The 271,720-nt window shown below is 42.3% G+C and overlaps 2 protein-coding genes, 1 pseudogene and 12 gene segments (V, D, J or C); 2 read left to right on the top strand and 13 right to left on the bottom strand.

Annotated features, from left to right (window-relative positions):
* Window positions 1–5,054: 5,054 nt before the first annotated feature.
* On the bottom strand, window positions 5,055–9,675 carry LOC132869398 (immunoglobulin heavy variable 4-39-like). The segment is given in 2 exon segments: window positions 5,055–5,380; window positions 9,630–9,675. Coding segments are annotated over 2 exon segments (372 nt in total).
* LOC132869138 (immunoglobulin heavy variable 1-24-like) lies at window positions 7,859–8,301 on the bottom strand. The segment is given in 2 exon segments: window positions 7,859–8,166; window positions 8,250–8,301. Coding segments are annotated over 2 exon segments (360 nt in total).
* A 13,637-nt stretch (window positions 9,676–23,312) lies between the features above and the next one.
* LOC132869140 (Ig heavy chain V region 914-like) lies at window positions 23,313–23,801 on the bottom strand. The segment is given in 2 exon segments: window positions 23,313–23,635; window positions 23,729–23,801. Coding segments are annotated over 2 exon segments (351 nt in total).
* Window positions 23,802–55,898: 32,097 nt separating this feature from the next.
* Window positions 55,899–56,342, bottom strand: LOC132869139 (Ig heavy chain V region 914-like). The segment is given in 2 exon segments: window positions 55,899–56,215; window positions 56,297–56,342. Coding segments are annotated over 2 exon segments (363 nt in total).
* Window positions 56,343–60,701: 4,359 nt separating this feature from the next.
* Window positions 60,702–61,168, bottom strand: LOC132869141 (Ig heavy chain V region 108A-like). The segment is given in 2 exon segments: window positions 60,702–61,009; window positions 61,103–61,168. Coding segments are annotated over 2 exon segments (351 nt in total).
* A 6,953-nt stretch (window positions 61,169–68,121) lies between these two features.
* Window positions 68,122–69,970, top strand: LOC132869142 (uncharacterized). The gene is made up of 2 exons (XM_060902491.1): window positions 68,122–69,676; window positions 69,929–69,970. The coding sequence occupies exon 1, from the start codon at window positions 68,199–68,201 to the stop codon at window positions 69,168–69,170; it is 972 nt and encodes a 323-aa protein (XP_060758474.1). The 5' UTR covers window positions 68,122–68,198; the 3' UTR covers window positions 69,171–69,676; window positions 69,929–69,970.
* A 1,471-nt stretch (window positions 69,971–71,441) lies between these two features.
* Window positions 71,442–75,009, bottom strand: LOC132869144 (immunoglobulin heavy variable 3-66-like). The segment is given in 2 exon segments: window positions 71,442–71,734; window positions 74,967–75,009. Coding segments are annotated over 2 exon segments (336 nt in total).
* Window positions 75,010–100,129: 25,120 nt separating this feature from the next.
* On the bottom strand, window positions 100,130–100,573 carry LOC132869145 (Ig heavy chain V region 914-like). The segment is given in 2 exon segments: window positions 100,130–100,446; window positions 100,528–100,573. Coding segments are annotated over 2 exon segments (363 nt in total).
* A 1,486-nt stretch (window positions 100,574–102,059) lies between these two features.
* LOC132869146 (Ig heavy chain V region 914-like) lies at window positions 102,060–102,497 on the bottom strand. The segment is given in 2 exon segments: window positions 102,060–102,367; window positions 102,461–102,497. Coding segments are annotated over 2 exon segments (345 nt in total).
* A 15,795-nt stretch (window positions 102,498–118,292) lies between these two features.
* On the bottom strand, window positions 118,293–118,734 carry LOC132869147 (Ig heavy chain V region 914-like). The segment is given in 2 exon segments: window positions 118,293–118,609; window positions 118,692–118,734. Coding segments are annotated over 2 exon segments (360 nt in total).
* Window positions 118,735–128,759: 10,025 nt separating this feature from the next.
* Window positions 128,760–129,330, bottom strand: LOC132869399 (Ig heavy chain V region PJ14-like). The segment is given in 2 exon segments: window positions 128,760–129,193; window positions 129,285–129,330. Coding segments are annotated over 2 exon segments (477 nt in total).
* A 14,410-nt stretch (window positions 129,331–143,740) lies between these two features.
* Window positions 143,741–144,198, bottom strand: LOC132869400 (immunoglobulin heavy variable 3-33-like). The segment is given in 2 exon segments: window positions 143,741–144,060; window positions 144,144–144,198. Coding segments are annotated over 2 exon segments (375 nt in total).
* A 9,431-nt stretch (window positions 144,199–153,629) lies between these two features.
* LOC132868329 (uncharacterized) lies at window positions 153,630–239,753 on the bottom strand. Its single transcript, XM_060901189.1, has 16 exons — window positions 239,696–239,753; window positions 239,299–239,602; window positions 180,450–180,520; window positions 178,273–178,578; window positions 168,349–168,654; window positions 167,964–168,257; window positions 167,379–167,684; window positions 166,969–167,253; window positions 166,537–166,863; window positions 159,081–159,386; window positions 158,688–158,981; window positions 158,102–158,407; window positions 157,687–157,971; window positions 155,244–155,570; window positions 154,160–154,447; window positions 153,630–153,861 (listed from the first exon to the last, which is right to left on the bottom strand). The coding sequence occupies exons 1-16, from the start codon at window positions 239,736–239,738 to the stop codon at window positions 153,698–153,700; spliced, it is 4,212 nt and encodes a 1,403-aa protein (XP_060757172.1). The 5' UTR covers window positions 239,739–239,753; the 3' UTR covers window positions 153,630–153,697.
* Window positions 207,379–209,844, top strand: LOC132868327 (piggyBac transposable element-derived protein 4-like; annotated as a pseudogene).
* On the bottom strand, window positions 217,041–217,522 carry LOC132868328 (immunoglobulin heavy variable 3-74-like). The segment is given in 2 exon segments: window positions 217,041–217,333; window positions 217,439–217,522. Coding segments are annotated over 2 exon segments (333 nt in total).
* Window positions 239,754–271,720: the final 31,967 nt, after the last annotated feature.

Genomic DNA, 271,720 nt, shown 5'->3' on the forward strand with positions numbered 1-271,720 from the left:
GGGGGCATTTTGAGTTATTGACAGATTCAGAAAGTACAGTTTCTAAGCTTTCCAATGATGCCTTCCATGTGGAGATCTGACAATATTTGAAGAATGTGTGGCTTTTTGAAAATGTATACTTCTTAAAACAGAAAAGGGAGAAAATCGCCCTCAAAGTTTTCCATCTCAGCTACTCTGGGTGTAGGGCGGGCACATAATGGTGCTCATTTGCATGATATTAAGGAAAGCCCTACCCCCTATGAGCTAGCACGATACTACTTTCATGTAAACAAAGATCACCACGTCAATTTTCCTTCCATGCAAAGTATGCCCAACACAATTATGAAGTACAAAAATAAGTCCTAAAGTATACTTTAATGTTTTGTGGTTGAAAAATTACTCACACCGTAAGAAAGAAAGATAGTAGAATGATGACACAACTAACACAACACTAGTTTCATGTAAAGCCTCGGTCACAACCGGCCGGACCGTGCTCCTACAGCCGGTCTACACACAAAAAATGCAAGAAACGCACGGAGGGCGCGCAAGAAACGCACGAGAGCGCTCGTGTGATGTGCTGAATTTCGAGCCGCAGACCGGCCACAGAGGTTCTTTGTCATGTCAAACAAACTCTACGGGCGCTTACGTTTTTTTCAGGTTGCAAGGCAAACTTACGGCCAATGCGCGTCTTTCTCCGTGAACAAAAAAAAAAAAACTGCAGCGATTTGGGAAATGCCAAAAATCACACGGCCAAAAAATCGTACGTCCGGTTGTGACCTAGGCTTAACCAAACCACAACACTCTCCGTTACATGCAAAAATAACCACACAGCCTTAGATTAATAAACTTACCCCATCAGAAAGAGAAACGGCGCCTTGCACACACCAATGCCTCCGATGGAATAATGTAGTCCTAGAACGGTCCGTGTATCATCCGATCATTCAAGTATTCCATTCAATCTGGAAAACGAGGTTGCAGGGTTTTTTTGCTAGAAATGATTATCTCCGATGTAAATACCGTGTGTCTGTTTGCTTCGCGGTGTGTCAGGTCCTCTGCGCTCTGTTTAGTAACTCATTCCATAGTGAAATCACATGCCTGTATGCAGTTAAGTAGCCACGAGCTCAGCTCGGATCATAAAGCTGATTCGCGGAAAAAAAAAAACAAAAGACTTAAATCATCATGTGAATGGCCCATATGGTAATTTACCCACACCCCCCAGCAGGCTACAGTCCTGACAAAAACGAGAGAATTTGCAACAAAAAATGTATGCTTTTCCAACAAAACAATCTATTATCTGAAATACTGATTGTATTCTTCAAGATCTCAACTTGCACATGATGGAAAAAAACAAAAATCACAAATTTCGAAAAAAAAAGCTTCTTTTGCGATTATCTCGGATTCGTTTCAGCCGACATGCGTCCCTGGATTCGGTGAGGGGTCACATATGCTATGGTCATATACTTGATGAGCGTGTGTGTGTGTGTGGGGGGCCTCGTGGTAAAACAAAAGGCTAGCCTGGTATGCTAGCTAAGGTGTGTTTGTGTGTTGGGGGAGGGTGACAACCTCGTGGTCCCTTGAGACAATACCATTAGCCCTGGATACTAATGAGACAAAAGAATTAGCCATAGCAGCTAATTCCACTAGCTTATAACATTATTAAATCCACTGAAATCTTGATGAGGTCAAAATGTGTAATAATGAAATTAAGGGTTAGAAAGGATAGCAAGAGCATGCAAAAGCCTATCTATTAACAATTGAGAGATCAAGACAAATAGAACAATAATTAATTCAACACCCTGAGGGTCTACAGTGTACACAATTAAACCGTTCCTGAGTTTAAATTCACACTATTTCATAAAGCTAATTCCTAAGACTAGTTTGCCCAAAATGCAAATCTTACTTCAGTATTTTGCTGATATGCAAGATTATAGAGACATTCCAAAACTTCTGAGTCCACCGGAGCATGTGGGGCTTTCCATGAAAGCAGAGGATTTCTTGGTCCGAACGCTTCGTAGTTCATGGAGAAGAAGTCTCTGATCAAACAATGTGCACAGCGCTTTAGTTAGAAGTAATCCGGTTGCTTCCAACTTTAAATTAAACTGCTTTGGGCTGCAGTCGTAACGTTTACTTATAATGAACAAATGAAAAACTGGTTGTAACTCATCTGAGTTAGATCGCGCGATTCTGGATTTTTACCGTGGCCAATGGTAACGCTGAATTCTTGAAAGACATCTTTATCTTGGGTTTCTGAGGAGCAGATCTCTTTGTGTCCATGTGATGAACTCACGCGGCACCAAAAGAGGAAGTATGGCGGATTTCCGGGTCACTTATAGGATCATGGAGGAAGTGACGTAGGTGATCCCGCCCAGGCGTGACGTAGGTCACCGCGGAAGTTAGTTGATGGGAGTTGTAGGTCTTAGACGAGACGTGACTGTCGGCGAGAGAGTAAGAATGAAGTGTGCCTTAGTTACTTATGGGCTCAGGGAGGAAGTGATGTAGGTGATCCCGCCCAGGCGTGACGTAGGTCATCGCGGAAGTTGGTTGGTGGGATCTGTAGTTTTAAAAGGGACTGTGTGTACCTACAAAGAAAATGAATTTTAACAGAAGAAGAAAAACTTAGAAGATGGGAAAGTGAAAAAGAAAGAAGGAAAAAAGTAAGCGAAGAAAGAAAACGAATTTTAACAGAAGAAGACAAGCTTAGAAGATGGGAAAGTGAAAGAGAAAGACGGAGAAATTTAAGCGAGGAAAAGAGACAAGCAGAGAGAGAAAGAAAATGAGACATCAAACGAAGATTTCAGCATACCGAGGAAGAGGACACAGATGAACCCAAAAGTGAAAGAACTTTGGAACATAAAAATAAGTTTAATGGAGTTTCAGGTAAGCAGTTTCTTGTCATCAAAATTTTCCATCATATTAAAGTTAACTCAAACCTTCTTCAGTTATTGCGCGCGTTGAAAATGTCGGGCGAAACTATAGTTCCCTCAAGAGGACCGAAAGGTCGATACCGTGAAAACTGCGTAAAAAGATTTCAAGCAGGTTAATAACCTGAAAAGTAGAATAAACATGAACTATTTTAATTTTATTTTCCGTAAACTTAGTTACTTCTAGCTTATTGCATTGACAGAAATCAGTTCAGACCTTTTCTTTAAAATTGATGTTGTTTTTTTGATGTTTTCATTGTCTTTTGTGAACCAGAATGATAGCAGCTATTGTACAAACTGGATCTGACAAGCTCCAGGGAAAAAGATGCAGTGGACTGGATACATGTGTAGCAGTGGAAGCACAGGGTGCACAAATTATTTTCAATGCTTGAGGATATTGGAATCATGTTCGTGGAAAAATTCGACTTCTCTTCAAAGTCATGACAAAATGCTCTCACACTTTCTCACACATGATACACAAACTCTGATTTGTTGAGTTGATTATTGTTCCCTATTGAGACGACAGAATAAAAATTTCTTGCTCGTGATGTGATTATAATAGCGGAGCTCCTAGCGGAGCACCATACCTCAGAAAAAATGGTAAACCCATCGAGTCGATTTTTTGTGGTTTGTCCGTGTCCGTGTACCACCAGTCATACACACCGCCTAGTGGTCAGTGTTAGTAATTACAAGTCATACACACCGCCTCGTGGCCAGTGCGAGCCAGTAAAGAAATAAAACAAAAGAGACTGGCTATGATATAAGAAAATTTAACCCAGAAACAGATGGGACCTCCGCTTTTAGGCAGTGCCTAAATCTATAAATGAGTGTGTATAATGTGCAGCAGTGTTAGAAATGTAGCACTGTGGTTTCAAATTTACACTACAAACTGAAAAAAAACCTCACATGAAACTCTGTTGTAATTTGTGGGTTAATTTATTTTTTTTTTTAGTGAGACTTGGATATTTAAGTTTTGTATCTTGTGGACATTCTGTTATACTGTACACTGTATGAGATATTTTTGTACAGGGATGTTGTTGATTTGTCTCACTGTGGTCTTCGAGCGCAGTAATACACAGCTGTGTCTTCAGTCTGCAGATTCTGTCCTCTCAGAGTCACCGTGCTGCTGGAGCCGTCTTTAGAAATACTGAACTTGCTTTTGAGAGAATCTTTATGATAAGTACTTCCACCTCCCCAAATGTAGTTTATCCATTCCAGAGTTTTTCCTGCAGGTTGTCGGATCCAAGCCGTGGCGTAGCTGTTATCAGTAACAGAGTAGCCGGATACTTTACAGCTGAGGGTTAAAGAGTCTCCTGGCTTTAACATCACTGAGGTGACCTGAGTGAGTTCTACTGCACAGTCCACATCTGAAAAAAAAGAGATGTCACAATTTCAGTCAGAAATGTCTGTACAATGTTATAACTGCAATAATTTGCTCTGAGCTCTGAGTTCATGATTGAAGTGAAACTCACAGGATGAAGCTGCCAGCAGCAGCAAAAATGGAAGGAACATCATTGAACTAAAAGCAGTGCTAAATTCTCCAGAGCCCACAGTGACCGAGGCTGATATTTTTCCATATGTAGTTGGAAGGGGGGACATTTTGCATCAGCATTTGCATATTGTGATGCTGGTCCATTCAAAACAGCCTGCTAGTTTCTGTCCTCGACAGGTTTTAATCATCAGAATGAAAAATGTTCTTTGGTGCTGAATTTGGTTTGTTTTTATGAAAGACTGAATGTAAGAATGATAATTATTTTCAGTGCTTGAGGATATTGGGATCATGATCATGGAAAAATTCTGCTTTTCTTCAAAGTCATGACAAAATGCTCTCACACTTTCTCACACATGATACACAAACTCTGATTTGTTGGGGTGATTATTGTTATTTAATGATATAACAGTAGAACAAGTTCTTATCAGTGATGTGATTATAATAGTGTGTATAAATGTGCAGCAGTGTTAGATATGTAGCACTGTGGTTTCAAATCTATGCCACAAACGAATAAAAAAAATTAACATGAAACCCTGGTGTAATTTGTGGGATTGTTTATTTTTTTAGTTCGATGTGGATTGATAAATTGTGGATCTTCTAGACATTCTGTTATACTGTACACTGTATGAGGTGGTTTTGGACAGGGATGTTGTTGATTTGTCTCACTGTGGTTGACGAGCACAGTAATACACAGCTGTGTCTTCACTCTGCATGTTCTGTCCCCGTAAGGTCACGGTGTTACTGGAACTGTCTTGAGAGACGATGAACTTGTCTTTCAGTGAATCTTTCTTATGACTACTCCCATCATAATAAATGGCGTTGATCCATTCCAAAGGTTTTCCTGCAGGGTGTCGAATCCAAGCTGTTCCAAAGTGGCTGCTGCTATCAGTGATCGAAGCTCCAGACACTCTACAGGTGAGGGTTAAAGTCTCTCCTGGTTTTATCACCACTGAGTCTGGCTGGATGAGCTCAGTAGCACAGAACACATCTGTGAAAAGAGAAAAAGAAAAGGTTGACATTTTGAACTGAAAGGATCAGATGAACTCATAAAGCTTCGATCCAAACACTCACAGGGGGCGAGAGCCAGCAGCAGCAGTGGAGCTGAAGCAAACATGTTTGTGTTGAAGGAGGACTAATGAGAACCGCTTCCTCTCGAGATTAGCATGGTGCTAATATTACAAGAGGAGACAGAGATTTGCATAAACATGACAGAGGAGCTGTGTTGAGTGCAGCTCTGCAGATGTTCATCATAGTCACATCACATGTCTTGATTTAACATCAGTTTAATGTGGGAAACAATTTCATTATTTATGATGTAAAATCTTATGAATCTACTCATAAATGTAAAATCTTTGTTTTATTTATAGATATAGATCAGCGGTGTATCATTAAACCCTTCATCAAATAGTGTTGGTTCTCAAGTAATGAGCACAATTATTTGTTGTCTTGTGGAGTCCTGAAAACAAATCATCATGGTGTTGATCAGTGAAGTATTTGCATCAAACGCATCACATGACCTTGAAGACTCAAGTTTAAAACTCAACACCTTCGTATCTCTCTGACTAACTGATTCAACCCTCACATTTCTAGAACAGCGGTTCTGACAGTAGTTCCAGCTGCAAGGTTTACAGAGAGGTGCTTGTTCTAATATGTTATCGTTTCTATATAATTTACACAAAGGCTTATATAATAGACACTCCACATAAATGGACTAAAAAAAAAAAAAGTGTGTCAGTGTTGACCTGCTTAAGTTTTGTGTGAGGAGTATGGAAAGAGAAATATGAATGCATGATTTGGAATGAACAGAAGGCAATGTGCACTGAACAGATATGAATATAAATTGGAGGTTTGTGAATGAGGAATCTTCCAGTAAATCTGGTTGAGACTAGAGATGTGTATTGGGACTGGGATTTCTCTTAGAGTACGTTCAGACTGCACCCTGAAACGACCCATATCTGATTTTTTTGCCTATATGCGACCTGTATTCGATTTGTTATTGACAATCTGAACGACACAGATCCAATTTTTTCACATGCGACCCAGACCGCTTGGATATGTGGTCCTAATTCCGATGCATATCCGATATTTTCACATGCGACTGCAGTCTGACCGGACAGGTCGCATTCATGCGACCTACACGTCATCAACAAGAGACAAACGTCACTATTCTGCGTTGGCTAATCCTGCCTCTTTGGTGGAAAACAACAACATTTGTACAGTTTTCAGAATTTAAATAGACTTTTATAGAATTGATCAAGCTAATGGTGGATTTGGTAGGGACCTGGATGTTTATCTGTTAGCCTGATTAAATAAAACAGTTTCTATAACTGATTTATAACTTAAACCATCCTGTATTACAAGATTATAAGATTGTTCTGGAAATTTCCAGTAATTTGACACCTTCGATCTCATTAGTCTGCTGCCCACATTAATCAGATTATTGTGTGAGTTCCGTCGCCGCCACAAAAACCATTGCCAGGTCTCGCCTCATCTCCATAGCAAACTGCACTGGTGTTTATGCACCTTGAGCCAGCGCTGAGAGAAGTTGCACAATTCAGCTGGCTATAAACAATCTAAATAAATATTTATAAAAATGTAGAAAAAGTTTATTAATATGACGAAATAAATATGTGCAAATTATTAAGCCTGAATTAAGAGTTTGGTAATACAGCGGCCATATCCCAAATGACTGCCTACTGAAGCTTGAGTGCACTATATAGAGTTTAAAAATCCATTACTTCCTAGTAACATGTAGTGCACTTATATAGAAATTAGAGAGACATTTAGGAGTCAACCCTCGTTACCAGGCTACACGTTTTCATTTCAGTTCAGAAACAAAAACACACACGAGACCTCACACTTTAACACTAACCAGATAATTAAACAAACAACAACAAAAAAAAGAAATCATTAAACATGAAGAGTGCGCTTTTTTTTGTTTACGTATTACGTAGATGTGCTTATTACGTGTCAATTTGCGCATGCGGGACACTTTTGGGTCGTTTTCCGTTCATATTGGAGATCGCATACAAGTCTCATATAATTGGTAATGTGAACGGCCTAACAAAAAAATCGGATTTCACAACAAATCGGATATGGGTCGTTTCAGGTTGCAGTCTGAACGTAGTGTTATTTTGCTGGGTGAAGAACCATCAGAGCCACAATTCACACACCATGCTGACATTGATGCCATTTCTACCTATGGGATTTTTTCCAGTGTTTCCAGGAACAAAGTGACCGGGTTCATACATAGATATATGGATCTATTTTGAAAAAAAAAATCTAGTTCAGGCCAATCCTGTGTTTGTGTTAAATCCAGAAACATGTTGATATTTGGAGCAGTAAACAGATACAGAGAATGTTTTCCTGTCCATCAGTTACAGCTGAAGCAGCTTCAGTTAGTTCAGATACAATGTGTGTCAGGTTTTTGTACAGCTGCTTCCTCAGCTCCAGTCATTGTGGCTTCTCAGGCACAGTAATAAACTGCAGTGTCCTCTGTCCTCAGACTCTTGGCCACTAAGTACTGTGTGCTTGCTGGGACATCTTCTGTCATGGTGAACTGGTTCTTCACAGGCTCTGCAGATGTTGCTTCATTATTGCCTGTATTCATCTCACCAATCCATTCCAGAGCTTTCCCTGGTTTCTGCCGTATCCAGTGTCCGTTTTTGATCGTCATTGAATATCCACTTATTTTACAAGAGATCTTCAGAGATTCTCCAGGTCTCTTTACCACAGCAGGATAATGGTCCAGTCTGATCTCAGCACTGCAAAAACCTGCCAGATAAAACAATCAGAAATAATCATGAACACATTCAATCATACACTCAGTGGGAAACATATAAAGAAGTCTCAGAGACCTTGTGTTAACATGAGGATAAAAATGCCCTGCTGAATGAAGCTCAGCCCCATAATCAAACTCTATGATGGCTTGAAGTTCTGGAATTCAGTTGGGTGATATGAGCTTTAGCTGAGCAATGAGCTGATTTTTATGCAGAGCAAATAAGAACAGGATGGATTTGCATCGACATCCTTTTAACCAATAGAGTCAGGTCTATAATATGAAGATGCACAGGCTGATTTTGCATGTGCCGAGGATGAGAGCGATGACACATTTTACAGTTTGTCAGTTCAGTTTAGTGGTTGTTTTTAATAATTGGTGAACATGTAAGTGACCTTCAGAGTTCTTGCAATTTAGTAATTTCCTTCACTTTAGAGATGGTTGTTAATAATTAATGAACATATGTTATAGAACGAATAAATGTTTTTAGTCACTGTCAATATTAGTGTTTATAATATCCATGTTGAAGCTGTCTGAATTGATGAGTGTGTTACGGTTATTTAGATGATGTCTCTGCTCCTAATTGAGAGGTAACACTTGTGTATTTTCTCATTTCAGCAAAAAAAGTAAGTTTCATGAGTTTAACCTCAGGAGAAGTGAGATACTGCCCTCTATAGGTGCAGAAACATTGAGATTTTATTCATGAAATATTCTGTGAAATGAAGAAATGAATAAAGTGTTCAATATGACTAATCTTGAAAGAATATGATTTTAATGCAGTTTTTTGAGCAAAACTATTTTTTGCATGTTTGAAATGGCACAAACTATTAAAACTTCATTCCAGTGAAATTTATTGAAAACACAGGGAGGAGATTCATCTGATGGAGAATGTGTGGCTTTTAATGGAACAGAAGCCGCCTTATCAAATACTATAATATTCAATCAAATATGAAAGGATCAGTGAAATAGGATTGATAAGTTTTGTATCTTGTGGACATTCTGTTATACTGTACACTGTATGAGGTGTTTTTGTACAGGGATGTTGATTTGTCTCACTGTAGTGCACGAGTGCAGGAATACACACCTGTGTCTTCAGTCTGCATGTTCTGCCCTGTTAATGTTACTGTGCTGCTGGATGTGTCTCTGGAAACCTGAAACCTGCTTTTCAGTTTCTCACTGTAGTAAGTGTTACCAGCAGAACCTATCTCTCCAATCCACTCCAGAGTTTTTCCTGCAAGTTGTCGGATCTAGCCTGTACAGTATAGCTGCTATCAGTTAATGAATATCCAGACACTTTACAGGTCAGAGTCAGTGACTGACCAGGGGTTAATACTGTGGATCCGGTCTGGATCAGCTCAACATAGTGAACACCTGGGAAAGAAAAGTTAATTTAATGTTGGAAAGAAAAAAGGTCTAAGAAATAAAAACTGCATGAAATGTCAAATGTAAAAACACTGACAGTGTACGGCTGCCAGCAGCAGCAGCAGGAGGGATGCAGAGATCATGGTGTGTGTTGAAGCAGAAGAAGTAAAAGCTCTTGGTCTTCACTGCTTAAATATATAACAGGGGAGTACATTTGCATTGAGACACTCCTTATCTTTGGGGAAATTTAATGGATTCTTTTGTATGAGAAAACCTCCCCATCTCTCAAACATCTCTCATCTGTGAGTTTAAGTATATCATAATTTCAAACATCTTGTCATATCTGTTTGTAGATCAATCTATCAGTCCTGTTTGTGTTTAAACAAATAAGAAGCTGAAGGTAGTTGTTAATGAGTGAGTTTATCGGGTGTTTTCAGGTGAATTTATTCAAAGAAGAGACAATTTTACTTGTATTTATTAATAGTTCTGTTTAATTTCGACCCTTACATATAAACAGCAGTATAAAATGCATCTTGTCATGTCCCTGAGAAACCTCACACACCACAGAAGGATGCCATTCCATTATACACAGCTGTCTCTTCACTTTCTGTCCTTATCGAGTTTTAATTTGTCGAACCTGTGCTGTGGATTTTCCTCCATACTGAGATCAGATGAAGTGATGAGACCATACGAGCAACCTCACTTTATTATCAATCTCTCAAGTGAAGAACAGACTCTTACACAGCCTCTTCAGAACAGTCTGTCTCACAGCTCTTTATCCTGTTTCTACTGAGAAGCTGAAGTGGAACCAGTTCACATGCATGTCTTACTTGTTAGTCAGCTTTTTTCCAAAGTGGACACCAGAATGTGGTCTTGCAATATTATCAGTCTCATGTTCTCATCAAGCTTACAGAGAAACTTCCAGGAGAATAAACACTCCTCAGATTAAAAGACAAATATGGAGCTGGAAGAATTCAGCATCTGATGAAAAACAGTAATTTTACATAAAATAATAAAATGTTTGCTATTACATGATCAAATTTAAACCTCGATTAAACAACGCTGCTCAGAAATCTTTGATAAAAATGGAACAGAGTTTTAGTCTCCCATGTCATGATGGAATAAATGTTGGAGTCCTGATGAAGTAACAGAGGAGAAACACACTGTATTTTTTTCCTAAATCCACTTCTTACACATTTATTCCAACTGTAAAATGAAGGAATTAATAACGGTTTTGGAAATTAAGTTTTTGGAAGGAAAAAACACAGCTGAATATGACTCTTGTCAAAATTATTCTTCTCTTCCTCCTCCATGCCCATTGCTTATCGATTTTATTTGAAAAATCTCCAGTATGATGGTTTTTCTAGGTCCTGAAATTTCATGACTTTCAATTTTACCACAAAACAAGCAAATAAATAAATCAACACACAAACAAATGAACAAAAATGAATGAATGAATGAATGAATGAATGAATGAATGAAAAATAAATAAATGCTTTCAGAAAGGCACAGCAGTCTTAAAGAAATGAGGCATTTCTGGCAAATGTAAAAACACACACACATTCACAAAATATAAGTGTTATTGACTATTTACTGACTAATTCACCAAACAGTGTGGATTCTGCAGCCTGGTTTAATGAGACACTGATATAATCGATCTGTAAGGTCTTAGCTTCATAACAATGTTGTAGTTAGAGTTTATGACTTTAATGCAAATCCCAGGAGAACATGTTCTCATATTTATTCCACTCTCTCAGTCCTTTGAAGCTCAGCATGTTGGGTAGATGTTGTGTGAATAGAGAAAACGCGTCCCTCACAGGCCTTAAAGCTGAAAGAAAAACATCATGTTCAAACATTAATGTGGCTGCAGGATAAATATACAGGAGACACTACAAGACCAAAGGTGCAGGAAACTTTCTAAATTTGACTGTTTGTCAAAAAAGGAAAATAATTTTCACTTCTACTGGTAAGAAATGGCTGTGTCATTTTTCTCTGGCTGTTCAATAACTTATTGATGTCAGAGAACAGACTTATGTGTAGCGCCCATCCCAGGTAGCTATTTATCTAATATGCTTTAAAGCGGTGTTATAGTGCTGGGCAGGACCCTGGGTTCCTTTAATTATTGGCTTTGCCGTAAACCTGTATTAATTACCAAATAAAATTCTCTTTTTACTTTTAAGTAAACTATTTATGATGGTTGGTGCCTCCACTTAGTAGAAATATAGGATAAATTCATTCTTTAATCTACGAAGAATTAGTTTTTATGTACTTGTTTTAACCCACTCTTTTAAAACCTTGTTTAAACCACAAAATATGAATTAACTCAAAAAAATATAAACATGGCGGCACGGTGGTGTAGTGGTTAGCACTGTCGCCTCACAGCAAGAAGGTCCGGGTTCGAGCCCCGTGGCCGGCAAAGGCCTTTCTGTGCGGAGTTTGCATGTTCTCCCCGTGGGTTTCCTCTAGGTGCTCCGGTTTCCCCCACAGTACAAAGACATGCAGGTTAGGATAACTGGTGACTCTAAATTGACCGTAGGTGTGAATGTGAGTGTGAATGGTTGTCTGTGTCTATGTGTCAGCCCTGTGATGACCTGGCGACTTGTCCAGGGTGTACCCCGCCTTTCGCCCGTAGTCAGCTGGGATAGGCTCCAGCTTGCCTGCAACCCTGTAGAACAGGATAAAGCGGCTACAGATAATGAGATGAGATGAGACAATATAAACATAACTACACACAACGGCTTTATATAAAAATAAAGGATTATTATTAAATGAAATTGGGTTTTAAATGGCTTTTCAATAAACATAAATAAAAATTCATTTGGTACAAAACAAATTTGATATTTAACACAAAATGACTTTTTGAATTGCTGTGCAGTAAAATAAAATTACTCAATGTATACCCTTAACTTTCTCAAATGATGCTGTATTTATACGCAAGATGAGAGTGCACTCCTCTATCTCTCTGTCACACACACACAGTCTGCAATAAATCAAAATGTCCCTTAAAAGACCTAAAACATTGCAGGCCTGAGTCGATGCTTGTGAGCGTTGAGGTCTGAAAATTTGTGACCCTTTCACTTGCAAAGCAAGCAAAAAAAAAAAAAATTATATATATATATATATATATTTTTTTTTCCCGGTTGAGAGTACGTCGTGGGCGTTTTGGCTGCCGCTTCTCACCGGAGCTTTTTTTGTTTTATTTTATTTCTTTTTCTATTTTTTTTTTTCTGTGTGTTTGTGTGGTTTGATGTTTGTTTGAGTGTTTTGTCCGCCAGTTGTGGTGTAGCTCCGGACACAGTTTTGGGCGTCGGTTCCCTCCAGGCCTTGGTTCGCTGTGGGTGATGCCTGCGCTCCCAGCTATGGACTGCAGTGAGCTCGTTGCTCATTTAACATCGTGGTTGTCCAGCGCTCTGCGCTTTAATGCTTGGCGTGATGTTCCAAGCGATGTTGCTCGGTGGTCTCGCGGCGGCTGTGCAGGCGGTTTGGGACACACCAGTGTTCTGCGTGGCGGAGCTTCTCTGCTCGCTTTGTGGATTCATGGTGCGGTGTTCGAGTGATGTTGCTGGCGGCGGTGCTGGAGATGTGGGACCTGTTTTCGTGCGCCTTTTGGTGGGACTGTGGCTGCTACACCACGGGAATTACACCTACTTGGTGGACTTTTTATTTTTTATTATTATATTTTTAATTTTTTTCTTTCTTTTTGTGTTAGTGTGTGTGTGTGTGTGTGTTTGAACCTCCTGTAAAGCGTCTTTGAGTACCATGAAAAGCGCTCTACAAAACAGATGTATTATTATTATTATTATTATTATTATTATATATGCACGTGCAACAGTTGAGTTACTCACAAACTCCTTAGTTACTGGGTTTGCTGAGTGATGAGCTGATGAAGAAAAGGGATCTGGTGCTGGAACACGAGGATACGAAGCGCTGACTTCTGGCGGCAACACACACATGTGAAGAAGAGAGGAATAGCTGCTGACCGGAATCTTCTGTACTTATCAAAAAGTCCAAGGAATGCCTCCTGGTCTTATCCTTAAGTGAACATAAACAAGTTTCCTAGTCTCTGTTCTCATTTCAAAGCTTCAATAAACTCAGTCTGAATGAATGAATGAATGAATGAATGAATGAATGAATGAATTTATTTTTATTTTGAATATGTATAAAAAATGTATGTAACTATTTGTACATACAAAAGAAAGAAAACGAGAAATTAAAAAAAAACAAAAACAAAGAGCTCTGGTAAGACATTACAAAACACCGCACATTGTTCGAAAAAGGAGTGGGAAGAAGTACAATACTTTATCAAATACTAAGTCCAAGTCCATGATGACTTTAGCTTAACTTACAACATCAACACATGATAACAGCGCAAAGCAATACACACTAATGCATCTATACAACATGTGCTAAGATTGCTAGCGGCTAATACGCTAATCACGAATAGCATTTACAATTTTCACACTGTAACGTACAGAAACAGCATAACATAAGCACACAGAAGTATTTACCTTCCACAAGCCTCCTAATGACTTTTACCCATCGGTAAACTCTGCATCCACCATGGTATTTGTCATAATTCTCCGACTCGGATATTCTCTCTGTATGTCCGCTTATCGTCTCTTGTCTCTCTACTTCTCTAAACTCACACACGCTACGGGGTCTCTGTGACATCCCGCCCCAACAATGATCTGATTAGGCCTCTAGTTTATCACATCCAATACATTAAAGAACTAGCAAGATAGACAGTTTGACATGGAGGTTAGGTAGAAACTGAGCATGTTTTTACCTGTGTACGACAAGCAAGCTATTTTAATTTCAATTAACTTTACTTAAGATATGACAAACATTTCATTATCAACTGTTTTTAGAATTATTTTACTTTGTAAATGTATTATAACTTTTTAAATAAACACCGTATATGAACTGAAAATGTTTTAATTGCTTTTAACAGCATTTAACAAATTATTTATTACTTTTAAAATTTATTTATTTTCTGTCTATACCTTTAGTAGGCTGGGCTACATACCGTATGGATGATTTACTCAACCTTCCTTTTCCCCCAGAATGTCTTTGGAGGAGAAACTAAAAGCCGATGGACTGACACATTTTCTGATCAAATACAAATTACACAAAAGGACAGACAACAGAACTGCACTTTGAGTGTTTTGTTGTAATAATTTACGCCAGATTATTCGGATGATGCCATGGATGAGACCTCATGATACAATGCATGACTCAATATTAACAGTTTAACTGGCAAGCATTTGATAGATATTAGCATGGGCGTAACCACCATAGGCACTGGGGGGGACATGTCCCCCCCAATATTGGGAAAGCACCAATCTGCCCCCCCCACAATATTTGGCGTATTAGATCAATATGAGACAAATAATATGCCATCCTGAACCATGGCTATATAATGAATCCTTCACTTGTTATGCCCGATTTACTTTCAATTTAGGAAGCACAGAGAAACAAACAAACAAAAAAACCTTTGCGACCACCCCCTATGATTGTGCACTTGGGTCAGCCCATGTGGTTCGTTGGTTTGAAAATCCACTCAGTCGGACTGTCAGGTAGGCTGCTGGTGGACACATTCAAATGGCGGTAGCCGCAAAGAAAAGATAGGACCCATGGGCGTAAAAATGCGTATGGACGGTATGGACGCGTCCATACCAATATTCAGCTGAGTTTAAAATGTCCATACCATTTTTGAATGGAGAAGCCGCGATGCGGGAAACGCTGAATAAAAACACCAAACGCGGTATCGCTTCCAGCTGATTTTCAGTTGTGAACAGACCTCTCAAAGACGGCTGACTATTGGTGGGAACAGCAGGTAAAAAAGCTTTATGAAGCTTTGATTGGCCCACCTCCCGTTGCCTTGACGTTGCTATGGTTTTTGATTGGCCCACCTCCCGTTGCCTTGACGTTGCTATGGTTTTTGATTGGCCCACCTCCCGTTGCCTTGACGTTGCTATGGTTTTTTGTTGTCATTGGCTGTAAGCAGTAGCAAGCGGTTAAATCAGCATCCAGCTCGCTGCTACAGCAAAACAGCACACAGGCAGTGATGTCGGGCAATAAAAGAAAACGTAAGGAGTACATAACATGACATTTTTGTCATATGATCCTGTAACAGCAAGGAGTTTCTGTTTGCAATCTCTCTCTCTATGTCTGTCTCTCTCTCACACACACACTAATAAATGCTTGTACACAGTAAAAAAATGGAGTGTCAATATTGCAGTGTAAACCTATTTTCCTCTGGATAGAGTAGTTATAACACTATGCAGAGTAAAATCGTCTAAATGGTAGTGTCAAAAGTGAGAGTTAATTCCCACTTGCACACAACGACAAAATCTACTCTGCAGGGTGATGATCATTGTTAATTTTGACACAAAATAGAGTAAAATTAACTCTAAAAATCTTACACTGGCTATTGAGTAAATTTACACTGATTTTGAGTGGGACCAAATGTTATCTGACAGAGAGTTAAATTCAACTCTTAAAGAGTAAAATTGACACTATGATTTTTACTGTGTAGGTAATGCTAAATGTTTACTTATATTTACTGTAACAGCAAGGAGTTTCTGTTTGCAATCTCTCTCTCTCTCTCTCTCTCTCTCTCTCTCTCTCTCTCACACACACACACACACACACACACTAATAAATGCTTGTAGGTAATGCTAAATGTTTACTTATATTTACTTTTTTCTTGCTCATTGTTTGCATGTATATGCATATGTATATATGCATGTGTATATGCGTATGTATGTAACCTCTGCAATAAAATGTGAAAATGTAAAAATGTGAAACAATTGTCACTTAACCCTTTCAACTTGATGAATAAACATTTTTGCAAAATGCACTACAACTACCAAAACTCTTCACACTACTACCACCCATACCTACATTACTTCCAGATTCTGAAATTGCAGTAACTCAAAAGGAAGCACATGATGTTTCAAATGTGTGAAAATAGTAAAAGTTGTGTGAAAATGAAGCAGCAGCACATAATTTTAATTGATTGTGGTGTTGTATTTTGGGTAGGTCATCCACTACAGCGAAATTCACAGCAACTTCAATGTCCACTTTCTCTGTGTGATAATGTATTGCCCGTATACATACAGATGTTAGCCTAAGTCTAAGACTGAGTGTACCTGGTGCTAAAAATCAAAATAACACAAAGGAATGGACAACCAATCATTTGTACAGTGTAGGCCACATTTCGTGTGACAACCATGGCACACTGGGGCGCTTGGCCAAATTATGTCCCCACCAATATCAACACCATTTTTACGCCCTTGGAAGGACCAACAGGCTGACATTTGCCTTTTTTTCCAGACGAGTCACAGACATGATGAGTCTGTCACAGAGAGTCACAGCCATGATGGAGGAAGGGAACAGACAGAGACCTGCTCTGAAGATGAACTGGTAAAGAGCATTGTATTACGAGTCCTTAAAACAACTTTATTTTTAACCTCATCATAGGCTGCATGTCATCAGTAGGCTAGTAATAAGAGCATACTGTCCTTTAATTAAATGTAAATAAATTAAATAAAATTATCATTTTAGTCAGTCATTATAGAGGGATTTCACTGACGTCACCCGAAACTGGAAGTAAACAGACCCTGCGCCATATTGGAAGACCAACAAACTCGTGATTAGGGGGAAATAACGGCAGCGGTATGTGAACCCACGAGAATAAAGTGGAGTGGCAAACGACTTAAACAAACAAATCTGAGCTGTTTTATTTATGATTTATTGGCCCAACAGTAGACTTGAAAGAAACCTGTGTGAGACTTGGCAAAAAACTCTGGATATAATGGATAAGTCTGTGCATGATCTGCGGACACTTTGAGGTAAGCAAACGCAAGAAATTCAGATTTAAAACATGCTAAACTGGCCCCAAGTTGATAACTGTATGAGGAGCAAGCCTCCCAGACTTCTACAATTTAATAATAATAATAATAATTTAGGATGGTTTGGGGCTTGCTCTCCCTCCTATTATATAAATAAAGCATAGTTGTTGTGTAGGCATATATCATAAATACATATGTATAATTTGGATAAATTAACCTAAATTATGGATACCTTAATAGTAGCAAAAAGTATTAATTTTTCAACTGAAAAGATATATTATTAAAAGATAAATATCAACAAGATTACCTTGGCCATAACTATGTGTAGGTTATTCTTAACAACAGCTGTAATATCATGAACCAAGCCACTAACAACATAATTGTAAGCCTGTAGCCCTTTGTAGGCTTTCAAGTCATCAGCAGTGTAGGCACTGGGTGTAAACAACAAATAGTTTACAATGTCTGGGTAGCAAACAGATGGCAGAATTGGTGTCAGGTCCTCATGTTTCCATTCTCCCTTGCCCTGAGTCTTATCATATGGGTCAAACCCATCAATCACAGCCAGTTTCTCCACATACCGTGCCCTTTCTGCAGCTGGTAATGTACTCACATAACCCGAATTATCAGCCATCGTGTCACTTCACTCTCGCTCGTAGTTTGTTTTGTATGTATATACTTGAGGTCTTCCAATATGGCGCCCTAACAAAATCTCGCGGTACGGTGACGTCATGCGGTAGCCCTCTATTCTTGAACGCCTCCATATTTTTGGGCCATTTATTTAGATAAAGTCAATATATTTTCTACACAGTTCTATGTTGTTTTGACCTAGTAACCAGGGTAATGCTCCTTTCTATTGCTTTGGTAGCCATTTTTCTGTAGCAATTTGGCATTTCTGGATTTGTTTGAAATGTGTGCGTGCGTTTGTGTGTGTGTGTGACTAGCTCTGGTGTGACAGATTTTCATGCAATGTTTTACATGTTTTTTGTATGTTGTATTGTGTTACATGTTTTGCAGTTGCACATTCTGTTTTGTGTTTTGCCTGATACGCAATAAAAAAAAAAAACAAGATATAAATGTTAACATGTTCATTGGTAATTGTATTCATCAAAACAATGTTCTAGATAAGCACATCTTTATCAATAGGCCCGTATAAAAATTGCGCTAAATGCACTTAAAAATATTTTGGGAAGGGCTCAAATTTGGACCCTCCCAATATTTATACCATGGTTACGCCCTTGGATATTAGATTTGAGCCTGTCGACTATTAATCGACTGTTTGCGTGATTAAAAATGACACAAACTATTAAAACTTCATTCTACTGAAAGAAAGTAAAAGTGTGACTGAGATGTTTATTAGTTGCATTGAGAGGATGTCTCTCACGCGTCTCAAAGTTTTTGTAAGGGGAATCCACTATTCTGTGTCACTGTGTGTATCTCGCACAGTAATACACAGCTGTGTCTTCAGTCTGCAGATTCTGTCCTCGAATTGTTATTGTGTTAGTAGCAGTGTCTCTGGAGATGCTGAACCTATTTTTCAGTTTCTCACTGTAAGCTGTACCACCACTAGGATAGATGAATCCAATCCACTCCATACTTTTTCCTGCAGGTTGTCGGATCCAAGCTGTATCATAGCTTGTAACTGAATATGAAACCTTGCAGTGGATGGAGAGACTCTGGCCTGGCTGGACTGTCATGGAAGCAGGCTGAGTCAGTTCCTCACCATGCACATCTGTGGAGGAAAACACATGGTGAGATCTCACACAATATACGCTGCACATTTATTGTTATTGTAGTAAATGAATGAATTTGATAAAGCACTCACAGGAAGCAGCTGTCAGCAGGAGCAGTAGAGATGGCGAGAACATGATGTGTGTTGTTTGTACTGGGGTTTTCTCTGTTCTCCAAAATTTAACAGAGACCATCACACCACATAAATAGAGCAATATCCAGCCCTGACGCTTGTATTTGCTTATCTGCTGCTGATAGGAGGAGAAGGATTTCAAATTTATTTAAATCATGAGGAGGAAATTCATCTTATGAAGAATGTGTGGCTTTTCAATGTAACAAATCTTTTCCATGACAGAAAGCTCTTCACCAAATTCCATTATTTATAAATCAATAAAAGAGGGAATTATACATATAGAGAAACTCATAACAAGGATTAGATACAAAATTTAGGGTGATAATTTTTATCTGTGCTTGAGGACACAAATTCCTGTCCTGCCCACTTCTGCATTTATTTTTCTTTGCAATATTTTCTCACAAACTCTGTTGGCTCTTTTCCCCACAATATAATCACATTAGTCCTTTAAAACACAGTGATGTGAACAAGGATGAAGCAGAAAACGTGTCACGCAGCATCACATGAGCTCCCAATACACTGCCATATTCATGTTTCTGGTCTTTTGTGGCTCCAACAAGCTTCATATCTGACCACATGCTCCTGTGACTTCATGAGAGCAGATTCCCCTCCTGGTGCACACCTCAAGATTGTACTTTTCTCACAACTATTTTTTTTCTTTTTTTTTCAAAATGAAACATATTTTCAGCCACATTGTTGGACATCAGCCCTCTCTCATTCCATTTAATCTCTGAGTCATTTGAACCTCAACATGTTGGGCAGATGTTGTCGAAGTAGAGAAAGAGCACCTCTCAGAGGACTTGAAGCAAAATGAAAAGCAGAATGTTCATGATGCTGTTTATAATAAATGACTCTGCGCTTCAGTTTCCTGCTGAGGGAATATTTACAGCTCATGAGGATGTGCTTGTGTCAGTTTTTGTACAGCTCTGGAGTCTGTTGTGTCAGTCTGAGTCTCATGCACAGCAATAAACAGCCGTGTCTTCAGCTTTCAGACTCTTCACTTGGAGGTACAGCATGTTTTTATTGTTGTCTTTAGTGATGGAGAACTGGCCCTGCAGAGACTGAGCGAATATTGTGTCACTATAAATGCGCCCGATCCACTCCAGTCCTCGTCCTGGTTTCTGACGGATCCAGTGCATGTAGTTGCTGCCCAATGAGAATCCAGAGACAGTACAGGACAGAGTGACTGAGTCTCCAGGTCTCTTCACCACTGATGCAGAGGAGGTCAGGGACTGTCCATAAGAATATGGAAGAGAAGAATATAACTCGGTAATGTTATTATGTTTATCAGGACAGAATGGCTCTTTTTCCTTCCAATAATCTCATGAAAAATCTGAAACTTACATGAAATGAGTCCAAATAAAATACACTGTCCAAAAAATCATCCTTCTCTGAGTTCTGCTTCAGCCAGATTTAAAGTGTATGGGAGTGTTATCTGTCACACAGCTCAATGGAAACTAGAAAAGCCAAGAACATGCTGTTTATACCCGACTCTGTTTGAATAGGGAGTGTCCATGAGCACTATGGATGGATTAAACCCACAACCACAGGCCGCTCAGTGTAGAGATGAGTGGATGATTAGAAGGTTCTACGTGGAACCCGACAACAGGATGTTTCACTCTTCGAAATAGTTCCGAGTCAAACCATTTTGAGAATGAAAAAGGATATGATTTTATCCAGTGTAACATCATACAGATTCACATTTCATATGAGAAGTTTAAACAGAGGTTGATTTGTATAGAATTAGACAATCGATCAACTTCCTGATTTCAATCCTTACGAATTTACCATGAAATCAGGTTCTCCAGAACAAGGAGCCTTATCTACTGATCAACACAACACAGGTTGCTGATATGCTGTATGTAAGTCTGTTTAATCTGAGGGTCATGATTCACAGCAGTGTGTGAGAAGAAAAATGGCCTGAATGTGCAGAGAGCAACAGGTTGAGATGGTTCAGTTTGCACAGACTGCCCTCTAGAAGCACAAAAGTCCTGCTTTCAAAATATCCAGAACTGGAAGGAGAGATTTTAAAGAAAAAGGTTCAAATGTTCTTGCTGTCAATAAAAAGTTCTCCCATGGAGCAGTGATACAAATGAAGGAAGTCTGAATTCCAGATTGGAGCATTTGTATCAGCACGGTTTAAAAGAGAGAAAGAGCTCAGATACAGCATCAGTGGGAAATTAAGTCATTTATCACCGTGTCTTTATGATGGAGTTTGTTCTTCACTCTCTGTGATGAAGCTTCTCTAATGTCATTTAAAGAGCAAAATAAAGACACTTCCTGAAAGATTAGTGAAATGGATTAAATGCATTGAAACCACTGTGCTGCGGAATTCTTGAATCTGATTAAGGTGTTAATTCATTTTTTTGTGTTTTTTTTTTGAGGTCGACTTGCTGGACACGTTTTGTATCTTGTGGACATTCTGTTCTACTGTACACTGTATGAGGTGTTTTTGTACAGAGATGTTGTTGATTTGTCTCACTGTGGATGATGAGTGCAGTAATACAGAGCTGTGTCTTCAGTCTGCATGTTCTGCCCTGTTAATGTTACTGTGCTGCTGGACGTGTCTCTGGAAACCTGAAACCTGCTTTTCAGTTTCTCACTGGAGCCAGTGCTCCCATCATAACCTACCCATCCGATCCACTCCAGAGTTTTTCCTGCAGGTTATCGGATCTAGTGTGTAGTGTAGCTGCCATCAGTTAATGAATATCCAGACACTTTACAGGTCAGAGTCAGTGACTGACCAGGGGTTAATACTGTGGATCCGGTCTGGATCAGCTCAACACAGTCAACACCTGGGAAAGAAAAGATATTTTAATGTTGGAAAAGCAAAAAGCTGCCAGTAAAAATAAAACTGTATTAAATATCAAATGTAAAAACACGTCCAGTGTACGGCTGCCAGTAGCAGCAGCAGGAGAGATGTAGAAATCATGGTGTGTGATGAAGCAGAAGAAGTAAAAGCTCTTCACTGCTTAAATATAACAGGGAAGGACATTTGCATGGAGACACTCCTTATCTTCAGGGAAATTTGATGGTTTCTTCGATATGAGAAAACCTCCCATCTCTCAAACATCTCTAATCTGTGAGTTTAAAAAAATAATAATTTGGATCAAATATTTGAACAATTAAAAAGATGAAAACAGTTGTTCAGGAGTGAGCTTATGGACTATTACCTGTTTTCAAGTGAATTTATTTGAAGCAATCATATGAGAATATCACCACATTCGGGAATGAATAAAACACAACAGTTATAGAGTGTGCAGTTATAGAAAAATAATCAATGTTGCATTGGGGTGAATTGAAAAAAAAAAAAACCTCAAAGAAATCCATGAGACGATTCACTTTTTATTTAGAAATTTCAAATGACTGCATTCCATTTTCTCTCAGCATTCATTCATTTCTTGATGTGAGAAATTATTCTGACACATTGTCCTACCAAAGTACAAATCACACAAAAGGACAAACATCAGAGCCATAAATTTAGTGTTTGTTTGTGAAACTTTGTCATGGTTGGTATTTGGAGGAAACATGGCATGAACCCAGTAGAGGATTATACACTTGAAACACTGAGATAATTAGAAATGATAATTGCAACTGTCTGTCTTTAAGTGTGTGTATTTGTTTTCCACACATCATTCTTATTCTGCCATCAGTGAGACCTCGTGATATAATTCATTACTCAGCCTTAATATATTCAATGTCAAGCAACTGATAGATGTTGCCTTTTTTCTGTTCAAGTGGAGGACAAACCTAATATGAACACAAATAATTAAATGTCATTCAATAAGTTGAACTTTTTTTAACAAGTTAAAAATTTATTGAAAAGTGTTCATGCGATATTCATGACGTAGAAAGACTGAATGATGAAATCTTCAACACTAATTAATATAAATATTGCTGCTCGGAAATGTTTCACTGAAGTGGACGAGGTTTTTGGTGTCAGAAATGTTTTGGGTAAATGAATTGAATCATAAGAAGATAAAAAGTAAAAGTGTGACTGAGAGGGTTAATTAGTTGCATTGAGAGGATGTCTCTAACACGGCTCAAAGTTTTTGTAAGGGGAATCCACTATTCTGTGTCACTGTGTGTATCTCGCGCAGTAATACACAGCTGTGTCTTCAGTCTGCAGATTCTGTCCTCGAATTGTTATTGTGTTAGTAGCAGTGTCTCTGGAGATGCTGAACTTATTTTTCAGTTTCTCACTGTAAGCTGTACCACCACTACTACTGATGTATCCAATCCATTCCAGACTTTTTCCTGCAGGTTGTCGGATCCAAGCTGTATAATAGCTTGTAACCGAGTATGAAACCTTGCAGTTGATGGAGAGACTCTGGCCTGGCTGGACTGTCATGGAAGCAGGCTGAGTCAGTTCCTCACCCTGCACATCTGTGGAGGAAAACACATGGTGATATCTCACACAATATACGCTGCACATTTATTATTAGTATAGTAAATGAATGAATTCGATAAAGCACTCACAGGAAGCAGCTGCCAGCAGGAGCAGTAGAGATGGAGAGAACATGGTGTGTGTTGTTTGTACTGGGGTCTTCTCTGTTCTCCAAAGTTTAACAGAGACCATCACACCACATAAATAGAGTGATATCCAGCCCTGACGCTTGTATTTGCTTCTCTGCTGATGATGGGAGGAGAACAGATTTCAAATTTATTTAAATCATGAGGCGGAGATTCATCTTATGGTGAATGTGTGGCTTTTTAATAGAACAAATCTTTTCCATGGCAGAAAGCTCTTTACCAATTTCCATTATTTATAAATAAATAATAGAGGGAATTATACATACAACAAGGATGAGATACTAAATTTAGGGAGATGATTATTATCTGTGTTTAAAGGCATAAATTCCACTCCTGCTCACTTCTGCATTTATTTTTGTTTTATAATATTTTCTCACATAACCAGGCGACTTGTCCAGGGTGTACCCCGCCTTTCGCCCGTAGTCAGCTGGGATAGGCTTCAGCTTGCCTGCGACCCTGTAGAACGGGATAAAGCGGCTAGAGATAATGAGATGAGATGAGATATTTTCTCACAAACTCTGTTGGTTCTTTTCGCCACAACATAAACACATTAGTTTTTTAAACCATAGTGACGTGAACAAGGATGAAGCAGAAAACGTGTCACGCAGCATCACATGAGCTCCCAATACACTGCCATGTTCATGTTTCTGGTCTTTTGTGGCTCCCACAAGCTTCATATCTGACCACATGCTCCTCTGACTTTATTAGAGCTGATTCCCCTCCTGATGCACACCTCAAGATTGTACTTTTCTCACAACTATTTTTTTTTTCATAAGTAACTAATTCCAGCCACATTGTTGGACATCAGTTCTCTCTCAGTCCTTTTAATCTCTCAGTCATTTTAACATCAACATGTTGGGCAGATGTTGTTGAAGTAGAGAAACAGCGCCTCTCAGAGGACTTGAAGCAAAATGAAAAGCAGGATGTTCATGCATTTCTCATGTTGCTGCAGATCTCTCGATCCCCATTTTCAGAAAAGTTGGGATATTTTCCAAAATGCAAGAAAAACAAAAACCTACCATTTGTTACATTGTGACATACTCACATGAGTGAGTTTTTATTTAATTGACAAAAGTACAAAGAAAAAATTTTTGATCGTTTTCTTGACCAACTTCCTGACATTTTCTGAATATGAACAAAGTTAGAATTTGATGCCTGCAACACACTCAAACTAGTTGGGACAGAAGCAAAATAAGACTAAAATGTTAATACGATATTCAAGTACCACTATTTTGGAAGATTCCACAATAAGCAGGTTAATTGAAGAGATGTGACACGGACAGAGCTGCAGGAGGACCAAGTTCAGACCCAACGCTCTGTGAAGCCTATCAGCAAACAAACTGGAATCCTTCTGAATTTTGTCTGTTTTCTTGCAACTTGTTTTTTTTTTTTACCAGTTTCTGTGTCCTGTTTCACAGCAGAGTTTTCTTCCCTCATGTCCTTTATTCAATAAAAATACCAAAATTGTTTTCAAACCTTGTGCTTTACATTTCATTCCAGTTGTGTTCTGTGCCGTCAGACACACTGACTGAGTTGTTGATTAAAGTCTCTGATACCACAGTGCTGTTGAATTCTCAGTTCTGATTGGTCAGAATGTGTTGATTAATTTTCTATAACAGCAGCTCTGTCAGTCGTCCTGGCTGCAAGGTTGATATCTTAATGGCGCTCCCTACCAACGGATATAAAATGTGTGTGATTGACATGGTCAGGTTTTCTCTGATGAGATGTTTATTTAGCCTTCAGGGAAGGAGTCTCCAGTGTCAGCACGTTGTAACAGTCAGACGTAAAAGTGTAACTCAGCTTTTCAGAAAGTCTTCAGAATGGAAGGGTTTGTAGTTTCTCAGTGACAGAACAAGCTGCAATTCATGAGAGAGAAACAAGGGATAGGCTGGTGAGGGACCAACTGCTGATACTGCTCTAACGGATGTGATAAAAGGAAATAACTTGTTTTGTGGACGTTTCATCAGATTACTTGTCACTGTCACGAATAAAAAAAGTACATAATGTTGTCTGGAATTCATAAAAAAAGCAATTATTCCCAAAATGCTGTGATATCAGAGGAATAAATCACTGATCATTGTGGATCCAATGCAGTGGCGGCTGGTAGTCTTTCAAACAGGGGAGGCTGGTTGGTTACGATATTTCCAGATTTAAAAAAAAAAAAACATCAATTTTGCCCATACTCTTGCCTCTGATCTGGCTGATTGTTGGCAGGGTCACAAACTGTGAAATAACAGGTTCTTTTGGCCCATTAGCCTACTGTCCAATATACATGATGGTGGTGTTGGGGGGGGGTATATTTTAACATTTTATATTTTAAAATTGTGGCATGTTGTTTAAAAATTGATCATTATTGAAAGCAGCTCTTTGTCAGGAACCTCAGCAGTAGAGCTGGGTGCCACACATTTCATTCAATGACACTTTCCCTATATTTTACTTATTTTGACTGAGAAATGTTTTATTGACAATTTTGTTAACCCTTCACTTTTAATCCAGGTCTGTAGTGTGAAATGTTCTCGGCTGTGTTTTTGTTTAAAAATGTTTTCCAAATTGTAGCTGTGTTTAATTCATATCCAGAAAAATATATATTCCAATATAATATACTCAGCATAAACATTTTAAATAGATTCTATATTTTTGGTCCATCCATGACATATTACTAAAGTAGCCTATTTACTGTTGTTGATGTGGGTCACTTGCTGTTAGCCAATTCACTTTCTCATACCAGGAGAGCTAAAAGGAACGAGTATTATTCCCTACCTTTTTCACCAAGTCAATTTGAGGCGTTGGTCTACCCTCCTCTTTAATTTTTTCCTCGAAAGGAAGACTGGCAAATGGCTTCGCCAAAATTAAATCAGCAATGCTTGGCATCCGTGCGCAGCTTTCTTGCTAGCTGACTAGCCCCCTCAAGTTCAAGTTCAGTCACTCAAATAAACGAAATTTCTGGAACTAAGATAGCAAACTTGACAACACTATATTTACACTTTATTTACAATGAAAATATATACAAACTAAAAAAGCTGGTAGAAACCGTATGTAATGAATGAAATCAAAATGTAAGCTGATCTCTTACAATACACCACAGCACTTGCGAATCCGCATGGGACTGAACTGAAATTCACCGCTGCCTGTCTATAGTTGAAACGAGCTGTCAATCAAAGAAAATATCCAGCCGCTTTCACCAATCACCAGTCTCCTCGCGGAAACTGCCATGTCCCTCCCATGTGAGGCTCGGAGTCCGTAGGCGGGCGTTTTCGCAGTATTTGTCCAATAATCGTCTTGCATTTTGAGATTGAAAAGCGCATAGCTCCCAAATGCCGTTGAAGTCCACTGAGGCTGGGAGTCCATAGGCGGGCATTTTCACAGTATTTGTCCAATAATCGTCTTGCATTTTGAGATTGAAAAGCGCAGAGCTCCCAAATGCCATTGAAGCCCACTGAGGCTGCGCTGCATCGCGCTGTCATGAGGGGGAGAAACTCACGCACACATTAAAGTTATAAGGGCATTTTTAGAGGAGGCTGAGCCTCCCTTGTTGTCTTAGAGCAATCGCCCGTGATCCAATGACAGAGTGATAAAATCCTGCTTTACTGATAAATAAACAGCAAGCAGGGTTTGTAGATACAGTCGGGAAGTCTCAGGAAGGGTTCGGTGTGTTTTGTGCACTTTGGAAATCTTTTCAGCTGTGTTTAATATCTTTGTGTTCATTTCTTTCTTTTTTTTCATACCATGCCTGAAATCTATCTAGTCCCTTCTTTCCTACACTTTCTTTCTGGCTTTTTAAAATTTTGTTTCTTTTTTAATTCTTTAGTTCGAGCTTCCTTTTCTTTTCCAGTTTGCTCAGGTAAAGCCCTGACATACTGTCCCGGTTTCCCCTCTACAAAGGTGAGATGAAAGGCTGCATCCAAAGTCGGCCTGACGTAACCTTCCTGGCAGGTGCAGGCAGTTCAGGTTAATCAGACTGAAGAATTCTGGGTAACTGAGTTCTCCTGCTTGGCTGCTCTCACTGTGCACCGCTGCCCCCTCTGCTGGCTGCTGGCGGTGTAGCGCGACCTCTTCCAGTTCCAGAAACATCATCAACTTCAGAGAGAGAAGAGTAACTCAGCAACACTTCATAACTCCACCCTGTTGATGATTATTTTCAGCATGTTTACAAGTGTTTTATTCTTTCCTCAGACAGAATATTTAAGATTTGGGAGAAGAAAAAAATCATGTTCCTTATGTCTTCTGAAGTAACCAGGACAGAAAAAAGACAAGCTTCCATACTCTGAAGGGGTTGATGTCCAGCTCTTAAACCTCATGTGTCCCTGTGCTTCTCTCACACCATAATACACTGCAGTGTCTTCTGTCCTCACGCTGTTCATGTGCAGATACACCTGCATCTGACTGTTGTCTCTGGAGATGATGAAATGGCCATTAACTGCACTGGAGTCTCATCTCATCTCATTATCTCTAGCCGCTTTATCCTTCTACAGGGTCGCAGGCAAGCTGGAGCCTATCCCAGCTGACTACGGGCGAAAGGCGGGGTACACCCTGGACAAGTCACCAGGTCATCACAGGGCTGACACATAGACACAGACAACCATTCACACTCACATTCACACCTACGGTCAATTTAGACCCCGTCCACACGTAGCCGGGTATCTGCTAAATCGAAGATATTTTTCTACGTTTTGGCCTGTCATCCACATGAAAACACATCAAAAACGAATATTTAAAAAAACTCCGGGCAAAGTGAAGATTTTTGAAAACTCCGTGTATGCCTTTTCGTGTAGACAGAGATAACCGGAGGTTTGCGTTTTAGAACGTCACAATCTGCGCCAAAAAAAATGACCACAACTCTGCCCTGACGTCAAACGTGTGACCTTTGTTTACTGCAGAAGCCAGATTAAGCATGGACTTAAGCTAGCCGCACACCACGGCGATCCACGTGGTACCGAACCGACCCATTTCAGAGCCGACTCCCGACAGGGCACGCACATATCCCCCGACTGTTGACGAGTGCAGTCGCGATTGAAGCGACATGTGACAACTTAATAGCTTTGTGATTAGCTATTGGATATAGTTACTGTTAAATCCAACACTTGAAGATGCTACAGGCTGAATTACAAATGACACAACATGGAATATGTAGCGCACTATCTAGGCTGCATGAGCTATTATTCCCAACCTTAAATAGTGCACTTATATAGGGGAGTTAAAGCGATTTGGAATTCAGCCACACAACTTGAGCAGAGTGGCTTTCCAGCCCACTGTGTCTATGGATAAAGCTTCAGTCTATGGAATTACAGTATATACCTGCATTAGGTGCTACCAACACGTATTTCTCGTGCTAGAAATTGTGTTTAATGATGTCACGTGTTATATGCGAAAGATATGATTGGCTATTGCTAGCGACTCTCGCCGATCAGTCTGGCTCCCGATTAGTTTTTCGAATCGGCTGTGAGATGAGTCGGTACCATCGAAAACTAGTCTTTACGCCTGACTCGCGACTTCAGTTGGCTCGGTACGCTGAAAATCGGCGTAGTGTGCGGCTAGCTAAAGAGTAATGGATCGGAGTAGTGCCTTGAAAGCGTGAATAATTGTGCAGGTGCTATTTACATGTTTAATTTAGAAGCCCAACTACTGCTCCAAGAGCACAGGCGATGTGATTAGGGGGTAGGATTTGGGGAAATAGCCATCTACAGGTTTGGATTGCTTATGAATGTGATTGAAAACGCAGATGTTCGGTTATGTGTGGAAGGGATTTTTTTCGAAGACGAGGTGGTGTGGATAAAACATTTTTATAAACGGAGGGGGGAAAAATGTTCTGTTTTAAAAATCCCCGGCTACGTGTGTACATGGCATTAGAGTCACCAGTTAACCTAACCTGCATGTCTTTGGACTGTGGGGGAAACCAGAGCACCCAGAGGAAACCCACGTGGACAACATGCAAACTCCACACAGAAAGGCCCTCGCCAGCCCCGGGGCTCAAACCCAGGACCTTCTTGCTGTGAGGCGACAGCGCTAACCACTACACCACCGTGCCGCCACTGCACTGGAGTAATATTTGTTACTTCTACCCTGTTCGATAGTTGCAACCCATTCCAACCCTATTCCATTTCTAGGCACCTGTCTGATCCAAGCCATGTAACAGCTCCTAAAGTCAGTTTCTGAGACTGATCAGGTTTGATGATCACTGAATCAGACTCGATTGGTGTCTGAAAAACCAACTCAAGTTCAGTGACATTTAATTGTAGTTTATCTTGTATGTACTGTATATTCTTTGTATTATGTATTAGATGTACTGACTCCCAGTCACCTTAACTTTCTGATTCTCAGACTTGTAATTGCAACATGGAGTGTTGAAGGTTAAAAAAAAAGTATATTTTTACTCATGATCCTCAGCATTTGTCTTCTTGTCACATTAACCAAGACAGTAAATGTTATGATATCCTGCAGCCCCTTCATCCTGTCGACCAACAGAAAAACTGTCATTTAACACTTCCTTACATTATGCAAACTCAGTCCCCACCTTTCCTTCAATAAAGCTGGACCATCAAAAAGCAGATCCGACCAGTACAGCCTCATCTGCAGCCATGTGGCTACTTTATTCCCTGGTGCTGCTCGTCACTGTGTCCTGGAAGTTCACACATCTGTTGTAGTATCCATTGTTGTACTCTGTGTATTTGTTGTTGAGATATTTTCGAGAAATTAAATTACTGTTTATTTATTTATTTATTTATTTATTTATTGCAATTGCATTTGGTGTAATTGATTTTGCTCAATCAGGTCATGTGATTGTCCAGCCTGGACAGGCCTTGACCATTGGATGTAAAGTGTCTGGATATAGCTTGAATGAGAGCAGCTATTGTACAAACTGGATCCGACATGCTCCAGGGGAACAGATGCAGTGGACTGGATTCATTTGTAGCAGTGGAAGCACAGGGTGCACAAATTATTATCAATGCTTGAGGATATTGGAATAATGATCATGGAAAAATTCAACTTCTCTTCAAAGTCATGACAAAATGCTCTCACACTTTCTCACACATGATACACAAACTCTGATTTGTTGAGGTGATTATCGTTCCCTAATGAGACTACAGTATAACAAGTCCTTGTTCGTGATGTAATTATAATCATGTATATAATGTGCAGCAGTGTTAGAGATGTAGCACTGTAGTTTCAAATCTACACGACAAACTAAAAAAAAAAAAACCCACATGAAACTCTGTTGTAATTTGTGGGTTTATTTATTTTTTTAGTGAGAATTGGATATTTAAGTTTTGTATCTTGTGGTCATTCTGTTATACTGTACACTGTATGAGGTGTTTTTGTATAGGGATGTTGTTGATTTGTCTCACTGTGGTGTTCGAGCGCAGTAATACACAGCTGTGTCTTCAGTCTGCATCTTCTGCCCTGTTAATGTTACTGTGCTGCTGGACGTGTCTCTGGAAACCTGAAACCTGCTTTTCAATTTCTCACTGTATAAAGTACTACCGTTGCTACATACACGTCCAATCCATTCCAGAGTTTTTCCTGCAGGTTTGTGGTGTTTGTGCTAAATGGAAAAAAGGGCACAAAGCAAAAAGAATGCAGCTGCACTTCTGAAACTAACTACCTTTTTCAAATCGCCTGAGTCTGCTACATCCTCAACCTCCGCTGTTGAGGAATGTGTTCGTGTGGAGGAGGTAGACTTTCAAGTAGGACTTTCTTTCTCATATGATTATGATGAACAATGGAAATTTGGAGATTAAGGACTTTTCAGTAATGTACTGGCTGCAACCTTTAAAAACTCATACCTCTCTCTTTCTCTACCCCCCCTCTCTCTCTCTCTTTCTCTCACACACACAAACTCTCTCTCTCTCTCACACACACACACACACACACACACACACACACTCACCCACCCACCTACACCCCATTATGGAATAGAAGATAGATAGAATGCCTTTATTGTCACTATACACATGTACAATGAGATTAAAGCATCTCCAATAACAGTGCAAACAGCGTGGAGAGAGAGAGAGAGAGAGAGAGAAGGGAAGGGGAAAAAGAAAAAAAATAATTAAATAAATAAAAATAAAAAATGGTGGCACGGTGGTGTAGTGGTTAGCACTGTCACCTCACAGCAAGAAGGTCCAGGTTCAAGCCCCGTGGCCGGCGAGGGCCTTTCTGTGCGGAGTTTGCATGTTCTCCTCCTGTCCGCGTGGGTTTCCTCCGGGTGCTCCGGTTTCCCCCACAGTCCAAAGACATGCAGGTTAGGTTAACTGGTGACTCTAAATTGACCGTAGGTGTGAATGGTTGTCTGTGTCTATGTATCAGCCCTGTGATGACCTGGCGACTTGTCCAGGGTGTACCCCGCCTTTCGCCCGTAGTCAGCTGGGATAGGCTCCAGCTTACCTGCGACCCTGTAGAACAGGATAAAGCAGCTAGAGATAATGAGATGAATGAAAAATAAAAAATAAATAAAATAAAGGGCGGGGGGGGTAAGGTGCACAGTCTGAGGTGTATGTGCTGTGTTACATATTATGGAGTGAGGTATTGCACATATAAAGTATTGCACAGAGACAGTCACATTATAAATTATTGCATGAGAGAGTCACATTATAAGATAAAATATTACACATTATGAAGTATTGCAAGGTAAGGTAAGGTGCACAGTCCTGAGGTGCGTGTGTTGTGTGTAAGGTGCACAGTCCTGAGGTGCGTGTGTTGTGTGTAAGGTGCACGGTCCTGAGGTGCGTGTGTTGTGTGTAAGGTGCACGGTCCTGAGGTGTGTGTGTTGTGTGTAAGGTGCACGGTCCTGAGGTGCGTGTGTTGTGTGTAAGGTGCACGGTCCTGAGGTGCGTGTGTTGTGTGTAAGGTGCACGGTCCTGAGGTGCGTGTGTTGTGTGTAAGGTGCACGGTCCTGAGGTGCATGTGTTGTGTGTAAGGTGCACGGTCCTGAGGTGCGTGTGTTGTGTGTAAGGTGCACGGTCCTGAGGTGCGTGTGTTGTGTGTAAGGTGCACGGTCCTGAGGTGCGTGTGTTGTGTGTAAGGTGCACGGTCCTGAGGTGCGTGTGTTGTGTGTCAGGTGCACGGTCCTGAGGTGCGTGTGTTGTGTGTCAGGTGCACGGTCCTGAGGTGCGTGTGTTGTGTGTAAGGTGCACGGTCCTGAGGTGCGTGTGTTGTGTGTAAGGTGCACGGTCCTGAGGTGCGTGTGTTGTGTGTAAGGTGCACGGTCCTGAGGTGCGTGTGTTGTGTGTAAGGTGCACGGTCCTGAGGTGCGTGTGTTGTGTGTAAGGTGCACGGTCCTGAGGTGCGTGTGTTGTGTGTAAGGTGCACGGTCCTGAGGTGCGTGTGTTGTGTGTAAGGTGCACGGTCCTGAGGTGCGTGTGTTGTGTGTAAGGTGCACGGTCCTGAGGTGCGTGTGCTGTGTGTAAGGTGCACGGTCCTGAGGTGCGTGTGCTGTGTGTAAGGTGCACAGTCCTGAGGTGCGTGTGCTGTGTGTAAGGTGCACAGTCCTGAGGTGCGTGTGCTGTGTGTAAGGTGCACAGTCCTGAGGTGCGTGTGCTGTGTGTAAGGTGCACAGTCCTGAGGTGCGTGTGCTGTGTGTAAGGTGCACAGTCCTGAGGTGTATGTGTTGCGTTTCACATTATGGAGTGAGGTATTGCACAGAGAGACTCACCTTATAAAGTACTGCACATTATAAATTAGTAAATAGTAAAATAGTAAAGTAAATAAACTATAATGTCGGAGCATATCCGAGTTCAGGGCGGTTATGGCTTTTGGAAAGAAGCTGTTTTTTAATCGATTTGTCTTTGTCCTGATGCACCTGTAGTGCCTCCCTGAGGGCAACAGGTCGAACAGATCAAAGCCAGAACAATGGAATTTTGAAGATTAAGGACATTTCAATAATGTACTGGCTGCATCCTTTCCAAACTCACAATCCCTCTGTATCTGTCTCTCAACCACTGTATTGCCTGTCACTAAATGGCTCTCTCTCTCCCTCCCTCACTCACTCTCTCTCACACACACAAACTCTCTCTCTCTCTCTCTCTCTCTCTCTCATACATGTATCTTGGCATCAGTCTTATCCCATTGAAATGTAGAGGTTTCAATAGAGTAATATCCATTTTTGTTGTAGTTCTGATAACAGTAAGATCATTTTGTATCTCTGGTAATGTGTATCTTGTAATATGTATCCATTTGTGTTCTACTTCTGATAAGAATAAGATCATTTTATATCTTGTAATATGTATCTGTGGAGTAAAAATAATAATTGGATTTCAGATATCCTTGTTTTATTAAAATATGGAGATTGACTCTTAAAATTGTCTCTCTCTCTGTCTACTGTCTCTTCTTCTGTTGCTTGCCTTGTCGCTCTCTTTCTTTCTGGTTTGATCCGAGCAATAAACACTGTCAGAATTTTGGCAAATGCTGGAGTAATCTCAAACCTGTTTCACTGTGGAGCTTATTTGGGGCACATTGTTAGTGGCAGTTTGCTATCTTTTTTTTCTGAATTTACAACAAGGAGATATGGCATGTGCCAAGTAGGGATGACCATTATTCTGTATGTGCGTTTCAAGACTGACTTTTGAGGGCCCCATGTCTGTATTTCGCCTAGGGCCCCAAAATGGCTAGAACCGCCCCTGGCTGAGCCTGATGCACACACAGGCTATGGGCAAGGATTTAGTACCCGTTTGTCAAATTGACTGAAATGTGGTGCCTGTGTGAATGCAACGATCGTTAATGTCGGTCGGATAAGCACCTGATTATGCAATCACCATTTATGGATAGCTAGCTAACTCTGGCTTGTGTAACAGAAAGTCAGATTAGTTCATTTCCATAATAAATTCAGATATGATAAATAGCATTTCTATCTTGGATTCACGAGTCCGGCACCGTTGCAAGGTCATACTGTTTTCACGCATTTGTGAATTCAGTGGACGTTTCCGTATCCATGTAAGGTCATAGCCTGGCTTCTGTAGAAGTCAGTGCTCCCTCTGCAGGGATATTGAGGACTGTTCTAAACACACATCTGAATCTCTGCAAGTTTTTATCTTAGAGACATATAACTGACACCATGAGAAACCTTGAAGCTTACATTGCAAATATGTTTTCAAATATTGTCAAGTCAAGTCAACTTTATTGTCAAATATGCTATACATGCTCAACAAACAGCACAGATGAAATATCAGTCCTCTCTGACCCACGGTGCAAACAGGCAATGCAATAAATAAAAATAGAATAATTGAAAAAAATATATAAAAACAGTATAAACACTCTAGATAGGAACTAGACATAGACTAAACACTCAAACAATATAGCCTGTATTAAAAAAGATGGGTCTTTGTAAATAACGGATTTCTTATGATTAGGCTACTAATGGTAAGACTGCATCAGAAATGTGTAATTCATACAGTGCTCAGTGTAAATGAGTACACCCCCTTTGAAAAGTAACATTTTAAACAATATCTCAATGAGCACAAACAATTTCCAAAATGTTGACAAGACAAAGTTTAATATAGCATCTGTTTAACTTATAACGGGAAAACGTAAGGTTAGTAATATAACTTAGATTGCACATTTTTCAGTTTTACTCAAATTAGGGTGGTGCAAAAATGAGTACACCCCACAACAAAAACTATCACATCTAGTACTTTGTATGGCCTCCATGATTTTTAATGACAGCATCAAGTCTTCTAGGCATGGAATGAACAAGTTAGCAACATTTTGCAACATCAATCTTTTTCCATTCTTCAAAAATGACCTCTTTTAGTGACTGGATGCTGGATGGAGAGTGATGCTCAACTTGTCTCTTCAGAATTCCCCATAGGTGTTCGATTGGGTTCAGATCAGGAGTCATACTTGGCCACTGAATCACTTTCACCCTGTTCTTCTTCAGAAATCCAACAGTGGCCTTAGATGTGTGTTTAGTCATGTTGGAAAAGTGCATGACAACCAAGCGCATGGAGTAATGGTAGCATCTTCTCTTTCAGTATAGAGTAATACATCTGTGAATTCATGATGCCATCAATGAAATGCAGCTCCCTGACACCAGCAGTACTCATGCAGCCCCACATAAGGACACTGCCACCACCATGTTTCACTGTAGGCACTATGCATTTTTCTTTGTATTCCTCACCTTTTTGACACCATACAGTTTTGAAGCCATCAATTCCAAAAACATTTATCGTGGTCTCATCACTCCAGAGTATAGAGTCCCAGTAGTCTTCATCTTTGTCAGCATGGGCCCTGGCAAACTCTAAGCGGGCTTTTTTGTGCCTGGGCTTTTAGAGGCTTCTTTCGTGGATAGCATCCATGCATGCCATTCCTCTGCAGTGTATGCCATATCGTGTCACAAGAAATAGTCACCCCAGTTTGGCTTTCTACTTCTTTAGATAACTGCAGTGAACTTGCATGCTGATTTCTTCAACCCTTCTCATCAGAAGACGCTCCTGTCGAGGTGTTAACTTCCGTGGACGACCTGGACGTCTCTGTGAGATGGTTGCAGTTCCATCATTCTTCAATTTTTGTCCCACTTTTGCTACAGTATTCTGACTGATAAGTAAAGCTTCGCTGATCTTCTTGTAGCTTTCACCTTTGTGGTGTAAAGAAATTATTTTCTTTGGGGAATTCTGAAGAGACAAGTTGAGCATCACTCTCCATCCAGCATCTAGTCACTTAAAGAGGTCATTTTTGAAGAATGGAAAAAGATTGATGTTGCAAAATGTCGCCAACTTGTTCATTCCATGCCTAGAAGACTTGATGCTGTCATTAAAAATCAGGGAGGCCATACAAAGTACTAGATGTGATAGTTTTTGTTGTGGGGTGTACTCATTTTTGCACCACCCTAATTTGAGTAAAACTGAAAAATGTGTAATCTAAGTTATATTATTAATCTTACTTTTTTCCATTATAAGTTAAACAGATGTTGTATTAAACTTTGTCTTGTCATCATTTTGGAAATTGTTTGTGTTAACTGAGATATTGATTAAAATGTTACTTTTCAAATGGGGTGTACTCATTTCCACTGAGCACTGTATGTCTGCAAGGAAACTAAGGCTGGTTGTTTGACATGGGCTAGGGGACAAGAACAGAGACAAGACAGAGTAGCGGAGGAAGAGAGAGAGGATACAGAGGAGACTAAGATGAACATGGAGATACCAACTGGTAGAGAGAAGGAGAGCCATGATGACATCAGGTGAACTGTAAAATGTGCATTTATATATATCAGTGTTTTCCCCAGAAAAAAATTAAAGCCCTAAATTGTGGTGTGATAAAACACAGACAATTGAGCGCCAACGGCGCGAAGCAAAACTAGGGGGGTCCGGGGGCATGCCCCCCCAGAAAATGTTTTGAAAATAGATGCTCTCACGTGCATTTTCAGGGTCTCTGAGAGGTTTTAGATACATGATGAAAGGATAGATTTTAACAGTGCTTCAATGATTTCTGGCCTAAATAGTATTAATGTATACACATTTGAAATTTCACCTTAAAGTTCAACATGCAAGTTAAACTGTTTAGTTATAGATTACTGAGGTATACGATAGATTTGAAAATCTACGGGGATCCCTTGCACTTAATTATCTATGATCAAGTAGTGTTGTAACAAAAATGTGCATGAAAATATGAACAGTGGTTTGCTCCATCTTATGCAATCCAATGAAGAGAATCGATCATCATGACCTCCTGTTGATCACAAAGGGATCTGAACCTCAGACCTGCCACCTTAAAATAAGTTGCTATATTACAATAACTATAATGTTTTAGAATGTTTCTGATGCAATTACCGTGATATATGTATAACTAAGATGCACTGAAAAGAAAAGTAAGGCAACTGCATATTATAAAGTTTAAATTTTGGCACTTTATTAAATGGATTAGATTAAGATTAAAACATATTTAAAGGAAAAGAAGACTTAATTCATACATTTAAGTTTGCAGAAAGATTATGTACTTATAAACACATTCATGAAGAGATTGTGATAAGTGTCAAATGTAACATAATTTCGAATAATAAGGATAAGCATATTTGGCAGTGTGATATCACTGTGACCCTTTAACAAAAGAATAATCCAAAGCCTTCTTTTGTTAAATGGATCCCAGTGACATCACACTGCCAAAAATGCTTATGATGATTATTTGAAATTATGCTATGTTTGACACATTTGGACAACTTCACTTCGTGAGAGTGTTTATAAGTACATAATCTTTCTGCAAACCCAAACTAATGAATTAAGTTTTCTGCTCCTTTAAAGCAGATTAATTCTCCTTGGCTTTTGCTTGGCCCAATGTTGGGCAGCCCTCTCATAGTCCATCTCGCTGTCATCCATGCTGATGTGGATCAAATTGTCCAGTGAGTCTTCTCCTAGCTTATTAAAATCAGTCGGCTTTGTCCGTCTTGTGGGGGACAACATCTGCAGCCAATGAGATCGCTTATAATGAATCGGAAACTTCTGGGATGTTTGACGTTTGCTTTCGATATTTTTATTGGACGGTTTGAACACGTGATCTTGACACAGCCAAGAGATTACAGTTTGTTTACATCATACCACGCGGACATATTACTTTGACAGAATCAACACAAATATTGGAAAAAAGACGGCTTGTTTAACACAAATATCAATCAGTATGTAAATGGATCTGTTATTTGCTCTCCTATGTATCTAGTTACTTGTCGGTAGGAAATTTTAACGTATCGGTATAAATCTAAGCGTATCGGATTTTAACTAAAGCGACGAAGCGTATCGGCAGGCAGAGCAAGCGTATCGGGCCTGATACGCTAAAACGCTTTGGGAAAACCCATCCAATCCAGTCTGCAGCGTTTCTACAAAAAAAAAAAGGCTCTGGTGACTTAGTCTGTAGCATGTAGCAAAGTAACAAAACAAATAGCAAGTTGCTCTGTATCTGTTTTAGCCGGAGGCAATCCGTAGTTTGGACTCAAAGTAAGAGTCTCTACTCAAAACGTGTGTCGGCTAAATAGGAACACAAAATCAAATTAGGCTACTCCTCTCTGGCATTCACTTAGCTTTAAACAGCCGCTGGAGTCATGGAGCAGTCTCTATTGGCAGGGAACTGTCAGGAAACTCACGGCAGGACGAATCCAGGAATGACTAGCCAACTCGCAAAAGCTAGTCAGGCTCTCCCTCACTTGGCACTGTAACCTACAAAATGGCGTGTCTTTATACGCCACTATTAGAAGGGTCGATAGACACTAAACACTTCTTGTTACGAACTTAAACTTCACTGCAGGGTGCATGAACATTGTTCACCCATCTAAATTCCCTCACTCTTTACGGAATCCAGAAGAAAATGCACATCCATCTCATCGTTCCCTGCACACTTCTCTCTCTTTCTACTTCCTGTTCTCCTCTGACCCAACTCTTCTTCTGTGGTTGTCTTATCAATAGAGATCTTGCAGTCATGTGACCGGAAAGTACACAACCGCCATCTTGTCGGTCAAAAACACCGCTGAATACTGCTGCACTCGTGTACAGAATGGATCAATTTCAACCGACGGACTACACGGCTCATTTTTCTAATGAACAGATAACTAGATATATGTCTAAAATAAACGATCTACAGATTTGTGACCCTTATGGCTTACCGGACGGAGTTTTCATGACCGGATTTTGAACTGCCAGCGGAATACCCAGACGTGTATAATTACCTCATTAACTTTCCCTCGCTGTTCAGTGGTGAAGCACTGCGTGCTTATAAATCTCTGGACAGTTATCTCTACAGAAATTCAGGATTTGTCAGTGACTCAGATGTGGCATCTTGTAAACAAGAATACTCATTGGATGGGTAAGTCACTTAAGTATTGAGTATAGCACTGACCAGCTGATTATAGAATAGAATAAGGTAATTCCAAATCGTCCATCTTGTTTACCTGGCGTTGGAGAGGTAGAGGCTTGGCAGTGGAGATTTGAGTGGCTGTTTTCTGAGCTTAGTCAACAGGCCGGCTCTGCAGCCTCGCTTTTGCTTCCGCTCCCAGCACCGCCTCCTTCGCTTTGCTTCCGATAACAATCCACGGAGACCCCGCTGGTCTCGCTATCTCGTCCGGAATGTTTTTTTTTTTCTCGTCCGGAATGTTGTGCATGCGATGGAAATCGCTACAAACTGTCATTTTCTGCTGGAAACCAATGTCCAGTAAGTCCATACGGTTGTAGTGGATATTGAAGTCCGGTACAGACGAACAACACGCAAAAATACACACAAAAAACATAAAAAACGTGCACAGGTAGGGAGAGCTTGTAGCCGCAGCCGTTGTAGTAGAATTGTATATAGTAGGGTTTTCCAGAAGAAAAGGTAGAAGTAAAAGCAGAAGTACAACCAGAAGTAGAAGTAGAAGGCGGAATATGGCGTTTGACTGACACGATGGCGTCTGTCACAATCTGGATCGGCTGTGACGTCACATGCAAGTGCTCCATTGGCGATTGATGAAAAATAATTTAAAAAAATAATAATCATCATGGGGCGGCACGGTGGTGTAGTGGTTAGCGCTGTCGCCTCACAGCAAGAAGGTCCTGGGTTCGAGCCCTGGGGCCGGCGAGGGCCTTTCTGTGTGGAGTTTGCATGTTCTCCCCGTGTCCGCGTGGGTTTCCTCCGGGTGCTCCGGGTTCCCCCACAGTCCAAAGACATGCAGGTTAGGTTAACTGGTGACTCTAAATTGACCGTAGGTGTGAATGTGAGTGTGAATGGTTGTCTGTGTCTATGTGTCAGCCCTGTGATGACCTGGCGATTTGTCCAGGGTGTACCCCGCCTTTCGCCCGTAGTCAGCTGGGATAGGCTCCAGCTTGCCTGCGACCCTGTAGAAGGATAAAGCGGCTAGAGATAATGAGATGAGAATGAGATAATCATCATCATTTGACATCCGTCACGTTGTCTTTGTGGTCTCCTGAACACAAATCATCATCAACATGACTGAAACAGCTTGGTTTGTGAGATTATTGTACAACCCCGATTCCAAAAAAGTTGGGACAAAGTACAAATTGTAAATAAAAACGGAATGCAATAATTTACAAATCTCAAAAACTGATATTGTATTCACAATAGAACATAGACAACATATCAAATGTCAAAAGTGAGACATTTTGAAATTTTATGCCAAATATTGGCTCATTTGAAATTTCATGACAGCAACACATCTCAAAAAAGTTGGGACAGGGGCAATAAGAGGCTGGAAAAGTTAAAGCTACAAAAAAGGAACAGCTGGAAGACCAAATTGCAACTCATTAGGTCAATTGGCAATAGGTCATTAACATGACTGGGTATAAAAAGAGCATCTTGGAGTGGCAGCGGCTCTCAGAAGTAAAGATGGGAAGAGGATCACCAATCCCCCTAATTCTGCGCCGACAAATAGTGGAGCAATATCAGAAAGGAGTTCGACAGTGTAAAATTGCAAAGAGTTTGAACATATCATCATCTACAGTGCATAATATCATCAAAAGATTCAGAGAATCTGGAAGAATCTCTGTGCGTAAGGGTCAAGGCCAGAAAACCATACTGGGTGCCCGTAATCTTTGGGCCCTTAGACGGCACTGCATCACATACAGGCATGCTTCTGTATTGGAAATCACAAAATGGGCTCAGGAATATTTCCAGAGAACATTATCTGTGAACACAATTCACCGTGCCATCCGCCGTTGCCAGCTAAAACTCTATAGTTCAAAGAAGAAGCCATATCTAAACACGATCCAGAAGCGCAGACGTCTTCTCTGGGCCAAGGCTCATTTAAAATGGACTGTGGCAAAGTGGAAAACTGTTCTGTGGTCAGACAAATCAAAATTTGAAGTTCTTTATGGAAATCAGGGACACTGTGTCATTCGGACTAAAGAGGAGAAGGATGACCCAAGTTGTTATTAGCGCTCAGTTCAGAAGCCTGCATCTCTGATGGTATGGGGTTGCATTAGTGTGTGTGGCATGGGCAGCTTACATATCTGGAAAGACACCATCAATGCTGAAAGGTATATCCAGGTTCTAGAGCAACATATGCTCCCATCCAGACGACGTCTCTTTCAGGGAAGACCTTGCATTTTCCAACATGACAATGCCAAACCACATACTGCATCAATGACAGCATCATGGCTGCGTAGAAGAAGGGTCCGGGTACTGAACTGGCCAGCCTGCAGTCCAGATCTTTCACCCATAGAAAACATTTGGTGCATCATAAAATGGAAGATATGACAAAAAAGACCTAAGACAGTTGAGCAACTAGAATCCTACATTAGACAAGAATGGGTTAACATTCCTATCCCTAAACTTGAGCAACTTGTCTCCTCAGTCCCCAGACGTTTACAGACTGTTGTAAATGTAACCCTGTTGGAATTTATTACTAAGAAGTTAAAAGCTGATATGAATAAATAAGTTCATAGTGAAATAAATAGCTCAAAAAGTTAAAAGGTTAATGGTAATAAATAGTATTAAGGTTAAGAAAGAGTTAAAACCCATTGGCCAGGACGGGGTTAAATGGGAAGTGTTATGTTAAGTGAAATGGATGTTGGGTAACATACATTATCTTTCTGGGGGTTATAGATTTGCAATGTATTCTTTTATTTCATTTTATTTTATTTATTTACTTTTGAAAGGTGAATGTTAATGTGTTAAAACTGTAAAAACTGTGTACATGTAAAAAGAATTAAGTTTGTAAAAAATGTACTTACCTGTTACGTTAGCCAATCAGAGTGGGGGTTGGAGGTCGAGGGGAAGCAGGAAGTGTGAGAGGAAAAAGAGCATGCAAAAAAAAACGGAGATGACTAAGAGTTAGGCTGTGACGCATGTGAACTGCAAAGTTGGCAAAACGCTAATTTGATGTATGTATATGGTAAATGTTTAATGACAAACAGACAGTGAGTCGTTTATGGACATTCTGCCTATGCATAGTAGTGTTACACGCGAGTTTAGTGGAAGACTTTGACCAAAAGTTTCCCGCGAGGATACCGTGAGTGATAGTCAACCAGACTTCGCTTGCTGGAGTTAAGTGAACTGTGCAAGTGAGTAGCCTGCCCAGCTATACTACTTCAGTGACAGATCATCATACTCCGATCCTCGGAGGCATATCTTCGGCTGTGACAACGTCGGTGCTCCTTCAGCACCGCCAGCACTGCGAGGCTACCGAGAGCCGACGCCGACAACAGCTGAAGCAGTGAGTTTTATTTCATGCGCCACGGCATGAAGCGGCCATGTTGTTTTAGGTCTCTCCGCTCCCAATCCACACTAGTCTACAGGCCTGCATCTTTTGACTTTCACCGTGCTTTGGTTGGGTACCCATTTCATTTTTGTTTCATTTGATAGTATTTCAGTTTATGATATAAACTGCCGGCATTAGAATAAGGTGTAGCCTATGAGGTTTTGATTGAAGATTTGAGTTGTGAATATTTGAGTTTGGATTACAATTGAAACTGAGTTGAATTATTTGGACTCTGGAACTAAAAGAGAATATTTTATGTTTGTATGTTATGTATATATATTTTTTTCTACTTTTAAGTAAACCGTTGAACTTAATGTTTTGTGCATGTGTGCATATTTCATGTAGGGAATTCATACAGAGGTAACATTGAACCCTGAGTTTAGAGGTTAAAGGGTAAAAAAGTGTCATGTCATATTGTTTAAAGGGTAAACAGGTCATTTGAGACGTATTTCATGTCGAGGTATTTACAAAGTAAGACAATACATTAAGAAAGAGACAGGATTTCATAGTTAATTCATCAGTTTGATATCTTTATGTTAAATGTGTAAAACCGTAGCCTAGTGTCATGATTAGCATCATTAAGTAGTTTAAATAGCAACATTCAAAGACATTTCTGATTACATAAATTAGAGCATTAGTTAACTACATAGAGAGAGAGAGATCTCTCGCCATACATGGATTCAGGGAGCGCACTCCAACAAATAGCCAGGTCAGCTAGGGGGGCGCTACATAAAATGGGGGCTCGTCCGGGATCGTAAATACTGTTAATTAATGTGACTAATTACTTTAGGAAATTAAATAATTAAGGATATTTTTAGTTTATTATTAGCATTTGGTAGCTAACTGCTTAGCATAAATAGGATTAGCATTCCTGTTGAAAAGACTCAAAGTTAATGTAATTATGGAGACTTAAAGTAGCCATTCAGAGTTAGCAACGGAGCTAAGGGGATGGTGCCGTGGCGAGGCTGTACCTGAGGATCATGCAGTCCTGCTACTCATTCCAAATGAAGTCGACATCAGCCTCATCGAAGAGACGATGCAAACAGTGAAGAGTTTAGGACGTGTGCGAGTCCGAGGGCGAACTTTCAGTACACGGCACAACAGCTACCTTGTCCTGTGTGAGTGTAGAGAAACAGCAGAAAGAGATAATGTTCCTCCTGAGATCGTTCCTATTGAAGGTGGAGAAGCATGGACTGTAGTCATAGCAAATGGAGTTCCACAAGGTGATGCTCCACCGCCAGCTCCAGGTGCCAATGCACAGGATTTTAGTCAAAAGTTAGCTGGGCTGCTGCAGGCTGAAGGTAAGACCATAGAAGACCTCCGCAAAATGTTTCCTGTTAAAGATCCTAACTCAACGGAGTCAATCCTGCAAGCGGTGGGGGATTTTCTTCAAAAAACTTCAAAGCTTTCAAGTGACAACAGTTATTGCCGTCTACGATTTTTCTCTGGGACATTGCCCACCCCATCCGGAGAAGAGCAGTTTGACCACTGGCTGGGACAAGCAAAGCTCATGGTGGAAGAGTGTGATTGCTCTCCCAAAGAGAAAAGGCGAAGACTCATGGAGAGCCTCAGAGGTCCGCCGTTGGAGATTATCAAAGCAGCTCGAGGGAGTGATCCTGATGTGTCACCTGAACACTGTTTAGAGGCACTTGAACATGCCTTTGGGAGTGCAGAGTCAGGAGATGACTTGTATTTTGCATTTCGCTTACTACAGCAACAGACAGGTGAAAAGCTTTCAGACTTTCTCAGGCGGCTAGACCAGTCATTGAACAAGGTGGTCCAGAGAGGTGGTCTCCCTCCTGCTTATGTAGACCGAGCAAGACTAGATCAGTTGCTGCGTGGTGCTGTCTCCTCTGATTTGATGGTAGTCAATCTGCGTCTGAGAGAGAGGAAACTGATCCCGCCATCTTTTCTCCAACTGTTAAAAGAAATAAGAGAAGAAGAGGAATATGAAGCCTCACGAAAGAAAATCAGTCCCTTTGTGCAGAGTGCCTATCTAAGGCAAGATAGTGATGAACTTCAGAGCTTGAAATCAGAAATAAAAGAGCTCAAGTCTTTAGTCACTGCTGCAGTGTCTAAGCCAGCTTCAGCTATGCTGGGTAGCACTGAGAAAACTCCCCTTAAACCTGTATCAAATGAACATTGCGCTGACAGTGAACTGACAGCATTGAAGCAAGAGGTGAAACGCCTGCAACAGAAAGTTACTCAGAAAGCGCCTGAGCCTCAAGCTGCTATTTCAGCTGTAAATACGCCAAACCCAGTTGCCAGCTCTCCACAGAGATCAGCCAAACGATCTGATGAGTATTTTTGTTATCGCTGCGGGGAGAATGGGCATTTTGCAGGGAAGTGTGAGAACCCAGAGAACCAAGCCAAAGTTATCAAGAGACTTATCCAAGCTTTGAAACTATCAAAAAACAACCAGCCATCGGCTGATGCCACCGCTAGTGGAGTGAACAGTGTAGTGAAGAAAAGCACTGCTGATGTGCCAGAAAACGCCTGCATCCCTGATGGTCTAGTTGGTCCGCCCAGTTTAGTGCCATTGAAGATTAATGGGCACTCCTGCACTGCTCTGTTAGACAGTGGCTCGCAGGTGACAATTATATTTGCACCATGGTACCAGAAGCATCTGTCTGATGTCCCTATTCAGCCCGTGTCTGGTCTGTCCCTCTGGGGATTAAGTGAAACGGGTGTTAGCTATCCCTATTGTGGGTATGTGGTGGTTGACATTGAATATCCAGCTGAGGTGTTAGGAATCAGTCAGACGGTGACTGTCCTTGCTCTCATATGTCCTAGCCCCAGAGCTGAAGATCCGACATCTGTCATTGTGGGCACCAACGCTAGCCATGTTAGACGCCTGGTGAAACAGTGTCAAGACAATGGTGTGGATGTTGCACGTGTTGAGCGAACACTAGGTCTCCGTGTTAGTGTTAATGAAGACGAATCCACTCTCCATAGTGGTGCTATCCCTGTGCATGAAGATGAGGTTGGTTGCGTTAGATGGCTGGGTCCAGGCCCTCTGAACATCCCACCGGAAGGCGACACACAGGTAGTGTGCAAAGTTGAGTTACTGAAGCCAGTTGAACAAGAGATACTGATGATCGATGCATCACCCAAATCTGCATTGCCCGCTGGTGTGTTCCTCCATCCCATGGTTGTGCCCAGTGGCGCATTGGATGTCAACATCTTCAGAGTGTTAGTCAAGAATGAATACACGAGAGAAACATCCATACCTGTTGGAACAGTGATTGGCTGCATGTATCACATTGACTCAGTCGCGACTATTCCCCCTAAAGAGACTGCTTGCACTGAGTTTGATGCAAGCTTAATAAACTTTGGAGACACCCCAATCTCTGAATCGTGGAAGAACAGACTAAGACAGAAACTAGCACAGAAGTCACATGTATTCTCAATGCATGAGTGGGACGTGGGGTTAGCCAAAGGCGTAGAGCACAGAATCCGTCTCTCTGATCCCCGGCCTTTTCGTGAGCGGTCACGCCGACTAGCTCCTGCAGATATTGAAGATGTGAGGAAGCATTTACAAGAACTGCTACAGGCAGGAATCATTACTGAGTCTCGAAGCCCCTATGCGTCACCAATTGTAGTCGTACGAAAGAAAAATGGCTCTATTAGGATGTGCATAGATTACCGACTGCTGAACAGCCGCACAATCCCTGACCAGTATACGACGCCTTGCATTGAAGATGCACTGAACGCTCTGTCAGGAAGTCAGTGGTTTTCTGTTCTGGACTTGCGCTCTGGGTACTACCAGATAGCCATGTCCGAAGACGACAAAGAGAAAACGGCCTTTATTTGCCCACTGGGGTTCTTTCAATTCGAAAGAATGCCGCAAGGAATCGCAGGCGCTCCAGCGACCTTTCAAAGGTTAATGGAGAAAGCTGTTGGAGATATGAACCTTTTACAAGTACTAGTATACCTGGACGATCTGATCGTGTTCGGGAGGACGCTTGAAGAACACGAGGAGAGACTGCTCAAGATCCTAGATCGCCTTGGGGAGGTTGGGCTGAAGCTCTCTGTGGACAAGTGCCAGATCTGTCTGCCAAGGGTGAAGTACCTGGGGCATATAGTGTCTGCAGAGGGTGTCACCCCAGATCCAGACAAAATCGAGGCTGTTGCAACATGGCCAAGGCCGACGAACCTGAAGACGCTGCAATCCTTTCTTGGATTTTGTGGCTATTATCGCCGTTTTATTCAAAACTATTCAGCAATTGTTAGGCCATTGACTGAGCTCACCAAGGGCTATGCTCCTACTCAGAAAAGTAAGAAACCGTCTTCAGCCATGAACAAAGTTTATCTAAAAGAGTCTGAGCCCTTCGGGGATAGATGGGATGAATCTTGCACGGAGGCATTTCATAGCATAATACTCTGTCTGACACATGCACCTGTACTGGCATTTGCCAATCCTCAAAAGCCCTACATCCTGCATGTTGACGCAAACCTAAAGGGTCTTGGTGCTGTCCTAAATCAAGAGCACCCTGAGGGCCTGAGACCAGTTGCTTTTGCAAGTCGAAAGCTAAGCTCATCCGAAAGAAACTACCCCATACACCAGCTTGAATTCTTGTCACTCAAGTGGGCTGTAGTTGATAAGTTTCATGAGTACTTGTATGGGGCCAGATTCACCGTACACACGGATAACAACCCGCTAACATACGTACTGTCTACAGCCAAGCTCAATGCGGTAGGGCATTGCTGGCTTGCTGCTTTATCGACGTATGAATTTGATGTTCAGTATCGCCCCGGGCGTCAGAACGTGGATGCCGATCTGTTGTCAAGGAAGGTGCCAGATGTGGATGATGAAGAGGGCTGGGTGACTATACCTCCACCTGGGGTCAAAACGATCTGCCAGCAAGTCTGTGTTTCAGAGTTCCCTAACAGCTCACTAGCATATGTCGCTCAGCTTGGAGCATCTCCCCACTGTATTCCAGACATTTATGCCTTTCCATCGCACATGGAATTGAAGTCATTGGAGCTCATGTCCAAACAGAACATAAAGAAAGCTCAAGAAGATGATGAGGCCATTGGACCAGCCATCCAAGCCTTGAAGTATGGACGTTGGCCCGAGGATGGGAACATAAATCAAGAGCTGCTGAGACTGAAAAGAGAAGCTGGGAAGCTAGCCATGAAAGAGGGGCTGTTGTACCGGTTTAGTAAGAGGTCATCTAGAGAAGTGGTCAGTCAGCTTGTCTTGCCAAGAGAGTTCCGGGAGATGGTCATGCACGCCCTGCATGATGACCTAGGGCACCTCGGACAAGAGAGAACCCTTGACCTGCTCAGAAGTCGTTTCTTTTGGCCTGGGATGTCAGCGCATGTGGAAGCATACATCAAGAACTGTGGAGAGTGTGTTTCCCATAAGACACCTGTGCAGAGAGCTGCTCCATTGCACCAAATCATAAGTCAAGGGCCCATGGACCTAGTGTGCATGGACTTTCTTTCTATGGAGCCTGACTCTAAAGGTATAAGCAACGTGTTAGTAGTCACTGATCATTTCACCAGATATGCCCAGGCTTTCCCAACAAAAAGCCAGAAAGCTCCTGTTGTGGCCAAAGTCCTGATGGAAAAATACTTTGTTCATTATGGATTACCTTCCAGAATCCATTCAGATCAAGGAAGAGATTTTGAGAGCCATTTAATCCGAGAGCTACTTACCTTGATGGGGATACGCAAGTCACGGACGACACCGTATCATCCGCAAGGAGACCCGCAGCCAGAGAGATTCAACCGAACTTTGATCTCCATGCTCGGTACACTAGGAAGTGAGAAAAAGCGAAGTTGGAGTCAACACGTACCTTACTTAGTACATGCGTACAATAGTACGAAGTGTGATGCTACAGGATATTCGCCTTACTACCTAATGTTCGGCCGAGAGGCAAGACTTCCTGTAGACTTGTGTTTTGGAACGTCCCCTGATGGTATCGAGGACGTGTGCCACACCAGATTTGTCACTAAGCTTAAAGAAGATCTAAAGCAAGCCTACAAGCTAGCTTCTGAAGCTGCAGACAAGAGACACCAAAGGAACAAGAGGTTGTATGATCACAGAGTTACATTTCGGTCCTTGGAAAGTGGCGACAGGGTTCTGCTCAGGAACTTAGGACTGCGAGGAAAGCACAAGCTGGAGAGCAGGTGGAATCAGGAGCCCTACGTTATAGTGGAAAAGATGCCCAACCTACCTGTGTTTAAAATCAGAAGGGAGGATGGAAGACCAGGAACCAAGACCATCCATAGGGACCATCTTCTTCCTATTGGCCAGCTGGTGAGGATGCCCACCACCAAACAGGTCCAAGACCCTCCTGCCAAGCCAAGAACCAGAGCAGACCCTCGGCCAAGGGACTTAAGTCCGGAGGCTCAAGAGCTAGAAGAGTTTTCCGATTCGTCCTCTGACTGGGGCTACTATGTTCCTCCGCGTGACTCAACGTCCTGGAGAGAGCTAGCGCAGAGAGTGACTAATGCCTCCAGGCCAGTAGTTGAAGTAGAAGAAGACTTACCTTTCACTTCTGAAGTGGAAGACCGTAACTCCTTACCTGATCATGACCCTGGAAGAGAATCAGATCATGAACCTGAAGCCGAACCTGATGACGGAAAAGAACTAGAATCCAAACCTGAGGAAAGCAACTCTGAACCTGGCCATGGGGATGAGAGGGAGGAAGAGCGTAGTGGAGATGAGGCTCCAAAAGAGACCTCGGAAGCTGAAACTGCCCATGAAGATGTGGACGAGGTCCAGAAAGCTGATAAGATCAGACCTAAGCTAAGACCTCAGAGAACAGTGAAGCCTACTATTAGACTCACATATGATGAGCCTGGTAGGTCCAAGGACCAGCCTGTGACCATTGTGCACAGGGGGTTAGTCATTAAAATTGGAAAGCATTGGACTCATAAGACTCCTTAGTTAAGTTTACTAGTGTCTGGTGAGGACACGCAGACAATTAAAAGGGGGAGGGTGTAACCCTGTTGGAATTTATTACTAAGAAGTTAAAAGCTGATATGAATAAATAAGTTCATAGTGAAATAAATAGCTCAAAAAGTTAAAAGGTTAATGGTAATAAATAGTATTAAGTTTAAGAAAGAGTTAAAACCCATTGGCCAGGACGGGGTTAAATGGGAAGTGTTATGTTAAGTGAAATGGATGTTGGGTAACATACATTATCTTTCTGGGGGTTATAGATTTGCAATGTATTCTTTTATTTCATTTTATTTTATTTATTTACTTTTGAAAGGTGAATGTTAATGTGTTAAAACTGTAAAAACTGTGTACATGTAAAAAGAATTAAGTTTGTAAAAAATGTACTTACCTGTTACGTTAGCCAATCAGAGTGGGGGTTGGAGGTCGAGGGGAAGCAGGAAGTGTGAGAGGAAAAAGAGCATGCAAAAAAAAAAAAACGGAGATGACTAAGAGTTAGGCTGTGACGCATGTGAACTGCAAAGTTGGCAAAACGCTAATTTGATGTATGTATATGGTAAATGTTTAATGACAAACGGACAGTGAGTCGTTTATGGACATTCTGCCTATGCATAGTAGTGTTACACGCGAGTTTAGTGGAAGACTTTGACCAAAAGTTTCCCGCGAGGATACCGTGAGTGATAGTCAACCAGACTTCGCTTGTTGGAGTTAAGTGAACTGTGCAAGTGAGTAGCCTGCCCAGCTATACTACTTCAGTGACAGATCATCATACTCCGATCCTCGGAGGCATATCTTCGGCTGTGACAACGTCGGTGCTCCTTCAGCACCGCCAGCACTGCGAGGCTACCGAGAGCCGACGCCGACAACAGCTGAAGCAGTGAGTTTTATTTCATGCGCCACGGCATGAAGCGGCCATGTTGTTTTAGGTCTCTCCGCTCCCAATCCACACTAGTCTACAGGCCTGCATCTTTTGACTTTCACTGTGCTTTGGTTGGGTACCCATTTCATTTTTGTTTCATTTGATAGTATTTCAGTTTATGATATAAACTGCCGGCATTAGAATAAGGTGTAGCCTATGAGGTTTTGATTGAAGATTTGAGTTGTGAATATTTGAGTTTGGATTACAATTGAAACTGAGTTGAATTATTTGGACTCTGGAACTAAAAGAGAATATTTTATGTTTGTATGTTATGTATATATATTTTTTTTCTACTTTTAAGTAAACCGTTGAACTTAATGTTTTGTGCATGTGTGCATATTTCATGTAGGGAATTCATACAGAGGTAACATTGAACCCTGAGTTTAGAGGTTAAAGGGTAAAAAAGTGTCATGTCATATTGTTTAAAGGGTAAACAGGTCATTTGAGACGTATTTCATGTCGAGGTATTTACAAAGTAAGACAATACATTAAGAAAGAGACAGGATTTCATAGTTAATTCATCAGTTTGATATCTTTATGTTAAATGTGTAAAACCGTAGCCTAGTGTCATGATTAGCATCATTAAGTAGTTTAAATAGCAACATTCAAAGACATTTCTGATTACATAAATTAGAGCATTAGTTAACTACATAGAGAGAGAGAGATCTCTCACCATACATGGATTCGGGGAGTGCACTCCAACAAATAGCCAGGTCAGCTAGGGGGGCGCTACATAAAGAGAAAAGGGGATGTCTTACAGTGGTAAACATGGCCTTGTCCCAACTTTTTTGAGATGTGGTGTTGTCATGAAATTTAAAATCACCTAATTTTTCTCTTTAAATTATACATTTTCTCAGTTTAAACATTTGATATGTCATCTATGTTCTATTCTGAATAAAATATGGAATTTTGAAACTTCCACATCATTGCATTCTGTTTTTATTTACCATTTGTACTTTGTCCCAACTTTTTTGGAATCGGGGTTGTAGCTCCGTGGATTGAGTGAAGTGAACAGATGTGATTGAGCAGTTATATATAGGGTTGCCACCATTCAGAAATGAAAATAAGGGACGCCTACCACGGCTCCTTGGGGCCATGACCACCACGGGCATGACTCCCATGGGGTGGGGTGCCCGCAGCAGTGGTATGTTTTATTTTGTAGGTGTTTTTAGTAAAGGGGTGATCAAGAAAGCAGTTACTCATACTTAAAGCTTGAAATGCTTTATTGCCAATGCTGTAAAAATGTATAATGTACAAGTGGGCAACAATTAACTTTTAAAATATAATCTAAATATATTGAGTACTTAATATCACTGTAAATGTAAGTGCATAACTGTTCTTGGTGTAGGGACTCTCTTTGTGAACCTTGAGAGGAAACTTTGAGAGGAAAAAAGAGAACAAAAAACAACAAAAACACAGCAAACATGTATGTCTGCTTATTCAAGAATGCAGAAAACAAGAAAGTGCAAAACATTACTCCTTCCCTCAACAGTCCTGAGTTCATCAGGAACTGTTGTGTTTCTCTTGTCTGTGGAGTAGACTAGATTTAAACAGTCAACAGATTTCCCTCACTTCTTTTTCCAAGTGTACTTCTTGTTACTCCTTGCTGCACTGAGTAACTCTTTGGCCGAATCCCATTTCACCCCTTGGACCAACCCCTTGGCCCTTCCCCTCCATTTTGCGCGTTCACGTGAAGGGGTAGGGGTATCCCAAACCCAGTTAACGCGGAGGGGTAGGGGAAGGGGTAGGGCTTCTGTACCCCTCCAAACGGAGATTTTCCTGGAGCTGACTCCGAACGAAGGGGTTTGAGTGATTTCCCACAATGCCATGCGGATTTCAGCGAGATTTCATGCGGATTTCAGAAAGATGGCGGTTCCCGCAGCGAAAGATTGTCCGAAATGTATTTTCTCCATTATTTACGTGTTTTAAGTTGTTATCCAGAGGAAACACGCCGCTTGATTCGCTTTCGAGCAGAGGATGAGCAGCGATTTCTGAAATCCAAGCTGCTGCTAAAAAGCTTTGGGAGTGAGTATTGTTTTCGGTTGCTTGACTGCGTACGTTTTGTTCTGTTATTCTCGCTTTTATTGTTTACATGAGTGTTCTGACACCTCATTCTGTCGGATGTGGTGCACGAAGCGCCAAAGATATCCCATTCAGTGGTGTTAGTTAACAAATCACACCCTGCCAGCAGAGATTTCTGGTTCTGCCTCTGGCTCTGACTGTAGCGGCTGGTCGCAGCCAATGACGCATTTGGTTGCGTTTTGCTAACGTAAACGCTGACGGAGGTACGCGATGACGTATGCGATCGTTGAAGGGCTATCCCAATACGTAGGGGTTGAATTTCAAGCCCTATCCCTTGTAGCTCAGTTTCAAGGGGAAGGGCCAAGGGGAAGGGGGAGGGGAAGGGGGAGGGGTAGAAATTAGAATTGGGATTGGGCCTTTGTCTTTCAAAGCGCTGTTGTAAAACTGGGGCTTTTTGAGCAGCGCCGGTGTGTGTTGTCTGTCTCTAGGCAACCATGACAGCGCCACACGCAGTGATGCAGGCAGCCAGGCACAGAGCGTGACACAGAGTGGAGGGGTTTGTGTCCTGGGTAGATCCCGCAACGGAGTATTTCCTGTTTTATTTTGTTCATTATTGTTAGATTTAGTGTTGATATGTGTGAGACAGAGGCGGCACGGTGGTGTAGTGGTTAGCGCTGTCGCCTCACAGCAAGAAGGTCTGGGTTCGAGCCCCGTGGCCGGCAAGGGCCTTTCTGTGTGGAGTTTGCATGTTCTCCCCGTGTCCGCGTGGGTTTCCTCCCGGTGCTCCGGTTTCCCCCACAGTCCAAAGACATGCAGGTTAGGTTAACTGGTGACTCTAAATTGACCGTAGGTGTGAATGGGAGTGTGAATGGTTGTCTGTGTCTATGTGTCAGCCCTGTGATGACCTGGTGACTTGTCCAGGGTGTACCCTGCCTTTCGCCCGTAGTCAGCTGGGATAGGCTCCAGCTTGCCTGCGACCCTGTAGAAGGATAAAGCGGCTAGAGATAATGAGATGAGATGTGTGAGACAGACATGTGTATTGGACATTTATGAAAATATGGAACAAATCGCATCCCGTATCGGTTCAATACGGGACACAAGATTTAATTGCCAAATAAAGGACGATTCCGTATTTTACGGGATGGGTGGCAACCCTAGACCACAGTAAGGGGGAGATTATATTCATCATTGATAAAAAGACTTGTCCAATAAAAAGCTGTGTGAAAAATCTGTGTCTGGTTTTGGTACAGCTGCTTCCTCAGCTCCAGTCACTGTGGCTTGTGAAGGAAATTACTAAATAAGTAATAAACCGCAGTGTCCTCTGTCCTCAGACTCTTGGCCTCTAAGTACTGTGTGCTTGCTGGGACGTCTTCTGTCATGGTGAACTGGTTCTTCACAGGCTCTACATATGTTGCTTGATTTCTCCCTGTATTCATCCCCTCAATCCATTCCAGAGCTTTCCCTGGTTTCTGTCATATCCAGTGTATGTAGTAGCTCGTCATTAAATATCCACTTATTTTACAAGAGATCTTCACATTTTCTCCAGGTCTCTTTACCACAGCAGGAGAATGGTCCTGTCTGATCTTAGCACTGCAAAAACCTGCCAGATGAAACAATCAGAAATAATCATGAATGCATTCAATCATACACTCAGTGGGAAACATAGAAAGAAGTCTCAGAGACCTTGTGTTAACACGAGGATAAAAATGCACTGCTGAATGACGCTCAGCCCCATAATCAAATTCTGTGATGGCTGGAAGTTCTGGAATTCAGTTGGGTGATATGAGCTTTAGCTGAGCAACGAGCAGATTTTTATGCAGAGCAAATAAGAACAGGATGGATTTGCATCAACATCCTTTTAACCAATAGAGTCAGGTCTATAATATGAAGATCCACGGGCTGATTTTGCATGTGCCGAGGATGAGAGCGAGGACACATTTTACAGTTTGTCAGTTCAGTTTATATGGGATGCCAAGTGTCACCGGGCCCATTTCGTGGACGAAATGCATTTCGTCCATCACAGAATGCATTTCATCATCACAAAATGCATTTCGTCCGACGAAATGCATTTCGTCCATCACAGAATGCATTTCGTCATCACAAAATGCATTTCGTCGGAGGAAATGCATTTCGTCCACGAAATGGGCCCGGTGACACTTGGCACCCCATAAGTTTAGTGGTTGTTTTTAATAATTGGTGAACATGCAAGTAACCTTCAAAGTTCTGTAAATTTAGTAATTTCCTTCACTTTAGAGATGGTTGTTAGTTATTAACAAACATATTTTATCGAATGAATCAACATTCTGAGTGACTGTCGATATCAGTGTTTATAATATACATGTTGAAGGTGTAATTGCTGTTATTGAGATGATGTCTGTGCTCCTAATTCTGAGAGATAATACTTGTGTATTTTCTCATTTCAAAAAAACAAACAAACAAAAAAAACCTCGCAATTTCATGAGTTTAATCTCAGGAGAAGTGAGATACTGCCCTCTCTAAATAGGTGCAGAAACATTGACATTTATTTTCATTGTTCATGAAATATTCTGTAAAATGAAGAAATTAATAAAAAGGTTCAATATGACTAATCTTGAAAGAATATAATTTTAATGCGGTTCTTTGATCAAAATTATTTTTTGCATGTTTGAAATGGCACAAGCGATTAAAACTTCATTCCAGTGAAATTTATTGAAAACATGGGGAGGAGCTTCATCTGATGGAGAATGTGTGGCTTTTAATGGAACAGAAGCCTCTTTATCAAATACGATAATATTCAATCAAATATGAAAGGATCCGTGAAATAGGATTGATAAGGTTTGTATCTTCCCTTACAGAAAAAACACATGAATTTCCCATGTATTTCACATGTGATCACGTTACCACATGTTACCATGTAGAGCACATGAGGAAAACATGTTACCACATGTGTAAAACATTCCCACATGTGATTCACATAAAATTGGGCCAAAACCACATGTTTCCCATGTGCAGATAACATGTTTCACATGTGAAGTTCATGTGGTTTTTCTGTAAGGGTTGTGGACATTCTGCTATACTGTACACTGTATGAGGTGTTTTTGTACAGGGATGTTGTTGATTTGTCTCACTGTGGTGTTCGAGCGCAGTAATACACAGCTGTGTCTTCAGTCTGCATCTTCTGCCCTGTTAATGTGACTGTGCTGCTGGACGTGTCTCTGGAAACCTGAAACCTGCTTTTCAATTTCTCACTGTATAAAGTACTACCGCTGCTACATACACGTCCAATCCATTCCAGAGTTTTTCCTGCAGGTTGTCGTATCCAGTGTGTACAGTAGCTGCTATCAGTTAATGAATATCCAGACACTTTACAGGTCAGAGTCAGTGACTGACCAGGGGTTAATACTGTGGATCCGGTCTGGATCAGCTCAACACAGTGAACACCTGGGAAAGAAAAGTTATTTTAATATTGGAAAAAGAAAAAGCAATAAAAATGTATTAAATGTCAAATGTAAAAACACTTACAGTGTACGGCTGCCAGCAGCAGCAGCAGGAGGGATGTAGAGATCATGGTGTGTGTTGAAGCAGAAGAAGTAAAAGCTCTTGGTCTTCACTGTTTAAATATATAACAGGGAAGGACATTTGCATCGAGACACTCCTAATCTTCAGGGAAATTTGATGGATTCTTCTGTATGAGAAAACCTCCCCATCTCTCAAACATCTCACCTGTTTTCAGGTGAACTTATATGAAGCAATCACATGAGAATATCACCACAATAGGGAATGAATAAAACACAACAGTTAAAGAGTGTGCAGTTATAGAAAAATAATCAATGATGGGGGGTTTTGAAAAATAAACAACTGAAAGAAATCCACGATAAGATTCACTTTTTATTGAGAGATGTACAAATGACTGCATTCCATTTTCTCTCAGCCATGGGCGTAACCACCATAGGCACTGGGGGGGGGGGGGGACATGTCCCCCCCCCCCCAATATTGGGAAAGCACCAATCTGTTCCCCCCAATATTTGGCGTATTAAATCAATATGAGACAAATAATATGCCATCCTGAACCATGGCTATATAATGAATCCTTCACTTGTTATGCCCGATTTACTTTCAATTTAGGAAGCACAGAGAAACAAACAAACAAAAAAACCTTTGCGACCACCCCCTATGATTGTGCACTTGGGTCAGCCCATGTGGTTCATTGGTTTGAAAATCCACTCAGTCGGACTGTCAGGTAGGCTGCTGGTGGACACATTCAAATGGCGGTAGCCGCAAAGAAAAGATAGGACCCATGGGCGTAAAAATGCGTATGGACGCGTCCATACCAATATTCAGCTGAGTTTAAAATGTCCATACCATTTTTGAATGGAGAAGCCGCGATGCGGGAAACGCTGAATAAAAACACCAAACGCGGTATCGCTTCCAGCTGATTTTCAGTTGTGAACAGACCTCTCAAAGACGGCTGACTATTGGTGGGAACAGCAGGTAAAAAAGCTTTATGAAGCTTTGATTGGCCCACCTCCCGTTGCCTTGACGTTGCTATGGTTTTTGATTGGCCCACCTCCCGTTGCCTTGACGTTGCTATGGTTTTTGATTGGCCCACCTCCCGTTGCCTTGACGTTGCTATGTTTTTTTGTTGTCATTGGCTGTAAGCAGTAGCAAGCGGTAAAATCAGCATCCAGCTCGCTGCTACAGCAAAACAGCACACAGGCAGTGATGTCGGGCAATAAAAGAAAACGTAAGGAGGACATAACATGACATTTTTGTCATATGATCCTGTAACAGCAAGGAGTTTCTGTTTGCAATCTCTCTCTCTATGTCTGTCTCTCTCTCACACACACACTAATAAATGCTTGTACACAGTAAAAAAATGGAGTGTCAATATTGCAGTGTAAACCTATTTTCCTCTGGATAGAGTAGTTATAACACTATGCAGAGTAAAATCGTCTAAATGGTAGTGTCAAAAGTGAGAGTTAATTCCCACTTGCACACAACGACAACATCTACTCTGCAGGGTGATGATCATTGTTAATTTTGACACAAAATAGAGTAAAATTAACTCTAAAAATCTTACACTGGCTATAGAGTAAATTTTACACTGATTTTGAGTGGGACCAAATGTTATCTGACAGAGAGTTAAATTCAACTCTTAAAGAGTAAAATTGACACTATGATTTTTACTGTGTAGGTAATGCTAAATGTTTACTTATATTTACTGTAACAGCAAGGAGTTTCTGTTTGCAATCTCTCTCTCTCTCTCTCTCTCTCTCTCACACACACACACACTAATAAATGCTTGTAGGTAATGCTAAATGTTTACTTATATTTACTTTTTTCTTGCTCATTGTTTGCATGTATATGCATATGTATATATGCATGTGTATATGCGTATGTATGTAACCTCTGCAATAAAATGTGAAAATGTAAAAATGTGAAACAATTGTCACTTAACCCTTTCAACTTTGATGAATAAACATTTTTGCAAAATGCACTACAACTACCAAAACTCTTCACACTTCTACCACCCATACCTACATTACTTCCAGATTCTGAAATTGCAGTAACTCAAAAGGAAGCACATGATGTTTCAAATGTATGAAAATAGTAAACGTTGTGTGAAAATGAAGCAGCAGCACATAATTTTAATTGATTGTGTTGTTGTATTTTGGGTAGGTCATCCACTACAGCGAAATTCACAGCAACTTCAATGTCCACTTTCTCTGTGTGATAATGTATTGCCCATATACATACAGATGTTAGCCTAAGTCTAAGACTGAGTGTACCTGGTGCTAAAAATCAAAATAACACAAAGGAATGGACAACCAATCATTTGTACAGTGTAGGCCACATTTCGTGCGACAACCATGGCACACTGGGGCGCTTGGCCAAATTATGTCCCCACCAATATCAACACCGTTTTTACGCCCTTGGAAGGACCAACAGGCTGACATTCGCCTTTTTTTCCAGACGAGTCACAGACATGATGAGTCTGTCACAGAGAGTCACAGCCATGATGGAGGAAGGGAACAGACAGAGACCTGCTCTGAAGATGAACTGGTAAAGAGCATTGTATTACGAGTCCTTAAAACAACTTTATTTTTAACCTCATCATAGGCTGCATGTCATCAGTAGGCTAGTAATAAGAGCATACTGTCCTTTAATTAAATGTAAATAAATTAAATAAAATTATCATTTTAGTCAGTCATTATAGAGGGATTTCACTGACGTCACCCGAAACTGGAAGTAAACAGACCCTGCGCCATATTGGAAGACCAACAAACTCGTGATTAGGGGGAAATAACGGCAGCGGTATGTGAACCCACGAGAATAAAGTGGAGTGGCAAACGACTTAAACAAACAAATCTGAGCTGTTTTATTTATGATTTATTGGCCCAACAGTAGACTTGAAAGAAACCTGTGTGAGACTTGGCAAAAAACTCTGGATATAATGGGTAAGTCTGTGCATGATCTGCCGACACTTTGAGGTAAGCAAATGCAAGAAATTCAGATTTAAAACATGCTAAACTGGCCCCAAGTTGATAACTGTATGAGGAGCAAGCCTCCCAGACTTCTACAATTTAATAATAATAATAATAATAATAATAATAATAATTTAGGATGGTTTGGGGCTTGCTCTCCCTCCTATTATATAAATAAAGCATAGTTGTTGTGTAGGCATATATCATAAATACATATGTATAATTTGGATAAATTAACCTAAATTATGGATACCTTAATAGTAGCAAAAAGTATTAATTTTTCAACTGAAAAGATATATTATTAAAAGATAAATATCAACAAGATTACCTTGGCCATAACTATGTGTAGGTTATTCTTAACAACAGCTGTAATATCATGAACCAAGCCACTAACAACATAATTGTAAGCCTGTAGCCCTTTGTAGGCTTTCAAGTCATCAGCAGTGTAGGCACTGGGTGTAAACAACAAATAGTTTACAATGTCTGGGTAGCAAACAGATGGCAGAATTGGTGTCAGGTCCTCCTTATGTTTCCATTCTCCCTTGCCCTGAGTCTTATCATATGGGTCAAACCCATCAATCACAGCCAGTTTCTCCACATACCGTGCCCTTTCTGCAGCTGGTAATGTACTCACATAACCCGAATTATCAGCCATCGTGTCACTTCACTCTCGCTCATAGTTTGTTTTGTATGTATATACTTGAGGTCTTCCAATATGGCGCCCTAACAAAATCTCGCGGTACGGTGACGTCATGCGGTAGCCCTCTATTCTTGAACGCCTCCATATTTTTGGGCCATTTATTTAGATAAAATCAATATATTTTCTACAAAGTTCTATGTTGTTTTGACCTATTAACCAGGGTAATGCTCTTTTCTATTGCTTTGGTAGCCATTTTTCTGTAGCAATTTGGCATTTCTGCATTTGTTTGAAATGTGCGTGTGCGTTTGTGTGTGTGTGTGACTAGCTCTGGTGTGACAGATTTTCATGCAATGTTTTACATGTTTTTTGTATGTTGTATTGCGTTACATGTTTTGCAGTTGCACATTCTGTTTTGTATTTTGCCTGATACACAATAAAAAAAAACAAGATATAAATGTTAACATGTTCATTGGTAATTGTATTCATCAAAACAATGTTCTAGATAAGCACATCTTTATCAATAGGCCCATATAAAAATTGCGCTAAATGCACTTAAAAATATTTTGGGAAGGGCTCAAATTTGGACCCTCCCAATATTTATACCATGGTTACGCCCTTGGATATTAGATTTGAGCCTGTCGACTATTAATCGACTGTTTGCGTGATTAAAAATGACAGAAACTATTAAAACTTCATTCTACTGAAAGAAAGTAAAAGTGTGACTGAGATGTTTATTAGTTGCATTGAGAGGAGGTCTCTCACGCGTCTCAAAGTTTTTGTAAGGGGAATCCACTATTCTGTGTCACTGTGTGTATCTCGCACAGTAATACACAGCTGTGTCTTCAGTCTGCAGATTCTGTCCTCGAATTGTTATTGTGTTAGTAGCAGTGTCTCTGGAGATGCTGAACCTATTTTTCAGTTTCTCACTGTAATCTCTACCACCACTAGGATAGATGAATCCAATCCACTCCATACTTTTTCCTGCAGGTTGTCGGATCCAAGCTGTACTATAGCTCGTAACTGAATATGAAAACTTGCAGGGGATGGAGAGACTCTGGCCTGGCTGGACTGTCATGGAAGCAGGCTGAGTCAGTTCCTCACCATGCACATCTGTGGAGGAAAACACATGGTGATATTTCACACAATATACGCTGCACATTTATTGTTATTGTAGTAAATGAATTAATTTGATAAAGCACTCACAGGAAGCAGCTGTCAGCAGGAGCAGTAGAGATGGCGAGAACATGATGTGTGTTGTTTGTACTGGGGTTTTCTCTGTTCTCCAAAGTTTAACAGAGATCATCACACCACATAAATAGAGCAATATCCAGCCCTGACGCTTGTATTTGCTTATCTGCTGCTGATGGGAGGAGAAAGATTTCAAATTTATTTAAATCATGAGGAGGAAATTCATCTTATGAAGAATGTGTGGCTTTTCAATGTAACAAATCTTTTCCATGACAGAAAGCTCTTCACCAAATTCCATTATTTATAAATCAATAATAGAGGGAATTATACATATGTAGCCCGGTCTTAAAAGATTTCAGTTAAGACAGAGACAAAGAAATGTGTAAATAAATAAGCTTTAATGTTTAAAAAGTCACTCTAAAAAAAAAAAAGTTCAGTAAAGCAGTTAAATAATTAAAATCCTTATAGGCAGATTGATTCATCTTTGTTATATTGTTTGATGTAATTCAGGTTATTGGAGAAAGTTTGTTCGATATGCACATAGAAAGCGTGTTAGGTACAACCTAGCCTTGCAGGGAATAAGGTTGACAATCTTGGGTTTATTCAATCACACTGGTTGTTTATTCGTTAATTGGCCAGTAAGAGGTGCATAGAGGCGGGATATAGAGGAAACCCCGTACTGTGAATAACAGGGCTCAGTCAGAGGTTAATAGACAAGCTGTGGAAGACAGTGGAAACGTGGTGGCAGTGTGTGGTGTTTATACGTGGATGGATGCAGAGTCTCATCAAGCTGTGTCAGACATCATATCTCTTGCCGAAGGTAAAACTAACCTTTGTGTATATTGTGTAATGTTTCATTTTGATCCATGTTGTTAATAGAGATAATGCTAATTGCCGTTAGCGCATTAGCACGCTAGCCTATTAACATGTTATTCACTTGGTAGCAAATACTGTTTCCTGTTGTGGTTAATGTGTGTTAGCATGATGACTTGTGTAAAGCCCGGCATGATATGAGTTAATAGTTTGTGTTAGGTCTAAGTGACTTAAAGAAATGCTGTTGTACATCTATCAGACTGTGGACCAGGAAGTCATCCTTGGACTCTTTTGGATGGGTAGATGTGCTTCGCGCCAAGTTTGCCGTAGTGAACTGGGTTGCCCGTACCCCCGGTATCATCGTTATCCCCTCGCTCATCTTCTAGCCAGTTACAGCCCTCTTTTGCCCTTTATCCTCTCCAAGACTTGTGAGTAACTATTGATCAGTGCACTGCTATTTTTCTTTTGCTTGCGTACAAGTGAAGCGGCCATTTTGTTTTAGGTCTCCACGCTCCCAAGCAACGACTCAGGCCTGCAACGAGTTGTATTTTTTATTTTTTTCTCAAAAGAGAGACATTATTTTATTTTGTTGCAGAGTGTGCGTGCGTGCGTGAGTGTGTGTGGGCCTGTTAGGTAAAACTAAAGGTGAAAAAAGTGGTAAATTAACAAGAATACTGATGTCTGAGAAATTCTAAAGGTAAATTCATTCAGGGCTATTCATTTCTGTACTACCTTTAATTGTTATTAATATTATTTACTTTTTGTGTTAACTAAATTCACAATTTGGATTTAAGGAGTGTGTGTCATGTGTATATTTGAAGGGGTGGTTGAGTAAAAAGGGTAATAAGTTAACCTAATTCTTAGTGGGATTCAAAATAGGTGGAAACTTATTGTAATTTTGCAGCTAAATGGAGGCACCGCCAAATAATTAATTATTTCATTATCAAGTTAACCATTTAAAAAACTGGTAAGTTCATTTCATTTCCTTTCATTTGTTCCTTTTACGTTAAACCACAGATATATGTACCCAGGACCCCGCCCATAGTACTACAACACTAGATGTATCCAATTAGCTACATGGGACGGGTGTTACACAAATTGGAGGCACCGCTGGGATAGTGTAGTTAAAAGCTCTTCATATTACAATAAGTAGTACATTCCCAGTACTGTAGAAGTTTCTCATTAATAGACATTAAGCATCTCAGATAACTTAAGACTCACTGAAACATGGCAAATAGTGGTCCTGCGCAGCTAGAGTTGATTAACTGGTGCAGAGGTGAGGGGATAGATGTAGCACATGCTCTTATGGTACAGGGTGTCCCAGAAGATGCGCCCACACATATTATTGAAGAGACAATGGAAACTATTAAAGCATTGGGCAAAGTTAGAGTAAGAGGGAAGATGTTTGACGCTAAACAGCAAACTCTCACAGTGGTATGTGAATGCCGTGAGAAAGTTGACCCCTCAAAAGTCCCACCAGAAATATTCCCGATAATGGAAGGCGATACCTGGAGAACAGTGCTAGCTCAGTCAGATGCCCGTTCAGACAGTTTCACAGAGAAATTGGTCAAATTTCTCCAGGATGAAGGAAAAACAATGGATGATGTCCAGAGGTTGTGTGCTCCCAGCCCATCATGGAACAACAGTCCTGAGTCCATCATTCGAGCAGTTGGTGATGTATTACACAGAACCCCAAAACCAACAGAGAGTAACACATACCGTCGACTACGGACCTTCTCTGGAGTTAGTCCTACTCCGCAAGGTGAAGAGAGTCTAGACAGCTGGCTTGAACAGGCTAAGTTCATGATAGAAGAGTGTGAATGCTCAGATAAAGAGAAAAGGAGAAGAATACTTGAGAGTCTCAAAGGTCCAGCTTTAGAGATTATTCAAGCTGTTCGCATGCTAAATTCTGAAACCAGTCATATGGAGTACATTCAGGCCATAGAGAGTATTTTTGGAACCTCAGAGTCAGGGGAAGATCTCTACCTTTCTTTCAGATCCCTTCATCAGAAGCCTGGTGAACGCTTGTCAGAGTTCCTGCACAGATTAGAACGATCGCTCAGTAAAGTAGTGCAGCGAGGTGGTCTTCAAATGGATGCAATGGATAAAGCTAGACTTGAACAGCTAATTAAAGGTGCCACTGAGTCTGACCTCATGTTACTACAGCTGAACTTAAGAGACCGGCGAGACAAACCCCCAAGCTTCTTGAACTTATTAAAGGAGATACGTGAAGAAGAACAACTTGAAGCAGCTAGGCAGAGTCTCAAAAAGCCTACTCACCGCCAGACTGTGCATACTGTACAGGTAGAGAAAGAAGCTGAGTCAGATGTGTGTGCCGATCTTAAAGCTGAGGTTCAAGAATTGAAAGCAAAATTGAGTGAGCAACTTAAGAAGCCATCTCAGTCAACCGGTGATGATCGCCTTAGAAAAAAAGGGTCCAAGGAACAACCTAAAGCAAAAAATGAGACCGACAGTGAAATACAGTCACTCAGAAAATACGTAAAAGCCTTACAACAACAGATAAGTGTAATGTCAGTGAAGCCCAAGTTCAACTCAAGAGACACGACTGAGTACCCAAGGTACAGCTCTGGGTCAAACCACAAGCTTGCTCAGTTCAAGGTACAGCCCATTAAAGAGTCTGCTGAATACTTCTGCTATAGATGCGGTGAAGATGCCCATATTGCAACAAAATGCACTAACCCTGAAAATGCCCAGAAAGTTATCCGAAGGCTCATTCGCCAGGTCCGAACCACTGCCGATGGAGGTAAAGAGAGTACAAGAGACAAAGATAAGTATAATGCCACAGTCAACACAGTAGACATCCCTGATGCAAACAATGGCTTACCGGAAGGTCTGGTCGGTGAACCCACAATCGAAACCATCAAAGTCAATGACTTACCTTGCGATGCTCTCTTGGATTCTGGTTCTACTGTGACCATAATTTTTGAAGATTGGCACAAAAAACATTTGTCTAATGTTGCCATACACCCAGTGTCTGAACTAGCCGTTTGGGGATTAGCAGATTCAGATTATCCTTACCGGGGTTATGTCGTGGTCGAGATGGAATTTCCTGAGGATCTGGCAGGAGTCAAGGGACCTGTTGTTGTGCTCGCTCTCATCTGTCCTGCACCACCCCATTACAACCAAACTCCTGTCATTGTAGGTACAAATGCATTCCTGTTCCGCAGATTGTTTGCACTCTCCAGAGAGCATGGCAGTGAGCGCAAAGTGCACTCTATGAGAATACAGGCAGTGTATGAGCAGATTGAGACACAGACCCTGCCCCCTCCATCGAAGAGTGTGGATGAAGTGCTGGGTCAAGTGAAATGGCAAGGCCCTGGTCTGCTCTCCATAGCCCCAGGTGAGAGGCGTTATGCCACCTGCAAAGTAGAGCAACAGACTCCCTTGTCAAAAGACATTGTTCTGGTTGAGGCACCTGCCATACATCAGCTGCCCTCAGGTGTATTTGTGCAAGCCGGTGTTCTCCCCTCAGTTGATATTGACGCAAACAGTTTCTCAGTGCTTCTACACAACGAGTCTCAAAAGCCCACTTCCATTCAAGCTGGAACAGTCCTTGCAGAGATGTACGCAGTAGATACTGTCGTTCTGCCCCAGCAAACTAGCTCACCAGCTAACACCCTAGATCCAGAGCTCTTTGATTTTGGAGACTCGCCCGTCCCAGAAGAGTGGAAGAAACGGCTTAGCCAAGAGCTATCCAAGAGGCGCAATGTTTTCTCTCTTGAGGAGTGGGATGTTGGTCTGGCAAAAGGTGTGGAGCACCAAATTCGCCTCAATAACCCCACCCCCTTCAGGGAAAGATCACGTCGCTTGGCCCCAGCTGACATTGATGATGTACGGCGACATCTACAGCAGCTGCTAGCAGCTGGAATACTGAAGGAGTCCCGAAGCCCTTATGCCTCGCCCATAGTGGTGGTGCGTAAAAAGAACGGAACCATCAGAATCTGTATTGATTACCGCACCCTCAACAATCGCACAATACCCGATCAATACACCATGCCTCGCATCGATGATGCTTTAGACTGTCTCTCTGGTAGCAAGTGGTTCTCCGTGTTGGACCTTCGGAGCGGCTACTATCAGATACCCATGTCTGAAGAAGATAAGGAGAAGACTGCATTCATCTGCCCTCTTGGTTTTTACCAATTTGAGCGAATGCCACAGGGCATTACTGGGGCACCTGCAACTTTTCAGCGACTCATGGAGAAGGCTGTGGGTGATATGCATCTTCTCCAGGTCCTCGTTTATCTTGACGACATTATTGTCTTTGGAAAGACTCTTGAGGAACATGAGCAGCGACTCTTGAAAGTTCTTGACCGACTCGAAGAGGCTGGCCTCAAAGTCTCCATTGACAAATGCCAATTTTGTCAGCCCAGAGTTAAGTATGTAGGTCACATAGTCTCCGAGTCAGGCATTGCTACCGACCCAGACAAGGTTGCAGTCGTGAAAGGCTGGAAAGAGCCCACTGATCTCAAGTCTCTGAAGTCATTTCTTGGTTTTTGTGGGTATTATCGCAGATTCATTTCGAACTATTCCAGTATTGTTCGTCCCTTAACTGAACTCACCAAAGGCTACCCCCCAGCTCAGAAAAGATTGAAAGCTGAAGCCAGAGACCCAAACAAGAAATACTTCAAAGCTTCTGAACCGTTTGGAGAACGGTGGGATCAGGCTTGTCAAAAGGCCTTCAGGGAGATCATTGACCACCTGATACACGCACCAGTACTAGCCTTCGCTGACCCTGCTAAGCCCTATATTCTACATGTCGATGCCAGCATGAATGGCTTAGGCGCGGTGTTGAACCAGACATATCCAGAGGGTCTCAGGCCAGTAGCCTTTGCCAGTCGAAAACTTAGCCACTCGGAACAACATTACCCTGTCCATCAACTGGAGTTTTTAGCATTAAAGTGGGCCATTGTGGACAAATTTCATGACTACCTGTATGGTGCTAAGTTCACGGTGAGGACTGATAATAATCCTTTTAACTTATGTCCTCACGTCGGCCCGACTAAACGCCACAGGACACCGTTGGCTAGCGGCCTTAGCCACTTATGACTTTAATATCCAGTATCGTCCTGGTCGCCACAACATTGATGCTGACCTGCTATCCAGAAAGTACACCCAAGAGGATAGAGATGACTGGACAGATATCCCCCAATCAGGCATTAAAGCCATCTGCAAACAGGTTGGTGTGATAGGAACACCTGATGTCTCTGGCAGGCTTGTAGATCAGCTTGGAGTCCCCCCGGCAGCAGTTCCTGAAGTGTATGCTTGTCCGGTGAGCCTAGGTACATGTTCTATTGATCAGCTGACCCCAAAAGAGCTCAAAGTCTCCCAAGATTTAGACCCAGTCATTGGACCCATCAAACAAGCCCTTGAATCTGGCACGGTACCAGTCCGGTCTAATACTGACCCACCTGATGTTGTCCTGCTCAGCCGAGAAAGCTCAAAGCTTGAGATAAAAGATGGAATACTCTACAGAGTTAAAAAGACACACATAGGCACAGAGACCAAACAATTGATCCTACCTGAGAGGTATAGAACTGTAGTATTGCGAGCACTTCATGATGAGTGTGGACACTTGGGTGTGGAAAGAACCTCTGAACTGCTCAAAGACCGATTCTATTGGCCCCGCATGACTGCAGATGTAGAGCATTACATCAAGACTTGTGGAAGGTGTGTCACGAGAAAGACGCTTCCTCAGCATGCAGCACCATTGAATCAGATCACTAGTAATGGCCCGTTAGATTTGGTCTGCATTGACTTCTTGCAGATAGAGCCAGACAGCAAGGGGATCACAAACGTGCTAATAGTGACTGATCATTTCACAAGATATGCACAAGCATTCCCCACAAAGGATCAAAAAGCAGTCACAGTTGCCAAGGTATTGTGGGAGAAATATTTTGTGCACTATGGTCTCCCAGCAAGGATACACTCAGACCAAGGCAGAGACTTCGAGAGTCGTCTGATCAAAGAGTTTCTCACTATGCTGGGAATCAAAAAGTCTCGCACATCCCCGTACCATCCTCAGGGCGACGCCCAACCTGAACGTTTCAACAGGACATTACTGGCAATGCTTGGGACTCTGGAAAATGTAAAGAAGCAGGGTTGGAGTCAGCACATTAGTCAATTAGTACATGCGTACAATTGCACCAAGAATGATGCTACAGGATACTCTCCCTATTTCCTGCTGTTCGGCAGAGAGGCAAGGTTGCCTGTTGACCTCTGTTTTGGTACTGCCCTGGATGGAACGAGCGAGTTATCTCATATTCAATATGTCAAAAAGATGAGACAAGAGTTGCAGCAAGCCTATCAACTTGCCACCGAGACAGCCACTAAAAACCATCTGAGGAACAAATCACGTTATGATCAACGTGTGAGAGATCAGCCATTGGCGGAAGGTGACAGGGTCTTAGTGAGAAATGTTGGCCTTACAGGGAAACACAAGTTGCAAGACCGCTGGAAGTCTACACCTTATGTGGTGATCAAAAAATTGCCTAACTTACCCGTCTATAGAGTCAGACCAGAATATGGCAATGGAGGTGTTAAGACACTTCACAGAGATCATCTCTTGCCAATCGGTTACTTGGTCAGGATGCCAAATCCCTCACTGAACACTGAATCTATCAGGAAACCACCAGTGACTAGGATGCAGGATGCACATAGACGCCAGAAGCCGCACTTACCACTTGATCAATGGTCTCATGTTTCTTCCTGTTCGGAATCGGAGTTCGAGGATGTACATGAATGTCAATTCCTGGATGTGGATGAAGTCAGGAGAGTCATTTCAACTCCTCGCCACCAGTCTGGAAATCACTCACCATCTGAGTATGAAAATTCTGAGCTGTCTGAGAGTGAGCCAGAATTGGAACAACATGAGGAGTCAACAAAGGATGTTGCCTCTCATCAGTCAGAAAATGAGGAAGTGCATCCCAGTGATACTGCGGAAGACACTGATGTAGAGCCAAGAGCTCACGCAAGACATAACTATACAATGAATGACATGCCAAGGATCAGAAAGTCACAGCGGGAAAAGAAGCCTGCTATCCGCTTAACTTATGATAAACCCGGACATTCTACTGAGGAACCTGTGACCATTGTGCATCATGGAATGGTTATTCAGTTGACCCTTAGTTCTCAAGACAGAGAGGTTAAAACCCCAGTCAAAAACTACAAATGTTCTCAAATGTCGCGTAATAAATCAAGAACAACACCCGCCCAGCCTAGGTGTAAAAGATGGTCAGATGAGGACATCTAGACATTTAGAAGGGGGAGGGTGTAGCCCGGTCTTAAAAGATTTCAGTTAAGACAGAGACAAAGAAATGTGTAAATAAATAAGCTTTAATGTTTAAAAAGTCACTCTAAAAAAAAAAAAGTTCAGTAAAGCAGTTAAATAATTAAAATCCTTATAGGCAGATTGATTCATCTTTGTTATATTGTTTGATGTAATTCAGGTTATTGGAGAAAGTTTGTTCGATATGCACATAGAAAGCGTGTTAGGTACAACCTAGCCTTGCAGGGAATAAGGTTGACAATCTTGGGTTTATTCAATCACACTGGTTGTTTATTCGTTAATTGGCCAGTAAGAGGTGCATAGAGGCGGGATATAGAGGAAACCCCGTACTGTGAATAACAGGGCTCAGTCAGAGGTTAATAGACAAGCTGTGGAAGACAGTGGAAACGTGGTGGCAGTGTGTGGTGTTTATACGTGGATGGATGCAGAGTCTCATCAAGCTGTGTCAGACATCATATCTCTTGCCGAAGGTAAAACTAACCTTTGTGTATATTGTGTAATGTTTCATTTTGATCCATGTTGTTAATAGAGATAATGCTAATTGCCGTTAGCGCATTAGCACGCTAGCCTATTAACACGTTATTCACTTGGTAGCAAATACTGTTTCCTGTTGTGGTTAATGTGTGTTAGCATGATGACTTGTGTAAAGCCCGGCATGATATGAGTTAATAGTTTGTGTTAGGTCTAAGTGACTTAAAGAAATGCTGTTGTACATCTATCAGACTGTGGACCAGGAAGTCATCCTTGGACTCTTTTGGATGGGTAGATGTGCTTTGCGCCAAGTTTGCCGTAGTGAACTGGGTTGCCCGTACCCCCGGTATCATCGTTATCCCCTCGCTCATCTTCTAGCCAGTTACAGCCCTCTTTTGCCCTTTATCCTCTCCAAGACTTGTGAGTAACTATTGATCAGTGCACTGCTATTTTTCTTTTGCTTGCGTACAAGTGAAGCGGCCATTTTGTTTTAGGTCTCCACGCTCCCAAGCAACGACTCAGGCCTGCAACGAGTTGTATTTTTTATTTTTTTCTCAAAAGAGAGACATTATTTTATTTTGTTGCAGAGTGTGCGTGCGTGCGTGAGTGTGTGTGGGCCTGTTAGGTAAAACTAAAGGTGAAAAAAGTGGTAAATTAACAAGAATACTGATGTCTGAGAAATTCTAAAGGTAAATTCATTCAGGGCTATTCATTTCTGTACTACCTTTAATTGTTATTGATATTATTTACTTTTTGTGTTAACTAAATTCACAATTTGGATTTAAGGAGTGTGTGTCATGTGTATATTTGAAGGGGTGGTTGAGTAAAAAGGGTAATAAGTTAACCTAATTCTTAGTGGGATTCAAAATAGGTGGAAACTTATTGTAATTTTGCAGCTAAATGGAGGCACCGCCAAATAATTAATTATTTCATTATCAAGTTAACCATTTAAAAAACTGGTAAGTTCATTTCATTTCCTTTCATTTGTTCCTTTTACGTTAAACCACAGATATATGTACCCAGGACCCCGCCCATAGTACTACAACACTAGATGTATCCAATTAGCTACATGGGACGGGTGTTACACATATAGAGAAACTCATAACAAGGATTAGATACAAAATTTAGGGTGATAATTTTTATCTGTGCTTGAGGACACAAGTTCCTGTCCTGCCCACTTCTGCATTTATTTTTCTTTGCAATATTTTCTCACAAACTCTGTTGGTTCTTTTCCCCACAATATAATCACATTAGTCCTTTAAAACACAGTGATGTGAACAAGGATGAAGCAGAAAACGTGTCACGCAGCATCACATGAGCTCCCAATACACTGCCATATTCATGTTTCTGGTCTTTTGTGGCTCCAACAAGCTTCATATCTGACCACATGCTCCTGTGACTTCATGAGAGCAGATTCCCCTCCTGGTGCACACCTCAAGATTGTACTTTTCTCACAACTATTTTTTTTCTTTTTTTTCCAAAATGAAACATATTTTCAGCCACATTGTTGGACATCAGCCCTCTCTCATTCCATTTAATCTCTGAGTCATTTGAACCTCAACATGTTGGGCAGATGTTGTCGAAGTAGAGAAAGAGCGCCTCTCAGAGGACTTGAAGCAAAATGAAAAGCAGAATGTTCATGATGCTGTTTATAATAAATGACTCTGCGCTTCAGTTTCCTGCTGAGGGAATATTTACAGCTCATGAGGATGTGCTTGTGTCAGTTTTTGTACAGCTCTGGAGTCTGTTGTGTCAGTGTGAGTCTCATGCACAGCAATAAACAGCCGTGTCTTCAGCTTTCAGACTCTTCACTTGGAGGTACAGCATGTTTTTATTGTTGTCTTTAGTGATGGAGAACTGGCCCTGCAGAGACTGAGCGAATATTGTGTCACTATAAATGCGCCCGATCCACTCCAGTCCTCGTCCTGGTTTCTGACGGATCCAGTGCATGTAGTTGCTGCCCAATGAGAATCCAGAGACAGTACAGGACAGAGTGACTGAGTCTCCAGGTCTCTTCACCACTGATGCAGAGGAGGTCAGGGACTGTCCATAAGAATCTGGAAGAGAAGAATATAACTCGGTAATGTTATTATGTTTATCAGGACAGAATGGCTCTTTTTCCTTCCAATAATCTCATGAAAAATCTGAAACTTACATGAAATGAGTCCAAATAAAATACACTGTCCAAAAATCATCCTTCTCTGAGTTCTGCTTCAGCCAGATTTAGAGTGTATGGGAGTGTTATCTGTCACACAGCTCACTGGAAACTAGAAGAGCCAAGAACATGCTGTTTATACCTGACTCTATTTGAATAGGGAGTGTCCATGAGCACTATGGATGGATTAAACCCACAACCACAGGGAGCTCAGTGTAGAGATGAGTGCATGATTAGAAGGTTCTACGTGGAACCCGACAACAGGATGTTTCACTCTTCGAAATAGTTCCGAGTCAAACCATTTTGAGAATGAAAAAGGATATGATCTTATCCAGTGTAACGTCATACAGATTCACATTTCATATGAGAAGTTTAAACAGAGGTTGATTTGTATAGAATTAGACAATCGATCAACTTCCTGATTTCAATCCTTCTGAATTTACCATGAAATCAGGTTCTCCAGAACAAGGAGCCTTATCTACTGATCAACACAACACAGGTTGCTGATATGCTGTATGTAAGTCTGTTTAATCTGAGGGTCATGATTCACAGCAGTGTGTGAGAAGAAAAATGGCCTGAATGTGCAGAGAGCAACAGGTTGAGATGGTTCAGTTTGCACAGACTGCCCTCTAGAAGCACAAAAGTCCTGCTTTCAAAATATCCAAAACTGGAAGGAGAGATTTTAAAGAAAAAGGTTCAAATGTTCTTGCTGTCAATAAAAAGGTCTCCCATGGAGCAGTGATACAAATGAAGGAAGTCTGAATTCCAGATTGGAGCATTTGTATCAGCACGGTTTAAAAGAGAGAAAGAGCTCAGATACAGCATCAGTGGGAAATTAAGTCATTTATCACCGTGTCTTTATGATGGAGTTTGTTCTTCACTCTCTGTGATGAAGCTTCTCTAATGTCATTTAAAGAGCAAAATAAAGACACTTCCTGAAAGATTAGTGAAATGGATTAAATGCATTGAAACCACTGTGCTGCGGAATTCTTGAATCTGATTAAGGTGTTAATTCATTTTTTTGTGTTTTTTTTTTGAGGTCGACTTGCTGGACACGTTTTGTATCTTGTGGACATTCTGTTCTACTGTACACTGTATGAGGTGTTTTTGTACAGGGATGTTGTTGATTTGTCTCACTGTGGATGATGAGTGCAGTAATACAGAGCTGTGTCTTCAGTCTGCATGTTCTGCCCTGTTAATGTTACTGTGCTGCTGGACGTGTCTCTGGAAACCTGAAACCTGTTTTTCACTTTCTCACTGGAGCCAGTGCTCCCATCATAACCTACCCATCCGATCCACTCCAGAGTTTTTCCTGCAGGTTGTCGGATATAGTGTGTAGCGTAGCTGCTATCAGTTAATGAATATCCAGACACTTTACAGGTCAGAGTCAGTGACTGACCAGGGGTTAATACTGTGGATCCGGTCTGGATCAGCTCAACACAGTGAACACCTGGGAAAGAAAAGATATTTTAATGTTGGAAAAGCAAAAAGCTGCCAGTAAAAATAAAACTGTATTAAATATCAAATGTAAAAACACTTCCACTGTACGGCTGCCAGTAGCAGCAGCAGGAGGGATGTAGAAATCATGGTGTGTGATGAAGCAGAAGAAGTAAAAGCTCTTCACTGCTTAAATATAACAGGGAAGGACATTTGCATGGAGACACTCCTTATCTTCAGGGAAATTTGATGGTTTCTTCGATATGAGAAAACCTCACATCTTTCAAACATCTCTAATCTGTGAGTTTAAAAAAATAATAATTTGGATCAAATATTTGAACAATTAAAAAGATGAAAACAGTTGTTCAGGGGTGAGCTTATGGACTATTACCTGTTTTCAAGTGAATTTATTTGAAGCAATCATATGAGAATATCACCACATTCGGGAATGAATAAAACACAACAGTTATAGAGTGTGCAGTTATAGAAAAATAATCAATGTTGCATTGGGGTGAATTGAAAAAAACCCCTCAAAGAAATCCATGAGAAGATTCACTTTTTATTTAGAAATTTCAAATGACTGCATTCCATTTTCTCTCAGCATTCATTCATTTCTTGATGTGAGAAATTATTCTGACACATTGTCCTACCAAAGTACAAATCACACAAAAGGACAAACATCAGAACCATAAATTTAGTGTTTGTTTGTGAAACTTTGTCATGGTTGGTATTTAGAGGAAACATGGCATGAACCCAGTAGAGGATTATACACTTGAAACACTGAGATAATTAGAAATGATAATTGCAGCTGTCTGTCTGTCTTTAAGTGTGTGTATTTGTTTTCCACACATCATTCTTATTCTGCCATCAGTGAGACCTCATGATATAATTCATTACTCAGCCTTAATATATTCAATGTCAAGCAACTGATAGATGTTGCCTTTTTTCTGTTCAAGTGGAGGACAAACCTAATATGAACACAAATAATTAAATGTCATTCAATAAGTTGAACTTTTTTTAACAAGTTAAAAATTTATTGAAAAGTGTTCATGCGATATTCATGACGTAGAAAGACTGAATGATGAAATCTTCAACACTAATTAATATAAATATTGCTGCTCGGAAATGTTTCACTGAAGTGGACGAGGTTTTTGGTGTCAGAAATGTTTTGGGTAAATGAATTGAATCATAAGAAGATAAAAAGTAAAAGTATGACTGAGAGGGTTAATTAGTTGCATTGAGAGGATGTCTCTAACACGGCTCAAAGTTTTTGTAAGGGGAATCCACTATTCTGTGACACTGTGTGTATCTCGCGCAGTAATACACAGCTGTGTCTTCAGTCTGCAGATTCTGTCCTCGAATTGTTATTGTGTTAGTAGCAGTGTCTCTGGAGATGCTGAACTTATTTTTCAGTTTCTCACTGTAAGCTGTACCACCACCACTACTGATGTATCCAATCCATTCCAGACTTTTTCCTGCAGGTTGTCGGATCCAAGCTGTATGATAGCTTGTAACCGAGTATGAAACCTTGCAGTTGATGGAGAGACTCTGGCCTGGCTGGACTGTCATGGAAGTAGGCTGAGTCAGTTCCTCACCCTGCACATCTGTGGAGGAAAACACATGGTGATATCTCACACAATCTATGCTGCACATTTATTATTAGTGTAGTAAATGAATGAATTCGATAAAGCACTCACAGGAAGCAGCTGCCAGCAGGAGCAGTAGAGATGGAGAGAACATGGTGTGTGTTGTTTGTACTGGGGTCTTCTCTGTTCTCCAAAGTTTAACAGAGACCATCACACCACATAAATAGAGCGATATCCAGCCCTGACGCTTGTATTTGCTTCTCTGCTGATGATGGGAGGAGAACGGATTTCAAATTTATTTAAATCATGAGGCGGAGATTCATCTTATGGAGAATGTGGGGCTTTTTAATAGAACAAATCTTTTCCATGGCAGAAAGCTCTTTACCAATTTCCATTATTTATAAATAAATAATAGAGGGAATTATACATACAACAAGGATGAGATACTAAATTTAGGGAGATGATTATTATCTGTGTTTGAAGGCATAAATTCCACTCCTGCTCACTTCTGCATTTATTTTTGTTTTATAATATTTTCTCACATAACCAGGCGACTTGTCCAGGGTGTACCCCGCCTTTCGCCCGTAGTCAGCTGGGATAGGCCTTAGCTTGCCTGTGACCCTGTAGAACGGGATAAAGCGGCTAGAGATAATGAGATGAGATGAGATATTTTCTCACAAACTCTGTTGGTTCTTTTCGCCACAACATAAACACATTAGTTTTTTAAACCATAGTGATGTGAACAAGGATGAAGCAGAAAACGTGTCACGCAGCATCACATGAGCTCCCAATACACTGCCATGTTCATGTTTCTGGTCTTTTGTGGCTCCCACAAGCTTCATATCTGACCACATGCTCCTGTGACTTTATTTGAGCTGATTCCCCTCCTGATGCACACCTCAAGATTGTCATTTTCTTACAAATATTTTTTTTTTCAAAAGTAACTAATTCCAGCCACATTGTTGGACATCAGTTCTCTCTCAGTCCTTTTAATCTCTCAGTCATTTTAACATCAACATGTTGGGCAGATGTTGTCGAAGTAGAGAAACAGCGCCTCTCAGAGGACTTGAAGCAAAATCATAAGCAGGATGTTCATGCATTTCTCATGTTGCTGCAGATCTCTCGATCCCCATTTTCAGAAAAGTTGGGATATTTTCCAAAATGCAAGAAAAACAAAAACCTACCATTTGTTACATTGTGACATAGTCACATAAGTGAGTTTTTATTTAATTGACAAAAGTACAAAGAAAAAATTTTTGATCGTTTTCTTGACCAACTTCCTGACATTTTCTGAATATGAACAAAGTTAGAATTTGATGCCTGCAACACACTCAAACTAGTTGGGACAGAAGCAAAATAAGACTAAAATGTTAATATGATATTCAAGTACCACTGTTTTGGAAGATTCCACAATAAGCAGGTTAATTGAAGAGATGTGACACGGACAGAGCTGCAGGAGGACCAAGTTCAGACCCAACGCTCTGTGAAGCCTATCAGCAAACAAACTGGAATCCTTCTGAATTTTGTCTGTTTTCTTGCAACTTGTTTTTTTTTACCAGTTTCTGTGTCCTGTTTCACAGCAGAGTTTTCTTTCCTCATGTCCTTTATTCAATAAAAATACCAAAATTGTTTTCAAACCTTGTGCTTTACATTTCATTCCAGTTGTGTTCTGTGCCGTCAGACACACTGACTGAGTTGTTGATTAAAGTCTCTGATACCACAGTGCTGTTGAATTCTCAGTTCTGATTGGTCAGAATGTGTTGATTAATTTTCTATAACAGCAGCTCTGGCAGTCGTCCTGGCTGCAAGGTTGATATCTGTATGGCGCTCCCTACCAACGGATATAAAATGTGTGTGATTGACATGGTCAGGTTTTCTCTGATGAGATGTTTATTTAGCCTTCAGGGAAGGAGTCTCCAGTGTCAGCATGTTGTAACAGTCAGAGGTAAAAGTGTAACTCAGCTTTTCAGAAAGTCTTCAGAATGGAAGGGTTTGTAGTTTCTCAGTGACAGAACAAGCTGCAACTTCATGAGAGAGAAACAAGGGAGAGGCTGGTGAGGGACCAACTGCTGATACTGCTCTAACGGATGTGATAAAAGGAAATAACTTGTTCTGTGGACGTTTCATCAGATTACTTGTCACTGTCACGAATAAAAAAAGTACATAATGTTGTCTGGAATTCATAAAAAAAGCAATTATTCCCAAAATGCTGTGATATCAGAGGAATAAAACACTGATCATTGTGGATCCAATGACAGAGTGATAAAGTCCTGCTTTACTGATAAATTAACAGCAAGCAGGGTTTATAGATACTGTCGGGAAGTCTCAGGAAGGGTTCGGTGTGTTTTGTGCACTTTGGAAATCTTTTCAGCTGTGTTTAATATCTTTGTGTTCATTTATTTCTTTTTTTTTCATACCATGCCTGAAATCTATCTAGTCCCTTCTTTCCTACACTTTCTTTCTGGCTTTTTTAAATTTTGTTTCTTTTTTAATTCTTTAGTTCGAGCTTCCTTTTCTTTTCCAGTTTACTCAGGTAAAGCCCTGACATACTGTCCCGGTTTCCCCTCTACAAAGGTGAGATGAAAAGCTGCATCCAAAGTCGGCCTGACGTAACCTTCCTGGCAGGTGCAGGCAGTTCAGGTTAATCAGACTGAAGAATTCTGGGTAACTGAGTTCTCCTGCTTGGCTGCTCTCACTGTGCACCGCTGCCCCCTCTGCTGGCTGCCGGCGGTGTAGCGCGACCTCTTCCAGTTCCAGAAACAACATCAACTTCAGAGAGAGAAGAGTAACTCAGCAACACTTCATAACTCCACCCTGTTGATGATTATTTTCAGCATGTTCACAAGTCTTCTATTCTTTCCTCAGACAGAGTATTTAAGATTTGGGAGAAGAAAAAAATCATGTTCCTTATGTCTTCTGAAGTAACCAGGACAGAAAAAAGACAAGCTTCCATACTCTGAAGGGGTTGATGTCCAGCTCTTAAACCTCATGTGTCCCTGTGCTTCTCTCGTGCCATAATACACTGCAGTGTCTTCTGTCCTCACGCTGTTCATGTGCAGATACACCTGCATCTGACTGTTGTCTCTGGAGATGATGAAATGGCCATTAACTGCACTGGAGTAATATTTGTTACTTCTACCCTGTTCGATAGTTGCAACCCATTCCAACCCTATTCCATTTCTAGGCACCTGTCTTATCCAAGCCATGTAACAGCTCCTAAAGTCAGTTTCTGAGACTGATCAGGTCTGATGATCACTGAATCAGACTCGATTGGTGTCTGAAAAACCAACTCAAGTTCAGTGACATTTAATTGTAGTTTATCTTGTATGTACTGTATATTCTTTGTATTATGTATTAGATGTACTGACTCCCAGTCACCATAACTTTCTGATTCTCAGACTTGTAATTGCAACATGGAGTGTTGAAGGTTAAAAAAAGTATATTTTTACTCATGATCCTCAGCATTTGTCTTCTTGTCACATTAACCATGACAGTAAATGTTATGATATCCTGCAGCCCCTTCATCCTGTCGACCAACAGAAAAACTGTCATTTTACACTTCCTTACATTATGCAAACTCAGTCCCCACCTTTCCTTCAATAAAGCTGGACCGTCAAAGAGCAGATCCGACCAGTACAGCCTCATCTGCAGCCATGTGGCTCCTTTATTCCCTGGTGCTGCTCGTCACTGTGTCCTGGAAGTTCACACATCTGTTGTAGTATCCATTGTTGTACTCTGTGTATTTGTTGTTGAGATATTTTCGAGAAATTAAATTACTGTTTGTTTATTTATTTATTTATTTATTTATTTATTGCAATTGCATTTGGTGTAATTGATTTTGCTCAATCAGGTCATGTGATTGTCCAGCCTGGACAGGCCTTGACCATTGGATGTAAAGTGTCTGGATATAGCTTGAATGATAGCAGCTATTGTACAAACTGGATCCGACAAGCTCCAGGGGAACAGATGCAGTGGACTGGATCCATTTGTAGCAGTGGAAGCACAGGGTGCACAAATTATTATCAATGCTTGATGATATTGGAATATTGATCATGGAAAAATTCAACTTCTCTTCAAAGTCATGACAAAATGCTCTCACACTTTCTCACACATGATACACAAACTCTGATTTGTTGAGGTGATTATCGTTCCCTAATGAGACTACAGTATAACAAGTCCTTGTTCGTGATGTAATTATAATCATGTATATAATGTGCAGCAGTGTTAGAGATGTAGCACTGTAGTTTCAAATCTACACGACAAACTAAAAAAAAAAAAACACATGAAACTCTGTTGTAATTTGTGGGTTTATTTTTTTTTTAGTGAGACTTGGATATTTAAGTTTTGTATCTTGTGGTCATTCTGTTATACTGTACACTGTATGAGGTGTTTTTGTACAGGGATGTTGTTGATTTGTCTCACTGTGGATAACGAGCGCAGTAATACACAGCTGTGTCTTCAGTCTGCAAATTCTGTCCTCTCAGAGTCACCGTGCTGCTGGAGCCATCTTTAGAAATACTGAATTTGCTTTTGAGAGAATCTTTATGATAACTACTTCCACCTCCCCAAATGTCGTTTATCCATTCCAGGGTTTTCCCTGCAGGTTGTCGGATCCAAGCCGTGGCGTAGCTGTTATCAGTAACAGAGTAGCCAGATACTTTACAGCTGAGGGTTAAAGAGTCTCCTGGCTTTAACATCACTGAGGTGACCTGAGTGAGTTCGACTGCACAGTCCACATCTGAAAAAAAGAGACGTCACAATTTCAGTCAGAAATGTCTGTACAGTATGTTATCACTGCAATTATTTGCTGTGAGTTCATGATTGAAGTGAAACTCACAGGATGAAGCTGCCAGCAGCAGCAAAAATGGAAGGAACATCGTTGAACTAAAAGCAGTGCTAAATTATCCAGAGCCCACAGTGACTGAGGCTGATATTTCTCCATATGTAGTTGGAAGGGGGGAAATTTTGCATCAACATTTCAATATTGTGATGCTGGTCCATTCAAAACAGCCTGCTGGTTTCTGTCCTCGACAGGTTTTAATCATCAGAATGAAAAATGTTCTTTGGTGCTGAATTTGGTTTGTTTTTATGAAAGACTGAATGTAAGAATGATAATTATTTTCAGTGCTTGAGGATATTGGGATCATGATCATGGAAAAATTCTACTTTTCTTCAAAGTCATCACAAAATGCTCTCACACTTTCTCACACATGATACACAAACTCTGATTTGTTGGGGTGATTATTGTTCTTTAATGATATAACAGTAGAACAAGTTCTTGTCAGTGATGTGATTATAATAGTGTGTATAAATGTGCAGCAGTGTGAGAGATGTAGCACTATTGTAACCAGGGGGGACTTACCATTAGGCAAACCAAGGCGGTTGCCTAGGGCCCCCAAAATTTGGGGGCCCCTAACGGTCAGCCCCGTCACGGTAAACACCAAACAATATATATGTAATCTTAATCTGTCTCTGATATTAAGTAGTCAACGATATAAATGGAAAAACACACCAAAATAGCATCAGAATATCGAATTCATGTGTATATAGTATTTGTCCCAGCACACACACACACCCTGGTTGTTTTACATTGGACTAGTCCATGATCTGACGACATAGACAGGCGCGCGACGGAAATTCAAACCAACTCAGAGGGGACTGTAAATAAGATGAAGCGCAGTTATGACAGTGTTTGCGCTAAACGGAAAAAAGGGCACAAAGCAAAAAGAATGCAGCTGCACTTCTGAAACTAACTACCTTTTTCAAATCACCTGAGTCTGCTACAGCCTCAACCTCCGCTGTTGAGGAATGTGTTCGTGTGGAGGAGGTAGACTTTCAAGTAGGACTTTCTTTCTCATATGATTATGATGAACAATGGAAATTTGGAGATTAAGGACTTTTCAGTAATGTACTGGCTGCAACCTTTAAAAACTCATACCTCTCTCTTTCTCTACCCCCTCTCTTTCTCTCTCTTTCTCTCACACACACACAAACTCTCTCTTTCTCTGTCTCTCTCTCACACACACACACACACACACACACTCACCCACCCAACTACACCCCATTATGGAATAGAAGATAGATAGAATGCCTTTATTGTCACTATACACATGTACAATGAGATTAAAGCATCTCCAATAACAGTGCAAACAGCGTGTAGAGAGAGAGAGAGAGAGAAGGGAAGGGGAAAAAAGAAAAAAAATAATTAAATAAATAAAAATTTAAAATGGTGGCACGGTGGTGTAGTGGTTAGCACTGTCGCCTCACAGCAAGAAGGTCCGTGTTCAAGCCCCGTGGCCGGCGAGGGCCTTTCTGTGCGGAGTTTGCATGTTCTCCCTGTGTCCGCGTGGGTTTCCTCCGGGTGCTCCGGTTTCCCCCACAGTCCAAAGACATGCAGGTTAGGTTAACTGGTGACTCTAAATTGACCGTAGGTGTGAATGGTTGTCTGTGTCTATGTGTCAGCCCTGTGATGACCTGGCGACTTGTCCAGGGTGTACCCCGCCTTTCGCCCGTAGTCAGCTGGGATAGGCTTCAGCTTGCCTGCGACCCTGTAGAACAGGATAAAGCGGCTAGAGATAATGAGATGAATGAAAAATAAAAAATAAATAAAATAAAGGGGGGGGTAAGGTGCACAGTCTGAGGTGTATGTGCTGTGTTACATATTATGGAGTGAGGTATTGCACATATAAAGTATTGCACAGAGACAGTCACATTATAAATTATTGCACGAGAGAGTCACATTATAAGATAAAATATTACACATTATGAAGTATTGCAAGGTAAGGTAAGGTGCACAGTCCTGAGGTGCATGTGTTGTGTGTAAGGTGCACAGTCCTGAGGTGCGTGTGTTGTGTGTAAGGTGCACAGTCCTGAGGTGCGTGTGTTGTGTGTAAGGTGCACAGTCCTGAGGTGCGTGTGTTGTGTGTAAGGTGCACAGTCCTGAGGTGCGTGTGTTGTGTGTAAGGTGCACAGTCCTGAGGTGCGTGTGTTGTGTGTAAGGCAGAGATGGGAGTAAGTCCCATACATGCAAGTCTCAAGTAAGTCACAAGTCTTAGCCCTCAAGTCTCAAGTAAGTCCAAGTCATCTCTATAGGAGGATCAAGTAAGTCAAGTCCAAGCAGAGCTTAAGTCAAGCAAGTCAAGTCGAGTCACGAGTCAAGTCATTAGTTTTTCAAATGTCTGTATTCACCAAACCAAAACCATCTTTTTTATGCACACTAACGAGTTAATGAATCAGCTGAAAATGAATGAATCTAAAACAGATTTTTATTACTTACACCACATGAAATAATCTCATTACTGTATGTGAAATTAAACAATGTATGATAATACATTAATAATAATATGAAAATCTGTTATCCTGAGTCAGAAGACAACAGTTGTTTTTCCCTCTGTGTGTGTGTGTGTGTGTGTGTGTGTGTGTGTGTGTGTGTGTGTGTGTGTGTGTGTGTGAATGAGTGAAGCACTGTAGCTAAATGTGCACACACTGAAATACTGGATTGCTCATTTTGTGGTCGGGTATCTGTGGCAATTATCACATACTGTATATAAAAAGAAACATAGGAACAGTTGAAGAACAATGTGCTTAATTCAACAAGTGTGTGTGTGTATGGGTGTGTGTGTGTGAGAGAGTGTGTGTGTGTGTGAGATAGAGAGAGAGAGAGAGAGAGAGAGAGAGCAATGTGAAAAACAATGTGAGCCTACAGTAACAAAGCATCAGAATATCTTGAGTTGTGAGCCATTACCAGTGGCCATTACACTTGCAAAAAACCAAACTAGTTAAAACCCTTGCACTGAGTTGCGACCGATGGGGTCTCATGATCACACCACCATGGCTAAACACACGTTCAACCGGGGCACTGGATGCAGGGATATGCAACAGTCTTACCACAACCTTGAAGAGAGAAGGAAGGGTGTGCCTGTTCAGTGCCCAGAAGTGGAGACAGTCCTGTCCACTACAAATGTCCAGGAAGTGTGTGAGCTGCATATGAGGTGTTGACGCAGAGTCCTTCTTTTGTCTCTTGTTCTGGTAGGATGCAAAGAGGCTTGACTGCGGCTCTGTCGCCTGGGCCTCTTCTTCCTCTTCTATGCGTGGGTTCGTTGGAGTGACTTTCACTGCTTCTTCCAGAATCAAGTCTTGAGCAAAAGCAAAAACAATATCACTCAATCACCAAGTAATATGATAATGTATATACCACAATATTTTTTATATATGGATTAACTTGATATGTATTTACAATAAAGCTGTAACATACCTTTGATCATCTTTGACACCTCCTCCTTAGTGTTGTCAGGGACCAAAACATCATGTATGACCCACATGCTGCCAAACGAAGGATCCAGCATGGCTGCCTTCAGATACAGTGGGTCAGAGAAGGGCAGTGGCTGGCAATCAGATGATGAGTTTTCTGCCATCTTCACATTTACGAAAATCCCCTTGAACCTCCTTTGAAGAGATGTCTGTAAGGTTTTGATGAAGGCCCCCAAGTAGCACATAGTGCCTTTTAAGTTTTCCAGATGGTGGTTGAGGGAGAGGACACAGGGGACCACTGCACTTATGGTTACCACTTTTTCACCTTGAGTGAGGTCAGTGGCTTCGACAAAAGGCTCAAGCACATGCACCAACTCTTGGATTTGACTCCATTCTCTTGATGTGAATGCTATCTCTTTGTGGCCAGACTCTTGTAGAATGGCGGTGAGCTTTGTGGCGTCACATTTCAGTACCGCTTTCAACTGCGTAAGTGTTGAGTTCCAACGCGTGACAACAGAGGAAGGGATGCCAGATTGCCCAAACTCTCTCTCAAAAATGTCCTTGAAGGAAGTGCTGCTGTGGAGTAAATTGCTCAGCTTGCAGGCCTTTGCAAGAGCTGCATTAGCTATTTTTGTGTCTTTTAAGCCATCCCCGACAACTAACTGCAACGTGTGGGCAAAACACTGCTGTCTTGTCTGAGATTTATCTTGGAGAAAACCATCCACCCTCTCTTGGTCTTCGACTGGCAAGTCAGTCCACAAGTTGTTGTCCTCAACTCCTTCATCTTCGTCATCCTCTTCATCTCCATGTTGTGGAAAACAAGTGCTGAATGCTTTTCTCATATTTGCAGCATTATCGCATATGATGTGCAATAGCTTCCTTTTGATTTGGTACTCGTCACAAATTTGCTCAAATTCCTCACATATTCTTTCCCCTGTATGGGAACCGCTGAACCTATTACAAGCCAGCAAAGCAGATTTCAGGACTAGTCCACCTTCTCCAATATCCAACCAGTGAGCAGTAACTCCTAGGAAGCCCCGCATTTTCCGATCTGACCATATGTCAACTGTGACTGACAGATTTTCAGCATTTGCAAGACTGTTCTTTAGTTTTGTCTGCTTTTCCAGCACTACATCATCCAGTTTTGAAGTAAGAGTTCTTCGGCTTACAGGGTTGTACCTTGTGTCAACAATAGACATGAAGCGCCGGAAACTTGGGTGTTCTATGATGGACATTGGTAAGTTGCAATCAATAACCAGGTCTGAAAGTATTGAACGTGTGATGGCGTTCTGCTGGGGATGGCTAGAAGTGTAGTGTTGCTTGTTACTTGTGATGAACTGGGAGATTGGTGGCTGACTTGAGTCTGTCGTTGGAGCTGCTTTTGAGCGAAGGTACTCTTCATATCTAAACATTTTGTCAGGATGGAACATAGGAATGTAACACATTGCAGTTCCAATTTACTTAACATCATTAGTTACTGAAGTACCATACAGTCGTTACTCGTTACATTTGAGCAGTGTGTGAAATCCTCTGGGTTTGCTGATAAAACGAAATCATTTGTCTGAACAAGAAGTGCGCAACTGCGTGCTGGGCTGTTTTTTTTTTTTTCACCCTGAAAGAGCTCGCAGGTTTCCAGCTGGAGAAATGTAAGCGCGCGTGTGCACGCCAGTGCTCCCTGTACAAAGGACTACATTCATGACTAGCCAGTTTTGGTGTTTAAGCTCAGGGATGCAAATCAAAGTCCAACCGTCTCTGTGCAAATGCATCGTTCAAATTTTGTTTGCAGTTGTTTTTCTTCCCCTCTTGTCCTTACGTTATGTTAAATTTAATCTCGTGCCTCAACTAGCTCTTTCTTTGACCATACGTGTTTACATTAATGAGCTTAATCACCAAACTGCCAAATTTTAATATTAGCTAAAAAACACAAAGTAGTAGACTAAATAGTTGCAAACAGCGCTAACGTTAGTGCTAACTAAGTTAGCTGTAACACCAGAACATTGTTTTCAGACGCTGCTAGCACTAACCGTTAGTCATAACGTTAGCACTGCTTGCAGCTATTTCGCATTCTACGGTACGTTTTGTTTTTTTAGCTAATATTAAAATATTAACGTATCAAGCCACTATAGCCTAGTAGTCTCTGTTGTAGAAGTCTCAGATATTAGCAGCCAAGCAGCAAAAGTCACATCGTTACTCACCTTTCTCTATGAGCTGTCCTGAAATGTCTGATGAAATTTGATGTAGTGCTTGCAGTATCAGAAACTTTAGCATCGCAGATGTTGCATGTCGCTCCTCTTTTATTTTGTGTTGTCCAATAGTCTTTGAATCCATAATGTATAATTTTCGGGATGGTGTTGGTCGAAGAGCTCGCCATCTCTCCATCTGATCGCTCATGCCTGCACGTTGCGTTGGGAGGAAGTGGGGTTGCCAGGTTTGCTGATATGCAGCAGGCCAGGAACACCCGCGCACAATTAAGCAATATCGATCTAATAATTTATTTGTTTTGTTTTTTTTAACAAGGCATGTTTTAACCAGACAGGTTTTTGTAATGTGACTTGTCAAGTCACATGACAAAAGTCAAGTCAAGTCGCAGGTCAGGAAAAGCAAGTCAAAGTCAAGTCAAGTCTTTTCTTAATATTGATCAAGTAAGTCACAAGTCACAAATCTGGCGACTCGAGTCGGACTCGAGTCAAGTCATGGACTCGAGTCCCCCCATCTCTGGTGTAAGGTGCACAGTCCTGAGGTGCGTGTGTTGTGTGTAAGGTGCACAGTCCTGAGGTGCGTGTGCTGTGTGTAAGGTGCACAGTCCTGAGGTGCGTGTGTTGTGTGTAAGGTGCACAGTCCTGAGGTGCGTGTGTTGTGTGTAAGGTGCACAGTCCTGAGGTGCGTGTGTTGTGTGTAAGGTGCACAGTCCTGAGGTGCGTGTGCTGTAAGTGTAGCGCCCCCTAGCGTGTCTAGCCATCTCTGGAGTGCGCTCACCGAATTATTTTGAATGCGAGAGATCTCTCTCTCAGGTTTTAATTAATGTTCGAAAGTAACACTGACTGCACTAAACCTTTAAATACTTACAGAATAATAATACTATTATACTTTATCCTACTAACTAAAAATACTGTTTCAATCGGGTGACCACTACTTTTGATTCTTACTATGCACTTGGGTTAGTATCTTTAACCATCACCACATTTACCATCAATGAGAATGAAAAGCAATAAACAACATTTCAGTTTAACTATTTACTGAAAAAATATCTTATTTACATAGTTACAAAACAATATGAAAGGTTTATAAATGAAATTAAATAAGTTCTCATTTCTGTTATTGAGAATATAAAACTTAAACCCAAAACTGTGGCCTATAGCCCATCAATGACCAGTATTTCCCATAAACTTAAAATATTTCAATGACCAATGTTTTAAATGAACTTAAAATATGTGAATGACCAGTATTTCCAATAAACTTAAATTATTTGAATGACCAATGTTTCAAATGAACTTAAAATATGTGAATGACCAGTATTTCAGATGACCCCTTGTCTTTTCTAATGACAAGTAACATTTATACTACACCTCATATCCTAAAGCCGGCATATAGCTAAATACTTATAACCTTAACACAAAGTAAAAGAAGTAAAGGGTACCCAATGACTTGTGAGTCAATCGTTGCAGGCCTGTGTTGCTCGAGATTTGTAGCAGCCAAACAAAATGGCTGCTTCGCGCTGCAAGCGCCAGAAGAAGAAAAAAAAAAACTCACGCGTAGGCGGTCTCCTCAGTTTCACACGCTGGGTTAGCGAGATGAAGTGGGGATGTCCTCGTGAAAATCCACTGAAGTGTCGGGTCGATTCGGGAACGGTGCTTTAAGAGTGGTCGTGTTGACCTCTCAGTAGCAAACCTCGGAAACTCTCCACCAAGGCACAATGCTGCGTCGATCAGACGAGCAGGCGGCAGTGTCCAGCGTCCATCTCCCACAAGTTCGACAGTTCACATATGCAGCACTATTGATTAACGTTGTAACACAGTAATAAGATTCACTGTCCGTGCATCTACTTACAAGGTCACTAAACATACACTTTTACACCATTACAGGCTAATTTTCTCGGCACAACTCCAACATGGGTTCTCTTCCTTTCTCCCCTTCTTCTCCCGTCTTCCGGAACCTCGCCTCGAGATTCTACTTCCTCCCTCACCTTGTTTTTTCACCTCTCATGTCATTGGACCATTACAAGGAAAATGAATTATACCGAAAACAATATGAATTTTAACAGAAATTATTCTAAAAGATTTTTAACACTTAGTAAACACTTTTTTTTTTTTTCATGAAATTAACACAAACAAAAACAATGAATTCAGATTGTACCCAAAATCCCATAGGGTTACATAAGGTGCACAGTCCTGAGGTGTATGTGTTGCGTTTCACATTATGGAGTGAGGTATTGCACAGAGGGACTCACCTTATAAAGTACTGCACATTATAAATTAGTAAATAGTAAAATAGTAAAGTAAATAAACTATAATGTCAGAGCATATCCGAGTTCAGGGCAGTTATGGCTTTTGGAAAGAAGCTGTTTTTTAATCGATTTGTCTTTGTCCTGATGCACCTGTAGTGCCTCCCTGAGGGCAACAGGTCGAACAGATCAAAGCCAGAACAATGGAATTTTGAAGATTAAGGACATTTCAATAATGTACTGGCTGCATCCTTTCCAAACTCACAATCCCTCTGTATCTGTCTCTCAACCACTGTATTGCCTGTCACTAAATGGCTCTCTCTCTCCCTCACTCACTCACTCTCTCTCACACACACAAACTCTCTCTCTCTCTCTCTCTCTCTCTCTCTCTCTCTCTCTCATACATTTATCTTGGCATCAGTCTTATCCCATTGAAATGTAGAGGTTTCGATAGAGTAATATCCATTTGTGTTGTAGTTCTGATAGCAGTAAGATCATTTTGTATCTCTGGTAATGTGTATCTGGTAATATGTATCCATTTGTGTTCTACTTCTGATAAGAATAAGATCATTTTATAACTGGTAATATGTATCTGTGGAGTAAAAATAATAATTGGATTTCAGATATCCTTGTGGCGGCACGGTGGTGTAGTGGTTAGCGCTGTCACCTCACAGCAAGAAGGTCCTGGGTTCGAGCCCCGGGGCCGGCGAGGGCCTTTCTGTGTGGAGTTTGCATGTTCTCCCCGTGTTCGCGTGGGTTTCCTCCGGGTGCTCCGGTTTCCCCCACAGTCCAAAGACATGCAGGTTAGGTTAACTGGTGACTCTAAATTGACCGTAGGTGTGAGTGTGAATGGTTGTCTGTGTCTATGTGTTAGCCCTGTGATGACCTGGCGACTTGTCCAGGGTGTACCCCGCCTTTCGCCCGTAGTCAGCTGGGATAGGCTCCAGCTTGCCTGCGACCCTGTAGAAGGATAAAGCGGCTAGAGATAATGAGATGAGATATCCTTGTTTTATTAAAATATGGAGATTGACTCTTAAAATTGTCTCTCTCTCTCTCTCTCTGTCTACTGTCTCTTCTTCTGTTGCTTGCCTTGTCGCTCTCTCTCTTTCTGGTTTGATCCGAGCAATAAACACTGTCAGAATTTTGACAAATGCTGGAGTAATCTCAAACCTGTTTCACTGTGGAGCTTATTTGGGGCACATTGTTAGTGGCAGTTTGCTGTCTTTTTTTCTGAATTTACAACAAGGAGATATGGCATGTGCCAAGTAGGGATGACCATTATTCTGTATGTGTGTTTCAAGACTGACTTTTGAGGGCCCCATGTCTGTATTTCGCCTAGGGCCCCAAAATGGCTAGAACCGCCCCTGGCTGAGCCTGATGCACACACAGGCTATGGGCAAGGATTTAGTACCCATTTGTCAAATTGACTGAAATGTGGTGCCTGTGTGAATGCAACGATCGTTGATGTAGGTCGGATAAGCACCTGATTATGCAATCACCATTCATGGATAGCTAGCTAACTCTGGCTTGTGTAACAGAAAGTCAGACTAGTTCATTTCCATAATAAATTCAGATATGATAAATAGCATTTCTATCTTGGATTCACGAGTCCGGCACCGTTGCAAGGTCATACTGTTTTCATGCATTTGTGAATTCAGTGGACGTTTCTGTATCCATGTAAGGTCATAGCCTGGCTTCTGTAGAAGTCAGTGCTCCCTCTGCAGGGATATTGAGGACTGTTCTAAACACACATCTGAATCTCTGCAAGTTTTTAGCTTAGAGACATATAACTGACACCATGAGAAACCTTGAAGCTTACATTGCAAATATGTTTTCAAATATTGTCAAGTCAAGTCAACTTTATTGTCAAATATGCTATACATGCTCGACATACAGCACAGATGAAATATCAGTCCTCTCTGACCCACGGTGCAAACAGGCAATGCAATAAATAAAAATAGAATAATTGAAAAAAATATATAAAAACAGTATAAACACTCTAGATAGGAACTAGACATAGACTAAACACTCAAACAATATAGCCTGTATTAAAAAAGATGGCTCTTTGTAAATAACATTTCTTATGATTAGGCTAGGTGGCACGGTGGTGTAGTGGTTAGCGCTGTCGCCTCACAGCAAGAAGGTCCTGGGTTTGAGCCCCGGGGCCGGCGAGGGCCTTTCTGTGCAGAGTTTGCATGTTCTCCCCGTCTCCGCGTGGGTTTCCTCCGGGTGCTCCAGTTTCCCCCACAGTCCAAAGACATGCAGGTTAGGTTAACTGGTGACTCTAAATTGACCGTAGGTGTGAGTGTGAATGGTTGTCTGTGTCTATGTGTCAGCCCTGTGATGACCTGGCGACTTGTCCAGGGTGTACCCCGCCTTTTGCCCATAGTCAGCTGGGATAGGCTCCAGCTTGCCTGCGACCCTGTAGAAGGATAAAGCGGCTAGAGATAATGAGATGAGATGATTAGGCTACTAATGGTAAGACTGCATCAGAAATGTGTAATTCATATGTCTGCAAGGAAACTAAGGCTGGTTGTTTGACATGGGCTAGGGGACAAGAACAGAGACAAGACAGAGTAGTGGAGGAAGAGAGAGAGAATACAGAGGAGACTAAGATGAACATGGAGATACCAACTGGTAGAGAGGAGGAGAGCCATGATGACATCAGGTGAACTGTAAAATGTGCATATATCAGTGTTTTCCCCAGAAAAAAAATTAAAGCCCTAAATTGTGGCATGATAAAACACAGACAATTGAGCGCCAACGGCGCGAAGCGAAACTAGGGGGGTCCGGGGGCATGCCCCCCCAGAAAATGTTTTGAAAATAGATGCTCTCAGGTGCATTTTCAGGGTCTCTGAGAGGTTTTAGATACATGATGAAAGGATAGATTTTAACAGTGCTTCAATGATTTCTGGCCTAAATAGTATTAATGTATACACATTTGAAATCTCATCTCATCTCATCTCATTATCTCTAGCCGCTTTATCCTTCTACAGGGTCGCAGGCAAGCTGGAGCCTATCCCAGCTGACTACGGGCGAAAGGCGGGGTACACCCTGGACAAGTCGCCAGGTCATCACAGGGCTCACATTTGAAATTTCACCTTAAAGTTCAACATGCAAGTTAAACTGTTTAGTTATAGATTACTGAGGTATACGATAGATTTGAAAATCTACGGGGATCCCTTGCACTTAATTATCTATGATCAAGTAGTGTTGTAACAAAAATGTGCATGAAAATATGAACAGTGGTTTGCTCCATCTTATGCAATCCAATGAAGAGAATCGATCATCATGACCTCCTGTTGATCACAAAGGGATCTGAACCTCAGACCTGCCACCTTAAAATAAGTTGCTATATTACAATAACTATAATGTTTTAGAATGTTTCTGATGCAATTACCGTAATATATGTATAACTAAGATGCACTGAAAAGAAAAGTAAGGCAACTGCATATTATAAAGTTTAAATTTTGGCACTTTATTAAATGGATTAGATTAAGATTAAAACATATTTAAAGGAAAAGAAAACTTAATTCATACATTTAAGTTTGCAGAAAGATTATGTACTTATAAACACATTCATGAAGAGATTGTGATAAGTGTCAAATGTAACATCTCATCTCATCTCATTATCTCTAGCCGCTTTATCCTTCTACAGGGTCGCAGGCAAGCTGGAGCCTATCCCAGCTGACTACGGGCGAAAGGCGGGGTACACCCTGGACAAGTCGCCAGGTCATCACAGGGCTGACACATAGACACAGACAACCATTCACACTCACATTCACACCTATGGTCAATTTTAGAGTCACCAGTTAACCTAACCTGCATGTCTTTGGACTGTGGGGGAAACCGGAGCACCCGGAGGAAACCCACGCGGACAACATGCAAACTCCGCACAGAAAGGCCCTCGCCAGCCCCGGGGCTCGAACCCAGGACCTTCTTGCTGTGAGGCGACAGCGCTAACCACTACACCACCGTGCCGCCCTTCAAATGTAACATAATTTTGAATAATAAAGATAAGCATATTTGGCAGTGTGATGTCACTGTGAGCTTTTAACAAAAGAATAATCCGGAGCCTTCTTTTGTTAAATGGATCCCAGTGACATCACACTGCCAAAAATGCTTATGATGATTATTTGAAATTATGCTATATTTGACACATTTGGACAACTTCACTTTGTGAGAGTGTTTATAAGTACATAATCTTTCTGCAAACCCAAACTAATGAATTAAGTTTTCTGCTCCTTTAAAGCAGATTAATTCTCCTTGGCTTTTGCTTGGCCCAATGTTGGGCAGCCCTCTCATAGTCCATCTCGCTGTCATCCATGCTGATGTGGATCAAATTGTCCAGCGAGTCTTCTCCTAGCTTATTAAAATCAGTCGGCTTTGTCCTTCTCGTGGGGGACAACATCGGCAGCCAATGAGATCGCTTATAATGAATCGGAAACTTCTGGGATGTTTGACGTTTTCTTTCGATATTTTTATTGGACGGTTTGAACATGTGATCTTGACACAGCCAAGAGATTACAGTTTGTTTACATCATACTACGCGGACATATTACTGTGACAGAATCAACACAAACATTGGAAAAAAGATGGCTTGTTTAACACAAATATCAATCAGTATGTAAATGGATGTTATTTGCTCTCCTATGTATCTAGTTACTTGGCGGTAGGAAATTTTAACATATCGGTATAAATCTAAGCGTATTGGATTTTAACTAAAGCGACGAAGCATATAGGCAGGCAGAGCAAGCGTATCGGGCCCGATACGCTAAAACGGTTTGGGGAAACCCATGCAATCCAGTCTGCAGCGTTTCTACAAAAAAAAAAAAAAGGCTCTGGTGACTTAGTCTGTAGCACGTAGCAAAGTAACAAAACAAATAGCAAGTTGCTCTGTATCTGTTTTAGCCGGAGGTAATCCGTAGTTTGGACTCAAAGTAAGAGTCTCTACACAAAACGTGTGTCGGCTAAATAGCAACACAAAATCAAATTAGGCTACTCCTCTCTGGCATTCACTTAACTTTAAACAACCGCTGGAGTCATGGAGCAGTCTCTATAGAGATCTTGCAGTCACGTGACCGGAAAGTACACAACCGCCATCTTGTCGGTCAAAAACACCGCTGAATACTGCTGCACTCGTGTACAGAATGGATCAATTTCAACCGACGGACTACATGGCTCATTTTTCTAATGAACAGATAACTAGATATATGTCTAAAATAAACGATCTACAGATTTGTGACCCTTATGGCTTACTGGACGGAGTTTTCACGACCGGATTTTGAACTGTCAGCGGAATACCCAGACGTGTATAATTACCTCATTAACTTTCCCTCGCTGTTCAGTGGTGAAGCACTGTGTGCCTATAAATCTCTGGACAGTTATCTCTACAGAAATTCAGGATTTGTCAGCGACTCAGATGTGGCATCTTGTAAACAAGAATCCTCATTGGATAGGTAAGTCACTTAAGTATTGAGTATAGCACTGACCAGCCGATTATAGAATAGAATAAGGTAATTCCAAATCGTCCGTGTTGTTTACATGGATCTGGCGTTGGAGAGGTAGAGGCTTGGCAGTGGAGATTTGAGTGGCTATTTTCTGAGCTTAGTCAACAGGCCGGCTCTGCAGCCTCGCTTTTGCTTCCACTCCCGGCACCGCCTCCTTCGCTTTGCTTCCGATAACAATCCATGGAGACCCCGCTGGTCTCGCTATCTCGTCCGGAATGTTTTTTTTTTTTCTCATCCAGAACGTTGTGCATGCGATGGAAATCACTACAAACCGTCATTTTCTGCTGGAAACCAATGTCCAGTAAGTCCATACGGTTGTAGTGGATATTGAAGTCCGGTACAGACGAACAACACGCACACAAAAAACATAAAAACCATGCACAGGTAGGGAGAGCTTGTAGCCGCAGCCGTTGTAGTAGAATTGTATATAGTAGGGTTTTCCAGAAGAAAAGGTAGAAGTAAAAGCAGAAGTAGACCCAGAAGTAGAAGGCGGAATATGGCGTTTGACCGACAAGATGGCGTCTGTCACAATCTGGATCGGCTGTGACGTCACATGCAAGTGCTCCATTGGCAGGGAACTGTCAGGAAACTCACAAATCTACACTGTGCAATTTAATTTCAAAATTTGGCATACTGCAATTGAGTTCACAATTTAGTATACTGCTCAGTGTTCTCAGGGGACATGGAATGGATGCAAGTACCTCATTCTCTGATATGTAATGGAATGTGTTCAGCCTTGATGTTAATAAAAAAAACACATTTGCTTTTACAATTTGCTTTTATTCATGTACGCCCCCCCCCCCACCCCGCTCAATGACCTCCCACCGCCTGTCTGCGCCAAGCCCCCCCGTTCCTTATTTTCAGATCTGAAAGTTGGCAACCCTAATAGCAACACAAAATCAAATTAGGCTACTCCTCTCTGGCATTCACATAGCTTTAAACAGCCGCTGGAGTTGTGGAGCAGTCTCTATTGGCAGGGAACTGTCAGGATACTCACGGCAGGAGGAATCCAGGAACGACTAGCCAACTCGCAAAAGCTAGTCAGGCTCTCCCTCACTCGGCACTGTAACCTACAAAACGGCGCGTCTTTATACGCCACTATTAGAAGGGTCGATTGACACTAAACACTTCTTGTTACTAACTTAAACTTCACTGCAGGGTGCATGAACGTTGTTCACCCATCTAAATTCCCTCACTCTTTACGGAACCCAGAAGAAAATGCACATCCATCTCATCGTTCCCCGCACACTTCTTTCTCTTTCTACTTCCTGTTCACCTCTGACCCAACTCTTCTTCTGTGGTTGTCTTATCAATTGGCGATTGATGAAAAATAATTTAAAAAAATAATAATAATCATTTGACATCCATCACGTTGCCTTTGTGGTCTCCTGAACACAAATCATCATCAACATGACTAAAACAGCTTGGTTTGTGAGATTATTGTAGCTCCGTGGATTGAGTGAAGTGAACAGATGTGATTGAGCAGTTATATATAGGGTTGCCACCATTCAGAAATGAAAATAAGGGATGCCTACCACGGCTCCTTGGGGCCATGACCACCACGGGCACGACTCCCATGGGGTGGGGTGCCCACAGCAGTGGTATGTTTTATTTTGTAGGTGTTTTTAGTAAAGGGGTGATCAAGAAAGCAGTTACTCATACTTAAAGCTTGAAATGCTTTATTGCCAATGCTGTAAAAATGTATAATGTACAAGTAGGCAACAATTAACTTTTAAAATATAATCTAAATATATTGAGAACTTAATATCACTGTAAATGTAAGTGCATAACTGTTCTTGGTGTAGGGACTCTCTTTGTGAACCTTGGGGGCATTTTTACTTAGAGAGGAAAAAAGAGAACAACAAACAACAAAAACACAACAAACATGTATGTCTGCTTATTCAAGAATGCAGAAAACAAGAAAGTGCAAAACATTACTCCTTCCCTCAACAGTCCTGAGTTCATCAGGAACTGTTGTGTTTCTCTTGTCTGTGGAGTAGACCAGATTTAAACAGTCAACAGATTTCCCTCACTTCTTTTGCCAAGTGTACTTCTTGTTACTCCTTGCTGCACTGAGTAACTCTTTGTCTTTCAAAGCGCTGTTGTAAAACTCGGGCTTTTTGAGCAGCGCCGGTGTGTGTTGTCTGTCTCTAGGCAACCGTGACAGCGCCACACGCAGAGACGCAGGCAGCCAGGCAGGGGCGTAGCACCAAATTTGGAGCCCCAGGAACCACCAGTTCCGTGGACCCCCCCTCCCGCTGCAATTGCATTGATTCCTCAGAAAATATTGCACATGCACAGTTTGTTTCATTTTCTTTATTCATAATATATAAAATTAACAACACCAGAGGCAGTACAACATTGAAGTGGGGACTCCTCAAAAAAGAACAAATGGCAGTCTGATTTCCACAATCATGAAAAGCTTTTTTTACAGCACAATTAAAGATAAGAAATAATGATTAAACTGACTGATCTTTTTTCTTTGAGAACATGGAAAAACAGAAAACAGGCTTTCACAAGTTGTAGGAAAAATTGTAATTTATATTCCAGTAAATGCCCACTGACGGGTCTTCTTGGTGGCAAAATCACAGATGAGGTGCTTAAAGTCCAGTTGTCTTGCTAATTCACTTTCAGTGGAGAGAAGGGCAAGGCTGTTTAATCTCTCCTGGCTCATTGTTGACCTTAAATAATTTGAATAAATGTAATCATTTAGATTACATTTCATTTTATATCTTAGTGTCAGCCACGTTTCTATGGCACCCCTGAGGAGGGCGCGTGGCATCGCACACCGGTGGAGAAGGTTTATAGTGTGCTTTTCCTTACATCTAGGCTAATGCCGCTTTTCCACTACAAACGCGGCTGAGCCGTGCCGTGCTGAGTCGAGCTGAGTCGAGCTGAGTGGGGCTGTTGAAGTTGCATTTCGACTACAACCGCGCTGAACCGTGCTGGCTGGAAGTGGGTGGACACATTGGGTGGAGTTAGCGAAAGTGGGTGGACGTCACGTAATGTCGTTAAGCAGCGCAAACAGTGACATCAGTGACAGTGGCGGAACAAGTCAGAGCCGGGCCGGGGGCGGGGCAAATGACCGGGCATTTTATTAAAGCTTATCATAACATCATTTTAGGCTACAAAATGTCCGCAACTGCGGTGTTTACCAATTTCAACACTACCGGGTGCAACTATGTTATTTAGTACATCAAGTCCTTCAAACGAACATGTAACTCAGAAACAAAAAACATTAGGATACTGTAAATGGCTCATAATAAAACATCAATAGCCTATACTGCGCACATTATTTGAAGGGCATACGAATGAGCGCTCAGAGGTTGCAACGGTGACAGGAAGAGTCAGAAATAAAAGGAGGGCGGTGCAAACCTCACTGAATGCACTGTGTTTACCAATTTCAACACTCTGGGGTGCAACTATGTTACTTTGTACATTAAGTCCTTCAAACGAACATGTAACTCAAACAAAAAAACATTAGGCGACATACTGTACATGGCTCATAATAAAACATCAATAGCCTACTGCGCGCATTATTTGAAGGGCATACGGCGAGCCTTGCGCTCCGCGAACTCGTCCACGATGCTCTGTATGTCACTGATTCAGTGATCTTTTAAGTGGTAGTCTCACGACCCGGATAGTAAACAATAAACATGGAGGACATGGAGTCGTTAGGGTTGCTGGTCTTGGTGCTGTGGCTTGTTGTCACCGACAACGCCAACAGATACTGGCAAGAGCGTATAGATGAGGCGAGGCGCATAAGGCTTCAGAAATTCTCGTAATTCATAATTCTTCTTCTTCTGGGTTTGCGGTGTTTACAGATCCCAGCGCGCTCGCGGGGCGTGTGTGGGCATGTGAGGACACTCCTCCTCACCAATCAGTGCACAGGGGAGTGTCTGCTCACGCCCCCAACCTCACTTGGCACGGTTTGGCTCGCTTCAGCCCCACTCCAAAACGGTGCGAGTTTTAGGGGCTAAGCAGGGCTGAAACGAGCTGAGTCGTGCTGGTTTTTGGTAGTCGAAACGCGAGCCGTGTCGGGCTGAAGTGAGCTGAAGCGAGCTGAAGTGAGCTGAAAAAGGGTAGTGGAAAAGGGCCATAAGATAGGCTCACCTTCTCTCAAGTTGTTGACACCTGTTGCGACTGGGGCATCATCACGTTCTGGGACATTTTCTGAAACTGAGTGGGATTCATTTTATAAATTAGCTTTCCTAATATTTGGACAACATTTTGAACCAACATCGACCCTATGTTAGGCTTTTGGGACACACACTGTATCTATAATAGTAATTATGAAAATAAATTTAAGACAAGAATAGGGCTTCTATCACAATTATGTGGTAGCCTACAAAATGACAGATTATTTCATTTCGAATTATTTGATTTAGGCTACTATCACGGTGGTATGCAACTGAATGGGATAACCAGTTAGCTATTCATTTTCACATTTGGGCTCACCTTTCTTGGGAAAGAAATCAGTAAGCAGTTGCTTTCCTTCATCTTGTTTCCTCTGCCTTTCTTTTCTTTTCTGAAAGCCTGATTTATTCTTTGATGACATGATCCTTGTTGGCTAAGAACTGTCTGCTGCGTTTCATGCCGAAGCATGAAAAAATCCGTTGCGCATACAATCAAAAGTCCGCGAGAGGGCGGACTAAACCAATGTGCATTGATAATGGGGGTGTCTGATATAGGTTACTATTTGCAGGCTGGGACATACATTTCAACCAATGTATTCCCAGAGATCATTGAATTTGCATGAAATACCAACAAATATTGACATTATTGAGAAAAAAAACAAAAGGGGAAAAAATAGACTCCTTTTGGGGACCTCCCAGCCAGGGGCCCTCCCTGTCAGGACCCTGTGAATCAGTCCTACTTTACCCCCCTCTACGACGCCCCTGCAGCCAGGCACAGACGCACAGAGCGTGACACAGAGTGGAGGGGTTTGTGTCCTGGGTAGATCCCGCAACGGAGTATTTCCTGTTTTATTTTGTTCATTATTGTTAGATTTAGTGTTGATATGTGTGAGACAGACATGTGTATTGGACATTTATGAAAATACGGAACAAATCGCATCCCGTATCGGATCAATACGGGACACAAGATTTAATTGCCAAATAAAGGACGATTCCGTATTTTACGGGACGGGTGGCAACCCTAGACCACAGTAAGGGGGAGATTATATTCATCATTGATAAAAGACTTGTCCAATAAAAATCTGTGTGAAAAATCTGTGTCTGTTTTTTGTACAGCTGCTTCCTCAGCTCCAGTCACTGTGGCTTGTCGGGCGCAGTAATAAACCACAGTGTCCTCTGTCCTCAGACTCTTGGCCTCTAAGTACTGTGTGCTTGCTGGGACGTCTTCTGTCATGAACTGGTTCTTCACAGGCTCTGCATATGTTGCTTGATTTCTCCCTGTATTCATCCCCTCAATCCATTCCAGAGCTCTCCCTGGTTTCTGTCATATCCAGTGTATGTAGTAGCTCGTCATTAAATATCCACTTATTTTACAAGAGATCTTCACATTTTCTCCAGGTCTCTTTACCACAGCAGGAGACTGGTCCTGTCTGATCTCAGCACTGCAAAAACCTGCCAGATAAAACAATCAAAAATAATCATGAATGCATTCAATCATACACTCAGTGGGAAACATGTAAAGAAGTCTCAGAGACCTTGTGTTAACATGAGGATAAAAATGCACTGCTGAATGACGCTCAGCCCCATAATCAAACTCTGTGATGGCTGGAAGTTCTGGAATTCAGTTGGGTGAAATGAGCTTTAGCTGAGCAACGAGCAGATTTTTATGCAGAGCAAATAAGAACAGGATGGATTTGCATCAACATCCTTTTAACCAATAGAGTCAGGTCTATAATATGAAGATCCACGGGCTGATTTTGCATGTGCCGAGGATGAGAGCGAGGACACATTTTACAGTTTGTCAGTTCAGTGCCAAGTGTCACCAGGCCCATTTCGTGGACGAAATGCATTTCGTCATCACAAAATGCATTTCGCCAGAGGAAATGCATTGCGTGATGGACGAAATGCATTTCGTCTGACGAAATGCATTTTGTGATGACGAAATGCATTCTGTGATGGACGAAATGCATTTCGTCCACGAAATGGGCCCGGTGACACTTGGCACCCCATAAGTATAGTGGTTGTTTTTAATAATTGGTGAACATGCAAGTAACCTTCAAAGTTCTGTAAATTTAGTAATTTCCTTCACTTTAGAGATGGTTGTTAATTATTAACAAACATATTTTATCGAATGAATCAACATTTTTAGTGACTGTCGATATCAGTGTTTATAATATACATGTTGAAGGTGTAATTGCTGTTATTGAGATGATGTCTGTGCTCCTAATTCTGAGAGATAATACTTGTGTATTTTCTCATTTCAAAAAAACAAACAAACAAAAAAAAACCTCGCAATTTCATGAGTTTAATCTCAGGAGAAGTGAGATCCTGCCCTCTCTAAGTAGGTGCAGAAACATTGACATTTATTTTCATTGTTCATGAAATATTCTGTAAAATGAAGAAATTAATAAAAAGGTTCAATATGACTAATCTTGAAAGAATATAATTTTAATGCGGTTCTTTGATCAAAATTATTTTTTGCATGTTTGAAATGGCACAAGCGATTAAAACTTCATTCCAGTGAAATTTATTGAAAACATGGGGAGGAGCTTCATCTGATGGAGAATGTGTGGCTTTTAATGGAACAGAAGCCTCTTTATCAAATACGATAATATTCAATCAAATATGAAAGGATCCGTGAAATAGGATTGATAAGGTTTGTATCTTCCCTTACAGAAAAAAAAACACATGAATTTCCCATGTGATCACGTTACCACGTGTTACCATGTAGAGCACATGAGGAAAACATGTTACCACATGTGTAAAACATTCCCACATGTGATTCACATAAAATTGGGCCAAAACCACATGTTTCCCATGTGCAGATAACATGTTTCACATGTGAAGTTCATGTGGTTTTTCTGTAAGGGTTGTGGACATTCTGCTATACTGTACACTGTATGAGGTGTTTTTGTACAGGGATGTTGTTGATTTGTCTCACTGTGGTTCACGAGCGCAGTAATACACAGCTGTGTCTTCAGTCTGCATCTTCTGCCCTGTTAATGTTACTGTGCTGCTGGACGTGTCTCTGGAAACCTGAAACCTGCTTTTCAATTTCTCACTGTATAAAGTACTACCGCTGCTACATACACGTCCAATCCATTCCAGAGTTTTTCCTGCAGGTTGTCGTATCCAGTGTGTACAGTAGCTGCTATCAGTTAATGAATATCCAGACACTTTACAGGTCAGAGTCAGTGACTGACCAGGGGTTAATACTGTGGATCCGGTCTGGATCAGCTCAACACAGTGAACACCTGGGAAAGAAAAGTTATTTTAATATTGTAAAAATAAAAAGCAATAAAAATGTATTAAATGTCAAATGTAAAAACACTTACAGTGTACGGCTGCCAGCAGCAGCAGCAGGAGGGATGTAGAGATCATGGTGTGTGTTGAAGCAGAAGAAGTAAAAGCTCTTGGTCTTCACTGCTTAAATATATAACAGGGAAGGACATTTGCATCGAGACACTCCTAATCTTCAGGGAAATTTGATGGATTCTTCTGTATGAGAAAACCTCCCCATCTCTCAAGCATCTCTAATCTGTGAGTTTAAATCTATAATAATTTGGACCAAATATTTGAACAATTAAAAAGATGAAAACAGTTGTTCAGGGGTGAGCTTATGGACTATTACCTGTTTTCAGGTGAACTTATATGAAGCAATCACATGAGAATATCACCACAATAGGGAATGAATAAAACACAACAGTTAAAGAGTGTGCAGTTATGGAAAAATAATCAATGATGGGGGGAATTGAAAAAAAACAACTGAAAGAAATCCACGATAAGATTCACTTTTTATTGAGAGATGTACAAATGACTGCATTCCATTTTCTCTCAGCATTCATTCATTTCTTGATGTGAGAAATTATTCTGACACATTGTATTCCCAAAGTACAAATCACACAAAAGGACAAACATCAGAGCCATAAATTTAGTGTTTGTTTGTGAAACTTTGTCTATCATGTTTGGTATTTGGAGGAAACATGGCATGAACCCAGTCGAGGATTATAGGCTTGAAACACTGAGAAAATTAGAAATGATAATTACAGCTGTCTGTCTGTCTTTCAGTGTGTGTATTTGTTTTCCACACATCATTCTTATTCTGCCATCAGTGAGACCTCGTGATATAATTCATTACTCAGCTTTAATATATTCATTGTCAAGCAATTGATAGATATGAGATGTTGCCTTGTTTCTGTTCAAGTGGATGACAAACCTAATATTAACACTAAAAAGTAAATGTCGTTCGATCAGCTGAACTTTTTTTAACAAGTTAAAAGTTTACTGAAAAGCGTCCATGTGATATTCACTGTGTGGAAGGACTGAATGAGGAAATCTTCAACACTAGTTAATATAAATATTGCTGCTCGGAAATGTTTCACTGAAGTGGGCGAGGTTTTGGTTGTCAGAAATGTTTTGGATAAATTAACTGAATCAGCAGCCCCATAGTTTCAGACACATCATGGTGTTGGAATTATTTCTGCTGATTTCTGATCAGCCTTCAAAAGATTTTGCAGAGTCATGGCCATTTGCATGACACCAAACACGTCCCATCCATACCAGGGGTTTCTTCGCTGCTTTGAAAAGTCAATCCAGATCCTCTGCAGGAGAAATTCAGAGTTTCTCCAGGTTTCTTCTGCATCTTCACTTGGAATGACTCAGTACTTTGACATTTCACACCTACTGAAGGAAGTAAAATATTCAATTCATCCAGTTTTAATCCAGATCAAGACACATAAAAGAGTGAATCACAGGTTTCAGGGGAGGATAAAAAGTAAAAGTGTGACTGAGATGGTTTATTAGTTGCACTGAGAGGATCTCTCAAACGCGTCTCAAAGTTTTTGGAAGGGGAATCCACTATTCTGTGTCACTGTGTGTCTCTCACGCAGTAATACACAGCTGTGTCTTCAGTCTGCAGATTCTGTCCTCGAATTGTTATTGTGTTAGTAGCAGTGTCTCTGGAGATGCTGAACTTATTTTTCAGTTTCTCACTGTAAGCTGTACCACCACTACTACTGATGTATCCAATCCACTCCAGAGATTTTCCTGCAGGTTGTCGGATCCAAGCTGTACCATAGCTCATAACTGAGTATGAAACCTTGCAGTGGATGGAGAGACTCTGGCCTGGCTGGACTGTCATGGAAGCAGGCTGAGTCAGTTCCTCACCATGCACATCTGTGGAGGAAAACACATGGTGATATTTCACACAATATACGCTGCACATTTATTGTTATTGTCATAAATGAATGAATTTGATAAAGCACTCACAGGAAGCAGCTGCCAGCAGGAGAGATGGAGAGAACATGGTGTGTGTTGTTTGTACTGGGGTCTTCTCTGTTCTCCAAAGTTTAACAGAGACCATCACACCACATAAATAGAGCGATATCCAGCCCTGACTCTTGTATTTGCTTATCTGCTGATGATAGGAGGAGAACGGATTTCAAATTTTTTAAATCATGAGGAGGAGATTCATCTTATGGAGAATGTGTGGCGTTTTAATGTAACTCATCTTTTCAAATACAGAAAGCTCTTTCCCAACTTCCATTATTTATAAATCAATAATACAGGGAATTATACATATAGAGAAACTCACAACAAGGATTAGATACTAAATTAGGGTGATGATTATGATATGTGTTTGAGGACATAATCTCCTGTCCTACCCACTTCTGCCCTTTTTTTTTTCAATATTTTCTCACAAACTCTGTTGGTTCTTTTCCCCACAATATTAACACATTAGTTCTTGAAACCACAGTGATGTGAACAAGGATGCAGCAGAAAACATGTCACGCAGCATCACATGAGCTCCCAATCCACTGCCATGTTGAACCACAGGCTGCTCAGTGGAGAGATGAGTGGATGATGAGAAGGTTCTATGTGGAACCCGACAATAGAATGTTTCACTGTTGGAAAGAGTTCCAAGTAGGACCATATAGAAGCTGAGAACCCTGAATTATCCACAGAACAATTAAACCATTCTAATGCCTCTGAATGAAAAAAGGATATGATTTTATACAGTGTAACATCATACAGATTCACATTTCATTGGAAAAGTTTAAACAGGGGTTTATTTGTATAAAATTAGACAATCGATCAACTTCCTTATTTCAATCTTTCTGAATTTACCATGAAATCAGGTTCTCCAGAACAAAGAGCCTTATCTACTGATCCACACAACACAGGTTGCTGATATGCTGTATGTAATTCTGTTTAATCTGAGCGTCATGATTCATAGCATAACGTGAGAAGAAAAATGGCCTGAACGTGCAGAGAGCAACAGGTTGAGATCGTTGAGTTTGCACAGACTGCCCTCTAGAGGCACAAAAGTCTCATCTCATCTCATTATCTCAAGCCACTTTATCCTGTTCTCCAGGGCCGCAGGCAAGCTGGAGCCGATCCCAGCTGACTACGGGCGAAAGGCGGGGTACACCCTGGACAAGTCGCCAGGTCATCACAGGGCTGAGACATAGACACAGACAACCATTCACACTCACATTCACACCTACGCTCAATTTAGAGTCACCAGTTAACCTAACCTGCATGTCTTTGGACTGTGGGGGAAACCGGAGCACACCCACGCAGACATGGGGAGAACACGCAAACTCCACACAGAAAGGCCCTCGCCGGCCACAGGGCTCGAACTCGTACCTTCTTGCTGTGAGGCGACAGCGCTAACCACTACACCACTGTGCCGCCCGGCAGAAATATACGAGAGCCACTCAAGGCCTTTTCCTTGTGCCTGTCTAATCCAGGAAATGTCCGCACTGCCATCACTAATCCCAGAGTAGGTACAGATGAGTTGATGAGATCCTCCAGGTTTAATGACCACCGGCTCAGACTCGGTTAGTGTCTGACATCCACAACCTGTCAAATACATTTCATCATTTCATAGTTTTACATCATTACACAGTTTATCTGAGTGATATATGCACAAATAAGCTGTTACTCATGGGTTATGGTCAATAATATCAAAATAAAACAGTAACTGATAAGTGGTTGCATGGCTGTTCCTGAAAAAAAACAAACATCTGAACTCAGTGGAAATAATGCAGCTGGAGTCTATGCTTATAAAGGGAAAGTCTCATTTGCATGCCCAACCTACAGAGGAGTTATAGACAATACGAAACATGATCACTTGAAGAAACAGGCGTTGTATTTGGGAGGAAAAATGTCAGTCATTTGAGATGAGTGATCCAAAAGGATGACATTTTTCACGCTCAGGTGCCAGTGGCGGAACAACTGCACACAAGGCCCAATAAGGGCCCCCCCATGCCGAAATTGCAAACAAACAAATTAGGCTTGCGGCATATCGGCCTACTCCGGCTATATCTAACAAAAAGCAGTTTTTAAGAACGTAGCCTTTGGCCCTAGCCATGGCGAAATTGCAAACAAACAGAAGGCGTGCAGCATATAATCAGGCTATATGAGAACAGAACTTGCTCAAAGTTTTTTTAATTATTCTTATTATTTTAGGGGCGGCACGGTGGTGTAGTGGTTAGCGCTGTTGCCTCACAGCAAGAAGGTCCTGGGTTCGAGCCCCGGGGCCGGCGAGGGCCTTTCTGTGTGGAGTTTGCATGTTCTCCCCGTGTCCGCGTGGGTTTCCTCCGGGTGCTCCAGTTTCCCCTACAGTCCAAAGACATGCAGGTTAGGTTAACTGGTGACTCTAAATTGACCGTAGGTGTGAATGTGAGTGTGAATGGTTGTCTGTGTCTATGTGTCAGCCCTGTGATGACCTGGCGACTTGTCCAGGGTGTACCCTGCCTTTCGCCCGTAGTCAGCTGGGATAGGCTCCAGCTTGCCTGCGACCCTGTAGAAGGATAAAGCGGCTAGAGATAATGAGATGAGATGAGATGAGTGCTCTGCTGTCGCAACTGAGATGGGGAGAGTGAGAAAACGCAAGAAGGCCATGCACACCTCACGAAATATAGAAGTTACTGCTGGATGGTCTACTACATGCAACCTGGCCAGGCTAAGCACAGATGTGTGTCTCGCTATCTGCTCCTTGAAACAAGCCCTACATGACACTAGTTGACCAGGGAAGCTGGAGTCAATATCCTGTGTGATCACTCTAGTGATCACACAGTCAATGGGCCACTTCATATAGCTCCTCGTCCTTGGCATGCTGGAGCGTATTTGGATGAATAGCCTCAAACAAATGAGCAGTCCGATTTAAACTGACAAACCTTTGTGACAGCTGCTGAATGATTACATCAAGGCACGCGTAGAACACATTCACCCAAAAATAATGTTCTGCATCGCAAAGCCGACTGTCTTCGCTCAGGTGATCAAAGTGGCGCTTCACTTTTTTCAACCTGGTGGCTACAAATTGCGTTTGACTGCCCCAATGCCAGAGTGGAAGCCTTTGCCTCATCAAACTGCTCCCTGTACTCCTGTAGAGTTTGTACAGCATTCTGCAATAATGCAGACGCTTTGAGGAGATCAATGGTCTTCTCCTGCAGTAACTTTGAGATGGCATTAGTGCACTCCAAAATCTTTGTCTGAAGGCTGATTAAAAATATGAACTGAAATTTAGTAATGGCCTTTTTACTGTAAGTGCATCTGCCTCATCTCGTTCATTTGTTTTCTCGCTTGTAAGTGAGAGCTTTAATGACGTCTCCATATCTGTACTTTAACGCAACAAGCGCATCGTAGCGGGAGGACCAGCGGGTTGGGCAGAGGCGTTTCAAGGTTATGTCCCTGCCCTCTGGGCTCAATAAGTCGCCAAGTAATGTCCATCTCTTAACACTGTTGGCAAAAAAGTTGTACAGTTGTTCGATGGATTGCAGTTTTTTTGCAAATTCCTCAAACAAAAAACAATTAAATACAAAAGGAACAGCTTAGTTTACCTTGAAAAAATTACAATTTATTAGATTTTAAGTTTGTTCAGGGATTTCACAAGGGTTTTTTTTATTTTATTTTTTTTAACCATGATAAGAATGTGTCGCAAAAATGAGAGATATATAGGTCAACTAGTCTGCAATCATGTGAAACCTTGTAGGTTTCAAGGAATTTCCAATGAAATCACGTAAGGCACATTTATTGGGAGGGCCTGAATGTCAAAGGGTGGGGCCCTGTATGTCTAGGGGGAGGGCCCAAGGCCCAGGGGCAATGGCCCCGCCTGCCCCCCTTTAGCTCTGCCCCTGTCAGGCGCTTCATTAACACTGTGGGCCACGATTGTCTCGCGAAGAGTGAATGTGGAATCAGCTGAAAGCACGAAACGTTTCAGTTAAACTGCGGACCCAGAAACAGAAAGCAGTGAACCCAGTGAGACTATTGCTGTGCTTTTACTGATTCTGGAGTGAATTTTAACCAAATTGTGAAAAAAAGTTTGACATGAAAATCAGGTTGGAGTTCCAGCAAGGTCTTTCAAAGTCAAAAATCTGGAGTCAAATTGACTTATTCTTCATAATTTGTGTGTTTTTTTTTTTTTTCAAATATATAATATGCTCTAATCTTGAGTTGGATTTTCTCAAGGCAAAAGGTGTGTATGTAGCATCATGTCAAAGCAGTTTATCATGAAACGCCTCATTCCAACAGTGTTGGTGATCAACTCAGGGGAACAATAAATTCTTGTTGTGGCAAGCTAGGGCGTAATTTTGGGTAGGGACGCTAGGGATGTGTCCCTACCAATATTCAGCCGCTACTGTGTAATCACGATCAATAAAACTGATGTCCTAACCTGAGCAATGATTATATGGCACACAAAGGGTTAAATGTATGACACTGCTAATAATCCCCCCTCTAACGTAGATATCATTCTCTGATTAGCTACCTGTTTCTTGCTAACTTACATGGTTGGCTATCCCAGCTGTCACTCCATCTGCTGTAAAAGCAGCACACTTCCCACAGCAGCCGTGACTACCTGCCCATCAACCCCCCATATCTCACACGTACACACCTGACCTACCCCACGCACCCCCCACTCTCCGTCAGCCTACAAATTGAGCTGGACTTCGATGTCCATGCATGCTTGCCCTACGACTCGCATGCTGACTTGAGTATCATGGATGATGGCCCCCCTCCCAAGAAACGAGACATTCGTTCATTCTTCTTCAAAGTCAAGAATGTAAGTGCAGGGTTTCCGTCGAGCTTTAAAAACTCAACAAAATCCTTTTGATGTATGGAAACCCTTCATAAAAGTATTGCTGTGGCTCCTTAGGCAGGTTTAGCAACGTGACAGGATGCATCAGAGCTAGGCTACTGCATAGCTGCAGAGAAAAGGAATGCTGGAGCAATGTAACTTGGTGTTAGATAATATCCTCGATGAATGAATGTTAAATTTATAGACCTAATGGTTTTACAGAATGTAAGTAGATGTAGGCTACTGCATGGCCATGCAGATGTGCGACTTGCATTTCAGAATCAACAGTGTGACAGCCGCTGAGTCTGCTGCTGAGTCTGCTGCGTTCACCGTTTTACAGAGAGCTCTTTCTACTACTACTAGGCTAGGCTAGATATAACAAATCCATGGTCCTTTACTGCCACCTACAGACGAATATTGGTAACTGCCTTGGATCACTTTTGTGTCCCCACCAATGTCAAAATCAAAGTTACTCCCTTGGTGGCAAGTGGAATCAACACCTGCCTAGTAGGGGTGAAATTACTGCTTCTCTGGGCGACTGGAACCTAAAGGATCTGTGTCCTCAACCCCCAAGCCTCAAGTCTATTTTACCTCCACTAGGGGAAATGCACAGCTTAGGCCCTAGAATGTGTTGGCTATGTGTCACGGTAAGTATCCAAAGGGCAGAACAGAGGCACAAGTGTGAGTGGTAACTAACCCTGTGCTTTCACAAAGCTGTATTATACTATTGGGAGAGGATGAGATGTCCCTCCCTCAGAGATGTTCCAAAATCCCAGCATAAAGAACTAGACAACAGAAAGCAATTCTTGAGAACTAGCGAATTTACACTAATTTATTATACTAAAGTGGTCAAGTAAAACTACATGGGATGACATAAAACATTTTTGAAAAGAAATAAAAAGTAATCTTTGAATTCACTCTTCCCTTAGGTTTAACACTCTCGTTAACCAACCTGTAACTACTGAGCACTCAGATAATGCTATCTTAATATAGTAAATAAAATTCAGTTAACTCTCACAATACACTCGTTCAGTTCAATGTTGCAACACTGCTCAATGAATCTCAACAATTACACACATTGGTGATGAAATGAGCATCATTCATCCGTCAAATTACTTTTAAAGAGTCTCTACAGCCTTAAACTTAAATGAACAGTTATCCTACTGCAAACAAAGGCAAAGGTTACCCATAGAAATGGCTGGTCAGATCCAACTTTTGCTTTTCTGCAGCCCAAAAGCAATAACTCAGTCAAAAAAAAAAAAAAAAACTGCTCAGTCCAAAATGAAGAAATCCTCAGCTCGAAACAAAAAATATTTTTGGCAATCCAGTCTGCAGCGTGTGGGCGGCACGGTGGTGTAGTGGTTAGCGCTGTCGCCTCACAGCAAGAAGGTCCGGGTTCGAGCCCCGTGGCCGGCGAGGGCCTTTCTGTGTGGAGTTTGCATGTTCTCCCCGTGTCCGCGTGGGTTTCCTCCGGGTGCTCCGGTTTCCCCCACAGTCCAAAGACATGCAGGTTAGGTTAACTGGTGACTCTAAATTGACCGTAGGTGTGAATGTAAGTGTGAATGGTTGTCTGTGTCTATGTGTCAGCCCTGTGATGACCTGGCGACTTGTCCAGGGTGTACCCTGGCTTTCACCCGTAGTCAGCTGGGATAGGCTCCAGCTTGCCTGCGACCCTGTAGAACAGGATAAAGCAGCTAGAGATAATGAGAATGAGTCTGCAGCGTTTCTACAAAAAAAAAAAATGCTCTGGTGACTTAGCACGTAGCAAAGTAACAAAACAAATAGCAAGTTGCTCTGTATCTGTTTTAGCCGGAGGTAATCTGTAGCTTGGACTCAAAGTAAGAGTCTCTACACAAAACGTGTGTCGGCTAAATAGCAACTAGGGTTGCCAACTGTTCCGTAAAATACGGATTTGTTACGTATTTGGAAGATAAAATCCGTATTCCGTATTAAGTACTCACGGAACGCACTTTGTTCCGTATTTCTGGCATAGACGGGGCTATCTTTGTTTCTGCCAGTGGAGTCATTACAAATACCATGACATTAAAATTACACATTTATCTGGTCAAATAAAGCCCTCCTCTGTGTCGGCCAGCCAGGCCTTCATATCTGTCTACTGTCTACACCACAGCCGCTTTACAGAAATTAAAATAAATTAATTCCATTAAAATTTCTCTGGTCACACCATCAAACTAAAAATGCGCTATTTTAATTGGCCGTCATTTACCTTGAGTCCTCTGTATCATAGCAACGGAGAGGCTATGAAGAAGATTCGCAAGCATGGCAGCAAACGAAGAAACACAAGATGTGCAGGCGAAGAAACGAAGATTGCAGAAATATAGAAAAGAATGGGAAAGGGAATTTTCGTGGGTGGAGTATGTAAGGGGAAACGATTATAAGGCTAATTGCACTGTCTGCCGTCGTGTGTTCACCATTGGACACGGTGGAGTTTGTGACCTAAAGCAGCATGCATCCGGAGTAACTCACAAGAGGAACGAGAGGGCGCAGAGAACGCAGGCAGATCGAGCCCTCTCAAAGTTTATTGTCCATCAGACATCTCCAGAAGCAGATTTGGTACGTATAATAATTGTTCCTTCCAATGATAGAAAGTAGTCGCCTATACATCGACATGGAAAACTTCTTTTGAAAGTGAAAGTGTATGGGAGTGCCCTGTCAGTGCAGTAGCCCAGACCAAGACTGGATGGATGCGCAGGGATGTCAAACATTAGGCCCAGGGGCTCACTGCTCACATAATTTCAGGCGGCCCTATTTGAAAGAAGTGAAGTTGTGACTATGTGAGCTACTTGAAATGCTTTGTAAACAGCTTCTAAAAAGTAGAGGTTTGAGAATAGGATTTTATTTGTTCATTTGATTTTTTTCCCATTAGCCCTATTAAATCACACAGGCACACACTAACATCCAAATAACTCAATTAGTCACAGATAATTCAGAGTCTAACAATAAAGTACACATATTCAATTTATTTATAAATATATTTTTTGTTTCTGCAGGTGACTGCTGCTGAGGTAGCACACGTCTATCATACAGTGAAGCACAGTGTAAGTTACAACAGCGCTGACTGTGCACTTAAGCTCTCTCACCGAACACTGAACGATTCCAACATTGTCAAGAAGATGTCTTGTGGGAGGACAAAAGCTGAGGCGCTGGTCACTGATGTCCTTGCTCCAAAGGCAGTAGAGGAGGTGATCAAGAAACTAAAAATGCCTCAGAATCCTCTGCCATTCTCTATACAAACTGATGCCTCTAATAAAGGCAATTGCAAGATGTTTCCCTTGGCTGTGCAATTTTTCAGGGCAGACACTGGGATCACCCACAAATTGATTGACTTTGTTGAAAGTGCAGACGAATCTGCTGAAGGAATACTGTCCACAATTCAACGTTCACTTGAAAATCTGGGTCTTTCATTAGACAATGTCTCTGCATTTAGTGCAGACAATACAAATGTCAATTATGGCATCCACAATTCTGTATATTCCAAACTGAAACAGTGCAATGCTAACATTCTACGAGGCAACTGCCATGCCCACATTGTGCACAACACAGTAAAGCATGCCTTGGATAAGCTCTCCATTGACATAGAAAACATTGTCCTTAAAGTGTATAGCTTTTTTTCCCAATCGGCAAAGAGGAGAGATTCACTGAAGGACTTTTGTGAATTCTGTGATGTTGAGTTTCATGATATCTTGCGACATGTGGTGACTAGATGGCTGTCACTCAACCCTGCAGTCACCCATCTTCTCCAGAACTGGGTTCCTCTCAAGTCCTATCTCGTCAGTATTGGTGGAGATTGTCCAAGACACCTCAGAACATTGCTGAGATTAGCAGAAGATGCTGATGAAGTTGCAGAGGATGACCCTGACATCGTGGAGGTGTATCTCCTCTTCTGCAACAACATCCTCTCTGTCTTTGAGGAGGTGGTTAAAAAGCTGGAGACTAACGATACCACATCAGTTGAGCTCTATGCCATCATGTTGTCTTTTCTGAGACAGCTGGCTAAGAGAAGAGATGATGAATTCTATGGCTACCTAACAAGCCAAAAGCTGCAGCAGCTCCTACCATCCAATGCAGATGTGGCCAGAGAGGAGTTCACAGCCTTCCTCAACACAGCCATATCTTACATAGACAAGTGGTTTGATTTTTCACAGGATAACTGGCTCTTTCACATTCAACCCCTCTCTCTGTCATCTGGCAGGATCTCCTATGATGACATGGTTAAGGTCTCTGAATGGCTTCACCTGATTGGCAGGCTCAACATGGATGCACTCTATGATGAGTGTGTTAATGCCAACTCTGTTCTTGAGCATCTCACGAAGCATGAGGACTGGGTGTCCAAGGGAACAGCTGAGAGATGGATGGCAGTTCTCCAGCATGCTGAAATTCCAAACATTCTGGCAGTTGTGTCCTTTGTCCTAAGCATCCCATCTTCAACTGGCTATGTGGAGAGGGTCTTCTCCTCAATGAAGAATAAATGGTCAGACGTGCGTAACAGATGTTCAGTTGAACTAATGAAGAGTGAGCTGATGATCACTCTGAATTATGAATTGTCTTGCACTGATTTTTACACTGCAGTGGTGAAGGATAAACAACTACTTGCTACAGCAAGAGATCAAAAAAGTACAAGTGGAAAAAATAGGCTTTATGGAAGTACATACAGTGGGGCAAAAAAGTATTTAGTCAGCCACCAATTGTGCAAGTTATCCCACTAAAAAAGATGAGAGAGGCCTGTAATTTTCATCATAGGTACACTTCAACTATGAGAGACAGAATGGGGGGAAAGAATCCAGGAAATCACATTGTAGGATTTTTAAATTGGTAAATTGGTAAATTCCTCGGTAAAATAAGTATTTGGTCACCTACAAACAAGCAAGATTTCTGGCTCTCACAGACCTGTAACTTCTTCTTTAAGAGGCTCCTCTGTCCTCCACTCATTACCTGTATTAATGGCACCTGTTTGAACTTGTTATCAGTATAAAAGACACTGTCCACAACCTCAAACAGTCACACTCCAAACTCCACTATGGCCAAGACCAAAGAGCTGTCAAAGGACACCAGAAACAAAATTGTAGACCTGCACCAGGCTGGGAAGACTGAATCTGCAATAGGTAAGCAGCTTGGTGTGAAGAAATCAACTGTGGGAGCAATTATTAGAAAATGGAAGACATACAAGACCACTGATAATCTCCCTCGATCTGGGGCTCCACGCAAGATCTCACCCCGTGGGGTCAAAATGATCACAAGAACGGTGAGCAAAAATCCCAGAACCACACAGGGGGACTTAGTGAATGACCTGCAGAGAGCTGGGACCGAAGTAACAAAGGCTACCATCAGTAACACACTACACCGCCAGGGACTCAAATCCTGCAGTGCCAGACGTGTCCCCCTGCTTAAGCCAGTACATGTCCAGGCCTGTCTGAAGTTTGCTAGAGAGCATTTGGATGATCCAGAAGAGGACTGGGAGAATGTCATATGGTCAGATGAAACCAAAATAGAACTTTTTGGTAAAAAAACTGAACTTGTCATGTTTGGAGGGGAAAGAATGCTGAGTTGCATCCAAAGAACACCATACCTACTGTGAAGCATGGGGCTGGAAACATCATGCTTTGGGGATGTTTTTCTGCAAAGGGACCAGGACGACTGATCCGTGTAAGGGAAAGAATGAATGGGGCCATGTATCGTGAGATTTTGAGTGAAAACCTCCTTCCATCAGCAAGGGCATTGAAGATGAAACGTGGCTGTCATGCTGAAAGACCCAATGATCCCAAACACACCGCCCGGGCAACAAAGGATTGTCTTCGTAAGAAGCATTTCAAGGTCCTGGAGTGGCCTAGCCAGTCTCCAGATCTCAACCCCATAGAAAATCTTTGGAGGGAGTTGAAAGTCCGTGTTGCCCAGCGACAGCCCCAAAACATCACTGCTCTAGAGGAGATCTGCATCGAGGAATGGGCCAAAATACCAGCAACAGTGTGTGAAAACTTTGTGAAGACTTACAGAAAACATTTGACCTCTGTCATTGCCAACAAAGGGTATATAACAAAGTATTGAGATGAACTTTTGTTATTGACCAAATACTTATTTTCCACCATAATTTGCAAATAAATTCTTTAAAAATCAGACAATGTGATTTTCTGGATTTATTTTTCTTATTTTGTCTCTATACCTATGTGTGTACCTATGTGTACCCATGATGAAAATTACAGGCCTCTCTCATCTTTTTAAGTGGGAGAACTTGCACAATTGGTGGCTGACTAAATACTTTTTTGCCCCACTGTATGCAGTGGTAATCAAATGGCAAATAGCCTACCAATTGTGCAGTAATTAATTGTCCAAAAAAACAATGGAATGTGTCCAACCTTGATGTTAAAAAAGTCAAGCTCAAATGCATTTTTTTGCTTTTATTTCATGTCATATGGCCAACACAAAACTGCACTGTTCATTTAGTTTACCTTTGCAGAATGCATTATCTGTCAGTTGTGTTGTCAGTTTGCTCTTTAAGGGGACATGGAATGGGTGCTAGTATTGTACCTAATTCTCTGATATGTAATGCAATGTGTTCAGCCTTGATGTTAAAAAATATATAAGCTCAAAAGCAACTTTCTGATTTTATTTCATTTCATATGGCCAACACAGATCTACACTTTGCAATTTAATTCCACAATTTGGTATACTGCCATTTAGTTCACAATGCAGTATACTGCTCAGTATGAAGTGTTGTCAGTTTGCTGTTTAAGGGGACATGGAATGGGTCCAAGTATTGTACCTTATTCTCTGATAGGTAATGGAATGTGTTCATCCTTTATGTTAAAAAAAATATAAGCTCAAAACTTTTTGATTTTATTTCATTTCATATGGCCAAGACAAATCTACACTGTGCAATTTAATTTCAAAATTTGGCATACTGCAATTGAGTTCACAATTTAGTATACTGCTCAGTGTTCTCAGGGGACATGGAATGGATGCAAGTACCTCATTCTCTGATATGTAATGGAATGTGTTCAGCCTTAATGTTAATAAAAAAAACACATTTGCTATTACTATTTGCTTTTATTCATGTACGCCCCCCCACCCCGCTCAATGACCTCCCACCGCCTGTCTGCGCCAAGCCCCCCTGTTCCTTATTGTCAGATCTGAAAGTTGGCAACCCTAATAGCAACACAAAATCAAATTAGGCTACTCCTCTCTGGCATTCACATAGCTTTAAACAGCCGCTGGAGTCGTGGAGCAGTCTCTATTGGCAGGGAACTGTCAGGATACTTACGGCAGGACGAATCCAGGAACGACTAGCCAACTCGCAAAAGCTAGTCAGGCTCTCCCTCACTCGGCACTGTAACCTACAAAACGGCGCATCTTTATACGCCACTATTAGAAGGGTCGATAGACACGAAACACTTCTTGTTACGAACTTAAACTTCACTGCAGGGTGCATGAACGTTGTTCACCCATCTAAATTCCCTCACTCTTTACAGAATCCAGAAGAAAATGCACATCCATCTCATCGTTCCCCGCACACTTCTCTCTCTTTCTACTTCCTGTTCACCTCTGACCCAAATCTTCTTCTGTGGTTGTCTTATCAGTTGGCGATTGATGAAAAATAATTTTAAAAAAATAATAATAATTATCATCATTTGACATCTGTCACGTTGTCTTTGTGGTCTCCTGAACACAAATCATCATGGAACATGACTGAAACAGCTTGGTTTGTGAGATTATTGTAGCTCTGTGGATTGAGTAAAGTGAACAGATGTGATTGAGCAGCAGTGGCGGCTGGTATAGTCTTTCAAACAGGGGAGGCTGGTCGGTTACGATATTTCCAGATTTTAAAAGAAAAAACACATCAATTTTGCCCATACTCTTGCCTCTGATCTGGCTGATTGTTGGCAGGGTCACAAACTGTGAAATAACAGGTTCTTTTGGCCCATTAGCCTACTGTCCAATATACATGATGGTGTTTTTTTTTTTTTTGGGGGGGGGGGTTATATTTTAACATTTTATATTTTAAAATTGTGGCATGTTGTTTAAAAATTGACCTCGGCTGTGTTTTTGTTTAAAAATGTTTTCCAAATTGTAGCGGTGTTTAATTCATATCCAGAAAAACATATATTCCAATATAATATACTCAGCATAAACATTTTAAATAGATTCTATATTTTTGGTCCATCCATGACATATTACTAAAGTAGCCTATTTACTGTTGTTGATGTGGGTCACTTGCTGTTAGCCAATTCACTTTCTCGTACCAGGAGAGCTGAAAGGAACGAGTATTATTCCCTACCTTTTTCACCAAGTCAATTTGAGGCATTGGTCTACCCTGCTCTTTAATTTTAATTTTTTCCTCGAAAGGAAGACTGGCAAATGGCTTCGCCAAAATTAAATCAGCAATGGTGGCATCCGTGCGCAGCTTTCTTGCTAGCTGACTAGCCCCCTCAAGTTCAGTCACTCAAATAAACGAAATTTCTGGAACTAAGATAGCAAACTTGACAACACTATATTTACACTTTATTTACAATGAAAATATATACAAACTAAAAAAGCTGGTAGAAACCGTATGTAATGAATGAAATTGAAATGTAAGCCGATCTCTTACAATACACCACAGCACTTGCGAATCTGCATGGGACTGAACTGATGTTGCCAGATACTGCTGACGTTATCCAGCCCAAAATATGTTCAAAACCCGCCAAAATGCACTTAAAACTGCCCAATTGGCCGGGAAACCGCCCAATCTGGCAACACTGTACCACTGCCTGTCTATAGTTGAAACGAGCTGTCAATCAAAGAAAATATCCGGCCACTTTCACCAATCACCAGTCTCCTCGCGGAAACTGCCATGTCCCTCCCATGTGAAGCTGGGAGTCCGTGGGCGGGCATTTTCGCAGTGTTTGTCCAATAACCGTCTTGCATTTTGAGATTGAAAAGCGCATAGCTCCCAAATGCCGTTGAAGTCCACTGAGGCTGGGAGTCCGTGAGACTCCGTGGGCGGGCGTTTTCACAGTATTTGTCCAATAATTGTCTTGCATTTTGAGATTGACAAGCACATAGCTCCCAATCCACTGAGGCTGGGCTGCATCACACTGTCACGAGGGGGAAAAGCTCACGCACACATTAGGCGAACTGGGGAAAGTTATAACGGAATGATTTCGCACTGTCGTTGGGTTGAGCACATATATTTCTATGATTCTGGATCTGAAATAGCAATGTTATAAGGTCGGCTATAACATAAGCCTAGCACAATTCATCCTACACGATGTTCATCATTTTTAGAGGAGGCTGAGCCTCCCTCGTTGTCTTAGAGCAATCGCCCGTGTTGAGCAGTTATATAACCACAGTAAGGGGGAGATTATATTCATCATTGACAAAAAGACTTGTCCAATAAAAATCTGTGTGAAAAATCTGTGTCTGGTTTTTGTACAGCTGCTTCCTCAGCTCCAGTCACTGTGGCTTGTCGGGCACAGTAATAAACCGCAGTGTCCTCTGTCCTCAGACTCTTGGCCTCTAAGTACTGTGTGCTTGCTGGGACGTCTTCTGTCATGGTGAACTGGTTCTTCACAGACTCTGCATATGTTGCTTGATTTCTCCCTGTATTCATCCCCTCAATCCATTCCAGAGCTCTCCCTGGTTTCTGTCATATCCAGTGTATGTAGTAGCTCGTCATTAAATATCCACTTATTTTACAAGAGTTCTTCACAGTTTCTCCAGGTCTCTTTACCACAGCAGGAGAATGGTCCTGTCTGATCTCAGCACTGCAAAAACCTGCCAGATAAAACAATCAGAAATAATCATGAACGCATTCAATCATACACTCAGTGGGAAACATAGAAAGAAGTCTCAGAGACCTTGTGTTAACACGAGGATAAAAATGCACTGCTGAATGACGCTCTGCCCCATAATCAAACTCCGTGATGGCTGGAAGTTCTGGAATTCAGTTGGGTGATATGAGCTTTAGCTGAGCAACGAGCAGATTTTTATGCAGAGCAAATAAGAACAGGATGGATTTGCATCAACATCCTTTTAACCACTAGAATCAGGTCTATAATATGAAGATCCACGGGCTGATTTTGCATGTGTCAAGGATGAGAGCGATGACACATTTTACAGTTTGTCAGTTCAGTTTAGTGGTTGTTTTTAATAATTGGTGAACATGCAAGTGACCTTCAAAGTTCTGTAAATTTAGTAATTTCCTCCACTTTAGAGATGGTTGTTAATTATTAACAAACATATTTTATCGAATGAATCACCATTTTTAGTGACTGTCAATATCAGTGTTTATAATATACATGTTGAAGGTGTAATTGTTGTTATTGAGATGATGTCTATGCTCCTAATTCTGAGAGATAATACTTGTGTATTTTCTCATTTAAAAAAAAAAAAAAACCCTGCAATTTCATGAGTTTAATCTCAGGAGAAGTGAGATACTGCCCTCTCTAGGTAGGTGCAGAAACATTGACTCATTTATTTTCATTGTTCATTAAATATTCTGTAAAATGAAGAAATTAATAAAAAGGTTCAATATGACTAATCTTGAAAGAATATCATTTTAATGCAGTTCTTTGATCAAAATTATTTTTTGCATGTTTGAAATGGCACAAGCGATTAAAACTTCATTCCAGTGAAATTTATTGAAAACATGGGGAGGAGCTTCATCTGATGGAGAATGTGTGGCTTTTAATGGAACAGAAGCCTCTTTATCAAATACGATAATATTCAATCTAATATGAAAGGATCAGTGAAATAGGATTGATAAGTTTTCTATCTTCCCTTACAGAAAAAACACATGTATTTCACATGTGATCACGTTACCACATGTGTTACCATGTAGAGCACATGTGGAAAACATTCCCACATGTGATTCACATGAAATTGGGCCAAAACCACATGTTTCCCATGTGCAGATAACATGTTTCACATGTGAAGCTCATGTGGTTTTTCTGTAAGGGTTGTGGACATTCTGCTATACTGTACACTGTATGAGGTGTTTTTGTACAGGGATGTTGTTGATTTGTCTCACTGTGGATAACGAGCGCAGTAATACACAGCTGTGTCTTCAGTCTGCATCTTCTGCCCTGTTAATGTTACTGTGCTGCTGGACGTGTCTCTGGAAACCTGAAACCTGCTTTTCAATTTCTCACTGTATAAAGTACTACCGCTGCCACATACACGTCCAATCCACTCCAGAGTTTTTCCTGCAGGTTGTCGTATCCAGTTTGTACAGTAGCTGCTATCAGTTAATGAATATCCAGACACTTTACAGGTCAGAGTCAGTGACTGACCAGGGGTTAATACTGTGGATCCGGTCTGGATCAGCTCAATACAGTGAAGACCTGGGAAAGAAAAGTTATTTTAATATTGGAAAAAGAAAAAGCAATAAAAAATGTTTTAAATGTCAGATGTAAAAACACTTACAGTGTACAGCTGCCAGCAGCAGCAGGAGGGATGTAGAGATCATGGTGTGTGTTGAAGCAGAAGAAGTAAAAGCTCTTGGTCTTCACTGCTTAAATATATAACAGGGAAGGACATTTGCATTGAGACACTCCTTATCTTAGACATAGAGCTGAATAAAGAGATACCAGTACATACAATATTCACAGTCTCATGGTTACAGAGGAATTTCTTGAAGAATATACACCCCTCAGACAAAAGAGACACATGGAGCTCGATGTGTATGATTCAGTGTCTGATGATGAAAAACAGTAGTTTCATGTTAAAAAAGAAAATGTTTGCTTTTACACTATCAGAGTTAAAGGTTTGCTGCCCCAACTGTTCCAATCTGTAAAATGTAAAATATGATTTTAATGACATACAGTGGAGTTCTCTTGTGTTTACACAGAACAGGGTCAATTTCTATACAGGCCTCATGTCAGTGTTTAATATCATCGCTTCAAATCAGTGCTGCAGATCGATATGGTGACTTTGGAAGACATGTGCTGATATTTATTGCACCGTTTCAGTCTGTTGAACCCTGAACATGTTGGGTGGTTGTTGTGTAAATTGAGACAGAGTGCCCCTCACAGGCCATAAAGCATCATGAAATAATAATATTTTTAATTTCTGTTGAGGATAAATAAATCCAGGACAAGGAGAAAGATTGAGTAGATTTGACTGATTATGGAAAATATAAAAATAAGTTGCACTTCTGGCCAAATGTTGGTCCAAATGGACTTTTTTTTAATCCATCTATTTTTTATGCTTTCAACTTGTCTATATTCATTGGATATTTCAGTATATACTGTATGTATTACTGTCTATTCTGGATATCCAGAAAGGGTTTATGGCAAGTTTTAAATCAGAATGAACCTCACAAATATGTGGAGTGGTCTGGCCAAGATTTGAGATGGGAACAACAGTCAGTGAGTGTAATTTCCTCACACAGTGAATGACACACATTTATCACATTGTTGGATCGTTACATGCCACAGTGAAATGGACATGAGTTAAAACAATTCAGTTTCTAATCAGATTCTGGAGATCAAAATGTCTGCGATGTTCCTACACCACAGTCAGAATGAAATCTTGAACTGCGAGAACTTCACTTGTAGTTGAGGTCCATGCAAAAGAGAAACAGTTCTGGAAAAGAAAGTCTGCAGTTATCAGAGATATCTATGTGAGACAATGTCCTAATCTGACCACGGGAAGTGTTTTCCCAGTCCAACAAACATTTATTCGAATATCACAAACTGCTTTAACTTAAATTTAGTTGAATGTCTTTGAGTTCAGTTGCATGTTATTTAGCTATCACTTGTGCAGGACTGGGACTGTATGTGCCCGAATATACAATATTTCAGAGGTTTTATAAATTTATTTATTTTTTCTGTTCAATCAAGAGACCACATAAAGGTCGAAAAGATGATTTCTAAATGTTCACTCAGGAAAGGACATCTGTATCCAAACGTTTTTGGAGGGGAAATCCAATGTTCTGTGTCACTGCGAGTCTGAAGCAATTTAAAAAAAAAGCCTCCTTGATAAACCTCACTGACAGTAACTTGTCATATAATATTGAAAATGCATTGGTGAATAAAAGACTTGAGGACGTGCTGCACCTGGAAGTCAACTTTGAACAGTAACTCCTCTTCATGTCAGTTTACATCACATCAAAACAATGTAGATTATTTTCTGAAAACAGCACACCACTGTAATGTGTCTTAATGTGTGGCAGGACACAAACACATCAATTCACTGTTGCTTTATTTGAGCAAAACTGAAATCGTACTCAGTCCAGTCGGGGTTCTCCAACACGTCTGAGAAACAGAAAGGTTTCAGAGTGAAACAGTGTACTGGGAGAGTATTGTTTTTGCTGATGCATTCTTTGTAAGTCCTGAGTGTTTTTGTACAGGGATGTTGTTGATTTGTCTCACTGTGTTTGACGAGCGCAGTAATACACAGCTGTGTCTTCAGTCTGCATGTTCTGCCGTGTTAATGTTACTGTGCTGCTGGATGTGTCTCTGGAAGCCTGAAACCAGCTTTTCAATTTCTCACTGTAGTAAGTGGTACCACTAGCACATATCTTTCCGATCCAGTCCAGAGTTTTTCCTGTAGGTTGTCGGATGCAGTTTGTACAATAGCTGTTATCAGTTACTGAATATCCAGACACTTTACAGGTCAGTCAGTGACTGACCAGGGGTTAATACTGTGGATCCAGTCTGGATCAGCTCAACAGTGAACAGCTGGGAAAGAAAAGTTATTTTAATGGTGGAAAAAGCAATAAAAAATGTATGAAATGTCAAATGTAAAAACACTTACAGTGTACGGCTGCCAGCAGCAGCAGGAGGGATGTAGAGATCATGGTGTGTTGAAGCAGAAGAAGTAAAAGCTCTTGGTCTTCACTGCTTAAATATATAACAGGGAAGGACATTTGCATCGAGACACTTGTTATCTTAGAGAGCTGAAGAAGTCAATCCCAGACTGATGCCATGCACATCTGAGAAGAGGACAACAGTAACACATACAGAAACGATTAAATTCACTTCACTTCTTCAACTTAGACTGAAATATGGAGTGTATAAAACAGGTGAGTAAGTTCTGGAGAGATGCGTTTACTCACAGGATACAGAGGATATCAGAAGAAGAAGAGACCAGCTCATGATTCCTCTGCTGTACTTGAACAAACACAGAGGCTGCTGCGGACTTGCAGTGGATTTATATCTGTCGGGGGGGGGGGGGGGGGGGGGGGGGGTGGATTTGCATGCAGTTTGTGTTCGGCATTTCATGTTTATTATGGCAGGCTTTTGACAGAACAGCTTTTCTTCAAACATTTTCATTCATAAAACTGTGTCGACCCAAAGATCCCAGCTTCTGAAAAGGAACAAATGAACAAAAATGAATAAACAGATTTGATCTGAATGTATTTTCAGTCTTGTGTTTGGATAAAGGAAGGAACCAACTGTTCATAGTTTGGATCATTGTCTTGTGAGATAATGAACGACCTGCCCACTCGCTGTCTTGCAGAGGGGCACAGCTTTTCCTCAAGAAGTTGCTTGTACTTGACAGCATCCATTTTCTCTTCAATCCTCATCAATTGCTCTGTCCCCACTAAAGAGAAAGCACCCCTACAACATAACTTTGCCCCCACCATGCTTCACAGTAGTCCCCCCCCCACATGGTGGGCTGTGTTTTTTCTTTTTTTTTTGCCAAATATAGCACTTGGATTTTCATCCAAGAAAGTCAATTTTGTCCTCATCTAACCATAGCACCTTTTGCTACATCGCATCAGAATCTTTGAGGTGCGTCTCTGCGTCACGCAAACAAAAGTGGCACTTTTTCAGAAAAAAAGCTTCTTTCTTGACACCCTGCCAAACAGGCCAGCTTTTTGTCAAACATTGTGAGATTGTTGGAAGACGTACAGTCTGAGCAGTCCCAGCCATAAAGTCTTGTAACTTTTTCAAAGTTGCAGTTGGCCTCTTGGTAGCTCAATATCCTCCTGGCTCAGTCATCCAGTTTCAATAGACAGCCTGATCTAGACAAGGTGTTGGTGGTGTCACACACTTTCTACTTCTTAATGATGCTCTGAACCCTACACAGAGGGATAGTTAAAGCCTTCAGTACGTTTTCCTCGCTTTATCTTATCTTGTACCTTCTTACAACTTTATCCCAGAGGTCTTTTGAAAGTACTTTCCCAACTATTTTTTTTATTTATTAGTTTGTTTATTTAGACAGGAAAATGCATATTAAATGAAAACTGCATACATGAGATATGCACTGTAAATACACCGGAATTAGCAAAAATGCTAAATTCCATCCGTAGTCCCCAAAAAAGAAACATAAAATGCTTAACAATACAAGTTCATTAAAAAAATCACAAAATCACAAGAGACCAATAAATAAAAAAGCCAAAACCATATAAATGTGTACAATGTACAATCATGTACACACACGTGTATAGATGACTGCACATACAGTGGTGCTTGAAGGTTTGTGAACCCTTTAGAATTTTCTATATTTCTGCATAAATGTGACCTAAAACATCATCAGATTTTCACACAAGTCCTAAAAGTAGATAAAGAGAACCCAGTTAAACAAATGAGACAAAAATATTATACTTGGTCATTTATTTATTGAGGAAAATGATCCAATATTACATATCTGTGAGTGGCAAAAGTATGTGAACCTTTGCTTTCAGTATCTGGTGTGACCCCCTTGTGCAGCAATAACTGCAACTAAATGTTTGCGGTAACTGTTGATCAGTCCTGCACACCGGCTTGGAGGAATTTTAGCCCGTTCCTCCGTACAGAACAGCTTCAACTCTGGTATGTTGGTGGGTTTCTTCATATGAACTGATCACTTCAGGTCCTTCCACAACATTTCCATTGGATTAAGGTCAGGACTTTGACTTGGCCATTCCAAAACATTAACTTTATTCTTCTTTAACCATTCTTTGGTAGAACAACTTGTGTGCTTAGGGTCGTTGTCTTGCTGCATGACCCACCTTCTCTTGAGATTCAGTTCATGGACAGATGTCCTGACATTTTCCTTTAGAATTCGCTGGTATAATTCAGAATTCATTGTTCCATCAATGATGGCAAGCCATCCTGGCCCAGATGCAGCAAAACAGGCCCAAACCATGATACTACCACCACCATGTTTCACAGAAGGGATTAGGTTCTTATGCTGGAATGCAGTGTTTTCCTTTCTCCAAACATAACGCTTCTCATTTAAACCAAAAGTTCTATTTTGGTCTCCTCCGTCCACAAAACATTTTTCCAATAGCCTTCTGGCTTGTCCACGTGCTCTTTAGCAAACTGCAGATGAGCAGCAATGTTCTTTTTGGAGAGCAGTGGCTTTCTCCTTGCAACTCTGTCATGCACACCATTGTTGTTCAGTGTTCTCCTGGTGGTGGACTCATGAACATGAACATTAGTCAATGTGAGAGAGGCCTTCAGTTGCTTAGAAGTTACCCCGGGGTCCTTTGTGACTTTGCCGACTATTACACGCCTTACTCTTGGGGTGATCTTTGTTGGTCGACCACTCATGGGGAGGGTAACAATGGACTTGAATTTCCTCCATTTGTACACAATCTGTCTGACTGTGGATTGGTGGAGTCCAAACTCTTTAGAGATGGTTTTGTAACCTTTTCCAGCCTGATGAGCATCAACAATGCTTTTTCTGAGGTCCTCAGAAATCTCCTTTGTTCGTGCCATGATACACTTCCACAAACATGTGTTGTGAAGATCAGACTTTGATAGATCCCTGTTCTTTAAATAAAACAGGGCACCCACTCACACCTGATTGTCATCCCATTGATTGAAAACACCTGACTCTAATTTCACCTTCAAATTAACTGCTAATCCGAGAGGTTCACATACTTTTGCCACTCACAGATATGAAATATTAGATCATTTTCCTCAATAAATAAATGACCAAGTATAATATTTTTGTCTCATTTGTTTAACTGGGTTCTCTTTATCTACTTTTAGGACTTGTGTGAAAATCTGATGATGTTTTAGGTAATATTTATGCAGAAATATAGAAAATTCTAAAGGGTTCACAAACTTTCAAGCACCACTGTATATCGGTTATATAAACATATGAACAAACTCCCCTGTGCATGCAACATACAGTTACTGTACACGCACAAGGAAGATCCCAGACTGAACATGATTCCAGATGTTCACAGGTTTGTTTGTCTAAGAGCCAATCTGTAAGTTGTACTTTAAAAGTCCCAAAAGATGGACACTCTCTGATATTGATGGGTAGCTTATTCCATTCCAAACATCCCTGAACTGATAACACGTTTTGGGCAAATGTTGTGCGTCTAAATTGCACCTCACAGGTGAATTATTTGCAGGACCATACACTACTTGCAGTTGAGTCTTCAAGAAAGAGCTGGTTTTAGACTGAAATCCTCAAAACCAATTGATGTCATTTGGGGTAATTAGCCTGGGCTTTGATCTCCAAGTTGATGGGTTGCACTGGAGCAAGTTCATCATGAAACACTCCAAAGGGCTGATCACTGGACTACACCAAGAATTTCACTACTTAATTTTGAATACATGTCCAGAATATTTTAAAACTCTATTTTAACTTTGATGATGAGGGTTATGTGTACATACAACTCAAAAAATTTAAACTGAATTTAGGTTCATTTTCAGGCTGTAAGGTGACAAAAAGTAAAGATTTCTCCAGCGAATAATGACTTTTTATAGGCACTAGATATAGTAGGATGAAGGTCTGAGAAAGAGCTTAAGTGTATTTTGTGCACTTTGGAAAATGTTTCAGTTGCAATCTAGTACCTTCTATCTACAACTTTCTATCTGTTTTCTTGTGTTTCTTTTCCATTTCTTTACTCCTCATCTCATTTTGATTTCCAGTTTGCTCTTAGCTCATGGCAAAGCCCTGACATACCATACCAGTCTCCCCTCCACAAAGAGGTGATGAAGCAGCGCCTCCAGTGTTGGCCTGAAGTAACCTTCCTGGCAGGTGCAGGCAGGTTAATCAGCCTGGAGAATTCTGGGTTAGAGAGTTCTCCTGCTTGGCTGCTCTCACTGTGCACCGCTGTCCCCTCTGCTGGCTGCTGGCAGTGTAGCGCGACCTCTTCCAGTTACAGGAACATCATCAACTTCAGAGAGGGAAGAGTAACTCAGCAACACTTCATAACTCTACCCTGTTGATGATTATTTTCAGCATGTTTACAAGTGTTTCATTCTTTCCTCAGACAGAATATTTAATATTTGGGGGAAAATCATTTTCCTTATATGTTCTGAAGTGACCAGGACAGAAAAAGACCAACTTCCAAAAAATGAAGAGGTTGATGTCCAGCTCTCAAACCTCATGTGTCTCTGTGCTTCTCTAGCGCCGTAATATATTGCAGTGTCTTCTGTCCTTACGCTGTTCGTGTGCAGATACACCTGCATCTTACTGTTGTCTCTGGAGATGATGAAGTGGCCATTAACTGGGCTGGAGTAATATTTGTTACTTCTACCTTGTGAGATAGTTGCAGCCCATTCCAGCCCGATTCCATTTCCAGGTGCCTGTCTGATCCAAGCCATGTAATCGCTCCGAAAGTCAGTTTCTGAGACTGATCAGATTTGATGATCACTGAATCAGAGTTGACTGGTGTCTGAAAAACCAACTCAAGTTCAGTGACATTTAATTGTAATGTATCTTGTATGTACAGTACTGTGTATTCTTTGTGTTATGTATTAGATATACTGACTCCCAGTGACCATAGATTTCTGATTCTAAGACTTGTAATTGCAACATGATGTACACTGGAGTGTTGAAGGTAAAAAAAAAAAAGGTTATTAATACTCATGATCCTCAGCAGTAGTCTTCCTGTTACATTAACCATGACAGTAAATGTTACGATATCCTATAGCCCCTTCATCCTGTCGACCGACACAGAAAAACTGCCATTTTACACTTACTTACATTCTGCAAACTCAGTCCCCACCTTTCCTTCAATAAAGCTGGACCGTCAAAGAGCAGATCCTACCAGTACAGCCTCATCTGCAACAATGTGGCTACTTTATTCCCTGGTGCTGCTCATCACTGCGTCCTGGAAGTTCATACATCTGTTGTCCATGGGCGATTGCTCTAAGACAACGAGGGAGGCTCAGCCTCCTCTAAAAATGACGAACATCGTGTAGGATGAATTGCGCTAGGCTTATGTTATAGCCGACCTTATAACATTGCTATTTCAGATCCAGAATCATAGAAATATATGTGCTCAACCCACTACAGTGCGAAATCATTCCGTTATAACTTTCCCCAGTTTGCCTAATGTGTGCATGAGTTTTTCCCCCTCGTGACAGCGTGATGCAGCCCAGCCTCAGTGGATTGGGAGCTATGTGCTTGTCAATCTCAAAATGCAAGACGATTATTGGACAAATACTGCGAAAATGCCCGCCCATGGAGTCTCACGGACTCCCAGCCTCAGTGGACTTCAACGGCATTTGGGAGCTATGCGCTTTTCAATCTCAAAATGCAAGACGATTATTGGACAAGTACTGTGAAAATGCCCTCCCACGGACTCCGAGCCTCACATGGGAGGGACATGGCAGTTTCCGCGAGGAGACTGGTGATTGGTGAAAGCGGCTGGATATTTTCTTTGATTGACAGCTTGTTTGAACTATAGACAAGCAGCGGTACAGTGTTGCCAGATTGGGGGGTTTCCCGGCCAATTGGACGGTTTGAAGTGCATTTTGGCGGGTTTGAACATATTTTGGGCTGGATAACGTCAGCAGTGTCTGGCAACATCAGTTCAGTCCCATGCAGATTCGCAAGTGCTGTGGTGTATTGTAAGAGATCAGCTTACATTTCGATTTCATTCATTACATACGGTTTCTACCAGCTTTTTTAGTTTGTATATATTTTCATTGTAAATAAAGTGTAAATATAGTGTTGTCAAGTATGCTATCTTAGTTCCAGAAATTTCGTTTGAGTGACTGAACTTGAACTTGAGGGGGCTAGTCAGCTAGCAAGAAAGCTGCGCACGGATGCCAAGCATTGCTGATTTAATTTTGGCGAAGCCATTTGCCAGTCTTCCTTTCGAGGAAAAAAATTAAAATTAAAGAGCACGGTAGACCAACGGCTCAAATTGACTTGGTGAAAAAGGTAGGGAATAATACTCATTCCTTTCAGCTCTCCTGGTACGAGAAAGTGAATTGGCTAACAGCAAGTGACCCACATCAACAACAGTAAATAGGCTACTTTAGTAATATGTCATGGATGGACCAAAAATATAGAATCTATTTAAAATGTTTATGCTGAGTATATTATATTGGAATATATGTTTTTCTGGATATGAATTAAACACCGCTACAATTTTTGGAAAACATTTTTAAACAAAAACACAGCCGAGGTCAATTTTTAAACAACATGCCACAATTTTAAAATATAAAATGTTAAAATATACCCCCCCAACACCACCATCATGTATATTGGACAGTAGGCTAATGGGCCAAAAGAACCTGTTATTTCACAGTTTGTGACCCTGCCAACAATCAGCCAGATCAGAGGCAAGAGTATGGGCAAAATTGATGTGTTTTTTCTTTTAAAATCTGGAAATATCGTAACCGACCAGCCTCCCCTGTTTGAAAGACTACCAGCCGCCACTGCTGTTGTCGTATACATTGTTGTAATTTGTGGATCTGTTGTTGAGATATTTTCGAGAAATTAAATGACTATTTATTATTTTTTCATTACAGTTGCATTTGGTGCAATTGATTTTGCTCAGCCAGGTCATGTGATTGTCCAGCATGGACAGGCTTTGACCATTGGATGTAAAGTGTCCGGATATAGCTTAACTGATTGCAGCGATTGTACAAACTGGATCCAACATGCTCCAGGGAAAAAGATGCAGTGGATTGGATACCTTTGTAGCAGTGGAAGCACAGGGTGCACAGATTCACTGAAAAACAGGCTCAGCATCACTCAGGACACAACCAGTAACACAGTCACTCTCCAGGGTCAGAACGTGCAGATGGAAGACACAGCTGTGTATTATTGTGTGCGATAACACAGTGATATGTATGACTGGAGTGCCTGGACAAAAACCTCATGGATCAGCCTCATGCCTTTTATCGTCATATTTGTATTGTAAAGACATCCCATTGTTCACCTTCTGAATTTTTGATTTATCTCATCATTAATTTGCTCAATAATATCAACATATTGTAACTGCATTGGTTAGAGTGGGACATGTCACCCTTCTTACACTTTCTTCTATTCCCTTATTGTCATAGAAAACAAATGGGAAATCTTAATAATGACTTGAGAAAAAAGCAAACACAAAAAACTGTTCATTAAAAATTCTGTAAAATGAAGAAGTGAATTTTTTTTCAAAAATGACTAATCTTGAAAAAATATAATTGTCCTGCAATTCGTTGATCAAAATTACTGTTTGTGTGTTTGATATGACACAAAATAGTAAACCTTTATCCCAGTGAAATTGATTTAAAACATTGGGAAGAGATTCACCTGATGGAGAATATGTGGCTTTTCATGGATCAGAAGCCTCTTTATCAAATATGATAATTTTCAATCAAATTTTAAAGGATCAGTGAAATAGGACTGATAGGTTTTGTATCTTGTGGACATTCTGCTATACTGTACACTGTATGAGGTGTTTTTGTACAGGGATGTTGTTGATTTGTCTCGCTGTGGTTGACGAGCGCAGTAATACACAGCTGTGTCTTCAGTCTGCATGTTCTGCCCTGTTAATGTTACTGTGCTGCTGGACGTGTCTCTGGAAACCTGAAACCTGCTTTTCAGTTTCTCACTGTAGGCAGTGCTCCCATCAGAACAAATCACTCCGATCCACTCCAGAGTTTTTCCTGCAGGTTGTCGGATCCAGTGTGTACAGTAGCTGCTATCAGTTAATGAATATCCAGACACTTTACAGGTCAGAGTCAGTGACTGACCAGGGGTTAATACTGCGGATCCGGTCTGGATCAGCTCAACACAGTGAACACCTGGGAACGAAACATTATTTTAATGTTGGAAAAGCAAAAATCTGTCAGTAAAAATAAAAATGTATTAAATGTCAAATGTAAAAACACTTACAGTGTACGGCTGCCAGCAGCAGCAGGAGGGATGTATAGATCATTGTGTGTGTTGAAGCAGAAGAAGTAAAAGCTCTTGGTCTTCACTGCTTAAATATATAACAGGGAAGGACATTTGCATCAAGACACTCCTTATCTTAGACAGAGAGCTGAAATAGTCGATCCCAGAATCTGCAATATTACCAGTCTCATGTCCTCATCTCAAGATTATAGAGAAATTTCTCGAAGAACAGACACTCCTCAGACAAAAGACAAACATGGAGCTCAATGTATGATTTAGTGTCTGATGATGGAAAACAGTCATTTCATATGAAAGAATAAAAGGTTTGCTTTTGCACTATCAAAATGAAAAGTTTGCTGCCCCGCCTGGAGAGAAGTTTGTTCATGAGACAATGTTGAAATCTGACCACGTGAAGTGTTTTCCCAGTCCAACACACATTTATTCAAAGAGAGCAAATAAACTGCTTGAACTTAAATTTGTTTGAATGTCTGAGTTCAGTCGCATGTTATGTAGCGATCACCTGTGCAGGCCTGGGACTGTATGTGCTTGAATATACAGTATTTCAGAGATTTTATGCCTTGATTTCTTTTTCTGTTAAATAAAGCAACCACACAAAGGGTTCAAAGATGATTCCAAATATTCAAACAGGTCTTTGGCAAATGCGAAATGACAAAACGCACACTCCAGTCAACTCAACACAGCACAACCCTGGGAATGGTTTTTGGTAAAGGGAGATTCATCTGATGGAGAATGTGTGGCTTTTAATGGAACAGAAGCCTCTTTATCAAATGCTATAATTTTCAATCAAATATTAAAGGATCAGTGAAATAGGATGGATAAGTTTTGTATCTTGTGGACATTCTATTATACTGTCCACTGTCTGAGGTTTTCTTGTACAGAGATGTTGTTGATTTGTCTCAGTGTGGTTCACAAGCACAGTAATACACAGCTGTGTCTTCAGTCTGCAGATTCTGTCCTATTAATGTTACTGTGCTGCTGGATGTGTCTCTGGAAACCTGAAACCTGCTTTTCAGTATCTCACTGTAGTAAGTGTTCCCGTTACTACATATCTGTCCAATCCACTCCAGAGTTTTTCCTGCAGGTTGTCAGATCCAGCCTGTACAGTAGCTGCTATCAGTTAATGAATATCCAGACACTTTACAGGTCAGAGCCAGTGACTGACCAGGGGTTCATACTGTGGATCCGGTCTGGATCAGCTCAACACAGTGAACACCTGGGAAAGAAAAGTTATTTTAATGTTGGAAAAACAAAAAGCTCTAAGGAAGAAAAACTGTATTAAATGTCAAATGTAAAAACACTTACAGTGTACGGCTGCCAGCAGCAGCAGCAGGAGGGATGTAGAGATCATGGCGTGTGCTGAAGCAGAAGAAGTAAAAGCTCTTGGTCTTCACTGCTTAAATATATAACAGGGAAGGACATTTGCATGGAGACACTCCTTATCGAATGGGAAATTTGATGGATTCTTCTCCATGAGAAAACCTCTCATCTCTCAAACATCTCCAACCTGTCAGTTTAAATGTACAGTATAATAATTGAAAACATTGTGTCATGTCTGGTTGTAGATTGATCTATCAGTCCTGTTTGTGTTTTAATAAATAAGGAACTGAAGGCAGTTGTTCATGAGTGAGTTTCTCAGGTGTTTCAGGTGAATTTATTCAAAGAAGATGAAATTCTACAGTTATTCATATGTAGTTCTGTTTAATTTGGACCCTTACATTATAACAGCAGTATAAAATGCATCTTATCATGTTCCTGAGAAACTTCACACACCACAGAAGGATGTCGTTCCATAATACACAGCTGTCTCTTCACTTTCTATCCTTATCGAGTTTTAATTTGCTCAACCTGTGCTGTGGATTTTCCATTTTCCTCCATACTGAGATCAGATGAAATGATGAGACCATACGAGCAACCTCACTTTATTATCAATCTCTCAAGTGAAGAACAGACTCTTACACAGCGTCTTCAGAATAGTCTTTGTCTCACAGCTCTTTATCCTGTTTCTACTGAGAAGCTGAAATGGAACCAGTTCACACACACACACGTCTTACTTGTTAGTCAGCTTTTATCCAAAGTGGACACCAGAATGTGTTCTCGCAATATTATCAGTCTCATGCCCTCATCAAGATTATAGAGAAACTTCCAGAAGAACAAACACTCCTCAGATTAAAAGACAAACATGGAGCTGGAAGAATTCAGCGTCTGATGAAAAACAATAGTTTTGCATCAAATAATAAAACGTTTGCAATTGCACAATCAAATTTAAACCTTGATGAAACAACACTGCTCAGCAGGGTGTGGCTGGTCCCCACCAAAATCTAAAATTTTATTATATCTTACCTGACTTTTTTTTTGGTAATGACATGTAGACACATGTAGAGTATAATTGTGAAATTTCATCAATTTTGAAGAAGTTTTAGGGGTGGCTGATTGCAATTTTATTTTTCATGAATTTAAAAATCAGAAAGTTGGGGGATCAGCCACACCCTACTGCTCAGAAATCTCTCATAAAAATGGAAGAGAGTTTTAGTCTCCAATGTCATGATGGAATAAATGTGTGAGTCCTGATGATGTAACAGAAGAGAGACACACTGTAGTTTTCATTAATCCCACTCATTAAACATTTATTCCAACTGTAAAATGAAGGGATTAATAATGGTTTTGGAAATTAAGTTTTTGGAAGGAAAAAACACAGCTGAATATGACCGTGGTCAAAATTCTTCTCGTCCTCCTCCATGCCCATTGCCTATCGATTTTATTTGATAAATCTCCAGTATAATGGTATTTCTCGGTCCTGAAATTTCATGACTTTCAATTTTGCCACAAAACAAGAAACCAAATAAATAAATGCTTTCATAAAGACACAACAGGATTAAAGACATGAGGCATTTCCGGCAAATATAAAAATATGTGCACATTCACAAAATATAAGAGTTACTGACTATTTACTGACAAATTCACCAAACAGTGTGGATTCTGCAGCCTGGTTTCATGAGACACTGATTTAATCGATCTGTAAGGTCTTAGCTTCATAACAATGTTGTAGTTTGAGTTTATGACTTTATTGTAAATCCCAGGAGAACATGTTCTCATATTTATTCCACTCTCTCAGTTCTTTGAAGCTCAGCATGTTGGGTAGATGTTGTGTGAATAGAGAAAGAGCGCCCCTCACAGGCCTTAAAGCTGAAAGAAAAACATCATGTTCAGACATTTTGAATGTGGCTGCAGGATAAATATACAGGAGACACTACAAGACCAAAGGTAGAGGAAACTTTCTAAATTTGACTGTTTGTCAAAAAAAGAAAATAATTTGCACTTCTACTGGTTAGAAACGGCTGCATTATTTTTCTCTGGCTGTTCAATAACTTACTGATGTCAGAGAATAGATTTATGGATGGTTTACTCAACCTTCCTTTTTCCCCAGAATGCCTTTGGAGGAGAAACTAAAAGTTGGTGGACAAATGACACATTTTCTGATCAAATACAAATTACGCAAAAGGACAGACAACAGAACTGCACTTTTAGTGTTTTGTTGTAATAATTTACTCTACGTTATTCTGATGATGCCATGAGACCTCATGATACACTGCGTTACTCAACATTAACAGTTTAACTTAGAAACATATGATAGATATTAGATTTGAGCCTGTTGACTTTTAATCAACTGTTTGTGTGATTAAAAATGCCACAAACTATTAAAACTCCATTCTAGTGGAAGAAAGTAAAAGTGTGCACTATAAAACCCGATAAGGTCACTGAGCTCAAAAATTTTATTGAAACTGATTACGTAAAAATTTTTGAGGTAAGTAACTAAATTTTTTAAGGTAAGATTTCTTAAAAATTACAATTAAGTATAACTATAGTGTAATTTTTAAGAAATCTTACCTTAGGCTGCTGGGCCATAGAAGGTTCACGCTGCACGCTGCATGCTGCACACTACACGCTACACGCGTGTAAAGAAAAGTGGACAAACGTAGCATGACTTGCTCTGGGCCATAGAACGGCGTTCACGTTGCACGCTGCACGCTGCACACTTCACGCGTGAAGCATGAAATGAACATGCACACTTTTTTCTAGGCGTGAAGACGGAAATTCCAGTCAATGCATGCGGTCACCGCCGCGCCAGCCAATCAGAACGGGTCTAGGGAGATAACTCTATGCTTTCAGGGGAAAACTTCAGAAAAAATATAATTGAATGGTATAATTGAAAAATACTTCTTCATCGGGATTGTCAAGCAGATTATAGAATGTTCGGTGAAATTCACCACGGGTTTCTCTCAGAAGGAAGTGTTCTAGGCTCCAAATTCTGTTCCTTTTTCTCTTCCTCTGTCTCAGTAAAAGCAGAATGAGGCAATCGTCATCATCCGAAGAGTCCATATTGTTGGTTACTCGGTCAAAGTAGAACAGACGCAACACGTGAACATCCAAGCATGAAGTTTAATGGCCCAGTGTCCGGTTATTCACGTGAACGTGTAGCGTGCAGCGTGCAACATGCAGCGTGCAGCGTGAACCTTCTATGGCCCAGCAGCCTTAAAAAATTTAGTTACTTACCTCAAAAATTTTTACGTAATCAGTTTCAATAAAATTTTTGAGCTCAGTGACCTTATCGGGTTTTACAGTGTAGAGATGGAGAGAACATGGTGTTTGTTGTTTGTACTGGGGGTCTTCTCTGTTCTCCAAAGTTTAACAGAGACTATCACACCACATAAATAGAGTGATATCCAGCCCTGACGCTTGTATTTGATTATCTGCTGATGATGGGAGGAGAACGGATTTCAAATTTATTTAAATCATGAGGAGGAGATTCATCTAATGGAGAATGTGGGGCTTTTTAATGGAACAAATCTTTGCCATGACAGAAAGCTCTTTACCAACTTCCATTATTTATAAATCAATAATAGAGGGAATTATACATATAGAGAAACTCACAACAAGGATTGGGTACTAAATTTAGGGCGATAATTATTATCTGTGCTTGAGGACATAAATTCCCCACCTGCCAACTTCTGCATTTATTTTTGTTTTATAATATTTTCTCACAAACTCTGTTGGTTCTATTCCCCACAATATAAACACATTAGTTCTTTAAACCACAGTGACGTGAACAAGGATGAAGCAGAAAACGTGGCACGCATCATCACATGAGCTCCCAGTACACTGCCATGCTCATGTTTCTGGTCTTTTGTGGCTCCCACAAGCTTCATATCTGACCACATGCTCCTATGACTTTATTAGAGCTGATTCCCGTCCTGATGCACACCGCAAGTTTGTCCTTTTCTGACAACTATTTCTTTTTTTTTTAAATGTAACATAATTCCAGCCACATTGTTAGACATCAGTCCTCTCTCAGTCATTTTAACCTCAATATGTTGGGCAGATGTTGTCGAAGTAGAGAAAGAGCATCTCTCAGAGGACTTGAAGCAAAAGGAAAAGCAGAATGTTCATGATGATGTTTATTATAAATATCTCTGGGGTTCAGTTTTCTGCTGAGGGAATATTTACAGCTCATGAGGATGTCCTTGTGTCAGTTTTTGTACAGCTCTTGAGTCTGTTGTGTCAGTGTGAGTCTCGTGCACAGTTATAAACAGCCGTGTCTTCTGGCACCAGGCTCCTGATATCCAAGTAAAGCACAATGTTGCTTGTGTCTCTGGAGATGTTGAAGCGAGTTTTAACGGAAGCTCCAGAGTCTCTGCTTCCACCACCCCACATGATCTCAGTCCACTCCAAGCCTTGTCCTGGAGGCTGTCTGATCCAGCCTGTGCCGTAGCTAGTGAGGGCATAGCCAGAAACCTGACAGGACAATTTCACTGAGGCTTCAGGAGGTTTAAAGGAACAATCCACCGTATTTCCATAATGAAATATGCTCTTATCTGAATTGAGACGAGCTGCTCCGTACCTATCCGAGCTTTGCGCGACCTCCCAGTCTGTCAGACGCAGTCAGACGCGCTGTTACTCCTGTTAGCAATGTAGCTAGGCTCAGCATGGCCAACAGTATTTTTTGGGGCTGTAGTTAGATGTGACCAAACTCTTCCGCGTTTTTCCTGTTTACATAGGTTTATATGACCAGTGATATGAAACAAGTTCAGTTACACAAATTGAAACGTAGCGATTTTCTATGCTATGGAAAGTCCGCACTATAATGACAGGCGTACTAACACCTTCTGCGCGCTTCAGCAGCGCATTGATATCTGAGCTCCATATCAATGCGCTGCCGAAGCGCGCAGAAGGTGTTAGTACGTCTGTCATTATAGTGCGGACTTTCCATAGCATAGAAAATCGCTACGTTTCAATTTGTGTAACTGAACTTTTTTCATATCACTGGTCATATAAACCTATGTAAACAGGAAAAACGCGGAAGAGTTTGGTCGCATCTAACTACAGCCCCAAAAAATACCGTTGGCCATACTGAGCCTAGCTACATTGCTAACAGGAGTGACAGCGCGTCTGACTGCATCTGACTGACTGGGAGGTCACGCAAAGCTCGGATAGGTATGGAGCAGCTCGTCTCAATTCAGATAAGAGCATATTTCATTATGGAAATACGGTGGACTGTTCCTTTAACCTCAGCAGGAGATGAGGTCAGACTGATGCCATGCACAACTGAGAAAAGGGAGAACAGTAACACATACAGAAACAATTAAATTCACTTCACTTCTTCAACTCAGACTGAAATATGGAGCATAAAAATGGTGAGTGAGTTGTGGAGAGAGGTCTTTACTCACAGAAAGGCTGCTGTGGACTTGCAGTGGATTTATATCTCTCTGAAATGGGGGGGGGGTTGCATGCAGTGTGTGTTCGGTATTTCATGGAAATTACAGCAGGCTTTTGACAGAACAGCTTTTCTTCAAACATTTTCATTCATAAAACTGTGGCCCCCACCATGCTTCACAGTAGGTTCAGAAGATCCTAGCTTCTGAAAAGGAACAAATGAACAAAAATGAATAAACAGATTTGATCTGAATATATTTTCAGTCTTGTGTTTGGATAAAGGAAGGAATCATCTGTTAATAGTTTGGATCGTTGTCTTGTTCGATGATGAACAACCTGCCCACCAACTGTCTTGCAGAGGGGCACAGCTTTTCCTCAAGAAGTTGCTTGTACTTGACAGCATCCATTTTCTCTTCAATCCTCACTGATTAATCCATCCCCACTAAATAGAAAACACCCTCACAACATAACTTGGCCCCCACCATGCTTCACAGAAGTTTTTTTTTTTTTTTTTCCCCCATGGTGGGCTTTTTTGTTTTTTTGCCAAATATAGCACTTGGATTTTCATCCAAAAAGGCCAATTTTGGTCTCATCTATCCATCGCACCTTTTGCTCCATTGCATCAAAATCTTTCAGGTGCATATCTCTGTCATGCAAACAAAAGTGTGGCACTTTTTCAGAAAAAAAGCTTCTTTCTTGACACCCTGCCAAACAGGCCAGCTTTTTGTCAAGCTTGTGAGATTGTTGAACACATACAGTCTGAACAGTCCCAGCCATAAAGTCTTGTTACTCTTTCAAAGTTGCAGTTGGCCTCTTGGTAGCTTCTTTGATCAATAGCCTCCTGAATCAGTAATCCAGTTTCGATTGACAGCCTGATCTAGACAAGGTGTTGGTGGTGTCCTACACTTTCTACTTCTTAATAATGCTCTGAACCTGACTCAGAGGGATAGCTAAAGCCTTCAGTACCTTTTCTTCACATTCTCTTATCTTGTGCCTTCCTACAACTTTATCCCAGAGGCCTTTAGAAAGTACTTTCCCAACCATAGCAAGGGCGCAGATGGCACTGGGGATGGGGGGGGGACATGTCCCCCCCAGATTTATAGTGACCCCTATCTGTCCCCCCCACCCACCGTCCCTACGTAAGGTGCCAAACATAGGTAGAAAAAGTGAGGATTAATGTTCCGTTAGTTAGACTAACTTACATTGCAGCACAAAGTTGAAATGGCAGCAGCAGTAGCCTTGTCAGTGATCAATCCACATTACACCGATTCAAGAAGGGAAAAGGCTGGAGCAGGTCCTTGCAGAGTTGGGAAAGCAAGGTGTTCAATTTTCCACGTAATTCTCGGTTAATAACACTGCACAGCTCATCCATTTGATAGCAACGGTGTTTCTGCTACGACTAATGGTGCATTCAGTTGTACTCGTAAGTTGGAAGTTTGAAGTCGGAAAAGCATTGAAATCTAGCATCTACCAGCATAAACGTTGGGGTTTTCATTTAATTTCATTAACTGTCCATTTTTTTTCGAATTCCATGTTCCATGATGTCCCAGTTTTTAAACTGGGAAGCGGCAGAGAGATGTTTTTAGGACCTATTGACAGTCCCCCCAGGATTTCACAGGCCTTTTTTGTGATTGTTGTGGGCTAAAATGTCTGATGTTGCGGGGGGTTTCCAAAAAATTGCGATGAAAGTTGCGGTGTTTTTTAGGTTTTTGTTGTGATTACATTGCGGGAGGAAGTGAAAGTTGCGAGAAATTGCTGCGATTTTCTCTTTTTGTGACTAAAATTGAGTGATATGTTAAATACCAAGTTATTACCGAAAAACTATTGATTAAAAAACAAAGACACTGAGAAATGGTCCTATAAACAACTTTACCAATATAAAAGATTACCAGGACTACAAAAATGCAGAAAAATAGGCTTTACTGATCCAAATGCACCTGTTGGTTCAAAAGTTAAAGTAGAACCTCACAGCACAACATGAAGTTACCTTAAAATATAATATAAATGCCTCAGCTTTCATGTAAGAAAAAAAACCTATTAATACTAGTACTGTGTGCAGGCAGTCTCTCCTGAAGACTAAATTAAACAATAATTATAAACTAATAAAATAAATGGCTCAGGCTTCATAGAAGAAAAAAAAAACAATTTGAACAGAATCTCACAGTATGATGCTGAAGCTGCCTAAACAATGGAAAATAAAATACCACTTTGGCAAAAATGTTGGCATCCATTAATTTCTTGTATTAAGTAAAAAAATAATGTAAAGCGCACACAATGTTGCCAGATACTGCTGACGTTTTCCAGCCCAAAATATGTTCAAAACCCGCCAAAATGCACTCAAAACCGCCCATTTGGGAGGTAAACCACCCAATCTGGCAACACTGCTCGCTAGTTTGTCGACGTCACCTCAAGACGACGCCAACGATTGGTCAAATTTGCGGGAAAGTTGTGGTGATTGGATATAATTGCAACACCGCCCTGAATTCGCATTTCGCAGGGATTGGTTGAATTTGCGTTGAAGTTGCAAATCGCAACATCGCGAAATCCTGGAGGGTCTGATTGAGTCTGCTTCTAGACAGTAAATTTGTTTGGCTGCAGAGGGAAATTTTTTTTCTATCCATTTTGTTTATTGGAAAAAAAAGACTTTTTATTTTTATTTGTGTGAATCTGTTGTTCAAGTGTTTATACTTCTGTTTTCATACACATTTTATGTTTCTAATCATTTACATGAAGGCAAGAGTGTGAATCATTTCAATTTTATTTTGTTATTAATATTTGGACATTCCCTTTTTGTTAGAAGTTACAGTTAAAGTTTCTGTGATGAGATTCTTCATCCTGCTGAGATCAGCAAATGTTTAAATAAAACATGCAGAAGACATGAAGTTTTGGAGCATGATTAACATACCAGACAAATAACAATTTGATCATGTATGGCTAGTGTTGACCAGGTAGGCCTTTGTCTACCAATGTTCATTCAGTTAGAAAACTCACAAGTCTAATGTATATTGAAGCTTCAGTACATACATACATGGAATCATTTGCTGACAGCTCAGTCCCCCCCAGTTCAAAAATCCTATCTGCGCCCCTGAACCATAGTGAATTCTTTGCAGGACCATACATTAGAAGCAACTGAGTCTTCAAGAAAGAGCTGGTTTTATACTGAAATCCTCAAAACCAATTGATGTCAGTTGGGGTAATTAGCCTGGGCTTTGATCTCCAAGTTGATGGATTGCAACGGAGCAAGTTCATCATGAAATACTCCAAAGGGCTGATCACTGAACCACACCAGTAATTTCACTACTTAAATTTTTAATACGTGTCCAGAATATTTTAAAACTCTTTAACTTTGATGATGAGGGTTATAATGTGTACATACAGCTCAAAAAGTTAAACTGAATTTAGTTTAATTTCCAGGCTGTGATGTGACAAAAAGTAAAGATTTCTCCAGCATATGATGACTCTTTATAGGCACTGGATATAGTAGGATGAAGGTCTCAGGAAGAGCTTGAGTGTATTTTGAGCACTTTGGAAAATGTTTCAGTTACTTTCTGTTCAGAGTGTCTTTGTCTTTTTCTTTTCCTGGCCATACTTTAAGTCAGTCTAGTACCTTCTTTCTACCACTTTCTATCTGTTTTCTTTTGTTTCTTTTCCATTTCTTTACTCTTAGTCTCATTTTGATTTCCAGTTTGCCCTTAGCTCATGGCAAAGCCTTGATATACCATACCAGTCTCCCCTCCACAAAGAGACGATAAAGCAGTGCCTCCAGTGTTGGCCTAAAGTAACCTTCCTGGCAGGTGCAGGCAGTTCAGGTTAATCAGCCTGGAGAATTCTGATTAACTAAGTTCTACAGCTTGGCTGCTCTCACTGTGCACCACTGTCCTCTCTGCTGGCGGTGTAGTGCGATCTCTTCCAGTTCCAGGAACAACATCAACTTCAGAGAGGGAAGAGTAACTCAGCACCACTTCATAACTCCACCCTGTTGATGATGATGATTATTATTTTCAGCATGTTTACAAGTGTTTAATTTTTTCCTCAGACAGAATATTTAATATTTGGTGGAAAATCATTTTCCTTTTTGTTCTGAAGTGACCAGGACAGAAAAAGACAAGCTTCCAAATGATGAAGAGGTTGATGTCCAGCTCTCAAACCTCATGTGTCCCTGTGCTTCTCTAGTGCCTTAATATGCTGCACTGTCTTCTGTCCTCACGCTGTTCGTGTGCAGATACACCTGCATCTTACTGTTGTCTCTGGAGATGATGAAGTGGCCATTAACTGGGCTGGAGTAATATTTGTTACTTCTACCTTGTGAGATAGTTGCAACCCATTCCAGCTCTTTTCCATTTCCAGGTGCCTATCTGATCCAATCCTTGTAATCACTCCTAAAGTCAGTTTCTGAGACTGATCAGGTTTGAAGATCACTGAATCAGACTCGATTGGTGTCTGAAAAACCAATTCAAGTTCAGTGACATTTAGGGTGTATTCAGACCAGGATAGTTCGATAGTTCACTTGCTTTGGTCCGAACCAAATGTTTTTTTTATTTTTTCATTTTGGTACGGTTCGCTTTCACACTGTACATTTTAGTCAGCGGACCAAAATCTGTCAACAGCAGAGTCCTGCACAGTCAAACCCATCACCTTCAGATACACCATATTATTGAAGTAGCTGCTATCAGGTAATGAATATACAGACTAGGGCTGGGAATATTAACGCGTTAATCGCGATTAGATTAATGTAAATTGTGATCGCGAATATTTTTTTTAATCGCGATCAGAGTTTACCAGCATTTTCCGCACTTCTACCATCCACATGCAGCTCCTCTGGTTGTATTAATTAAACTCATTTTCGGTTAAACGCGCTATTTCGAGTTTGCTAGTCTTTTGTTCCTTCTACGCATCCGTAGGCAGCTCGAGCGGAAGCGTGTGGTTTCCATCGAGTCGTTGGCATTGGCATGGAAGGACACGCTGTTGTCTTCAGTTTAGTCCTCTTTTGTGATGGATAAGCAACGGTTTTCTGGACCTCTGAATGGTTTGTTTGAATTTAAAAAACATCCAGACGGACAAGTCGACAAGACGAGAGTAAAATGCACCCTGTGTCAAGCAGTAGCCAGTCATTCATTCTTAATATTTGTTTTCCTTTCTCTACACTCTTTTTGAAATAAAAAAGGCCAAAAGATAAATTCTGCTTTTGTCTCTGTCTTCATTTTATTCCAATTTAAGACACAATGGTCAGAAATACTTTGCATTGTGGGTTTAACTTTAGATTCGAACGGTCTTACTGCAAAATATCAATTTTACACATGCAAAGTAAATCAAGATTAATCGCGATTAACTATGAAATTTCTGAGATTAGTTGCAATCAAGAAAATTAATCTTTTGACAGCCCTAATACAGACACTTTACAAGTCAGAGACAGTGATTGACCAGGGGTTAATACTGTGGACCCGGCTCTACAAGATCCAAGATCTCTTGGCGATGACTTTGTTTGCCTGAACTGTCAACATAGATGCTGATCAAGAAAAGGACTGATCAGCCACCGAAGAACACATGTCCGTCAACACGAGTAAACTTGAGCTCAGAGAGACAGGAGATCCATCAACGATGACAGCTCAGTCCATCATCATTACACACACACACACACACACACACACACACAGACACATATTCATCTCAAACAATTAGAATGTTGTGAAAAAGTTAATTTTTTCACATTTTTATTCAAAATGGTAAACTTTCATGTATTCTATATTCATTACATGGAACATGAAATATTTCAAGTCTTGTTTTAATTTTGATGCTTATGGCTTTTGGCTCAGGAAAATCAGAAATCCATTTTCTCAGACTATAGAATATTTTCTAAACATCAATCAAAATGGATTTATCATCCAGAAATGTCCAATTTCTGAAGAGTAGGCTCATTTCAACACTCACTACGTGGTTGGGGCTCCTTTGCCACAAAATACTGCATGAGTGCAGTGTGGCATGGAGGCGATCAGCCTGTGGCAATGCTGAGGTGTTACTGAAGCCCAGGTTGCTTTGATAGCAGTCTTCAGCTTGTCTGTATTTTTGGGTCGGATGTTTCTCATCTTCCTCTTGACAATCCCCCATAGGTTCGCTCTGAGGTTCAGGTCAGGCAAGTTGGCTGGCCAATCAAGCACAGTAATATCAGGGTCACCAAGTCATTTGGTAGTAGTTTTGGCACTGTGGGCAGGTGCTACCTCCTGCTGGAAAAGGAAATCGGCATCTCCATAAAGCTTGTCAGCAGATGGAAGCATGAAGTGCTCTAAAATCTCCTGGTAGATGCTGCATTGACTTTGGACTTTGCCAAGGGACTACAGGCGGAAACTAGCATGTACTGCTATTACCTGGTACAGACATCTGTCCTTACCACAAGGATAATGTTTAATTTGTACACTGTCCCTTTTAAAAATAAAATAAACTTCAAACTTCAAACTTGATTAAACACAGTGGACCAACAGCAGCAGATGACATAGCACCCCAAATCATCACAGACTGCAGAAACTTCACACTGGACTTCAAACACCTTGGATTCTGTGCCTCTCCACTCTTCCTACAGACTCTCAGACCTTGATTTGCAAATGAAATGCAAAATTTACTTTCATCTGAAAACAGGACTTTGGGCTACTGAGCAACAGTCCAGTTCTTTTTCTCCTGAGCCCAGGAAAGACACTTCTGACATTGTCTCTGGTTCAGGAGTGGCTTGATATTAAGAATGCGACAGTTGTAGCCCCTTTCCTGAAGATTTCTGTGTGTGGTGGCTCTTGATGCACTGACACCAGCCTCAGTCCACTCCTTATGAAGCTCTCCCAAGTTCTTATTCGACTTTTCTTGACAATCCTCACAAGCCTGCAGTCATCCCTGTTGCTTGTGCACCTTTTCCAGCCAGCCTTTTCAGCAATGACCTTCTGTGGCTTACGCTCCTTGTGGAGGGTGTCAATGATCATCTGGACAACTGTCAAGTCAGCAGTCTTTCCCATGATTGTAGATGCGCATACTGAACTAGACTAAGAGATACACTGAATTTATCGTGTTTTACTCAAAATCAAAATGAAATATCCTCATATTTTGAGATTTTTTGTGCCATCAGCCATAATTATCAAAATTAAAAAAGAAAAAAATGCTTGAAATGGGGGCGACACGGTGGTGTAGTGGTTAGCGCTGTCGCCTCACAGCAAAAAGGTCCGGGTTTGAGCCCCGTGGCCGGCGAGGGCCTTTCTGTGCGGGGTTTGCATGTTCTCCCTGCGTCTGCGTGGGTTTCCTCTGGGTGCTCCGTTTTCCCCCACAGTCCAAAGACATGCAGGTTAGGTTAACTGGTGACTCTAAATTGACCATAGGTGTGAATGTGAGTGCGAATGGTTGTCTGTGTCTATGTGTCAGCCCTGTGATGACCTGGCAACTTGTCCAGGGTGTACCCCGCCTTTCGCCCGTAGTCAGCTGGGATAGGCTCCAGCTTGCCTGCGACCCTGTAGAAGGATAAAGCGGCTAGAGATAATGAGATGAGATGCTTGAAATGTTTTAGATTCCATGTAATGAGTCTAGAATATATAAAATTTTCACTTTCTTCAATAACTGATGGAAAATATTGAACTTTTTCACAATATTCTAATTGTTTGAGATGCACGAGTATACCAGGCGTCCCTGGGGACAAGTGAACTGCAGAGAGATGAAAATGAACAGGGATGTTTTTGTACAGGGCTGCAGTAAGTTTGTCATGCTGTGTGTCTGCCACAGTAATACACAGCCGTGTCCTGTGCAGTCAAACCTGTCAGCTTCAGATACACCATGTTATTGGAGTTGTCTCTGGTAATTTCCAAACGTCCTTCAATGTGTGTGGCATATACAGTTTTACTGGCATCAGACCAGATAACCCCAATCCATTCCAGGGCTTTTCCAGCTTGTTGTCTGATCCAGTGCATGCCAAAGCCACCAAAGTTAAACCCAGATCCTTTACAGGAAAGACTGAGAGTTTCTCCAGGTTTTTTCACCACTGATCCAGTGGGAATAGACTGAAGACTTTGACACTGAATACCTGGCAGGAAAAAAAAGAAAAACATGAAGGTATTTTTCAAAAATGAATGTAAAACATATTTGAGATTGAGCATGAGAACTCACTGCTGAGGCTGATTAGTAGCAGGAATAAGGAGGGTGGGATCTTCATGGTGAGCATTGATGAGACTCGACTGCTCCACTCAGCTCAGCTGCACATAAATACTGCTTGGACACACAGCACTGTGGATTTGCATCATGACATCATGATCAGGAAATGGAACAGGGGCAGTGTTTCTGTTGATCAGAAACCTGTGATCATCATCATACAAGGATTTTGTCAGAAATGAAGGCACGATGAGATACAGTACATCCTGTCTTTGTAGAAATGTTTGCGTTACTTGTTTTTGTTTCCTTAGAATTTATTTCATGATGAAGTCCTGAAGCGTTTTATTCCCTTTCTACCGCTTGTCAACTGTATTATTTATTCACTAAACATGGTCCCATTATACTTTTTATCCATTGATATCGATCCTTTTACATTTCATGACAAATTATTTCCTGTTTTGTTGTAACAAATAGTTGTTCCTTCACCAGACTCTCTGATTTCCTTTCAAAGAGAGAGAACAAAGTTTTTTTTTTTTTTTTTTTAAGTGGCTTGACATGTTCCTGAGAAACCAGAAAGGACAAACTCCTCTGTCCTGAAGAAATTCCTGAGAGTTACTGGAGAAATGATAACAGAGCAGAATGTGCACATTAATAGAAACCTGCGATTTGAAGCTTGCACTACTGTCAGAGCTGCCAGTGTTGCACACTTGAATAAAGGAGAGTCTTCAACTGTGTGCTAATTAAAGGTTTCGTTTTATTTCACATTCACAGCTCCATTACACGTACATAACTGCTACATTCACTGTTTTCATTTTTTCTTCTCTCTTGGCTTTCTCACAGTGGTGGCGTCAATCCTGTGCGCCTCTCAGTGTTTAATCAAAACCCGAATATTATATCTGGTCTTATACTGCCATCTACAGGTCAACTAATGCAACAACAGCGTAAATTAGCAAACCAAAGGCCACAAACTCATGAAAGGGCAACAAAAAAGACAGAAAAATGGGGGGGGGGGGGGGGGGGGTGTACATGACACCAGGACAGAAAATTAATTAACTTCTGACCAATCAGGTCTGAGAGCAGCACTGTGGTATCATCTATTACCAGAGTCTACACTCGGCTTCGGAGCCTATTAGATACACCCAGGCCTGAAGGAATAAATGTTGGATTACTGTTGTGTAAAAACCAATTTCTGAAGTCGTGTGTGTCTTTCAGGCTCAGTGATACACAGCTGTCTTCTACAGTCAGGCCAGACAACCTGAGGTATGAAATGCCTTTACTGTAGGGTGACCAGACGTCCCGGTTTTACTGGGACAGTCCTGAAAAGTCTGTCGGGACACGGATATGTCCCGGTTTTCGCCACTCGCGACGTTTGCGATGGAGAAATGTCTGCATTTACTATTTTGATGAATTGACAGGAATCACAAACTTTCCTGGTTACTGCCCCCTGGCCCTGTGGCATGGGTGTTTACTGTATTTAGCCACATTATTCCAGACAACAGAACGTGTTGCCATGCAACAATAAAATAAACATTAATTGGCACGAATGTTCTTTGTCTAGCAGCTAGCAGCAGTAATGCCACAGCAATTATGCTGAAAAGAAAATGTACCTTTGCCAAAGATTTACAGGGCACCTACCCCTTCCTCCGAGAGGTGCAGAACAATGCGCATGAAGCCGACTGCACACACTGTAAGTGTTTTGCTCTTGTACTGAGTTGGGTAGCCTATGTTGCAAATGCTGTGCGCCCCTGTGGGGGCTTTCCTCGGGCTGTCGCCCCTCTCCTCCTTTAGTGCTGTTTTGTTTGAGTGAATATTTACGGAAGCCACGAGAGGAGGCCCTTCATATAATCTTTTTTTTATTCACCTTGTTATCCCGAGATAACGACATAATTATTTCAGGATCTTGAGAAAACAAAACAATTATTTCATGATCTCAGCTGGATCACTGTATCTCCGTCGGTAGCAGGGGCGCAGATACGTTTTTTGAACTGGGGGGAACAAAGCTGCCAGCAAACCAACCCCAACCCCACCCCCAACATGTGTTGTGCGAGGAATATACTCTGATGCCCTCAGGGCGGCGACATTACTCAGCTAAGACAAAAAAAACATCACTCCTTCATCCCTGCAACCATTAGCTTAGGCCTACTAATAAATAAAAAGTAGGAATAGAGCACACCTGTGATGTCTGGTGCTCTCATGTGCTATTTACCACTGACACGACAGGATGTCATGTGGGTTGAATATATGTGTGTGTGTGTGTTCTGGATGACTGCTGACTGTTTTGTCTACCCTTTGTATTTATCTATAGCATCTAGGTCTGTGTATCCTATGTATTGAGACTTGGACTGTCAAACTTAATTACCCATCATTGAAAGAAATAAAGCTTATTGATTCTGATACTGGGTGGCACGGTGGTGTAGTGGTTAGCGCTGTCGCCTCACAGCAAGAAGGTCTGGGTTCGAGCCCCGTGGCCGGCGAGGGCCTTTCTGTGCGGAGTTTGCATGTTCTCCCCATGTCCGCGTGGGTTTCCTCTGGGTGCTCCGGTTTCCCCCACAGTCCAAAGACATGCAGGTTAGGTTAACTGGTGACTCTAAATTGACCGTAGGTGTGAGTGTGAATGGTTGTCTGTGTCTATGTGTCAGCCCTGTGATGACCTGGCGACTTGTCCAGGGTGTACCCCGCCTTTCACCCTTAGTCAGCTGGGATAGGCTCCAGCTTGCTTGCGACCCTGTAGAACAGGATCAAGCGGCTACAGATAATGAGATGAGATGAGATTCTGATACTGATTCCAATCACTCCCCAAGCATGCCATATGCCAAAACTGTTTTATTTAAACATTAACTGACTTTCAGCACACTGATTCTTTAAGAAAACAGAAAGAGCAGGGTGTAAAAAAAAACACAAAATGTAATTAAAAGTCACTTCTTACTTGATGTGCCTTACAAACACATAAACAACATAGCCTATATATATATACATGAATAAAATTGTAAATAAGTAGTCTACATGAGTTTTCAATAAATGGCCTCAAATGCAGAAACAGATTATGTGAAGGATCCAAAAACATCTCTCCTCCGATCCTTGCCCTGAATATATTGTTGGGCGATGTCTCTCCTATTCAGATTGTCCAGCCTCTCTTGGTGGATGTGGCACAATGCCACTCCATTCAGCCTTTTTTGGGTCATGGTGGACCGCAACCATGTTTTAAGCCTCCGCAAGCCACTGAAACTTCGTTCTGCCTCTGCAGGTGATGCGGGCACTACCATTAACAATCTGACAAGTGTTTCAACTTGCTCAAAAAGGGCACGAACTTCAACAGGCATTGCTTTTAAGGTCTGTGCAGCATCTGCAGTGGTTTTGAAACTGTAACTGCTCTTAAACATGGCTAATTGAATTTTCAAATCTTCCCACTGCAGCTCAGGGTATTTCTCTGCTACATTGCTTACAGTGGGGGTCAGCAGCAAGGCCTCCAATTCCTTTAGTGCTTGTATTCCTGGTTGCATAAACCTGTCTGTAATTTGTGCATCTACTGTGTCCAAGACTCGGTAGTCAGCGGCAGTCAGTCAACAACTCTTTGCAAAGTTTCCTTATGAAACAATATGCTCGCTGAAATTATGGCAGGGAATGCCAGATTAAACATTAAAACTGCCTTCTGAGCACTGTATCTACAGGCTACCAGAAAGAAGGAGGCTACCAGAAAGGTATCTCTACTCCGTACGATTTTACTTTCACTACGACATTACTTTGAACAGACTATCAAAAAATTGCAAGGTGATATGATAAAGTAAGGCACAGTTTACTTACAGTCGTTGTTTTTTGAAAAAAAACGGTGCAATCGTTTTCTGCCTTTTCGGTTTGGCACCCTTCATCATGCTGTGTTGGGGTCCTGACCTAGGAGCTGTCCCCGATATGCCTCTCAAACTTGTTGTGGGTAACCATAGCAACCAAGCTCGAGCTCGCAACCTGTGCAGTCTGCGCAGCTCAACCAACCGAATATCAGTCTTTGTTTTGTTTTATGTGAGTTGTTGCAACTATGTATGTACTGCTGTGCACCTCAATAAACCGAATGGTAATTACTCTTTTGATTTTTCCGTGAGGTTTGCCTTATGCAAAGAAAGACAGCATAGACATTTTTTTCCTCGCTATAAGTGGGGGGGACCGAACGAGGTGAATTTAAATCTGGGTGGGACGAATCCCACCTGTCCCACCCTCTATCTGCGCCCGTGGTCGGTAGAGACGAAGCCGGGCCAGTCTTCTGCAGAGGTGCCGTGGACTAATTTTGAAATTATCCCTTTTTAAAAGACTTAATGCAATCTCTCCCTGTGTCAACCCCTGATCAAAATATTGCCTTATTAGGTGATCGATTATTCCAGACATTCTAATGACCAAAGTTGCGTCTATACAGAATGAGAAATAGCCCCAAAGTCAGCATATCACAAGTCTCTTGGCGCACCTGAATGAACCATTTCTCAGCTGTTTACTCGAGATCATGAAATAATTGTTTTGTTTTCTCGAGATCTCGGAATAACGGTTTTGTTTTCTCGAGATCTTGAATTAGTTGTGCTGTTTTCTCGAGATCCTGAATTAATTATGTCGTTATCTCGGGATAACAAGGTGAATAAAAGAAAAGGATTATATGAAGGGCCTCTCTCAGCTTCTGTAGTATATATTCTCAAATCACTTGTCTCTGTTTTGTTTCTGTTTAACTTACCATTCTGACAGTTTGGCTATATTGCTGTGTTAAACAGCTTGTTGCACCTTCCATTAAAGTGTTCACTTTTGTACACATCTTCTTGCTTTATTCATTCAGTTGTGGGGAATGGTTAGTAAGGTTGATTCTGACCTAGGCTATGTTGAGGTCACATATCTACTTTTTAAGTTCATGCTATAGTGCATATAATTTTAGAGATATAGCCTACATGTGCATATGCATTCTTCTTGGTGTTCTCACAAACAGGTGAAATAAATCAGTTTAAATTTGGCCTATGGACATAGCCTGGCCTATTCTCAGCCATTACAAAATCTGTTGTCTGACCATAATTTCACTGATCTGTATACCACTGTGCTACTAGATAACAAAATGCCTGTTTGTTTTATTTCATGTGAGATGTTGATAAATGTGACCTTCAACAAAATGATAAGAGCACCTCTCTGAGTGTCACATTTATGTAAAGAAAAGGTGTGCATGCACGAGCATGGTCGCGTGCAAAAGTGTCCCGGTTTCAGACTAGGGAAATCTGGTCACCCTACTTTACTGTTATCTTTGTTATTTAAATTTGTCCTTCAACACTTTTACTGTAGAATGTGGCTCCACTTGCAGTACTGATGTGCCCAATCCACTCTAAGGGCTTTCCACGAGGATGTCGTATCCAGCTCATGCCATAAGCTCCAAAATTATATCCTCCAGCCTCACAAGAGAAGCTGACCGTTCCACTAGGATTATTCAGGACTGCATGACCAGGAATAGACTCCAAACTCTGGCCTTTCATACCTAGTAGAGAAAGATTGCGAACAAGAGCTCATTAAAAGACCAGCATTGAAGCTATACAATTTATTAAAAAAGAAAATCAGCAGAAAAACTCACTGGGGACACACAGACTGATTAGTAGCAGGAATAAGGAGAGTTTCATCTTCATGGTGAGTGTTGATGAGACTCAACTGCTCCACTCTGCACTCAGCTCATTTGCATCATGATGTCATACTCATGGAGAGACCTGAACAAGTGATTTTCTCAGGAATAAAGGCATTATGAGATACAGCACATGGAGAACTGTTAATAGAAATGGCTTCATTACTTTATTTTCTCTTCCTCTTAATGATTTAATCCCATGATGATGTCAGGGACAGGGAGGTATCATGCTGTAAGAACTGATAGTCTGATATGACCTGAAACTGAAAAGCAAAAATAATATCATGGTGTGGAGAGACAAAGTACAAGAGCACCCCCTATCATCCCATTGTGTTGTCCTTTCTCCTGGAAGTTGGACACATGGAAACACGTGATCAACATATCCAGGAGAGTGTGAAATTTTTGGGGAAATTGGGTGGAAAACTTTTGATCAGTGTTGCTTTCACAAACATTTACTCCCATATTACAGAGCTTTCCTGTAAGCCTGAGAAACGAGGCCCAAAGTCTGTTTTCCATGACCCCAATGTCCCAGAATCATCTGCTCACTTCCGACATCTAGTGCCAAAAGTGAAAAGTGTGTACATGCTGAAAGAAAACCAGGACACAGTGTCGTATTTAAAATGCCCATACTGTCAAAAAAAAAAAGTTATGTTAACTTAAAAATTCAAGGCAACTTACTGCACAGGATTTTTGAGTTTATGTGACAACTAAGATTTTTAAGTTTTGAAGAAAGTTGTGCCAACTTATACTTTTGGTCTCAGGTAACTTAGCCTTCATATTCACACAAACTTAATTTTTTTTCAGTTTTACATGATAAGAATTCAACTTTAAGGCCATTAATCTTTCATACAAATAAAAACTTCAAAATTTGAGTTCAATTTTCTTTTTATTCCACAATAAAACAAATAACAATCCAATTCAAATAGCATGTTTATTTTAACATGATGGTAGCAAAACTGCTATAAAACTGTAGTGGCAGTGCTTTTTTGTTAAGTCACACATTCACTTATTTTAAGCCTGAAGCTAATTTGACGAACGAAATGTGCAAACAATTCAGTACCAGCCAATTAAAATGCTATAGCATTTAGAAGTTTTTACTTGGATGAAAGATTAGTGGCCTTAAAGTTGAATTCTTATCATGTAAAACTGAAAAAAAAAAAAGTTTGTGTGAATATAAAGGCTGTTATCTGAGATCAAAAGTATAAGTTGGCACAACTTTCTGCAAAACTTAAAAATCTTAGTTGTCACATAAACTCAAAAATCCTGTGCAGTAAGTTGCCTTGAATTTTTAAGTTGGCGTAACTTTTTTTTTACAGTGCATTCTTGCTCTTGTCTTGTTCTAACCTGACTCAGTCGTACAGGTTTCTACTTTACAACCTGAAGAAGCTCTGGTCATTTCTCTCCATGGAGAACACTCAGCTACGTGTTCAGTCCCTCGTCATGTTGAGATCAGGCGACTTCCTCCTGACAGGTCTTCCACTGGGTGGAAGCACATCCCTGCAATTTCACCAGAACACAGCTGCATGGCTTGAGTATTTGTTCCAAAGCTGTCAATGAGGAGATTTTACACACTGCAGCCGGGCTCAGGAGATGTGGGCAGCTCACACACACACCCACTGACTGAAACAGCCTCAACACATGGACTGAAGTGAATTATCAAAGAAGAAAACACAAACCAGCCTTAATCTTAACAAGAGCCCTGTGGATCATGAGTCATAAAAAGCCTCAGAGCATTAATGATTCAACACCAGCTACAGTGCCTGCCAGAATTATTGGCACCTAGAAGAAAATGAGCAAAAATTATTTGTAGAAATTCCACAAGAGAAACTATTTATCTATTTTTTCCAACAAAAACGATCTGCATTAAAGCCATTTTTAACTGAACTCATGTACATATTTAACATAACGTTTTAAATCAAAGTAATTCTTGAAAAACTTGTATGATTTTCCAGGAAGTATGTTGTTGCCATTGTCTCCATGTCCTCAGGTAAGGTATATAAAATTAGTTCATGGTGACAAAAAGGACTCATGCCATTAAAAATGCACAGTTAAACATGATTATGTCCAGATCAAAAAGTCAGATCAAAATGTCTGAAATGACTGGAAATTTTGACCCATGAGCACATGGTTTCCCACACAGTGAACAGGACGGTGAGTTCATGGGAGAAAATGTGACAAATGATGAAAACACTGAGTTTGTTTCATGTTTTTGACATTAAGAATGAACAGGTGATCTGTGGTTGGTTTTAGATTTTTCATTTTTGGAGAAACGAAGCACAGGTGGCAGTGTGGGTTCGAGAACAGATGCATCCTGTTCCTGTGACTGTAACCGTGATAGATGCTTTGCTTATAATAATCTTATACACTGACCTACAGTTTAAATGGCATGTTACACTGTTAGTAAGTGTATAAATATGATTTATATTTTATTCATGTATTATATTTTACATTTTGTATATTACATGTGTATGATCAAAATATATTCTGGTGCATTTTAGTTGCGTCTAATTTCTTTACTGCACAATACAATGGAATTCAACTCCATGGTCACCTTGTAGGAAACAAAGACTACTTTATCACTAATTTAAAACAATTGCAGGTCTACACAGGTGAAGAATGAAGACTGAGTGAAGCAGAATGATGGACAAAATGTATCAGGAGAGTAAAAATGTAATAAATTACGTGAATGGTCATTTACATGGAGGTCATTTGAAATGCAAATTTTCTTGCATAAAGTTTCGATTCACAGTTTCTAATCTCTTCTCTCTCCAGCTGTGACTATCAGAGCCTGAAGCAACACACAGATACACACCGAAACACACACATGTGAAGAAGTGAGCTCAATCAAGCGTTCAAGTTTTCTGCTTTGTTAATCAAATCAAGTCAAGCTGTTCAGATTCAAGCCACAATGAGTTCATGATTAAATGTTACACAGGAATACACATGGGCAAGAATTCAACAAACAAGCTTTCACTAATAAAATAAAATATATGGATATAAAATATCACATGCTTGCTGATGGACAGAGGAAAGGTTAAACTGGGAATTGATCTCGACTCCATGGAAAGTCTTTCACTCTGTAAACGCTGGAGAAACTCTGCTTTCGGTGATCCACATGTGGTTCTTTCAAACTGTACAGTGTGAAGTTTAGGCAACAAAAAGTGTAATATTTCACTCATCATGTGAGAGGCAGGTGATGTACAAACGGCCAAGTGTACTTCACAATATGAAGTAAGTGTGTGTGTGTGGAGTGTGTGTACTGTCAGCTCTGGACTGGAGAGAATTGTCTGCGTGTTAATGTCATTTTCATGTTGATATTTTGTCAGACTGCAGTCGTAGAGTCATTGACTATTACTGATCATCTCAGGTGATTAATAACACACTGTCATGATCTTTTATTTTGAGTTTCAAAAGTCTGAACAAACTGAACGTTAAATATCTTCCTGGGAAGTGAGACACAGAGTTGTTGGAAGTGAAAAAGAATTTTGCATGTCTTATTCTCAGGGATGTACATGTGCGTCTGAATTTCATTTGATTCAATCATTTATTATATATATATTTTGATTTGAAAGTTTGAGACATGTCTCCATCTTCTGGTGAAATAGTGAATAATTAATCATCAAAACTCCACTGGCACTGCCGTGAACAAAAGATTTAACAAAGAAAAAAAAACAAACACACGAATACAAATGTAATTCAAATTAAGGAAAGGATTTGAATACATGTCTATCAAGACTCAGAGGGAAAAAAGAAAAACAGCTGAAAAAAGCTCCAATTTCCATCATCAAGCAACAAGTTCATTTTTTCCTTCTTTATTTTCTTTTACCTCACTTGCATCTATCAACTTAGAGATTAAAAAGATTCAAACAAGTACAACAAAACAGCAATAAAGCATGACATAATGTAAGGATTAAACGCGAGTCTAAAAGACGCCTGAAAGAGCTGATCATGCCGTCTTCACTTTGACCAGAGTCACTGAACATCCATAGACGAGAGAGATGACGAAGAGGATGATGAAGGCACAGGCCATGTTCCAAGTTTCCTCAGCCTGATCCAGTGTGCTAGTTTCAGACTTGTTCTCATCAAAGTATATCGTCTCTTCAATAAATTCTGGAAGAAGAAAGGATGTGGAGTTATTTTGTCACTGAAGGAGAACCGAGAAGTAAAGAGCTGCTTCATGTCTCAACTTCATGAAATTAAGGGCAGAGTTTGTGCTTTTGCGCTCAGATTAAATAAATGTATTTATACTGATTCTGATTGGTCAGGAGGTGTTGAGTCATTTGAAATTTGACTCATAGAAATCTGAGTAAACACCAAAGACGCTAGAATTCTTCAACAGAACTGTTTATGATACAGGATCGATCCCAGGACTACGCTAATAGATTCCAGAAATAAATAAATAAATCACCTGTTTTAGAGATGCTGCGATTGATGGTGCCAGTGACGTGCGTGACATGGCATGTGTATGTGGCTCCAGGTGCCCTTTCAGCAGCCTGGACATTCAGGTGGCTTTTAATGCTGAATTTCCCATCAGGCCCTTTGGCAGAGCTGCTGGTGTTGTCCTCACGCTGTACACTCATACCGTTCAGGAGCCAGGTGATGTTAATGGCTGACGGGCTGAAACCGTACACCAGACACACCAGCTCATCTCGACCCTGCAGCAGCTCCACAGAGGGAGGATGTTTGTTCACAGAGGCTGCAAGAAACACGCAAATAAATCAACAAAGAAAACAGCAAATCAACGAAACTAGCAGCTTCCACCAGAGACAGGATGTGACACGTTACTGACCGTAGATGCTGTCTATTGTTTATATTAATGCAACCTTTCTATTCCATGATCATTACCAAAGTAACAGCTAATTCACAGGGACTTGGAGAAAATGCTTCACAAAACTGAAATAGGCAAGCTTCCTGTTCATGGAAGGAGACGCCCGTGTCAGTGCTTTGGAACAGCCAGAGGTAAAGCTGTTGCTTTAAGTTGAAGGATGGATGTTATACTGTGTTTCAGAACTTTTCAGTAAAAAGCTGCAACTTCAAGAGAAAGTGAGAAGACGACTATTTATAGCTGTGGGTGAGAACTAACCAGCCATTCCACAATATTTAATTTCACTACAAATGGATAAAGTATCACAGTAGTTTTTTTTTTATGAATAAATTATCATTGTTGGCAAATTGCTGTAATAAAAGAAGAATAAACATGACACTTTGAGACATGCTTTTATGATTTTCCTATCAGAGAATGCCTCCAAGTGTTATATTTTTGGAAAAAGCGGCACCGAAGCCCTCAACATGCTTTGGGAGTCTGATGGCAGGTGTGTGAGATACTGTAAATGAATGCAATGTGATATGGACTAAATCATATTTATGGCTGTTCACATTCATAAAAATAATGAATTTCAGAAACTGAGTCAAGCACAGAAATGGTTTTCTTCTCTTTTCACAGAAAACTCAATAAAATGGTTCCTTAAAGGTCAGTGTTTGTGAGCACTTGCCTCTGGTTTTCGAGATGTTGTGTTGCTGTGCGTTCTTGGAACAGAGATGTTGCACCTCACAGGAAACAGTTGAGTCTTTTTCCCACTCTGCAGCCGGAACATTGAGAACACTTTGGACGCTCTGTGTTCCATTGCTGTGCTCTTTAGGAGTTTGTGTGGTTGCATTCTGAGAGTAATTGTCCTTTCCTACTTTCCAAATAATGGAGAAGTCCTTGAGCCTGCGGCCCAACAGCAGACAGGTGACGGGGACCAAATCCTTGGCTCTCATATCACTGATGGAGGGACCCAACAGGTAAACCTGTGCCATCGGAGCAGAAACTGGAGTCACTGGAGATAAAGACATGATATTAGTCTAGAGATAGATGTTGACAAGATCTACATTTGGTACATGGGCGATTGCTCTAAGACAACGAGGGCGGCTCAGCCTCCTCTAAAAATGACAAACATCATGTAGCATGAATTGCGCTAGGCTTATGTTATAGCCGACCTTATAACATTGCTATTTCAGATCCAGAATCATAGAAATATATGTGCTCAACCCACTACAGTGCGAAATCATTCCATTATAACTGTGTGCGTGAGTTTTTCCCCCTCGTGACAGCGCGATGCAGCCCAGCCTCAGTGCACTTCAGTGGCATTTGGGAGCTATGCGCTTTCAATCTCAAAATGCAAGACGATTATTGGACAAATACTGCGAAAACGCCCGCCCACGGAGTCTCACGGACTCCCAGCCTCAGTGGACTTCAATGGCATTTGGGAGCTATGCGCTTTTCAATCTCAAAATGCAAGACGGTTATTGGACAAATACTGCGAAAATGCCCGCCTACGGACTCCCAGCCTCACAGTGGGATGGACATGGCAAAGCTTTCTGCGAGGAGACTGGTGATTGGTGAAAGTGGCCGGATATTTTCTTTGATTGACAGCTCGTTTCAACTATAGACAGGCAGCGGTGAATTTCAGTTCAGTCCCATGTGGATTCGCAAGTGCTGTGGTGTATTGTAAGAGATCAGCTGACATTTCGATTTCATTCATTACATACGGTTTCTACCAGCTTTTTTAGTTTGTATATATTTTCATTGTAAATAAAGTGTAAATATAGTGTTGTCAAGTTTGCTATCTTAGTTCCAGAAATTTCATTTATTTGAGTGACTGAACTTGAGGGGGCTAGTCAGCTAGCAAGAAAGCTGCGCACGGATGCCAAACATTGCTGATTTAATTTTGGCGAAGCCATTTGCCAGTCTTCCTTTCGAGGAAAAAATTAAAATTAAAGAGCAGGGTAGACCAACGCCTCAAATTGACTTGGTGAAAAAGGTAGGGAATAATACTCGTTCCTTTCAGCTCTCCTGGTACGAGAAAGTGAATTGGCTAACAGCAAGTGACCCACATCAACAACAGTAAATAGGCTAATTTAGTAATATGTTATGGATGGACCAAAAATATAGAATCTATTTCAAATGTTTATGCTGAGTATATTATATTGGAATATATATTTTTCTCGATATGAATTAAACAGGGCGGCACGGTGGTGTAGTGGTTAGCGCTGTCGCCTCACAGCAAGAAGGTCCGGGTTCGAGCCCCATGGCCGGCGAGGGCCTTTCTGTGCGGAGTTTGCATGTTCTCCCCGTGTCCGCGTGGGTTTCCTCCGGGTGTTCCGGTTTCCCCCACAGTCCAAAGACATGCAGGTTAGGTTAACTGGTGACTCTAAATTGAGCGTAGGTGTGAATGTGAGTGTGAATGGTTGTCTGTGTCTATGTGTCAGCCCTGTGATGACCTGGCGACTTGTCCAGGGTGTACCCCGCCTTTCGCCCGTAGTCAGCTGGGATAGGCTCCAGCTTGCCTGCGACCCTGTAGAAGGATAAAGCGGCTAGAGATAATGAGATGAGATGAGATGAGATGAGATGAGATGAATTAAACACAGCTACAATTTGGAAAACATTTTTAAACAAAAACACAGCCGAGAACATTCCACACTACAGACCTGGATTAAAAGTGAAGGGTTATCAAAATTGTCAATAAAACATTTCTCAGTCAAAATAAGTAAAATATAGGGAAAGTGTCATTGAATGAAATGTGTGGCACCCAGCTCTACTGCTGAGGTTCCTGACAAAGAGCTGCTTTCAATAATGATCAATTTTTAAACAACATGCCACAATTTTAAAATATAAAATGTTAAAATATACCCCTCCCCCCCAACACCACCATCATGTACAGTATATTGGACAGTAGGCTAATGGGCCAAAAGAACCTGTTATTTCACAGTTTGTGACGCTGCCAACAATCAGCCAGATCAGAGGCAAGAGTATGGGCAAAATTGATGTTTTTTCTTTTAAAATCTGGAAATATCGTAACCGACCAGCCTCCCCTGTTTGAAAGACTACCAGCCACCACTGATTTGGTATCAACATCATGAACTTTTTGGACACGTGGTCCTTTATTCGAATACCTGCACAGACACTGGTGCTCTTCTGAACAGGTTTGTGATCCTGATCGCTGACCTCACACGTAAATTCCCCTCCATTATTCCACTCCTGCTGTGGAAGCGATATCTCGCTGGACACTTTCACACGCCCATCTGCTTGCACCGTTACTTCACGGAGATCATTCAGCACAGATTTGGGGAGCCACTTGATCTTTGGGTTAAGTCCAGTTCCAGAGCAAAGAAGTTTTTGTGTCTTCGATGCAGATTTATCCACAGAGGAAACAACTGAAAGTTCCACTGAAGGGTCACCTGGAGAGAGGAGAAGCTCAAACATTTGAGCACAAACTGGAAGGATTTCATTTCTGGCTCCACTGATTTGTTCCTGTAAATATTACCGATAGTCAAACAGTAAAGACATTGAGGTTGAAATATTTCTCACCAAAAATGTTTCCTGTAGAATTGGACTCCCACTTATTGGTACTGCTTTGCTGAATCTGGCAGGTGTAACGTTGGTCTTTGGATCGTGTCGTTTTGGAAACAGTGAAACGTGCAGTCAGAGTGTCCTGGCCTTTGGGCAGGTCCACATACTGAGTATCAGAGAGCTTGGCTTCGTTGGCCTGGAGAGTGACGGCGAGCTCACCAGAGGGCAGATCTCTTGCGGCACACACCAGCACCGCGCTGTCTCCCTTCTCTCCGTCTGTAAGAATCCTCCTGATCACCACTGTCGGAGTTTTCTGCACAGGTTCTGAGGAGCATCAGGGAAAGGTTTTTCATTTCACATTTTCGATGAAATTAAAATATTTTAAGTGACTTTTCCAAAGTGGAACCAGTTGAGGATGATCCCCATGTATCTAAATTCATGTATCTACTCTTTTAAATCACTAATGTACTATATGTGAGGCAACCTGAACAATCCCGTCACACATCAAGTTGTAAAGTGTGGCCTTTTGTATCTTGCTTCTTGGAATATAAATGAACATAAAGATTAGAAATACAAGTTTAAATTATATCCATTATATCCTTACCTGTAGTATTGATTATCTCCTCTACTTTGTTGAAACATGGATGTTTAGCGATGCATGTGATTTTCTGCATGGTTTTCCAGTCTGCTGTAGAGATGGTCAGATTGCTGACCGTCTTGCCCAGTCTCGTCTCCTCTGTGCTCATCGTGTCCTTCTTTTCCTTTCCGTCTACAAGCCAGGACACTTGGGTGTTGAACATAGTCTCAACAACACAGGAGACTGTTACTTCTGAATCTGTCAATACTGACACGAGACGAGGTTTCTCCAGACGTATCAGCGGTTTGGATGTCGGATGAGCTGCAATATATCAGCACAAGATTGTTCACTTCAATTTTGACATCATGGAAGATTTTTATTTTGCATTTTTATTTTGCATTTTTCTTCTGTGGAACTGACCTTTACATTTGCTCCATGTTTGTTTGAAGGTCTTGGAATTGTGTGTGGCCTGACAGGTGAACTCTGTCCCTTCGTTCCATTGCCCTGTATTAATGCTGAGTTCACAGAGTGCAGCAAACATCTTTTCTCCTTTGCTGGATGCTTCGAATACTTTCAGGGTCGATTTCTCTTGGAGTAGCTCCTCACCCTTGTACCACTCGACTTTTACTTCTTTCGGACGAAAACCATCCAACCAACAAAGCAGATGAACGATGTTGTCTGCTGTCATGATGCTGATGGTGATGTTGGGCTCAGTCACAGGCTGAGCTATAAACAGCGAGATACAAGCAATTCAAGTGCATGACGTTTATATTATTGATATATTGAGTGATGAGTCAAACTTCCTCAAAGTTTCTTCATCTTTCATTGTGTATTAAAACACTGGCACAACAATTTTTTTCAGGAACTCAAACTGTAATTACAGTAGATTCGATTAGATAAGATTAGATAAAACTTTATTGATCCCTTTGGTCGGGTTTCCTCAGGGAAATTAAGATTCCAGCATCATTATTACAGGATAAACAGAGAATAGAAAATGGAAAAAAAAACTTCTAGATCTCATCTCATCTCATTATCTCTAGCCACTTTATCCTGTTCTACAGGGTCACAGGCAAGCTGGAGCCTATCCCAGCTGACTACGGGCGAAAGGCGGGGTACACCCTGGACAAGTCGCCAGGTCATCACAGGGCTGACACAGACACAGACAACCATTCACACTCACATTCACACCTACGGTCAATTTAGAGTCACCAGTTAACCTAACCTGCATATCTTTGGGCTGTGGGAGAAACCGGAGCACCTGGAGGAAACCCATGCAGACACGGGGAGAACATGCAAACTCCGCACAGAAAGGCCCTCGCCGGCCACGGGGCTTGAACCCGGACCTTCTTGCTGTGAGGTGACAGCGCTAACCACTACACCACTGCGCCATCCAGCAGGAGAGATATTGCACTTTATATTGCACATTATATTGCACATTGTCCAGTATTGCTTATTGTTAGGCTAGGCTACTGCTCCTTCCTGTCCTCTGTCCTTCTGTTACCCTTCCTCCCACCCAGAGAGGAGTTGTACAGTGTGATGGCATGAGGGACAAAAGGGTTTTTAATTCTGTTTGTCCTGCACTTGGGAAGGAGCATTCTGTCACTGAACAGGCTCCTCTGGTTGCTGATGACAGTGTGCAGAGGGTGACTGGCATCGTCCATGATGTTCAATAGTTTGTCCATCGTCCTCTTCTCTGCCACCATCACCAGAGAGTCCAGCTTCATGCCAATCACAGAGCTGGCCTGCCTGATCAGTTTGTCCAGCCTGGATATGTCCTTCTTGGATGTGCTGCCCCCCCAGCACACCATGGTGTAAAACAAGACACTGGTGACCACGAACTGATAGAACATCCACAGGAGTTTCCTGCAGATGTTAAAGGACTGCAGCCTCCTAAGGAAGTATAGCCTGCTCTGTCCTTTCCTGTATAAGTGATTGGTGTTGCAAGTCCTGTCCAGCTTGCTGTCCAGCCACAGCCCAAGGTACTTGTAGGAATCCACAGCCTCCACCTCAACTCCCTCGATCAAAACTGGTCGTGACCTTGGTCTGGACCTCCCAAAGTCAATGACCAGCTCCTTGGTCTTCGAGGTGTTCAGCTGCAGATGGTTCCTGTTGCACCACACAGCAAAGTCCCTCACCAGGTTCCTATACTCCTCCTTTCTGTCGTCACTGATACACCCAACGATGGCTGTATCATCGGCGAACTTCTGAATGTGACACAGCTCTGAGTTGTAGCAGAAGTCTGCAGTGTACAGGGTGAAGAGAAGAGGGGCCAGCACCATGCCCTGGGGTGCTCCTGTGCTGCTAATCACAGTGTCAGATGTGATGTCCTTCAGCCTGATGTACTGCGGCCTGTCGGTGAGGTAGCTGGAGATCCAGGTGACTAGGCAGGGGTCCACTCGCATCCTGTTCAGTTTATCCTGAAGCAAAAGGGGCTGGATGGTGCTGAAGGCACTCGAGAAGTCCAAGAAGAGGATCCTCACTGTGCCATTTCCCTTATCCAGATGTGAGTGGGCTTGGTTTAGCAGGTAGAGGATGGTGTCTTCCACGCCAACACCTGCCCAGTACGCAAACTGCAAACAGTCCTGGGCACGTTGTTCCAGGGGTCTGAGGAAGAGCTGCTCCCACATCTTCATCAGATGTGAGGTGAGTGCCACAGGTCAGAAGTCGTTCAGCTCGCTGGGCTGACTCTTTTTGGGAACTGGAACGATGCATGATGTCTTCCAGAGGGTGGGCACTCTCCCCAGCTGCAGGCTGAGGTTGAAGATGTGTTGGAGTGGTTCACCCAGTTCAGCAGCACAGGTCTTCAGTAGTCGGGGACACACCTTATCCGGGCCTGCTGCTTTACTGGGGTGACGCTTCCTCAGTTGACCTCTGACCTGGTCTGCAGTAATGCATGGAGGAGTCTGTGTTGAGGTGGGGGAGGAGGGGGCTGCTGCGATGACTGGGGGGAGGTGTGTTGAGGGAAGAAGGAGAGATGGCTGCAGTGGGGGGGACTTGGGCTGGTTGAACTGGTTGAAGAAGTCATTCAACTCGTTCACCCTCTCCACTGTCCCCTCAATGGCTCTGGTCTTTGTATTGTGGCCTGTGATGGTTTTCACACCTTCCCAAACCTCCCTCATGCTGTTCTCCTTCAGCTTCTGCTCCACCTTTCTCCTGTAGCTGTCCTTAGCTTCCCTCACCCAGAGTTTCACCTCCTGCTGTGCTGCTTTCATCGCCTCCCTGTCCCTGCTCCTGAAGGTGGCCTTCTTCCTGTTGAGGACAGCTTTGACTTCCTGTGTTACCCATGGCTTGTTATTAGGGTAACACAGTACAGTCTTAGTGGGGGAAACCACGTCTGCACAGAAGTTGAGATAATCCGTCAGACAGCGTGTCAGCCCCTCTATGTCCTCACAATGTGGGCGAAGCAGCACATCCCAGTCTGTGATGTCATAGCAGTCTCTGAGGGCATCTTCCATTTCAGGGGACCACCTCCTGATGGAGCTAGTTGTTGCAGACTGCCTTTGAACCAGGGGGGTGTACTTTGGCTGTAGATGAACCAGGTTGTGGTCAGACTTCCCTAGTGGGGGGAGGGGTGTGACTCTGTATGCATCCCTCACATTAGCATACAGCAAGTCAATAGAGTGCTTTGAGATCAGCGCGAACCTGGCGGCGGCCATATTGGAAGTCAAACGTCGCTGTGTCAGTGCATTGTTGTTGCTCAGTGAAGCAAAATGCCGAATACATGTGTCATTGTTGGCTGTAGTAACCGGGGGGAAAAGGGTGGCAAAAGCTTCCACAGACTCCCTAAAGTCGTGACTAACCAGGGAATTGCAGCACAGGAGAAAAGCGAGCGGAAGAGACAGCAGTGGCTGGCTGCCATCAACCGATCAAATTTAGGACAACTTGACTGTATCCGGATTTGTTCTGATCACTTTGTGACAGGTAGGTTAAATTGTCTTGAATTTCATAGTTACTAAAATAAATGTGATACAATCTATTATCTTTTCTACGTACTTTCAGCAATGATTAATGGATATATTTGTCACATTTGGTAGCTTATGTCTACTGCAGTGCATTGTTGCATCAAATGGCATTTAAGATCTAGGCCTAGTAATGTTTATGTACACATGCTGTTAGTACAAGTTACATACTAGGCCTACATTTTATTCACTGACTAAAATAATTGATAATTATGCGGCAACAAGCTGGGGTCAGCTTTCCATTCCTTCTCACTAACAGTGTATGGATCTAGATTCCCAATGAAACGTACCTTCTCAGCATAACGCTCCTGTGCCTGCTTATCCAAACTTTCACAGTAGTGCTCCATCACTTCAGATGTCTAAATTCTTAAAAAATCAAAGCTTCTAAGCCCTCGAACGCGGAAACGAATCGGTGAATGTTTACTCTATGATGTGTACTCTATGAGCGCTCTGGAGCGAGTGACTTCCAAGATGGCCGCGCAGACCGCAGTGTTACTATTTTTAGCATCATCTCGGAGCACTCTATTGTCCTATTGTTCCTTGTTGGACAGTCCACAACCTGGTAAAAAGCTGCCAAAGTAGAGTCCAAAGTAGCATGATTAAAGTCCACAGAAATGATTATAAATGCCTCAGGTTGCTGTGTCTGCCTCCTTGCTGTGACAGGGTGAATCCTCTCACATGCAGCGGCTGCATCAGCCCTCGGAGGGATATAAACACCGATGGTGATCATGTGACTGAACTCCCTCGGCAGATAATATGGCCGCAGGCTAACAGCTAGCAGCTCCAAGTCCGGGCAACATAAAACTGTCTTTACGGAGATATGTCCCGGGTTACACCAGGGGTTGTTCACATAAATTATGAAAAGGTCCCCCACCTTTGCCTTTCCCGCATGCTTTCGTGTCTCTGTCGGCTCTCACAGCAGTGAATCCCCACAGGTCCACGTTAGCATCCCGTACAAGGTGTGTTAGCCATGTCTCCATAAAGATAAATAAGCTGCTCTCTCGATAAATATGCTGGCTGTTCAGTGCGGATAGCTCGTCGACCTTATTCGGCAGCGAGTTCACATTCCCCATGATAACGGAGGGAATGGATGGTTTGTAGCGCCACCGATTGTCCGCTAGCCTAACCTTTTGCTTAGCTCTGGCTTTGCAGCCCCTGGGTTTCCTCCTGAGCTCCCCTGGGATGGGGTGTCGTATTCTGGCTCGTCCCATTTTTTTTCAGGGTCAGCGGCTCCTCTCTCGAATAAGCGAGAAAACTGGCTCCTGGTCGCATGTTAAAGTTAAAAATATCCATGTGATATAAGTAAAACGCACAATGTCTTCGTAAGAAGAGCAGAAGAGTAAAAAAGGTGGAAAAAATATTGGACAATAAACATAATGATGATGTCATAAGAAATATGACTGCATCCCATACACCACAAGGAACTCTGTTTGAAACACACCTGGCACAAATCAGAGAAGATGGCATTTCTGTTTGTTCTATGGATAAATAATTGAAAGCTATATTATATTTTCCAGCACTTTTTAAAACTCCTGGCCCATCAGATCATGAGTTTGGTGAGAGACAAGCAAGAAAAACATATTTAGCACAACGTGCCAGAGCCTCATTAGCGAATGAATATCAGCAGATTTACTGTCCGTTTCTGTTCAGTCAAAAATATTTAATTTTCACTTCAATAATCTGACATTGCAAAATAACAAAATCAAAACTTGGTAATTTTTTTGTTCTTGGAAATTCGCAACATCTTTTCTTTTAATTTTCTGCCCCCAAAGTTACAGCAGAGCCAAACAACCTCATCACCAGAGTTAAATGTTTGACCAGTGTTTATTTCATCTGCATGACTGATCATAATAAATCTCATCGACAGAGCAAGCGAGACTGGAAGCGAGGACTAGTTCATAAACAAGTTTTTTTTTCCTTTTTCTTTTGACTCATTATATATCTGTGTTTATTTGGTTGGGTGTGGGAGTTTTCAAAAACAGAACTCAATGGAACAACTAATGACAAATAACTCTGTGTTTAGGATAAAGTGTCGGATTTATCACAGTAATCACTCTGTGTGTGTTTGATCTCGCTCTCCTCTTAGTTTTTTGCATGATTAATTTAAAGAACAACATCAGTATAATTCTTTGTGTGTGTGTTTGACAGTGTGTGGTGTTTTGTGGTGTGGTTAGAGGAAGGAGAGCAGGACAGGCTTCAGCGAGCACAGCAACCAGTGGATGGAAGCAGCAGTGAGGCAACAAGCAGGCCAAAGTTAAACGGCACAATCTTCCAAATGAAGAAGTGAAATCATCTGCATCTCTGAGATGGAGTGAAACACACCTGCACAGGAAGAAGTGCAATGTTTGCATCCATTATTCAACCATTTACATGCCATGTTTTGCCTCTTATCTAAAGAGTGTTTTTTATTTTCTTTGTTTGCTCAGTGACATGAAAAAGCCTTTGTAAAAATGCACAAGAAAGTTTTGCATCATAAAAGAATAAATCAGAGAACAAACACTTGGGCAGCACGGTGGTGTAGTGGTTAGCGCTGTTGCCTCACAGCAAGTAGGTCCAGGTTCGGGCCCCGTGGCCGGCGAGGGCCTTTCTGTGTGGAGTTTGCATGTTCTGTCCGTGTGGGTTTCCTGCGGGTGCTCCGGTTTCCCCCACAGTCCAAAGACATGCAGATTAGGCTAACTGGTGACTCTAATGGCCCTTTTCCACTACCCTTTTTCAGCTCACTTCAGCCCGACACGGCTCGCGTTTCGACTATCTCAGAGCAGCACGACTCAGCTCGCTTCAGCCCTGCTTAGCACCCAAAACTCGCACCATTTTGGAGTAGGGCTGAAGCGAGCCAAACCGAGCCGAGTGGGGCTAGGGGCGTGAGCAGACACTCCCCTGTACACTGATTGGTGAGGAGGACTGTCCTCACATGCCCACACACGCCCCGCGAGCACGCTGGGATCTGTAAACACCGTAAACCCGGAAGAAGAAGAATTACGAATTAGGAGAATTTCTGAAGCCTTATGCGCCTCGCCTCATCTATACGCTCTTGCCAGTATCTATTGGCGTTGTCGGTGACAACAAGCCACAGCACCAAGACCAGCAACACTAACGACTCCATGTCCTCCATGTTTATTGTTTACTATCCGGGTCGTGAGACTACCGCTTAAAAGATCACTGATGTCACTGTTTGCGCCGCCTAATGACATCACGTGACGTCCACCCACTTTCGCTAACTCCACCCAATGTGTCCACCCACTTCCAGCCATCACGGTTCAGCGCGGTTGTAGTCGAAATGCAACTCCAACAGCCCCACTCAGCTCGACTCAGCACGGCACGGCTCAGCCCAACTCAGCCGCGTTTGTAGTGGAAAAGCGGCATAAATTGACAGTAGGTGTGAAAGTGAGTGTGAATGGTTGTCTGTGTCTATGTGTTAGCCCTGTGATGACCTGGCGACTTGTCCAGGGTGTACCCTGCCTCTCGCCCGTAGTCAGCTGGGATAGGCTCCAGCTTGCCTGCGACCCTGTAGAAGGATAAAGTGGCTAGAGATAATGAGATGAGATGAGATGAGATGAGATGAGATGAGTTTTTTTAATGAATAAATTATCATTGTTGGCAAATTGCTGTGATAAAAGAAGAATAAACATGACAATTTGAGACATGCTTTTATGATTTTCCTATCAGAGCATGCCTCCAAGTGTTATATTTTTGGAAAAAGCGGCACCGAAGCCCTCAACATGCTTTGGAAGTCTGATGGCAGGTGTGTGTGATAAATGAATGCAATGTGAAATGTACTAAATCATATTTATAGCTGTTCATATTCATAAAAATAACGAATTTCAGAAACTGAGTCAAGCATAGAAATGGTTTTCTTCTCTTTTCACAGAAAACTCAATAAAATGGTTCCTTAAAGGTCAGTGTTTGTGAGCACTTGCCTCTGGTTTTCGAGATGTCGTGTTGCTGTGCGTTCTTGGAACAGAGATGTTTCACCTCACAGGAAACAGTTGTGTCTTTTTCCCACTCTGCAGCCGGAACATTGAGAATACTTTGGACGCTCTGTGTTCCGTTGCTGTGCTCTTTAGGAGTTTGCGTGATCGCATTCTGAGAGTAATTGTCCTTTCCTACTTTCCAAATAATGGAGAAGTCCTTGAGCCTGCGGCCCAACAGCAGACAGGTGACGGGGACCAAATCCTTGGCTCTCGTATCACTTATGGAGGGACCCAACAGGTAAACCTGTGCCATCAGAGCAGAAGCTGGAGTCACTGGAGATAAAGATATGACATTAGTCCAGAGACGGAAGTCGGCAAGATCTACATTTGGTATCAACATCATGAACTTTTTGGACACGTGGTCCTTTATTTGAATACCTGCACAGACACTGGTGCTCTTCTGAACAGGTTTGTGATCCTGATCGCTGACCTCACACGTAAATTCCCCTCCATTATTCCACTCCTGCTGTGGAAGCGATATCTCACTGGACACTTTCACACGCCCGTCTGCTTGCACCGTTACTTCACGGAGATCATTCAACACAGATTTGGGGAGCCACTTGATCTTTGGGTTAAGTCCAGTTCCAGAGCAAAGAAGTTTCTGTGTCTTCGATGCAGATTTATCCACAGTGGAAACAACTGAAAGTTCCACTGAAGGGTCACCTGGAGAGAGGATCAAACATTTGAGCACAAACTGGAAGGATTTCATTTCTGGCTCCACTGATTTGTTCCTGTAAATATTACCGATATTCAAACAGTAAAGACATTGAGGTTGAAATATTTCTCACCAAAAATGTTTCCTGTAGAATTGGACTCCCACTTATTGGTACTGCTTTGCTGAATCTGACAGGTGTAACGTTGGTCTTTGGATTGTGTCGTTTTGGAAACAGTGAAACGTGCAGTCAGAGTATCCTGGCCTTTGGGCAGGTCCACATACTGAGCATCAGAGAGCTTGGCTTCGTTGGCCTGGAGGGTGATGGCGAGCTCACCAGAGGGCAGATCTCTTGCGGCACACACCAGCACCGCGCTGTCTCCCTTCTCTCCGTCTGTAAGGATCCTCCTGATCACCACTGTCGGAGTTCTCTGCACAGGTTCTGAGGAACATCAGGGAAAGGTTTGTCCTTTCACATTTTCGATGAAATTAAAATATTTTAAGTGACTTTTCCAAAGTGGAACCAGTTGAGGATGATCCCCAAGTATCTAAATTCATGTATCTACTCTTGTAATCACTAATGTACTGTATGTGAGGCAACCTGAACAATCCCGTCACACATCAAGTTGTAAAGTGTGGCCTTTTGTATCTTGCTTCTTGCAATATAAATGAACATATAGATTAGAAATACAAGTTTAAATTATATCCATTATATCCTTACCTGTAGTATCGATTGTCTCCTCTACTTTGTTGAAACATGGATGTTTAGCGATGCATGTGATTTTCTGCACGGTTTTCCAGTCTGCTGTAGAGATGGTCAGATTGCTGACCGTCTTGCCCAGTCTCGTCTCTTTTGTGCTCGTCTTGTCCTTCTTTTTCTTTCCATCTACAAGCCATGACACTTGGATGTTGAACATAGTCTCAACAACACAGGAGACTGTTACTTCTGAATCTGTCAATACTGACACGAGACGAGGTTTCTCCAGACGTATCAGCGGTTTGGATGTCGGATGAGCTGCAATACAGTATATCAGCGCAAGATTGTTCACTTCAACTTGAACATCATGGAAGATTTTTATTTTGCATTTTCCTTCTGCGGAACTGACCTTTACACTTGCTCCATGTTTGTTTGAAGGTCTTGGAATTGTGTGTGGCCTGACAGGTGAACTCTGTCCCTTCGTTCCATTGCTCTGTATTAATGCTGAGTTCACAGAGTGCAGCAAACATCTTTTCTCCTTTGCTGGATGCTTCGAATACTTTCAGGATCGATTTCTCTTGGAGCAGCTCCTCTCCCTTGTACCACTCAACATTCACTTTATTTGGACGAAAACCATCCAACCAACAAAGCAGACGAACGATGTCGTCTGATGTCGTGATGCTGATGGTGATGTTGGGCTCAGTCACAGGCTGAGCTATAAACAGCGAGATACAAGCAATTCAAGTGCATGACATTTATATTATTGATATATTTAGTGATGAGTCAAACTTCCTCAAAGTTTCTTCTTCTTTTGTTGTGTGTTAAAACACTGGCACAACAACACTTCATCAGGAACTCAAACTGTGATATTGGACAATAAACTTCATGATGATGATGTCATTAGAAATATGACTGCATCCCATACACCACAAGGAACTCTGTTTGAAAAGCACCTGGCACAAATCAGAGAAGATGGCACTTCTGTTTGTTCTATGGATAAATAATTGAAAGCTATATTATATTTTTGAGCACTTTTTAAAACTCCTGGCCCATCAGATCCTGGGTTTGGTGAGAGACGAGCGAGAAAAACATATTGAGCACAACGTGCCAGAGCCTCATTAGCGAATGAATATCAGCAGATTTACTGTCTGTTTCTGTTAAATCAAAAATATTTCATTTTCACTTCAATAATCTGACATTGCAAAAGAACAAAATCAAAACTTGGTATTTTTTTTTTGTTCTTGGAAATTCGCAACATCCTTTCTTTTAATTTTCTGCCCCCAAAGTTACAGCAAAGCCAAACAACCTCATCACCAGAGTTAAAAGTTCGACCAGTGTTTATTTCATCTGCATGACTGCTCATAATAAATCTCATTGACAGAGCAAGCGAGACGAGTTTGTGAGATTGGAAGTGAGGATTAGTTCATAAGTGTTTTTTTTCCATTTTTCTTTTGACTCAATCTGTGTTTATTTGGTTGTGTGTGGGAGTTTTTAAAAACACAACTCAATGGAACAACTAATGACAAATAACTCTGTGTTTAGTATGAAGTGTCAGATTTATCACAGTAATCACTCTGTGTGTGTTTGATCTCGCTCTCCTCTTAGTTTTTTGCATGATTAATTTAAAGAACAACATCACTATAATTCTTTGTGTGTGTGTTTGACAGTGTGTGGTGTTTTGTGGTGTGGTTAGAGGAAGGAGAGCAGGACAGGCTTCAGCGAGCACAGCAACCAGTGGATGGAAGTAGCAGTGAGACAACAAGCAGGCCAAAGATAAACGGCACAATCTTCCAAATGAAGAAGTGAAAATCATCTGTATCTCTGAGATGGAGTGAAACACACCTGCACAGGAAGAAGTGCAATGTTTGCATCCATTATTAGATCACTGACTTGCCGTGTTTTGCCTCTTATGTAAAGTGTGTTTTTTATTCTCTTCGTTTGCTCAGTGACATGAAAAAGCCTTTGTAAAAATGCACAAGACAGTTTCACTTCATAAAAGAATAAATCAGAGAACAAAACACTTTTACTCCATTTACAGAACAGAAACTGAAGGAAATACGATTGCCAATGAAACAGTTTAGAAAAATGAAGCCGATTAAAATAAACACTCAACTTCAAGGCCAACAACGATTCAAATAAAGATGGAAAAAACAATGAGACTTTTAACTGCATATTTTTCAAAGACCTTTATTTGAGATTTGAGTAAATGCATGAAAAAAGTCCAACATTTAAATGTCCAAAAGGTATTTACAGATATAAAATATGTGGAAAGTAGGCGAGTAGGCAACAGCAGAAAGTATAACTCAGAACAGTATCATGAAGAAACAGAGAGAAAACCAAACTCGTTTCCGTGCACTTTCTGTCTTCATTTCACCTGAAATCACAATTTTAATCTGATTAGATCACAAAAGTACCATTCGTCATGTGGGACAGAAATATATTGTCTTTGTTCATTATGTAATGAAATCAAAGTATCCTGGATATTCATATCTCTCTCTCTCTCTCTCTCTCTCTCTCTCTCTCTCTCTCATTAGGGTGAATTCAAATACTAGTGCATCTCAAAAAATTTGAATATTGTGAAAAAGTTCAATATTTTCCATCAGTTATTTAAGAAAGTGAAAATGTTATATATTATAGACTCATTACACATAAACTAAAATGTTTCAAGCATTTTTCTATTTTAATTTTAATCAGTATGGCATACAGTACAAAAACATTAAAAAAACATCTCAAAATATTAGAATATTTAATTTTGAGTTTGAGTAAAACGGTATGAACACAGTGTAGCTCTCGGTCTAGTTCAGTACACACAACCACAATCATGGGGAAGACTGTTGACTTGACTGTTGTCCAGAAGATGATCACTGATGCCCTCCACAAGGAGGGTAAGCCACAAAAGGTCATTGCTGAAAAGGGTGGCTGGAAAAGGTGCACAAGCAACAGGGATGGCCGCAGTCTTGAGAGGATTGTCAAGAAAAGTTGATTCAAGAACTTAGGAGAGCTTCACAAGGAGTGGACTGAGGCTGGTGTCAGTGTATCAAGACCCATCACAAACAGACATCTTCAAGAAAGGGGATACAACTTTTGCATTCCTAATATCAAGCTACTCCTAAGCCAGAGGCAATGTCAGAAGTGTCTTATCTGGGCTAAGGAGAGAAAGAAATGGACTGTTGCTCAGTGGTCCAAAGTCCTCTTTTCAGATGAAAGTACATTTTGCATTTAATTTGGAAATCATGGTTCTAGAGTCGGGAGGAAGAATGGAGAGGCACAGAATCCAAGGTGTTTGAAGCCCATTGTGAAGTTTCCACAGTCTGTGATGATTTGGGGTGCCATGCTATCTGCTGGTGTTGGTCAACTGTATTTTATCAAGTCCAAAGTCAACACAGCCATCTACCAGGAGATTTTAGAGCACGTCATGCTTCCATCTGCCAATGAGCTTTTTGGAGATGCTGATTTCCTTTTCCAGCAGGACTTAGCACCTACCCACAGTGCCAAAACTACTACCAAATGGCTTGCTGACCATGATATTACTGTGTTTGATTGGCCAGCCAACTTGCCTGACCTGAACCCCATAGAGAATCTATGGGGTATTGTCAAGAGGAAGATGAGAAACACCCGACCCAAAAATACAGATACGCTGAAGGCCACTATCAAAGCAACCTGGGCTTCAATAACACCTCAGCAGTGCCACAGACTGATCACCTCCATGCCACACCGCATTGATACAGTAATTCATGGTAAAGGAGCCTCAACCAAGTATCGAGTGTATAAATGAATATACTTTTCAGAAGTTGGACATTTCTGTATTGTAAATGCTTTTTTGATCGATCTTAGGGAATATTCTAATAATTTGAGATACTGGATTTCTGATTTTCATGAGCTATAAGCCATAATCATCAAAATTAAAACAAAAAAGGCTTTAAATATTTCACTTTACATGTAATGAATATAGAATATATGAAAGTTTACCTTTTTGAATTAAATTATGAAAAAAAGGAACTTTTTCATGGTATTCTAATTTTTTGAGATTCACTAGTATATTGGGACAGTTTCCACACCATTAATTGAAACAAAATCCCCAACACACGACACATTTCTGATATTTTCATAATGAGATGAGATGAGTTAACGTGTGGTTATAATATTCTAAAGAAGCTTCAGACATTTTTCCTTCATTCCCATTTTCATTCAGCACTTATTTTTATCCCCAGCAGACTGACTAAAAACATCAAGCCAACCATCCCATATTACAGGGACATGAACACAGCACAGTCTGGAAAATTATATAAATACAGGATATGAAGTAAAAAGATATGCAGACTGCTTTTATTGATTTATTTGTTTGTCCCAGTCAACCTGAATTCACCCTGTTTGTTTCTTGGATCAGGTCTCACCTTGATAACAGTCACTCCGATGCTGTAGAAGAGGGTGATGAGGAAGAGGAACACAAACGTCAAGGCAGTGTTTACCATGCTGTCATCCTCCATATCTGTCTCATGGTAGAACATCTCGGTCAACCTCAGGCCATCTATTACTGTACACATACACACACATTTGTACATGATGAGAATAAGAACAGAAAGAACATACGTATCAGTTTACAGATGATGTACACCACAACTTACACACTCTATACAGTGTAAAGGATTAAAAGTGGACTCGACATACTGAATATGAAGCATGGAATTTTCCAGTGCTAGTCTCATGCAACATGTTTTCCAACATTACATCAGCTTCGGCTCTCGTTAAATGGAAACGTTAACATTTAAAATGGCCAAAGTGGGTATATTTAATGTAATATCCTGACACTTATTTCATTTCATCCCACAGTGCTGTTGAATTCTCGACTCTGTTTGGTCAGATGATGTCGATTTGCTTCTATAACATCAGTTCTGGCTACAAGGTGCTTGTTCTAATATGTTATTTTTCTGTAGTAACATGCACATGAATGGATTTTTAAAAAAGGGTTTGGACATGTCGATATGGTCATGTTTTCTGTCAGGAGACACTGATTGAATATTTATGGAAGGAGTCTTTAGCGTTCGTTTTTGTACATTCAGAAGTCAAGCTGTAATGTTCAGTTTTCTGACATGGGAATGTCTTTCGAACGTACGGCTTTGCACTTTGCAGTTTCTTGCTTTTGTGACAAGTCGCACTTTGAAGTCAGTTTTGTTCATCCCAAAACAACAGTTTTGTTGTTTTGGGATGTGCTTTACACATGATAACAAATACTCCCCACTGTCCACTTTATTAGGAACACCTGTACATTCCTGTAGTTATCTCAATCAGCCAATCATGTGGCAGCAGTGCAATGTATAAAATCCTGCAGATACAGGTCAAGAGCTTCAGTTAATGTTTGCATCAAACATCATAAAGGGGGAAAAGTGTGACGTCTGAGACTTTAATCGTGGCTTGGATGTTGGTACCAGAAGTTTGAGTTTTTCATAAATTGCTGATCTCCTGGGATTTTCACAGAAACAGCCTGTAGAGTTTACACAGAATGGTGCAAAAAACTAAAAACACTGAGCGAGCGACAGATCTGTGGGTGGAAACGCCTCGGTGATGAGAGAGATCAGAGGAAAATGGACAGATTGGTTCAAGCTGCCAGGAAGAACATAGTAACTCAAATAGTCACTCTACAACCGTGGTGAGCAGAAAAGCATCTCAGAACACACAACCCATCAAACCTTGAGGTGAATGAGCGACAAGAGCAGAAGGCCACATCAGCTTCCACTCCTGTCAACCAAGGAAAGGAATCTGAGGCCATCATGGACACAGACTAACCCTCTGTATGCATTGTGCTGCCTGCCACATGATTGGCTGATTAGATAACTGCATGAACGTGCAGGTGTACAGCTGTTCCTAATAAAGTGGACAGTGAAAGTATAACAGCAAATAACTGCATTTTATTTCTTGACTAGGTTACCGAGGTGTGTTTAAAAAAAAAATCTTTCAATGGATTTCATGTCTTTTGTAATTTATCTCATGATTGGGGAGAAAACTCGTGTTTCAGTGGTTCCTGATCAAAGTGGTGTCACTGTTCAAAATCAGCAAAAGGTTCTTGAGCCAAAGTGCCTTCACAGGTTCTTGTTTGTGTTTCTCTCAAATTAATATTGCATATCTTGATTCGTCGATGTTTGAATGCATGGTATTATGAAAGCTACGCATGAAGGTTTGTTAATTGAAACCGGTGACCACCAACCTGTCAAGGAAAAGGGGAGAAAAAATTCTCCACATTATATGAAAGTCTGAATGTCTTGGCTTGTTGCAGATAAAACAGCATTAAACTCAATCGTTGCAGCATTTTGATTTATGGCCTAATCGAGGATATATTTACGAATAGTCATCAACACAGAGCAACAGAAAAGCTTGACAAATATTACAGAAAGACACACACACACACAAATTGTCACAGAAAACTGCAGAATTCTCTGATATTTAACAGAATGAATAGTTTATGAATGGATTTGTCTTTCTTAAATTTTATGAAACTACTTGAAATGATATTTGATGGACCTTTAAAGTCCATATTAATTATTTGCTTCTTTTTGATTGGAAATTTGAGCATTTTGGAAGATCCTGTCCAGTTTTAGGGAAAATGCAGTCCAACATGTCCCTTAACTAAAGACTGATGTGTTGAGAATATGATGAAGGAGGACTTTAAACCAGCTGTAACTAAAATGTCTTCAAACAAAGCCAGTCCAGGTGCAGCCATGGCATTATTTTACACAATCCACATTTAGGATATGGTCGGATCATGATGTCTTAAGTTAGTGTAATATAATAACATCATATTTCCGTACTGCACAGGGTACATGCTGAAGGATTTTTTTATTGTCATTGTTTCAGTGTAATATTGCATCAGACATATTCCAAAGACCAAGGACACACAAGCATCAGACAGACTTCAGGACAATGACATTGCATTAATTAAAAAAAAAAAGGACATGGAAGACGGGGCAAAAATAAACATAAAACAAGCATTAATAGCAGACAACACAGTTTCTAATACGTCTGGCAGGTCGGGGGAACATTCAGGTTGAGATTCACTAAGGTGGGTGGAGTCGCTTTGTTATTGATGGATCTGGATATGAGGCGCACAGAGTCCTCGATGGACTCGTGATAAACCCTGCAGCTGAACACAGCGCCACTCTCCCATTCTGTACTGCTGACAATCAGCTGGCTGTACACTGAAAACAGGTGGTCTCTCTCGAGAACCCGAGTGGTGTTGTGCTTATAGCCTTTCGCATCGTCCACTTGATTATCGTCAACAAGCCAAGACACATACACCTCCTTAGGGTAGAAGTCTTTTACATAGCAAGTCAGGGTCACCGATTTGCCTGGTCTCTCTGGTGGAGGGAGCAAGTAAACCTTGGGGCAGTGTTTTTCGCCTACAAACATGAAATCACAGTTAAGGTCAGTTTCAGTGTTCAGGAACATTGGTCATGCGTGAACTCAAATCAGAATATGGACACAATTTCAATATTATTAGAGATCACCTCTGAGAATGCGTTTCTGCTTCCTAAAAGAAATTCCTCAGAGATTTATCAGACAAATTAAGAGCAAGAGTTTATATAAGTAATAAAAGCATTTCCTACCACTCGTTCTTTGGTAGACGACTGATTTATACTGCTGGATGAACGCTGAATTTTCCACCTCGCAGGTGAAATTGGTGCCTTTGCTCCAGTCATCGAAACTGATCGAGGTGATGAGTCTGACCTTGGAATCCGTTGAGACTTTTTTGACAGAAGAGAGCTCCTCACCCTCGTCATTAATCCATTTAATGCTCCTGAAACCCGAATCCAAGTCGGTCCTGCACTCGAGCTCGCCGGCGCGATCGAACAGTATGTCCCTGGTGGAAGGTGGGAAGATGATCACCTCGGGCTGCTTTGGAACTGGAACTGACACTGTAAAGAAGGTGTCGAATTTTTTTTTTCATGAAACAAGCAAGTATTTGAATAAAAAAAAAACAGTGAATAGATTAATATATGGTACATTTTCAGATTCTACAAAGTTTTAATGCAGATTAAACAAAATAATCATAACTGATAAATAACTCAGTTTCCAATGACAGCATTTCACAAGTGCTTTGTAGTCTTTCCTTAAAAACAGCCTCTCATATTATGGTGTGAGAGTACCATCAAGCTCAAACCCCATCACAGGAAGTTTTCATTTAGTTCAGTAAAACTGACTGCTTCTTTAGAAGAAGTGAGTCATTCAGCTGTTTGGACAGGTTTCAAATTGGTAGGTAAAAGTCATCAAAGTAGGAGTAGAAGAATCGTATAACACGTACCATAATTCGCCTCTTCGGATCCTTTCCATTTCTTCTGCTGGAATTCGCACTTCACTGGAGATGATGAACCCGTCCATTCGTAGGCCCCGATTTCCAAAATACTTATGGCAGTGTAAGCACCTTTATCCTGGCTTAATATGGTGCCTTTGACCTTCGAACCGAGGTCCCGGTTTTCAAGAGTCCACTTAAACGTGTGTGATTTAGGCGAAAAATGTGCAGCTAAGCAGATGAAGGTAGCTGTTCCATTGTCTAGTTCTTTTTGGGTGGGAGTTGTTAGAAGCAGAGATGTAGGGGGGTGCTCGATCACATCTGCAAAAAACACACACAGGTCCATATGCAGCAGCAATGGGCACAGCAGGTTTTGCAGTTGAGGAATAGATTGTGTTGCCACAGTATATCAAGTCTACAAAAAGTGCATTTTTTTTCGACCAAATAATATCTGAATGGATATCAGTGCTGTCAAATTCTTACATATTCTACGTTGAAACTTGGAATATTGAAATTTCCGGTTTCTCAGTAAAAGAAGCTGTGGATATATTTTTCTTATTAACTTCGAGAGGGATCAAACATTGTCAATCACCAAATTGCTGAGTATTTTCCTATCACAGCACCCCTCATGTTTTCTTTCTGGCTAAACAAATGACATGGATGGATTCGAGCAGGGTTCAGGAGAAAACTCTGAACTGTACAGAGCACTGAATCTCTGGGACTGAGGCCGAGAACCCCTTCAATTAGAGTTTCCCAGTCTGTAAAATCGAATCGATCTCATAACTGTTGATGCCACAGCAAAGTTTTGCAAGGATTTTTGAGAACATACTGTAGCAACAAGCATGCGAGAAGTCATAAGCTACAGGTGAAAAAAAGGGAACAGGCTTTGTTGAGCATTGGCAGAGAAAGAGCACACAGTGTACGTCAGCTTTGGAATTTAAAGTGTTTGACTGTGGATATGAAATATTCCGGTGCTGATTGAAAAAATGGACAGACATTTTAGGAATAATAAACTTTTCGTCAGACACTTTAAATGGCCAAAGCAGACTGTCTCGGTGTGATTAAACATGCAACATCCTCTTTGAAAAGGACTCGAAGGAATTGAAACTGTTGTACCGTAGACATTTATTCTTGTCTAATTTGCAGTCTAATTTCAAGTTCTGTGCAGAGTTTTCTCAAAGAATAATGCTCACACCGAGACTGGAGTTAGATTACACATGGAGCTGAGAGAAATATTCACACTAATTATTCTCAAGTCATCGCCATCTCTCTGGCCTTTGAGGCTGCTGGGAAAACAGTCAAAGTGTCGGATCTGAATTTTTGATCTTTTGGATTGACTAACCACAAACTCTGATTGGTGCCAGGAGAGAAAAGAAACTTCAGTCTATCACGATTAAATGGTTGGTTTCAATTCTTCTTTTTAAATGATGGAGTTTTACAGGAACTTCACTTCAGCGCTCGCTAAAACCGTGTTGAAGAAACACTTTCAAATGGAGTACAGAAGATAACATGATCATCAGTGTTTAAGCATAGTTATACACGTTGTAGCATATTTATTACTGTTTGCTTGCTTCCGAGGCATTATATATAATGTGTGTTTACATTCACTGACCATTTCATCAAATCCACCTCCCATATCCAGTGTCAGTAATCCTGTAATCTAGACACAAACTGTTCTCTCTTGTCACTGGGGTGATACCATCAAGGGCTCGTCTGTTCTACCTTGAATATGTCCATCTTACCAAGGAAGGTGCATGTCGAGTCCCTTTCATTAGTTTTCAGAGTAAAGCTATAAATGTGCTGCACATCCAGGGGCTTTAAGGTCCAATTATGGATGTTACATTCTTTTAAAATGTGCACTATATTCACGTTTCCACGGAAAAGATACAGACTGAAGGGCTAAAAACTGTTCCCCTGACGGTTCCACCCCAGTGACAAGGTTTAGTCCCAGTTTGTTTCTGGGAGTGTGTGTATGGGGCAGGTGTAGGTTTCTTAATCAAGTGGCCACCGATTGGAAAAAAAAAAGGGTGTTTTCAGGTGTTTCTGTCTTACCTATCTTTTGTAAGGTCGCTTCTTTGGAACCGAGGCTATTTTTCACTTCGCACGTGAACTTCTTGCTCTGGTCCCAGTCGGCAGCCTTGACGCGCGCGTTGCTCACCGAGGTGAAGCCTCCGGTCGCGCGCACCGCCGGGTATTGCACGAAGTCAGTCAGCGCGCTCCCGCTCGCATCCGTCCATTTGAAGCTCAGTCCGTCGGCGGTGGCCAAATCGCTCGTGATGCAGCCCAGAGTGACGTAACCGTCCGGGGACGAGCCGCACTGCCACACGGGAAACAGGGACTTCGGCGCGCTTGGCACTGCTGTAGATAGATAGATCAGACAGATCAGATCGGGAGATAAACAGAGCCGCAAACCAACACGAGATTTATTCTGCGCCTGGAAGCTTCAAATGCAACCGATTTTATTCCCAAATCAACATTTTTTTTTCTCTCCTTCCCTTTTCAAAGTGGACTTTATTCTCCTTTCCAATCAGAGAACACACGGACATTTTTATTGGCCTCCATTTTAAATTATTAATCATCTACAATTCATTCAGACTAATGATTAATAATTATTATACATTCGAATGTTTAACTGCAATAATTATACTTATTTTACACACACACACACACACACACACACACACACACACACACACACACACACACACACACGGTAACATGAGAAACTCGGTCTCACCGCTCGCGCAAACTCCGGCCGCAGTTTTCCACCTGAATGAGATTTTATTCGTTCATTTCAGATCGACGCTGTGGGCCGGAAAAAGGTTCCGATCACTAACCCCGCCCTTACGATTTAATTCGTTGTCGGAATAAACGAATTGTGCCGAATTTTCAAAACTTGAGACAATTAATTAGTTTTGTTGAAATTAATTTATTTACATGATAAAAAAACACATTTATAAAACTCCGTTTTAATAAATACAATTTAGTCTCTTAAAACAAATCGAAAGCATTTACTCAGAGTTCGACCGATTTATTTATTTATTTATAGAGAATTCTACACCATGAAGGTCGGCGACTTGAACCAACTGACTCATAATAAGCAACAAAACACAAAGCAAAGGCTAAATACATTATTATTATTATTATTATTATTATTATTATTATTATTATTATTATTATTATTATCAGTAAACCTACTCGGATTATTTGTCAGGATTTTCTTCCACAGAATCTCTCTTTATGTTTTATACTAATTCTGCATTTACGCTCCTTTGAAACAACGGACTCCTCTAAAGCAGAAAAGCGCAAAACAAAATAAATCCATCATTTCAAATCGTTCAGATTTTTCACACCAAATTATTTTATAAACGATGAGAAGAAGCGAAAACAAACACAGAACGTTAAAGGGATTTTCTGTCTCTTCTTTCCCCACTTTTCCCTCCATTATTCCTCTCCACAAATCCGTCTAAAGCAGGAACTCATCACATTCATGCACACTTTATTAATAATCATTCACTGACTTTAAATACAATCGTCTCGCAAACTTATAATGAGAAAAAAAGCCCTAAAATATGATGCAAATAACCGACTTTTTAAAGTCCCTTAACTTTCCCCCAGCTTTACATTTTAGACCATTAAATCTCGCTTTATGACAGAAATAAAGCTGAAGGTCAAATCTCTGAATTACTGACCGCTTGTTCCGGTGGCAGCTGAGTCTCTTCCCCAGTAATCAGAAGCCCAGTTCCACAGTGTTCAAGCTCACAGCCCACCTCAATCCACTCAACTCAACTCAACCAAACCAAACCAAACCAGGGACATTATCGCGCTCACTGACGCTTCAGACGCGCATCATTATAAATCAACCAAATAGAGAACTTTATTCAATGAAACGCTGAAAATATCCGACATCTTATTTAAAAAATAAAAAAGGTTTTTGTTTTAACCAGAAAAAACGCGATCTTGTAGGATATTAACAGCATTATCATATTTACTAAAACTGACCTTGAAAACGCAAAACCTTGAAGTGAACATTTTTAAAGTTTGAAGAGAACTGAAGCGTTATTTTCTGTGTTTTCTCCAGAAGAGTAGTCCAGGCTCATGAGAAAACCTCACAGCGCACAGTCATTACCACCAGTCTACAGTCTGATCTTTTTTAAAGAAAAGAAAATAAGGGGAAAAAAGTTTCATGTTGGTTTCACGGCACGAATAGATTAAGATGTGGCTCTTACCAGAAGTAACGGTGACCGTCGTTCCCTTTCCCCAGTAGTCAAAAGCGTAGTCACAGTGACACAAATCCACTCTGACATCGTTCAAAAACACCTGCTGTCCGATCTAACGATATATTACTGATCATGTCTCAAAGTCACTCACAAAAATCAGATCCGAAAAGTTGTAAAGTTTCTCAGCGTTAAAGATCCACCAGGTGTCATTTTATATTCAGGATTAAAACTTTACAGCACATAATAATAATAATAATAATAATAATAATAATAATAATAATAATAATAATAATAAACGCACATTAAAAAACATACACGGACGTGCTATTTTCTTAATTTTCCCCAACAATCAGATAAATATATCTCTTTGAAATGAAGTGCGACTTTTTCACAAGAAACAATATATAATTATTCCAGTTTTTCTTGTAATATTGTTGGTGTTCGAGGAGGCGAATCGAAAGAGGTTTGGTTTGAATTTCTTACCTGAAGTCACAGTCACCGTCGTTCCCTTTCCCCAGTAATCAAAAGCAGCGGCACAGTGAGAAAGTTTAAGGCGCTACTCGGACAATATGGGGACCAAAAGTGGAGCCTAATATCTATTTTATAAAATGTTGTAAATGTAAGGTGATATTAAACGTGTCTAATAAATGTAATCCTACCTGAAGTCACGGTCACTTGAGTTCCTTTTCCCCAGTAGTCAAAGTAGGAGTAGCTGCTCACAGTGAGTAAAGTGGCTGCGTCTCTGTACAAAATTGTCCCGAGGCTCTGTTTTTGCAGAGCGGTCACTATTTTCTCCCTCTTTTTAATTTATTATTATTATTATTTTTTTTACGGACGACTCAGACAGCCTTGAGCTTTTATGTTTGTATTCTTCTTTAAATCGATATTTGTTTCGAAATAAAAACAAGAACATTAAAACACTTACCTGAGGTCACAGTCACTTGAGTTCCTTTTCCCCAGTAGTCAAAGTAAGTATCACGTTGGTTAAAACCTCGGAGCAATCGAGCAAAAACCAATATCTGTGCCTGCAAGCCTCAAATGGATTTTTCTTTTCCACCAAGTAGTTTTTTCCCCTTCTTTATCACATAATACACATGTATTTGACTGTACTCCATTCGAGGAAATGGTATTGTTTATTTATTTAATTAATACGAACTAATGAACTTCCTTGAATCCTCTAATTAATATAAATTATTCATTCAGAATTATAATTGCAAAAATAATTACATCAAAATACTACTAATAAAATTAATGATTTAAATTAAATATGCTTTGTTTTACAACCACTAATTGTGATCTCTAGGCTTCTTATTCTTCTTCTATTTTAATAATGCAAGTGCCATTTCAGGAGAAACTTCATTCAAAATGTTTTGTCGGTCTTTTCTTTTTGATATTCCATCGGCATCCATCTTTTTTATCCCTCTATCCGTCTGTATTTTCCCCATAGACTTTGAATGGGAACATTTTCAAACTTGCTCGACCTGTTCTGGGAAATGTTACAAAGCCCTTTTCTTCCCTCTATAACTCCTGCTTTCTATTTTTTTATTCTTCACTTTTCCTCCCATTGGCTTCGGTTCATTTTTCAAAGCCTAATTGTTCCTTGAGATTAAAAGCTAGGACCATCGAAGTTGGTATATATCGTTAAGTTGTCATGACTTAGGTCAATACTGCATTACTTTTTCTCTGCTCCTCTTTGGTCCTTTCTTTTTCATTCCAATATCTTCCCATCAGAGACCAATGATTTTACAACTCCAACATCTTTTCAGGGAAAGTGATGAAACTTGTTCTGTGGACTCAACTGCAAAAGTACAGTACTGAATCGCTTTTCCGTGACACCTATCTCACCCTTCTATTCTTTCTTTCATCCCTCCACAGCAATCCTAAGTCCTCCTTTACATTTTAAGGTAGACTTGCCAACTGGATGTAGATTCAACTGCTGAAAAAAAGCACACTGTTACTCTGTGTATCTCTCTCCAGCTTCATCAACTTTCCCATCTCGTGCTTAATTTCTTTGGGTCTAAATTATGTCCACTCTCATTTTCATTTCATTGGTCTTCAGTAATCACTTTATTCTTTTCAATTTATTCTGGCAACACGACAGGATGGGAGAATTCACCCTGGAAGGGAAAGCACCCTGGATGGGACAACATCAGGTCACCATTCCTCACACAAATTAACACCAATGTAAATGTTCACCAGTGAAGCAGCAATGCCACATACTGCACCGCTGTGCCACCCAATTGTCAATGTCATCATGAAGCATATTACAGGCAGGAGGACACGCATGCTCTCTATCACTGACATCTCTGGGATGTTGGTGGGTTTCCTAACATGAACTGCTCGCTTCAGGTCCTTCCACAGCATTTTGACTGGATTAAGGTCAGGACTTTGACTTGGCCATTCCAAAACATTAACTTTATTCTTCTTTAACCATTCTTTGGTAGAACGACTTGTGTGCTTAGGGTCATTGTCTTGCTGCATGACCCACCTTCTATTGAGATTCAGTTCATGGACAGATGTCCTGACATTTTCTTTTTGAATTTGCTGGTATATTTCAGAATTCATTGTTCTATCAAAGATAGCAAGCCGTCCTGGCCCAGATGCAGCAAAACAGGCCCAAACCATGATACTACCACCACCATGTTTCACAGATGGGATAAGGTCCTTATGCTGGAATGCAGTGTTTTCCTTTCTGCAAACATAATGCTTCTCATTGAAAACAAAAAGTTCTATTTTGGTCTCATCCGTCCACAAAACATTTTTCCAATAGCCTTCTGGTTTGTCCACATGATCTTTAGCAAACTGCAGACGAGCAGCAATGTTCTTTTTGGAGAACAGTGGCTTTCTCCTTGCAACCCTGCCATGCACACCATTGTTGTTCAGTATACTCCTGATGGTGGACTCATGAACATTAACATTAGCCAATGTGAGAGAGGCCTTCAGTTGCTTGGAAGTTGCCCTGGGGTCCTTTATGACCTCGCCGACTATTACACGTCTTGCTCTCAGAGTGACCTTTGTTCGTCGACCACTCCTGGGGATGGTAACAATGGTCTTGAATTTCCTCCATTTGTACACAATCTGTCTGACTGTGGATTGGTGGAGTCCAAACTCTTTAGAGATGGTTTTGTCATCTTTTCCAGCCTGATGAGCATCAACAACACTTTTTCTGAGGTCCTCAGAAATCTCCTTTGTTTGTCCCATGATACACTTCCACAAACATGTGTTGTGAAGATCAGATTTTGACAGATCCCTGTTCTTTAAATAAAACAGGGTGCCCACTCACACCTGATTGTCATCCCATTGATTGAAAACACCTGACTTTATTTTCACCTTGAAATCACTGGTTCATCCTAGAGGTTCACATACTTTTGCCACTCACAGATACGTAATATTGGATCATTTTCCTCAATAAATAAATGACCAAGCATACTATTTGTGTCTCATTTGTTTAACTGGGTTCTCTTTCTCGACTTTTAGGATTTGTGTGAAAATCTGATGATGTTTTAGATCATATTTATGCAGAAATAGAGAAAATTATAAAGGGTTTACAAACTTTCAAGCACCACTGTAGGTGCTGACTGCACCAGAACAAGTTATGGCTCGCTTCCATTAAGGACCCATGTACAGTCTCTTGCAAAAGTATTCATCCCCCTTGGTGTTTGTCCTGTTTTGTTACATTCCAACCTGCAATTAAAATGGATTTCTGGGGGTGAGCACCATTCGATTTACAAACATGCCTACCATTTTAAAGGTGAAAATTGTTGTTTTATTGTAACAAACAATAATTGAGATGAAAAAAGAGAAATTTGGAGTGTGATTGGTATTCACCCCCAAGTCAATATTTTGTCGAGCCACCTTTTGCTGCAATTACAGCTGCAAGTCTCTCAGGGTCTGTCGCTCTTAGCTTAGCACATCTAGCCACTGGGAATTTTGCCCATTCCTCAAAGCAAAACTGCTCCAACTCCTTCAAGTTGGATGTGTTGCATTGGGGTCCAGCAATCTTCAAGTGATGCCACAGATTCTCAGTTGGATTGAGGCCTGGGCTTTGATTAGGCCATTCCAAGACATTTAAATGTTTCCCTTTAAACCATTCCAGTGTAAATTTAGCAATATGTTTAGGATCATTGTCCTGCTGGAAAGAGAACCTTCGTTCCAGTCTCAAACCCTCTGGCTGACTCAAACAGGTTTTCCTCCAGAACTGAGCTGTATTTAGGTTCATCCATTTTTCCTTCTATCCTGACCAGCTTTCCTGTCCCTGCAGATAAAAAACATCCCCACAGCATGATGCTGCCACCACCATGCTTCACCATAGGAATGGTGTTCTCAGGGTATTGGGTTTCCGCCACACGTAGTGTTTCCCATGATGGCCAAAAAGTTCAATTTTAGTCTCATTTGACCAGAGAATCTTCCTCCATGTGTTTGGGGAGTTTGCCACATGTTGTCGGGCAAACTCCAAATGTGTTTTCTGAAGCAATGATTTTTTTTTTCCTGGCTGCTCTTCCATAGAGCCCCGCTCTGTGGAATGTATGACTTAAAATGGCCTTCTGGACAGATACTCCCATCTCCACTGTGGATCTGTGCAGCTCCTTCAGTGTTATCTTTGGTGTCTTTGTTGCATCTCTGATTAATGCCCTCCTTGCCTGGTCTGTGAGTTTTGGTGGGTGGCCTTCTCTTATCAGGTTTGTTGTTATGACATATTCTTTCCATTTTGCTATAATGGATTTAATGGTGCTCCCTGGGATATTCAAAGTTTGGTATTTATTTTTACAACCCAACCCTGATCTAAACTTTTCCACAACTTTGTCTCTGACCTGTCTGGAGTGCTCTTTGGTTTTCATGTTGCTTGCAGAGTGTTGCAGAGTCAGGCCCCTTCCAGAACAGGTTGATTAATACAGACATCCTGTGACAGATCATATGACATTTTGATGGCACCCAGGTGGATCTTAATCAACTAATTATGTGACTCAGGATGTTAATTGGTTGGACCAGCCTCTTATTTAGGGGTTTCATACGAAAGGGGGGTGAATACCTCTGCACACTCCAGATTTCTGTTTTTTCATTTGAATTATAGTGTCACAATAAAACAAAATTTTCACCTTTAAACTGGTAGGCATGTTGTGGAAATCAAATGGAGCTACCTCCCCCCCCCAAAAAAAAAAAAAATCCATTTTAATTGCAGTTTGTAATGCAACAAAATAGGACAAACATCAAGGGGGATGAATAATTAATAATTTTTCAAGACACTGTATTGTGGGGCTGGGGTGCCATTGGAGCAGCTCAGTCAGAGTAGCAATGTATCTGAGCAGTTTCACAAGGTGCGTGGTCCAAACAATAGTTCAGTTTGTTTCTGAAAATCCAGAGCAGCAAAAGTTGCAGAAAACCAATGTCACAAGAGTGGCTGTCATTCAAATCCAAACTAGACCTGTGTGAGAGACCATCCCAACCCTCTGTTTTTTAAGCTTCATTTCAAGGCTCTGATACACGCAATGCCAGGGGAATGTGGGGGGACAACAAGAGAGAATGCCGGGAAAACATGTCTGAACATGGTGGACTTGTGGCAGCGGGGGCATGGTCAAGCGCCGGTCTGTGACAGGAGGGCGGAGTCAGGGAAGGTAAGTGGCAGAATCACTAAACCTGAGAGCAATTAACCTGTGTTTGTGTGTCTTCCCAGTGACCTCGCCCTACTTAAGGAGGGAGAGCGAGAGCAGAGGGGCTCTTCCCGGAACCAGACGCCAAGTGTGTGTGTATGTGTGTGTGTGTGTCTGTAAAAGTCATTCAAAGTTGTTAGACTGAAAAGTGTGACAATAAAACGGTTTATCAACCTGAGCTCTGTCCTGCCGTCTTCTGTGCTCCGCCCATACATAGGAACTGCCACAGTGGTGCCGAAACCCGGGATCTGGAGCGCAGAATGCCGAACCGCCCCATGGACTCTTCCCCGTTCACCGACCTGGTCCACGCCCTCGCCTGCTGGCGGTGGCTGAGGGCCAACAACCGCGACGCCGAGGAGATCATCGAGCAGGTGGTGCTGGAGCAGTTCATCGCGCGCTTGCCCACAGGAACCGCGGAGTGGGTCCAGTGCCACCGCCCAGCGTCGCTGGATCAGGCCATCGAGCTGGCGGAGGACCATTTGGCGGCTGTTCCGGCAACAGGACAGCAGACAGTCACTTCTCTTCTCTCCTCTTCTCTCTCTCTCTCCCTCCTTCTGTGTACCATCCTCGCCCCATTCCCCCACCGCGGAGGCGGGGGCCGGCGCCACTCCAGCCGGCCCGCCGCACCCGTGGTGCCCTCCCGTTTCGCCCTTCTGTGTCCGTCTCTCCCCCCCTCAGGTGAGTGAGCCCCAGAACACCGGTGCAGAGAGGAAGCCTGGGCCAGTTTGCTGGCGCTGCGGGGAACCGGGCCACCTCCAACAGCAGTGCACGGCAATGGAGGTGGGCGCGGTGGTTCGGATCCCCGACACGCCAGAAGCCGCCCTCGATCAGGCCGGAGCGTATCGCATACCGGTGAGTATCCAAGGGGATACATATCAGGTGTTGGTGGATTCTGGTTGTAATCAGACCTCAATTCACCAAAGCCTAGTGCAACACGAGGCATTGGGGGGTGCACAGGGGGTGAAGGTGTTGTGTGTGCATGGGGACGTTCACAGCTACCCTTTGGTGTCAGTCCACATTTTTTTCCGAGGGGAAAAATTTATAGTGAAGGCGGCGGTTAATCCTCGCTTTACCCACTCTTTAATTTTGGGGACTGATTGGCTGGGATTTCGGGGTTTAATGACACACTTAGTAGAGAGTGGGTCCTGCCATTTAACAGGGGGAGGTCCCGGTGTCGCTTTGGTGGGAGCAGCTGTCACATAGCAGTCTACATCATCTCCGCGTCAGAGTGAGGAGCCGCCGGCTCCTCCTCTCTCTATTGGGGAATCTCTCACAGATTTCCCATTAGAGCAGTCACGAGACAAGACTCTGCGACATGCGTTTGACCAAGTGAGAGTAATCGATGGTCAAACGCTCCAGCCGAACGCCACCCCGTCCTTTCCCTACTTCGCAATTATGAAGGATAGGTTATACCGAGTGATGCAGGACACTCAAACTAAAGAGTGAGTCACGCAGCTTTTAATTCCAAAGAGCCGCCGGGAATTGGTATTCCAGGCAGCTCACTTTAATCCCATGGCTGGACACCTAGGGCAGGATAAGACACTAGCCTGAATAATGGCCCGATTCTATTGGCCGGGGATTCGCGGGGATGTCCGTAGGTGGTGTACGGCGTGCCGCAAATGCCACTTAGTGAATCCAGCGGCCATTCCAAAAGCGCCTTTGCGCCCTCTTCCATTAATCAAGACCCCGTTTGAAAGAGTTGGGATGGATCTCGTCGGGCCATTAGATCGGTCAGCACGAGGGTACCGCTTTATATTAGTTCTGGTGGACTATGCAACGCGATACCCGGAAGCAATGCCTCTGCGCAATATCTCAGCACGCAGTATTGCTGAGGCACTCTTCCGCATTATCTCCCGAGTTGGAATCCCGAAAGAGATTCTGACTGATCAAGGCACCACGTTTATGACACGGACACTGCGCAAACTGTATGGGTTATTGGGGATTAAGCCAATCCGCACCAGCGTGTATCACCCACAAATGGACGGTTTAGTGGAACGGTTCAATCGCACCCTCAAGAATATAATTAAAAAATTCGTAAGTGAGGACGCACGTAATTGGGATAAGTGGCTCGAGCCCTTGCTGTTTTCAGTGCAAGAGGTCCCCCAAGCCTCCACGGGGTTCTCCCCGTTCGAATTATTATATGGGCGTAAGCCGCGTGGCATTCTAGATGTGCTGTGGGAAAATTGGGAGGAGGGACCTTCACAAAGCAAAAATGAAATTCAATACGTTATGGACCTGCACGGAAAACTCCACACCCTCACCCACCTAACCCAGGAGAATTTGCAGCAGGCCCAAGAATGGCAAGCCCGCCTGTACAACAAGGGTACACACCTTAGGGAGTTCACACCAGGAGATAAGGTACTCGTACTATTGCCCACGTCGAGCTCAAAATTGATCGCCAAGTGGCAAGGACCCTTTGAGGTCACATGGCGAGTCAGGGACGTCAACTATGAGGTGAGGCGAACGGACAGGGGTGGGGCGCTACAGATTTACCACCTCAATCTGCTTAAACTCTGGAATGAGGAGGTCCCCGTGGCATTGGTGTTGGTGGTTCTGGAGAAGGCGGAGCTGGGGCCGGAGGTTCAAAAAGGGGCATTGGCATCACATACCTCTCTGGTCCCCTGTGGAGACCACCTCTCCCCGACCCAACTCACGGAGGTCGCCCAGTTGCAGACCGAGTTTTCGGATGTGTTCTCGCCCCTGCCCGGTCACACTAACCTCATAGAGCACCACATAGAGATGCCCCCAGGGGTGGTAGTGCGTAGCCGCCCTTACAGGCTACCCGAAAACAAAAAAAAGGTGGTTCGGGAAGAACTTGAGACCATGCTCGAAATGGGCATCGTCGACGAGTCCCACAGTGACTGGAGCAGCCCGGTGGTCTTGGTACCCAAGGCCGACGGGTCAGTCCGGTTCTGTGTGGACTACGGAAAAGTCAACGTGGTGTCTAAATTCGACGCGTACCCAATGCGTCGTATTGATAAGTTGCTCGATCGACTCGGCACGGCTCGCTTTTATTCAACGCTGGATTTGACGAAGGGATATTGGCAGATCCCCTTGACTCCACTATCCCGATAAAAAACGGCCTTTTCCACACCGTTTGGTTTACACCAATTCGTCACACTTCCGTTTGGGCTGTTTGGGCCGCCCGCTACGTTTCAGCGGCTGATGGACAGGGTCCTCTGCCCCCATGCCACCTATGCGGCCACCGACCTCGACGACATCATATATAGTAATGACTGGCCAAGGCACCTTGAACACCTAAGGGCTGTCCTTAGGTCGCTGAGGCGAGCGGGTCTCACAGCCAACCCGAAGAAGTGTGCGATTGGACGGGTGGAAGTACGGTATCTGGGCTTCCACTTAGGCAACGGGCAGGTGCGTCCCCAAATTAACAAGACCGCAGCAATTGCGGCCTGCCCGAGGCCCAAGACCAAAAAGGGGGTGAGACAGTTCCTGGGTCTGGCTGGCTATTATCGTAGGTTTATACCTAATTATTTGGACGTCACCAGCCCGCTGACTGATCTCACTAAAAAGGGGGCACCAGATCCGGTCCAGTGGACGGAGCAATGCCAGTGGGCTTTTTCTGAGGTAAAGGCTGCACTGTGTGGGGGGCCACTTTTACACTCCCCTGACTTTTCTCTCCCCTTTATGTTGCAGACCGATGTGTCGGACAGAGGGCTGGGGGCGGTTTTGTCCCAGGAGGTGGAGGGGGAGGACCGCCCTGTCCTGTACATCAGCAGGAAGCTGTCGGTGCATGAGGGGCGCTACAGCACCATAGAGAGTGTCTGGCCATCAAATAGGCAGTCCTCGCCCTCCGGTACTACCTGCTAGGGCGCCCTTTCACCCTCTGTTCGGACCACGTGCCCCTCCAGTGGCTCCACCGCATGAAGGATGCCAACGCGCGGATCACCCGTTGGTATCTGGCACTCCAACCCTTTAATTTCAAGGTGGTCCACAGGCCGGGGGCGCAGATGGTCATGGCGGACTTCCTCTCCCGTCAAGGGGGGGGGGGGGGGGTCAGCTGCAGGCCGGACAGCCGCCCGGCCTGAGTCGGGCGGTGGGGGTATGTGGCAGCGGGGGCGTGGTCAAGCGCCGGTCTGTGACAGGAGGGCGGAGTCAGGGAAGGTAAGTGGCAGAAACACTACACCTGAGAGCAATTAACCTGTGTTTGTGTGTCTTCCCAGTGACTGCGCCCTACTTAAGGAGGGAGAGCGAGAGCAGAGGGGCTCTTCCTGGAACCAGACGCCGAGTGTGTGTGTGTGTGTGTCTGTAAAAGTCATTCAAAGTTGTTAGACTGAAAAGTGTGACAATAAAATGGTTTATCAACCTGAGCTCTGTCCTGCCATCTTCTGTGCTCCACCCATACATAGCAACTGCCACAGGACTCAAGGTAACATCAAGTTTCAGTTCAGAGTAGCAACAGCAGCAGCAAGCAAGGCTGCCTAAGTGACCAGAGAATAGGTGAAAGAACTGCAGCAGAGAAGGAAATAGAGATACCAAGAAGCAGATTGTCAGGAGTTGAGAAAGCTGTTCAAGGCCTGTCTGGACTGACTTGGTCGAGCACCACACATACACCAATACAACAGCCCCAAAACACCTCCACCTTCATTATCTCTCCTTGACACGGGACAAGTAGTTGAGTGAAAGATAAAGCAGACAGCTACAGTAAGGATTATTGACCCAACAAGTGGCACATGGGCCGCCCCAGCCATGCCAGTCAAGAAAAAGAAGGATGGGGGCATGTGGTTCTGCACAGATTACTACTTCCTCCACAGAGTCACAAAGCAAGACTCTCACCCACTGTCTCACACCAATGATGCCCACGACTGTGTTGCTGTTTCCAACTGGTTCAGCTCCTTGGACCTGCACACTTGGCACTCCAGAGGTGCTCCAGATGGAAAGAAGAGACAGCGAATGGTGTGCTTTCATAGGTCAATGGTACAAATTCTGACCAACTGGCCAAGGAGTCCTGCATGGCGTGTTCAGCATGCACATGGACCATGCATCCATAACCTGGAAGATGCTGTTCAATGAGTGAGAGGGACAGATAGCATGCAGGATCATCATGCTGCAGAATTATTGGTCTGCCGTCCACCTTCATTTGAATATTATCCCCTTGTCCTGGCAGCCTAGTGTTCAAGGGAATTCCCATGATTCTGAATGGCTGGAATCTAAGCAAGAACAAGAGAAGAAGATATGGCACTGATTGATGGAACTGTTCAAAGCTTCAGGAAAGGGGTTTTAGCAAGGGGAAAACACAGAGATGGCAAGGCTGCATAAGTGATTAAAGGAGAGGTAGAGACCAGCTTATCCTCCATAAAGGAGGGTTACACTGCACTTGCAGTGTGGTTGCTTGGCTGGATGCAAACACCTTCTATATCAGTGCTGGGTGGATACAATCTCAGGCAGTATCATTTGCATCAGCACTGCACCCAGACAGCAATGGCCTTGTTAAGTGATTTAACAGAACAACCCATCACCATCCAGCTGGCCATTGATACTAACTGGCATCAGTGCAATTGAGACAAGCATTTCCACTTTGTGCTGTGGGAGTCTCTCCTGCCAGTGCAGGAGTCCATGTGTTTCATGCTGGCAGTATTGACATTCGGGCATTATTCAGGTTCCCACATGCACCTGATGTTTGGAACACCACCAGACACAGATGGCAGATCTGAAATGCTACTGGGTTATGAACAAAACCTCAATGCCAGGATGAGAACTGTCCACTTCCTTGCAAGACAGCAGCAGCAGGGGGCAAACAGCTACCAACAGCAGGCTTATGACACTCAGTGCCAAGAGGAGCCTATATACGTGTTTTGGGAACTGGGTGTGGAGGTTTTCCTCATGCCAACACAAGGGACACTGCTCCAAATTTTAGAGTGGCAAAGAGGGGGCTCTGTGTAGTGATGAGCAGGCTCACAGTGTTGTTGATCAAAATTCAGCTCACCTTTTATTGGCCCTAGGAAAGCACTTTGGATGTAGTCCAGGACTAGTTTTGTCATCGATTGTTCCAAAATCTCAATGTACTTTTGTACATTAATACTGCCATCACAGAAGTGTAAGGTACCTTAGCCAAGGGCCCTGACACAACCCTCTACCATGACAGACCCTGGCTTTTGGACTTGTTGCTGCCAACAGTCTGGACGGTCCTTTTCATCTTTAGTCCCAAGCATACGGCATCGATTCCGTTCAAAAACAACCAAGGTTCATCATGAACTGAGAACTGAAATTTTCAGATTTTTCAGGTGCCCTTTCAAACTGTGAATTTCCAGCACTACCACATCCTAAAGTTGTTCAATAGAATTCAGATCCAGTGACTGGGAAGACCAATGGAAAAATAATTCTCACATTCATGAAACCAGTTTGAGATGACTTGTGCTTTGTGACATGGGGCACTGACATACCAGAAATTGTCATGGAAAGGTGGGCAAATTATGGCCATGAAGAGATGCACTTGGTCAAAAACAATACTCAAACAGGCTGTGGCAGTCAACTAAAGATCAATTGGTAGTAATGGACCCAAAGTGTACCAAGAAACCCTTCCTCACACCATCATATCACCTCCACCAGCCTGGACTCTTGACACAAGGTCGGCTGGGTCCATGGATTCATGCTGTTGGCACCAAATTCTGACCTTTACTTCTGTGTGCCTCAGCAGAAATTGAGATTCATCAGACCAGGCGACATTTTTCCAGTCTCAAACTGTAATTTTGGTGACCCTGTGCCCACTGCAGCCTCAGCTTTCTTTTCTTGGCTGACACAAGTGGAACCCATGCGGTGTTCTGCTGTTGTCGTCCATCTGCCTGAAGGTTCGACGTGTTGTGCGTTCTGAGATGCTTTTCTACTCACCACAATTGTACAGAGTGATTATGAGTTAGTGTAGCCTTTCTGTCAGCTTGTACCAGCCTGAATATTCAGAGGCCTCTTCAGGAAACACCTGCATCATGGACAGCAGCGTCTCTGTTTCCGGTGCACTCCTTAATATTACACAAATAACCCCTGGTTCACTTACAACCTTCACACCACTGTAACTACTTAAAACTTTGACTTTAAACTTTAATTGAAGTTTTTATTTCCTAAAAACAGAAGACATTCTCGAAGCAAAGTATACTGGAGTAATAATTTTCTTGTTTGCAAAAATATAAAACCAATGTTCAAAAAATAAGTGATGTAAAAGGCGAGACATATTTTAAGAGTTTATGACCAGTTGCACTTTTCCTATGAAGTACGACAAAAGAAGGCCAGAAGAAAAAGCTACAAACTCCAATATATACCATATTAAACCTACCAAATTGAATAAATAATTTCAACAAAGGCTCGTGACCCTCGCAGGGGGTCTCCTCTCGCAGAATAATAGGAGACTCACTTCCTTACTTTTCTTCACTGTACCTGAGGAGAAAGTGCACATAATACTTGTGACAGCTGATTCACACAAAATAAACTGGAAATAAATCTCCAGTGTTGAATTGTTTGTGGTGTTCTTCATCGAATTAATTCAGAAAAAACTGAATTATTCAATTCATGACATGTTATACAGTAATATTCAATTAAACACATTCACAACTGGGTGCAAATTAACAACTCACCAGGGTCTTGAGTTCAAGTCTGAGCTTGGGTTGCTGTCTGTGTGGAATTTTGAAGCCTCTTCACATGGATTTCTTCCCGAAAACATGAATGGAGGTAAATTTGGGACTCTCCTGCCTTCCTTTCTGTGTCCTTTCTGTGAATGTATTTCGAATCTGTTGATGGCATTGGAGAAAAGGAAAAAACAAGCATTTTTGAATGACGTGCAACAATGTTTAAATTAAGGCTTATGTGACAGGATGATAAACTGTCAAATATTTTTTCTTGAAGAAAATTATGATTGTTAACCTTCCTCAAGGCAGTCAGAGACCCTCTGTATTTTTTCAACATGAACTCACCTTATTGATAATTTTTAAGAAGAAAAATGTGCATCAAGTGTGAACTCCTTAAACTGTACTCTACTTTCTGAAGCATTCAAGGCAGTTCTTAAACATGAAACATCAGAGTTCAAACTTTATTCAATGATGTTTATCAGGCTTCAGTTTCACCAACAGGTTTTTGTAATGGCATAAACCATTGTGCCCCAGCCAGCACAGTGATACACTCTGTGACAAAAACTACTCCCACATGTCACATAGGAACAAATGTCCAACATTCACCACCAAAATTGCTTCAATTCAAAATTGATTTTAGAAAATAATAAATCCACAATTAAGTTGACTGAATAATTAAATAATTTACTTGACTGAAAAGGGCGGTACGGTGGTGTAGTGGTTAGCGCTGTCGCCTCATAGCAAGAATGTCCGGGTTCGAGCCCCGTGGCCGGCGAGGGCCTTTCTGTGCGGAGTTTGCATGTTCTCCCCGTGTCCGCGTGGGTTTCCTCCGGGTGCTCCGGTTTCCCCCACAGTCCAAAGACATGCAGGTTAGGTTAACTGGCGACTCTAAATTGACCGTAGGTGTGAACGTGAGTGTGAATGGTTGTGTGTGTCTATTGCCGCTTTTCCACTACAAACGCGGCTGAGTCGGGCTGAGCCATGCCGTGCTGAGCTGGGCTGAGTCGAGCTGAGCGGGGCTATTGGAGTTGCATTTCGACTACAGCCGCGCTGAACCGTGCTGACTGGAAGTGGGTGGACACATTGGGTGGAGTTAGCGAAAGTGGGTGGATGTCACGTGATGTCGTTAAGCGGCGCAAACAGTGACATCAGTGACCTTTTAAGCGGTAGTCTCACGACCCGGAGAGTAAACAATAAACATGGAGGACATGGAGTCGTTAGTGTTGCTGGTCTTGGTGCTGTGGCTTGTTGTCACCGACAACGCCAATAGATACTGGCAAGAGCGTATAGATGAGGCGAGGCGCATAAGGCTCCAGAAATTCTCGTAATTCTTCTTCTTCCGGGTTTACGGTGTTTACAGATCCCAGCGTGCTTGCGGGGCGTGTGTGGGCATGTGAGGACACTCCTCCTCACCAATCAGTGCACAGGGGAGTGTCTGCTCATGCCCCCAGCCTCACTCAGCTCGCTTCAGCCCCACTCCAAAACAGTGCGAGTTTTGGGTGCTAAGCAGGGCTGAAGCGAGCTGAGTCGTGCTGTTCTGAGGTAGTCGAAACACGAGCCGTGTCGGGCTGAAGTGAGCTGAAGCGAGCTGAAGTGAGCTGAAAAAGGGTAGTGGAAAAGGGCCATAAGTGTCAGCCCTGTGATCACCTGGCGACTTGTCCAGGGTGTACCCCGCCTCTCGCCCGTAGTCAGCTGGGATAGGCTCCAGCTTGCCTGCGACCCTGTAGAACAGGATAAAGCGGCTAGAGATAATGAGATAAGATGAGACTTGACTGAAAAAAACTATACATCTTTCTCGAAGAAAAATACATTTCATTTAAAAAATTTTGCTCAAGATTCCCCTCTGGACATTCTTGGGCCTCAGAAGGATATTTAAATAAGATGCATTTTCTTTTATTGCCTTTTGTTTCCAAGAACTATACTGTTGCCATTTCTTGTATCTCTGAAGTAATCAATTTGCACACCTGGAAAAACCGTCATTCAGCATGATGTGAAAAACAAAAGGGCTTTCCAAAAATGTGGTTGACCGGCACATGAACATTTCCAAAGCACAGTTTAATTGATTCATGAAGTTCTCAAGTCCACTCACAGACTCGAGCACGTTCATAACATTCATGAGATCTATCAGTCAAGATTATGGCCTCATGACAGTACTGAGACAGCACTTTTAAAGTGGTAAATGACCTACTACTGGCCTCTGATCACCAGTGTGTGATTTTATTCCCTTCGATCAATGAGAAAATGTTGTTGGAGTGAAAGAAACAGCCCTCTCCTGGCTCAGGTGTTATTTGACTGATTATTATCAGGTTGTCGATGGAAATGGTGGCTTCTCCGTGCAGACTAAAGGAAAGTTTGGTGTACGAAAAGGTTCTGCATTAGGCCTACTGCTTGTTTCCTCCATATACGTTACTTCTGGGTACAGTTACTCATAAACATTATATTAGCTTCCACTGTTATGCTGATGACACATAGCTATACGCTTCAGCCATATGAGAGACGCCATATTAATAAAGTTAAGGAACGTACAACAGACATGACACATTACACACGACTCAGTCTTTAAGTCACAGCTGAAAACCTCTGTTTATTCAGGCTTTTTGTTCAGAGCTTTTCTCTTGGGTAAAGGCACAGATCTGGAGAGTTCATGAGCTTTGTGTTTTGGGACAGTGGTTTGGTCCCCCCTTCTTTGTGACAAGGTCCATTGTTAAAAACGCAATACAAATGAATTGAACAGAAAGCTGTTATTAACCTATCTTCAGTAATTAAACCACAAACCATTGACAAACTCATATTATTAATTCTTGCAAATCTGTGTGTGGGGAAAAAACCCTCTCCCAGTGGCCTCATGTCCCCATAAACGCAAGGTTCTGCACGAAGCCCCTGTTGTATTCAGATCAGGATCTTTTTGCATTTTTTTCCTCCAAAAATGTACTATTCCTGTCATCATGACCATAAAGTGAGGGTGCAGGGCACAGTTGCTGTAATTTATAGTACTTTTCAGTTCGTGCATCGTGCAAATGGTTTAAAGGCCACATCAGGAAACACCTGCATCATGGAGAGCAGAATGATGAATTTCCAGCAGTCTGCATAATATTACACAAGTAACTCAGATACTTGACTGACCATTTTATCAGCGGGGTTTTGCCATTTATTCTGTGAAAGATTTCTTAAAAAGTCCCCCCCCCCAAAAAAAACAACAACGTGAATGTTGAAAGCAAAAGTAGACAGCAAGAGTAATTTTTTATTTATTTACTGTATAAACCATTTTTAAAAAACTAATAAATACTTTTCATAACTCGATAAGACAGCCAGTGTAAAACTATCATTCGGCATTCCAATAATGCAGTCTGCAGTGGACTGATGTCCCATCCGGGATGAATTTTCCTACCATGAGGGCGATGGCTCCATGGTGTTGCTTGAATAAAACTATAAAATAAGGATTAAATCAATTGTAGATAATTCGTTTTACAGTTTATAATACACAGTAATTCTTGCCACCTGATACAACATGAAAAGAATGACTGTAGATCCCCTTTAGATCACAATATGCAGTCTTGGGGAAGGCGACTACTAAAAATTTTATGTCAGAAAGAAAGAATTATATTATTTTTAAGGCAGACTGTTTCAATAATCTAGTAAACTGACTGTTGGTAACATTATTCAAATCTTCTGGAATGTTGTTTTCTTTTAAAAATATTAGCTATTTGTATTTTAAACACGAAAAGAGACTGAAAACATGATCTGCACAGGCCAATGGGTTTTTGTAATGGCATGAAACACTGTGGCCCCCACTCCATCACAGTGATGCACTCCATTACAAAAACCACTCCCATGTTAACTAAGCAGTACAGAGTCAGTGCCAGAATGTGAACTCAAAGAATTAAAATAATAAAGAAATGATTCTCATGTTTGTCCTTTTTAAAATAAATTAATTCATATGGCATTTTTTGAAAATATTTTTCATCGAAATTCTCCAAGTTTAGCTAAATTATTGGCATCCTAAATAATATTTTAATAAAGGGCAAATCAGACCTGAAGCAAATGTCTTTTTTAATCTCTTGCTTATCTTCTTATTTACATTTTTTCACTCTTTGCTCCAAATGTTGCTCTCAGTCTCTAGAAAAAAATACAATATTATTTAAAAATTCAAATTAAAGTCTATCATGCAATATCTATGTCTAATTATACGTGTGTTTATATCTGTCTGTCTGGACGCATATTTATTGATCCTAATACTCTCATTACAGACTCGTATTACAATCGGCCTGTCAACTTTGATATGCATTTCACTTTGATGCAAATTTGCACTTCTGATTGGATCCCAAATGCATTTCTTGTTTTAGTACTTGTTCAATGCCAAAGTTGAATCTCAACTAATAATCAATATGATGTTGCAGCTCTGTAAAATCCATCCAACATGATGTGAAAAGTCAAAGAGGTTTTCAATCCAAAGACAGATTGTCAGAGCAGTACACAAAACTCAGTGCATGTAATTCACTCAGCATCACTGGAAATACAACAGGAATCATGTGTTAGATGGAGAACTTTTTGTCCACACACACTTGTGCGATGTCGATGAATAAAAGGGGACTGCATCGATAAAAAAAGTACCTGATAACTGCTGGAAATTATGAAAGTGTTGTGGGCTGTTTTGCAATGAGTGCAGGGGTGCTTGTGAAATTGATGGCGCGAATTCTGCTGAGTACGAGTGTATTCACGCTCCAAACCTGGTTGCCTCTGCCAGAAGGTTAAGACTTGAAGGATCAGTCTACGGTCAACAAGACTGCAGACAAGAAGACATCAAGATGCAAACACATCGAAACAGAAATAGTTTCAGGAACACAATGTTTCAGTCCACATACAAGACTTGTAAATAATATTGTGCTTGAAACATTCTTTCATTTAACAAGTTTCAAGCAATACTTGATGAGGCACACTGTCAAAGTATATAGATCGAGATCGTTTCATTTATTTATTCTTCTTCACGAACCACTTTTATGATAAAGTTACTTAAAACTCCTCAAAGTACACGGTTACTCATATTATAGGTGAACACTATTAATCACTTCTCTCAACACATTTTATGAGTCCACAGAAGTTCAGTCTCAGCAGCAGGTTTTTGTAATGGCATAAAACACTCACTACGTTTACATGCACATAGAGAGAATCGAATTTCTGCCGTTGCTCGACTGAAATCGAAGTTCAAAATGCCATGTATACACCTTAATTCGGCTGAAATTGAACCGAACTTGATTTCTCGGAATCGAGCTACACGACCTAGTTTATGCGATTTCTGCCGAGCTACTTTGAGCATGTATTGAGGTATTTCACCTGACGTCACAGGGTCACGTGACGCCCCGGTGTCCACCATTTTGGACGGCAAGCTAGCTAATGTCAACAACAGTAGCTAGTATGTTACTGTAGCAATATTTACGTTCAGTCATTTGGATGACTGTTAAAACCTTTCAGTCTCAAGTTTTTCCTTTACTGGATTTACTAGTTTACTGAGCTAGCGCGCGATGGCTCCCGGCCCGGCCGGAGAGCGCGCGATGGCTCCCGGTTTGGCCGAGCGCGCTAGCTCAGTAAACTAGTAAATCCAGTAAAGGAAAAACTTGAGACTGAAAGGTTTTAACAGTCATCCAAATGACTGAACGTAAATATTGCTACAGTAACATACTAGCTACGATGTTGTTGACATTAGCTAGTGCTAACAGCTAGCTGCTAGTACACTGCTACAACACAGACACCGACCCTAATAATACAGTTCTTGGTCATTGCCTGGTAACAGCAAATTTATAACGGGCCATGTCTCAACAGACTAAGAAGTTATTTCAATGACATTTAATAACATTTTGTTTATCCTGAGGACCGAAAGTAAATGAAAATGTGAACAAACCTTAGCTGTAATCAGATGGCGACCACCGGCTCCAGGGACGACCCACTGATGTAGGCATGTTACCCAGCCTGACACAAAATATTTGTAGGCATCCAAACTCTTATACGCTTTCAGATCAATACCTGTGTATGGCGATGGGTTTTTAACGACATAGGTATACAGATCATGTGGGCCGAAGTCAGGTAAAGACGAGGGCTTCGTGTACTTCCGTACGTCAGTGAACAATCCTGGTGGAAGCAGGTAAACATCGTTCTCTAAGCCTGCTAACCTCAATTTTTGCAAATACCTCTCCCTCTGCTCGCCCTGTAAATGCCCTACATCACTGGATAGTGAAGGTGTTTTCTGCATCTCGCTCCTTTTTCTTTTATGTTTTTCGTTTGTCGCCTTCCTCGCATTCAAACTGATTCGAGCCGTGCCGTCCAAAATGGCAGCATCACATGACTTGGTCACGTGAGTGAAATACCTCAATACCCTATCGAGCTAGTTGTCGAGCTACTTCCGGAAGTGACGAGTGACGAGCCCACAAACGGGAAACACAACAGCCTCGGTCGGCATGACAACGAATCGTGACAACGGCATGAATCTTTTCTTTTTGTGGCATTGTTTGCACTGTTAAAATTTAGCTCACTTACTGTATCACCAAATACATCTGTACAGCTGTTGCATAGCTGTGAATTGTGTACATAAACAAGTCATTGTATTTGTGTGTGTGTGTATATAGGTCCAATATCTGAAGAATGTCAATACAAACAAAACAACTGAACTTTTTGTGTGTTTATTAAGACATAAGTTAAATTGTAAGCAAAAAAATGGACTTTAGAAAAATATTATTGTGCAAAATAAGTTGTCTTATGGCCCTTTTCCACTACCCTTTTTCAGCTCACTTCAGCTCGCTTCAGCCCGACACGGCTCGCGTTTCGACTACCAAAAACCAGCACGACTCGGCTCGTTTCAGCCCTGCTTAGCCCCTAAAACTCGCACCGTTTTGGGGTAGGGCTGAAGCGAGCCAAACCGTGCCGACTGAGGTTGGGGGCGTGAGCAGACACTCCCCTGTGCACTGATTGGTGAGGAGGCGTGTCCTCACATGCCCACACACGCCCCGCGAGCGCGCTGGGATCTGTAAACACCGCAAACCCGGAAGAAGAATAATTATGAATTACGAGAATTTCTGAAGCCTTATGCGCCTCGCCTCATCTATACGCTCTTGCCAGTATCTGTCCGCGTTGTCGGTGACAGCAAGCCACAGCACCGAGACCAGCAACACTAACGACTCCATGTCCTCCATGTTTATTGTTTACTATTCGGGTCGTGAGACTACCGCTTAAAAGCTCACTGAATCAGTGACATACAGAGCATCGTGGACGAGTTCACGGAGCGCAAGGCTCGTCGTATGCCCTTCAAATAATGCGCGCAGTAGGCTATTGATGTTTTATTATGAGCCATGTACAGTATGTCGCCGAATGTTTTTTTGTTTCTGAGTTACATGTTCGTTTGAAGGACTTAATGTACAAAATAACATAGTTGCACCCCGTAGTGTTGAAATTGGTAAACACAGTGCATTCAGTGAGGTTTGCACCGCCCTCCTTTTATTTCTGACTCTTCCTGTCAGCGTTGCAACCTCTGAGCGCTCATTCGTATGCCCTTCAAATAATGTGCGCAGTATAGGCTATTGATGTTTTATTATGAGCCATGTACAGTATCCTAATGTTTTTTGTTTCTGAGTTACATGTTCGTTTGAAGGACTTGATGTACTAAATAACATAGTTGCACCCGGTAGTGTTGAAATTGGTAAACACCGCAGTTGCGGACATTTTTGGCCCTTTTCCACTACCCTTTTTCAGCTCACTTCAGCTCGCTTCAGCTCACTTCAGCCCGACACGGCTCGCGTTTCGACTACCAAAAACCAGCACGACTCAGCTCGTTTCAGCCCTGCTTAGCCCCTAAAACTCGCACCGTTTTGGAGTGGGGCTGAAGCGAGCCAAAGCGAGCCGACTGAGGCTGGAGGCGTGAGCAGACACTCCCCTGTGCACTGATTGGTGAGGAGGCGTGTCCTCACATGCCCACACACGCCCCGCGAGCGCGCTGGGATCTGTAAACACCGCAAACCCGGAAGAATAATAATTACGAATTACGAGAATTTCTGAAGCCTTATGCGCCTCGCCTCATCTATACGCTCTTGCCAGTATCTGTTGGCGTTGTCGGTGACAACAAGCCACAGCACCAATACCAGCAACACTAACGACTCCATGTCCTCCATGTTTATTGTTTACTATTCGGGTCGTGAGACTACCGCTTAAAAGCTCACTGAATCAGTCAGAGCATCGTGGACGAGTTCGCGGAGCGCAAGGCTCGCCGTATGCCCTTCAAATAATGCGCGCAGTAGGCTATTGATGTTTTATTATGAGCCATGTACAGTATTAAGTCGCCTAATGTTTTTTTGTTTCTGAGTTACATGTTCGTTTGAAGGACTTAATGTACAAAATAACATAGTTGCACCCCGTAGTGTTGAAATTGGTAAACACAGTGCATTCAGTGAGGTTTGCACCGCCCTCCTTTTATTTCTGACTCTTCCTGTCACCACTCTGAGCGCTCATTCGTATGCCCTTCAAATAATGTGCGCAGTATAGGCTATTGATGTTTTATTATGAGCCATGTACAGGATCCTAATGTTTTTTGTTTCTGAGTTACATGTTCGTTTGAAGGACTTGATGTACTAAATAACATAGTTGCACCCGGTAGTGTTGAAATTGGTAAACACCGCAGTTGCGGACATTTTGTAGCCTAAAATGATGTTATGATAAGCTTTAATAAAGGGCCCGGTCATTTGCGCCGCCCCCGGCCCGGCTCTGACTTGTTCCGCCACTGTCACTGATGTCACTGTTTGCGCTGCTTAACGACATCACATGACGTCCACCCACTTTCGCTAACTCCACCCAATGTGTCCACCCACTTCCAGCCAGCACGGTTCAGCGCGGTTGTAGTCGAAATGCAACTTCAATAGCCCCGCTCAGCCCGACTCAGCTCGACTCGGCACGGCACGGCTCAGCCGCGTTTGTAGTGGAAAAGCGGCATTTGTCGCCTAAAATGATGTTATGATAAGCTTTAATAAAGGGCCCGGTCATTTGCCCCGCCCCCGGCCCGGCTCTGACTTGTTCCGCCACTGTCACTGATGTCACTGTTTGCGCTGCTTAACGACATCACGTGACGTCCACCCACTTTCGCTAACTCCACCCAATGTGTCCACCCACTTCCAGCCAGCACGGTTCAGCGCGGTTGTAGTCGAAATGCAACTCCAACAGCCCCGCTCAGCTCGACTCGGCACGGCACGGCTCAGCCGCGTTTGTAGTGGAAAAGCGGCATTACAAAACAGTGGTCTGCACCGGACAGTTTGTAGCCATAGTCTACAGCTTGAACACGGAACCTAGTGTTGCCAGATTGGGTGTTTTAAGTGCATTTTAGCGGATTTGAATATGTTTTGGGCTGGAAAACGTCAGCAGTATCTGGCAACACTATAGCTCTTCTTCATGACGACAACCGGAAGTGTACCAACACGATGGGGCGTGTAGCGCCACGTGTGGCTCGGGTGCACAATGCACCTTGCACAATAGCCCGATTTCACTTGTGCATGTAGGATTGGATTTCTCTGGCACCCCTGCTGGGACCCTTTGCTCGATTACCAACAGCAGCTCGATTTGGACGTGCATGTAAACGTAGTCAGTACACCCCGGTACAAAAACATCTGTCTGTGTGAATACATTAACTGTGGCTTTCAATTCTAATTCATTCTTCAAATGCCAGAGTGATACAAATACAAACTGTGGCTAACTGCTCCCTACATTCATAAACTGCTTTAAAACATTATTAAAGCATTTTACCTTCATATAATTTGTTGCCTTTTTCACATTTTGCAATAAATTAAAAATAAATAAATTTGTGCATCATTATGAAATTATTTAATGATGTTTAATATGTAGAGCCTCAACATTTTCAGTCTGTTTGGACTTTTAAATGACTGCATTTCTGTCGCGGTGTGTCAAAGTTCCTGCTGTACTGAACGTGTAAAAACCTTTAAACCTGACAGATACTGACTTATTTAATGACTTTTTATGCGTTGGGAAATATTTTTGAGCTCTTCACATCCAAGAAAGAAGAAAAAACCCACGAACTTTACATGTAAATTATCACATGCTTCACTGGTGATTTTTAGAAATTGCATATGATGTGTTTCACACAGTTTTTAATCACATGGAAGGGGTGTGTTTATTTTTGCGCATGTGATTAACACCATTCACTTATTTTCACAGGTTTAATTTTGGACATGTGGGGTTTTATTTTTCATTTTCCCGTGATCTCGTATTATTCACAGGAATTATCGGGTTTATTTAAGTTTACAGTAGAACATATTGAAATGAGCTTTATGGGATCACATGTTACTCGCACGTGAAAAGCACAAGATCACGTGTGAAATGCGATTTTTCCCGAAAGACTGATGCTCCTGATATTGGTGCAGGATCAGAGATGAAAATGCTTTCTACACACTCCGTCCTGAGCCACATGTACAGTTAGGGGACTCGGGGATGAGCCTCTTTAGTCTTTATCAGGCTTCCAGGAGGGTTTTTTTCTCCTCCCCCGATGTGAAACTGCTCGTGACTGGAGGGTTTTGTGCTTGTGTACATCACCGTGGTGGTAGTTACCACAACGATAAACTGCTGGACAAAAACCTCTGTCACAGCTGGACTTCGGGCTGCAGAGAATTCAGGAGAGTCAGGTTTAAATCCTGATGCAGTTTTCGAAAACAAGCCTCAGATTATTTTTTATTATTCATTTTTTTTTCTTTTTGTGCAATTATTTGGAACGAATTTTGAACATTTTTGGTTCATTTTCCTGAATCCGTCTGGGCAAAGCTTCGACTGAATGGAGGATTCATTCATTTATTCATTCGGGTTGGAGGATTTATTACAAGATATTTGTAAGTATATGAGAATTTATGAATAAATATGAATTTATTCATTTATATTATATGATGACCTCATCACGCAGGTTATGTTTTCACTTCCGTTTGTTTGTTTGTTTGTTTGTTTGTTTGTTTGTTTCCAACATAACCCAAAAAGTCGTGAACGGTTTTTCATGAAATCTGGTGTCCAGTTATTATTATTATTATTATTATTATCTCATTATCTCAAGCCGCTTTATCCTGTTCTACAGGGTCGCAGGCAAGCTGGAGCCTATAATGTGTAGTTACAAATATATTTAAAATAGTTACAATTGAAACAGATTCAGAAACAACAACAAAATAAATAAATAAATAAATAAATAAAGGAAGGAAGAGAAAGCGGTTCTGGGAGTGGGATAAGACAGAAGAGATGGACTGTCGGTTCTGGACTGTGAGTTGCAGTGGGTTTGAAATGGATCTGGGTGATGAAGCAGCTTCTCTTCCAGCCATTTAAAAGGAAATCGGTGCAACATTTGCATGACAATAAACCCATCAAGGAACAGAAGTCCTTTCATTCATTCCGCAGTGTGACTCCTGAACAGCAATGGACTGTGAACTTGATCTCTGTAAAAGGTCTTTTCCCCCCTGAAACTAGAAATGCGCCTCGAACTTTAATCTACAAGGGAATTACGGTTCAATTCTGGACCTCCAGTGTGTGCTCGCCTGAATAATGTCCGACAACCCCAGTCATTACACAGGCTTTTTTTCTTCCTTTCTTTCTAAAATGGAGCCTGTAATCTGGATAACGGAGCAGTTTGAGCATGCTGGGCTGATTTTATTTTATTTTTTCGATTTGGTGACACGAGCAGCTTTTTATCAGCACAAAGGAAGCTTCAGGCAGCGATTTTTCTCCACAAAAACCCGCCGTGTGAAAGCGGTCTTATCAACATCATATCAGCGGACATTATTAAAACCACAAGTGACGAATAACAAACAGAGGATTAGCAATAATTCAACTCCACAAAGAAACTCGCTCGAAGTAACAATAATGATTAGAGAGCAGCCATAAATCAAAATGTGAGCTGTGAATATAATTATGAATAACTTTAGCTCGTGTACTTGTTTGTCAGCAGGCTAACGATTATCACACACAGCAGTGGCGCAAAAACGGGGTATGCCCTATATGCGGTGCATAGGGCGCTCCGCCGGGGGGGGGGCGCCAAAACAAGCGAGGGACAAAAAATTATCATGCTATGTTTTAAAACTACTCTTGTGCTTTTAACTCTTGACTATGCTCAAAATATTCTGCTTAACCCTTGTAAGGTTTTCGGGTCAGTGTGACCCGTTTTCAGTTTTCATCTTAAGAAAAATGATACAAATAAATATTTTTCAAACTGAGATTCATTGGCCTTGGCTCATTTTCTGTGAGGAACATAAATCAGGAAAAAAAAATTGACCCCCCCTTCACATTTGTATTACATACAGGGTCTTCGGGTCCACTGGACCCAGGGCTAGTTAAAGTGTGGAAATCATAGGTCCTGTGTACCCTCATTTCCCCTACCTCCTTTCTGGGCCTTTCTGTGTGTGTGTGTGTGTGTGAGAGAGAGGGGGAGGGAGAGAGTGTGTGTGAGAGAGGGGGAGGGAGAGAGTGTGTGTGAGAGAGGGGGAGGGAGAGAGTAATGCCGCTTTTCCACTACAAACGCGGCTGAGCCGTGCCGTGCCGAGTCGAGCTGAGTCGAGCTGAGCGGGGCTGTTGGAGTTGCATTTCGACTACAACCGCGCTGAACCGTGCTGGCTGGAAGTGGGTGGACACATTGGGTGGAGTTAGCGAAAGTGGGTGGACGTCATGTGATGTCGTTAAGCAGCGCAAACAGTGACATCAGTGACAGTGGCGGAACAAGTCAGAGCCGGGCCGGGGGCGGGGCAAATGACCGGACCCTTTATTAAAGCTTATCATAACATCATTTTAGGCTACAAAATGTCCGCAACTGCGGTGTTTACCAATTTCAACACTACCGGGTGCAACTATGTTATTTAGTACATCAAGTCCTTCAAACGAACATGTAACTCAGAAACAAAAAACATTAGGATACTGTACATGGCTCATAATAAAACATCAATAGCCTATACTGCGCACATTATTTGAAGGGCATACGAATGAGCGCTCAGAGGTTGCAACAGTGACAGGAAGAGACAGAAATAAAAGGAGGGCGGTGCAAACCTCACTGAATGCACTGTGTTTACCAATTTCAACACTACGGGGTGCAACTATGTTATTTTGTACATTAAGTCCTTCAAACGAGCATGTAACTCAGAAACAAAAAAACATTCGGCGACATACTGTACATGGCTCATAATAAAACATCAATAGCCTACTGCGCGCATTATTTGAAGGGCATACGGCGAGCCTTGCGCTCCGCGAACTCGTCCACGATGCTCTGTATATGTCACTGATTCAGTGATCTTTTAAGCGGTAGTCTCACGACCCGAATAGTAAACAATAAACATGGAGGACATGGAGTCGTTAGTGTTGCTGGTCTTGGTGCTGTGGCTTGACAACGCGGACAGATACTGGCAAGAGCGTATAGATGAGGCGAGGCGCATAAGGCTTCAGAAATTCTCGTAATTCGTAATTATTATTCTTCCGGGTTTGCGGTGTTTACAGATCCCAGCGCGCTCGCGGGGCGTGTGTGGGCATGTGAGGACACTCCTCCTCACCAATCAGTGCACAGGGGAGTGTCTGCTCACGCCCCCAGCCTCAGTCAGCACGGTTTGGCTCGCTTCAGCCCTACCCCAAAACGGTGCGAGTTTTAGGGGCTAAGCAGGGCTGAAACGAGCTGAGTCGTGCTGGTTTTTGGTAGTCGAAACGCGAGCCGTGTCGGGCTGAAGTGAGCTGAAGCGAGCTGAAGTGAGCTGAAAAAGGGTAGTGGAAAAGGGCCATAAAGCAGGTAAATGATGAGCTTAGTGAGCCACCAGTGCTGTTCCCACACTAGGTTGCAACATTTCTTGCAACATTTCACCCTCTGCCCTGCGGGAAAGAATCTTGGGGAGACAGTATAAATATCTCGGTCAGTGTGGTTCCATACCACACAAGATGGCAAAGCGATTTTCAGTTCAAACTGCTTTGGAATTGATACTGGAAGAGACAGAAGGATTTGAAGATGATGCAGAGGAAGAAGTTTCAGAAAATGAGGATCATATTTCTGAAAATTCAGAGTCTGACACTGAGTTTGAAGAAGAGGATGAGCATCAGCCAGGTCCAAAAAGTAAAATAGCCTCAGGACCAGACCTTCAGCAGCCTGGACGATATGAGCAGCGAGGACAAGCCTCTGAACAGTTGGCGCCAGGACCAGCCTGTGAGGAGCCAGCTGTAGGACCAGCCCGTCAGCCTGCTTCAAAACGCAAGCGAGCCTCAGGACCAGCCTATGAGAGGACAGAATTAGGACCAGCCTGTGTGGAGCCAGCCGTAGGACCAGCCCGTCAGCCTGCATCAAAACGAAAGAGAACTTCAGGACCAGCCCGCCAGCAGGAAGTCACAAGATCAGCCACTGAGCAGCCAGGCATAGGATCAGACTGTCAGCAGCTTGAAAATGACAACATATGGATGTCAAAAGATGGCAGAATTGAATGGTCTTCCTGCTCAAGAAATGAAGCCCCCCGCCTGGCTGCCAATGTGATTCAGATGATACCAGGACCTACACGTTTGGCAGTCACTCATGCACAAGACATCAAGTCTTTTGACCTTTTCATGACATACCCCATCAAGAAAATCATTCTGGATTGCTCCAATTTAGAAGGAAGCAGAGTTTTTGGAGAGAGGTGGAAGGGTTTGGATGAAACTGATTTGGATGCTTACTTTGGGGTTCTCATCCTGGCAGGTGTTTTTAGGTCCAAAGGGGAGGCCACAGAATCCCTGTGGCATGAAGAAACAGGCAGAGAACTGTTTCGTTCAATAATGCCTCTGAAAACATTCAAAATGCTTTCCAGGATCATCCGTTTTGATGACCGTGAGGACAGACCAGCTCGACGCCAGAGAGACAAATTAGCAGCCATCAGGACAGTGTGGGACAAGTAGGTGGCCCGTCTCCCACTGCTTTACAACCCTGGGCCCAATGTCACCATCGATGAGCAGCTGATGCCATTTCGGGGCCGCTGCCCATTTCGGCAGTATATACCATCTAAGCCTGCCAAGTATGGCATAAAGATTTGGGTTGCCTGTGATGCTGCTTCATCATATGCTTGGAACCTGCAAGTCTACACAGGGAAACGCACTGGAGGAACACCTGAAAAAAATCAAGGTATGAGAGTGGTCCTCGATATGGCTCAGGGGCTTTCTGGGCACAACATCACATGTGATAATTTTTTCACATCACACCAGTTGGGGCAGGAGCTGCTGAAGCGTAAACTGACAATGCTTGGAACAGTACGCAAAAACAAGACAGAGCTCCCTCCCCAGCTGCTGAAAACAGAGGAAAGGCGTGTTCAATCATCAAAGTTTGCATTCACAGCTGACACAACCCTGGTATCGTATGTCCCAAAGAAAGGGAAAAATGTGGTACTCATGAGTACTCTGCACCGGGACGGGAGAATCTGTGGCCAGGACCATCAAAAGTCTGAGATGATCCTGGATTATAATGCCACAAAAGGAGGGGTGGACAACCTTGACAAGCTGGTGACCTCTTACAGCTGCAAAAGGAGGACCCTACGATGGCCTCTGGTGATATTTTTCGACATCTTAGATATCTCCGCTTACAATGCCTTCGTCATTTGGATGTCACTGAGCCCAGAGTGGAATAGGGGAAAGCTGCAGAAGAGGCGTCTCTTTCTTGAGGAATTGGGGAAAATGCTGGTGAGACCTCAAATTGTTAGAAGACAACATCTTCCAAGATCCTCAGTCTCTGCAGCCATCGTGCGGAGAATTCAGAAGGAAGATGATGGTGCCACATCCTGCCAAATCACAGAACCAGCAGCAGTGCCTGAGGTAAGTGTTTGAGGTTGGTGCTGTATAATAATTTGTGTGCATGAGAAAGGAGAGTTAGTAAAGGTCCTTATCTTTTTATCTTTCACATAGAATGGGGCCAGCAACAAAAGGAAGCGCTGTGAAGTGTGTGGGCCCAAGATGGACAGAAAAACACCGTATACATGTACCAAGTGCAAGAAGTACATTTGCAATATGCACACAGTGAAATTCTGCTCCTCATGTGTGGTATAGCCTGGCATGAAAATGGCCGTGTTCAAAGGGCTTAAATGTTGTTCAGGCAGATATAGTGTAAACTGACCTGATAAGGTTAAATTTCTGATGAAATAGTTCTGGGCAAACTTGCTTAATTTGTCAATTTGTTGATAATTGTCAGTTGTGGCTGTTTTATGATGCAATTCCTTATGTTTTTACATTTTAATAAAAAAAAATAAACAAAAACGAGTAGCATTTCTATTCATAATCATATGATTTAACACAGGTGAAGGGAACAAATGTAACAAGTTTTGTTTATATTACTTGCAAATGGGATGAAGTAAACATCTGCTGAGTATTTTAACAAAAAAAGGTTTCAATAGGTTGAATTAAGGACCCAAAAATGCCATGGGTCAATCCGACCCAGCAGCTACCCCTGTGGAACACAAAAACGAAGACCGTACAAGGGTTAAAATAGTAAAGAAACGTCCAACGTCCCTTACTTTCCTAGGCTACTCACCTTGGAGGAGAGGAGAGGAGAGGAGGAGGTGCTGCTGAGCGCTCCACACAGTAGCTGTCGCCCATAGACCGGGTGATTGTTTAAGGCAGGATGGAGAAAGCGAAAAAGTTATCAGGTGCCCAAGTTAGGAAGAGAAAGAAAGAAAAGGAGAAGGCATGTGAGGGGATGCGCCAAAAAATGTTGATGTGGATGAAAGACAGTAGCGGGTATGGACTATGATGGAAACATCTTGTGTTCAGGGTCAGGGATTAGGCTATGAAGTTCACAGAAGACTAGATAGTGCTGCGCTGGCCTGGCTAGCTGAAATTGTATAGCGATTTAGCATATTGCATAGCTGAGCCTGATGCACACAGGCTATGGGCAAGGATTTAATACCCGTTTGTCAAATTGATTGAAAAGTGGTGCCTGCAAGAATGCAACGATCGTTAAAGGATATGGGACATGGATTTTTTTCTGGGCATAATTATGTATAAAGGACATAAGAAATGCCATCTAAATCACTGCAGGGCGTCAAAAATGTGAAAATCATCACATTATTCAAGTTTTTTTATACATCAGCCAAGGATTCGTTAATGAGCTAGGTGGTCACGTGACCTGTGACGGAACAAAAACTTTCCAAGGAGCCAGCGCTTGGGAATCTAATGTAAACAGGTTACCGAAATGGACACCATCGACAGTGACATTCCCGATGTTTCACAGAGATGTGAAGTTAGACCTTATCAATTCGAACCGATAGCTGGAAATTCACATGAACATGGATCTTGTATTTACTCTGACGGGTCAGATGATTCTGAGAGTGAGGGTTCATTCAGTCCCCATGAAACTGGCTCGATAACACTTCCTGGTAAGTTAAAAACAATTCTGCTCAAAGGCTAATGATCTGTTGAAAGAAGTATTATTTTTGTATCATACATTGAAAGGTCATCATAGATCTAGCTAAAGTCCATTGCAAACTATTTTTTTTTTTGCTGATATTTTTCGAGATTGATTGAGATACAATGCTTCCAGAGTCCGAGATGAAAACATTCAAAATGGTGAAATGCCATCACACAGCCAACAACAGTACGCCGTTTGGCGAAAGAGATGAAAATTAAGAAAAGTTAAACAAACTTACCAACATAACATTTATTTAAATGTCCATTAATGTTACAGGATTTCTTGACTGTCTCTACAGTTGTAGGAATGTTAGGCCCTGTATATTATGGCGCTATCACTGCCTCCATGAACCCGGCTATACGGCCTCTTAAATTTGGCTTGGCAATTAATATCGCTCAGTACCTGAGTATTAAAGTTGAAAGAATCCTCTGTGAAATGGTTCGAACACAGTTTGTGGGAAACAGTAGGTGCAAAGTTTTTTTCTACGGCAGTAGTGAGCCCACACTTTCCTCAGCTTCGGGTCCTTGGGGAATGCAAAAAAACTTTCTCCAGGGCATTTCTCATTGGAATTATTGCAACCATAAGCAGCACAATACACCATGATGTCCAATGTATGATGTCCAATGTACTTGAAAGACTATAAAAGCAATTTTCTTGTCATCCACTTCTCCATTCATCTACCCGCTTGTGCTGTGCCTGAAAGTTTTTGTGACGTATGATCACGTGACAGCGGCTCTTCCGGTTGTAGAAAATGCATATCGGAAGTCGAGCAGAAATGCCATATAATCATCACGAATATAACGATTTTGCTGAATTTAATAGATGATTTTGTATTTGTTGATGCAATTAATTCATATTTTTAATGGAAAGAAACTGATATAGTGTGCATTTATGTTTCATGTCCCATATCCTTTAATGTCGGTCGGACAAGCACCTGATTATGCAAGCTAACTCTGGCTTGTGTAACAGAAAGTCAGATGAATTCATTTCCATAATAAATACTCTGGCGCGGTCTGTTTCCTTTGATTCTATACTTGACAGATGGGCGAGTGCCAAGGCGTGGCATGTTACAATTTAGTTCCTTCCTATCCTTTGGCCAGTGATGGACTGGATAGTAACAAAGTACTTTTAGTACAAAGTAAAATTAGTTGCTGTACTAACTTACCTTTTTGAAGTATTTGTACTTTACTGAAGTAGTTGTATTTATGGCCCTTTTCCACTACCCTTTTTCAGCTCACTTCAGCCCGACACGGCTCGCGTTTCGACTACCAAAAAACAGCACGACTCGGCTCGCTTCAGCCCTGCTTAGCCCCTAAAACTCGCACCGTTTTGGAGTGGGGCTGAAGCGAGCCAAAGTGAGCCGAGTGAGGCTGGGGGCGTGAGCAGACACTCCCCTGTGCACTGATTGGTGAGGAGGAGTGTCCTCACATGCCCACACACGCCCCGCGAGCACGCTGGGATCTGTAAACACCGCAAACCCGGAAGAAGAACAATTACGAATTACGAGAATTTCTGAAGCCTTATGCGCCTCGCCTCATCTATACGCTCTTGCCAGTATCTGTTGGCGTTGTCGGTGACAACAAGCCACAGCACCAAGACCAGCAACACTAACGACTCCATGTCCTCCATGTTTATTGTTTACTATCCGGGTCGTGAGACTACCGCTTAAAAGCTCACTGATGTTACTGTTTGCGCCGCTTAACGACATCACGTGACGTCCACCCACTTTCGCTAACTCCACCCAATGTGTCCACCCACTTCCAGCCAGCACGGTTCAGCGCGGTTGTAGTCGAAATGCAACTCCAACAGCCCCGCTCAGCTCGACTCAGCTCGACTCAGCACGGCACGGCTCAGCCGCGTTTATAGTGGAAAAGCGGCATTAGGTACTTGAACTCTACTACATTTGGGTAAAAGATGAAATATCTTACTTTTTGTTTTACTCCATTTTCTTACTTTTTCCTTTTAACACCCTGACTGGTGTTCTGGACATTGTGTAAATGTAAATGTTTTGTGCTATGAGTACCTCAGTTGTTATAGTGAGATATGTTTAAATAAACTTCAGTGAACTGTAAAATGTGCATTTACACACACGGTATGTGTGTGTGTGTGTGTGTGTGTGTATGCGCGCGCGGGGGAGGCAAAATTGTTGCTGAATACTCCCCAAAAAGTGGGTAGTTGCGCCCCTGACACACAGGATTAGCATCAACTTGACTCCATTGAGCTTCAGGCAGTGATTTTTCTCCACAAAAACACGCCCTGTGAAAGTGGTCTTATCAACATCATATCAGCGGACATTATTAAAACCACAAGTGACGAATAACAAATGGAGGATTAGCAATAATTCAACTCCACAAAGAAACTCACTCGAAGTAACAATAATGATTAGAGAGCAGCCATAAATCAAAATGTGAGCTGTGAATATAATTATGAATAACTTTAGCTTGTGTACTTGTTTGTCAGCAGGCTAACGATTATCACACACAGGATTAGCATCAACTCGACTCCAGTGCTAGTGAGCTAATGTTGGACAGAAAACACGAGATCATTTTTAACGAGCTAGAAGATAAACAATAACCCTAAATTAATGTTAAATGTCAGTTAACAATAATTTATCTAATTTAAGGCTGCTGTATCACAACATTTCCCCCTCAGCTCATGGTAACTGCTGTACCTTTTGTCAGCAGGCTAATATTGCCTATTAAACAAACCTACACGGTAAAATTACTGACATCATGCCTTAATGCAAAAATATTAGTCTGGCTATCGCGACTTCAAAGCTCTTAGGATGGGCGGGCCCAGGCTAGCAAAATATAATAATTTCAAAAGATTAAACCAAATTAAAAATTAAGTTATGTGAAACATTCTTACAGTTGCACCGGATTCGTTTTACTTCAGACTTTTTCTGGTTGCTGTTCTGTCTCCACAAACACAGTGGAAAATTCCAGAAAATGAATCTTTCCGGTCCGCATCCCCAACCCAGCATGCTGGAGGTTTCCCCAGAGTTCACCCAAATTTGGGTCACAGTGACCCAGAGACCTGATCCAACAAGCTCAACCCAGCAAGTACAACAGGAAAAAAGTATGTTGGATGTTGGAATTGAAATTAAAACTGAATACAATTAATTATAAATAATCTTCTACCTTGATTGTCCTCAAAACAATACAAACAGCACATTGTTTTACCTCATGAATTATTTTTTTATTTGTTTGTTTGTTGATTTATTTCATTCAAAAAAAGACATTTCAAAAAAGTTGAGACAGGAAAACACTGACCACTTGATAATGCTGTCATTCATTCTCGCAACACTTAAAAGTTGATTAGGGACTGAAGAGACCTAATGATGAAGCATTAGAGGTCTTATTTTGTTTCATTCTTACAGTAAAGTGGTCTTAAAGTATGCAACCGTACAGCGTCGTCATCATTTTGAAAGTTGCAACACTTTCTCTATTGGGGACAGGCAGGGCCGGATTAACATGGCCAGGGGCCCCTAGGCTACAAGTTGCTGTAGGCCCCCCCCAGCCACCACCATCTTATCCCATCTACCTGTAAAGAACTGTCTATTTTCTACATTTTAAAGTTTTTTGTTTGTTTGTTTTCATTATTAAACTTTGTACAGCTGGGCCAGCAAAAACATGCATGTCAATGTCATCGGAGTGAGTGTGTGTGTGTGCACGTTTGTGAAACTAGTGGCAGTGGCACATTCATCCACAAATGGGACGGGGTCTGAAAGGGATGGTCCTTCACCCTCACCAGAGATAGTAGTACTACTGGCTGCAGCTGCAGCTAACATAATGTTTGCTACGCTAGTGTCATGATGACTTGCACTTGCCAGTTGGGTTTCATTAGGTTTAAAAAAACCCTGTTAGTTTTGGTATATTGCTCAATAGAGCTTTGTCACGTTGGGCTTTTTGCCGTTGCGCCTTGCGCTTTTGAGCACCGCTCTCGTATTTTCTGTCACACATGTTCACTGTTCAACTGTGGAGTGACGTCGTGCGTGACGTCTAACGTTTATATATGGAAGGCGGATTTGCCTCACCCAATCAGCGTCCGTTAATTTAAATATTCATTTTGAGCCAATGAATATGAAGGTTTTTTTTTCTTTTGACCAATTGGGGGCCCCCCTGTGAGGCGGGGGGTGTGGGGGCCCCTAGGCTGAAGCCATATGAAGCCTGTGCGGTGATCTGGGCGTGGGGACAGGCACCCTCTCTATCCACAGCCATGCCTTTGTCCTCTGTGCAGAATGTGGTTTTGCATTGTCTTGTTGATATCTCCCTGGAAAATATGCCATCTTGAAGGCAGCATATGTTGCTCCAGAATCTCACTCTACTTTTTCTGCGTTAATGCTGCCACCACAGAAGTGCAAGTTACCTTCCCGGAGGGCACTGACACAACCCCATACCCTGACACACCCTGGCTTTTGGACTTGTTGTTTGGAACAGTATGCATGGTCCTTTTCATTTTTGGCCTGGAGCACACGGCATCCATTTCTTCCATAAAAGACCTGGAATACTGATTCATCTGACCACAGTACACGTTTCCACTGTGAGATAGTTCATCCCAGATGCCTCTGAGCTCTGAGGAGTCAGTGTTGCTTCTGGACACAGTTAACATAAGGTTTCCTTTTTGCACAGGAAGGTTTTAACTGGCATTTGTGGATGTAACTGTATTGTACTTGACAAAGGTTTGCCAAAGTAATCCCAAGCCCATGTGGTTATCTCCGTGATAGATGAATGATGGTTGTTGATGCAGTGCCGCCTGGGGGATCAAAGATCACGGGTGTTCAGATTAGGCACGTGCCCTTCCCCTTTATGCACTAAAATTCTTCCAGATTCCTTGAATCATTTCATGATCTCATGCACCGTAGAAGGTGAAATATCCAAATTCCTACCCATCTTTCTTTGAGGAGCATTGTTTTTAAACAGTTCAATAATTTTCTCACACACTCTGATAAACTGGAGATCGCCCCATCCCAAATTTTTTTGGTAATGTGTTGCAGACCTGAAATGAAAGAATGCATGTCTATGAACAAATAATGAAATGAAACAACCAATGCATTACATGAGCAGGCAAAACCTTTCACGTGGAGAATGGGTTTAATCAGGAACTTGCACAAGGCAATTCTCTGAAAAACAACTCCATGCAAGTGAAACAGGAGGAGAATTTCCTGAACGTTCCTCAATGTGATCTTGCATTCTGCAACATCACAGTGTCAGATTCACCAGTGTGATATCTTCATAAAGCGCATTGTTGCTCGTGTCTATGGAGATGCTGTAGTGGGTTTTCCTGGAAGCTATAATGTTTATCCTTCCCCCACCCCATATGATCGCGATCCGCTCCAAGCCTTTTTCCTGGACACTGTCTTATCCAGCCTGTGCCATTGCGAGTCAGGTCATTGCCAGAAATCTGACAGGACAATTTCACTGAGGCTCTAGGAGGTTTAACCTTAGCAGGAGATGAGATCAGACTAATGCAGTGCGTATCTGAAAAGAGAAGAGTGGCAAAGAAACTATTCAACACACTTCACTTCATCTGAAATATGGAGCATATAAATTGGTGAATAAAGTGTGGAGAGAAGTGTGCACTCACAGGGCTCAGAGTACACCAGAAGAAGAAGAGGCCAGCTTATGATGCTTAGAAGAGAGCAGCTTTGTTGTACTTGCTATGTGCTTTCAGGCTGTTTATACCTGTGTGAGGTGTGGAGATTTGCATGCAGTCTTGGTAATGCATTGCCAGTTATTAAACCAGTGCATTATGGAATTTTACTGCAGGAAGGAAAAACATTTCACATTCTTTAAACCAGTAAACAAAACTGATAGCTGACCATCTCTTCTGGAGACTATACAGGCACACTAACATGGTGAAATACATGTTTTGACATATTTGGGGTTCAGTTTCCTGCTGAGGGAATATTTACAGCTCATGAGGATGTGCTTGTGTCAGTTTTTGTACAGCTCTGGAGTCTGTTGTGTCAGTGTGACTCTCATGCACAGTAATAAACAGCCGTGTCTTCAGCTTTCAGACTCTTCACTTGGAGGTACAACATGTTTTTATTGGTGTCTTTAGTGATGGAGAACTGGCCCTGCAGAGACTGAGCGAATATTGTGCCAGTGCCATCATCAATGCGCCCGATCCACTCCAGACCTCGTCCTGGTTTCTGACGGATCCAGTGCAACCAGCTAAGCGTGAGTCCAGAAACAGTGCAGGACAGGGTAACTGACTCTCCAGGTTTCTTCACGACAGAAGCAGAGGAGGTCAGGGACTGTCCATAAGAATCTGAAAAGAAGTGAATTATGAATTAAAATGTAATACTGCTGAAAAAAACATGAGTGAGAAAATGTTTAATTTTCCTTGCATTATGTGAAAATCTCTGAAACGTACATGAAATTAGCACAAATAAAATGAAGTATGCTAAAATCATTTTCAGAGTTTGTCTACACACAATTTTAAAGCGTACGAGTGTTATCAGAGAGCACACTGATAACCAAACAGACCACAAGCATGATGTTTATACACGACTCAATTTGAATGGGGAGTGTCCATGACCACTATGGAAGCAATAAATCAGTCACAAGATGAGGATGAACTCACTGATGTAAACAGATTGGCTTCACGAAAGGTGTCAAGTGGTGTGCGTTTCCTTTTATTTTATGAAAAAATAAATATATTTCACTCATTCAGTTTTGGATTGGATAAAAAGTGACAAATGCATGTGACTTGAAATTGGATAAAATTGTGTTGCTTCAGCAGAATTTCAAAACCATCTGAAAGAATTAGATACCTTTTTAGAACCTTTTTAGAAAATGAAGTTTCATGAAAATTGTCAGTTTAATAACTGAGACCTATTTTTCAAGACACACAAAGTATAAATTACATCTTCATAAAACTCAGAGGAACTAGATAGAACTTGACGCCAACTGCATCGATGGGGATGCCTCCACCTGGTAGACTACACGCCTTATTAAGTTGTGATTTGGGGATGGACATTTGACCTCACAGTAATCTTGACCTGGTGAAATTACTTGTATTAGCCTTGGAGATATCGTGTTCACAAGGTTTTCGGACAGACATTTGACCTCACAGTGACCTTGACCTTAGACCTTTGATCTCAAAATCTACTAATTTCATCTTTGTCCCAAAGTGCATAAATGGTGAAAGTTTGGTGAAATTCCTTTCATTAGTCTTTGAGATATGGCGTTCACAAAGTTTGGGGATGGACATTTGACCTCACAGTAATCTTGATCTGTGACCTTTTAACCTCAAAATCTAATCAGTTCATGTTTGTCCCCAAATGCACAAATGGTGAAAGTTTGGTGAAATTCCTTTCATTAGCCTTTGAGATATCGTGTTCACAAGGTTTCGGGACGGACGCACGGACAGACGGACGCACGGACAGATGGACAACCAGAAAACATGATGCCTCCTACACCTTAAGGTGGCAGAAGCATAAAAATGTTAGGTGTGGATAATGTTTCAGTGTTGCCCTCTAGAGTCTTTGCATGTGTTTGACTTTTGATGAAAAATAAAGAGTTCAATTTTTTTTTTTTACTCCCTCCACCCCCTCAGTTTTTGTACAGCCCTCCCACTGGGGTGGACAGCTGTGTGTCTTGCACAGTAATAAACAGCAGTGTCTTCTGGCACCAGGCTGCTGATATCCAAGTAAAGCACATTGCTGCTCGTGTCTCTGGAGATGCTAAAGCGAGTTTTAAAGGAAGCTCCAGAGTCTATGCTTCCACCACTCCATATGATCCCGATCCACTCCAAGCTTTTTCCTGGAGGCTGTCTGATCCAGCCTGTGCCGTAGCTAGTGAGGGCATAGCCAGAAACCTGACAGGACAACTTCACTGAGGCTCCGGGAGGTTTAACCTCAGCAGGAGATGAGGTCAGACTGATGCCATGCACATCTGAGAAGAGGAGAACAGTAACACATACAGAAACAATTAAATACACTTCACTTCTTCAACTCAGACTGAAATATGGAGCGTTTCAAAAAAGGTTGAGTAAGTTGTGGAGAGACGCGTTTACTCACAGGACACAGAGAATATCAGAAGAAGAGACCAGCTCATGATTTCTCTGCTGTACTTGAACAAACACAGAGGGTGCTGTGGACTTGCAGTGGATTTATATCTGTCTGAAGTTTTGTGAAGGTTTTTTTTTTTTTTGGGGGGGGGGGGGCATTTGCATGCATTGTGTGTTCTGTATTTAATGGTTTTTATGGCAGGCTTTTGACAGAACAGCTTTTCTTCAAACATTTTCATTCATAAAACTGTGTCGACCAAAAGATCCCAACTTCTTAAAAGGAACAAATGAACAAAAATGAATAAACAGATTTAGATCTGAATATATTTTCAGTCTTGTGTTTGGAGAAAAGAATCATTTCGCAAAAAGGTTTGTGTTTCAGTTATATTTAGGAATTAATAAATTAAATAATTTTTGAAATTATTTTTTTCTGAATTAAACATCTTTTATTCCTTCATGTGTTTGTTTTTAATTGATTTTTTGAGGAAATATTTCCAGCTCATGAGGACGCGCATGGATAAGTGTCTGGAGTCTGTTGTCAGTGTGGTGATTATGCTGTTATCTGTTTGGTCCTCCACATGAACAGATGAAAAAAATGTGTGTAATTCTTGACATGGTCAAGTTTTCTTTGAGAAAATTTATTTCACATTCTTGGAAGGGGTCCCCATTGTCAGTATTTTGGAACAATCAGGGGTAAAGATGTCAAGTCTACAGAATGGAAGCGTTTGTGCTTTCAGTAACATAAACTGCATCTTTGAAAGAGAGAGGGGAAGGGGAGGAACCAACTGTTGATATTTTGGATCACTATCTTGTGAAAAGATAAACCACCTGCCCACCAGCTGTCTCGCAGAAAGGCACAGGTTTTCATCAAGAATTTGCTTGTACTTGACAGCATCCATTTTCCCTTCAGTCCTTATTTATTGTCCAGTCCCCAGTGAATAGAAAACACCCCCGCAATGTTGCCACCACCCTACTTCACAGGAGACTTTTTTTTTTTCCAAAGGTGGGTTGTGGGGTTTTTTTGCCAAATATAGCACTTGGATTTTCATCCAAAAAGGCCAATTTTGGCCTCATCTAACTGTAGCACCTTTTGATACATAGCATCAGAATCTTTGAGGTGCATCTTTGCATTATGCAAACAAAAGTGTGACACTTTTTCAGAAAAAAACAGCTTCTTTCTTCACACCCTGCCAAACAGGCCAGCTTTGTGTAAAGCTTGTGAGATTGTTGGAATACGTACAGACTGACCAGTCCCAGCCAAAAAATCTTGTAACTCCTTCAAAGTTGCAGTTGGCCTCTTGGTAGCTCAATATCCTCCTGGCTCAGTCATCCAGTTTAGATGGACAGACTGATGTCTCCAAGATGTTGGTGGTGTCCTACTTTCTACTTCTTAATGATGCTCCGAACCCAATACAGAGGGATAGTTAAAGCCTTCAGTACTGTACCTTTTCCTTGCTTTCTCTTGTCTTGTGCCTTCCTACAACTTTATCCCAGAAATCTTTTGAAAGTACTTTCCCCAACCATGATGAATCCTTTGCAGGACCATACACTACTAGCAGCTGAATATTCAAGAAAGAGCTGGTTTTATACTGAAATCCTCAAAACCAGTTGATGACCGTTGGGGCAATTAGCCTGGCCTTTGATCTCCAAGTTGATGGGTTGCACTGGAGCAAGTTCATAATGAAACACTCCAAAGGGCTGATCACTGAACTACACCAGGAATTTCACTACGTAATTTTTAATACGTGTCCAGAATTTTTTTAAAATTCTATTTTAACTTGGATGATGAGGGTTATAATGTGTACATACAGCTCAAAAAGTTAAACTGATATAGTAGGATGAAGGTGTCAGGAAGAGCTCGGGTGTATTTTGTGCACTTTGGAAAATGTTTCAGTTGCTTTCTTTTCCTGGCCATGTTAAAGTCAATCTCGTACCTTTTTTTTTCTACCACTTCCTAACTGTTTTCTTTTGTTTCTTTTCCACTTCTTTATTCCTTGCCTCATTTTGTTTTCCAGTTTGCTCTTAGCAAAGCCCTGACATACAGTGCCTTGCAAAAGTATTCATACCCCTTGAACTTTTTCACATTTTTCCACCTTACAACCACAAACTTAAAAATTTTTATTGAGATTTTATGTGATAGACCAACACAGAGTAGCACATAATTGTGAAGTGAAACAAAAATGATAAATGGTCTTCAAAATTTTAAACAAATAAAAATCTGAAAAATGTGGTGTGCATTAGTATTCAGCCCCCTGTACTCTGATACCTCTAAATACAATCCAGTGCAATCAATTGCCTTAAGAAGTCATCTAATGAGTTAATAGAGTCCTTCTGTGTGTAATTTACTCTCAGCATAAATACACTTGTTCTGTGAAGGCCTCAGTGGTTTGTTAGAGAACACTGAGGAACAAACAGCATCATGAAGACCAAATAACTCACCAGACAGGTCAGGGATCAAATTCTGGAGAAGTTTAAAGCAGGGGTAGGTTATAAAAAAATATCCCAAGCTCTGAACATCTCAAGAAGCACTGTTCAATCCATCATTCAAAAATGGAAAAAGTATGGCACAACTGCAAACCTACAGTACCAAGACATGGCCATCCACCTAAACTGACAGAGCGAGCAAGGAGAGCACTGGTCAGAGAAGCAGCCAAGAAGCCCATGATCACTCTGGAGGAGCTGCAGAAATCCACAGCTCAGGTGGGAGAATCTGTGCACAGGACAACTATAAGTCGTACACTCCACAAATCTGGCCTTTTTGGAAGAGTGGTAAGAAGAAAGCCATTGTTGAAAGACAGGCATAAGAAGCCATAAGGGACACAGCAAACATGCGGAAGAAGGTGCTTTGGTCAGATGAGACCAAAGTTGAACTTTTTGGCCTAAATGCAAAGTGCGATGTGTGGCAGAAAACTAACACTGCTCATCACCCTGCACACACCATCCCCACTGTGAAACATAGTGGTGGCAGCATCATGCTATGGGATGCTTTTCTTCAGCAGGAACAGGGAAGCTGGTCAGAGTTGATGGGAAGATGGATGGAGCTAAATAAAGGGCAATCCTGAAAGAAAACCTGTTGGAGGCTGCAAAAGACTTGAGACTGGGAAGGAGATTCACCTTCCAGCAAGACAATGACCCTAAACATACAGCCAGAGCTACAATAGAATGGTTTAGATCAAAGAATATTCATGTGTTAGAATGGCCCAGTCAAAGTCCAGACCTAAATCCCATTGAGCATCTGTGGCAAGACTTGAAAATTGCTGTTCATAGACGGTCTCCATCCAATCTGGCTGAGCTTGAGCTATTTTGCAAAGAAGAAAGGGCAAAAATTTCAGTGTCTAGATGTTCAAAGCTGATAGAGACATACCACAAAATACTTGCAGCTGTAATTGCAGCAAAAGGTGGCTCTACAAAGTATTGACGCGGGGGGGGGGGGGGGGGGGGGGGGGGGGGCTGAATACTAATGCACATCACATTTTTCAGATTTTTATTTGTTTAAAATTTTGAAGACCATTTATCATTCTCGTTTCACTTCACAATTATGTGCTACTCTGTGTTGGTCTATCACATAAAAGCTCAATAAAAAACTTTTAAGTTTGTGGTTGTAAGGTGGAAAAATGTGAAAAAGTTCAAGGAGTATGAATACTTTATACCAATCTCCCCTCCACAAAGAGGTGACAAAGTACTGCCTCCAGTGTTGGCCTTAAGTAACTTTCCTGGCAGGTGCAGGAAGTTCAGGTTAATCAGCCTGGAGAATTCTGGGTAATTGAGTTCTCCAGCTTGGCTGCTCTTACTGTGCACCGCTGCCCCCTCTGCTGGCTGCCGGCGGTGTAGCGCAACCTCTTCCAGTTCCAGGAACATCATAGACTTCAGATATCAGCAGATAAAACATATGATGTCATTATTTATTGAACAAAACATTGTGATTTGTGGCACATTTCTTTTGTACTGTTGTTCTATTGTCGCCTGAGTCAGACTGAGTCATATTTTTGGATGATACAGCCATGAGAAAATGTCGACCACTGTTCTTATAGTTTTGTTCAAGTTTCTAAAATTTCAGTTCCGGTTCTTTCCCGAAAAGGTTTTGTGGTGTCCATGCGCAGACAATCAGAAAGTAATGGATCATGACACATTCCTCTTTCTGAAAAGAATGAACTCCAACCAGAATGATGACATCATCAGGCATTTTGCATCTTGAAAAGGTGTTGTTTTTTTTAAGTTGTGGACCTCAGTCTCAAAGACAAAGGCCCGATAATATTCTATATGGGAGTTGGGGCTTTCTTGTAAAGAGTTGACCCTCAACTTCAATGGTTGTGGGTTCAAATCTGTAAGGATGAGAGATTGAAAATAACCAGTCCTTTTTGAGCCTGGCTTTTGACCCAAAAGGAAAAAAAAAAAGAAAGCCGTGAAAATGATAACTAACGGACAAAAGTCTAATGAGCAACTTTATAACCTGTTCTTCCATGGTGTAGTGGTTGATATGATAGGCCATTGGGCTTGAAGTCCTTGGTTTGATTTGGTTTCCTCTTTGCTTAAATTTAGTGCAGGATTTAAGCATACACAAGTGAAAAGTGAAATTAAAGAAGTCATTAGTACAAGATCCTGTGGCTCCATTGGATGAGCTTTACCTGTGGGTTGACAGTGTATTGGTTCAAACCCCAGCAAGGTCTCCAGGATATGAGTGGAAAAAGTTCAGGACTTCACTGAGATTCACTTCACTTGCGTGTGGTGAGTTGTTGTAGGTAATGCCAGGAAAACCCAGAGTGGATTTTCAGTGGTCTGTGTATTCTCTTATCGATCAAGTGGAATGGATTCTTTCACGAAGCAACAGAAATGGTGCTGGGTGAACTCACATTTTATGTTAAATGTGTGGGGGAGTCCAAATGAAGAATTATGAAATGTGAAGGGGACACGTCCCCTTCACATTCAGTGGTGGCGATGCCCATGAGCTATTGTACAAACTGGATCCGACATGCTCCAGGGAAAAAGATGCAGTGGATTGGATACATTTGTAGCAGTGGAAGCACAGGGTGCACAAACTATTATTAATGCTTGAGAATATTGGATCATGATCGTGGAAAAATTCAACTTATCTTCAAAGTCGGGCGGCACAGTGGTGTAGTGGTTAGCGCTGTCGCCTCACAGCAAGAAGGTCCGGGTTCAAGCCCCGTGGCTGGCGAGGGCCTTTCTGTGCAGAGTTTGCATGTTGTCCGCGTGGGTTTCCTCCGGGTGCTCCGTTTTCCCCCACAGTCCAAAGACATGCAGGTTAGGTTAACTGGTGACTCTAAATTGACCGTAGGTGTGAATGTGAGTGTGAATGGTTGTCTGTGTCTATGTGTCAGCCCTGTGATGACCTGGCGACTTGTCCAGGGTGTACCCTGCCTTTCGCCCGTAGTCAGCTGGGATAGGCTCCAGCTTGTCTGCGACCCTGTAGAACAGGATAAAGTGGCTAGAGATAATGAGATGAGAATGAGATGAGATCTTCAAAGTCATGAGAAAATGCTCTAACACTTTTCTCACACATTTATTGAGGTGATTATTGTTCCCTCCAGTATAACAAGTTCTTGTTAGTGATGTGATTATAATAGTGTGTTTCATGTGCAGCAGTGTTAGAGATGTAGCACTGTGGTTTAAAATCTCCGCCACAAACGAATAAAAAAAATTAACATGAAACTCTGTGGTAATTTGTGAAATTATTTTTTAGTGAGACTTGGATGGATAAGTTTTGTATCTTGTGGACATTCTGTTATACTTTACACTGTATGTGGTGTTTTTGTACAGGGATTTTGTTGATTTGTCTCACTGTGGTTCACGAGCGCAGTAATACACAGCTGTGTCTTCAGTCTGCATGTTCTGCCCTGTTAATATTACTGTGCTGCTGGACGTGTCTCTGGAAACCTGAAACCTGCTTTTCAATTTCTCACTGTACTAAGTTTCCCCAGCATAACATATCCGTCCGATCCACTCCAGAGTTTTTCCTGCAGGTTGTCATATCCAGTTTGTACAGTAGCTGCCATCAGTTAATGAATATCCAGATACTTTACAGGTCAGAGTCAGTGACTGACAAGGGGTTAATACTGTGGATCCGGGCTGGATCAGCTCAATACAGTGAACACCTGGGAAAGAAAAGTTATTTTAAATGTAGAAAAAGGAAAAGCAATAAAAAAAAGTGTATTTAATGTCAAATGTAAAAACACTTACAGTGTACAGCTGCCAGCAGCAGCAGCAGGAGGGATGTAGAGATCATGGTGTGTGTTGAAGCAGAAGAAGTAAAAGCTCTTGGTCTTCACTGCTTAAATATATAACAGGGAAGGACATTTGCATCGAGACACTCCTTAGATTCAGGGAAATTTGAGGAATTTTTCTACATGAGAAAACCTCCTCATCTCTCACACATCTATAATCTGTGAGTTTAAATGTAGAATAATTGAAAACATTGTGTCATGTCTGTTTGTAGATCGATCTGTCAGTCCTGTTTGTGTTGATATTTTAACAAATAAGAAGCTGAAGCAGTTGTTCCTTAGTGAGTTTATAAGATGTTTTCAGGTGAATTTATTCAAAGAAGATGAAATTCGACTTTTATTCATGAATAGTTCTGTTTAATTTGGACCCTTACATTATCACAGCAGTATAAAATGCATTTTGTCATGTTCCTGAGAAAACTCACACACCACTGAAGGATGTCATTCCATAATACACAACTGTGTCTTCACTTTCTGTCCTCATTGAGTTTTAACTTGTCCAACCTGTGCTGTGGATTTTCCTCCATACTGAGATCAGATGAAGTGATGAGACCATACGAGCAACCTCACTTTATTATCAATCTCTCAAGTGAAGAACAGACACAGTGTCTTCAGAACAGTCTTTGTCTCACAGCTCTTTATCCTGTTTCTACTGAGAAGCTGAAGTGGAACCATTTCACACACACGTCTTACTTGTTAGTCAGCTTTTATTCAAAGTGGACACCAGAATGCATTCTTGCAATATTATCAGTCTCATGTCCTCATCAAGATTGCAGAGAAACTTTGAGAAGAACACACAGTCCTCAGATTAAAAGACAAATATGGAGCTGGAAGAATTCAGCGTCTGATGAAAAACAGTAGTTTCACATCAAATAAAATGTTTGCAATTACACGATCAAATTTAAACCTTGATGAAACAACACTGCTCAGAAATCTCTCATTAAAATGGAACAGAGTTTTAGTCTCGGGGATGCGCCAAAAAATGTTGATGTGGATGAAAGACAGTAGCGGGTATGGACTATGATGGAAACAGATCTTGTGTTCAGGGTCAGGGATTAGGCTATGAAGTTCACAGAAGACTAGATAGTGCTGCACTGGCCTGGCTAGCTGAAATTCAATTGTATAGCAATTTAGCATATTTAAGCTGAGCCTGATGCACACACAGGCTATGGGCAAGGATTTAGTACCCGTTTGTCAAATTGATTGAAATGTGGTGCCTGCGTGAATGCAATGATCATTAATGTCGGTTGGACAAGCACCTGATTATGCAATCACCATTCTTGGATAGCTAGCGAACTCTGGCTTGTGTAACAGAAAGTCAGATGAATTCATTTCCATAATAAATACTCTGGCGCGGTCTATTTCCTTTGATTCTATACTTGACAAATGGGCGAATGCCAAGGTGTGGCATGTTACAATTTAGTTCCTTCCTATCCTTTGGCCAGTGATGGACTGGATAGTAACAAAGTACTTTTAGTACAAAGTAAAATTAGTTGCTGTACTAACTGACCTTTTTGAAGTATTTGTTCCTTACTGAAGTAGTTGCATTTTGGTACTTAAACTCTACTACATTTGGGTCAAAGATGAAATATCTTACTTTTTGTTTTAATCCATTTTCTTACTTTTTCCTTTTAACACCCTGACTGGTGTTCTGGACATTGTGTAAATGTAAATGTTTTGTGCTATGAGTACCTCAGTTGTTATAGTGAGATATGTTTAAATAAACTTCAGTGAACTGTAAAATGTGCATATATATATATATATATATATATATATATATACGGTGGCGGCACGGTGGTGTAGTGGTTAGCGCTGTCGCCTCACAGCAAGAAGGTCCTGGGTTCGAGCCCCGGGGCCGGCGAGGGCCTTTCTGTGTGGAGTTTGCATGTTCTCCCCGTGTCCGCGTGGGTTTCCTCCGGGTGCTCCGGTTTCCCCCACAGTCCAAAGACATGCAGGTTAGGTTAACTGGTGACTCTAAATTGACCGTAGGTGTGAATGTGAGTGTGAATGGTTGTCTGTGTCTATGTGTTAGCCCTGTGATGACCTGGCGACTTGTCCAGGGTGTACCCCGCCTTTCGCCCGTAGTCAGCTGGGATAGGCTCCAGCTTGCCTGCGACCCTGTAGAAGGATAAAGCGGCTAGAGATAATGAGATGAGATGAGATATATACGGTGTGTGTGTGCGGGGGGGGGGGGCAAAATTATTGCTGCATACTTCCCAAAAAGTGGGTAGTTGCGCCCCTGACACACAGGATTAGCATCAACTCAACTCCAGTGATAGTCAGCTAAATGTTGGGCAGAAAACGCGATATCATTTTTAATGAGCTAGAAGATAAACAATAACCCTAAATTAATGTTAAATGTCAGTTAACACTAATTTATCTAATTTAAGGCTGCTGTATAACAACATTTCCCCCTCAGCTCATGGTAACTGCTGTACATTTTGTCAGCAGGCTAATATTGCTTATTAAACAAACCTACATGATAAAATTACTGACATCATGCCTTAATGCAAAATATAATAATTTCAAAAGATTAAACCAAATTAAAAATTATGTGAAACAGTCTTACAGTTGCACCAGATTCGTTTTACTTCAGACTTTTTCTGGTTGCTGTTCTGTCTCCACAAACACAGTGGAAAATTCCAGAAAATGAATCTTTCTGGTCCGCATCCCCAACCCAGCATGCTGGAGGTTTCCCAGTTCACCCAAATTTGGGTCACAGTGACCCAGAGACCTGATCCAACAAACTCAACCCAGCAAGTACAACAGGAAAAAAGTATGTTGGATGTTGGAATTGAAATTAAAACTGAAAACAATGAATTATAAGTCATGTTCGACCTTGATTGTCCTCAAAACAATACAAACAGCACATTGTTTTACCTCATGAATTATTTATTTATTTGTTTGTTTGTTTGTTGATTTATTTCATTCAAAGAAAGACATTTCAAAAAAGTAGAGACAGGACAACACTGACCACTTGATAATGCTGTCATTCATTCTCGCAGCACCTAAAGTTCAAGTTCAAGTTCAAGTGTACTTTATTGTCAAAAATCTATGTAACAGGGTTAGCACAGAAGTTTGAAATTGCGTTTGACCAGTCTCCAATGTGCAAGTTTAACTAAGCATACATATACTATTGATAAAAATCACCCACCCACCCACACACACACACACACACACTGCAGTAAAACACACACACACTGCAGTGAAAACACACACACACACACACACACTGTGCAATAATAAGACATACTGATGGACAATAAATACACACACACACACACACAGCAGCAGCAGCAGCAGCAGCAGAGAGTACAATCAGTCGTCGTAAAGGTAGAGTCCTGCAGTATAGATGCAGTATATAAGGTGCGAAGGATAAGGTGCAAGGGCATGGTGAATAAATGTTCATGGAATGTTCTTGGTATCTTTGGAATGTTCATGTAGTTTTCCTCAGTGAGTTAAGGAGTCTGACAGCTTGTGGAAAGAAGCTGTTTCCCAGTCTGCTTGTGCGGCACCGCACGCTGCGGTAGCGCTTCCCTGACTGCAGTAAGGAGAACAGTTTATGTGCTGGGTGAGTGGGGTCTTTGATAATGTTCATCGCTCTCTTGGAACAGTGTGAAGTGTACAGGTCCTGAATGGCTGGTAAGGGTGACCTGATAATCTTTTCTGCTGTCCTCACCACCCTCTGCAGCGCCTTCTTGTCTGCAGCTAGACAGCTGCCATGCCAGACAGAGACGCTGCTGGTCAGGATGCTCTCAATGGCACCCCTGTAGAATGTGGTGAGTGCAGATGTGGGGAGGTCGGCTCTTCTCATCCTCCGCAGGAAGTGGAGTCGTGTCTGCGCCTTCTTGACCAGGGCGGTGGTGTTGGTAGTCCATGAGAGGTCATCTGTGATGTGCACTCCTAGAAACTTTGTGCTTTTCACAGACTCCACTGCACTGCCATTGATGATCAGTGGGATGTGTGTTGGTTGTTTTTTCCTGAAGTCCACAGTAATTTCTTTTGTTTTGTTGACATTGAGACGCAGATTGTTCCTCTCACACCAGTTGATGAGTAGCTGTACCTCCTCTCTGTATGCTGAGTCATCGTTGTCTTTGATGAGGCCCACCACTGTTGTGTCATCTGCAAATTTGATGATGTGATTCGTTTCAAATCTGGCACAGCAGTCGTGAGTCATCAGCGTGAACAGCAGGGGGGACAGCACACAACCTTGCGGCACCCCGGTGTTTATGATGGTGGTCGCTGAGGAGTTGTTTCCAACTCTGACTGTCTGCGGTCTGTTTGTTAGAAAGTCCAGCAGCCAGTTGCACAGTGAAGTGCTGATGCCTATTTCACTCAGCTTGTTCACCAGATGTTGGGGGATGACAGTGTTGAACGCAGAGCTGAAGTCAATGAACAGCATCCACACGTGACTGTTTTTGTTCTCCAGATGAGCCAGGCAGAGGTGGAGTGCTATTGCTATGGCGTCATCAGTGGAGCGCTTGGGGCGGTAGGCAAATTGGTATGGATCCAGAGTAGTGGGGAGGGTGGATGTTAAGTGGGCTTTAACCAGTCTCTCAAAGCACTTCATCGTGATGGGAGTGAGTGCTATGGGTCTATAGTCGTTCAGTGATGATGCTGGTGACTTCTTGGGTAGTGGTACAATAGTGGTGGCTTTAAAACTTGCTGGTATGATGGCTTGATTCAGAGAGATGTTGTAGATATCTGTGAGGACTTCCGTGAGTGAGTTCGCACAGTCTCTGAGCAAGCGCCCGGGTATGTTGTCTGGGCCTGCAGCTTTCCTGGGGTTCACCTTGAGTAGGGTCCTCCTCACGTCTGCTGAGTCCAGTTGAAGTGTTGTGCTGTCTGGGTTGACGGGGGTTTTTGTAGGTGTTGTAGTGTTATTTTCTTCAAACCGGCTGAAGAAAGTGTTCAGTGAGTTGAGAAAGTCTGTGTTGTCCTCACACAGTGGGGGGGATGGTTTGTAGTCTGTGACTGACTGGATGCCTTGCCACAGGCGTCTTGGGTCCTTCGTATCAGTGAAGTGCGAATTGATTTTTTGTCCATATGCATGCTTGGCTGCTCTCACGCCGCGGTGCAAGTTGGCCCTGGCAGACTTTAGGGCCTCCTTGTCCCCAGACCTGAAAGCAACGTTGCGTGCCCTTAGGAGCTCACGTACCTCCCTGGTGAACCAGGGTTTTTCGTTTGCTCTCACTGTAATGTCCTTGGTGACGGTTACATCTTCCATGCATTTTGTTATGTATCCAGTTACAGAGTCTGTGTATTCGGTGAGGTTGACGTCCTGGTTGGTGGTGGCCGCCTCCCTGAAAACAGACCAGTCTGTGCGTTCAAAACAGTCCTGTAGAGCTGCTATGGAGCCCTCTGGCCAGGCCCTGATCTGTTTCACAGTTGGCTTGCTTCTTGTCAACAGAGGTCTGTAGGCTGGGATTAGCATAACAGAGAGATGGTCTGATGAACCCAGCTGGGGGTGGGGAACAGCTCTGAAGGCATGTCTGATGTTGGTGTATACCTGGTCAAGTGTGTTCTCTCCCCTTGTTGCAAAGTTCACACTCTTGTGGTAGTGTGGCATTACAGATTTCAAATTGGCCTGATTAAAATCGCCAGCGATTATGCAGACCGAGTCCGGGTGTGTGTTTTGTAGTGTACTCACAGACTTGTACAGAATGGAGAGCGCCTCTTTTGTGTTGGCGCTGGGGGGGATGTAAACAGCTGTGATGTTGACGGTATTGAATTCTCGCGGCAGGTAGAATGGACGGCAGTTGAGGGTTAAAAACTCAATGTTCTCTGAGCAGTGACTTGTAATAACTGCAGCGTTTGTACACCAGTTGTTATTTGTGTAAATGCACACACCACCTCCTCGAGATTTACCCGTGCTGGCGTGGTTTCTGTCCGCGCGGAATGTTGTAAACCCATCCAGTTTAATGGCGCTGTCCGGAACGTTGTTGTGAAGCCACGTCTCGGTAAGGATGATCGCGTTGCATTCTCTCACATTTCTTTGTGTGGTTAAATCCAGCTTGAGATAGTCCATTTTATTTTCCAATGAGCGGACGTTTGATAGGAGAATAGATGGTAGTGCTGTTTTGTGAGGGTTTCTTTTCAATCGGTGTGTGATGCCTGCTCGGCAACCTCGCCTTCTCCTCCGGCGTATGCTCAGTCTCCACTGCCACTTCTGCTGCTTCCAGTTTCGGCTGATGGTGGAGGGGGAGCCCGCTGCCTCAGAGGGGCCGTTGTCTTGGGTCATTATTCCTAGACCGAGAAGAGTTTCACGATCCGTGGCGAAGTTAACTCCGGACAAATCCTTTGTAATGTTGTTGTTCCTAAGTCCCAGTAATGTACTCCTGTTGTACGCGATTCTTGAAGACGATTTTGATGGTACATTTAACAAAAAACACACATTGTTATCGGGAGCCGGCTTGGCCGCAGCCTCACCGGGCGCCGCCATCTTACACCTAAAAGTTGATTAGGGACTGAAGAGACCTAATGATGAAACATTAGAGGTCTTATTTTGTTTCAATCTTACAGTAAAATGGTCTTAAAGTATGCAACAGTACAAGGTCGTCATCATTTTGAAAGTTGCAACACTTTCTCTATTGGGGACAGGCACCCTCTGTGTCCACAGCCATGCCTTTATCCTCTGTGCAGAATGTGGTTTTGCATTGTCTTGTTGATATCTCCCTGGAAAATATGCCATCTTGAAGGCAGCATATGTTGCTCCAGAATCTCACTCTACTTTTTCTGCGTTAATGCTGCCACCACAGAAGTGCAAGTTACCTTTCCGGAGGGCACTGACACAACCCCATACCCTGACACACCCTGGCTTTTGGACTTGTTGTTTGGAACAGTATGCATGGTCCTTTTCATTTTTGGCCTGTCGCACACGGCATCCATTTCTTCCATAAAAGACCTGGAATACTGATTCATCTGACCACAGTGCACGTTTCCACTGTGAGATAGTTCATCCCAGATGCCTCTGAGCTCCGAGGAGTCAGTGTTGCTTTTGGACACAGTTAACCTAAGGTTTCCTTTTTGCACAGGAAGGTTTTAACTGGCATTTGTGGATGTACAGTAACTGTATTGTACTTGACAAAGGTTTGCCAAAGTAATCCCAAGCCCATGTGGTTATCTCCGTGATAGATGAATGATGGTTGTTGATGCAGTGCCGCCTGGGGGATCAAAGATCACGGGTGTTCAAATTAGGAACATGCCCTTCCCCTTTATGCACTAAAATTCTTCCAGATTCCTTGAATCATTTCATGATCTCATGCACCGTAGAAGGTGAAATATCCAAATTCCTACCTATCTTTCTTTGAGGAGCATTGTTTTTAAACAGTTCAATAATTTTCTCACACACTCTGATAAACTGGAGATCACCCCGTCCCAAAATTTTTTGGTAATGTGTTGCAGACCTGAAATGAAAGAATGCATGTCTATAAACAAATAATGAAATGAAACAACCAATGCATTACATGAGCAGGTAAAACCTTTCACGTGGAGAAAGCGTTTAATGAGGAACTTGCACAAGGCAATTCTCTGAAAAACAACTCCATGCAAGTGAAACAGGAGGAGAATTTCCTGAACATTCCTCAGTGTGATCTTGCATTGTGCAACATCACAGTGTCAGATTCACCAGTGTGATATCTTCATAAAGCGCATTGTTGCTCGTGTCAATGGAGATGCTGTAGTGGGTTTTCCAGGAAGCTACAATGTTTATCCTTCCGCCACCCCATATGATCGCGATCCGCTCCAAGCCTTTTTCCTGGACACTGTCTTATCCAGCCTGTGCCATTGCGAGTCAGGTCTTTGCCAGAAATCTGACAGGACAACTTCACTGAGGCTCCTCAGCAGGAGATGAGATCGGACTAATGCAGTGCACATCTGAAAAGAGAAGAGTGGCAAAGAAACTATTCAACACACTTCACTTTAACTGAAATATGGAGCATATAAATTGGTGAATAAAGTGTGGAGAGAAGTGTGCACTCACAGGGCTCAGAGTCCACCAGAAGAAGAAGAGGCCAGCTTATGATGCTTAGAAGAGAGCAGCTTTGTTGTACTTGCTATGTGCGTTCAGGCTGTTTATACCTGTGTGAGGTGTGGAGATTTGCATGCACTCTTGGTAATGCATTGCCAGTTATTAAAGCAGTGCATTATGGAATTTTACTGCAGGAAGGAAAAAAACATTTCGCATTCTTTAAACCAGTAAACAAAACTGATAGCTGGCCATCTCTTCTGGAGACTATACAGGCACACTAACATGGCAAAATACATGTTTTGACATATTTGGGGTTCAGTTTCCTGCTGAGGGAATATTTACAGCTAATGAGGATGTGCTTGTGTCAGTTTTTGTACAGCTCTGGAGTCTGTTGTGTCAGTGTGACTCTTGTGCACAGTAATAAACAGCCGTGTCTTCAGCTTTCAGACTCTTCATATTATGTATTAAATATACTGACTCCCAGTCACCATAACTTTCTCAGACTTGTAATTGCAACATGGAGAGTTGAAGGTTAAAAAAAGTATATTTTTACTCATGATCCTCAGCAGTAGTCTTCCTGTCACGTTAACCACAACAGTAAATGTTATGATATCCTGCAGCCACTTCATCCTGTTGACCAACAGAAAAACTGTCATTTTACACTCCCTTACATGATGCAAACTCAGTTCCCACCTTTCCTTCAATAAAGCTGGACCGTCATAGAGCAGATCCGACCAGTATAGCCTCATCTGCAACCATGTGGCTCCTTTATTCCCTGGTGCTGCTCATCACTGCATCCTGGAAGTTCATACATGTGTTCTAATATCCATTGTTGTACTTTGTGTATTTGTTGTTGAGATATTTTCGAGAAATTAAATTACTGTTGTTTTTTTTTTAAATTACAGTTGCATTTGGTGCAATTGAATTTGCTTTGTCAGGTCATGTGATTGTCCAGCTTGGACAGGCTTTGACCATTGGAAGTAAAGTGTCTGGATATAGCTTGAATGATAGCAGCCATTGCAGGGGTGTCAAAAGCATTTTTAATGTGGGGGGGGACACACTGGCGGGGGGTCCTCCCCCAGAAAATGCTTAATTAATTAGATGCCATTTCCTGCATTCTGGTGTATTTTTAACAGGTTTTTAAACATCTAATTTTACCAACAAGTCACTTAATTCAATGACTATTTAAGAGACTCAACAATAAGTCCTCATTCAACTTGTCCATATATTCATCAGCCTGTTTTTAAATCCACTGCTATGCCTAAGATAATGAGATGAATGTGACACAATTTATCACCAACAATGACTTAATGAGTGCATTTTACTTTTTATTTTATGTTTCCTTTTTTATTTAGTTTTAGATGTAACACAACATGCCACTGTGCCAAGCAATGGTGACACTCAACTGTATGTTTAAAAATAAGAATATTCATAATTTCACACAATGAACAGGCATGACATGGCATCATGCAAACTTCATAACAAAATCACACTGTGTCAAGCAATGGTGACACACAAAAAATAACTTCACACAATGAACAGGTGCAATTTTGTTAACCACCAACAGTGACTTTAGTGGGTGAATTCTACTTTTTTTCCGATTTAGTGATACTCATAACAAAAATGACATGGCATCATGCAGTCTTCATAACACAAAATTGCACTGTGTCAAGCAACGACACATAAAATATAACTTTACACAATGAACAAGTGCAGTTTTGTCAACCTACATGCAATGGTGGCACTACAGTAACATTTACAGATTAGTATAACAAACAGATTTATAGATATAACTCCTTCTTACATTGGTTCCAGCACAATTTCTACCACTTAATAACTTTTATCCCCCTTTCCTTCACAATCCACCTGGAATAACATCCATCTCTCTCCATTGCTTTCCTTTCTACTATTCCTTCCCCATACACTGGTTTCCCATGTTACTTTCCAGAAAACTGGCAAAGACCAGGCAAAACAAGTTCTTCAAATCACAACAGGGAATCAATAAATATCATCAGAGCAGACTTGACCTCATTCTTGGCATTACAGTAAGGCAGGCCTACTGGGTTTGAATTAAATGATAGCTAACATTAAGCGAGCTGATACATCTAACATTGACTAGCCAGCTAACTGCACTAACATTTCCATTGGGACAAAAAAAAAAAAACCTGTCCTGTGGGGAAATTTTGACTGACTTTCTGCTTCTTTGAAAAGAATTTCCTTCTGTCCATTGTGTCTGGGGAGGAGCAAATACTGCAAACAATTCATCATCAACCAAGAATACCCCATTAGGCTAAGCTTATTTCATTGTTTAGTTGAACATTAATTTAATGTGGCCTCGGGTTAATTTTGAGGGCACAGAACAAAAGAATAAGGTTTTAGCAAAAGCAAGACACTGAGGTGGCAATGGGGCTGACGTCACCTCTTCCACTTTCAAGTAGCTGCACCAATTTTTCTGCTCGCGCTGAGATTCACTTCACTCGCGCGCGGTGAGTTGTTGTAGCGAACGCCCGGAAAACCCGGAGTGGATTTTCAGTGGTCTGTGTAAGTGGAATGGATTATTTCACGAAGCAATAGAAACGGCGCTGGGTGAACTAATATTCTATGTTAAATGTGTGTGTGGGGGGTCCAAACGAAGAATTATGAAATGTGAAGGGGACACGTCCCCTTCACATTCAGTGGTGGCGACGCCCATGAGCTATTGTACAGACTGGAGCCGACATGCTCCAGGGAAAAAGATGCAGTGGATTGGATACATTTGTAGCAGTGGAAGCACAGGGTGCACAAACTATTATTAATGCTTGCTATTAATGCTTGTTTGCATGTTCTCCGCATGGGTTTCCTCCGGGTACTCCGGTTTCCCCCACAGTCCAAAGACATGCAGGTTAGGTTAACTGGTGACTCTAAATTGACTGTAGGTGTGAATGTGAGTGTGAATGGTTGTCTGTGTCAGCCCTGTGATGACCTGGCGACTTGTCCAGGGTGTACCCCGCCTTTCGCCCGTAGTCAGCTGGGATAGGCTCCAGCTTGCCTGCGACCCTGTAGAAGGATAAAGTGGCTAGAGATAATGAGATGAGATGAGATGTGCAGCAGTGTTAGAGATGTAGCACTGTGGTTTAAAATCTCCGCCGCAAACGAATAAAAAAAATGAACATGAAACTCTGTGGTAATTTGTGAAATTATTTATTTTTTAGTGAGACTTGGATTGATAAGTTTTGTATCTTGTGGACATTCTGTTATACTGTACACTGTATGAGGTGTTTTTGTACAGGGATGTTGTTGATTTGTCTCACTGTGGATTACGAGCGCAGTAATACACAGCTGTGTCTTCAGTCTGCATGTTCTGCCCTGTTAATGTTACTGTGCTGCTGGACGTGTCTCTGGAAACCTGAAACCTGCTTTTCAGTTTCTCACTGTAGTAAGTGTTCCCAGCATACCATATACCTCCGATCCACTCCAGAGCTTTTCCTGCAGGTTGTCGTATCCAGTTTGTACAGTAGCTGCCATCAGTTAATGAATATCCAGATACTTTACAGGTCAGAGTCAGTGACTGACCAGGGGTTAATACTGTGGATCTGGTCTGGATCAGCTCAACACAGTGAACACCTGGGAAAGAAAAGTTATTTTAATGTTGGAAAAGCAAAAAGCTTCCAGTAAAAATAAAACTGTATTAAATATCAAATGTAAAAACACTTACAGTGTACAGCTGTCAGCAGCAGCAGCAGGAGGGATGTAGAGATCATGGTGTGTGTTGAAGCAGAAGAAGTATAAAGCTCTTGGTCTTCACTGATTAAATATATAACAGGGAAGGACATTTGCATGGAGACACTCCTTAGATTCAGGGAAATTTGAGGAATTTTTCTACATGAGAAAACCTCCTCATCTCTCAAACATCGATAATCTGTGACTTTAAATGTAGAATAATTGAAAACATTGTGTCATGTCTGTTTGTAGATCGATCTGTCAGTCCTGTTTGTGTTGATATTTTAACAAATAAGAAGCTGAAGGGAGTTGTTCCTTAGTGAGTTTGTTTTCAGTTGAATTTATTCAAAGAAGATGAAATTCGACTTTTATTCATGAATAGTTCTGTTTAATTTGGACCCTTACATTATAACAGCAGTATAAAATGCATCTTGTCATGTTCCTGAGAAAACTCACACACCACTGAAGGATGTCATTCCATAATACACAACTGTGTCTTCACTTTCTGTCCTCATTGAGTTTTAACTTGTCCAACCTGTGCTGTGGATTTTCCTCCATACTGAGATCAGATGAAGTGATGAGACCATACGAGCAACCTCACTTTATTAACAATCTCTCAAGTGAAGAACAGACTCTTACACAGCCTCTTCAGAACAGTCACAGCTCTTTATCCTGTTTCTAATGAGAAGCTGAAGTGGAACCAGTTCACACACACATCTTACTTGTTAGTCAGCTTTTATCCAAAGTCGACACCAGAATGTATTCTTGCAATATTATCAGTCTCATGTCCTCATCAAGATTACAGAGAAACTTTGAGAAGAACACACAGTCCTCAGATTAAAAGGCAAATATGGAGCTGGAGGAATTCAGCATCTGATGATAAACAGTAGTTTCACATCAAATAATAAAATGTTTGCAATTACATGATCAAATTTAAACCTTGATGAAACAACACTGCTCAGAAATCTCTCATTAAAATGGAACAGGGTTTTAGTCTCTGACGTCATGATGGAATAAATGTGTGAGTCCTGATGTCACAGAGGAGAAACATGATGTAGTTTTCCTGAATCCACTCATTAAACATTTATTCCAACTGTAAAATGAAGGGATGAATAATGGTTTTGGAAATTAAGTTTTTGGAGGGAAAAAACAGCTGAAAATGACAGTGGTCAAAATTCTTCTTCTCTTCCTCCTCCATGCCCATTGCCTATCGATTTTATTTGAAAAATCTCCAGTATAATGGTATTTCTAGGTCCTGAAAGTTCATGACTTTTAATTTTTACCACAAATCAAGCAAATTAACTAATGAATTAATTAATTAATTAATTAATTAATTAATTAATTAATTAATTAATGCTTTCATAAAGGCACAGCAGGCTTAAAGACACGAGGCATTCCCTGCAAATGTAAAAACACTTACACATTCACAAAATAGAAGAGTTACTGACTATTTACTGACTAATTCACCAAACAGTGTGGATTCTGCAGCCTGGTTTAATGAGACACTGATATAATCGATCTGTAAGGTCTTAGCTTCATAACAATGTTGTAGTTAGAGTTTATGGCTTTAATGTAAATCCCAGGAGAACATGTTCTCATATTTATTCCACTCTGTCAGTCCTTTGAAGCTCAGCATGGTGGGTAGATGTTGTGTGAATAGAGAAAGAGCGCCCCTCACAGGCCTTAAAGCTGAAAGAAAAACATCATGTTCAGACATTTCTAATGTGGCTCAGGATAAATATACAGGAGACACTACAAGACCAAAGGTAGAGGAAACTTTCTAAATTTGATTGTTTATCAACAATGGAAAATAATTTGCACTTCTACTGCTTAGAAATGGCTGCATTATTTTTCTCTGCCTGTTCAATAACTTATTGATGTCAGAGAATAGATTTATGGATGATTTACTCGACCTTCCTTTTTCCCCAGAATGCCTTTGGAGGAGAAACGAAAAGTCGGTGGACTAATGACACATTTTCTGATCAAATACAAATTACACAAAAGGACCGACAACAGAACTGCACTTTTAGTGTTTTGTTGTCATTATTATTCAGATGATGCCATGGATGAGACCTCATGATACACTGCATTACTCAACATAAACAATTTAACTGGCAAGCATTTGATAGATATTAGATTTGAGCCTGTCAACTATTAATCAACTGTTTGTGTGATTAAAAATGACACAAACTATTAAGCCTTCATTCCAGTGGAAGAAAGTAAAAGTGTGACTGAAATGGTTTATTAGTTGCATTGACAGGATGTCTCTAACGCGTCTCAAAGTTTTTGAAGGGGAATCCACTATTCTGTGACACTGTGTGTATCTCACGCAGTAATACACAGCTGTACCTTCAGTCTGCAGATTCTGTCCTTGAATTGTTATTGTGTTAGTAGCAGTGTCTCTGGAGATGCTGAACTTGGTTTTCAGTTTCTCACTGTAATATGTACTCCCATCACGACAGATGTATCCAATCCACTCCAGAGTTTGTCCTGCAGGTTGTTGAATCCAATATGAATAATAACTAGTAACTGAATATGAAACCTTGCAGTGGATGGAGAGACTCTGGCCTGGCTGGACTGTCATGGAAGCAGGCTGAGTCAGTTCCTCAACATGCACATCTGTGGAGGAAAACACATGGTGATATCTCACACAATATAAGCTGCACATTTATTGTTTTTGTCGTAAATGAATGAATTTGATAAAGCACTCACAGGAAGCAGCTGCCAGCAGGAGCAGTAGAGATGGAGAAAACATGGTGTGTGTTGTTTATACTGGGGTCTTTTCTGTTCTTCAAAGTTTAACAGAGACCAACACAACACATAAATAGAGCGATATCCAGCCCTGACACTTGTATTTGCTTATCTGATGATGATGGGAGGAGAACGGATTTAAAATTTATTTAAATCATGAGGAGGAGATTCATCTAATGGAGAATGTGTGGCTTTTGAATGGAACAAATTTTTTCCATGACAGAAAGCTCTTTACCAACTTCCATTATTTATAAATCAATAACAGAGGGAAGTATACATCTAGAGAAACTCACAACAAGGATTATAAATGAAATTTAGGGCAATAATTATTATCTGTTCTTGGGGATGTTGGGGTCACCGAACATGTTTTATAAATGCCAAAATTAGGTTTAAGCTTTGTTTGTTTTTTAATTCCTCTCCTGTCCACACTGTTCCAAATGTTTGTCATTCTCACAGCATCTTTATTCTATCATGAACAAATGCTGACTGTAGAACCTGTATACAGTATGTTGCTGTCGATCTGCAAAGCATCACAGTCAGAATTCTTTGGCAGGTGAAGCATGTAGTAAATATATTTTTCATGTCACATACAACACAGTAGTTTTGAGCTGGATTTCTTTTTATAAAAGGATTTTATTTTCACTTGCTTTTTACTGCACAATATTGTTGTAAGAGCTTACTTCAAAGATTCCACAATTTCTTCAGCTTTTGTCTTCAGTCGGGTAACTCAGCTCAATAGTTTTCAAAGTTCCCCATGTGTGTAACTTTAAAAGTGCACTGGGAGAGAAGAAGACAGACACACCTTCCTCTGCTGGTTTGCACAATTTTACCAAAATAAACTATTTGCACATTCATTTTTGATAGTACTTGATTTACTTGACACCATCATCAGTTTGGTTTTGGAGTAACATTACTGGATAAAAATTAAATTGGAATCATGTGTGTTTGTGTGCAAACAAGCTCACTTTGTTCGGAGAAGTTCATTTATTTTTCCCTTGAGAGACACTGCTGTGATTTGTGGAATTGTTTTTTTTTTTTTAAATGAGACTTGGATGGATAAGTTTTGTATCTTGTGGACATTCTGTTATACTGTACACTGTATGAGGTGTTTTTGTACAGGGATCTTGTTGATTTGTCTCACTGTGGATTACGAGCGCAGTAATACACAGCTGTGTCTTCAGTCTGCATGTTCTGTCCCCCTAAGGTCACAGTGTTACTGGAAGTGTCTTGAGAGATGAGAAACTTGTATTTCAGTGAATTTTTCTGATAAATATCCCTCTTATAATCAGTGGTGTTGATCCATTCCAAAGGTTTTCCTGCAGGGTGTCGAATCCAAGCTGTTCCAAAGTGGCTGCTGCTATCAGTGATCAAAGCTCCAGACACTCTACAGGTGAGGGTTAAAGTCTCTCCTGGCTTTATCACCACAGAGTCTGGCTGGATGAGCTCAGTAGCACAGAACACATCTGTGAAAAGAGAAAAAGAAAAAGGTTGCCATGTTGAACTGAAAGGATCAGATGAACTCATAAAGCTTCAGTCCAAACACTCACAGGGGGCGAGAGCCAGCAGCAGCAATGGAGCTGAAGCAAACATGTTTGTGTTGAAGCAGGACGAATGAGAACCGCTTCCTCTCGAGATAAGCACGGTGCTAATATTACAAGAGGAGATGGAGATTTGCATAAACATTACAGAGGAGCTGTATTGAGTGCAGCTCTGCAGATGTTCATCACAGTCACATCACATGTCTCAATTTAACATCAATTTAATGTGGGAAATAATTTATTTATTTTTATTATGAGTAAGATTTTTTTTTTTTGAAATAATGGTTCATCAATAAATAAGTAAATCAGTGATGTAGTTCTGTTTTCTTATTTTGGTTGTCATGAAAAATAAACTGAATTTTTGCCATAATACAGTGGTGCTTGAAAGTTTGTGAACTCTTTCGAATTTTCTATAGTTCTGCATAAATATGACCTAAAACATCATCAGATTTTCACACAAGTCCTAAAAGTAGATAAAGAGAACCAAGTTAAACAAATTAAACAATAATATTGTACTTGTTCATTTATTTATTGAGGAAAATGATCCAATATTACATATCTGTGAGTGGCAAAAGTATGTGAACCTCTAGGATTAGCAGTTAATTTGAAGGTGAAATTAGAGTCAGGTGTTTTCAATCAGTGGGATGACAATCAGCTGTGAGTGGGCACCCTGTTTTATTTAAAGAACAGGGATCTATCAAAGTCTGATCTTCACAACACATGTTTGTGGAAGTGTATCATGGCACAAACAAAGGAGATTTCTGAGGACCTCAGAAAAAGCGTTGTTGATGCTCATCAGGCTGGTAAAGGTTACAAAACCATCTCTCAAGAGTTTGGACTCCACCAATCCACAATCAGACAGATTGTGTACAAATGGAGGAAATTCAAGACCATTTTTACCCTCACCAGGAGTGGTTGACCAACAAAGATCACTCCGAGAGCAAAGCGTGTAATAGTCGGTGAGGTCAGAAAGGACCCCAGGGTAACTTCTAAGCAACTGAAAGCCCCTCTTACATTGGCTGAGTCCACCATCAGGAGAACACTGAACAACAATGGTGTGCCTGGCAGGGTTGCAAAGAGAAAGCCACTGCTCTCCAAAAAGAACATTGCTGCTCGTCTGCAGTTTGCTAAAGATCACGTGGACAAGCCAGAAGGCTATTGGAAAAATGTTGTGGAAGGATGCGACCAAAATAGAACTTTTTGGTTTAAATGAGAAGGGTTATGTTTGGAGAAAGGAAAACACTGCATTCCAGCATAAGAACCTTATCCCATCTGTGAAACATGGTGGTGGTAATATCATGGTTTGGGCCTGTTTTCCTGCATCTGGGCCAGGATGGCTTGCCATCTATGTTGGAACAATGAATTCTGAATTATACCAGTGAATTCTAAAGGAAAATGTTAGGACATCTGTCCATGAAGTGAATCTCAAGAGAAGGTGGGTCATGCAGCAAGACAACGACCCTAACCACACAAGTCGTTCTACCAAAGAATGGTTAAAGAAGAATAAAGTTAATGTTTTGGAATGGCCAAGTCAAAATCCTGACCTTAATCCAATCGAAATGTTGTGGAAGGACCTGAAGCGAGCAGTTCATGTTAGGAAACCCACCAACATCCCAGAGTTGAAGCTGTTCTGTATGGAAGAATGGGCAAAAATTCCTCCATGCCAGTGTGCAGGACTGATCAACAGTTAGCGGAAACATTTAGTTGCAGTTATTGCTGCACAAGGGGGTCACACCAGATACTGAAAGCAAAGGTTCACATACTTTTGCCACTCACAGATATGTAATATTGGATCATTTTCCTCAATAAATAAATGACCAAGTATAATATTTTTGTCTCATTTGTTGAACTGGGTTCTCTTTATCTACTTTTAGGACTTGAAACATGAACACTATGCACCTTACCAACATGCCTGAACCAGTAGCCCCAGGATTTCGCGGGCCTTTTTTGTGATTGTTGCAGGCTAAAATTTCTGATGTTGCGGGGGGTTTCCAAAAAATTGCAATGAAAGTTGCAGTGTTTTTTAGGTTTTTGTTGCGATTACATTGCGGGAGGAAGTGAAAGTTGCGAGAAATTGCTGCGATTTTCTCTTTTTGTGATTAAAATTGAGTGATATGTTCAATACTAAAGTTATTCCTGAAAAACTATTGATTAAAACAAAGACACTGAGAAATGGTCCTATAAACAACTTTACCACTATAAAAGATTACCAGGACTACAAAAATGCAGAAAAATAGGCTTTATTTATCCAAATGCACCTGTTGGTTCAAAAGTTAAAGTGCATAGAACCTCACAGCACAACATGAAGTTACCTTGAAATATAATATAAATGCCTCAGCTTTCATGTAAGAAAAAAAAAAACTATTAATACTAGTACTGTGTGCAGGCATTCTCTCCTGAAGACTAAATTAAACAATAATTATAAACTAATAAAATAAATGGCTCAGGCTTCATAGAAGAAAAAAACAATTTGAACAGAATCTCACAGTATGATGCTGAAGCTCCCTAAACAATGGAAAATAAAATACCATTTTGGCAAAAATGTTGGCATCCATTAATTTCCTGTATTAAGTAAAAAAATAATATAAAGTGCACACAGTCCTTCACTGTAAACATAACACACTTTCAATAACAGAATTTAAGCCTATATAAACACTGACTCGCACATGCTGCTTCTCTTGAATGTATACACGGAAGTAAGCAGTGTTGCCAGATACTGCTGACGTTTTCCAGTCCAAAATATGTTCAAAACCTGCCAAAATGCACTTGAAACTGCCCAATCTGGCAACACTGGAAGTAAGGCGGAAGGTAGTTTGTCGACGTCACCTCAAGATGACGCCAACGATTGGTCAAATTTGCGGGAAAGTTGCGTTGATTGCAATTATATCCAACACCGCCCTGAATTCGCGGGGAATTAATATCCCTTGAGATCACACCTCAGCCCGGTAGATGGCGGTAATACACATCGATTGTTAACCGCCAATAAATTGACAGAAGAAGAAGAAGACTTCGCAGGGATTGGTTCAATTTGCGTTGACGTTGCAAATCGCAACATCGCGAAATCCTGGAGGGTCTGGTTAATACTGGGCACTGCTGCTGCTCATGGTTTTGCAGCTGTACTTTTGCACTGAACATCTTTAAGCCGTGCCACTGCAGTACATTGTGCAATATTTTATTTATTTTACTGTCCTTTGAATTTTAATGTTGTCTTAGATAGCTTTTATTTTAGTTTATTCTGTTTTTAAATCCAATCTTAGTTTATTCTATTTTTAAATCCATCTCATCTCATCTCATTATCTCTAGCCGCTTTATCCTTCTACAGGGTCGCAGGCAAGCTGGAGCCTATCCCAGCTGACTATGGGCGAAAGGCGGGGTACACCCTGGACAAGTCGCCAGGTCATCACAGGGCTGACACATAGACACAGACAACCATTCACACTCACATTCACACCTACGGTCAATTTAGAGTCACCAGTTAACCTAACCTGCATGTCTTTGGACTGTGGGGGAAAGCGGAGCACCCAGAGGAAACCCACGCGGACACGGGGAGAACATGCAAACTCCACACAGAAAGGCCCTCGCCAGCCCCGGGGCTCGAATCCAGGACCTTCTTGCTGTGAGGCGACAGCGCTAACCACTCCACCACTGTGCCGCCTTTTTAAATCCAATCTTAGTTTATTCTATTTTATTCTATTTGTGATTTAACTATTTTACTTTTGAGTTAGCTTAGTTTACTGCGTCTCGTTCTTATCATGTTGCATGGTTGAATGACAATAAGTCTCAGTCTTGTGTGAAAATCTGATGATTTTTAGGACACATTAATGCAGAAATACAGAAAATTCTAATTAACTCATGAGCACAGTTATTTGTTGCTTGTGGTCTCCTGAACACAAATCATTCTGGTGTTGCTCGGAGCATGAATTTAAACAGCTGTGAGATTGTGAGATTATTTTGTCATTGTGCACTGAGTGAAGTGAACATACTTTCCAGGCAACAAGAGGCACAACTTCTGAGCTCCGTCACATCTGAAGACAAGGAGATTTACCTCCAACTGATCAGAGCAGTTTAAAGAACTGGAATATGATCATCATTAAAGCTGTTAAAGCCAAACTTTCAGTGTCCAAAGACAGACATTATCTTAAAATTATAAACTGTGATATTCATATCACCTGGCCTTTGGAGAGTCTGAATGCTGCAGTAACACTTTACCTCCTTCACATTAACTATGGATTGGAATGGAATGGATTGACAAATTATTCATGATGGATTAACTGTATCCCCTCCTAGAACTGCCACCTTATTGTGGTGGAGGGGTTTGTGTGCTTGAATGATCCTAGGAGCTATGTTGTCGGGGGCATTATGCCCCTGTTAGGGTTTCCCAAGGCAGACAGGTCCTAGGTGACAGGCCAGACCAAGAGCATGTAGGTATCATGCCGCCATCTTATGTCAGAACTACAATTCCCAGGCAACTTCCGTGTGACCTACGTCACGCGTGGGCAGGATCACCTACGTCAGTCTGCCATGCACGCATAAATCCAAGCGGAAGCTCCACCATCTTTGTCTCTCACGTCTGGCTTCCGATGAATCTGGACGTATAAAGAGGCGCTCTCCACCCGAAAGACGTCTTCTTTCTTGCAAGATCCATCACTCAGCGCGATTTTCTTTCTTACCCTTGGCGAAGGTAAACTCTAGAGTCGCGCGATCTTTAAACTCAACCTGAGTTACAACCGGTTTACGTGCATTAGAAGTGACGTCACGACTGCAGCCCAGGCAGTCAGAAGTTAAGAAGCGATTGAATCCTTTTTAACTCAAAAGCGCTGTGCATCTTATTCTGATCAGGGACTTTTCCTCACGAACGCTGAGGTTCGGACCAAGAATCCTCTGCTTTCCACGGGAACCACCCAAGTGCTCCGCTGGACCCGAAAGTTTTCTCCGCCTCCATCACGAGCGGCTCACGTGCTCCCACGGCGAGGCCCGAGACTACACCGGCGAATAGTTCTTCATATCTTGCTAAAGGCAGGATTAAGTAAGATTTTGGCATTTGGGCATAATTAGGATAGTCTTAGGAATTTGCTTTTATTTGAAATAGTGTGAATTTAAACCCAGGTTTATCTGTTACACTGTTAGACACGCAGCGTGTTGATTTATTTTGGTTCTATGTTCTCTCAATTGTTTAATAGATAGGCTGCGCATGCTTCTCTCTCTTTTATTCTTACTAACATTATAATTTCATTATTATACATCTTGATCTCAAGATTTCAGTGGATTCAGTATGGTTATGAGCTAGTGGGTTAGCTACAGCTTGCCTTTTGTCTGCTTAGCAACACAAAGCTAATCAAGGCCTACCATGTGCTCAGCAGGCCATCAGGCCTGATAAACCACACCTCAGCTAGAAATCTACAAGCTAGCTTTTAGTTAGCTACGGCTAATACCCTTGTCGGGCGGCACGGTGGTGTAGTGGTTAGCGCTGTCGCCTCACAGCAAGAAGGTCCTGGGTTCGAGCCCTGGGGCCGGCGAGGGCCTTTCTGTGCGGAGTTTGCATGTTCTCCCCGTGTCCGCGTGGGTTTCCTCCGGGTGCTCCGGTTTCCCCCACAGTCCAAAGACATGCAGGTTAGGTTAACTGGTGACTCTAAATTGACCGTAGGTGTGAATGTGAGTGTGAATGGTTGTCTGTGTCTATGTGTCAGCCCTGTGATGACCTGGCGACTTGTCCAGGGTGTACCCTGCCTTTCGCCCGTAGTCAGCTGGGATAGGCTCCAGCTTGCCTGCGACCCTGTAGAAGGATAAAGCGGCTAGAGATAATGTGATGTGTGATGTAATACCCTTGTCTTTAGCAACACGTGCTCAGTAGGCCTCACCAGGCCTAACAAACACACTTTAGCAAGGCCAAAGGGCCTTTAGCAAACTCACACTAGCAACACAAGGCTAAACACAGAGCTAATCCTTTGTTCTGTTTAGATAACATTCTTTTGTTTAGCTACCAACAAGCTAGGCCTCCACCACGTGTAGTTAGCTACACGAGGCTAAACACATGGTCAAGTCCTACACACACACACACACACACACCCCTCACTGCTTGTATATATTGATTTATTATTTTTCTTTTTATCTTTGTATAATAAATTCATTTATTAAACAAACTGTGTTTATTTGTGTGAACAACAATATATACATGAAGTCCCCAATCTCCCTCGAATTCAAAAGGGTGCATATAAAAGTTATGTAATGTGGTAAGTGATTGTAATAATTTGGAAATATACCATAATTTAGCTGTTTGGTAATTTATTATTAAGCACCAGGATTAATGGTATGATTCACTAAATGATTCATTGAACGATTCACCAAATGATTCACTAAACGATTCATTGAACGATTCACTAAATGATTCACTGAATGAGACTGATTCTATGGTATGATTCAATTCAAACGAGTCAAAGTAAATGATTCAATGGGATTGAGCCATTTTAATTATTAACCTTCAAAATTTAATGAGACTGATTTAACGAGATTGATTACTTAATATCATTAATTAACTGATTGCACCCACAAGCAGTTCCCCAAAACCCCTATGGAGAAAAAATCCAGGACCGTGACGTCGCCCGGTATGACGCAGCCGGGGCCCCACCCTGGAGCCAGGCCCGGGGTTGGGGCTCGTATGTGAGCGCTTGGTGGCCAGGCCTTTGCCCATGGGGCCCGGCCGGGCTCAGCCCGAAGAGGTGACGTGGGCCCGACCTCCTGTGGGTTCACCACCCACAGAGGTAGCAGTAGGGGATTGGTGCAGTGTGGATTGGGTGGCAGTCGAAGGCAGGGGCCTCGACGACCTGATCCCCGGACACAGCGGCTGGCTGTTGGGACATGGAATGTCACTTCACTGGGGGGGAAAGAGCCTGAGCTTGTGCGGGAGGTTGAGAGGTACCGGCTAGAGATAGTAGGGCTCACCTCCACACACAGCTTGGGCTCTGGAACCCAGCTCCTCGAGAGGGGCTGGACTTTCTACTTCTCTGGAGTCGCCCGTGGTGAGCGGCGGCGGGCTGGTGTGGGCTTGCTAATAGCTCCCCAGCTCAGCCGCCATGTGTTGGAGTTTACCCCAGTGAATGAGAGGGTCGCCTCTCTGCGCCTTCGGATTGGGGAGAGGGCTCTTGCTGTTGTTTGTGCCTACGGGCCAAATAGCAGTATAGAGTATCCGGTTTTCTTGGAGTCCCTGGGAGAGGTACTGAGGGGTGCTCAGATTGGGGACTCCATTGTGCTACTGGGGGACTTCAATGCTCACATGGGCGACGACAGTGACACCTGGAGGGGCGTGGTTGGGAGGAACGGCCTCCCCGATCTGAACCCGAGTGGTGTTTTGTTTTTGGACTTCTGTGCTAGTCACAGTTTGTCCATAACGAACACCATGTTCCAGCATAGGGGTGTCCATAAGTGCACGTGGCACCAGGAAACCTTAGGTCGGAGATCGATGATCGACTTTGTAGTCATTTCATCTGATCTCCGGCCCTATGTGTTGGACATTCGGGTGAAGAGAGGGGCTGAGCTGTCAACTGATCACCACCTGGTGGTGAGTTGGATCCGCTGGCGGAGGAGGAAGCTGGACAGACCTGGCAGGCCCAAACGTATGGTGAGGGTCTGCTGGGAACGTCTGTCCGAGCACTCTGTTGGGGAGGTCTTTAACTCCCACCTCCGGGAGAGCTTTTCCCAGCTTCCGAGGGAGGCGGGGGACATTGAGTCTGAGTGGACCATGTTCTCTACCTCCATTGTGGACGCAGCTGTTCGGAGATGTGGCCGCAAGGTCTCCGGTGCCTGTCGTGGTGGCAATCCCCAAACCCGGTGGTGGACACCGGAAGTAAGGGATGCTGTCAAGCTGAAGAAGGAGTCCTATCGGGCCATGTTGACCTCCAGGACTCCTGAGGCAGCTGACGGGTATCGGCAGACCAGGCGTGCTGCAGCTCGGGCAGTTGCGGAGGCAAAAACTCGGAACTGGGAGGAGTTCCTGGAGGCCGTGGAGAAGGACTATCGGTCGGCCTCGAAGAAATTCTGGCAAACCGTCCGGCGCCTCAGGAGGGGGAAGCAGTACTCTGCCAACACTGTTTACAGTGCGGGTGGGGAGCTGTTGACCTCGACTGGGGACATTGTCGGGCGGTGGAAGGAATACTTTGAGGATCTCCTCAATCCCACCATCATGTCTTCCACTGAGGAGACTGAGGCTGATGACTCAGAGGTGGACTCGTCCATTACCCAAGCCGAAGTCACTGAGGTGGTTTGCAAGCTCCTTGGTGGCAAGGCACCGGGGGTGGATGAGATCCGCCCTGAGTATCTCAAGTCTCTGGATGTTGTGGGGCTGTCTTGGTTGACACGCCTCTGCAACATCGCGTGGCGGTCGGGGACAGTGCCTCTGGAGTGGCAGACTGGGGTGGTGGTCCCTCTTTTTAAGAAAGGGGACCGGAGAGTGTGCTCCAATTATAGGGGAATCACACTTCTCAGCCTCCCAGGGAAGGTTTACTCCAGGGTACTGGAAGGGAGAATTCGACCAATAGTCGAACCTTGGATCCAGGGGGAACAATGCGGTTTTCGTCCTGGTCGCGGAACACTGGACCAGCTCTATACCCTTCATAGGGTGCTCGAGGGTTCATGGGAGTTTGCCCAACCAGTCCACATGTGCTTTGTGGATCTGGAGAAGGCATTCGACCGTGTCACCCGTGGTATTCTGTGGGGGGTGCTTCGGGAGTATGGGGTTCGGGGCTCTTTGCTAAGGGCTGTCCGGTCCCTGTACGAACGGAGCAGGAGTCTGGTTCGCATTGCCGGCAGTAAGTCAGACCTGTTCCCAGTGCATTTTGGACTCCGGCAGGGCTGCCCTTTGTCACCGGTTCTGTTCATAATTTTTATGGACAGAATTTCTAGGCGCAGCCAGGGGCCGGAAGGAATCCTGTTTGGGAACCACAGGATTTCATCTCTGCTTTTTGCAGATGATGTTGTCCTGTTGGCTTCTTCAAACCAGGACCTTCAGCATGCACTGGGTCGGTTTGCAGTCGAGTGTGAAGCGGCTGGGATGAGAATCAGCACCTCCAAGTCCGAGGCCATGGTTCTCGACCGGAAAAGGGTGGCTTGCCCTCTCCAGGTTGGTGGGGAAGTCCTGCCTCAAGTGGAGGAGTATAAGTATCTTGGGATCTTGTTCATGAGTGAGGGAAGGATGGAGCGTGAGATTGACAGGCGGATCGGTGCAGCCTCCGCAGTGATGCGGTCGCTTTACCGGTCCGTCATGGTGAAGAAGGAGCTGAGCCAAAAGGCGAAGCTCTCAATTTACCAGTTGATCTATGTTCCAACTCTCACCTATGGTCATGAGCTTTGGGTAATGACAGAAAGAACAAGATCGCGGATACAAGCGGCTGAAATGAGTTTCCTTCGCAGGGTGGCTGGGCGCTCCCTTAGAGATAGGGTGAGAAGCACAGTCACTCGGGAGGAGCTCGGAGTAGAGCCGCTGCTCCTCCACATTGAGAGGAATCAGCTGAGGTGGCTCGGGCATCTTTTTTGGATGCCTCCTGGACGCCTCCCTGGGGAGGTGTTCCAGGCATGTCCCCCCGGGAGGAGGCCCCGGGGAAGACCCAGGACACGCTGGAGGGACTATGTCTCTTGGCTGGCCTGGGAATGCCTCGGTGTTCTTCCCGAGGAGCTGGCCGAGGTGTCTGGGGAAAGGGAAGTTTGGGCTTCCATGCTTAGACTGCTGCCTCCGCGACCCGGTCCTGGATAAGCGGAAGAAGACGAGACGAGATGAGATGGGATTAACTGTATATCCAGCTCAGGACAAGAAATAATTTCATGTTGAGGCCAAAGATGAAACATGATGTTGATTTCCCTTTGTCTTTCAAATACAGAGGTTTAAGGGGCAATGAGCATTCATATAAGAGGTGTGTGTGTGTGTGTGAGAGAGAGAGAGAGAGAGAGAGACAGACACACAGACAGACCTGACAGATCCACCTGGCCTTTGGAGAGTCTGAATGCTGCAGTAACACTTCACCTCCCTCACATTAACTATTGAATGGAATGGACTGACAGATTATTCATGATGGATTAACTGTATATCCAGCTCAGGACAACAAATAATTTCATGTTGAGGCCAAAGATGAAACATGATGTTAATTTAATTTTGTCTTTGAAATACAGAGGGGTCTGAACCTTGCAAGCTCATTTTTACCAGGTGTCCCTGGGGACAAGTGGACTGCAGGGAGATGAAAATGAACAGGGATGTTTTTGTACAGGGCTGCAGGGAGTCTGTAGTGCCATGTCTCTGGCGCAGTAATACACAGCCGTGTCCTCGGTCTGAGAGTTTTGTCCTCTTAAATAAACTGTGCTGCTGGATGTGTCCTGGCTGAAACTGATCTTGCTCTTCACTGTATCTTTGAGAGTCGTAACGCCATTGCTACACAGCTCGCCAAAATATTCCAGAGCTTTCCCAGCAGGTTGTCGTATCCAGTGAATACAATAGCTCGACTCAGAGATCTTACAAGAGATGGAGAACGACTCTCCAGGTTTCACGAGCACAGAGGCTGACTGAGTGAGCTCCAGAGCACCAACACCACCTGAGAATAACAACAATAAAACATCATCAAATGTCATCAAATCATTTTCACAACCAGGTCTGAAATCTAAACTCATTTAGCCAACATGGAGACTTACAGAATGCAGTTGTGAGCAGCAGCAGCAGCACTGATGAGAACATCATTGTTTGGGATAAAACTGAAGTGAACTAAACTGTTCAGCTGCTCTCCTCCTCACTACACACACTCACACTCACCAACCTCATATAAGAGACATCGGTGAAGGATTTGCATCAAATCCATCACATGACCTTGAAGACTCAGGTTTTAAACTAAACAATTGCTTCTCTCTGTGACCAAATGATTCAACCTTCACATTTCTAGAACAACAGCTCTGACAGTAGTTCCAGCTGCAAGGTTGACAGAGGGATGCTTGTTCTCATGTGTTTTCATTTCTATCCAATTTACAAAGACACTTATATCATGGATGCTCCAAATAAATTTATTTAAAACATGGGGACGAGATTCATCTGATCAAAAGTGTGGCTTTTAATGAAAACCTCTTCATCAAATACTATAATTTTCAATCATATATTCAAGGATCAGTGAAATAGGCAACAAGGATTAAATACTGCATTGAGAATGATTATTATCAGGGGCGGAGCCATACAGGACCCCACCCTTTGACATTCAGGCCCTCCCAATAAATGTGCCTTCCCTGATTTCATTGGAAATTCCTTGAAACCTACAAGTTTTCACATGATTACAGACTAGTTGACCTATATATCTCTCATTTTTGCTGCACATTCTTATCATGGTTAAAAAAAATAAAATAAAAAAAACCCTGTGAAATCCTGAAACAAACTTAAAATATAATAAATTGTAATGTTTTCAAGATAAACTAAGCTGATCCTTTTGTATTTAATTGTTTTTCGTTTGAGGAATTTGCAAAAAAAAACTGCAATGCATGATGGGTAGGATCTAAAGGCTGCCTCATGTCCTCATCCATCTGATGACATACAACAAGACTAGGAAGGTGCATGCCTGGTTGCAGTTGTTGGTTGTCTACTAAAAATGAATTCAGCATGTTTAAAAGTAAAAGTGGGGCACAAAAGAGGAAGGAAAAGAAAAATAAAGAGGAGGCAAACTCTAAACTTCCAAAGTTGGATTCATTTTTTGCTTTGCCTTCTCCTGTCCCTGAATTTGCTAGTAGTGAACATGCATTGCTCTGTGTTAGCACTGGCAGCAGTAGCATGGTGGTGCTTAGCAGTAACTCCAGCCAAAGTCATATAGAGGAGGATGAGGAATGTGGAGAGGGGTTAGCTGAGATGAGCAACCAGAATCAGGAGGGTAGGGAACGTGGAGAGTTAGCTGAGTTAGCTGAAGTGAGCAGCATGATTCCCAGCATGGAATCATCAAACCCAGCTAATTTTCCAACAGACCATGGTAATTTCCCTGAAAACATTGCAGATGCTAATGTGAAGAGGTATATCCTTCAAACTGGCCCATGTAAGCCAAATGGTCCCTTTCCCGTCACTGGCAATTGCAGTTTTTCAACCCATTACTACACATCTGTCACTAAAGCTGGTTTTAAACTTCCATGAAGCTGGTTATGCTACTTGCCCAAGCTTGACTGTGCATATTGCGAGCCTTGCTGGCTTTTTGCCAATCGTCAAGCCCCCTCCTACAATAATGCCTGGGTAAATGGAGTTAGAGATTGGAAACAAATCTCCTCCAAAATTGCAGTGCATGAATCTACCCAGATCCATCTCAGTGCGTGTGTAGTCTATGAGCAGTGGAAACTCCATGGTACAATAGATACTGATATGGAGAGGGATGTTCATAATGCGGCTAACTTTTGGAGGCAAGTGCTAGAGCGCATTGTGAATGTCACACTGACCTTAGCGTCATGTAACATGGTATTTAGGGGACACCGAGAGTCCATTGGGCAGGGGAATGCAGGAAACTTTTTGTCCATCATTGAACTGTTGGCCCGCTACGACCCTGTCCTGTAAGAACTGATCAGCCGGCCCGATGGATCAGTTAAATATCTGAGTGTGGCAGTTCCTTACGAGTGGGTGGAACACAGAGGATGGCAGGACAGAGATCAGGTTTGTACATAGGCTTTATTGCCACACTTTTCAGTCGAACAATATTTTTCCCAAAATAGAGAGAGACACACACACACACCAGCGTCTCATCCGGGGATGAGCTCCTCTGCTCTCGCTCTCCCTCCTTAAGTAGGGTGCGGTCACTGGGAAGACACACAAACACAGGTTAATTGCTCTCAGGTGTAGTGATTCTGCCACTTACCTTCCCTGACTCCGCCCTCCTGTCACAGACCGGCGCTTGACCACACCCCCGCTGCCACATACCCCCACCGCCCGACTCAGGCCGGGCGGCCGTCCGGCCTGCAGCTGACTCCCCCCCCCCCCCTTGACAGGAGAGGAAGTCCGCCACGACCATCTGTGCCCCCGGCCTGTGGACCACCTTGAAATTAAAGGGTTGGAGTGCTAGATACCAACGGGTGATCCGTGCGTTGGCATCCTTCATGCGGTGGAGCCACTGGAGAGGCGCGTGGTCAGAACAGAGGGTGAAAGGGCACCCCAGCAGGTAGTACCGGAGGGCGAGGACCGCCCACTTGATGGCCAGACACTCTTTCTCTATGGTGCTGTAGCACCCCTCACGCACCGACAGCTTCCTGCTGATGTACAGGACAGGGCGGTCCTCCACCTCCTGGGACAAAACTGCCCCCAGCCCTCTATCCGACGCATCGATCTGCAACATAAAGGGGAGAGAAAAGTCAGGGGAGTGTAAAAGTGGCCCCCCATACATTGCAGCCTTTACCTCAGAAAAAGCCCGCTGGCATTGCTCCGTCCACTGGACCGGATCTGGTGCCCCCTTTTTAGTGAGATCAGTCAGCGGGCTGGTGACGTCCGAATAATTAGGTATAAACCTACGATAATAGCCAGCCAGCCCCAGGAACTGTCTCACCCCCTTTTTGGTCTTGGGCCTCGGGCAGGCCGCAATTGCTGCGGTCTTGTTAATTTGGGGATGCACCTGCCCATTGCCCAAGTGGAAGCCCAGATACCGTACTTCCACCCACCCAATCGCACACTTCTTCGGGTTGGCTGTGAGACCCGCTCGCCTCAGCGACCTAAGGACGGCCCTTAGGTGTTCAAGGTGCCTCGGCCAGTCATTACTATATACGATGATGTCGTCGAGATAGGTGGCCGCATAGGTGGCATGGGGGCGGAGGACCCTGTCCATCAGCCGCTGAAACGTAGCGGGCACACCAAACAGCTCAAACAGAAGTGTGATGAATTGGTGTAAACCAAACGGTGTGGAAAAGGCCGTTTTTTCTCAGGATAGTGGAGTCAAGGGGATCTGCCAATATCCCTTCGTCAAATCCAGTGTCGAATAAAAGCGAGCCGTGCCAAGTCGATCAAGCAACTCATCAATACGAGGCACTGGGTACGCGTCAAATTTAGACACCGCGTTGACTTTTCTATAGTCCACACAGAACCGGACCGACCCGTCGGCCTTGGGTACCAAGACCACCAGGCTGCTCCAGTCACTGTGGGACTCCTCGACGATGCCCATTTCGAGCATGGTCTCAAGTTCTTCCCGAACCACCTTTTTTTTGTGTTCAGGTAGCCTGTAAGGGCGGCTACGCACTACCACCCCCAGGGGCGTCTCTATGTGGTGCTCTATGAGGTTAGTATGACCCGGCAGGGGCGAGAACACATCCGAAAACTTGGTCTGCAACTGGGCGACCTCCGTGAGTTGGATCGGGGAGAGGTGGTCTCCACAGGGGACCGGAGAGGTACATGATGCCAATGCCCCTTTTGAACCTCCGGCCCCAGCTCCGCCTTCTCTGGAACCACCGACAGCAACGCCACAGGGACCTCCTCATTCCAGAGTTTAAGCAGATTGAGATGGTAAACCTGTAGCGCCCCACCCCTGTCCGTTCGCCTCACCTCATAGTCGACGTCCCCGACTCGCCGTGTGACCTCAAAGGGTCCTTGCCACTTGGCAATCAATTTGGAGCTCGACGTGGGCAACAGTACGAGTACCTTATCTCCCGGTGTGAACTCCCTAAGGCGCGTACCCTTGTTGTACAGGCGGGCTTGCCGTTCTTGGGCCTGCTGCAAATTCTCCTGGGATAGGTGGGTGAGCGCGTGGAGTTTTGCACGCAGGCCCATAACGTATTGAATTTTGTTCTTACTTTGTGAAGGTCCCTCCTCCCAATTTTCCCGCAGCACGTCTAGAATGCCACGCGGCTTACGCCCATATAATAGTTAGAACGGGGAGAACCCCATGGAGGCTTGGGGGACCTCTCGCACTGAAAACAGCAAGGGCTCGAGCCACTTATCCCAATTACGTGCATCCTCACTTACAAATTTTTTAATGATATTTTTGAGGGTGCGATTGAACCATTCCACTAAACCGTCCGTTTGTGGGTGATAAACGCTGGTGCGGATCGGTTTAATCCCCAATAACCCATACAGTTCGCACAGTGTCCGTGACATAAATGTGGTGCCTTGATCAGTCAGAATCTCTTTCGGGATTCCAACTCGGGAGATAACGCGGAAGAGCGCATCTGCAATACTGCGTGCTGAGATACTGCGCAGAGGCACTGCTTCTGGGTATCGCGTTGCATAGTCCACCAGAACTAATATAAAGCGGTACCCTCATGCTGACCAATCTAATGGCCCGACAAGCTCCATCCCAATCCTTTCGAACGGGGTCTCGATTAATGGTAGGGGGCGCAACGGCGCTTTTGGAATGGCCGCTGGATTTACTAACTGGCATTCGCGGCACGCCGTACACCATCTACAAACATCGCCGCGAATCCCCGGCCAATAGAATCGGGCCATTATTCGGGCTAGTGTCTTATCCTGCCCTAAGTGTCCAGCCATGGGATTGAAGTGAGCCACCTGGAATACCAATTCCCGGCGGCTCTTTGGAATTAAAAGTTGTGTGAATCACTCTTTAGTTTGAGTGTCCTGTGTCACTCGGTATAACCTATCCTTCATAATCGCGGAGTAGGGGAAGGACGGGGTGGCGTTCAGCTGGAGCATTTGACCATCGATTACTCTCACTTGGTCAAACGCATGTCACAGAGTCTCGTCCCGCGACTGCTCTAATGGGAAATCTGTGAGGGATTCCCCAATAGAGAGAGGAGGGGCCGGCGGCTCCTCACTCTGACCTGAAGATGACGTAGACGGCTCTGTGACAGCTGTTCCCACCAAAGCGACACCGGGACCTCCCCCCGTTAAATGGCAGGACGCACTCTTGACTAAGTGTGTCATTAAATCCCGAAATCCCGGCCAATCAGTCCCCAAAATTAAAGAGTGGGTAAGGCGAGGATTAACCGCCGCCTTCACTATAACTTTTTCCCCTTGGAAAAAAATGTGGACCGACACCAAAGGGTAGCTGTGAACGTCCCCGTGCACACACAACACCTTCACCCCCTGTGCTTCCCCCAATGCCTCGTCTTGTACCAGGCTTTGGTGAATTGAGGTCTGGTTACAACCAGAATACACCAACGCCTGATATGTATCCCCTTTAATACTCACCGGTATGCGATACGCTCCGGCCCGATCGAGGGCGGCCTCTGGCGCGTCGGGGATCCGAACCACCGCGCCCACTTCCATTGCCGTGCACTGCTGTTGAAGGTGGCCCGGCTCCCCGCAGCGCCAGCAAACCGGCCAGCGCTTTCGCTCTGCACCGGTGTTCTGGGGCTCACTCACCTGAGGGGGGGGAGAGACAGACACAGAAGGGAGGGCACCACGGGTGCGGCGGGCCGGCTGGGGTGGTGCCGGCCCCCGCCTCCACGGTGGGGGAATGGGGCAAGGACGGGACACAGGAGGAGGAAGAGAGAGAGAGAGAGAGAAGAGGAGAGAAGAGAAGATGCCATCTGCTGTCCTGCCACCGGAACAGCCACCAAATGGTTCTCCGCCAGCTCGACTGCCTGATCCAGCGACGCCGGGCAGTGGCACTGGACCCACTCCGTGGTTCCTGCTGGCAAGCGAGCGATGAATTGCTCCAGCACCACCTGGTCGATGATCCCCTCGGCATCGCGGTTGTCACCCCTCAACCACCGCCAGCAGGTGTCCTGGAGCTGCTGGCCAAACGCGAACGGCCGTCCGACTTCCTCCAAGCGCAAAGTGGGGAAGCGCTGGCGCTGCTGCTCTGGGGTGTGCCCCACGCGCTGGAGGACAGCCCGGCAGAGGTCCGCGTAGGCCAGCCGGTGGTCGGCGGGGAGCTGTAGCACAGCCAGCTGTGCCTCTCCCGTTAGCAGGGGGAGGAGGCGCGCTGCGCGCTGTTCCATCAGCCACCCCGAGGCCTCTGCGACTTGCTCAAAGAGCGTGATAAAAGCCTCGGGGTCGTCCTGCGGACCCATCTTGGTTACGGTGAGGGGAGACGGGCCCGCGGTGGGAGCGCTGGTGGACCCCACCGACACGAGGAGGTGCCGGAACGCCTCTTGGTCTTCTTGCTGGGCCAGCACCAGGGCCTCGAAGCGTCATTCTTGTTCCTTTCACAGGGTGACGAGCGCCTGGTGCTGGCTTTGCTGGGCCGTGGCGAGGGCGTGGACCAGGTTGGCGAACGGGGAGGACTCCATGGGGCTGATCGGCTGGTGCTCCACTATGATTCCTGGGTTTCGGCAGCACTGTGGCAGTTCCTTACGAGTGGGTGGAGCACAGAAGATGGCAGGACAGAGATCAGGTTTGTATATAGGCTTTATTGCCACACTTTTCAGTCTAACAGTATTTTTCCCAAAATAGAGAGAGAGACACACACACACACCAGCGTCTCGTCCGGGGATGAGCTCCTCTGCTCTCGCTCTCCCTCCTTAAGTAGGGCGCGGTCACTGGGAAGACACACAAACACAGGTTAATTGCTCTCAGGGGTAGTGATTCTGCCACTTACCTTCCCTGACTCCACCCTCCTTTCACAGACCGGCGCTTGACCACACCCCCGCTGCCACACTGAGCCATGCTATTCAGGATGAGATCATTTATATATTATCACGGAGAGTCAAGATCAACATAGTTCATGAAATAAATGCATCTCCATTTTATTCCATCATTATGGACACAACTCAAGATGGAGCAAAGCGCAATCATCTGAGCCAGGTCTTCAGGTATGTTTTAATTGATTGAAACGAAATGGGTGTTGCTACAGATATCAGGATAGTTGAGGCTTTTCTTGGATTCGAGATAACTGTGAATGCATCCACTTCTGAACTGGAGGGCCGAATTATTAGCTGCATTGAAGGGAATGGCTTAGATCTCTCCAGATGCCATGGACAGGGTTATGACGGCGCAGCAAACATGAGCGGAATTTATTCTGATGTTCAAGCGAGAATAGCGGAGCGGGAGCCCCTTGCTTTGTACGTGCGCTGTGCGGCTCATTGTCTGAATTTGGTACTGAATGATTCTGTCAAAACTATCCCAGAGATTAGACAGTTTTATGATGTGGTTGAACACGGGCGCAGATGGAGGGGGGGACGGGGGGGATTCGTCCCACCCAGATTTAAATTCACCTCATTTGGTCCCCCCCACTTATAGGGAGGAAAAAACGTCTATGCTGTCTTTCTTTGCATAAGGCAAACCTCATGGAAAAATCAAAAGACTAATTACCATTCGGTTTATTGAGGTGCACAGCAGTATATACATAGTTGCAACTGCGCAGACTGCACAGGTTGCGAGCTCGAGCTTGGTTGCTATGGTTACCCACAAGTTTGACAGGCATATCGGGGACAGCGGCTCCTAGTTCAGGACCCCAACACGGCATGATGAAGGGTGCCAAAAGGCAGAAAACGATTGCATTGTTTTTTCAAAAAAAAAAAAAACCCGACTGTAAGTAAACTGTGCCTTACTTTATCATATCACCTTGCAATTTTTTGATAGTCTGTTCAAAGTAATGTCGTAGTGAAAGTAAAATCGTACGGAGTAGAGAAGCCTTTCTGGTAGCCTCCTTCTTTCGGTGGTAGCCTGTAGATACAGTGCTCAGAAGGCAGTTTTAATGTTTAATCTGGCGTTCCCTGCCATAATTTCAGCGAGCATATTGTTTTATAAGGAAACTTTGCGAAGAGTTGTTGACTGACTGCCGCTCACGCAACACACAGGCATAGTTAGAAAGTCAGGATGCACTGGTTTACACTTTACACACACACACGTAGCCCAGCCTCACGCTATGTTTAACAGTTGGAACTTAGCGGTTTTAAAACTAGTTTTGCAGTTTTGCAATTTCTGTGCGTGATGATAATGTGTAAACTTTGGATTTCCATAGGTTATGTTAAAATGTTATCATTGTCCTGGCCTGCAGGTAGTTCCTGGTGATGGCAGTGAGGGAGGTGAAATAACATGTATACACACTACCGTTCAAAAGTTTGGGGTCACCCAGACAATTTTGTGTTTTCCATGAAAAGTCACACTTTTATTTACCACCATAAGTTGTAAAATGAATAGAAAATATAGTCAAGACATTTTTCTGGCCATTTTGAGCATTTAATCGACCCCACAAATGTGATGCTCCAGAAACTCAATCTGCTCAAAGGAAGGTCAGTTTTATAGCTTCTCTAAAGAGCTCAACTGTTTTCAGCTGTGCTAACATGATTGTACAAGGGTTTTCTAATCATCCATTAGCCTTCTGAGGCAATGAGCAAACACATTGTACCATTAGAACACTGGAGTGATAGTTGCTGGAAATGGGCCTCTATACATCTATGGAGATATTGCACCAAAAACCAGACATTTGCAGCTAGAATAGTCATTTACCACATTAGCAATGTATAGAGTGTATTTCTGATTAGTTTAAAGTGATCTTCATTGAAAAGAACAGTGCTTTTCTTTCAAAAATAAGGACATTTCAAAGTGACCCCAAACTTTTGAATGGTAGTATATATATATATATATATATATATATATATATATATATATATACACACACACACAAAATGGAATCATTTGCTGACAGCTCAGTCCCCCCCAGTTCAAAAATCCTATCTGCGCCCCTGGAACAACTGTACAACTTTTTTGCCAACAGTGTTAAGAGATGGGCATTATTTGGCAACTTATTGAGCCCAGAGAGCAGGGACATAACCTTGAAACGCCTCTGCCCAACCTGCCGGTCCTCCCACTACGATGCACTTGTTGCGTTCAAGTACAGATATGGAGACATCATTAAAGCTCTCGACAAGCTCTCACTTACAAGTGAGAAAATGAATGAACGAGATGAGGCAGATGCACTTAAAAAGGCCATTACTAAATTTCAGTTCGTATTTTTAATCAGCCTTCAGACAAAGATTTTGGAGTGCACTAATGCCATCTCAGGCCTAGAAATTCATATATTTTTTCACCAGCCAGCCAGACTAGTTACCTTCCAAACAGAAAATCAACTAGCCAAAATTTGTTCATATATGAATTTTACTTCTGTCAAAAATAACGCAAAAGAGAGGAGTTACCATTGTTCATGACTAATGTGCACTTACCGGTATTTCAAGACCCGAGTGTTTTGATACTGTTGTTAAATACATAAATGAGAACAACACAGAGCACCATAATATAATATCAACAAATAATAATATATTGGAAAACTTGGCAACTTGGTGTATGAGTATTGAAAACAAATATACTTACTATCATGACTATAGCACACAAAATATGTCCAACATGCTTTCTGTATTTAACCATTTATGAGAGAGAAAGCATTAGGAGCTTCATATTGACTAGGAAACAACTTGAAAAAAATTAATTATTCCATAAAAATCGTATCGCAGCCAAGGCCTACCCTGCTCCTACGTTTGCTTATAAGTCCTTTGTCGTTTCTCCTTCTCGTACGCTTTATCGGCGGCCTTTTTCTCCTCTTCAGACCGAGGTCGCTTTGTCCCTGTCTCTGGCGGTTTCTGTACACCTTTCAGAAAATTCCACGTTGCAACGTAGCTTTGGCAGATGTAGATGTAAACAACAGAAAAACACGTGTTTAAATGGGCGATAATGTGGCCACATCTATTGAATTTGATAACGTGATGTGGCAGCGGGGGCGTGGCCAAGTGTTGGTCTATGAATGGAGGGTGGAGTCAGGGAAGGTAAGTGGTGGAATCATTGCACCTGATGGGGATTAACCTGTGTTTGTGTGTCTTCCCCAGTGACCACGCCCTTTAAAAGGAGAGGAGAGCAGAGAAAGGGAGCTCTCCCCAACCAGAACACGTGTGTGTTTGCGCGCGCGGGGCTGGGAAGTGATAAAAGGCTGAAAAGCTAGCAATAAATAGTTCATTGAAAATTCAGTTCTGGCCTGCCGTGCTTCTGTGCTCCACCCACCAGGTCCAATACTACACGTGATTACCGCGATATTCAACGAGATGCATTATATGCATGTGCAGTAGTGAAAAAACCGACAGCCTGACTCGTACACGATATGATTCGGAATTCTTCAGTAGTTTCCGTCCTGCCAATAAACACATCGATTAACACAGACACGGCACATGCTTAATATGTGGCGGCTTTAGTTGATGGTGTGTCTGAATCTTCGCTTCATATATATATTTTTTATTTTCAACTAGCCAGCCGGGCTGGCTAGTGACCGGAATTACCCGCCAAATGACAAATTAAGCTGCCTTGGGCGACTGGACCACCGTGAATTTCGAGCCCTGCATCTCAAAGTTACTGCAGGAGAAGACCACTGATCTCCTCAAAGCGTCTGCATTATTGCAGAATGCTGTACGAACTCTACAGGAGTACAGGGAGCAGTTTGATGAGGCAAAGGCTTCCACTCTGGCACTGGCTGTGAAATGGGGCAGTCAAACGCAATTTGTAGCCACCAGGTTGAAAAAAGTGAAGCGCCACTTTGATCACCTTAGCGAAGACAGTTGGCTTTCCGATGCAGAACATTATTTTTGGGTGAATGTGTTCTATGCACGCCTTGATGTAATCATTCAGCAGCTGCCACAAAAGTTTGTCAGTTTAAATCAGACTGCTCATTTGCATCCAAATACGCTCCAGCATGCCAAGGACAAGGAGCTATCTGAAGTGGCCTGTCAACTGTGCGATCACTATAGTCGGGATATTGACTCCAGCTTTCCTGGTCAACTAGTGTCATTTAGGGCTTGTTTCAAGGAGCAGATAGCGAGACACACATTTGTGCTTAGCCTGGCCAGGTTGCTGGTAGTAGATCATCCAGCAGTAACTTCTACATTTAGTGAGGTGTGCACAGCCTTCTTGTTTTTTCTCACTCTCCCCATCTCAGTTGTGACAGCAGAGTGATCTTTCTCCAAATTAAAATTGATAAAAAATTATCTCAGGAGCGCAATGGGTCAAGAGAGACTCTGTGGATTGGCCATTTTATCAATTGAGAATGAGCGAGCAAGAGCGCTTAACATCCCTCAAATAGTCGACGATTTTGCGGAGCGCAAGGCATGTCAAATGCCTTTTTAATGACGAACGCAGGTTTCAGTGTCGGCTTTGTAGTTGAAGACGTGCTTACACAATGAGGGTGTATCATTCATGATTACTGGATTTTTTTTTGTTGTTGTTTCATGTCTATTTGGAACATAATAACAAATGAATGGAAAATACAGGCTATGAAGGCCTATAAAAAAAAAAAAATAAAATAATAATAATAAAAAAAAACCTTTGAGCAAGTTCTGTTCTCATATAGCCTGATTATATGCTGCAGGCCTTCTGTTTGTTTGAAATTTTGCCATGGCTAGGTCCAAAAGTTACGTTCTTAAAAACTGCTTTTTGTTAGATATAGCCTGAGTAGGCTTATATGCCGCAAGCCTTCTAATTTGTTTGCAATTTCGCCATGTGAGGGGGAGCTGATTGGCCCCGGGGCCTTGTGTGCAGTTGTTCCACCACTGATTATTATTATCAGTACTTGAGGAAATTGGGATCATGAACAGGGAAAAAAAATGTACTTCTCTTCAAAATCATGACAAAATGGTCTCACACTTTCTCACACAAGCTCTGATTTGTTGAGGTGATTATTGTTCCCTAATGAGACTACAGTATCACAAGTTTTTGTTCGTGATGTGATTAGAATAGTGTGTATAATGTGAAGCAATGTTAGAGATGTCATCCTGGGTTTCAAATCTACACTACAAACTACTTGAAAACTAATTAACATGCAACTCTGTTGTAATTTGTGGAATTATTTATTTTTTTAGTTTGACTTGCATCTACAAGACATTCTGTGATACTGTACACTGAATGAGATGTTTTTGTGCAGGGAAGTTGTTGATTTGTCTTACTGTGTGGTTCACGAGCGCAGTAATACACAGCTGTGTCTTCAGTCTGCAGATTCCGTCCTCGAATTGTTATTGTGTTAGTAGCAGTGTCTCTGGAGATGCTGAACTTATTTTTCAGTTTCTCACTGTCATCTGTACTCCCACCACTGCTCATTTTTCCAAACCACTCCAGAGTTTTTCCTGCAGGTTGTCGAATCCAATGTGTATGATAGCTCGTAACTGAGTATGAAACCTTGCAGTGGATGCAGAGACTCTGGCCTGGTTGGACTGTCATGGAAGCAGGCTGAGTCAGTTCCTCACCATGCACATCTGTGGAGGAAAACACATGGTGATATCTCACACAATATATGCTGCACATTTATTGTCATTGTCATAAATGAACGAATTTGATAAAGCACTCACAGGAAGCAGCTGCCAGCAGGAGCAGGAGAGATGGAGAGAACATGATGTGTGTTGTTTGTACTGGGATCTTCTCTGTTCTCCAAAGTTTAACAGAGACCATCACCCACATAACTAGAGCGATATCCAGCCCTGATGCATGTATTTGCTTACCTGCTGATGATGGGAGGAGAACGGATTTCAAATTGATTTAAATCATGAGGAGGAGATTCATGTTATGGAGAATGTGTGGCTTTTGAATCGAACAAATATTTTCCATGACAGAAAGTTCTTTACCAACTTCCATTATTTATATATCAATAATAGAGGGAATTATACATTTAGAGAAACTCACAACAAGGATTAGATCCTAAATTTCAGGTGATAATTATTATCTGTGCTTGAGGACATAAATCCCCTCCTGCCCACTTCTGCATTTATTTTTCTTTGCAATATTTTCTCACAAACTCTGTTGGTTCTTTTCCTCACAATATCAAAACTTGAATCCTTGAAACCACAGTGACATGAACAAGGATGAAGCAGAAAACGTGTCACGCAGTATCACATGAGCTCCCAATATGCCATGTTCATGTTTCTGGTCTTTTGTGGCTCATCCATACAGTTTTAAATACAATACCTACAATTCAAAACAATTAGTTTTTATTGCACTTATTTAATTCTTGGGCTCTCATTGGTAACAGGGAGTGATGTTGCATCCCATTCCAACTTTCCAACAGATTATTAGATTCTAATAGAATAGATGAGCCAAAATAATTGGGGATCTTTTATACTGGGCCCCGAATCATGACCAGTATGAAAAGGTGGGCCTCAAAGCAGAAAAGGTTGAGAACCCCTGATTTAGACGATGTCTCTGTCCCTAATTCTGAGAGATAATCATTGGGTTTTTTTCTCATTTCAGAACAAAAAGAAAGTTTCATGAGTTTAACCTCAGGAGAAGTGAGATACTGCCCTCTATAGGTGCAAAAACATTTACACATTTATTTTTACAGTTAGCCCTGTGAGGGGTACTGAGGGGTGCTCAGACTGGGGACTCCATTGTGCTACTGGGGGACTTCAATGCTCACGTGGGCGATGACAGTGACACCTGGAGGGGCGTGGTTGGGAGGAACGGCCTCCCCGATCTGAACCCGAGTGGTGTTTTGTTATTGGACTTCTGTGCTAGTCACAGTTTGTCCATAACGAACACCATGTTCGAGCATAGGGGTGTCCATAAGTGCACGTGGCACCAGGACACCTTAGGTCGGAGGTCGATGATCGACTTTGTAGTCGTGTCATCTGATCTCCGACCCTATGTCTTGGACACTCGGGTGAAGAGAGGGGCTGAGTTGTCAACTGATCACCACCTGGTGGTGAGTTGGATCCGCTGGCGGAGGAGGAAGCTGGACAGACCTGGCAGGCCCAAACGTATGGTGAGGGTCTGCTGGGAACGTCTGGCCGAGCACTCTGTTGGGGAGGTCTTTAACTCCCACCTCCGGGAGAGCTTTTCCCAGCTTCCGAGGGAGGCGGGGGACATTGAGTCTGAGTGGACCATGTTCTCTACCTCCATTGTGGACGCAGCTGTTCGGAGCTGTGGCCGCAAGGTCTCCGGTGCCTGTCGTGGCGGCAATCCCCGAACCCGGTGGTGGACACCGGAAGTAAGGGATGCCGTCAAGCTGAAGAAGGAGTCCTATCAGGCCATGTTGACCTCCGGGACTCCTGAGGCAGCCGACGGGTATCGGCAGGCCAGGCGTGCTGCAGCTCGGGCAGTTGCAGAGGCAAAAACTCGGAACTGGGAGGAGTTCGGGGAGGCCATGGAGAAGGACTATCGGTCGGCCTCGAAGAAATTCTGGCAAACCGTCCGGCGCCTCAGGAGGGGGAAGCAGTACTCTGCCAACACTGTTTACAGTGCGGGTGGGGAGCTGTTGACCTCGACTGGGGACATTGTCGGGCGGTGGAAGGAATACTTTGAGGATCTCCTCAATCCCACCGTCATGTCTTCCACTGAGGAGACTGAGGCTGATGACTCAGAGGTGGACTCGTCCATTACCCAAGCCGAAGTCACTGAGGTGGTTTGCAAGCTCCTTGGTGGCAAGGCACCGGGGGTGGATGAGATCCGCCCTGAGTATCTCAAGTCTCTGGATGTTGTGGGGCTGTCTTGGTTGACACGCCTCTGCAACATTGCGTGGCGGTCGGGGACAGTGCCTCTGGAGTGGCAGACTGGGGTGGTGGTCCCTCTTTTTAAGAAAGGGGACCGGAGAGTGTGCTCCAATTATAGGGGAATCACACTTCTCAGCCTCCCAGGGAAAGTTTACTCCAGGGTACTGGAGAGGAGAATTCGACCAATAGTCGAACCTCGGATCCAGGAGGAACAATGCGGTTTTCGTCCTGGTCGCGGAACACTGGACCAGCTCTATACCCTTCATAGGGTGCTCGAGGGTTCATGGGAGTTTGCCCAACCAGTCCACATGTGCTTTGTGGATCTGGAGAAGGCATTCGACCGTGTCCCCCGTGGTATTCTGTGGGGGGTGCTTCGGGAGTATGGGGTTCGGGGCTCTTTGCTAAGGGCTGTCCGGTCCCTGTACGAACAGAGCAGGAGTCTGGTTCGCATTGCCGGCAGTAAGTCAGACCTGTTCCCGGTGCATGTTGGACTCCGGCAGGGCTGCCCTTTGTCACCGGTTCTGTTCATAATTTTTATGGACAGAATTTCTAGGCGCAGCCAGGGGCCGGAAGGAATCCTGTTTGGGAACCACAGGATTTCATCTCTGCTTTTTGCGGATGATGTTGTCCTGTTGGCTTCTTCAAACCAGGACCTTCAGCATGCACTGGGGCGGTTTGCAGTCGAGTGTGAAGCGGCTGGGATGAGAATCAGCACCTCCAAGTCCGAGGCCATGGTTCTCGACCGGAAAAGGGTGGCTTGCCCTCTCCAGGTTGGTGGAGAAGTCCTGCCTCAAGTGGAGGAGTTTAAGTATCTCAGGATCTTGTTCACGAGTGAGGGAAGGATGGAGCATGAGATCGACAGGCGGATCGGTGCAGCCTCCGCAGTGATGCGGTCGCTTTACCGGTCCGTCTTGGTGAAGAAGGAGCTGAGCCAAAAGGCGAAGCTCTCAATTTACCGGTCGATCTACGTTCCGACTCTCACCTATGGTCATGAGCTTTGGGTAATGACAGAAAGAACAAGATCGCGGATACAAGTGGCTGAAATGAGTTTCCTTCGCAGGGTGGCTGGGCGCTCCCTTAGAGATAGGGTGAGAAGCACAGTCACTCGGGAGGAGCTCGGAGTAGAGCCGCTGCTCCTCCACATCGAGAGGAACCAGCTGAGGTGGCTCGGGCATCTTTTTCGGATGCCTCCTGGACGCCTCCCTGGGGAGGTGTTCCAGGCATGTCCCCCCGGGAGGAGGCCCCGGGGAAGACCCAGGACACGCTGGAGGGACTATGTCTCTCGGCTGGCCTGGGAACGCCTCGGTGTTCTTCCCGAGGAGCTGGCCGAGGTGTCTGGGGAAAGGGAAGTTTGGGCTTCCATGCTTAGACTGCTGCCTCCGCGACCCGGTCCTGGATAAGCGGAAGAAGACGAGACGAGACGAGTTAGCCCTGTGATGACCTGGCGACTTGTCCAGGGTGTACCCCGCCTTTCGCCCGTAGTCAGCTGGGATAGGCTCCAGCTTGCCTGCGACCCTGTAGAAGGATAAAGCGGCTAGAGATAATGAGATGAGATGAGATTTTTACAGTTCATGAAGGATTCTGTGAAATGAAGAAATAAAAGTTTCAAAATCACTAATATTGAAAGAATATCATTTTTATGCAGTTCATTGATCAAACTTACTTTTTGTGTGTTTGAAATGACACAAACTATTAAAACTTCATTCCAGTGAAATTTATTTCAAACATGGGGAGGAGATTCATCTGATGGAGAATGTGTGGCTTTTAATGGAACAGAAACCTCTCTATTAAATACAATAATTTTCAATCAAATATTAAAGTATCAGTGAAACAAGATGGATAAGTTTTGTATCTTGTGGACATTCGGTTATACTGTATGAGGTGTTTTTGTACAGGGACGTTGTTGATTTGTCTCACTGTGGATAACGAGTGCAGTAATACACAGCTGTGTCTTCAGTCTGCATCTTCTGCCCTGTTAATGTTACTGTGCTGCTGGACGTGTCTCTGGAAACCTGAAACCTGCTTTTCAGTTTCTCACTGTAGTAAGTGTTACCACTAGCACATACATATCCGATCCACTCCAGAGTTTTTCCTGCAGGTTGTCGGATCCAGTTTGTACAGTAGCTGCTATCAGTTAATGAATATCCAGACACTTTACAGGTCAGAGTCAGTGACTGACCAGGGGTTAACACCAGGCCCGTTTCAAGCTATTTGGGGGCCCTAGGCGAAGGGGGATCTCATCTCATCTCATCTCATCTCATCTCATCTCATTATCTCTAGCCGCTTTATCCTTCTACAGGGTCGCAGGCAAGCTGGAGCCTATCCCAGCTGACTACGGGCGAAAGGCAGGGTACACCCTGGACAAGTCGCCAGGTCATCACAGGGCTGACACATAGACACAGACAACCATTCACACTCACTTTCACACCTACAGTCAATTTAGAGTCACCAGTTAACCTAACCTGCATGTCTTTGGACTGTGGGGGAAACCGGAGCACCCGGAGAAAACCCACGCAGACACGGGGAGAACATGCAAACTCCACACAGAAAGGCCCTCACCGGCCCTGGGGCTCGAACCCAGGACCTTCTTGCTGTGAGGCGACAGCGCTAACCACCACACCACCGTGCCGCCCCCAAAGGGGGATCTGGGGCCCATAATTATCCCCTCCTCGACGAAAGGCCTTATGGCCGCCTACCCACTGAAGACTTAATAAATAAACATCACACATATTGTAATCATTCTTACGATTTTTACTTAATAAATGAACTCTTTACATTATTATAAATAATTATCAAACCCAATTAAACACAAGAATAGACAAAATACACACACACACACACACACACACATACACACACACACACACACACACACACATATATATATATATATATATATATATATATATATATATATATATATATATATCAAATACAACGTGTAACGTGCTAGAGGGGCGCATGCGTATGTGCTGACCCTCGGTTGTGGCGTGTGGCGAGTTTGTCTTTGTCTGTTTATTTTCTGTAGTAAGTTTGTAAAATGAAGCCAGGTGATAATACATAGGAATCATGCCGGACAGTATGCTGATCAAGAGCGCAACACTGACTTGGATACTAATAATAATCTGGGACACTGTACGCGCTGTCAGGTGCCCAACTTTCGTTACACCTGGGAGGATCTACTGAATCTCCGATATTCCTTCAATGAACCACCAAAACTCCTCTTCAGCCCTCCTGGGATAAATTACTATGGATGGAGCAAAAAGAAGAGAAAGAAACGAGGATCAAGAGGCGGGATTCGGAACAGGATCAAACGGAGGGGAAGTCGCTTCCCTCTCCCGACAGTAACTCTTTCCAATGTGCGCTCACTTCAGAATAAAATGCATGAACTTGCTGCGCTCATAAAGTTTGACAGGGACTTTAGACAAGCCAACCTGATATGTCGAACTGAGACATGGCTGAACGACGATATTAACAACATAAGTTTGGATGGATATTCTCTAGTTCGCTATGATCGGGACACAGCACAGACAGCAAAGCGCATCGGAGGCGGATTGTGTATGTTCATAAACTCCAGCTGGGCAACAAACATCACGGTACGTGACACTAAATGTACTGCCCATTATGAACTAATGACTGTTTCATTTAGACCGCATTATCTGCCCCGAGAATTTGGCCAGATAACAGTCATCCTGGTGTATGTGCCTGGTCCAGATTTCAATCTTGCGGCAGACAGCATAGCCGCCAGTTATAACAAAGCGCTGCGCCACTCAGGTGACGACCCTGTTTTCCTCTTAGGGGACTTTAATAAATGTGATGTCTCCCCACACTTGCCTAATTTGGAACAATATGTCACGTGTACGACAAGACTGAACAAAACACTCGATAAATGTTATGGGAATGTGGAAGGTGCCTACGCTTCCCGGTCCCGCCCCCCTCTGGGGCTGTCAGATCACAACGTCATTCACCTTCTTCCTCAGTCACTAAAGAGGATCAAACCCATTGTAATTCATTGTCAGACCTGGACAGAGAGCTCGGTAGACACACTGAGGGGTTGTTTTGGGGCAACAGAATGGGAACTGTTTTTTAATGACTGTGAGAACAATAATGAACTTTTAATTGACACTATAACCAGTTATATTAATTTTTGTGTGGACTCAGTAGTTGGAACAAAAGAAATCAAAATCTATTCCAATAATAAACCATGGGTCAGTAAAGAACTGAAACACCATTTAAATCTGAAGAAAATAGCCTTCATGGAGGGTAACCTAGAAAAAACAAAAGAACTGACCAAGGAAGTCAGACGGCTAATAAAAAAGGCCCAATTGGATTACAAGGATAAGGTTGAAGGAAAACTGAGGACTGGTAATGCTAGAGATGCATGGAGAGGGTTGAACAAAATGATGGGTAAGGAGAAAAAACACATTTGCCAGTGTAACGAGGACCCTGCCCAGCTAGCAAACAATCTAAACAGATTTTACTCTAGATTCGATATACATGATTTTCAAAAAGAGTGTGACGCTGTCTGCACTGGTCTGATCTCTGACCCAATGATTATTCAAGAACACACAGTAACTTCCATACTCCAGAGGCTTAACTCTCACAAAGCCCCAGGTCCAGATGGACTCAAGGGGAGGGTGTTAAAGGAATGTGCGGCCCAACTAGGTCCAACTATCACCAAAGTATTCCAGCTGTTCCTGGACTGCAACTTCTATCCTCAAGCTTGGAAGACAGCAACTATCATCCCTGTACTTAAAACTCCCCATGCCAAAACAAATAACGACTTCAGACCCATTGCTCTCACACCTATCCTCAGCAAATGCATGGAGCGTCTAATTCGCAATGATCTGACCCACCAGGTAGCAGGATCACTGGACCCTATGCAATTTGCCTATCGTACCAACAGAGGGGTGGAGGACGCCACACTCACCCTCCTACACAACATACATAGTCACCTGCACTATTAAAACAAAAGGTTCCAAATGGAACCTTTAAGGGTTCTATAGCTTGGTACATATATGGCACCCTCAAAAGGGTCTATATAGAACCATTTAAGAGGGTTCAATAAAAAGAACCCTAAATGGTTCTTTATTTAAAAAAAGGGTGCTAAAAAGGCACTTTTATTATG

The sequence above is a fragment of the Neoarius graeffei genome, chromosome 20 (assembly GCF_027579695.1).
Source record: "Neoarius graeffei isolate fNeoGra1 chromosome 20, fNeoGra1.pri, whole genome shotgun sequence".
NCBI classification, from domain to species: domain Eukaryota; kingdom Metazoa; phylum Chordata; class Actinopteri; order Siluriformes; family Ariidae; genus Neoarius; species Neoarius graeffei.

What these genes read in the sequence shown, in the direction of transcription:
- LOC132869142 (XM_060902491.1), top strand. Translation starts at nt 68,199, where the DNA reads ATGAGACAAGAGTTGCAGCAAGCCTATCAACTTGCCACCGAGACAGCC.
- LOC132868329 (XM_060901189.1), bottom strand. Translation starts at nt 239,738, where the DNA reads ATGTTTTCTCCATCTCTACTGCTCCTGCTGGCAGCTGCTTCCT. An exon ending in CCTGCTGGCAGCTGCTTCCT is followed by an intron (nt 239,603 to 239,695) that starts GTGAGTGCTTTA and finishes TTTCCTCCACAG; the next exon opens with ATGTGCATGTTGAGGAACTG. An exon ending in GAGCACCAGTGTCTGTGCAG is followed by an intron (nt 166,864 to 166,968) that starts GTATTCAAATAA and finishes CTTTATCTCCAG; the next exon opens with TGACTCCAGCTTCTGCTCTG.